The following is a 288,358-nucleotide window of genomic DNA, read 5'->3' on the forward strand; positions in this document are numbered from 1 at the left end:
GTATAGACTTATAACATGAATATAAAATAAAATGAAAGCTGGGCTCTGATTGGTTGCCATTGGCAACTAGAACATTTCTGTTCTTAAACACTTTTGATGAGTCTGCCCCCTGTATAATGTCATACATATGACTCTGGATCAATAAGACACATTATCATATGAGCCATATGGTCATCTCTCCAAATGACTGTCACTATGACATGGCGGTGACACGGGATGGAGCCACAGAGACGACCAGCGAGTGACAGGCCCCGCCCCCGAGGTCACATGACCGCCCGCTGTCGTCACTCTAGTAGGATGTATGAGAGCCGCGCACACTGAGTGCCTCCAGTGCTAGAGCCGCTGCTGCAGCTTCATCATCTCATATCTCTCCGCCCAGGAATGAGAAGCGATGTCCGGCTCATCCAACGAGGAGAAAACCTGCCGCAGGTTCCTGGAGCTTTTTCTGGGGGAGTTCAGAGGACCCTTCGGGGAGGAGGACCCCATCCCGTTCCGTCCACTGTCTGATCATATCACTCCGGAGGAGGTGGAAGGCGAGTGCCTGGACCTGTGCCTGCAGCAACTCTGCAAATAGTTAAGTGCCGGATCCATCGCTATGCGCGGGGTGTGCGGGGAGGCACCAAGGGCTGCTGTGCTGTACTACTGGGGGGCATCTTCCGTAGTGACCTTATCAGGGGGCATCATTTCATTTCTGGAGAGCTGGGCATCTACCTGGGTGACAGATGTCCTGCAGGCAATCCCTCTTACATAATGGCACTTCTGAGATCATGGCATCCCTGCCAGCCGTACCCTCACCCTGTCATTCACATCTTTCACCTTGTGGAGCCTTCTCACCTGGTACACCTGTGCCACTCTGACCGGTGACATCCTGCTTCACTGTTCTGACAGGCATCAACATTGCTCCTATATGTGTGTTTTCTCATTGATATGTCACTAAACAACTGGTTACATAATTTAGCAACATCTTTCCCTGTTACAATTTGGTTATTGTAGTTCTGCTTAATTGTTACTTGTACCACTGTGGCTGCTAAGATTATTGTCAGAAAATATGTTAAATATTGCGATATCGAGAAATGGCAGATTGATGGATTGCTTATAATGTGAAGATAACGTTCTGTATGTAATGATTTAGCATTTTATGGCGTCAATAGTAAATGGATAAATAAAAATAGATTCTTTGGATTCAGGGTAAAAAGCTTCTGTTATCACTGACCTTGGGTAAAAATATTGTTTGCGTTTTCATTATAAAATAACAGTTCATAGAAAGTTGTGAATAAATTAACTGGTTGTTACCTTTCCTCTTGTCAAAGGGGTGTGTTTGTAGGCCGTGTCACACGGGAAGCACTAGTTGGAGGGTGTAGGGACATGCCCACAAAATCTACTTGATGCAGTTCTGATCTCTGGCGCTGGATCTGAAGTATAGTACCTCCCATTTTTTGTTTGGTAAATGTTGACTCCATGGAGAAAGGGATCATTTGAATAATAGAGTTAGCAGCTATATGTGGCGTATAACCGGTCTAAAGAAAAAAACTAAAACATTAAGTTAAACATAATTTTCAGTCTACTGGATTTGGTGCCAACACTTGCCCACTCCTTTATGGCATCTGAATACTCCTAAAGGAGAACAATATCCTCTATATGTTTTACAAATACACATTGGTATTCAACTAAAGTTAAGTTTTATTCTATCATGTTGCTATCTCTCATTACCATCTTTTACATGTTTTTTTTGGCTTTTTCCACATCCTACCATTCACCCCCCAAATACTGTGAATGCTTATTACCCAGTGCTGTACAGATGATGTAGCCTCAGGTGGTGTGCAAGGGAGTGATGCCCTATGCCAAAGTTTCTACCCCTTGTATAATGAGAGGAGTGGCAAATAGGTGAACACTGATGGATATGAAGATACTGGCTGCAGCAGGGATAGTTTTTTGGAAGCACAAATAAATGTTCCTTAATATAAGTCACAGAAGATATAGTTTGGGTGTAAAGGCTGTGTGATCCATAGGGGCTTCTGCTAACATTTAGTGAATTTGCTTATTTTTGGGATAACTATACTATACTTTCAAGGCTCAATTCACTTCAGTGTTTTGCCCCTTACATCTGTAATTTTTTTAATGGCGAAAACTGCACTACAACCCATGTAATCTTCCCCATTCTGATGGAAAGGTGCCTTCCATAGATGTAACCCTATAGCGAATGGAAGGCGAGCGGAAGTTTAGTTTCCCTTTCACTATTGTATAGTGGAAGAACATAATGGAAAATGGAGCAACCTCAACCTAAAGTATAATAATTTAAAAAAAAATGTAGTTTTATATCACAAATTTTTACCTAAAGATTAAAAGTCGTACATTTTAAAACTTAATAAACAATTTAAATGACCTATCGTTTATAAAGTGTTTTTTTTTTTTTTTTTTACAAAATATCAAGGTCTACCTATAATATTACAGTGGTTATTTATTTTGTGGGCTTCCCCCTTAATATTTTGTGGGTGAGGAATGTACGTAGTTTACCATGGAATGTGTTGCGCCATTTCATTATCCATAATATAAGTATACAGTTTCCTCTTTCAATATCTGTGTTAAATTCACGGATAACAAATATAAGAAGATTGTGCACAGTCATGGTGCCTGGATGTATGAGTTATTGTCCCTGGTGTATCATGAGGGATTTTGAGGTCAGATTTCCTTTAAAGGGGTTTTAAGGCAAGTTAGACCCTCTCAGTGCTGAGACCCACGCAGATCGCGAGAACGAAGGGTCCGATCGACCCCTGGCCGCTCCTTAGACTAACGCAGCAGAAGGCCGCGCATGACCATTCTGCTCCATTAACCTCTATGGAGCTGCTGAGGATCGCCGAGCGCAGCGCTCACTGATCTCCGTCTGAAGAAGGGCCACGCCCCGACACGTCACATGATTTGCTGGATTCTGACCTCCTTAATGGAGTAACTACATGGTGTGCTCAGCATGTCTCCCTGAAGTTCACGCTGGACTATATGGACTTTCACACTTGGGGGATTATGTTTTGCCTAAAATGCTTGTAGCAATTGATATATTTTAGATAAAGAAAAATTGCTACATGGCAAATTTCATTTGTATTTTAAAGATTACTCCGTTGAGATATTTTTTGTGCGACTGTTGAGCTGAGTCTTGCAGCTCAGGTTGATTAGTCAGTTCAGGCAGCTCCTTTGTATGTGAAAGTAATGTTTTTATGTATGGCAGCCATTTTGCACCCAGCTTTCCCAAGGTCCTGAGTGTTAAAATAATTTTTTGGGCAAAATCACTTAGTTCAGGGATTAAACAAGATATGTTTCTGCATAAGTGTCGCTACAGCATTCTCCAGGTATGTTTGGATCACAATGCATAAAACAAACGGTCTTAAATTTCCTTTAAGAAAAACTGCTGAAAAATAATATAAAGAGAGATGGGTTTGTGTCTGGGGGGATTTGACACAAACTTAGTACAGGGTACAGTTAGGCCGAGGAAGGGGCAGGGGTGCTGTCATCCTACAAATCTGTAACCTGCTATGGTGAATTGTGTGTGGAACAAGAAATGGATGTCCTCCATAGGTCTCATATAGCAAGAGACCTGGCCCGTGTTTCCTGGTCCCTATTCAGGTTTTTTGTTTTATGTAGTTTTGAAGTGCATTTCTTCAATTGCATGTTACTACAGAATGGTATGTGTGTGTATATGGAATATATAATGTATATAGCCACATGGGAATACCCCTTTAAGGTTTTTAAGGCAAATTAACATATTTTGATTTTATGCATCTTGGCAGTAAAGGGTAGGTGTAGCTTACCAGCCTCTGCAAGAACTGAATGTGCCATTCTAAATTCAGGCATAATACAGAAACATATTGTTTTTTTTTCTCTCGCATCTTCTGCATATAAATGAGCACTCCCGCTTAGCTGTTCTTCCTGATAAAATAAATGTGCTGTTACAACATTATGCAAACTCATGTTGTGAAATTGTGCTGAATCCTTTCAGATCTCTCCCATCTAATCATTTATGTGTAATGGAAAGTGTTACAATTTGAGTAAAGGCAACTACAAACCGTTACAAGCAGATATATATATTATATATTAGTGCCTGGAAACAGTATGTGAGCAATCCACATGCATCCAGAAACGGCCTTTTAAAAGTTCCAAGTGTGGAAAGTCAGATTTGTGTTTAAAAGACAATGTGATGTGCAAAGTCTCATGCGCCTTGTGGTAACATAGTTACTCGCAAAAGATGACCCTTCTAGCCACCCTGAACCACATAATCCTATTTATATCGTTAAGTGAGTGGAATTTCAGGCTTCATTCTATAATGGGGTCCTGCATATCGCCATGATTTTTTCAAATCATCAACCATAGTATTTTTGCTGCAGCTTTGGAAACCATATATCATTATGCTCTAGAGCAGATAGCTCTCATATACTGTTCAAATTAACGAACACCCATTGGGCAAATTAACCCCCAAAACTAAATATATGTTCATAAACTGCCTTTCATTGTCCCTCTGTATGCCTGTAAATGTAAGCAATCTGCTACTAAAGCTGTATGCAAATGGCCTAAGAGATACAATTGCTCCACGTTGCAGACATGTTATAGCAGAACATGTCAGGTACTTGTGTAGCTGATGTCTGTGTCTCACACATGTGTATAGGAGAATGGAGCATGTCAGGCACTTTTGTAGCTGATGTCCGTGTCTCTCACATGTATATTAGGAGGATGCAGCATGTCAGCAGATAAAGCACAGACACCAGCAATGCTTTACTATACATTACACATGAGCAGGGGAGGGGTAACAGGTGTCATCACTGCCTCTGACCATGTGACCAGGCTCATTTACATAATAAAGAAAAGATGATTTGAGAATGATTAATGTATGAATTGACTAGATAAAGGCTGTGAAGGATTCCTTGTGAGCTGCTCCAACAGGAAGTGGTGACAGAAATAGTGACAGAGACCTGGTGATTGGTGTCCTTTAACCTCCTATTTGGAAAAGAATTGAAGAATCAGAAAGCGCCTCTGGGGGCAGGTTGTAAACAAAAATAGGAACTGACCTAACGCTACTTATTAAGCCCTCAGAGGCAGCTCTCTTTTTGCTTATGGCCCATCCAGAAAGGATTAAAGTAATGTAATGTACTTTGTGCACAATATGGTTATGCCAGTCTCTGCCTTCATCTGTCGTGCTGTTAATTTAGATGTGACCCCTCAGGCCACCCTTTCAGTCCTAGCAGGATTGGGAGCACTACCAGGACCTACTGCTTTGAAAAATGTTTTAGTTTGACAGTCTTGGTTTCAAATCTAAATCTGTTTGGCGTTTGTAATTTCTCTTTGTATTTGCACTGGGTTTCCACCTAGTACTCAGGTTCTAATCCTCTACCCAATTACCGTACTCATCCTATGTTACTGGAGCTTGTGCAGCCTTTAGACACCAAGGCAAGGTTTTGGAACATGGCTTAACCACTACGTTCATATGCTAATTTTACTGTACTACAATTTTTGTTTCTGACATAAAAAGGAACATGGTTTATTGAAAATATGCAATTGGCCTTTTATTATATGTAGTATGTTGTTAAAGACCAGGAAATTAAACAGTATTATAAATGAATTAGTCATATCGGTAATAGGAGCTGTATTTTGGCAGCTTCTAATTCATGTGAAAAACTGGAAAGTTGTTGCCATGCAATTAGAAATCTTCTTGTATCCTCATCTTGGATAAAGAAGAATTAATAGGAACTTGTCAGCAAAAATTAACTTTGAAGTGAGATGGAAAAATGGTTGTATAAATGTATTCATGGTCCAGCATCCAGAGATGTTACTAAACAGATCTCCTGAAGTCCAGTGCATGATATCAGTCACAGCGGAGGCATTCTGCCGTTGAGTGTTCTTGACTTCAGTACTAAACACTCTGCCTCCATGACTTTATCTAACCATTTTACATCTCACTTTAAAAATTGTTTGCTGGATGGTGCCAAGGCCTATGAAAGAAACCTGATATGGAAGGTGATAAACCAATAAGTGTAAAGCAGCTTATTCGGCCAATTTCTGATCACAAGTTCCCTTTAAGGTTTATTTCAAAGAACTTTTTTTTTTAATCGGTTTAATCCTATCCTCCACCCACTCTCTATTTTAGTTTCACATATACTGCATTGCTCTTGTTCTAAAATAGTGTATTTAATGTTATCTTGAATTGATTGAAATTTCCTAAGCGTCATGTTCTTATTCTTTAGGTGTTAAGTCTAATTCACCTAGTTACACAGAGCCATAGATTTCCCATTGACTTAGGATGCTTCTCCAAGTCATTATATTCATAATAGTGGTATGATGAGTGATATTTATGAAACTGTAAGAAGCAGCTCTGTCTGTGAGAGCATATTACCAACATTCGAGTAAAAAACGTTAGAAAAAGATATCAGTCCAACCTATACATTATTTTGCGTTGATCTACTGCTTTTACAGTATAATACCTTTGTCTATGGCGATGGTAAAACTGCCTCTCCTTTAGGCATAGAGGGTGCCCCCTTGTCCTGGTCAAAGGCCTAGGTATTAAAAGATCTGTGGGGAGATCCTTGTACTGCCCGTTCAGGTATTTGTATATTGTAATGAGGCCCACCTGAATTTTTTTTTTTTTTTTTCCCCTAAGCTGAATAACCCCAAGTTTAGTACTCTGTCATTGTATTTTAGTCCCCCCATTCCCCTTATAATCTTGGTTGCTCTCCTCTGCACCCATTCAGTGTACTACATCCTTTTTATACACTGGTACCAAAAAATGTATACAATATTCCATGAGTGGTATGACAAGTGATTTGGGCAAAAAGGGGTCCTTATCATAAGTATCTAATCCTTTCTTAATGCATCCATTCATTTTTATTTGCTGATCACTGAAATTGAGTTTGCTGTCCACCAATACCCCCAAGTCTTTTTTTCCAGAAGTTTTACCAAGAAATTTATCATTGAACACATAGTTATGTGTTATTTTAATTTCCTCATCTTAAGTGCATAACCTTTAAATTTTATGATATTAAACCTTATCTGCCATTTGTCAACCAAGGCCTCAAGTTTCCACAAATCCCTCTGTAATGTTCTACTATTTTCCTCTGTATTAATTACTTTACGGAGCTTAGTATCATCTACAAATCTTATCATCTGCATAAACTCTACGTTGTAAACTCTCTATAAGGTTATTAATAAAATATTAAAAAGAAATATCCCCAATACTGACCCCTGTGGCAACCCACTGGTAACTTTAACCCAATCTGACAATGTGCCATTTATGACGGCCCTCTGTTTTCTATCACTAAACCAATTACTTGCCCATATACACAGATTTTTCCCCTAGTCCCAGTAGTCTCATTTTATATACCAACCTTTTATGTGGAACTTTGTCAAATACCTTGGAAAAGTCCATACACCACAGCCACAGCGTCCCCCAGGTCCAATCCAGACCTTAGCTCCTTGTAGAAGCTGATCAGATTAGTCTGACAGGACCGGTTCCTCACAAACCCATGCTGATACTGTGTTATAAGGTTATGCACAGTGAGATACTCGAGGATAGCATCTTTAATAAACCACTCAAATTTTTTACCAACAACCGATGTTAGTCTTACAGGTCTGTAGTTTCCAGGATCACTTTTTATTATTTTTTTTTTTTTAAATAATTTTGTTTATTAGTGATCAGCAGGCCAGGAATCAAGAATACAAACTCTTACAATCACTATTACTCTCACTGGTAATACAAATGTATAAAAGGTACAGTACAATAGAAATGGCATTATTATCGGTATATTTGGCACATATCAAATAAAAGGCTACATTCATGCCCAACCCACTTGCCCATCTTTTTTTAACTTTTATATTGTGTAACTAAACAATGGACCAGGATCACTTTTTTTTTTTTTTTTTATATTGGCACCACACCTTAGAAAATTAGCTAGTCCTCTGAACCAATTGCCATCTTTGTCTAATCAAGTTAGAAATTTAATTAGAAAGTAGTAATTGTTGTCATCTGCCTCCATCAGAATCCTTACACCTTGGGAATGTAACTATAGTAAATAGGTAAGTGGGGCTATTTCTGTAAATCATCTCTTAACCACTATTACAAGGTTAGTTTTTAGTTGTCGGATAATCTCTTGTCCAGTGTATAGAATGTATACCTCTAAGATTCAAAGAGATGTGGGTGTTGCCTATAAATTTATTCTAGGCTCTCTATCCAGCTCTCTGGACATTTGTCTCTTCTATTTGAGCCATAAGTTTTAATTTTCATTTTCAAATATGCTAGGAATCCACAATGGAGCCTCAAGATTTGACATGCTCTAATGAAACACATCAATAGCGGAAATATGTTACCTAGATCCTTAGGATTGGTCCTATCTTGTGCTGAGCTCTTTGGATCTACCATAAAGGTTTTTTTTTTCCCCCATGTACCTTGCTTATGTTCATATCAATGTCACATCATCTTCTTTATCTAACCGTGTAGAATATTGATTTGCTTTCTGTGTTTATAGAAGAACAACCTATATAGTGAAAGAAGAACCAAACAGCACTTCTTTTGGTGCTCAAAAATGGAAAGGTCTCCCAAAGCCAACACGTCTAAGTTAATTTTCAAATTTAGAGTATTTTCTGCTGACACATTTACTGTAATGCTATTTGTTTCCACTTTTCATTATGCATGGTATATAAATAAACATTAACGCTAATGATCATTAACTTTTCAACCACTTTCTATAGTATAAGAGAATATAGAAAATTCTCTAATACTTAAAAGGAACTTATCAGGGACCTCATTTTCACTAAAGACAGGTTTGCAGAAGCCCATCATACCTGTAGTGCAAATACGCTCGTATGTATTTCTGCCTTTTCTAAGCATTTGCAGTATAATATAATTGTGTGTTATAACTTGCCTTGCACCATGACAGAATCTTCTTTTAAGTCTCTGTGGTTGGGTTTTGGTTAGGATGCATTTTTATAAAACATGTGACTTGTCTGTGCTGCAGACTGCTCAGCAGTGCTCCTATACAGCTCCTCCCTCCTGTTCTTCAGAGTTCACAGCAGTGGTGTGAGCTGACATCACTGTGGAAGGGAAAATCTGTAAAGGAGCACAAAGGTGGGGGCCAAGAACTGAGCAGTCTGCAGCACAGAAAGTCGCATGTTGTTTTTTGAAATGCATTCAAACCAGACTGCAACCCCTGGGGAATTGTATGTTGTTTTTATTTTGTAAAACCTTAATAAAAAAGGATCTGATTAAAAAAAAAAAATAAATCAGAGTGCTAGGTTATAACATGCAGTTATATTACAATGCAAATGCTTAGAAAAGACATACAGTATTTGCAATGTAGTTGTGATGGGCTTCTACAACCTGTCTTTAGTGTCCATGGTGAAAAGTTCCCTTTAATTACTTATTCTATCACTACTCTCTCTTCTGAATATATTGGCCCACTTTTATCAAAAACGGTGCAAACTGTACAGGGTGCCCCAGATTCGGGAATTGTGGTGCATGTTTTTCATGTCTCTGGTGCACCTCTAGCATAAGGCATGTGACACATTTCTGTTGGGCTCTGCATGATAAATTTAACACGGTTTGACTGTAACGGAAAATCCCTTTTATTGCAGAATTTTGTGTTGCGTCCGGTATAGTGCAGCTGCGTCACAAATGACTTCTTAAATACATGTGCAGGCACTTTGCACATAAAAGAACAGTTCATGTCATGGGGGGCCTGTTCCCGAACACAGAGAAACTCACAGTATAGTTGCGCTATTGGGAAACCACTACTTCAGCTCATGACTTGTGATGTGCATATGTGATATATGTGACATATTTGTGATGTCACACAGTTCTCATCTACAGTTTCCTGTGATTTATAAATGTATAATCATATCCAAATGTGTACTCTATGTACTCTAGGTGGGAGAAGGGAGTAACAGCAGCGAGGTCTCTATCCTGAAGCTCAGGAGGTTACTGAATATTGCTAAAGAAAATTGGAAAATACAAGTCAAACATTGAACAGAAGTAGTGTTATTTCCCATGCACACACTCTGTACTGATTTATACAGGTTGCTGTGAGGTTAGATGCACTTTAGGAAAGTTGATACCTAATTGGTTTTAATAAAGAGGTGTGCGTTCTTGTGCAGATGGCTAGATGTGAGGTGTTTGGGCATAAATTCTTCATTGTATTTCATTAATTAAATCATTGTGGTAATGAAGATATAATTTCAAGATATAATTTCATGAATACATGTCAAAGCAGCAGTCTTGTCTTGTAATTATCATATTGTAGAGGTGAAGACACTACTCAGTACTGTTAGAACCATTCATTCACACTTTTCCAGGAAGTCTGCAATTTATTCCTATTCTTCTCTTTGTATTCCTCTTTCAGTCCCATTGTCTTTAGTAATATTTCCAGATTGGCTTGTGATCTCATGGATGTCCTGAACTAGCCCTGCACATTCCTTGCGTGTACCGAGGCTGTCCCGGAGCATTCATGCATGTTCTGAGAATCCCCTGGAGTGTCCTGTGTTTCCAGCTTCACCTCCTGTCTTCTTGTGAGGGAGATGATTCTTGCTCCTTGAACTGCCTGTTTATCATATGTTATGTCTGTAGATTATTATCAAACAAAATGTGCCTTTTTATTTCTGTACAGCATGTTATGAGACTTACATCTCGCGCTCGATGGGTTAAAATTTGCCTGGCAACTGGGAAGATTATAAAATGTTTCCCTGAGTTCTGTAAGAAAATGTTTCTTTTCATTTTTTAAATTTGTCTTGCATCCCAAATGTTTTCTGGTTGTTACCCCTGATATATTTCATATAAGCTTTTATTGGTCTTTTATTAAAATATGTGTTTTTATATAAACTGAAACACTGTTCAGTCATTTAAAACTCCATACATACAAACCTCATTATATGTAGATTGGATGGTGCATTCTATGGGTCTGCTTATCCAGGCTTGTCACCCACTGTCCAAATACCTCCAGGCCACTGCCTGTAACATTAACAATATTCATAGCGGAATTGAATAGCAGTATTGAAAAAACCAATGCCGTTTTCACCAGTTTCCATAGGGCTCCATTATTCCGCCAGTTGTATGTACTGTAGCTTAAAGTAAGCTGTACATTGCTATGTGTACAGGTAAGAATTGTACCAAGTTTAAAGCTGTGAAGCTTTATGAAGAGCTTTATTTCATATTCCTCTGGATGACGACAAGATCAGGGTGAGATCCATTCTATCTTCCTTGCGTCTTTTTTTTTTTTTTTTTTTTTTTTTTCTCTTACGTTGCACAGTCAGCTTTTTCTATACCTGCCAGTATACATGCTTTACTTAGTGAAGTCTGCTCACCTGTCGTGTGGATTAGCCATATGAAGTATTACATTTTATTGGCTTAAAAAACTTGGACCTGCGCTAATTGGTTATACCATTAAAGCCAACAAACAAATTCTTAATATTAATTAGCCCTTATAGCAGTGGTTAACTATTTGTTTATGCTTTGACCACCTTTGGTGGTTATTATTCTCCATTTTACATAATTGGATTAGTGAAAAGATGACTGTTTCACAGATGCCAAAGAAATGTAATTTGTGTGATTCTCATCTCTAAGCGCTGCATAACAGACCACAATGGCCAAGAATTGCAATCGTGTCCCATAACTCCACAATTTAGACCCTCCCCTACGGCCCCGCATAACTACTTTAAAATGTTTTCCATGGTTCTCCATATGGCTGCATCTTTAATGCCATATGTATAATATTATCAATAGTGATAATATAATACTTTGAGACTCTTTGCTTTGTCAAAATTTGTCAAACCGTGGGATAAAACAACTAATATATGGAAATGAGCTGGTTTATACAGTGTTATACTCCATTTAGACAATTTGATTATTTATTATTGCAGTGTTTGATGTAGCATCAATGAGATGTTATACTGTACAGGATTAAACGGGTAAAATGCTAACTGAGGCTTGAAAAAGATTAAAAACCTGTTAAATCCTTCCCAAGCGCTTTCTGTGGTGACCTTGAAGGTGTCTGGCATTTCTTCCTCACTTGGGCATTGGTTGAACTAATGCTGCAAATCAAGTGAAATTGCACATAATTGTGGCCAAGCTTTCTGTAGCAAGGACACTAGGCCACGAGGGAACTGTGCTCAGATGTTTTGGCAGCAAAAGTCATTTTTCTGTGCTTTAAAAGAAGATCTTTCCATCCAGTATATTATGGTTATTTTTTATCTTCCTGTGGATCAATTGTGTATTTAACCAGCTTCAAACTGAAGCCTGGGGTTTTAAAACAAAGTCTATACAATGAGACACAATCTGTGCTATTAGCTCCTAGCTGCACATCAATACACAATCCTGGGTTGTCAAGAGGCCCTACTGTGGGATTTGACACCAATGTTTCAATAGTTTGGAGATCTTTAATTCCGTTTATCTTTACTTATTAAAAATCATTACCCCCTTCCCAGGATACCAGTTTTCCCATCCGATTCTACTGCTTTACGTTAACCTTTTACCTTGGAACCACAGAAAGTGATTCATATATTCTTTAACAGTCACACGTGGAGAAAAGACAGTCTGGGGAGCCACATGTGTGAGTACCATTGACAATCCTGATAGATTATTTAGAATTCATTGCGCTCATCTTACTGGGTTGTAAGGTCACTACAAATAGAATCTGAAGCTTTACACAACGGTGTTGTCAGTGTGGCTGCACATCCGAAGGGGCTCAGGCTGGAACGTCAAGGTGATGAAATGATGGATAGATTCCTCTATTGGCGTAATGACACCAGGCCCTCGTAGGATACTAAGAGGATTCTTCTTTATTGTAGTATGAAGATGCTCAAACAGTTGATAAAATGCTAGTATCAAAATGCTCAGTTGGTAAAACACTCTTTGATCCTTACCAGATTCTTCCTTTCTTCCTTCCTTTGATCCGTACCACATTCACATGATGTTTCACTGGTTTTCAAATGGAGGAACCACTCTTTTTATAAATAGTCAAATGGCTATTCAAGGTTGCTTTGCAGAGCTGTTAGAAAATGGTAGCTCAAGATTTACCGTATATACTCGTGTTTAAGCAGAGTTTTTCAGCACAAAAAATCTGCTGAAAAACTTAACCTCGGCTTATATACAAGTCAATTAAAAAAAACAAACTTGATACTCACCTTCTGGCGCCCAAATCCTTGGCGTGGCTCCCGATCCTCTTCTTTCTTCTTTCTCTTCTCTAGCCGGCAGAGTCGCATCCATGCGATCTGCCGGCTAGAGAAGAGTAGCCTCCGGGAGCCGCGCCAAGGATCGGGAGCCATGCTGTGCATCGGGGGTGAGTGAATATCGCCGGAGTTTATTATTTATTTAATTTTTTTAATGTGCTTGGCATACAGGGGGCGGGCTGGCTGGCTGTATACTACACCCTTGGCTTTTACTTGAGTTGATAGGTTTTACCAGTTTTTGGTGGTAAAACCTATCTTATACTCCAATATACCAAAAAAAGAATGGATTCATGCACATGATTGTGTTTTTCACAAATCCCTCAACTCTGAACGGGTCATATTCTTGCCCATGTTTGCAGCCTGTGCCTTCCCATAGAAATCTGTGAAAGACACTGAAGCCACATGTCATCCACATGTGGTCCTTATATGCAGTTATTTAAAACCAATGTGACCCTTCAAGCGGTGGTAATAAGTTAGTAATATCATTTGCCAGCCTCTTCTGAATCCCCAAAAACAGATGACCTACACAAGACACTGACACGCTGAAAGAGCTGCGTGTAACCCCTATCAAGATATGCTTTCTAGAAATTCTTATATATGACATATGTACTGCTTTTGCTTTCATATTTGGATTTATTTATTCAGGATATATGAATGCTATTAGTTTTCTTCCCTGCTTTCTGGTTAATAGTATGCATTTTTTTCCTGTTTGTTGTGACTTCTATGCAGAACAAAACTTAACTGAGCCTGCCCTGCTTTACATAAATGCATGTATTTCTTCACAGTGCCTTATTTCTCTAATCTATAGCAGAGGAGCTTCACTACTGAACATGTACATAATGGGCAGCACACCTTCATCTCAAAACGAGAATAGAGTGTACAAGCTGTGCAGACAGGCCTGATGGTCGGTGTCCAATGAGCACTTACATAACTGATGGCAGATTGTTGCAGCAGGGTAGTGGTGAGTGCAGAGAAGTTCCTAAGACTCCTAACACTGGTTGTATGTGTTGAGGTCCAGTTCCAGGGCAGATCACCAGCAGGAGAGAGAACCCAGGAGTGGTAAGTACTTGTCAGCTGTGCTGTTATGCTCCTGAGCCCTCTCCTGTTCCTGGTTCAGTACTACTTCGGGTCCTAATGCCTGTTCATACAACCAGCATGAGGTACAGAGCAGAGCAGCACATGGAAGAGAGAAGAAGCTGCAGTGTGGTGCAAGGAGGAGAAGAGGCTCCAGGAAAGGAAGGAATTGATATATATATATTTTTTTTTTGTCTGCACTGGGGGTCTCCAGTATTATTATCCATTATGGTCTTATTTGAGGTCTCCAGTATTGTTGGTATGCTCTGGGGCTCTCCAATATGTTAAGCCTGCTTTGTTTTAAGTACCATTATCTGTTCTGCGGTCTGCACTATTATTGTCTTCTCTGAATGCAGTATTTGGTTGCTCGGGAGGTATTTATTCCTCTACTGTGGCATTAATCATTTCTAGGAGGGGGGGGGCTTGCATTTTCTGCTGTACTGTGGTTGGTGAATTTAGGGTGCTAGTTACTGATACAGCCCCTTAAAATTAAGCAGTAAGACCGTATCAAAATATTTATAATCTGTTAAGTTTGTTGAGTAGCTGGAAGCTGGGGGAGCCAAGCCAAGGCCTATAACTTTTTTTTTTTTTTAGTTATTGTTTTTTTTTTCTCTCTGAAATACTATATTGAGTGAAATCTAGTTCCTTGTTACCAGAGAGACTCTCTATATTTCATACTGCCGCTGGTTCGGCTGGCATAAATCTGTTTACAGGTTCCCTTTAAGCTGTCACTATCTAATAAGTTATTACTGACAGTTGTCTGGTTGGGGTTTAAGCTCGGAGCTTATTTCCAGAGCTGGGTGTTCAAGAATTACAATCTTTAAAGACCTTTCACAACACTAAAACAGGACTGATGCTAGGATCATAAAATAAATGGCAAAGTAAAACATCTAAAACATGTAGCAACGCCTTTTATAACTTATGACCTTGAAATAAGAAGTATCATAGTAAATCTTTAGCAATTGTCGCTTTCTCTGTCTTTATTGCAATCTATGTATGAGAATTAACCGACCTTTAGGAAGGCAAGGCTGTGAGGAGGGAGAGAACAGTATGATGGCCATAGTTGCTGCTTCATCTGTGGCAGCTAAGTTACCTTTTTTTTGGCAGGTTCTATACAGAAACTGTTTGCCATCTGTTACTTGGTGGGTTGTTGGTCTGTTAGGGTTCTGAGGATGGAAATCCACTGCAATGACCACTGCACTTTGCTCCCTGAACATCGGCACAATCTCTGTCCTCTTAAAGGAAACCTACCATTTCAAATGGTCGGTGTAAGCTGTAAACACCGAGCACCAGCTCAGGGTGAGCTGGTGCCGGTGCTTAGTTTCGTTAGTGTTATAAACCGCGGTATCACGGTTTTAACACTTTTTAAACTTTATAGCAGAAGCTGCTGCGGCATTTCCTATGTAGGCGCGCGCACGATCGTGCGCACGCAGCGCCGAAGCAGTTTCTGCTATAAAGTTTAAAAAGTGTTAAAACCGTGATACCGCAGTTTATAACACTAACTAAACTAAGCACCGGCACCAGCTCACCCTGAGCTGGTGCTCGGTGTTCACAGCTTACAACGACCATTTGAAATGGTAGGTTTCCTTTAAACTATATGGTGTCAGTAACAAAGATAATAATGAATCAACTTTAATCACGTTTAAATCACCAGATTTTTGCACCTGTGTCACATGCTCGCCTTAAAATATTGACTGTGTTCCAAGATGGCAGTTTTCAAAATGGCTGTCATGTTTTACAAAACCTCACAGATTTGCACACTTCCCTTTAGCAACATGCCAGACACAGGATGGTGGTCCCAACTACAGTTTTAATTTTTTCTCCATACTTTTGGACCACCCTGTATACAGTACAGACCAAAAGTTTGGACATTCAAATCGTTTTCTGTATTTTCTCTTAACATTTTCAAGAGAATGTCAAGAGTGTGCAAAGCGATAAACAAAGCAAAAGGTGGTTATTTTGAAGAACCTGGAGTATAAGCCATTTTTTTTAGTTTAACACGTGTTAATTCATAGTTTTGATGCTTTCAGTGTGAATCTACAATTTTTGTAGTCATGAAAATACAGAATGCTCTTTGAATGAGAAGGTGTGTCCAAACTTTTGGTCTGTACTGTATGTTTGCATATACAGGCGGTCCCCTACTTAAGGACACCCGACTTACAGACAACCCATACTTAGAGATGGACCCCTCTGACCTCTGGTGAAGCTTTCTAAGTGCTTTACTATAGTCCCAGACTGCAATAATCAGCTGTAAGGTGTCTGTAATGAAGCTTTATTGATAATCCTTGTTCCCATTACAGCAAAAAATTTTAAAACTCCAATTGTCACTGGGGCCAAAATTTTTTTTGTCTGGATCTACCATTATAAAATATACAGTTTCGACTTACATACAAATTCAACTTAAGAACAAACCTCCGGACCCTATCTTGTACGTAACCCGGGGACTGCCTGTACATGTTTTGCTGGTATTAAAGTCTGCATAGGCTTATAGTTTTAGACAATCCTGCTTTTATCTAAAGATGTTGTGTACTGTATAGGTAGTTAATGTTGTCAAAAATCTATATATTTCATAAATCTTAATGTGGGAAAGCATTAATTGATTAAAGTTATTCATTTTTTTTCCCCTTTCCCTAGCTAACCGAATGGAAACTACTGATGTAGCCATATGCATACAGTGTGTAAAGAGGAATATAAACAACCTCAGGCACTAAGATACAATATCGCCTATAGTTGTTCTGGAGTGCTTTTATGCTACAGTACCTGTGATTAGTAGAACCTTTTTTTTTTTTTTTTTTTGTTTTTTTTTTTTTGTTACACTAATAATTCAGCCTAATCTTTATCCGTAACTTTTGTTTTTTACGATATACGTTGCTAGGCAAGGATGAGGATTGAGAAATCTATTTAGAGAACAGCCAATGATCCAAGTATACATATTTATAGCTTTTGACAGGTATTGCCTTTGTTCTTGAAACCTGCTGGTACACAGTCATTTTCTATGCTAATGATATTTATGGAATAATAACACATTTTTGGAGGTGATTATCATATTGGAATGCACAATATAGGTGCAGGCATACTTGGGCCATACTGCCTTTATTTTTAATTTTTTAATTAAACCTCTGACCATTGCTGGCCAAGCTCTTATTGACCACTTCAGCAAATATTTTATGCTCGCACATAAAAAATGTACAGAAAATTTGGGGAGCCAGGTTGGCAATCGAGTAATCAAGTCTCAATATTACCTTATGTTCCATTTTATTAAGTAAAAACACAATACAAAACAAGAAACGAGGATCATAAAACATTAATTCAATACTGAAACATATCAGCAAGGTATAACAAAATACACTATACAGAATAATAATTGACGTAGCCATAGAAAGAGTGTCATAATAAATCCAGATACTCAAAAACTATAGGATCAAAAGTTACTGAGAGGAAAATGGAAAAACTTTACTCAATATAGGAAGGTCAGAAAATAATGGGGGGACAGGTCCAAAGACCTGAATATCTTGAAAGGATAACCAAGGCTGCCTGACCATGAGAAACTTCTCTGAAGAACTGTGTATATCTGCCATAAGTTCCTCCATGCGAAAGATTTGGATCAGCTCCTGCATCCATTTTGAGACAATGGGGCAGATTTACTTACTTGGTCCTGTCGCGATCCCAGCTGTGCGTTGTCCGACAAGGATTCGGGTCTGCCGCGATTTACTAAGGTCGTGCGTCCAATTTCCTTCATGTGTTGCTTTCCTGCTGAGGTCTGCCGGAGTTCACCATCTTCTTCCCGCTGCATGTGAGTGCTTGATCTTGCGACACAATTTTGTTTTTAAATTCCGCGCTATGTCCGAATTAAGTCAGGTTGTCCAGCGGCACGCCCCCCGATTTCTGTCCCATGCAAGGTGGCGCCAATGTGCCACAATCTGATCGTGTGCGCCAAAAACCCGGGGCAATTTGGTGCAAAAAGGAAATATGCGGGAAACCCGACAGAATCGCGGTGACCCAGGGCAGATTTGAAAAAATGGGCTGTGTCAGGAAGGTGAAAAGTGGCTTCAGCGTTAAGGGGTTGAATCGACATCCTTGGCTGCCAGGAATATAGCAGTAGTGAGAAAGTGTGGATAGATATGGATTGTCATTTGATCTCCTGCTCTGGGTCCCCTGATTCTTCCTCTTTAGAAGACCCTGGAGGGAAGCTACAATCCAAATTTCTCCATCATCTTTCTATTGTATTGGTGAACTAAGGATACAGCAGGGATCAATAAGTTACTGTTTAAATTGTCATGTTGGCACTTTGCAACATACAAGTGGGTTTTGGTTGTAGTTTGGGCACTCTGTCTCCAAAAGGTTCGCCATCAGTGGTTTAAGGTATTGCACTAAAAAGGAAGTTATGGCCCTATACCAAGAAGTATGAACATTTACGTAAAATGCCCTGGTTATTAAAGCTTTTTACGGCCTGGTCAGAAAGGGGTTAAACTGCACCGGAATTCATCAACACAATGATTAATCTGGCGCAGCACTAGACTAGGGTTGTTGTGCTATACACTGTTGGACTATGCAACACATTATTGAATTCCCCCCCAACGTATGTCATGTATAATTGCCTCCGTATCAGCCTTAGCCCATGTATGTTCCTATTATGGAGCTAAACATTACTCTGAATGGAACACAATAGAAAACAAAACAAAAAAAATAGAAAATTACAATATGTCTTGGAGCAAAACAATTTTACCAACCGTGACAGGATGACAAATGGAATAGCTCTGCCTGAGAAATATCTGACGCAAGTGGTAGAAAACTTCACCCACACAATGTCCCTATACAGAATCTGTAAGGAGCCTGCAAGCTATTCTTTAATGAGTGGAGGGTTTTTCTTGTAACTTAAAATGAGTCACTTCATATGGAGAACACTGTGTATGTATATAATGGGTACACCTCGATAATCTCAAGGTAAGATTTGAGATACTACTGTATAGCTCAGAGGAGGTGTATTTCAAATGTTAGAAAAGCAATGGACAATACACCTTTGCAGTGTAGTAATCTCATTAACCCTTACCAAGGTGTGATGTACCATTATGTCACATGTTGGCTCCCAATGTATGGAGTGGACTCATGGGCCCTCTCCATACAAGGTGGGTGTTTGCTGCATATTGCAGCAAAGGCCCACTGGTAACAAATGCGGCTGGTGCTGGCACATTGTATTAAATGATGTGTAAAATCCTCATACTGTAGTATGGCAGTTTGTGGTAGGATCAATCAGGCATCCTAGGGTTAAAGTACCGTAGGGGGTCTGAAAAATATTTTTTTAAAAATGAACATAAATTAAAAATTCAAATCTCACCCTTTCCCTACAACTGATATAAATTTAAATAAATCGCTGTGTTCCAAAATGTCTGATCTATTAAAATATAATAATGGTTATTCCTGGCTTTTACCCCATAACGGCAAATAGCGCCAAAGTTGAAAATGCCCCTTTATTGAATTTTTTAACATTTTCAAAATGTTTAAAAAAAACAAAAAAAAAAGTGATCAAAAGGTCCTTAAACAAGCCCTCATACAGCTCTTTACATGGAAAAGTTTTAGATTTTTGAAGTTGAGGAGTGAAATTTGGAAACACAAAAACGAAAAAGGGCCTGGTCGTTAAGGGGTTAATAAAAGTTATTTATGGGTAATTTCAAACTTGTATTTTACCTCCTACGTGATTGCAAATTTGCCAAATTTGATTTTATTATTAACTGGACATTCGCATTTAATTGTCCCTGTGTGAAGATAATTTCCCATTAATGTAGTACTAGGTTTCCTTAGAAACCGTTGTTTTTGGATACGCTATGTGTAGTTAACACTGCTAGTGTATGGCAGTCAGAAGTCGCAGTAACCATTTCCAGAAGGGTATTTCCTCTTAACATTTTTTTGGATTATTTTAAGCTAAGGAGTATGGCATTTTCAGTAATACAAATAACTCATAAGCAACTACAGTGTTAATAGACAGATATTTATGGTAAAAGATAATTACTGGCTGTTTTCAGTGCTTATATAGACAATTGAAGGAATTTTATTACTTCTGCATTAAATAAGGGGTGTAAAACCTTTTTATACCTCCACCGAAATATACAACCTACAGTCCAGGCTATGGCTTATGCCGCCAACCACCTTGCAGATTTTTTAAAAAAATGTATTACATATTTTTGAAGGAGGGGGTTAATTCTTTAATAATCCATTTTTATTTAATTTCTTAACTTGGGCACAAGTAAGAAGGGAGCACATTATGTGTTCCCTGTCGTTCTTTTAGCACATTTAACCGTGATCTCATGGTAGCTACCCATTGGCTCATTGTTATTGGAGATCTATGTGCAGCACCCCTGCAGATGCAAAGGGCTAGGTAGGTGTTGTGAAAGTGTCCCTCTCCATGTCAGAAGCTGTACATGGGAAACTTGGTAATTGCAGCTTGAAGATACTGCCTGGCAAGGCAACGGTTAACTGTAATTAGCCAATGATCTGTCTGTTATGAAAGATGGAGTGTGATTGATTGACCAGTGGGAGTGCAAAAAACCCCTGCTGGGTGAGAGCACATGATTCAGTCAGTGAGAGACTCCATCTTGGAGTCAGACTGCAGAGGAGACAGTGTGTAGCTCACCTTCAGTACTGCCTCAGTCTGATGCCTGGATACTGCTGCTTACCACCACAGGCTTCCCCATCCATTACCCAGGGACTCATCCTACAGACACTCAGGAGTTGCCCCAGGGAGAAACCAGTACAACAGCCTCTCCCTCCATATTTCTTGCACACACCACCTGCTGGAGACCTGCCAGGCTGCAGGACAGCCCTCCGGTCCTCATACGAAGCACCATGACATCAGCATGTCCAAGGCCGCACTAGCCAGCCACTCCGGTATTCTGGGCCCCGGCTGCCTCCAGGCCCTCAAGAAAAGGCTAGGCCCCGGTGGTGGATGTTGCATATGCATACAGACATTCAGAGTAGATGCACATGGCATCATTGCTGCATGCCTCTTACCCCCTCAGTGCTCAGTATGAGCACTGTATTTGGAAGTGATGTGAGAGGGACTGATGATATTGGACCCCTGTCACAGTACAGGATCAGCTATCAATGTGACAGTTGGATCCTGCTGACGGCACTGTGTTCTGAAGTGCACAGTACTAGGGGAATAAGCAGGACTTTTCACTGCAGGAGAGGGGAGTAAAGTTATGTGTGGACTTATCCGCTTGGGAGTTTTTTAAATGAGTAAAACTGCTAATAAAATTTGTTGTCAATTTAATCTGAAACCCAAATTTTACTTAAAAGGGAACCATTTAAACTTTTGGTTAGTTTAATTTGGTTAATTCTCCCAAAATATTTGACACATTTGTAAAGTGTTCTTTTTGTCAATTAAATTTGCCAAAGTTGTTTATGGTTTGGGCAGACTACATAACTGCACTTTAACCGGTTAAGGACCAGGCCCTTTCCTGTTTTTTCTATTTCCATTCTTCACTCCCCACCTTCAAAAATCTATAACTTTTTTTACTTTTACACGTAAAGAGCTGTGTGATTTTCTGCGTAACAATTTGCACTTCATAGTGATGGTATTGAATATTCCACGCCACGGACTGGGAAGTGGGGAAAAAAAATTCCAAATGAAGTGAAAATGGTGAAAAAACGCATTTGCGCCGTTTTCTTGTGGGTTGGGTTTTATGGCTATTACTGTGCTCCCCAAATGACATCTCTACTTTATTATTTGGGTTGGTATGGTTATGGGGATACCAAATTTGTATAGGTTTTATTTACATTTACAAAAATTAAAACCTCCTGTACAATTTTATTTATTTTGCGATCTTATGGCACTAAGAACTTTGTCATACTTTGTACATACTTTTTTGCGACTTTTGATGATGTTTTCAATTATATCATTTTTAGGACTTTATGACCTTTTGATCACTTTTTAAAGATTTTTTTTATTTATTTATTTTTTTTATTATTTTTTCAAAATGGCAAAATAATTACATTTGACAAATGGCATTTTTGACTTTGGGCGCTATTTTCCCTTACAGGGTTAAATGCAGTGAGAAACAGTTATTATATTTTGATTGGGCAATTTCGGACGCTTCGATACCTATTGGGGAAGATGTATCAAGCTGTCTGAAAGTCAGAATATTTCTAGTTGCTCATGGCAACCAATCACAGCTCAGCTTTCATTTTACCAGTGCTCAATATTTCAAAGTGGAGCTGTGATTGGTTGCCGTGGGCAACTAGAAATACTGACTTTCAGACAGCTTGATAAATCTGCCCCATTGTGTTTATGATTTCTACTGTTTATTTATAGTTATATCAGTTCTAGGCAAAGGGGGGTGATTTGAAATTTTTTTTTTTTTCTTTTCATTATTTTTTGGACTCCCTACAGTACTTTAACCCTCGGTTGTCTGATCGATCCTATCATATACTGCCATACTACAATATGGCAGTATATGGGGATTTTCCTCCGTATTCATTACAATGTGCTGCTAGCACATTGTAATGAAAGGGTTAAAACGAGATAGCCTCGGGTCTTCCGAAGACCCGAGGCTGTCATGGCGACGGATCACTGCTGCCGAGGAGAGACAATCCTCGGTAATACCAGACACGGTACTCCTCCCAGAGAAGAAAATACGTTAGGGAGAATCAGGGAAAAGCGGATGATGAGCGGGTGGCTTTCTCTTTTGACTATAGTCCCTGTGAACGGGCCATACGGTCCGCCATTCAAAGGAATTGGAAAATCCTAGTAACAGACGACCAACTCATGGGGGTCACGAATAATAAACCGCTCATTACATTCAGGCGTAGCCCCTCTCTAAGGACACAACTTACCTCCAGCCTTTTTTCTTCCACCGACTCTACATGGCTATCTAAATGTACCCCAGTGGGGAATTTTAAATGCGGCACCTGCAATTTCTGCCAGCATATCTTACCAACTAAGACACTTTATCTGGGTGGAAAACCACACACAGTGAGGTCATTTATAAACTGTAGATCCACATTCGTTGTGTATGTTATCATATGTCCTTGCCAACATTTTTATATTGGGAAAACTATTAGAAATCTGTTTACTCGTTTCCGTGAACATTGCCACTCTGTTAGCACAGGAAAAGGCTGTCCCCGCCTTATAAAACATGTTAGGGAGATACATGGGAATAACCCCGAAGTGTTAAAATTCGCAGGTTTGGAAAGAGTAGAAATAGACCCTCGGGGAGGTGATCGCCCAAAAACCCTCTTAAGACAAGAGGCAAAGCTCATTCTCAAATATAATGCATTGGGTGCGATGGGGCTGAATGACAGGAACGACCTGAGTGTATTTCTGTAGAAGCGGTCTTCTGAATGGGGGGAAAAGCTATCACAATATCAAATATTTTGGTTATTTTCATGTGCGCGAGTAACCATCTGTATCCCGTCCTTGCCCCTGGTAATGTACCCCCCCTTACCTTACTACATCTGCCAACATTTGTGTCTCCCCAGCTGCAGTGCTTGCATTCAAACATGGGACAGCGCATGCACGCGCACGCCCCGTGAGGTGATCCGTGCACGGATCTATACATATTTAATAAATTGTCCAGTTTTGCTATGGTTCACGTCAAGCTAACAGGTTTCATATTCCTATGCTACGTTATGTTGTTTTTATGTCACTTTTTTATGTATTGTTATTTGTTGATTTTATGTATACACTGTTCCCCAGGCAACGCGATCCCGAGGCAGGTATATCAGCTGCTCACGGAAGTCTCGCGTTGCCCGAGGTTTGAGAAAGCGCACACTGCGCGAAACGGCCCGTCACCTTGGCGTGGCGTGCATCCTCCCTGCTATGAACCATTCCCTCTAATAAAGTGAAGATTTCCCCTGTGACCGGTGAGTGCCGCAAATTCTTCTCTCGTCTGCCAATCCTCGGTAATATGCAGCAAAGGCTTACCGGCTATGGAGAGTGCTCAGCTCATGAGCCCTCTCCATGTACCGGGACCCGATACGCGCCGTGAATACACGGCGGGCAGTCGTGAACCGGTTAAACATATGTGCAAAATATTAAATTGCTTCACTGCATTGGCGTTCACACATTTCAACAGCATCATTTGTTGCTTACACAAACTGTAAGGTTAATCGATGAATTGGCCATTGAACAAGTGCCTGCTCCTACATGGAACCACTTGTTATTTTGCCAAAATAACATTTAAGAACACCTCAAACTTTTTGTGCAACTGTCAATGGAAATTCTACACCGAGGAGAAAGTTAAAGGACCAGTCAAAATATAAGTAGACTCTTACACAGCACTGAACAAAATCTGTGCAAATAATTGGAACACTACTTGTTCTACCAGACAGCATTTGGCTTTTATCTGTTGAGCTTCTTGGGTCTTCCCTGATGAAGAAACTGCCATTTGATGAGACACTACAGCAAAGAGAGGCTATGGAAGTCTCATTTAGGCAATTCCTCAAAGGAAAATCAGGAAGCTATGCAAGTGGCTATGTTTCCCAGTTCTGAGTTATTATATTATTGCACGTTAATTTAAACTTTCTTGTGTCAATGCTAAAGTCGCCAAATTTTCTACTATACTTTAATTTGGTTGGAGTGTTAGTTTTGTGGTTTCTGTGAATAAAATGTCAGAACACTTGCCTAATACTCCATATAACCCCTCACCATGGCTGTGAAGGCCATATTAGCATATGAAGTAACATCATGTTCTGTAATTAAAAATGTCATGACTGACTGCTTGATCATCTAGAGACATTACTAAAGTTCAGGGCGGAACTCTATACACTTTTTTATCATTGTGTTACATTATGTAACCAGCCATTGTTGATTCTCACAGCACCAAATATTTCCTAGACGGAGAGGCACATCTGTTCATGACATGTAGTGCTTGCAGGTGTACCTAACAAAGAAAATGCCTGTCATCTGCAACTGTTCCTTTCAATTGCAGGATTGAGCTCTTGCTGTGGGCACAGTATTCTGTATCCTTTTGTACATGGCACAAACCTGTTCATTCCAAATACTTTTTGGTTTTTCATTAAGGGAAATCGCTTGTAAAATACACTTTGAGCTGAGTTCAATTAATGGCAGTCATTTTTTTTTTTTACTAATAAAGGCACTTATTTTCTACTTGCTGGAAACTGTGGAGATGTGGCAAAAAACAAGTTATAAAAATATTTTAAGGGAACCTGTCATCGGAAATTGGCCTAATAAACTATTACCAGCATGTTGACAAAAAGCTGAACAGCTTCTCGATCATGTTTCTTTCATGGCCCACCATGGTGGCATCTTCAGAAAATCAACTTTTAAGTCAGAAGTTAACTAGTTGTGTAAAGTAGAAAGCCAACTTCACTGTAATTTGGGATCCTCGTCCAATGACATCATTGACCAGCGCATGATGTCGAACACAGGGGAGAAGGTGTTCAGAGGTTGGGGCGGCCTTGACTTCAGTGTTTAAACTCTTTACCTCTGTGACTTTACACAATTAGTTAACACTGAAGTCAAGGTCACCCAACCTCTGAACATTTACTTCCCTGTGAATCAATATCATGCGCTAGCCTTCAGGAGATCTGGTCAGTTATGTCATTTGACGGAGGACCGTAAATTACAGTGAAGCTGGCTTTTTGAGGTAGGGAAAGCTTGGCTTCAATGTTAAACTCCCTGCCTCCTTGACTTCATTAAAGCAATTTATACCTCAATTCAAAGTTGATTTTCTGGATGATGCTACTACACCAGGCCATGAAAGAAATGTGATCTAGAAGCTAATCCGCTGCTTAACAACATTCTGGTAGTGGTTTATTCAGCCATTTTCTGCTTACAGGTTTGCTTTAAATGAGGCTCTGGTGCCCCAGGGTTTAACTGCTGTGATGCTTGAGACTCCCAATTAGCATAATTATACACACCTCTTTCCCCTTGACCTGGCTGGCTGTGCAGCGCAGATGACAAGTGTGCATGCGTGGGCTTTGACGTCACTGGCTCCCGGCAGTAGTTGATTTCCTTTAAGTTATACTTTTATTATTTGATATAATTGTAGCAATACCTCTGTATACACATATGTAAATATTTAATATGTCTAGTAAGATTGGTGGTATGCGCTTTCTGACAAATATATAAATTGCTGGAGCAGGAGTTTCAGGGTGAATACTGCTGCAACAGTTGTGCCCATATTTTCTATCTCAAAGCTCATGTTAGCGATCTGGAGGAAGATATTGCACGTCTGCAAGCAATTAACAATCTTGAGTGCAGTATGCTTTTCATGAGCAAGCAATAAGCGGGATAGAAGGGGAGAAGATAGCCAGGAGGACTGGGTAGGTTCCTGGGTTACTGTAGATAGAGGGGGTAGAAAAGCGGTCCAAGCAAAAGGTCAATTCTGCCTCTGAACACCTAAACGAAATTGTTCAAGGATGTTGTTGTCAGAAAAGGCAGCCCTATGGGATGCTTCTCTCCCTAACAGCTGATGGAGCAGCCCAGCTAGTAGTAGGGGGGATGAAAGTGCAGGTAAGCCAAACAGCTTGTGGTTGTAGGGGAATCTCTAATCAGGAACATGGATAGAATCATTTGTCGCCAACAATACCTCAACTGAATGGTTTGCGGTCTTCCTGGTGCCAGGGTTTAGAATGTGGTGGAAAGGGTGGTTAAATTACTGGGGAAGGGGGTTGGGGATGAACTAGCTGTCATGCTCCGTATTGGAATCTGTGACCGAATAGATGGTAGGTGGAGCCTGAGGAATAATTTTAAAGAATTAATATCAAAGCTTAAGGACCTTCAAGGTATTCTCTGTAACTACCTGTACTACCTGTGCCATGTGCTACACAGAAGACAGCGGGAGCTCAGCGAGTTAAATGCATGGCTCAGATCTTATTGTAGAGCAGAAGGATTTGTGTTCCTAGAGCCCTGGGCGGACTTTTTGTTGCGGTACAAGCTGTTTTCCGCACATAACTTGCACCTAGCTTTGTTTATAGAAGAACCTCTGGAGTGGGAGGTGCCAGTGTAGGTCATGTATCCTGTAATATGTATCCAGTAGCATTTTCATTCTTCATTAGTCTGTCATCAGCATTTTTCTGCTAACAGGAGCACAATTTTAAGTAACAACTAATTACATTTAAGCTTATATTTTAAGGACCCATTTGTGTATGAATTATGCTGATTCTTGGAATACCCCTTTAAGAATCTCATGTCACAGATGGTATCGTTTTATTTCAATATGTAGACTAAGACATACCGTATATACTCGAGTATAAGCCGACCTGAGTATAAGCCGAGGCCCCTAATTTTACCACCCAAAACTGGGAAAACCTATTGACTCGAGTATAAGCAAGGGTGGGAAATGCATTGGTCACAGACCCCACCAGTATATAGCCAGCCTGCCCCCAGTAGTATACAGCCAGCCCAGCCTGCCCCCAGTAGTATACAGCCCAGCCCATCTTGCCCCCAGTAGTATACAGCCCAGCCCATCTTGCCCCCAGTAGTATACAGCCCAGCCCATCTTGCCCCCAGTAGTATACAGCCTAGCCCAGCCTGCCCCCAGTAGTATACAGCCCAGCCCAGCCTGCCCCCAGTAGTATACAGCCCAGCCCAGCCTGCCCCCAGTAGTATACAGCCCAGCCCAGCCTGCCCCCAGTAGTATACAGCCACCCCAGCATAAAAAAAAAAACTTATATACTCACCCTCCAGTGGCCCCGATGCGCAGCGCTGCTCCCCCGATGTCTGCACGGCTCGTCTTCAGGCTTCTGTGCCCGTCTTCCTTCTTCTGCCCGGGCCGGCGCCTAGTATGACGCGCCGCTGCTGACGTCATGCTAGGCGCCGCCCGGGAGAAAAACAATGGCGGCGCCGAGCAGAAGAAGGAAGACTGGCACAGACGCCTGAAGACGAGCCGTGCGGACATCTGGGGAGCAGCGCTGCGCATCGGGGCCACCGGAGGGTGAGTATATAAGTTTTTTTAAATTTTTTTAAGTAATTTTTACTGACTGCTGTATTGACTTGTGTATAAGCCGAGGGGACGTTTTTCAGCACATTTTTTGTGCTGAAAAACTCTGCTTATACACGAGTATATACGGTATGTATGTAAAAGTATGAGACTGTTCTCTCATCATTTTATTTTACAGAAAGAAATGAAAATTTTATTTTGAATATTATATTGAAATTTTAATTATATTCACGTTTGAATTTACTATGTCATTGCAAAAATATTACTTTTAAAATGTTCTATTATATTTTCTTTAGCATGTTTTTCAACCCTTCTGCTATCGCCCTCCTCCATCTTCCTTTCTGTTGATGGGGAAAACAACCTATTAAAACAGGATAGTTAATTAAAGTCTTGACCGAAAATAGCAATTTTATCTGAATTTTCACACTTCAGTAAGTCTACCTTGCTATTTGTTTTCCTATAGATAAGTAGAAAATTGAAAGCAGAATAGAATATTAAATACCAAATTATGTGTTGTATAATACCTGGAACAGGCTAGTGAATAATGTCTGTAAACACATTTAATTAAATTGAATTTTAACCTCTGTTGGTCAGTTAGACATATATTTATTTTTTTTGTGTAGGATTTGTTTAAAGGCATAAATTTTTTTTTTTGTTTGTTTTTCCTACTACATTTAAACATTTGGCTCGGAAATGGGTAGACAGAAAGCATTGTACCATCAAAAACGGCAAATGTGGGCAAACCTTTTAGTTAAAATATTTTACTTTACAATATTAGTTTTAAATAATCATCTTTTTCAATACATGAAGTAATAGGATTGTTTTATCTTGCAGAAGGTAAGATGAAACATTTACTCTAGTTATAGCACTTTTTTTTAATCAAATACATTTTACTTGCATTTAAGACTTAAACCAGTAATTTTTCTGTTTTTTTTTTTGTTTTTTTTACAAAAAAAGACATAACAAGCAAACAAGGCAAAAATAACCCTCTCCCAGTAAGCACAGTGATCCTAAAACTTTAAATAGAGAGTCCATGTATTTGTAGAAGTCTTCATCTGCGGTTTGAAGAGGAAGTCAGCCATCTATAGGTGAAAATCTGCTATCCCCCAGTAAAACCCCACCATAAGCTCTCAAAACAGGAAACATCCCACAATACAGTAATACTGTAGAGTCCTAAGCAAGAGGCATCACCAAATTTAGTCATGATGTTGCCTATGATGGTCCCTAATCTAGCCCCCCTCTTAACAGTCTATCTCTAGTAATGGTTACTGGACCCTGGGGCATCCAGCCATGGTCCCCAAATACTCTCAATTTATGAGTTTCTTTTTTGTAAATCAAATTTGTCCAAATTTAATGTAAGATTTACTCGAGCAATAAACTCAGAGCTAGGGCGGTTCAGCAGCTTATGAATTTCCTATAGCACCATTCTTGAATAGTATTGCAGTTCAGCCATAGTGACATGAATAGGGTTGAGTTGCAAACATTCTATGGCATTGCATCTAGAAGAGAGTATTGGAGTTTCTAAAAGAATGGGAACATCATTTTGTAATCCCAATCAACTTTTTAATATTTGGGCGTTTAGGGAGAGATTGGTATTTTTTTCATTTTTATATCTATTTTTATTTTCTCCCCATAGTAATTATACAGATCTTGATACCTTTAATTTTTGACTCTAATAAAAGCTGGTTGTTGAATTATCATTCCTTTCCTCCCACAAAGATTGCAATGTTGATGGGCAGCTAGTAAATAACAAGTCCTTCATAAATTGTATGCAGCTTTCCCATTACTTAGAGAACCTCTCATAGCTGTCAATAAAGTAATAATAAAGGCAAAATGAATCGGGCATTGCCCATGTCCTAATCTGTCTGTCTGCTGACCAATAATACATATACGTATATTAAACTGGAACGATATGTCGACTTGTCAGACAAAAAAATGTAACAATTAACTATTTAACATAATTATAGTTTTCATGTATAGTGTGACTATGTACTTTATTTTTTTTTTGGTATCAAATCATGTTTTTTTCCCTCCATATAAGAAGGTATGTGTGACAGGGATGTACACTTTGCTATTCATTGATATTTTGACTGAGACTGAGAGCCTCTTGCTGAGTTAATCGTATTCCTGTATTGATGCAATTCATTACTGTACAATAGGTTACCAAAATAGATCAAAGATGTCAGCCTCCTGTTAAACCAATTCACTTAAATGTGAAATATTGGGACATTCAATTTCCCAGCCCTGAGCAATAGATCTTCTAGCTGTAATATCGTTCAAATAAAGGGGTGCCCTAATTTATTTTATACTGTCATTTAAGTAAATCAAGTTTTATGTTTTTGGGGAAAATTTAGGTTATTATTAGAGATGAGCTTGATGCTCGTTCGAGTATTAAGGTACTCGAAACGGCTCGTTGCTCGGACGAGTATTTCCCCTGCTCGACATCGAGCATTTAATTAAAAAAAAACAGTGAAGAACAGTGAAGAATAGAATAAAAACAGTGAACACAGTGAACACAGGATCATTTAAGTGAAAAACAGTGAAGAATAGATTACAGATGTTCGGCACATCTGCAATCTATTCTTCACTGTGTTTTTCACTGCGTTTTTCACTTAAATGATCCTGTGTTCACTGTTTTTATTCTATTCTTCACTGTTCTTCACATCTGCTAACTTGTCGGGAGATAATATACGCGTGGAACAGTGAAGAATAGATTGCAGATGTTTGCATACATCTGCTAACTTATCAGAAGACATTCTTTTTCAATTAAATAACACATTTTATTCCCGAAAATGCTCGAGTCTCCCATTGACTTCAATGAGGCTCGTTATTCGAGACGACCACTCGAGCATTTTAGTGCTCGCTCATCTCTACTCATAAGATTCCATTTATAATCCAATTAAAATAAATGTAAAACTATTGATGCAATGTACACATATTAGTTATCTCTTTCCTGTCTTTTCCATATTTTGTTGTGTTAGAAATTGATTGTTCCTTTGCCACCTTATATCAAAGTAGGTATATATGCAAGTGGAGGTTAAAATGTGCATTTTGCATTAAACCTATGTGTGCTACTCCCTGCAGAGGAAACCTGTTACTCCCTTCCAATTTCTTATCTTCTCAAAAAGCACTACACGGTAGACATGAGTGCTAAATCGGTGGTGGGGTAGATATAAGGTAAAGGCAAAAACATAAATGTGAACAGCATTCAGTTAAGTCTCTTCTTGCAATCAGTAAAAAAAAAAAGTGTCCTTAAAGAGAACCCGTCATGCAAAATAACCCCCCTAAACTAAATATATTTTCATAAACTGCCATTAGAGAGCATTGCCTCTATCCCTTCATTGTCCCTCTACATGCCTGTAAACCTAAGCAATGAGGTCCTAAAGCTGTATGCAAATGACCTGTGAAATGTCCAATGAAGCATTAGCATATTCAAGCTGTCCACTCTATTCATGAGTGGGAGGCACAGCCACACCCCCAGTGCTTAACTGACAGCCTGTATAATGATGTGAGGCTGTATAATGATGTGCTTCCTGGTGGCCACGACCCCCTGCAGCCTGCGTGTGTGTGTATGTGTGTGTATAGGAGAGATACAGCAGCTCCAGGCTGCAGCCATGTTACAGCAGAACATGTCAGATTCATGTGTAGCTGATGTCTGTGTCTCTCACATGTGTATTAGGAGGATGCAGCATGTCAGCAGATACACTAACTATGCTTTACTATACGTTACACACAGACATGAGCAGGGGGAGGAGAGGGGAGGGGTAACAGGGGTGACATCACTGCCTCTGACCATGTGACCCGCCTCATTTACATGATAAAAAATATGTGATTTTACAATGAATAATGTATGAAATAACTAGATACAGGGCCTTTGTGTACAAGAATATTATATATCAATAATAATAATGAGAAATGACACAGGGAAAATGTATGGAACTTTTGAAGAAAGGTGCAGAAAGCCATGGAATGTCATGACGCCAGCTAAAATCTATTACAGTAGTTATTTTGCTATTTATAAATAATGATAAATAATCTCAACTTGTGGCCTGCCATAAAAGAAACCTCTCATGATGGGTAAAACCATTGAGCTGTCTTAACCACTGCAGGTCTGCTGCATTTTATCCAATGAAGACGGATATTTATTTTGTATTATAATAACAGAATATAAAATCAATTCATATTATAATGACGACGCCAATGCTTACAAATATAGAAAATGTGGATGTAAATTTTACCGTCAAAATAAGGGCAATATTTATTACTCATGCAAATTAGCCTGTGTCTGTGGTTATACAAATATCCGTGTTATCGTCTTCTGATTTGTTTTCCCTTCATATTTGGCTTTGCTATATGGATATTATGTTTTACTTTTTATGTAGTTTTTTTTTTTTTTCCATTTGTAGTATTATGAGAAGACTCACATTAACCTTGGTTGTAAGAAATACTGGATATTTGGTAAAATGCCAACATTCAAGTGATATGTGTTCCTCCAAACAACAGGAACCACATGCATTAGTGACCCACTCAGCAGTTTGTCCTTGATCAGTCGTTATTACTTTCACTGAGAAGCGCTGTGTCTCCTACAGTCCTCTCCTTGCTGAGTTGCATGTCAGTAAAAGGATTACCGTATTTTCCGGACTATAAGGCGCACTTAAAAGCCTTTGATTTCCTTGGAAATCCAAAGTGCGCCTTATAGTCCGGTGCGCCCTATATGAGGGCAGCGGACCCTACTTACATAGGTCCCCGCTACCGGAGACAGCAGATCTCCAGCGGGAACTGCAGACCACGCGGCACGAACAACTTCTGCCGCGTGGTCTGCAGTTCCCGCTGGAGATCTGCTGTCTCCGGTAGCGGGGACCTATGTAAGTATACTATTCTCCACCTCCCCCTCACCTTCCCCGCGTTCCGCGTCTCTTCTCGGCGTCGGGTCTCCGCTCCGCCCCCGGACCTCCGCCACGCCCCCGACCCTGCGCCTTATAGTCCGATGCGCCTTATATATGGAATTATTACATATTTAAGGCGCATCGGACTGTTGCGCCCTATATTCCGGTGCGCCTAATGGCCCGGAAAATACGGTACCCTCAAGGTAGCTTTCTGTCCATTGGAGCATAGTTTACATCTATTTTAAAATAATGAACTTGTCAGAAATCCTATGACATGCCGCATAAAGTCACATGCAATAATAAACAATGAATCAAGTAATTTGATGGATATTCTCTTTATTCCTATTTTCTTTATCATGTGTGCTGTCTTTTTGTATTATTGGCACTGAATAAAGAGAATATCAATTAAATTGCGTTTCTTTGTTTATTATTGCATAGTTCACATCTAGACTTTGTACTGTTTTTACTCTTGTAATATTACAAATTTTCTTGTAGATCTATTAAAAAAAATGTAAAAAACTTTAAGCAAAGGAAGGTCCTCAATTTCTGCCTTCTACATGGAAATCTGGCTTGAGGTAGTGTTAAAAGTTTGTAAGGGCAAACTACAAAAATAAAACTATACTGCTTATATACTTGAACCCTCAAACTAAAGGACTGTCTGAATCAAAATTGATTTTTTTTTTTTTACATTTTTTTGTTACTGCATAAACAGGGGTTAAGACCCACAGTAATAATACATCTATAAAGACTTCTGTACAGCTTTCATCCAGCAACTTTTTATGCAGCAGAACAGTGTTAGTACCTCTTAGTGACACCTTCTATTCTAAAGACGGCTAATAAATATGCAGAGCTGTGATAGTGTTGTGTAAAGTAAATATGAAACAATATCCCATGATATCCTAAAAATACTTAGGTGGACCAAAAAAAACTCACCTGTTAGAAGTCGACGTTCATAATTCTCAACATTTTGGATTTTTTAAGGAAAAAGGGGTTGAAAATGAGATCTTACTGAAATTTTCTGTAATTTTTTTTTTTTGGTATTCACCCTTTAAGGACACTGGGTATTCTCGCTCATTTCTCGCTCTCCATCTACATAAATCCCTTACATTTTCATTTTTCTGTGTACAGAGCTGTGCAAGGCCTTATTTTGTGCGTAACAAATTTTACTTTCCGTGATGTTATTTATTATTCCCTGCCATGTAGTGGGAAGCTGGAAAAAAAAAATCTAAAATATGGAAAAAATTTTAAAAAACCCTGCAAGTGTGTCACATTCTTGTGGGCTCAGTTTTTACGACTTTCACTGTGCGCTCCAAATAACACCTCTACTTTATTCTTTGGTTCGGACAATCGTGGTGATACCAAATTTATACAGGTTTTATGGCGTTTTAATACATTTTCAAAGATTAAACGAATGTGTACAAAAATAACTTTTTCATACTTTGGGGTATGGAGCTGTGTGATGTCTCATTTTTTTGTGAAGTGAGCCAACGTTTTGAGGACCATTTTGAGGACTGTGCGACATTTTGATCACTTTTCATTACATTTTTTGTCATGTAAGAAGGTGTAAGTCGCATTTCGGACATTTGGGTGTCCTTTCCCGTCTTGGAGGTCACCGCCGGCCGTGATCGTTTTTATATTTTGATAGATCTGGCATTTTGGGACTCAGCGATACCTAATGTGTCTGTGATTTTTACTGTTTATTATGTTTTATATCGGTTCTAGGGAAAGAGGGGTGATTTGAACTTTTCATATTTTATTAATTTTTTACATTTGTTAAACTTTTTTTTTCCCCCACTATTTCTTAGACCATCTAGGGTATATTAACCCTAGATGGTCCGATCGTTCCTACCATATACTGCAATACTACTGTATCGCAGTATATGGCATTTCTGCTCACTAAACATTACAATGAGCCAAGGCTACCATGGCAACTGATCGCCGGCCCCTGATGACGTTTGGGGGTGCGATGAATCGGAGGTAAGATGACGGCGCGCATGCGCCAAGCTTCCAGTGCTACCGGTGACTTTGCCGGCGGCAAACAATGGGTTGACGCCCACGATCGGTTCAAGCACTGAGATATGCAGCAAAGCCCATCTCTGTATGAAGAGGGCTCAGCCCTGTTAACATTACAGAAACATTTTAGAATGTTTCAGACTGGATTTTACCTCTAGACCCTTGGTATCAAATGCAGCAACATAGTATGCAGTCCACAACCTCACCTGTTGCTTGTGTAAAGCTTTTCTTTGTCTAAAAGCCTCAATAACAATGTCTCAATTTCTCTATAAAGATAAACCAGTATTATGTGGCAGTAATGAAGATTACTATTACAGCTTCTTGGCTAAGAAAGTTCGAATATAGTTCTATAAAATTGCCTTTAATATTAATAGACTTTTTAAGATTATTATCAGTGCTGAAAAGAGACCCCCCCCCTTTAATATCATGAGAGGAGGAGCATTTCTTGTTGTTCCAGTGAAGCTTCCAGTCGACAAAAAGAAGCTAATGTAAAACTTTTGTAAGATGACATTTTAATTACATTATATGAAAATGTAAATTTTTGCAAACTTTTGAAAATATTTTTACTTCTATAGTTGTCTAAATAAACTTGTGTACGTATCAATGTAAATAACAGTCAAATATATTAACCTAAAGCAAGCGGGCATCGCTTAACCACATCAATAAATTAATGTAAGAATGCAATTGAAGGCATGGCGTGTATTAGCTGTGTTCCCTAAGGAGGCCTCTGCTAGTGTGCTTATAGATTGCTATCCAGAATCTATGCACTTTTTATGCATAGCAGTGTCTTGTAATTAATCATAGTCTTGTCGGTCTTGTCTTTTTAACTCTTGTACACAACACAGTGGGGCAGATTTATCAAGCGGTCTGAAAGTCAGAATATTTCTAGTTGCCCATGGCAACCAATCACACCTCCCCTTTCAAATATTCATGAGCTCTGGTAAAATGAAAGCTGAGCTGTGATTGGTTGCCATGGGCAACTAGAAATATTCTGACTTTCAGACAATGTATAGGCTAATCTACATTTAACATCTCATACTTTTCTTAATGGAATCAGCAATTCTAATTGCTTGCTTGAGAAAGTAATATATTTTGGTACTGGTATTGTGGTATAAAATGGGTATTTGAGTCTTCTATTATTGTGTCTGCAGTGTATATATGAAATTAAGTTCTTGCATTCACATGCACCATGATAAATTACATGTTCCTTTACTAAATACTGCATACTGAGATGTTGTCATCCTTTTTTACTGGTTAGGGACTCCAATGTCTAATTAAAGGTAATCAACAATTAAAATCCATTATAAGAAACCAGGGACATTTACTCATAGATTCAGGAACCGTGACACTGATGAACTTCTTAAATGTGGTATCCATGGCGTCCTTCCTTATCAAATCTTTTAAAAACTTGGTAACCCCTTTAATCAGATATACAATCTTGTGACTTACAGCTGAGGCATGTCAGCACTTTTACATGATGCTTCCCTACTATGTGTTACTGTGGGTGCTTAGCTGTTATGTAGCACAGTACTCTTACACTAGAGCTATGATGTGTGGCTACAAGGCATGTGAGGTAGTCCTCCTTAGTTCAGGTCAATGCCAACCACACTACCACTGCAGCTCTGCCTCTTTATCTCCTACAGTGAGTTGTAAGACCTTCACAATGGTTGCATTGGGGTTTTCATTATAGCAATAGCATTTTTATATATTTAAATGCCTACTTACAAGAAATACATTTTTGTCATCGCATACAAATTAAGGCCACCTTCACAAGGCTGTTCTGGGCGCCATTTGTGCAGGTCACAGTAGAATTGCGACAAAGCCAGGCAGCTCAGCTTTCTATGCAAAGGGGAGGGATGAGGCGCTCTCACTGCTCCTCCCTTCTCCACCAACCTAGTTGCTATGCCTAGGATCTGGTCTGGGCAAGGACGGATGAATGTGGCCTTAGACAAATAAGATGTAGATTTGTTATTTTGAAATGTGTACATTTGCAACTAATATTTTATTGCTCCAAAGCATCTAAAAATTTTTAAAAAAATATAATCGTTTTGTTCTATACGACTTGTCACGGCAAGGACGCTGCCGCCTCATCATGTGCCGTGGTGTGCAACTGAACAGGTTAATTTAACCTACTCAAACCTGCGCTCACCTTTCGCTCAGGACAGCTCCAGCACTCCAGATCCACTGCCACCACTTATTGCATTTATACTGGGACCAATAAGTATCCCACTCTACATCCACTCTTGCTTCTCAAGCAGTCACCTTGTCACACCACTAGACATGCACACTCGGCTCTCTAGCAGTCACACAGCTAACCACACTTATGAGTTCGCAGAGCATACAGGGACCAAAATTAAAGTAAAAAGCTTTAATTACAAAAAGTTTTTGAATGCATAAAATGTTAAAAACAAACGAATTACAAAATAAAATGACACAACGCGGCAAAACGGTTATAAAATAAAATAGTAGAAAAATAGCAGAAACTTAAAGTAAATCCTGAGTCCCTTGAAGTGGGAGAAATATGGAACACCCAGCTTGTCAAGCAGCCCCCATAAAGTGAACGCCATTTCCTGTATCTCATATTGTTCTATAAGATCTCTGTTTAGTTCAGGTTTCAGAACCTTCCATTGATTGATTAATTATCCCACAGGGTCATTCAGGATTGGACAAGTGTTAATGAGGGGGAGAGTCCAGGAATATTTAAACAGTTTTTTGTTTCTAAGTCCTGATGCAGGAGGGAGGGGGGGAACCACATGTCCTTTGGGGTCTGAACAGTCTTCAGGTCGGGGTTTATCAGGCTGTAAAAACTCCAGGATGTCATAAAGAGCTGCCTGGACATTTCAAAAGAAGCCAATTGTCATATATTTCAACAAAGTTCGTAATTTCCATAGTTAAACAAATCTTGTACATTCAAGATTAATATTTCCTTGACACGACTATACGCAACTTTTTAACAATTATTTTTAGACTAGAACCTTTTCTGCTGTTTTAAAGCAAGCGGAATGTATAGGGTAGTATATAAATGATTTGACTCTATAATGGTATGAACTATGGTTGGTAGTCATGGAAGCCACTTAATCTTCATAATACTATACCATAGTATAGTATTTATGACCCCTAACTCATTTTCCTTATGTTTGTATTACCGGTATTTGGATTTCATTATTTTTTTTTTATTGGTTAATATTGAAGCCCTGCTTTTATAAGTGTGTTTAGCTAAAATAAATAACAATTCTACATCACAGTTTGGAGTTTAAAAATACATTTTATTGTGGATTATTTCTTGGATATAATAGTAATTCTGTTTTCAGTGACCATTTCTAGAAATTGGAAGGCACAGCTCTCCAAAGTTCCCACAAAAATTAAGCTCCAGAACTAATACCTCAGTGATATAAGAGCAAGTCATATAATCCTTTAATTCATCTTTGAACCAGATATCCTGAGTGGATCCAAGCTCAGGAACACTGGTCCTTGGAGAATATGAATGCACAGTAATTTTACCTGCTTTAATACTCCGCTTTCCACAAATGTGCTAGTGTAGAAAATTAAATTAAAATCTTGAATAAGAAACCATTTGATCTTCCACTTTTAATATCACAGAAATATTTTCTACACCTTGGAGCCTGTACAATATGCTAGAGAATTTATCCCCCTTTTATGTATATGTATGAAGGAACCTCCTCAGTTCTAGCACTAGTTGTAATAGCATAGTGTATGCTATTTATACCATGGTGCCACGGCACAACATTACATGGGCAGCTAGAGCAAGTTGCTGTCTGTATGGAGGATTGTCTATTTATGTACTGCTAAATCTAAGAAATTATGCATACATGTTCATGGGGGTCATTGTGAGACTCTAGCTATCCTGTCTAATTATTGCCAATTGATCTGACAGGAGTGTCTCTAACGCCAACCCACCCTTGGCACACCATATGCTTTAGCAATTGATACCAATTATTCCATTGATACATTTTCGGTCAGGCCCTAGACGAGCTTTTGAGTACATTGGTAGATATGGGTTATAAATCTGCACACATTTCTCAACTTCTTGATGGTAAGTTCAAAGCCGAAGTACATAAGATTCCAAGTAACACGGTTTAAAGTAGTTTCCAAGGAAACCAGGAGACATATCATATTCTGTATGCTTATGAACATCAGAATACTTTGCAAATACAGTAACCTTGACAAAAATTAATTTTGCCGTTTTCAGACGTTTAACTGCTTCAGTATTTGTAAGACCTTTTAAATATATTTGTGTCTTTTGCTCTTACTTGGGTTGAAATGCACCATTTTCTCAGATTTTTCAAAACATTTTCTTCTAGTGTCTGTAGCATTTCACATAAACTGGTCCAACCACAGTCTTTTCATAGTAGAAAGGGGCCTTGGGCTAGGTCGACTGATTTCTCTGTCTGCCTAACCTAAGTACTACTTGGGCCCCCCGTGCAGGGACTAGCAGTGACAGCCGGGACCCTGCTCTAAAAGTCTGGATCAATGCGATTGAGGGGTGCCGTCTTCTGAGCCGAGCAGTGGGGGACCCAATGAAGGTCCCCAGATTTATCTTCGGCACATGCCTGCTTGATCCAGCCCATGGCTGGACTGAGTTGTGGCCTGTCAGCCTATGCATCTGCACACTTATAATTTGCAATAACCATGTATTTCAGTGCATTAGAAGTATGAACTAGTGATCACCATATCACTAGTTCACATACTAGTAATGTAAAAGTAAAATAAAAAATTAATAAAAATGAAAAATAAAATTCATAAAAATGTCCCAATAGCCCCTGACACATATAAAACAATAAATAATAATAAAGCGGAAAAAGTAAAAAAAAAAAAACACCATGTTGTATATCACTGCGTCCAATCTATAAAGATATAAAAACTGTTATTCCTGGCGGTGAACCCTGTAACGTAAAAATGTGCTCAAATGTCCAAATCGACACTTTTTTGCTGTTTCGCAACACAAAAAAAAACATAAGTGATCTAAAGGTCGCACAGTCCCCAAAATGGTAGGAATGAAAACCTTATCTTGTCCCGGGAAAAAATGACGCACAACAAAAAGTTATTGATTTTTGAAAGAAGGGAGTGATGAACAAAGTAAAATGGAAAAAGACTATCGGGGACAAGGGGTTAAAATTTCCCTGATACCACATGATAAAAAGTTTACAAATTTTCTGGAATAAGGATTTGTGGTACCTGACGGCATGTTGACAAGTGGCATTTTGGTAACATTTTAGAAACGCAATCCAAAGGCTCCACTCGTGATCGCATATTTTGGTAACATTGTGTTTCCAACACGTTAACTAAATGCAAATTAAAAGCAATCTTACCTCAACATGGATTGTGTTTCAAAAAAGCAACCAAAGTGCCATGTGTGAACGCGACCCCAGGGGCTCTACAAACACGTCATGGCACCTGAAAACTATTATGCCCTACAAAAGCTCAATGGCTCCTTCCTTTCCTGTCGTGCCTTGACATGTGTCCTGACAGTGGGTTACATCCACATGTGGGGTATTCTCTTACTCGAACAAAACTGCACAATTATATTCTTGGATGCATTTTCTACTTTTATTTAGTTAATGTGGGTAAATTTTGCGGCTAAATGAATGCAATAATGCTAAATATTAGTGAGTTCCAAATCAAACCTTCATTTTGTTTGCTGAATTTTCGTAAATTGCAAGGGTTAACAAGCTTCCTACCTGCTTGTTTTAGGGGTGAAGTTAATAGAACGGGGTGATATGTGGGGGGTTTCTAGTAATAGAACTTCCAAAACCCCTATAAAAATGGTATGTACAATAATTGATTCAAAAAATGTTTTGAAAATATGAGAGAATGATGTTCGATTTGTGATCTTTCTAGTCCCAATAAAACAAAAGGACACTTGTAAAATGATGCAAACACAAATTAGTTACTAACTATCAGTTTAAAGAACTGAGCATTTGGAAGTTTATTTAAATAAATGTTAAATATATCAACCAAAATTTTGTCATGAGTATTTCAGTTTTGGTAAGTAATATATAAATATGTTTCTGGGACTGCAAAAATGTTTACAGTGCTACATTTAATGTAACGTACATAAATGCAAGACTTTTAGACATCAGTTGGTATAATAGCTAAACTAGAAAGTTTATTCTATTAACTGTGGACAGTGATGTTTTGATAGCCACAAAGCATTTATGACCTTTAACCTCTTAACAACCTTGGCCAATGAAAGTATCTTCAGGTCGGCAGGCATTTTCGTCCTCAACTGCTGTCACCATTGACAACTGACAGGATGAGGACCCCAGAGCGGCTTTTAGCAGCAGAAATCGGAGATGGGGTCTGTCACTGTGCGTGTACATCTGCATAGGCTGACTGCTGTAATACACTGCCATACATCAGTGTGGCTGTGTATTACTTTGAACAAGCATTCAATTCCCAGAGTGGGACAGTAAACAAGTAATAACAAAGGAAAAATCACCTCATTACTTATTAATAAACCCACCTGGTGAATACCGTGTAAAAAAAAAAATAATAAAAAATAACAAGCATGTCAAAAATTAGTATTTATATGGTGTATAAAACAAAAAATAAAAGTATTAACAGTATAACAGTATCCAAATTAGTGGTGTTTTTTTTTTTTTTTTTTTTGCATTCTTGCCAAAAAGTTAATAAACTGTAAAATGGTGTTACTTTACTCCTTGACGGGTTTCGTTTTCAAATATGATTGGGGGTTTTTAGGGGTTTCTCTTGTTTTTTTTAAATTTTTTTTTTTTGTTTTTCCTGCTTTACATTTACAAACAATAAGTTGTTGACCACTCCAACCAAACACTCATGAAAGGGAAATTGGTGTTCGAGCATGATGTCCCTAGTATGTGATGGTCGTTTTGATAAATATGTATAGTCTTGGGGAAATGGGGAGACTATAAAAAAACATTGCAATAGTGTAAAGAGGGATATTTTTATTTTATTGGGAAATATTAAAGTGAATTTCTAAATTTATGTTAATATTTATCATGTTTTTTACTTTTATATGTCCCCCATGATGTCCCTAAAAGTCCCCTGGGGGACATTTTCAATGTGTGTGTTGATAGACATTGCTACAGACTCAGGACCTTCACCCTGTATATTTGGCCTATACAGTACTTTGTATATAGCAAAGATAATAGATAAAAAGAGCACTCTGGTGACAGGTTCCCTTTAAGCAACTTTGTGACGAGTTTGGCAGCATGTTTCGGGTCATTGTCCATTTAAAAGATCCAGTTGCGCCTGAGCATTAACTTCCTGATGTCTTGAGGTGTTTGAGTATTGCCACATAATGTTTTTTTTTTTTTTTTTTGTGATGCCATCTATTTTGTGAATTGCACCAGTCCCTTCTACAGTAAAACAACCCCACAACATGATGATGGTGCCCTGAGGCTTGTAAACTTCTCCCTTTTTCCTCCAAATGTAAAGATTTTCATGGCCAAACCATTTTTTTTTTTTTTTTTTTTGTTTGGTCAGACCACAGGACATGTCTGCAAAAATTAACAACTTTATTCCTGTGTTCATTTGCAAATATTAATCTGTCATTTTTCTGTTTGTTTTGGAGTGATGGCTTCTTCCTGGCTTTTCATTTATTTCAATACAGTACTTGTTTCATTGGGGATCATGACAAACTTTTTTTTTTTTTTTTTTTTTTCCATTTTGAGCCAGCATCTTCACAAGGTGTTTTTGCTTTTCTTCTTGGGTAGATATATACACATTTCAGACCAAAACACGTCTCCTTCCGGAGCAGTATGATGGTTTGACATTCCCATCAGAAGCTTCCAACAACATGACTTCATCATATGGGCTATCTCAAATTGTTTTAAGGCATAGTAATCTTTAACACTGTAAAAATATTATCAATCTTTCATAATTCTGGAATTTGGCAAATAGAAATAATTGTGGTAAACCTAATTGACCTAAACTTTATTGAAAAATACAAATCATCACCGCAACATAGGAGTGCACCTCAGGAGCCGGATAAAGCGATAAACGGGAAACGGACGTCGCTCCTCACTTTTGGGGAACACCCTGTGTCCTCCCTCCCTTGCTGTGATGATTTGTGAGTATGGATCAATAAATAACAGAAGTTGGAGCTATTTCAAGTATTAGGGTGAGTGCCATTCTTTCTCTGTTTACGTTGGATAATTTGTATATGCTGCACTATTTGAATAGAGCACAACCCGGCATATAAGAATCACCCTAGACTGCTTGCATAACTCTTAAATCTTCCTAAAGATGTAAAGGACTTGCTGCAGAGCAGTGCATCCAGAATTCTATTGAATGTGTTTTATATAGTCTATGCAAACTTCTGGTATCAGCTGAATATAGTTAAGGTGGTGTTGCTTAGCTTTGTAATGTACAGTCCCTGGGGACACACAGGCATATTAGAGGTTAATTATTGTACTTGCTTTACCTCTGATAAAACCTGTCAGAGGCCAGAAGCAGAGCTGATGGTGGGATCAAGGTCCTTCATTCACATTGTTTCATTAAAAATGTGCTTCATTCATGCATCCTTGGCTGCAAAACCAAGAACAAATATCTATATTACTATCTAGCTTGAGAAAGGCTCATGTATAAGAGATTAAACATTGCTCAAACGATGCAATGAAAGTTCACCTGAATTTTTTTTCTTCACAACCTTGGTGTTTCTTGGATTTATCAGAAGTGTCTAGGAGCAAAACTGTTCCAGTTGCTCTTGGAAACCAATCAGAGCTCAGCTTTTATTTTATAAACAGCTGTGGTAAAATTATAGCTGAGCCCTTATTGGTTACCATGAGCAACTAGAACAGTTCTGGTTTCAGATACTTCTGAGGAATGTCCCCTTTCAATTTTTTTCCCCAAATAGTTTTGCCTCTGTTCAACAGTATAAGGAATATTTAAGGTGTTGGCCACTTTACTTCATGTTTTTGTAATGTGTGTGTGGAAGGTTGGGGGGGGGGGGTTGAACTAACATTTTTCCAGAAGGGTAATAATACTCCTCTCACCATTTTTGAGGAGTATTTTTACTGTGCCTTGCCCTCAGCGTAATGTGATTCCCCTGCTGCGCCCTATATGCTAGTGACACTGGACACAGAGCAGCTGGGAGAAGACAGTGACTGCTCCGTGCTGAGGGGGCGTGTCCTGAGCTCCTCTTCTGCGGGGGAGGAGCAGATACATCTCTGCAGTGTAGTGGCTGCACATCGCTACTGCCGAGCGCTTTTACAAGAAACGCTTGTAGAGGCGTTATTGCGATCTCTGTTCCTGTCAATAAAATGGCTGCAGATGGAGGATCATGTGATCTGTGCATGAACAGTCGCCAGTTAGAGATCACATGACCCTCCATCTGCAGTCATTTTATGGACAGGAATGTCTGGCTGATGAGGTAAAAGAAAAGAGGCTTCACTTTACATATCAAGAAAGCAGTGCAGTGCTTTTAATAGATGTATATTGGTAAATTTCCTAAAATCCTGCTCCCCGTACATACACACATTGCAAAAAACATGAGGTAAAGTGGGCAACCCCTTTAAGGACAGCCCATTCATTTTTCCTAAATTAAAAAATTGCTTAAATAATTGTCTGTGCTGCTCAAACACTCCTCAGCTCACAGCCCCCACCTTTTTGCTTGTTTAATACATCCAAACTAAATCAAAACCCTGGGACTCGGCACAGGATTCTGGCAGGGAGCCAGGTAAGTTAAAATACACAATTTTAGGCTGGATTCACACTACCGTTGCCCGCCATACTGTAACACGGCGGGCGCACGGGGAGAGCTGCTCACCCCCGCCCCTCTCCACAGGTATGCATGGCGCCGTATGCCGTGAAAAGATAGGACATGTCCTATTTTTTCACAGAGTATGGAGTGGTACGGTGCTGCACCGTACCCCCTCCCCTAGGGCGCTAAGCGCCCATTGTCATCTATGGGAGATGTATATTGGCCATATATACGTTGGCCGTATATACGCCCCCCATGTGGCAGTGTGAATGAGGCCTTATATTGTAATGAAAATGCTCAGAGAAGGCACAAAGACATCTTTGCAATGCAGGTATAATGGGCTTTTGCAAGCTGTCTTTTTAGTGAAAATGAGGTTCCCTTTAATCAGTCTTCAGTCCTGAAGCATATCTTACATGCATTTTACATGACATTAATATCTTCAGTTAAACGGTTAATCACATTTTTGGTTCATCGAAATGGGAAAGAACAGATGACACGTGGGAGGTCAGGCAAAACTAGTTCAGCTGAATGAAAGAAGGCACATGACAGTGTTTCTCTTTACCTTTGGTCACAGCATCCATTAAGGATCTAACCCACCTTATTATGTTTTAAATATTCCATATGTTTTCGATGACCGCAAGATTTTCCCATATTGCCATTTGCGCAACTGCATTAGGCTGCAGAGATTGAGAGAAAGCAAAATGCAGACCTTCATGCTTTTCTCTGTTTTGACATCTATAGGATGCCAACACGGTTTAACGCTGAGGCACAGCAGGAAGCAATAGATTCTTCTACTGTCCTTGGATTCCGGACTTTAAATTCTCCCTTCAAGTCGTAGATCTAATAATGTAACTAGTATGAAAATAATTTTTAAGCATCACCATTGTCAATATTTGTAACTTATATTGAAATAAATATTAAAAGGAAAACTTGAGCACAAACTGTAGCTGTCAAATATTTTGGCTTTTGAATACACTTATGAAGTGAATTAATGTTTGATATTGCAAGTGTTTATACATTACACTGTTCTGCTGTGTTTTTCCATTGACGATGCTGTATTTAACATATAATAGCGTGCACGAAAGTTATAGCACGTACGCATATGTCGTCTCTCTGCTGTTGACAGCTGTGAGGTAAAGTCTTTAGTTACCATAGAGACCAATTTTACAGCCAAAGCACTTCTTAATCATAATGGTTGTAGGCTCTGGATGTATACAGTAAGTAAAGATAGACTTGTGTACACAAATTTTATTGCTGTGTAATCCATCTGTATTAGCAGCGATCGGACAAAATTTTCCAACCTGCTTGCTAAAATATCAACTAGTCGTTGAGAACTGCTTACAGATACTGGCCTAGAATAATGTATTTTCTATGTCATTATGGATGAATGCAAAGAAAAATCTTGGATTTTTATGTTATTTTGCTGTTATGGTGAATGAAAAATCTCCAAATACTATAGATGGTACTGCTGGAGATGGAGCCTGTAGTCTCTTGGGTGAATTGGTAACAATTGGGCGACTGTGGGAAATTCGCATGTGGAGGAGGTGATGTTTAACCCCTTATTGAACTATATATCGGTATTCTATGGCGGCCATTAAGGGTGGTTCTTCTTCTCTTTCTACAGAGCCACATCAGAAGTGTTCGCAGGACATTGGGTCCTGCTTGTCCTGGTGCTGGGTTGTCATATAAAAGCCCAACCCTTGTATTAACACCTAGGATCGTAAAGGCTCTGATAATGGTTGTTTAACCCCTCAGAAACCGCAGTTAAACATGGGACATGAAACATAGGGGCTCATTTACTAAGGGACGCAGATCGCACTTTCATCTGACTGTTTGCTGTTTTCGGGGAATCCACGGCTTGAACAGGTATTTAACGGGCGTCTACGCTGGAATTGTGTTGCACGCTATTGTTTTTTTGGCACAGCTGCGCTGGCTTTCATGCGATACAAATTAGGGGGGAATGTACTCGTAAGTAAATTTGCCCCATAGTATCTAAATCTCTGCAGAGGAAGTGCATTACCTGTCACCCATCACCACCCTGCAGCTACAATCGCAGAGTACCAATGATGTTGCACAGCAGCCCGGTGCCAGAGAAGGACCCCAGGGCTGTCTGTATTAAATGCCAGGCCAGATTCGTATCTATGCAGAGCATATGCGCAGTAGCTCCGGATATGGAGCTGACAGGGCGCCACTGTGTGCGTGCGCTCTGCATAAAGGCAGCGCTGGGGGACGAGCAGATAGGCAGGGACAGTAGAGGCTACTGGGGAGTGAAGTAGCCTTTGCTCCTGCTTAATGGAGGGGCTACTTTATTCCCTATTAGCCCCCTCCAGAAATTACCATATTAGTTTATATAAGCTGTCATTTAGTGTAGATGGTAGTCTAGAATTGGCTAAACCTAGATTAGGATTTAGAATGTAAGTCTACCTTAGTAGATATCTGACAGTAGGTTTCCTTTAAATGTCCAAGCAACCCCTTACAATCTTTTTTGTTTTCTATCATTTGTGCTAGGCCAATATGTTCCTTTGCACCACCACAAAAAGATATCTGCTATGTTCATACTGTCCTCAACTTGATTGTTTTAATATGTTAAATGTGGCCTGTATTGTCGGCAAGCGTTGCATGGTGAGACCTGCTGAGATGAGTTCTTTATTGCAGTATATAGCAAATTTACAGGCCTACAAGTCTTTATGAAACTATAGGCTCTCATTGTAACCAATCCCCACCCCCCTGATGATGTCACAGGGGCCCAATTGCCTATCCAAGATGGTGGCGCTCACTGGCAACACTGTTAGGTGCCGCCATTGGGTTTGATCGCAACAGTTAACAGATTAACTGATTTGTGTTATACATCTGACCCATAGTGGAAGGAGAGAGCTTGGCCCATTTTGGTATGTTGTGGCGCACAGACGGGTAAAAGCTTACAAGCAAACAAAATGACATAAAAACTAAATAAATATAATCTAGTGGATGTCTGATGTATAGTAAACGCAGGAAAGCCAAATATTTATCATTATATTTATTGTATGTTAATGTATTCGACTATATGGCTTTCTTTTGTGGTGTGAATTTTGGATGTTCAGCCATTAGTGGGGCACCTTAGAGTATTGGCTTAGTCCAATAAAACAGCTTGCTTTGCTAAGCCTGGGTTAGTTGCAAAAAATAACCTTCATTAATGTAAGCACGGGACTTCCCCTTTTAATGAGATTAATTAGGCAAGCATCCTGACATACATTTCACTTTAATCTTCTTCAGGGATTACCACAATCCTGGCAGCATTACTGGGTTGCCTGCTCTTTTTGTGTGCAATTTGCAAAGCTGCTAGAAGACAACATACTGTGTGTTATATTTTTATTCTATGATTAGCAATCACATAACACCTTGTATATATCTTTATATACCTTGTTAGCTTGACAAATTTTGCTGCACATCAAATAAACTTCGACTGCACTTTCCACTGAGGTCTGGAGTGGTGCCTCCCTTTCTTCATGTATCTAGAAAGGCATTGCCAGGACCAGCGAGAGCTGTTCCTATCCTTACTAGGCACTTTGACACCTTGGTTACCTTGGATTTTCTATCCATCTTTCTTTCTATCTGTTTAGATTAATAAAAATATCCAGCATCACCAGTAAACAACGTGGGTGCACATCCTAGACTTTGGCTACATTCACACAAATATATGAGGGACTTATATCCAGCCGCAAATTTGCGGCCAGGTATCAGTCCCCTATGGTGGCTCATTGTAATGAATGTGCTGCAAAAATGCCATATATTGCAATACAGAAGTATTGCAGTATATGGTAGCAGCGATCTGACCATCTAGGGTTAATGTACCATAGATGGGCTAAAAGATAGTAAAAAAAAAAGAAAAAAAAAAGTTTAAAAAATAAAAAAAATTAATAAAATATTAAAAGTTCAAATCACCCCCCTTTCCCTAGAACGGATATAAAACATAATAAACAGTAAAAATCACAAACATATTAGGTATCGCCGCGTCCCAAAATGCCCGATCTATCAAAATATAAAAACGGTTACAGGCGGCAGTGACCTCCGAGGCGGAAAATGGCGCCCAAATGTCCGAAATGCGACTTTTACACCTTTTTACATAACATAAAAAATGAAATAAAAAATGATCAAAATGTCGCACAGACCTCAAAATGGTAGCAATGAAAACGTCGCCTCATTTCGCAAAAAATGACCCCTCACACATCTCCGTGCGCCAAAGTATGAAAAAGTTATTAGCGTCAGAAGATGGCAAAAAAATTTTTTTTTTCGTTTTTGTACACATTCGTTTAATTTTTGAAAATGTATTAAAACACAATAAAACATATATAAATTTGGTATCACCGCGATCGCACCGAACCAAAGAATAAATTAGGCGTGTTATTTGAAGCGAAGAGTGAAAGTCGTAAAAACTGAGCCCACAAGAACGTGCGTTTTTTTTTCAATTTTTCCACATTTGGAATTTTTTTTCAGCTTCGCAGTACACGGCATGTTAAAATAAATAACATTAAGGGAAAGTAAAATTTGTTACGCACAAAATAAGCCCTCACACAGGTCTGTACACGGAAAAATTAAAAAGTTATGGATTTTTGAAGTTGGAGAGCGAGAAATGAGCCGAAAAACCCTCCGTCCTTAAGGGGTTAAAGATGCCAAGTATAAGAGGAAGAAGTTCTCGAAACTGGTGCATAGTAAAAAAGAGCAGTTGCCAATGGCAACAGCAAGCTATCCTTGCTTCTTTAGAATACAATTACTAAAATGTTCTGCAATGGAATAAATTAGCAGCAGGGCAGAAAAATGTCCTTCTCTGGTTCTGGGAACATCCAGATGTATTGACATGTATGAGTGTGTTTGTCTTCTATTAGTGCCCGTTTTATGAGCTTTATACAGACCGTTCCCCACTTGCATACAACACTTTGTTACAAACTGACCTATTTGCTCACTGTGAATACGGTGAAGCTATGTGGATGCTGGTAATTTACAGAACTTTATCCTCCAGATGCAATGATCAACTGTAAGAGTTGGCACAGGAGTGGAGGTTAGTCTTCAACTCAGCTCTAGGAGCACCCGGGCCGGGTGTTCAATGGTAGTGAGAAAGAAAGGAGGAAGAGAGAGGTGCGCTGACCTCGTGAAGTAGTAGTGGTAGGGATAAATATATACGGTGAAAAATTTGACTGCTCACCTGAGAGCATAGGGTAATGCACTTATATGAATACCATGCAACGGCAGCTGGTGGTCCCTTTGGGTCTGCGGAGTCCGTACCAGTGGGCGGAGTGGCAGAGTGGTGCAGTGGAATTTTCCCGTGGAAGCGATGAAGGGAGACATCAGCGCCGCATGGATCCAAAATTACTACTAAGTAGTAGTGGTGGTAAAAGCTTATGCTTTATTTATCTATATTTTTATCAATTTATTTTATAAATAAATCATAAGCTTTTACCACCACTACTACTTAGTACTAATTTTGGATCCATGCGGCGCTGACGTCTCCCTTCATCGCTTCCACGGGAAAATTCCACTGAACCTAAAATTTTTAAAATCCAATTAAAAAGTCTTTGGAGTTAAAATTACAAAATATATGAGTCCTTCTTTGCATACAAATTCAACTTAACAAACCAATAGAACCTATCATGTTCTATTGTAGAACCCTGGGACCACCTGTCTTTAAAGTGTAGTTCTTTGCCATTTCTATTTTGTCATTATCATATTAGGGGCATTTTGCTCATATCATTTAACCATTGACTTGCTGATGATTACAAATTCATTTTCCTTTCTGATTTTTAGAATAGTTTTACAATTTACTAGCTGCTAAATATGCAAAGATAAATCTCTGCTTCCATTAAAAATTCTATGCGTTCTCTAATGTTTCCAAATCACAAGGACAAATTACTTTCTCAGCAGTGATCGGAGGGGAAGTGCATGAAACGGAACAGAACGCTAATTTTTTTTTTCTTCAAAACTGGGTGGAAGTATTAAGTCATGTAATTGAAAAGCATCTTCTGATTAACAACTTTGCTTGCCTTCAGTTGAAGTGTCTTAGTTGTGCATGGCACGTTTCCTTACAACCCTTCAAGTCGCCAAGAGCTCAATTAGTAAGAAATAGGGGATTCTTGTTAAAGATTATCAATCTGGTTCTTTATAAATGATGAGACGCATGCTGCTGTTGAATTTCAAATATCAATAAATGTACAAGTCAAAATTACTTATACTAAAGGAAAGAACATGGCTATAGAGGCAGGAGAGAAATCTGCTGAAGAGATAAACTCACTATAAAATAAACAATGCAATACTGTGCGGCTGAAGTTGCAGGGTAAGCTTTAGACCCCTCATCCATCAGCTACAGCAGAGTACTAAGCACCTGTCACTAAGCAATAGGAAGGCATGTATGTCACAAAGTAGATCTCTATCAGCATGCATGGTCGGTTGCTGTGCTGAACCAGGAAAGCATCTTTCAGGATTTTGCAACGTGTACAATGATTCATTATGAAACCTCTTTTTCTGCAATTTTCGCATGGCTAATTGGACCATAGAGTCTGCTCTGAATAATTGGCTTGTTCTCAAGGTGGTTTCTGCATCAGCATTTAGGAAATGCAGTTTTTATCAATCTATCCTTAGTCTTTCATGGAAGACAAATTCTGAAATATTAAGGGACTACTCGAGCTTTAGAGATGGATCATAGTATCTGAACCTCTGCTTTTCCCCCTCACTTTGTGTTAAACCTGTAATTGTATGCATACTATTTCTTATCTTTAATTTTTGTAGTTCTATATATTAATATCTATGTGCTGTAATATTTTGCTTATTTATATAACTAATGAACAAAGACACAGGATCATTGGTTGATCTTTATCGCTCTATCTTGTTGATCCAGAGGATGGCGGATGCCGAGTAATACTCAGCATCACATCACAAATCTATTACTGCTGGTATCTTCTGGTGTTCCATTTTCTTAAGGCCATTTACAGTAGTTCACTTGTTAATTGAATTGTGCTCATCACAACACTTGAGGCCACTGTCTCTAAGGAAACCTTATTTGTCCTAGATGGAGGATGCCCCTCTTGTCATGGCTAAAATGTTGTAAAATAGTGGAGAGATCCCTGTACCGTACATTCACATTGCCCTTTGCCCTTTTTAATGTGTTTTAGCTTGAAGAACACTTCAATAGAACAGGTGTTGTATTTGGCACAAAATGGCAGAAGTATGCAAGGGAAAAAACACCAGATGAATGTAGCAAATGAGAGCTTATACTACCAATAAACAAAGGGCTAATACAAAAACCACACTCACATGTACACAAACATTTACCCACATTTCATCCACAACATGCCCAGACGTATGAAGAGAAATTAACCAGCCATCTTAAATTTTTGCAAGCAGCTCGATCTGAAATTGTAGGCATACTTCCGTCTCTCATGTAGGATTTGGGAAAGAGTAACATGGCTCTTGACTAGATTTAACCATCCCTGTCACAACGGTTTATCCGGTTCCTTCCAAAACATTACTGTAAGCTTGTGAGCGCAAGAAATAAACTTAAATGTAAATAAATGCTGCACAGGACCCCGCCCAATAAATCAAGAGGCTGGAGTCTCTTGATGTATTGCGCTGTAAAAATGCAGTGGCAGGGCTATCATAAGCTGTTGCTCGTATGATAAATAGCCCCCAAAGTGTGTATGAAGAAATGGGAAAATCTCAGAACATATCTCTATTGTGTATGGGATTGCCCAAGGGTGTCCCCTTTCTGGTCTAACTGCAACCTGACAATGGAAACTCTAGATATGAGACTGATTATCCAATCCTACAATCTGTGTGTAAAATATATTTGATGCAGAAACCACAATTGAATAATGAGTCTTTTGACTAAACATTTAGTGTCAAAGAAAGCTTCACCTCCTACCAGTCATCCTCTGGAATGCCAGGGATATCGCCACTCTGTTTGAAAGGGCACACAGCAACTGGTCTGTAGCTAGTAGATTGAAGTAAGGCATAGTCCTGAGTAAGAAGCTTGGGAAGGTCGGAAGACCATAGAATCCCTTTCAGCTGGGAATATTCCAGTGGGGGAGAAGAGGAGTTAAATTGGCCATGTATAGCATGGCACAACTGGAGGTGGGCGAACTGCACACTCCTTGGGACCGCATAACATTACCCAAGATAAAGTGGGGGCAATACATAATTGATCTAAGGACTGGACTCCTGCCCTCGTGCACATACCAGCACAGTGAAGGAAATGTGGATGAGTCCATTGCCCCTTTTACATTTTTTTTAATTTTTTTTTTTTTTTTTTTTGCGGTCTGCTTAATTTGTTGTAGTATATTCTGGTTAATAAATGCTGAGCTCCATGGATAGTGCTTGTATAGATGACAAATGTGGCAAATGGTAACCAGTTGTTGCTTCACATTAACTTGCAACAAACTCTTCCACTCTTTCCAGGTAAAGACAAGTCTCACATAATGAATATAATTAAGTTCCCCCTAGGAACCACTAAATGTGGCCCACTAAATGTGCCCCAATTTTATACATATTTTTTTTGTCTTCATATAACACACTTTTTATATTACACGTGCATGGTGCAATCCTTGACTGTGTGATGTGGATCCCATTCATGATACAGAGGGAGTTTTCTTCCTTGTCTCATAGCTAGACCCAGCTAGCACCTGCCATGTGTGGAAGTAGATTTCACTTAAATGTTGACATTTGATTTTATTTTTTACATTAAAACTACATGCATGCATATAAAAAGCATAAGCAGTTTTGTGGTAAGATTTGAATACAGACATGGTCATCCTAAGAAGCAAAGAAGGCTTCCTTGAGATTCACTATGGCTAAATATATTTGATGTCAGTTTCCGATATACGTATGTGTGCATTTCCTAAACTGTGTCTGACGTAGGCTTGTCTTTAGTAATCCTTCACATTTCTTTAGTTACCGTATTGCAGCAGCTTCACAGAAAAGAGTATTAAAAATATCTGGGAAGGAGGAGTAGTGAGGTTCAGACAGATCCAGCTGTTGCATTTAAAAATAGCTACACATGTCCGTGGTGATAAAGGGTTTCCTTGCGTTGTCATGGCAACTACAATTCTAGAGAATCTCCATATAATGTGATGTTGGGCGTTTTCCCACTGCATTTATATTTCAACAAATTGTAACGTCAGCTCCAAGGCATTAACCCTTGCCTCTCTCTTTTTTTTTTTTTTTTTTTTTCCATCCTACCAATCTGATCTCTTTATTTTATTCATTCGATACACCAGAAAAAAAACTACATTGGTATCATCATTCTCGATACATGGCAGCCTTGAAAATATTAGCAAAACTGTCATTATTGAGAGAATTGGAACCTTCCTGTTTCCATGATGATTTGTAATAAATGTGGTTTTAGCTTGAGTTGCATTCTTCTGAAGGCTTGTTATCTTTTCTTCTAGGTAACTATGATATCCTTAGGTGAAATACATGTCTTTGAAGTTGCACATCTTCAGTATTTGGATGTAAATTCCAGTTTGGCAGTATGTGGGCTGATATACATTTATATGCATGAAGTGTAATTTGTATAGGAAATGATTCCTGGCTTAGTGACGGAAAGTAGGACAGGAGATAACTCCATCGCGAACATTGCTTAGAGCTGTTTCCTAAGAAAAGAAAAGCCATTCGGTAAGAAGTCTCCCATATATAGTCAATACGGTTTCGATTTCCAATGCTTCTAAGTATTCTGTCCTCAAGTACCCACACAAGTTTAGTATTGAGGATTTCCTTTACATTGCAGAAGTGATGCCATTGACGTCAGAATAAGTGGGGGTACTTGAGGACTAGAGCTGAAGAATACACTTTTATATTTTGAATACAGTAAAGAAAGAGAAAATAATACCCTATAACAAGTGCTTAAAGGGAACATGTCACCACATTTTCACATATACAGCTAGTGACAGGTTCCTACAGAGCCTTAATAACTAACTGACACCCTTCTTTTAGCTAAAAATTCCCTTACATCCCCATAAATCAGCTTTTATATTATATTATTATATTACCTGGCATCAAAAGGGGTGTATCCTGCTCATCTGGACCCTCCCATCTAATCCTCCTCATGCCTCCTTAGTGGTCACAGTTCATTTCATGTGGCCAGATTGACATCTCAGACCTTTAGCCTCTTAACAAGGGCAAACTGCACCCCCTGCATGTATCTGACCACATGAAGTCACAGCATTCTCTATGGATGACTTCTGCTCTCATCCTTCATGGAGGCTGCTGTGATTTCATGTAATCACATACATGGTGTACAGTTTGCTATTGTTAAAGGGCTAAAGGACCTGCATGTCATGCTGGTCATATGACATGAATGTAACACAAGGCACTGTGTAAAAAAATTGACACAATATTTCCTATAAGTAAATAGAGCTTTATATGTGTGTAGTTGAATATTTGCAGACGGTACAAGGAGGCAGGACAGTGATTTGAAGAGACACAGAGCTGTCAGTCAGAATAAGGGGGCGTGGTTCACTGCCGGCCTGGGAGAGAGAAGAGTGAGAGCCAACAGACATGAGTCAGGAGAGCTAATTTGCATATCAGCCGGCATTGTTCGTAAGGGTGGTTCTGTAGGTTTGTACATAAGTTGAATTTGTATGTAAATCGGAACTGTATACTTTATCATTGTAGCCCCAGCCTAAATTTTTTTTTGTCTCTGTGACAATTGAATTTTAAAAATGTTGGATTGTCATAAGAACCAAGATTAACAATAAACCTTAATTGCAGACACATGTTAAAACTGTTATAGCTGTTTATTGTAGCCTAAGGCTAAAGTACCGTAAATTACCAGAGATCCGTTTGTAACTAGGGGTCATCTGTAAGTCGAGTGTTCTTAAGTAGGGGATTGTCTGTACTATAGGTTTCTCATTCACGTCGAATACTCCTTACCTCTTTTACTCAGTTACTTAGAAGCTCTATGTAAGGAGAATGAGAGCTACGAGTCACTTTTGCTAGGTCTCCTTTCAATTGCACATGAAAAGCATCTGTAAAGTAAAGATTAAAAGTCATGCAATGAGCAAATACAGTAATATTCCTGATTTATACATGTGACAAGTGATTTTAACAAAGCTTGTTGAAAGGTGACTTGTGCTTTAAATTTAATATACCGGTATATTGGCGGCTAGAAAATATATATTTTTTTATGATTGTTTTTATTATATCTGTTTATATTCTGGTGACTGATCAATTATTCCACAGATCCAGTTCACCATTGACTTTTGTGAATGCCAGAATATTTATTTACGGTTTAGAGCTTTGTTTCATCTTTTAAACAGTAATAAATAAAACCTGAGGTATTTAAGGGACGGCAAATCACCAAAAAATAAAATGGGGCAGATTTATCAAGCAGTCTGAAAGTCAGAATATTTCCAGTTGCCCATGGCAACCAATCACAGCTCCCCTTTAAAATATTCATGAGCACTGTTTAAATGAAAGCTGAGCTGTGATTGGTTGCCATGGGCAACTAGAAATATTCTGACTTTCAGACTGCTTGATAAATCTGCCCCATTGACTTCTCTTTTAGCGAATTTTTTAATATATAATATTTGTGCAGCCACCGACGAACAAAACGAACCAAACAGAAGGCATCTCAAAAGAAGAGAAGATAACCATCACTACCTCCACTACATTCTAAAAATGCCCATTGGCCCAAGTGTAGTGATCATCTTTAGCAACAAGGAGCCTACTTCTATTTCTATTCCTATTTTATTTTTACTAGTCTATTACTATATTTACAATGACAGAGTGAATAAGACTAAAAATTATTTGGACAACCATATGCCTCACCATATTAGTGGATGGGACTGGTTAAGGTATGCTATCTGCGAACTGTGGAAGGGGAAATCTCAAGCAAGGATTACATATACTATGTGATCTTTGAGTTTTGTTATTGGTTAAAAGGAGAGCAGAATTCAGCGTGCACATATCCATAAAGATAGACGCTGATATTGTGTGTTATCTTTGGATAATGGTCCACATAAGTTTTAGAACGGGGAAGCTGAGATGGATAATAATACTGGCTGAACAAACATTCTGTTTGGATAAATGATTGTTTCTTTGTTGTGATTAAATGCTTCAATTGGCAGAATAATAGTCAAAGCGTTGCCACAGTGATAAAGTAATGGGGGTGCTAATAAAGTCATAACCTAACAAGTGGAGCATTAGAGCTAATGTGTTTAAGACTTTTTTTTTTTTTTTTGTTCCTTTATGTACAGTGACGGTGATGACCGCTGTACAGATAACAATACCTCGTGCTAAAGGGGGCCAATGCTGTGTCTGCCCTATAATAATAATAATAATAATAATAATAATAATAATTCCTTTATATAGCGCACACAGATTACTCAGCGCTGCACATTATACCAACAAACATGCGACTAAGGAAGGGCCATCAATTCTTTACTCCTGGTGAAGTTCAAGTTGGTTGTTTTGACTTCTCTGTCTATGGAATAACCATCTCAAAATGTGTTATGAGAAAAATATTGCAGATTTAAAGTCTAAATGTCTCCACACAACTCCACTAGCTTTTACTACTACTCCTGGTATTTATACATGCACTGCTCAGCCTGGCTGCGGTTTATTTCCATGGAGAACAAAGTTAGTGGTGGGGGGGGGGGGGGGTTATCATACGCCAGCAAATGATGGCGGCTTTGGTCTCTTGATGCATCAGTTAGGCTGATGGATAAAACTATGCCAGGTCGACCGGCAAACAAATGTTTGCAGGTTTTCTAAAAACTGCGCAGGCACAGGGCCACTCTGGCGGATATTCCATGTGGCCGCGGAGGTGGCGTAGTTGCATAATTATTGAAAATTCTTGCACACTGCAAAAATCTGTGAATATTTCACTGCCTCTACACTGGAAAACTAATGTAAAAGCAGTGATAAATCTCACCACTTGGTGTTGAAGAAAAATTGTTATATTTCTTCTGTGTGTGTAAATAAAAATATGTCTAGTACAGTTTATTTGGTCTGGAAAGTGGCAAGATGTACTATGTATTTACAATGATTGTGGCCTACGGCTCATGTTTCCCTGCAGGGCAGCTACCAGGCTTTGCTTATGTTTCCTGACAAGGCAGTTCTGGAAGCACATTGTGGTTATGAAAGAGCACCTATGACCTCTTAGCCTTAACCCCATAAAAATAAAAGAGTGGCTAAGGGCATATCATCCCAACCAGCCCTTCTCTGGATATAGATGTATTACTATATTTTTAGGAAGTTGGAAATTGCCGCATTGCACATGAACATTTTGTATATGCAGTTTGAATGGTGGTGAAATATTCTGTAGCACTGTACAGAAATTGTCAGAGTAGGCTCTTTTATCAACCGCTATCACTGCCTATTAGAGATAAGAAAAGCATCCAAGATGCAATTCCCAGAAGCTTCACATAAAAAACAAAAAAATGTTTGGGTCCAAATCTATTTGGTACAAATGTATGTTGCTACATTAGTCCTGGAAATTGTTATATAACTCCCTATAGTACTTTTATATTTTCTTCTCATGAAAAACTCATCTTGTTTTTAACAATTTTCTTTAGTTTCCTTTTCCATTTTCCCTCACTGCTACTACCAGTGCAGTACTATTTTTTTTTTTTTTTCGTGAATGTAACAGCCTACTTAATACAGAGGTAATTGTGGAGGGCAGACGGCAATTTGCTGAACTTGTCAAGAAACTTGTTTCTTGAATGCATTTTATAGATTGTGTAACCTGAAATTTTCAAGCTTTTCATTTAGCTTTAACCTTTATTGTACTGAATTGTGTTACTTATGTAAAAATTTTGCTATTTGTAAGTCATATCTCTTCATCAGCTTTAGCACCAAGGTCAGAAACGAGTCCTTTTTCACATGCAAAGTCCATCTGCTGTGATATTGTCTTCATGATGTTGGTACGGGTTGTGTGATTTCTTGAGCTCACAGATGGCCCAGATTTTCAGCACCGTGGGTCTTGGGGGGCTAACTAGTGCTGATCATCCTGCCCTTCAGGTCTGAATTGCCAGATTCCCCATCTGGTCTAGCTGTTAACGTTGATTCTTAAATGATTTCTGGAATGCAAGCCTTTGTATATCATAAACTCTATGTAGGTCATCCCAATGACCAATTCCTGTACTGTCTAGGCAACGGCATGTAGTTGTAAGACGGAGATGGGAGGGGGGTGAGATTGCTCTAGAGTGAGGCAGTGGAAGTGTGCAGCCCACATGAGACCAAGATGCTGCTAGCACATGACAAGCGTTGACATTTACAGATATTTTAAGGAAGACTGGGAAATGACATTACAGAGACTGCTGCAGGCTCCTGAGGGAGCTGCAGCTGAATACAAGGAAAGCTTGCTGAAATAAAAGAAGTCGTATTGGAAAATCTGAAGCTACTGTATATAGCACTAATATATTGTTACATTAATTTATCACAAAGCTTTCTGATGGCAAAATGTATTAAATCCCACAAAATGCAAGGATAATGTTCCTTATTTCGGGATCGTGAAAGAAAAGAAAGAGCCATGTTTGTTGCTCCTTTCTGCTACAATTGTGTGTCGAGAACAATATATATATAATATAATATGACATTCTCTAGTACTGATCAACTTATTTCTAGTTGCATTCCTCAATGTTTTGTCTTGTTAGCCTTGACCCAGGCCGAGATATACTTACTACTATGGTTCCTGTAGCCCATATTCAGTCCTCTTATATTATAGATAGAAGACTATACTAATCCATTTTAAAAAGCTGTTAAATGGCAAAACGGCAACCATACAAATGTGATCTGCACTTAACAGAGTATTCTTCTCTGACTCCTGCCATCTTCACATAAAGTGTTGAATTACTTAGGACAATATAAAGAGGTATGCATAGCATCTCTAAGTGTACAAGTACAATGGATACTATTGTCATCTCATGAGATTTCAGTAGTCAAACTCTTTTATGCCTTTTCATTTTGGATCAGATAAAGTAGATTGTGGTACTGTTACATCACATTTCTGTGTTTTTACCGCAACAGTTGCTCTATATTTCCCCTCCCCCAAACAAAGCGTATTTCTGTGGAGACCTCCTAATGGTCGGCCATTGGTTTAAAAGCTTGGCATGTGAATCTCAATTCTAGTGATGTGTATTATGTTATGCAATATTAATTTGGAAGTGGCTGTGAATTTTGTTTTCGTCTCTTCACAACAGCAAATTGGGTCACTGCTTTTTCAGGGATTACTTTAAAAAAAAAATTCTGAAATGATTTACAAAATATTTTAAAGGTTTTAGTAATATATTACAGCAATGTCATTTACTTTGACTGTCGACTTAAAATGACTTTTTTCTTTTTTTTTTTTTTTTATGTTCAGACCTGTGATATTGATAGAAACTGCACCAACTGTATCTTTTTTTTAATGAAATCTGAAATTGTTACCAGTAAGTGAAGGCAGTTAAATACACACAAACCTGTGCTACAATATTACAGGGGTTGGTGTCCTGCAGAGCAGTCTCTCCTGGCTGTGCGCTTGTTTGTTTACAAGTGCATGATACAGCGATGAGATATGGGGGTTGGGTGTGCGTGGTCAGTCACCTTGGCCTGCCAGAAGCTGAACTGCGCGTAGGCGGTTAGATAAGTCCGCAAAGAAGAGGGTGTGACTCCTTATGACTCCAATAGTCACTTTCCTTATAATGCCCTATACACACAAGAATCTATCACACTCTAAAAAAGCCTAACTTCGGAGCTTCAGCCTTAACAGGCTACAACCTCATCTGAAGCTAACCCTGTGATAACCCTATTAATGACTTGTTATCTTGGTTATATCACATTAGTCTCACTGGCAGGTGTCAGTTACAAGAAAAGTACTGTCATGAAATGTTTACAGGCTTGGGTTGAGATGTTAATGGGTTCAACCTGTCCAATTATAATGCATATTTATATACAGATTAATGTATAGCGTCCAAGTACCTCCGGGCTTCAAAACTAGTGTGCAAGTTTTGGCAGAGAAATGGTTGATGAGGTTTAATGTAGATAAATGTAAAGTTATGCACTTGGGCCATGGAAACAAAAAGTATAATTATGTTCTAAACGGTCAATTACTTAGTAAAACTGAAGCTGAAAAGGACTTGGGCGTATTGGTGGATGGTAAACTTAATTTTAGTGACCAGAGCCAGGCGGCTGCTGCTAAAGCAAATAAAATAATGGGATGTATCAAGAAAGAAATAGATTCTCATGATAAAAACATAGTTCTGCCCTTATACAAATCCCTGGTCAGACCACACATGGAATATTGTGTACAGTTTTGGGCACCAGTGTATAAAAAGGATATAGTAGAGCTGGAACGGGTGCAGAGGAGAGCAACCAGGATTATTAGGGGAATGGGGGGACTAGAATACAATGACAGATTACAAAATTTGGGATTATTCAGTTTAGAAAAAAGACGATTGAGGGGAGACCTCATTACAATGTACAAATACCTGAACGGACAGTACAAGGATCTCTCCAAAGATCTTTTTATACCTAGGCCTGTGACCAGGACAAGGGGGCATCCTCTACGCCTAGAGGAGAGGCGATTCTACCATCAACATAGACAAAGGTTCTTTACTGTAAGAGCAGTGAGACTATGGAACTCTCTGCCGCAGGAGGTTGTTATGGCCGACTCTATGTACATGTTCAAGAGAGGCCTGGATGACTTTCTGGAGAGAAAAAATATCACGGGTTATGGGGATAAAACATTTATTTAATTCTTGAAGGTTGGACTTGATGGACTTGCGTCTCCTTCCAGCCTTATATACTATGATACTATGAAGTCCTGGACCTGTTTCAAGATTTTCCTGAGGGAGGAGCAGTTTTTCCAACTTTCAAGTAATGTCCAAATGAAATACCTCTTTTTAGGGCTGGTGGGTGATTTGATTTCCACCTAAGAAGGGAGTTTGTGGAGATGGGCTTTTAAAAAAAAAATTGTAGTCTCTAGATTCTCTTCAACATTTTTTTTTATCAAAATGTCTAGGAAAGGAAGACTAGAAACCTGTATCTCATGAGTAAATCTTAGGCCTATTGTATTTTTGTTGAGATCTGTGCCCAAGTCTATAAAATGGTCAAGATAGTGAATATATTGTCAATATAGCGGGCCCATAGGCTCGCCAAGTAGATACCTCTGGGGCCAGATCCTTCATCACTGAAAACACAGCAATGCTCCTACAAGCCGAGGAGGAAGTCTGCATAATCAGGTACACAGCAACTGTCCATGGCTGTACCCCTGAGCTGGTGGTAGAGCTTGCCGTCGATGGTGAAATAATTGTCTGTTCATGAAAACTCTAAAAGTTCCAGAATAAACCAATTGTGTGCACTTTGTGGGTTCCCTCTGGCAATCCAGCAGAACTCAACCACCATTAGGCCTAAATTATGGAGGATGGAGGAGTATAAGTCCTCCACATCTATACTTGCCGGGAAGGTTTTGGGGCCAAGTGCAAGATCATCTAGTCTCTTCAAAACGCTTGTAGTATCCCGGGTATAGGAGGGTAGAGAAGAAACAAATGGGGCCAAGATCATATCTATCTAATATATATATATTTATATATTTTATTATATTGTTCTGGCAAAAACATTGTTCCCCAGAGTTGATGGGCCTAGCTTTTTAGAGGGGTGGTGCCTTTATGTACAAATGCAGCCCATAAAAAGTGGTCTGCGTTGTTTTGGTAATAAGTCATATTCATCCCATATTGATGTTATTAATTCCTCATCTAAAGCTCTCACAGGAGTTTCCAGTTCTCTATAATAGTGCTCTCTGGGGTTCTTAGAGTATGGAGTAATAGAATGGAATGCATTGGAATTGGTTTGACCCACAAAACTTTTTATGGAAACTAGTCATTACATAGTAAATAACTATTAAAGGGCTACTCCCATTTCAGCAAATTAATGTTATTGTTTGTATGATAAAGAAAAGTTCTACAATTTTCCAATAAGCTTTCTGTATAAATTCCTCATGTTTTTTTCCAGATTGCTTTCATTTCATAGAAATGTTTACTTCCAGTGGACAGAAATCTGACCATGGTCACACAGGTGAACGACTCGTTATATCATAGAGGGTAATCAGTGCTGTGGGTTATAACGAGCCGTGCACCTGTCTGACCATGGTCAGATTTCTGACCACTGGAAGTACACATAGAAGCTTTCTATGGAATGAAAGCAAGCAGAGATGTAGAAAACCGTGAGAAATTGATACAGAAAGTATATTGTAAAATTGCTAGTTTTTATGATACAAACAGTAACATTAATTTGCTGTAATGGGAATATCCCTTTAAAGGGGTTGTCCGAGTTTTGAAAAAAAAAAATATATGTGGCCAGGAGCAGGCTGCCTAAAACAATAAAACTGTACTTTGAATTCTGGCCACCATGTACAAGGTGGGCAAAATTTTGTGTTAAGACTTGACCTTCTGGAAAATCATGTACACTTGGGGTGCATTCACATGTTGCAGTTAATCACAACTGCTTTTTACTGTGAAACCTGTTAAAGACGATTATTCAACACTTTTATCAAATTTATTGAACGTTAAATTTAGAAACTAAACCTAAAACCACATCTAAACTGAACTTCTTTTTAAATTAATGTTGTAATGCGGTTTTGGCTCCAATATGAAAACTCTCATATTAGAACATAAGACTTTTTCTATATTCAAGTCCTTTTAACATACAATATTGGTAAGTGTGCAGGGATAACATGGAAAAGAATCATACAACCCAGAGTTAAAGGGGTAGTGCAGGAATCAGCATAATTCATATACAAGTGGGCACTCAAAATATAAGCTGATGTGAAATTAGTTGTTATTTAAAATTTTGCTCAGAAGATGGCTGCTGGTCACATGTCCAAATCACATGTCCTGTACCTGGGCAGGGTCATGTGATCACCACTATGTTTGGCTGTGGTCGGTTGGTTGCAGTGCATCCAGTATGGCCAGTGTTGTGGTGATGGTAGTTACACATCATTACTATGGAAACAGAGCAAGAAAATCTGTTAGATCATCAGTGGGAGCAGAGCAGAAGGAGTTACTGAGAAGTAAAGGATCATGGAACTTGTAGTTTCCAGTGGCGTCCATCTTAGTGATAACTCCACTTACTTTAGAGAGGCCATAAATTTTGTAAATCATAAAATCAAATTATTTAAGCTCCGTTTTGTGACTAATGACATTGAGTATTGTTGTATTCATTTATTTATATCATCATGGTTTTTTGTGTCAGACGTTCATATTCCCGGAATACCCCTTTAAGATTTGATAAACCTGTCCTTTATCGATCTGCGTTTTTTAACCAATCCACTCTTTCTTGAAATAATCTCTACTAAAAAATATTTACAATGAAATGGTACCCATTTAATGATGCAGTTAAATTGTATAGCAAATCTACAGTTTACTCACTATTCCTCTTGTGAATGCATTCTTTTTCCAGTAATTCTTTTCTATATTATAAAATCCCATTTATATTGCTGCAGTGGTAAGCAATGTCATATTTCCTAATAATAAATGGTTTTAAGAGAGCTTTGCTTCCCTCTGCTAGTGTGTGGGCTGTAGTCTGTGTAATTAAGAGTTTTTAGAGGAAAATGCTCTGCTAAAGATTACATTTCTTATATACCACAGTATAAAGAGCTGGGGTTTTCTCCACAAACTGCAAAACCGCTACCAGTGACCTAGACAAAAGATTATTCCGATAATATAGGTAATGGCATACTACGAGGACAGCAATCTTCAACTCATGGTGGACTGAATCTGGACCAAGCCTCAGCAGACTTGCCCTTAAATATCTTTAGAAGCGCTGAAAGAGGCAATGCTTCATTTTTTTATGTCTGGTCTGGGGTCTAAATTCTATTTTAGGGTTTGGATTAAATTTAAGGGTCTGTCCTTAGAGTGCTGTGCTAATTTGTCACATCAAGAGACAAAGGGGCAAATTATTATCAGATACTTTTGGGCTGTTTGATAATGCTATATACATGTTTTTTTATTCATTTTGGGAGGACATCTAATGGATCTAGGAGTAGAAAGTAGATAAAGGTTTTAGCACACTTTTTCATTCTACATTTAATTTTCGTTGATTTATGTGGATGTAAACTAAACAGTTTTTAGGTAAAAGAAGGGTTGTCAGTTATTAGGGCTCTAAAGAGACCTATCACTGGCTGTATATGTGAACATGAGGTGACAGGTTCCCTTTAAGAATTTTGTCTTTGTGGGAATACCCCTTTACACTATAACAGGGGTAGGGAACCTACGGCTCGGGAGCCAGATATGGCTCTTTTGTTGGCTGCATCTGGCTCTCTCAGAGATCTGTGTCCAGAGATCTTTAGACTGATCACTGGACACAGGCAGCGATGTTACCTCTGCCTATGTCCTTTGTATGACCCAGGTCTACTGGCGGGCATGTGCTGTGGCTACCCATCTACTGGCGGGCATGTGCTGTGGCTACCCATCTACTGGCGGGCATGTGCTGTGGCTACCCATCTACTGGCGGGCATGTGCTGTGGCTACCCATCTACTGGAAGGCATGTGGTGGGTGTCAAGATTTGGAGTAGTGTACCCCCTGGACCACCACGAATGATGATGATGTAAGCAGACACCTAGGACCGGAATCTAAGTGGCACCTGGTCTTCGCCAGAGCCCGCCACAAAGCAGGATGGTCTTGCTGCAGCATGGTACCACCAGGTCGAGGTACAGGATCAAGACGTAGATCAAAGGGGCACCTGTGACACTGGGGACCAGCTATCTACTTGGGGCATGTGCATATTGTACGGCTCTTATGGAATAACATTTTAAAATATGTGGCGTTCATGGCTCTCTCAGCTAAAAAGGTTCCTGACCCCTGCACTATAATATATATAGAAAATACATTTTCCTACATTCTTTGTTGCTATTCTTATTCAGATTCCCTCTTGTATGTTGGTGTAGAATTTTACAAATCTACTAGTCTGTGTGAAGACATTAATCTTTATAAAAGTAAAATATTGATGTGTACAGTTTCAAATAATAAAATAAAGTGAAAAATACTGTAACATTGTCACAGTCTCTGTAAGCCCATTGGAAATGTGTAGTTCATTCAAAATCAATCCATATAACGTTTATGTGCGCACGCTACCTAAATATAGCAACACACTGCAGGCAAGATAAACGCTGCTGTGGGTCTGGGAGGCTCAAACTGCTTAGAAATTCATTTTCGGAATACGAGTGGGGAGAATAGAAATTAACCCTTCAGTGTGTTTTTATACAGCTTCTGAATGTCCAAATCAACAGTAATACTGTGGAAATAGAAGCCTCCTCACTGTTCAGTTTTACCCAGATTATTTCTAGGTATATGATATATTTTTTGGATTGCACGCTAAAACTTGTTTATTACTCTGCTTTCAGACCCAATGCTGTTGGACATTGGTGGTTTTCAAATACACATATTTGGTATAGACACAAGTTTTTGTTGCGAGCTGTTATTGGAGGACTTATTAGAAGCTAAGTTTTAAGTATCACTGATATTAATGTGAAACAGGTGATATGTCTTTGTATATTGTTTCTGCTGCATTACCTAACTATATCAACATAAAACCTTTTTAATTAAAAAAAACCTGATTATCATCATTGGAGAACAGCAATGACTACAACACAGCAAAAGATTATAACAAAATTTTCTGAAGGTCACAACTGTCACCAATCAGTAGGAAGGGCATAAGCCTTTGCTTTGAGTGACAGTACAGTAAATTACCAAAAGCCAGAGGTCCGTTCGTAACTAGGGGTCGTCTGTACGTTTGGGTGTTCTTAAGAAGGGGACTGCCTGTACAAAGAGTACAAAGTCATATGGAACAATAGGAGTGAGGGCCCTGCTCACAAGAGCTTGCAGTCTATGAGGCTGAAGGAAGTGATACAAGAGGTATAACAGCTTGCATAATGGCCCATTTCTTTATAAGACAACCGAGTACAATAATTTATTAAATAAAGATGCTGCTGCTTGAACCAGCTATAAACCACCATCTTGTATACATAGTCCAAAATCAATGTGACTGCTCTACTCTTCTTCCAGTCTTTTCCACAGTTCTGTGACTGTTGTGGATTTCTTGTCCGTAACTTTGTCACCAAAGGTTTTCTAGAGGTTTTCTATGGTGTTTATAATGTGTGTTTCAAGGAACTGCTTTACCTGTTTTGCTGTGTGACGGTGCATTGTCCTGCATGAAAAGTGCTGGCTGTTTTAGTGAAGAATGCAAGGAAGAAACCAGAAGGTTCTGATACACCGCTATATGGAGCGAATACAAGTGTGTGGGAGGACCACGTCCTACTGCAGAAAACAACTCATAGGGGACATATACAAATAAACTAAAACATTCCACACTCTTCCTCCACCATCTTTCTGACTTCTTTACACACCTTGGGTTCAGTGTTTCCCCACTTTGTCTGTGAACATAATGTGATTTCTAACTGGCGATTGTTCATGGACAGATCACATGATCTCCATTTGCCGCTATTTTATGATCAGGAATCTCTGGCTGATGAGGTAAAAGACAAGAGGCTTCACTCCACATATCAAAAAAGCAGAACTTCTAACCCCTAATGACCAGGCCCTTTTTTTTGTTTTTTGTTTTTGCATTTTCATCTTTCACTCCCCAAAAATCCGTAACATTTTTATTTTTCCATGTAAAAACTGTGTGAGGATTTGTTTTCTGCTTAACAAATTGCACTTCATACTGATAATATTTAATATTCCATGCCATGTACTGGAAAGTGGGAAAAAAATTCCAAATGCAGGGAAATTACTAAAAAAAACTGCATTTGTGCTATTTTCTTGTGGGCTTGGATTTTAAGGCTTTCACTGTGCGCCCCAAAATTACATGTCTACTATATTCTTCGGGTCGGTGGTATCACAGGGGTAGCAAATTTATGTTATGTTTTCATACATTTACAAAAATTAAAACCACCTGTGCAAAAAAAATCTTAATTTTGCCAGCTTTGTGTGGTGTCATTTGTGACTTTTGATGAGGTTTTCACTGCTACCATTTTTAGGACTACAAGGCCTTTTGGTCACTTTTTATAAAATGTTTTCAAAAAGGCAAAAAAGGGTTCTCCACATTATCCTGTTCTTTCTTTTTCAATGGCAACCAGCCTTCTTGGGTGACTTGAATGAGTTTGACATACAGTATTTTAGAGATCACAAACTTGAAAGGACCACCTTCTCTTGCCATGGCTGATAACGTCACCCCTTTGGCCTCCATTTGGACAACCTGCTGCCTCAGGGTATCAGTTACTTTGGAATAGCACTCTACTTTTTAGAAAGTCAGTGCAAACTGGAAAGTTAGGCTGCCAGTTAAATAGGGTTTGTCAGATAATTAAAGGGGGATTCCGGGAATATGAAAGTCTGATACAAAAACCCATAATTGTATAAATAAATTAATGTAACAAAACTTAATGTCATTAGTCACAAAATGGAGCTTAAATAGTTTGATTTTATGATTCTCAAAATTTTATGGCCTCTCTAAAGTTATCAACAAGATGGCTGCCACTGGAAACTACAAGTCCCAAGATCCTTTAGTTCTCAGTAACTCCTCCTCCCTCTTATGCTCTGCTCCCAGTGATGATCTAACAGGTTTTCTTGCTCTGTTACCATAGTAATGATGTGTAACTACCATCACCAAAACACTAGTCACACTGTATGCACTGCAACCAACCGACTAGAGCCAAACATAGTGGTGATCACATGACCTGCCCAGGCAGGTGCATGACTTGTGATGTGGACATGTGACCAGCTGCCATCTTCTGTCCTGTGTATGCTCTGCAACGGACCGCGCTGAGGAAATATACGGACTAATTAAAGGGCCAGTAGCATTTTAATTTTTCATTACATTTTATGTCACCACCATTTTTCTGCTAACGAGAGCAACATTTTAAATAACAACTAATTACATATAAGCTTATACTTTAAGGACCCATGTGTATATGAATTATGCTGATTCCTGGAATACCCCTTTAAGGAAATTGACACCAGGTGCCATGTTAATGCTAATAACTTGTAGGTATCTGAAAGTTTCTCTTATTTTGATCAGCTTTCTTTTACAATTACAATAAAAATACATTTTTATTTTGTGCTTTAGAATTCAGACAATTCAGAAAACCCCCACCGCTAATAACCGCGGTCAGTGCTTGCAAAAATGCCATATATTGCAATACAGAAGTATTGCAGTATATGGTAGGAGTGATCTGACCATCTAGGGTTAATTTACCCTAGATGGTCTAAGAAATAGTGGGAAAAAAAGAAAAAAAAAAGTTTAAAAAAGAAAAAAAATTAATAAAATATTTAAACTTCAAATCACCCCCCTTTCCCTAGAACTGATATAAAACATAATAAACAGTAAAAATCACAAACATATTAGGTATCGCCACGTCCCAAAATGCCCGATCTATCAAAATATAAAAACGGTTACGGCCGGCAGTGACCTCCAAGGCGGGAAATGGCGCCCAAATGTCCGAATTGCGACTTTTACACCTTTTTACATCACATAAAAAATGAAATAAAAAATGATCAAAATGTCGCACAGACTTTAAAATGATAGCAATGAAAACGTCGCCTCATTTCACAAAACATGACACCTCTCCGTGCACCAAAGTATGAAAAAGTTATTAGTGTCAGAAGATGGCAAAAAAATCTTTTTCTTTTTTGTACACATTCGTTTAATTTTTGAAAATGTATTAAAACACAATAAAACCTATATAAATTTGCTATCACCGCGATCGCACCGAAGCAAAGAATAAAGTAGAGGTGTTATTTTGAGTGCACAGTCAAAGTCGAAAAAACTGAGCCCACAAGAACGTGTTTTTTTTTCAATTTTTCCACATTTGGACTTTTTTTTCAGCTTCGCAGTACACGGCATGTTAAAATAAATAACATTACTGGAAAGTAAAATTTGTTACGCACAAAATAAGCCCTCACACTGGTCTGTACACGTAAAAATGAAAAAGTTACGGATTTTTGAAGTTGGAGAGCGAGAAATGAGCGGAAAAATCCTGCGTCCTTAAGGGGTTAATATATAGTGTAAACAAAAGGTTGGGAAGGTGGAATATCATGTGAAATACACATCGGATTAAAAAATATATATGCATACTGTATTTTGCGTACGTGAAGGATCACACAGACGCACCAAAGGTTTTTTTTAAGATTCATAATACGAAACTGAGTTATGTCCGTAACAAAAGTTAAAGGGGTTGTCCACTTTCAGCAAATATTTGATACTGATTTGTGTAATGAAAAGTTATATAATTTGCCAATATACTTTCTGTATCAATTCCTCACGGTTTTCTAGATCTGTCATTGCTGTCATTCTATAGAAAGCTTCTCTCTTTATTCCAGTGAATAAAAATCTGTCCATAGTGATGTGATGGATACTCAGGTGCTCAAGACGTTATTATCACACAACTCCTATTACTCTCTGTAATGATAATGGCTTGTGCACCTGCATGTCCTTCGCATCACCATGGTCAGATTTCTGTCCACTGGAAGTAAACATAGAAGCTTTCTATAGCAGGACAGCAAGCAGAGATCTAGAAAACCGTGAGGAATTGATACAGAAAGTATATTGGCAAATTGTATAACTTCCATTAACAAACAATATTAATTATTTGCTGAAAATGGACAACCCCTTTAACTCTTAGAATAACTTCACTTGAAAAACTTGATCCATTAAAATATTATATGTGTTGCTAATCTCCTGGAATCTGTCAGTCCAAAGCTACATCCCATTCCCTTAGCAATGAGTCACTGCTGTAGAAGACTTCTACAGCAGTGACTCAGGGGGAGAATCTGGGCAGTACTGTAGAAGATATGTCAGACAACAGTGTGCTATATGTTCACATACAATGCTGCTGCTAGTAATAAAATACACAGAGATATGAACTCCATTGGTGCTAACTAGCATTGTCTGCAGCTTGGTATGGTCACATTCACTTATGGTCAAATTCACTCACCGATTCCCGTTTAATTCTTAGATAACTTATTTGTAGATTTCTAGACATACAAAATATACAATGACTTCCATTAATAGATCCCTGGACATTATTGGTTATAGTAGGCTTTCATTACAATTCATATGTTTTCATAGTTTTTTTTTCTATGAATATTATCTGTATAAACTAATGTTTTTCAATGCTTTGTTAATGAATACCAGTAATCTCCAACCTTTTTAGTTTTGCAAACTGAATGCTATGACATTATTATATCATTCTGTTTATAGCACACATCATGTTTAGTTAGGAGGTGTATTACCAACTGGGAGTATTTGTATGTCTGTACATGGTAAATGGTCCAACCAGCTGACAAACAAGTGTTTCCTTGTTTATTGTTGTTGATGGATTAGGGGCATGTTCTCACATGTCCCTGCCAATGTTTGCTCCCATTCATTGGCTTTTTGTAAATAGGGCTGGACATTTACCTTCATTTCCTTTCACTACCCATAGTCCTTGATGCTCAGGATGAACAAAGCCTTTTGCCATTTCCCCAGCAACTGTTGCTATTATCCATTTGTTCCAATTTGCATTTCATCAGGACACAAATCAATGAATCATGCTCAGTATTACAACCCCCATGCCATTTTTTTTATTAAATTTACTACATTTATTTTAAACTCTACAGATTGAGGTGAAATGGGAGAATTGTCCATCTATGCAAATCCACCAGGACTTCTACAGCTTAATCCTTTGTGTGCAGGTTGCTTATCCAAGGAAGATTAATTTTTGCTGCTTGCTTTTGCAAAATGCACTGAAACAAAAGAGATGTTGTGTGTTAAATAACCTATGCTAATAAAGGAAACTGCAGGACATAAGTTTTACAAACTGCCACCGGAACGAAGAAGGAACTGGCACAGTGTTTCACTAGAACACTGTGCAAACAAGAACATGATATGTGGGTGTACTGAGTGAATACTGGCATAGCGAGCAAACAATGCCATAGGAACACGATGTTGCTGGCTTTTCCAGTGGTGAACATGAGCTGTGCAGCCACACAGTACAGGGATAAGGCAACCTTATATTCTAAATAGGATGTAAAATATATGTTAATATTTTCTGTTAAATATACATTTGTTTTGTAAAGGTTCTAGAAAACATTGCCTTGCTTAGTTTTGCGTTTTCCAGAAATATGATAAAAATAATGAAGGATAACCCCTTTTATGTACCTTCTGTTTGTTAATTTGTTCCATGGATCCACCATTTTTATGCCCCTCTCTCACCAAACATGGCTATTATCACAGACTACACAATGCACAGTGTGCTGTGATAGTCTCACAATTGCTGTCAAATGTACAAGCACCAATGGCATCAGTAATATGCTCTTTAAATCTTTGTTTGTTTTGCTTAGATCCTTTTCCAACGTTATCATTAGGGAAGAGCGTCCCACATTGCCAGAGCTTGTGGGCATCATAAGTGAAAGAAGGCCCCAAGATTTGATGAATCCCACAATCCCTCAGAAGAGCACCTAGTAAAAATATTAAACTTTTAGTCGCTACAAGACTGCCATTTACGTTTGTGGTGCATGAGGCCTAAGTTTGTAATACCTTATTAAATTCATCATAAAACAATAAAATAACAATACCCTTGATAAAGTGTAGAATCGAAACACACGTTGAAGTGGATATCCAGGCTTTTCAGGTCTTCTAGCTATTAGTTATTTTTATAGACTTATTAAACACATGTATTCACTTATAAAGGAACTAGGGGTCAGCTCAATTTGACTTCTGTTAGCCACTGTAAGATTGCATGCATATTAGTATATCAGGATTTTACTGAGGTAACACTGAAATATTGTTTCCTTTATCTGTGGTTTTTGCCCTGTTTTTTTTTTTTTTTTTTATTCGTGTTTTGCAATGAATTTTATTAGAGTTGTTTTGAGTATGGGGCTGGGCGTACGGCCACCCAGGGAGCCAGGGTTAAGGTGGTGACAACTGCTGCATTCCCTCTCTACTCTTTCCAATCCTAAAGCAGTCAGGTCAGTGAGGATGGGATGAGGTATTGTGGGAGTTTCCCGGGACGAAGTAGAAAAGGAAGAGAAAGTTGGAGCTCTGTGTTTGCCTGCTTCCGTATAGCTTTCCTGAAAAAATGGATTGTGCTCAAGACTGTGGGCCACATTTACTTACCTGTCCTGTCCCCGAAAGTGCATTGTCCGTCCGGAATGCACTGTGCCGCGAAGATTGTGCACCCGATATCGTGCATGTGTCGCTTCCCTGCACAGGTCTGCCGGAGTTCACCTACTTCCCGGTGCATGTAACTGCATTGTCTTGTGACACAATTTGAATCTTAAATCCCACACTCAGTCCAAATCAGTCGGATCGTCCGACGGCCCGCCCCCAATTTCTGTCACATAAAAGCCAGCGCAGCTACGATACAATCCGATTGCGTGCGACACAATCCCCAGTTAAATACCCGTCACAGCTGCGAAAATCCCAAAAATTTCTAAAATCCAACAAAAGTGCGATCCGCGGACCCTTAGTAAATAAGCCCCTGTGTATCTGTATAAATCAGCACAAAGTGCACAAATGTGTGTATGTATGTATGTATGTATGTATGTATGTGTGCGTAAACAACATAATTAGAGAACAATGTATGATCACTTGATTTTCTAAGAACTAATCTATTCTACACTGTTCAACATACAAAGGATTTTTTTCTTAAGGGGTACAGTATGCCACTAGAACAGTGTTTTACAAAATTATCAAAGCCTATCGATGAAACCTATATTTTGCAGAATAACGTGATGATCATAATTGGAGAACAATAACTATAGCACAGAGAAAGATTATAGAACTGAATTTTTAAACCCTTTTTCATTCAACATTTCATTTTAGTTAAGTTTATGACAATTTTACATTGTTCTCTAATTTTCTCTCTTGTGTAACGAGGTTCTGCAGCAGCAGATGTCTATATTTGAAGTTCCGAGTGTGGGGGGATGCGAATTTACAAGTTTATTCTGTTGGTTTCATGAACCTGAAAAGGATTAGAATATTTTATATTTGTACATTAGATTTTTTTCCTCTCAATTTTTTTTTATATAGATTTTGGGTTTATAATGGAGAGACCATCTTATATACAGGCAGTCCCCGGGTTACATACAAGATAGGGTCCAGAGGTTTGTTCTTAAGTTGAATTTGTATGTAAGTCGAAACTGTATATTTTATAATGGTAGATCAAGACAAAAAAATTTTGGCCCCAGTGACAATTGGAGTTTAAACATTTTTTGCTGTAATGGGACCAAGGATTATCAATAAAGCTTCATTACAGACACCTTACAGCTGATTATTGCAATCTGGGACTATAGTAAAGCATCCAGAGAGCTTCACCAGAGGTCAGAGGGGTCTGTCTGTAACTATGGGTTGTCTGTAAGTCGGGTGTCCTTAAGTAGGGGACCGCCTGTACTTATCTGGCTTTATATTAACTCATGTCAAGGGCAAATGCCAAATAGCTATCTCAGGTACCACATTGTCTAGGTGCTTTATTTTTTTTTCTTAATTGTCAGAACCAGAAACCTTAGGGCAGTCTAAGAAACATAATCACTTGGTGCTACCCCATACGGGGTAAAAAAACATTTTCCATAAGCAGGTGGACTCTCTTGGTACCATGTCTTTACCAGCAAAAAGTGGGTTTAAAGTATCATGAAAGCCGCAGTCCTCTACATTGCACAGATATATTTTGGCTAATCTATATGGCGATGTTTTGTTGGAAGCTAGAATTTAGCAATACAGATATAGGGGGTCATTTACTAAGGGCCCGATTCACGTTTTCCCGACATGTTACCCGAATATTTCAGATTTGCGCCGATTTCCCCCGAATTGCCTGGGATTTTGGCGCACGCGATCGGATTGTGGCGCATCGGCGCTGGCATGCACGCAACGGAAATCGGGGGGCGTGGCCGAACGGAAACCTGATGGATTCGGAAAAAACGCCGTATTTAAAAAAAAAAATAAATAAATAAAAGTGTTGAGGACTCGCACTTACCTTCACTAGGAATAGGCCGGTGTACTTCAGTGCATTCCAGTGGGCCTCGGGGAACTTCAGCGCAGCAGGGCCAACTGGTGGACGTCTGAGGAACTACCTTAGTGAATCCCGAGCGGACCCGAATCCACCGCAGAGAACGCGCCGCTGGATACGCGAATGGACCGGGTAAGTAAATCTGCCCCATTTAATCAATGAGGACAACATGCAATAACTGCCATTTCTGTTCACCTTATACAGAAGTAGAATTGACTGTTATTTTCTTATATCGGTGAGAGACAATCCTATAAGTCAGTCAACAGTGTTCTGAGAATAACCTCTGGAAGAGCTCACACATGAGCTGATTACTAAACAATGCCTTCTAGCAGTGCGCCTTATCACTAAGACCTCCTGTCAGGCAGATATTACACATGAATTTGCAAACTGGAGCAATTGCTTATCTTCTGCTCTGACTTCACCTTCTGATATTGAGGTGTTCCCATGCGACAGTGGCACATGATGGATCCAACAACAACTAAAGTGATACCTTCTGTGCAGGCTCTTTCGCACAGCAATGCTTCTCTTCATCAGGACATTGGGCAGTTCCATTAGGTGAATACCAATCTGATTTAATTCCGTTTAACAATCTATGAAAAGAGCATTAATTATAATTCTGTATTGTTGCAACCTACATTTTTGTCATAAGCTTTACACATTATTTCTGTGTTTTGTATAAATATAGTAGTAGGGGCGGGTCTGTACCTCATTTGATTTTTTTTTTTTTCCTTCATCAATCACCCCTCAAGGAATGTTTTATTTCTTGGGCCTGCAAAAATGTATCATATGAGCGCAGGTCAGAAAAAATGTATCATCAGCAGTTAAAGGACAACTACCACTAGGATCAAGAATTGTAAGCCATGCACACTAACATACAGGTGTGTGCCCCCTCTGGGAGGATCTGCTCTTCTTTTATATTTCTTCATATTTCCATTTTTTTTATCAAAAAAAGCTTTTAAGATTATGTAAATTAACCTAAGGAACTCTATAGGTGTTAATGTTAATTTTTAAAGCCTTTTTTTCTTAAAAACAAGGGCATAAAAATCTAAAAGAAGAGCGGATCCTGCCACAGAGGGCACACACCAGTATGTCAGTATGCTTGGATTTCAATCTTTTATCCAGGGGGTAGATTTACTTTAAATATTAGGTTTGTAAATCTCCAATCTAGTTTTTGTAGCCTGTGCACATTCTTAGCAATCATTAGTTTGTAATATCCATTGGCAAATCACTTGAGATGGAAGTTTATGGGAAAAGTAGTTTTTGATTTTAGTTTACTGAAAACCCACTTTCTACACTGAGTAGAGTTAACAATGTAACATAATATAGTTTTCCTTTTATAGGTTTGAAGTTTTGGCTCAGACAGGATCATACATAGGAAAGTAGACTTTTCCATTTGCCTTTAATGATATACACTATCTATTATTTTCTATCTTGAATTATCTTTAATTATTTCCAATTATGGGCACAATGTTTCTAGCTAATCTTCCTGCCATTTTGGATCGGCTCTAACATTCCGGCATAAGTGCCATTTTTTTCTCCTCGCCATGTTTATCTTTCATGAAACTGCCGTGCTGGGAATTGGTCCAGTTAGATTCTCTGTTTTAGTATAATGCTAATGTGCACTTTTCCAAAAATAGTTGGGCTTCTACAACCAATTGATAATTGTTCTGAATTTGTAACATACACAAAGGTAGGATGGAAAATATTTGAAGGGGTTGACTTTGTTAAGGACATTATTAAAGAATGTGAAAAAAGACAAGGCTACCAGCACGCAAATGACTAACAACACATAAGGAATGATGGGAGTTGAGGGAAGACTGCAGGAATGCACTTGTGGAAACAAAGTCTTTAATTTAAAAAGCTGGTATTGTGTTTACACTAACTGGCTAGTATAATAGATTTTAGAGATTAATTGAATTCACTGCCATTTTACCGCAAGGCCCTGAGTCGTTAGGGACAAGTGAATTATGTTGGTCCCCAATACTTAGAGGAAGCTATGATCCTCCTAGGTCATTGATGGCGAACCTTTTAGACATGGAGTGCCCAGACTACAACCAAAACCCACTTATTTATCCCAAAGTGTCAACATTTAAGTACAATTTATGCAGTAACTTCTTGCTCCCTTCTCTGTTATAGCTTTCAGTCGTATCAGTATCCTAAGAACACCAATACAGAAGAAAGAAGGGATGACAAATTGCAGTTCCCCTGAATAGGAAGAATTTTCAGGCCTGGAGCGAAGTTACAATGATAATCCAGATCTATCCACACCTTCCCATTCCTCCTGTAGTCACAGGCAGCACTGTCGCTTTAAGATGGCTCTGAGCGCAGAAAGTCCTGGGCTGTCTGGGAATGCATGAAGATCCCTTGTGTCCTCTTTGGTGATCGCATGAGTGCCCACAGACAGGGCTCCGAGTGCTACCTATGGCACCCGTGCCATAGGTTCGCCACCACTGCTCTAGGTGGTATATTGAAGGCATATAATTGCCTTATGAATGAACCACACAATGAATTTAACTCCATTGCTTCTCATTTACTACTTTAGGAACCCTGTCTAAACCATCAAAAATACTTTAGTGAAGCTGTGGATAATCAGAGACACCTGTATAAGACCCCAAGTATCTTAACCCCTTAAAAACCCAGCCAATTTTACAAATCTGCCATGTGTCACTTAATGAGATTATAACTTTAGAACGCTTAGAATTTACATGGTGTTTTTTCGTGACATGTTGTACTTCACCTTAGTGGTATATTTTAGTTAAAATTTTTGAAGTTTCTTTGTGAAAAAATACATTTCCACCAAATTTGATAAAATTAGTGATGTTCTGACGTTATGCTCCTCATACAGTTAGTTCAGTCTCCCAAATTGGTTGCGGAGAAGCATTAACCATATTTCTGTTTTATGTTGACCTCATTTTTTTTTTATGTAATTGTATTAGGATGTTATGAGGCTTACAAAATGAATAAGCAATTTCCCAGATTTTCACAAAAATGTAAGATTTAATTATTTTAGAGGCTTATTCATATTTATAGGGGTTTTAAAAGTTCAGTTTTTTAAAAAATTCAGTTAGAAACTCCCCGCAAACTATTTATAAAATGCACCCCTCAAACTATTCAAAACTGCCCTTGTTAATCTTGTTAACATCAAACATGAAATAAATCCAAATGGTAGTTATATATGGTATTTTAAAATTTTGACAAAAGGTTTATCCCTAAAATGTACACGTTCATGCTGGAAATAATGAGAAAACACATCACAGATTTTGTTGTGCAGTTTCTCTTGAGTATGACAATACCCCACATGTAGATGTAAACCACTTTATGGGCCCATTACAGAGAACAGAAAGGAAAAAGCGCAATCGTGCTTTTGGAGGGCAAATTTCATTGAAATAAATTTCAGATGCTATATTGCATTTGCTGAAGGTAAAACATTCCAGAACAAGAGACCCTATTTGAAAATTAAACCCTTCAAGTAGTATAATAACCCTATTTTTGTGGTGGCTGTATCACATTGATTACATTTTTATTAACTTTTTTGGCAGGAATGCAAAAAAAATCTATTCTGATAAATATTATATGTACTGTTTGGTGAAATTCACTTTTTGTTATATGTAGGTGTTTGGTCATTAATGGAGTATTTAGGAGACTTATTACTTTTACTTATTAAATTTTTTAATTGTAATTATCTACAAACCAGCACGGTGGGGCGATCGAGAAGGGGCACACACAAAAAAGCCCTTTTAAGAGAATTGGTCATATATGACTGCTGTACCTAAAGGGTTAAACAGCTGAGATCCCAGCAGCTGTCACCGCACCCATTCTGCATTTACTTTCAGGGTCATTAAGGGGTTAAGGCCAATCTGCATATGATGCATATTGCGTTCTAAAATACCACAGGATAATACAATAGCAGTGTAGTGTATGAGATTTATCTACGCCCCATACACACTCCACTAACGAAATACTATGATGTGCAATAAATTAAATTGAGATGTTAAACTGAACCAGAAACCAGATGATTTAGTCTGTTTTCTGCTCTTGTGACTAGCTGAGAAGAATTGCTGAGGGAGGGAGGAAAGAGGCAGCTGTGTGTGACATGCTGAAGAGAAATCAGCTACCCCCCACCCCCTCCCTTAGTGAACCACACACAGCAGTCTCTCTCAACTCCCTCATTCCCCTGTCCCTCAATCCAGAGGGGGGGCTCGGTTAGCAGTATCTGTGGCAGTTAGGAGATGGGGTAGTTTGACTGTATGCTGGAGCTCCAGCCGATATGACTGGATTTTTAAGAGCAGAGGGCATCAATAAAAGTCCTTTTTTTGAAGAATGGTGGCTCTAATCCCATGGATAAGGGTGGACTCACATCGGCATTTTTTCACGGAAGCCATTCTGGCTTAAGGACACATACAGGGCCTTACTGAACTATTCTTTTCAATGGGCTTTTTCCCCACTTCAGTTTTTTTTTCCACTGATCCAATGTTGTCAGTGAACACATAAAGAACAGGTTCTAAATTGACCACTGATCAGTGAAAGCAATCAAAACGTGAAAGGCATTGGTTAAAAATCACTGAAACCAGGAAGCGATAACCCATAAGCCAAAAAAGGTTCAGTGAAAAATCACTAATGTGGAAAAAAAACGCCAATGTGAGTCCACCCTAAGAGTTATTGGTAAAAGATGTATAACAACATCTAAAAGGTTCTGTGTGTGTGGTTTGTGTCTGTTTGTGGGGAGGGGGGGTCACTGGTGATTGGTTCCCTTTAATGTTTTATAATGTAACTGCAAAATGTCTTTTACCAGCTGAATACAGCAAGTAAAGTAGTTCTAGTTACATTTATCTGTAGCTGTCTGTATAGATTGTACATTATTGTTCAAGGCCACATAGCTGCTATATTTAGAGCTGCATCTGCATCGACGTAAGATTTTCATGCAAAGGCTTTAGAAAATATAGCTTGTTTTTGTCTGAAATGTATTTAGTATTGAAAGAGTGAAGAAGCATTTGGACAATCAATACAGATTACATAGGATAATTTGTGAGATTGAGTAATTATACCAATTGTCGTTTTTTTATACATTTATAATTTTATGTTCTTAACCTGTCCAGTGATTCCAGAATTATGTGGTATTAGACATTTATTAGGGGCTAGAATGATCTCTGTGCAACTAAGCTTTGACAGAAAAATGTCTGGTTTAAAGAGGTTATACCTAGTTCGCAAGTAGGAGATAACAAGCTGATCAGTGAGAGTCCAACTACTGGACCTCCAGTAAAGCGTTCTCACTAACTGGTGGAGCTGGCTTTCTTTGGCACTCACTTAGACATCACTGCATCCAAATGTACCATATATGCTCAAGTATAAGGCACATTTTTAAGCATACAAAATGTGCTGAAAAACCCTAACTCTGCTTATACTCTTCTATAAAAAAAAAAAAAAAAAAAATGTGTACTCTCCCTCTGACGGCCTCCGGCAGGTCCTCTTCTTATGTCTGCCATCGGCTCTGTGTCCCCTCAGGGTCTGTCACATGCAGCATGAGTTCAGCCGCTCGCTGACATTGTAATGTGTGCGCCACCATCGGCATACCCGATGATGTTATTAAGCAACTGACGCCATGGTGCGTGCGACGGACTGCGCAGGGACACGGAACCGATACCAGACATTGATCGAAAGAAGAGGATCCCCCGGGGGGGAGGGGGGTCGCCGTCGTAATGCGAGTACACATGTTGTTTAGTTTCTTTTTTTCTTACAGGCTATATACTGGGGGGGTGGCGCAGGGGCTGCAGGCTATATTGCCATGAGTAAGAGTGCCGGATGACACTACCTACCATGTTGTTTGGGATTACAAATCCTCAATAAAGCACAAGAATTTTTACATTTCTGGATGTTGCACACTGGATTTCATTTCTTCCTTGAATTTGTTTGAACGCATGTGGTCCGTTCGGAGTCTGTGACATGTGCTATCAGTATATATATTGGATGAGCTGCAGTCTATATATTTTGGGAGGGGGGGGCAGGGGCTCAAGGCTATATACTGGTGGGCAGGGGCTCAAGGCTATATACTGGTGGGCAGGGGCTCAAGGCTATATACTGGTGGGCAGGGGCTCAAGGCTATATACTGGTGGGCAGGGGCTCAAGGCTATATACTGGCGGGGCGGGGGCTGGGGTCTATATACTGGTGGGGGCTATATACTGGGGGGGCGGGGGCTGCGGGCTATATATTGGGGAGGCGGGGGGCTATATACTGGGGGGGCGGGGTCTGCGAGCTATATACTGGGGTGGGGGGGGGCTGCGGGCTATATATTGGGGAGGCGGGGGCTACGGGCTATATACTGGGGAAAGATGGGTTCCTGTCTATACGCTGGGGCGCAGGGGCTGCAGGCTATATGCTGGGGGGCAAGGGGCTGGCTGTATACTAGGCTTATATTAGAGTCAATAGGGTTACCCAGTTTTTGTTAAAATTAGGGGTCTCTGCTTATACTCGGGTACGCTTATACTAGAGTATATGCAGTATATTGTTTTTGTCCATGTGCCATCCTTTTTTGTGTTTTTCATGGATCTTGAGGCTGTAGATAACTCGGAGCAGGTCCTATTGCTGCCCATGTTTGTGGCTGAAGCCTTCCCATGGATGTCTATGGGGACATAAAAATCAGATAAATGTTTCATCTGTATATCCTCCACTTGCTAGGTAACACCCTTCAAGGGCTTGGGAAAAGCTAGTGAAATTATTTGTTACTTGTTTGTTTCTCTGGATGGCATATGGCTAACACACAGACCTTTTTTGCAGACCTGAGGCTCAGCAACAGATTACGCACTGATGACTTACAGCAAAAACGAACTGTGTGACATCACATCCCATCCTCCATCCTTTCCACCGATTATTTAGAAAAGGGCTCATGTTCTCCAAATTGCTAGAGGTCCAGTTCTTGTGATAGGTTGTGGTGCCTTGTTAATCTCTATTTTGTGGTACATATGATTCTGATTACTTTTTTCTCTTTAAGACTTTGTGACTTGTGAAAGGTTTATTGGAGCCAATAAAAAGTCAGTTTTGCTTGCATAATAAATAGTATTGAGAATAACGAGTTAATTTTTAGCCACCGCATATTATTTCTGGCCCCACTAATTCTCTATAGAGCAATCTACCCACAATTTCTTTCCATTGTAGCTGCAGGTTTTGCTGTGAATACAGCACACAGTGGCCAATGTGCAGATGCCATGAAAATAAAAAGGCTTACTCTAAACCATGTAGACATTTTGATAGCTCTGCTGACCCATTTTCCAGGAGAGCAAAACGTTGACAATACAAGTGCACAGAAAAATGCATGAAAAAAGTAAAAGACCAAAATTGAAATACCTGAAAGTATTTTATTTTTCAGCCTATCTATTAGAGTTTATGTAGTATACATAAATGTTTGTTTGTGAGAAAATTGTGCTTTTTAGGTTTACATAGCTCTATTTAAAAATGGAACCCAATGGACCAATGACAAAGGGACTGACCGATCATGATTGACCAAAGTAATCAATTCTGCTTGTCAACATTAAGTTTATGGCCCTGTTCAAGCGGATATCTGCTCTATTAACAAATCTATAGGCTCACACAAGAAAGGCAAAGGGTTACAAGAAGTTGCTTATCTAGTGCTAAACTGTCTGCAAAAGCCAACATAGGCTTTTACATTTGTATGTCTCATTTACTTTTTGCATGAATGCCTGACAAATGATTGCGTGGTTTTGTTGAAAAATAAATGCTTTGGCATGATTTTACAGTGCCAGCTTATGAGTTAAATCTGAAAGGTGTTTTGTGCCAAATCTTGACATAAGCAATGTGTTAACAAGCTTTGCTGTTTAATGTTTGTTTATACCAGGCCTTAAAGTTTTGCAAATGCAGAGAGTCATATTATATTGAAGCATGTTACATTTAACAGCACATGTCACCATTCTGGTGACATAGACCAGAATCCCAGCAGAGCAGTGTGAGAGACTAGTGATGTCCTGTAGCTACAGATGTGCTAAAGTCACTCAAAGCAAAGGCTTGTGCCCTTCCTACTGAATGGTGACCACTGTAACCTTTAGAAAATTTAGTAACAATCTTTCTCTGTGCTGCAGTCATTGCAAAAAAAGTGATGATCATAATCGGAGAACAGCGAAGTATAGGTTTTGTATTGATAAACTTTTTAATTTTTGTAAAACTCTATTCTAGTGACATGGTGTACCCCTTTCAAAAAAATCCATAAAATCTTGATCAATGAAGATTATATTATTTCTATTAAAAAAAAAAATCATGTGATCATACATTTGTTCCTTAATTTTGATCTCCAGTCTCAAGTTTTTTACTTGTTTGATTTCTTGTTCAGATGTATGTGATGGACATTTTGCAGCCTACTGTTTCTATTTACCTGTGTTTTTTGCCATGAATATTTCTTAGCTTATCACTGTGCAGTCTGTTGAATACTGTTTTTGTATTGATACTCCTGCTCTCATCCACATTTGGGTGTTCTCTGTATTCTGAAAACTTTGAAAAACTTTAATAAAAGTGGAAAACTATGTTTCTCTGTGAAAGAATGCGGTGGGTGGCATATCATGGCGTGTGTGTCCTTGGTTTTAGCATCTGAAGCTTATGACATTAGTTCCACATATCCCTAACAATTCTTTTCAAATTATTGGCACCAAGTAGTTCATGCACTGACAGCGTATGTCTTCATGTGCTGCACAGAAGCACTTATAGTCACATTCAGATAGGTAGAATGCAAGTGAAAATAAAATGTATTCAAGGAAAGACTGATTTCACTACATAAAAAAATATTTTCTGGGTACTGGAAATTTAAAGGACACCTGTCATCAGGTCTCTGTCACTAGTCCTGTCACTACTACCTGTTGGAGCAGCTCACAAGGATCCTATCCCAGCCTTTATCTAGTCAATTCATACATTAATCATTGCAAAATCATCTTTTCTTTATTATGTAAATGAGGCTGGTCACATGGTCAGAGGCAGTGATGTCACCCCTGTTACCCCTCCCTCTCCTCCCCCTGCTCATGTCTGTGTGTAATGTATAGTAAAGCATTGCTAGTGTGTGTGCTGCATCTGCTGACATGCTGCATCCTCCTAATACACAGAGAGACAGATCAGCTACACAAGTAGCTGACATGTTCTGCTATAACATGGCTGCGTGGAGCTGTTGTATCTTTCACATACACACACAGGCTGCAGGGGGCATGGCCTGCACGAGGAAGCACATGTAACAGCCTCACACCATTATACAGCCTCACATCATTATACGGGCTGTCAGTCAAGCACTGGGGGTGTGGCTGTACCGCCCACTCATGAATAAGCTGACAGCTTGAATATGCTAATGACTCATTGGACATTTCACAGGTCATTTGCATACAGCTTTAGGACCTCATTGCTTAAGTTTACAGGCATGTAGAGGAACAATGAAGGGATAGAGGCAATACTTTCTAATGGCAGTTTATGAAAATATATTTAGATTAGGGGGGTTATTTTTCATGATGGGTTCTCTTTAATGATTCTTTACTTGTTGAGGGATGTTTGAGGTATTGACTGATGTAGAGGCAGTAGTATCTTGGACTATTAAGAAACAAGACTGTACATGCCCAAAATTTACCTAAAGGAGCATTCAAGGATTTATTTTTCAATTTCTCATCCACCCTTAGGACAGGTTTTCATTTCAGATCATAGGATGTTTGACAGCTGCCCCCTTCTCCCCCCCCCCCCCCACTGGTAACAGAAATTTCAGTATTCAATTGTGAATTATTGTTTCTTCACAGTATAGCAAGAAGAGTGCTGTATATTGTATAGTTTCTATTCTTGTTATTGCACCCCAGTATTGATAAAGCAACTTGGATGGAACTTAGATAGGGACAGGCCCTGTGACTTAGAGTGACATTTGGAACACATAAGTGTTTTTTTTTTTTTACATTTGTGCACAGATTTTAAAGCTGGTCTGATAATCTATTACAACATTGGTTGCTTGGTTCCTCAAAGAGGGAGATGTCTATGGAGTCTTAAACCATGTCCTATAAATCTTTTTTTTTTTTTCTCTTAGGATGGTAATTGACTTAAAGTGTCCATCTTCATCTTGCCAATTTATGCAGCGTTCCTTGATTGTTAAAATTGCTGCTGTGTGTTGTATAACACCCACATGGCAGGTATAATCAGAAAGAATGCACTTGCAAACAATTTACTTCCCTAATGAGGTCTTTAGGGACAGTGAGTTGGTTTGCAAAAGGTAACAAAAATGCAAAGCTGGGGAAAATGAATGAAACCTTAAGTTATTTGTTGTTTTTTGGCATTTTTCAGAATTTACTTTCACATGGCCTTCTATTTTGCGTAACTATAGGGGTTGCTGTGGTGACATTTGGATACACCAGTCTAGCTATACCGCTGTTTGCAAAAGCTGATGACACATGTAAAAACTGAACTACAAGTCAGGAATAAAAGCGGAAGTGTGCAATAAGCCTATTGGAAATATTTAAAGATATTTAACAAAGAATATGCAAATAATTTTCCCAGGGTGTGAAATGAAAAACTGTGTGCCTCTATTTGTACAGTAAAAAGTATGCCGCTTCCTACAGACCAATTCTGATTTTCAGTGGGCTTTGTGTCATGACTTTGTGTATATGCCTTTCTTGTTTGCCTGCTATCCCATCAGCAGACTGCGCTGTTTGAGTCACTGTTTGTCAGTCCTGTGTATGGAAAAGGTTTGGCTTTACCTATTCCTTTGCCAAAATTCTCAGTGGACCATGCATGGCCATTAAAGGGTTGTCCCAACTAACAAAATAATACCCAATCCACAAGATAGGCGATACCTTCCTAACAGGCTTGCCCTCTCTCTAGATTCAATACTATTGGATTAGATTGAGATTTCAAAACACCGTGTGCTGATAGGTGGTTTTACCAAATATTGCACTCATAATAATTAGAAATTAACCCCTATCCTGTGGATTGAGGATAACTTCCTTAGTTTGTAAAAGTCCTTTAATACTCTATAAACCTGCAACATTGGTCATCGCAAAGAAAGAAATTGTGCAAAAGTGTCCCCTTGTACGCATTCAATCTTAATGAATTCAAAATTATTGTTGCCAGTTAAAGGGGTTTTCCCACCAACTAAAGTTTGGCCCCGTCCATCGGACCCCCCGCCGCTTCTTCAGACAGCAGATGGCCGTGCATGACCGTTCTGCTCCATTAATCTCTATGGAGCTGACAGACATTGCCGAGCGCAGTGCTCACCGATCTCGCCGCTTTCCTGGATAAGCTGAAGGTACAAGACATGTTTTCCCTGCTCATGTTCTAAATGTCATCAACATTAGCAAATTAGTTTTTTTTACTAGGAAGCAGGCTCTAATTAGGAATGTACATAATATACATTTTCAGTGTAATTTTGGTGAAAAGTTACACTGTCTATTTACATCTTTGGCCTATGGCACACGACTAGGAGCACCACATTGTTAGCTGGCCCAATACAAGGTAATGTGGCAATGAGTTGGCCGAAAATAAAAAAACTGCCAGCGCAAGGTCCCATTACAGGGCCATGTTCATGAAGCCCAAGGGTTAGAATTTATACATAATCCGATCCATATTCTCTGTTTAAAACCTGCAATGAAGCTGAATTCCTCTGCAAATTTTAAATCCGAAGCTTGTTGATTTGTTGCTCATCGATTTCATCTCGTATGTCCGTGATCTTTATTCAATGGCCACAAACAAGGCAGTTGTCAACCATGAGAAACTGATGTTAACATTTATTTCTCTTAACTGATCTGATTAATTATATTTGGAGTCAGTGAAAAAGGGTTCAGACTAGGACACGTTGTACTGTTGAACGGACACACAGTCCATTAAAATAACAGCCATGAGCACTGATCTATTAAATATTGCATTTAATGCTGCCGTGTGTCATACTCGTCTTCAACTAGAAATGCTTCTCAGAAACCCTAAGAGGACTATTTTTATCCCGCCAGAAAAAAATGAGTGCGATCTCTGCCATCATCTGAATGACGCAGTGACCATGTCGACCATAGCTTCTCTATTAAGAGAAGGCTGAATAGAAACTAGTTTATGTCCAAGAGTCTTCTAGGGATAAATGGAATGAAAGGGGCATCTGTACAAACGCTGCTTCATTCAGATGAGGTACAAGGGATTTTGTCCTAGAAGTCAGACACCCAGGTAAGACACAGTCTTCTAATCCTATTGTTAGGTGACAACTTGTCAACTTAAAATGAAATGCTCATCATTTTACCTCTTTTCACATTTCCATTTCAAGGCCACCAATAGCACTAAATGGGTATATATATTGTCACCACTAACTTATTCCCTACCGGTATATAGAATGCATTCCTTATTATAGTATGTTCTTTAAGAATTTTATCTGAATGCTAAGCCCAGCTGCCCTCTGTAAAGAACAGGCTACACCGACTATATGGTCGCCCTAATAAAAAACTATTGGCAATCTATAGCTAGATGGCTAGAGCCTGAGAAGTATCCCCTCAATACTATATTGTACATAATATAAACCTGTGACTTCACATATTGGAGCAGATTAATCAAGCTGTCTGAAAGAAAGAGTATTTCTAGTTTCCCATGGCAACCAATCACAGCTCAGCTTTCATCTAACACAGTGGTTCTCAACCTTTCTAATGCTGTGACCCCGCAATACAGTTCCTCATGCTGTGGTGACCCCAAACCATGCAACTCACAGTAAAAACACCATAAAATTGCGACTCCGATGGCTTTAGGCGACCCCCGGTTTTGGTCGTTCGACCCCCGCTGGGGTCCCGACCCACAGGTTGAGAACCACTGATCTAACAAGTGCTCATTTTAAAGGAGAGTTGTAATTGGTTGCCATCGGCAACTAGAAATATTCTGACTTTTAGACAGCTTGATAAATCTGCCCCATTGGGTCATTTTTTGGATATAGCTAGTAAACCAGAAGGATTTGTATGAAAAGCACAGAAACTGATTAATCTATGTTCACACTCAGACTAGTGTCTATGATAAAACCTAATTGACGTGATAATTCAATGGGTTTCTTTGTTTTGCTTTAGAATTATTTTATTGTGCCAAGCTGGCACAACCACAATGTATGTTTATTATTCTAGAAAAACCATCACAGAAGACATCTTAATGTATAGTGTGCATGTCAAGTTTTAACAGGCAATATGAATGTGTTTATTGTAGGGATGCTTTTCTGGTTCTTATATAAGTATCAAGTATGTGAAATATATTACCTTTTGTGTATTTTAATGAAGGTCTTTTTCAGTATGCTTGTGCCTCATTGTCGGGTAATGTATGCATGCCTGGAGCACACAGTTCGCAAAGCTCACTGCCGATATGGGAAATGACTTCTGCTAATGTCACAGTCCTGCTGTAGTCTGTGGATGAAATTACAAAGACCAGCTAGGATACTTTATCTTTTTGCTAAAAGCAAATGTTCAAGCAGTGCTTGAACTGCATACTATTTATGGATCCCAAAGGAAATAAAAAAGAAATAAGAAAGGAAGAAATAAATCTCGGAAGACCTTTTATTTAATAACATTGCTTCTACTAAAAATGGTACCTGGGAAGGTGACACAACAGAGGGTTACAGTGATGCTCAAACAGTCATTTTCTGATACCTGTTGTGGAAATCCCTTGACACCACCTTACACAGTACTGGATTAAAAATGTAACATAGTTAAATTTGCTAAGTTTATTTTAGTGTTTGGCTTCTAAAGCGAAGGGTAGTCTTCTGTCTTCAAAAAGCTGAGCTCTGTGGTATGTGTTTATATGACTTGAAGCATGATTTCTGAGTAAGGACGCCAACAGACAAAAATGGCGAATATGGGCAGTGGAAGACTGACCTCTTCAGTCTTTTATGACTAGTTCACATCCGTCTGGGTGTCATATTTTACAGATCCTCATAAACTAGAGTCTGAGTGATCCATGAAAAACTGTGCTGACATGGTCTACTTTTTTAATGGGTCGGTCTCATACTAAAATAGTGGTTGAGGGAACTGATCCATTAAAATGTACTGCATTCAGTCCAGCCATGTGCCAACGCATTGCATCCATTCAGAAACACAGACAACACCCTCATTGATTACAGAAAGTATTTAGACCCCTTTAAAGTGTTCACTTTTTGTTTCATTGCAGCCTATTGGAAAGATGAAATAAAATAAAATGCAAAGTGTACATTAGCAAGCAAAACAATTTTTTATTAAACAAGAAAAACTAAAATGTCACAAGTATGCAAAGCCTGATCCTCCTTAAGATGGTTCTACTCCTTCATTGGAGTTCAGCTGTGCTTAAACTGATTGGATTTGATTAGGAAAGGCACACATCTGTCTATATAAGACCTCACAGTGCATGTCAGAACACATGAAAATCGTGAGGTCTAAGGAACTGCCAAAGGAGTTCAGGCACAATTGTTGCAAGGCACTGATCTGGTCAAGGCTACAAAAGAATTTCAGCAGCATTCAAGATTGCTAAGAGCGTACCGTATATACTCATGTATAAGCCGAGGTTTTTCAGCACAAAAAATATGCTGAAAAACCTCACCTCTGCTTATACATGAGTCAATAAAAATAATAAACTATTTTTTTAAGTGTTGGCTGTCTGTATACTACTGGGTCTGGGCTGGCTGCATACTACAGGGGGCAGCCTGGGCTGGCTGCATAATACAGGGGGCAGCCTGGGCTGGCTGCATACTACAGGGGGCAGTCTGGGCTGGCTGCATACTACAGGCGGCAGCCTGGGCTGGCTGCATACTACAGGGGACCTCAACTCTTCCTCGACTTGCCATTTAGCCAAGCTAAGCAATTGTAGGGGAAAAGCTTTCATGAGATGGGTACAGAAGAACCCCAAGATCCCTTTGGCTGAGCTCCAGAGATGCATTAGTGAGATGGAAGAAAGTCCCACAAAGTCGATGATCAATACAGCTCTCTTCCAGTTGGGGATTTATGGCAGAGTATGCTGATGGAAGCTTCTCCTCAGTGCAAGACTATGAAAGCCTGCATACAGTTTGCAAATGCAAGAAGAGATTAAGATTAAACTTTTGGCTTATGAGCAGGTACAAAGAGTGAAAATAGGTCTGAATAATTTCTGTAGACAGTGTAGCAGGTTTGCTAGATATGTCCATCTGCCCTAAACTGTTCAATAAATCCTGACAGGACTACTAGTAGAGAGACAGTGAGTACTACATAGTACGGGAACAGTGCTTTATACTGCAGTGCATTCAGATTTAGTTGGCGGAAATGGAATCTGTGCTTGCGTGAATATTCTAGCCTCAAAAACATTGGGTTATTCGCTGAACAGACATTTAAGAAGAAAATTTGAAAAATGTCACAGCATTACAAATAGTATTGTATGGGTTCATGTTCTGGTTCATATATTCTATTTGGATCCACATAGAAACTATTGATAACAGATTGTGACCAAGAGCAGCTTTTATGCCCATCTGGTTCAATTCTGATACTTTGCCATTCATTCTTATAAACTCATCATGGTTATTCCAGCTTTTTTTGCATCGTACAGCAAAATTATGTCCACGTATGTTGACCAAAAGTGGCGATGAAATGTAAGATATGATTAACAGATCTAACTCTTATATTGTCTATAAGACCACTGATGTCATGGTAATTTTTAGATATAAAATATGTACAAGAACAATCAGGTTCTTAGTGACTGTCAATCTTCTTGTGACTGCATCTGATTTCTCGAAAAAAGGACGGGGAGATTCAGGAATAGAAACCATAACTTAATCTAAGAAAAGAAGTAGAGCAGTATGCTAACCTGTAATATAATTTATTATGGAGCATAACTGTGGAATCTTATTTTGCCAGTTTTCCTTTGCCCTCGAGTTCCAGGAATCATGCTAAATAAATCACTTGTAAGGATTGTTTGGCTAATGTCTCTCTTTGTCTTCTTTCTTTAGTAATTGCCCATCTTTTCTGGCGGCTGCTTTGGCAAGGGCAACAGCGGATGAAATACAGCAAAGTGACCTGTCTGCGTACTATGTACCAAAGCATGTGGATGGCACAGAAGGAATATTACGTAAGTGAATTTATAGACCTAATAATGCCCTTTAACCTACAAAATTATGCTTTTAAGTATTTCATATTTTCTGCAAATTTCTGGGTAAATTAAGACTGTCCACTTGGAGATGGTCTGTTATGATCTCATGGATTTAAATGTGTGTCTCAGATTTTGAAGGCTCGTTATAGAACTTCTGTTATTACTGTAAGAAGATCTAGGGGAATCAACCTTAGAGAGCCCCACAGCACAAATATGTGACTATATACACATTTTATTGCTTTATGGCTTTAACAGATTCAGACGGGCACAGACTTAAAAAAAAAAAAAAAAAAAAAAAATCAAAAATCTCTTGATTCCAAATCTTTGCAGGATACAAATATAGCCATATTTCTATCATTCTAGACTCGTGCATAAATTGGGGCTTACTCACAGCCCCCATTAACTTGGACAAGGTCAGGATACAGAGGCTGGTGTGCCTTATTGCGTTGCGGATGTGCAGTGTGACAGGTCCTATTCCTGCCCAGAATGGCACATGGTCTGTGGTTTGTGACCAGGATTTTGCAAGGTCATGTGCAAGAGGCCTTACAAAGATAGTTGTGGACTGTCTTTTAGCCCTCGATCGTGAAGTGCTGGAGAATTAACGGAAGCGTTTTGATACATTTTACTATAGAGTTTTAATGAATTGCTATTTCTATAATGTGTTTTTTTTTTTTAATTTTCTGATTGTAGATTTTTTTCTATGTTATTTTTTTAGATTTAATCATTGACAGAAAAAACATCAAGTCATATATTTCCCAAAATAAATTTGCAATTTGTTACAAGAGTGAAAAAATAAACAACACACTGTACCTTTTGGGCTAACCGTACATGTTGGTGTTTACCCAGCAGTTCAGCAAGCATCAGAATTCCATAGCCAATCAGCAAGCATCAGAAATGTGCTGGTTACTGATATAGATTTATTCAGGGTGGTGGAGCTCAAATATTGCATTGAAAGGTTGAAATCTGTACTGGGATTTTTTCTAAGTATATGTACAGCGGAATACTGATAATTCACTGATAATCCAATACTGATAATTCATTCCATGCATAGCATGGAGATTCTGGCTAGGAAAATCCATGTGTAATATGCACAGTTTGCAGGTGGCCTTAAAGAACACTATGGTTTAGGGTTGCAAGAGTTGAGCTGGTTGTTCACCTTAATGTTTTTTTTTCCAATCACTTTTATTAGTCTCCAGAGCACTGGGGAAACATTAATAACAGGCCTAATTTAGGCCTGAAGGCTACACCATTAAAGTATGAAGTCCATATTGCACGAATGGCAAAAAGTAACGCACAATATTGCACGACTCGCAAAGAGACTTCACGTATACAGTTTTGCTGTATGTGAAAAGAAAGAAAATGGCCAGACCAATGGTACACCAATTTAACACACAAATGAACATGGAAGACAGAATAGACGGTGGAAAAGGAAAGAACAGGGGGGAGGTAGGAAGGGCTAACAGTCACTATAAGGCGAACTAAAAGATGCTATTGCGACCATACACTTCACAGAAGGCTGATAGCACAAATCTAGCGAGCTTCATGGGAGGGAAGAGGGACTTGAGCCCCAAATTGTGTCAAATTTATTTGTGGTTCTATCTAACAAACTGCTCAAATGGTCATTAACCAAAATCCAGGTGAGTTTGTCTTTGGGGTATATAGATGGAGATCTCTACGTCTTTGCCATTGCTATACTTGCAGCCAGACAAGCATATTGAATTAATTTACATTCAACCTTTGTAATTTCCAATAAAGTATCATTCAATAACGCTATTAAGGGCTCCTTTTGTGGTGTAATCCCTGTTAAAGTATGCATTAGATCCCATACTGCAGACCAAAACTTGTCAACTTTCGCACAGGTCCACCATATGGCGAAGAACATGCCTTCTTGTCCGCAAGCCAAAAGCAACAGCCATCTGCAGCATAACCCATCCTAGTCAAGACCATGTACCTTTGCATAAGCACTTTATAATCTGCCTCCACTATGGAGACGTTAATGGATAATTTGGTCATAGAAGATGCCAAATCCCTCTATTTCGGGAGTTTCAACTCACCCCCAGGTCCTCCTCCCAACACCGCATGTAGCGTAATTTGCCAAGGGGAGTCATACAGGGTGTGACATATGTATTCCATTGGGGTTAATTTTGAGATACGAACTAAGGAACTTGATTTATTCATGGAACCTTTGAGGGCAATATTGGAGTCTCCTGCTATGAACAGTCCCTGCACTAAAGGACCCAAGCATATCCACATTCTATGAACGGATGCTACCTGATATTTCTTTGGTGCATAATAATAATTAATCAAAGTGATGAGATTATCAGAAATCATACCTGTAAGTACCGTAGTAAGAACCACCCTTCAGGGTCAGCACAAGATGTTTGTACCGAGAATTGGATATGTTTAGACAACAAAATACCCACCCCTCTGTTTGGAGGGCGCCTAGGCTAGATGACCCTGAGAGAAAGCCCCATGGAAATACTTCTGCTGGGAAGAGAGAAAGAAGTGAGTTTCTTAAATAAATACGATATCTGCTTTCATCGACTTATAATATAGAAGGCTTTTCTACATTTTCATCGGAGTGTTAAACCCCTGTATATTATGCGATTTTACCACATAGGGGTTGCTACGTTGAGATTCCGCCATAAGGGAGAAGGTGAAACAATGTTAAAGCACAGGGAGTATAAGAGACATGGATAGGGATCCAGAGACCCATTAGGAAGAAATGGAAAGGGCAATTGAAGGAAAACATTAAACCACAAGACAAGTGGACAAATACTCAAGAATAATGATGGATAGTGAAATAAACAGACATATGGAATGTAAAAAATCCTGACTACCTGTACAAATATAGATATTAGGCAAGTCCGGATACCTAACAGTCTCTAGTAACTGAAATAGGGAGGGTGCAGACCTGATAGGAATAGAAAATGTTTCAACATAAAACAGCTAGTATTACACCTGGGAACAATCAATAGGAAATTATAGAAAAGGAGTTTTACCTATAGATATACATGACAATAATAATCCACATGAGAAAATGGGTTAACCCACAACATGTTGGAGAGAAAGGATACTCTTATCATGGAGAGTCCGTGAATAAAGCTGACAGCTTTAACGTGAGAAATCCTTGCTCAAGAAGGTGCTCGTCCTGGACGTTGATCCTTAGGACTTCATCTTGCCATGACTATTTCTGCTTATGCCAAAAAAGAGATAAGGGTGGGGATAGGATCCTGGGTCTCATCTCCCATCTTGAAATGTAGAGAAATAATATTGGTGTTTTTTGTGCTGGAATAACAATTTAAATGGATATCCCCATGCAATGATCTTCCTTGCCACATCCATAACTTTGATGGAGTAGAAATAATGTCCATTGGCAGGTCCCTGGAGCCTGAAGGTCTGCCACTTGCTCTGAGTTCTGTTTAACTATCCTAATGGTGTCCTCCAATTTGGCCTCAATAGCTGCCCATTTTGTGCAGGTGCTTGTGCACTTGAGTTAGTTTAGAGCCCAATTTATTTAGTGTACCTTTTAAGGACTCTGTCCATGTAGGACATTGTAATCTCCCCCATCCTGTCTTAGGAGGTCACGGTCTGTGGCAGCGTGATGTCTTGGCTAGTGAGGGGGCAAACTGGGAGTCCCAGGAAGCCTGAGTTGTGGTCTCCACAAGCACCCGAGAGTGGAATACCTCAGAGATGTCTTGAGAGGATGCTACCAAAGACTGAGCATGAGGAGATGCCTCCATGGTGGTAAAGATAGCACTTCTGCATGCAGCGCTTGCTGAAGGAGCTCCAATATACGCTTCTGACTGCCCAAGTTGCTGGCCTTGTTCATCCATCCTCTGTGCATTGGAATGAGCAGGTATGCTTCCCTGACTATTGTCCCAGGGTCGGGTGCTACTGCCTCCCTGTAACAGCTTCCCAATAGGACGCGGTGTGGAGCAAAGCGGCTACACCCTCCACCATTGTCAGCTGCGTGCACGCGACTCCCTCACCTTACTTTGTTATTGCCTTTCAACATAGTAGTGCCAGACTCAAAAACACTAGAGAAACATTTTATAAATATTTAGATGCATCTCTGGCTCAGTCTAAGATTGCTGGGTGGTGATCGTCTCTTAATGAATTTCTTCCTAAGAAAAAGACGAAGTAATTCAAGATTTTTTGCAAATCCATTCCTCGTAACATTATGATGTGAAAGTACATATGTGCAGGGGTTATTCACTTTTGAACTTTAGAAGGATGCACTACATTTTACATTAAAGGGTTATTCCCATCTGGGAATTCATATTCAATATAATAATTCTGCAATATATATACAGTACATTTCTTCAATTGGATGTTATTTAAAAATGTACCTGGGTTAAGATAATTTCCCATAAATGTAACTGTTGAGTAGCTGGGAGTCGCTGTGTGTCTTGTAGCCATTTTGTGGTAATGAATGCTGAATCCAGGTAATCAGTCAGGCCTCAATAGCGCTTGTGTGGTGGTCGTATCCATTTACAGCTATCTCGTTTCTAATGGACAATATGGCTACATGTATGGGAAATTATCTTCACACGGGTACATTTTTTATCATATGTAATTGAATCAAATTTATATATGGCATATAAATAGAAAGTGAATGCCCATGAGATTACCCATTTAAATAATAAATAAAAAGCTAAAAATGTGGATTTAAGTAGCTGCTTAAATATAGTATTGTCACAATCATTCACTGCTTGCATCACATTACACTTATTATGTGACTTTGTAAGACATGGCATCGCTGAATCCTGTGCTGCATTGTGTTCCTAATCTATGTCTTTTCGATAAGACATTTGCAGGCTGTAGCTGGTGACACTGAAGCCAGGAAGATAAGTTATCTCGCAATTGCTCAGTGTTTCATTGGACAGTTACACAATGGCATTTGTACAGCAGTGATTCCTGGCCCTCTCTTCCCCCTTGTTGTTGTAAAATCTGCATGTAAAAGCCTACTGCTGAATAGGCCAATATAATTGGTAAATTGTGTATTCTTGTACATTTTGATTTACTCTTGTACATTTATAAAAGATGGCTAGAGTATCATTGTACTGTTACTGCAATCAATGCCACCCTAGCAACCAAGTACTGCATTCAGAGCAGACAATAATAATGGAGACCCCTAGAGCAGACAACAAAAATACTCTCCTTTTACTGGCTCCTCTTCTTTTTCCCAGCTCCATGCTGCAGCTTCTTCTTCTCTTCACCATGTGCAGCTTTGCTTTTCTTCCTGGTTGTATGTGACAGCATGAGGACCAAAAGCAGAACTGTGCCAGGATAAGGAGGGGAAGAGTCCTTAGCAGTCCTGAGTTCACTCCTGTTCATGGGACTGCTTTGCTCTGGGTCCTGACCTCGGTGTATACAACCAGCATCGGGAAATAGAGTGGAGTGGCAGAAGAGGACCCATGAGGACATTTCAGTGGCTCTCATCACTACCTGGTCTACAGCACCAAAGCATGCTGCCATCCGTTATGGACTCTATCAGCAGGGCACGGGCCACAACTCAAGGCTTGACAGGCTGTGGCTCATTGGACTTGGGTTTTGCACCCCTGTCACTACACTTTATGTACGTTCTCAGTAGCTCCTCCACTACAGATCAGAGGAAAAGGCACTGGGAAGGAACTGAACAGTTTATCATAGGAATGCTAGAGTGATCTGGATATACCGGGGTCCCATAAATGTGGACACAGACGATGTACAGCCTGTAACTACATCGTCCAAGGCAACACCTTTACTTCATCTAGTACACAAATTAGTTATAACATCAAGTCGTATATAAATTGCAATACGTCCCACATTGTATATCTAGCCTCCTGTGATTCGTGTCACATCCAATATGTAGGGTGTACTACCTGTCCTGCAAAAAACCGCATCAGACGACACATATCCGATGTAACAAACGATGCTTTTAATATATCATCTCTTAGTCGTCATTTTAGAGATATACATAAAGGTGATACTACTAATCTCAGATGGACAGGTATCGAGAAAGTCTCCAAACCCACTAGAGGAGGGGACCATCACAAAAAAATCCTTAATAGAGAGTCCTATTGGATATTTGTTTTACAGACTAGACAACCACAAGGTATGAATAGTAGACATGACCTAATTACAAGTTATTAACAATGTATCCACTTTCTCATACAAGCACATCACAACTTTGTGTTCTTTTGTAATATAATTGTTTCTTTTGTATAGACTGTAGAATTGTTATACTCATTTTAACTAGTACTGAGGTGAAGAGCTACTTTCCCTTTTAAATTAACTCAACTCAATGTGAGACATGTGCTATTAAGGGTTAATTTCAGTATGCTCCACCTCACTACTAGGGTCATGTGACCTTAATTTTGTATTTAAGAAGTGTGTTTTTAGTAATTCCGATAGATCATGACTAAGGCTTAAACAGCCGAAACGCGTCGATCAGTTTTCTTCACTGTATATATCCGAACCTGCTGTTGCACAAATAAAGAAGTTTTATACCGTCTGGGACTAGCGCTGGAACTCTTTCTTCTTTACCTATGAACTTTCCCTTGCCGGGGCGTTTCCGTGTACGCAGTCCTGAGGTGAGCATTGGAGTGAGTGGAGCTGACACAGACTTTTTTCCATACACTCTTTGAGGCATAATCGTGCTCCTCCTCCGCATCCTTACTCTTGAATATTTTGTGCAGGCACGATCTACATCGATCTCCAACAGTGTCTTACTTCGGATATCATTGAAGTAGATGGATACACCGGTCTCCAGCCAACCTAATGGTGCCACAATCATTGAACGCCGTAACAAGGCAGCAACTATCTTCAATGAGGATGACACAGTGTGTGTTCCGTCTAAGGACTCTACAGCCTATAAAGAACAATTATATAAACTCCATGAGAGAGAACTAAGAATTTGGTGGGACTCAGAAACATTAACCACCTACATTGAAAAACAGATGATTCCTCGGGGATTACGGATTAAGAAAATTCCAACTACAATCTACAGCGACGAATTCCTGGGTGAGTGGAACGCCTTGCTTAGTCAATGCTCTATTAAATTGATGGACTTGATTGTACAATATGAACATAGAACACTAAAGGACATTGACACTGAGATTGATAGTTTGAAAAAACAAATACAAGAAAATGAACCTACTCTTGATATGGAAACAGTTATCACAGATATCAAAAGTAGATTGGCTAATACAGAAAACATTATCACAGAGACAAAAAAGAAAAAATTTCAAAGAGACACTATGGACTATAGGAATAACAAAGTTTACGACTGGAAAGAACGTACAGGACCCCCTAACACCCCGAGACTACGATCGATTCTGAAAAAACGTCATAATAGGAAAAGATCCAATTCAAGAGTAGGCTTCTCTGACACAGATGACAGCTCATCCATAAGCATGACAGAAGAACAGATCTTTTCCAACATTCCCAATAATATGGGTAACATCAAAGGAATCATCTCCACCACAGCTCAGCAATCGCAACAACAGAAAGACACCAATTTCTCAAAAAACGGGGGAGGAGAGGGGGCAGGAAGCACAAACAGACCGGAAAATATCAAAATGACGACCAGACAAGAGGGGAAAAACAAAAAACGTCAGTAGTAAACATTTCCAGTTATATCCTTAATGAAGATGAAATTTCTGTTTTGAGTAAGGGGCTGGGTTTTGCTCCCACCCAGGACTTTAACTTGTTTAAAACAATTCTTGATGTAAATCGATTTGCTCGTAATTTAACTATAAAAAAACATTTTGCAGATAAGAATTTTGTTTGTGATGATAACCATTTAGATAACGTTGAAAATGATAATGAACATGACAATGTAACATCCAGATCAGAGTTCATGTGTACTAATTTTAGTGAACAAACACTTTTGCTCACGCTCACACAACTATCCACAGATTCCCAACCCATTAGCAATTGGGTTTCTGAGCCCTATCAGGCCAGGAATCCTGGATTTTATCCACTCGCGTCCAGAACTACGGAGTTGGATAGATTCCAGGAACTAGTTGAACAGGAGCTAACAGCATTAAAAAATTCTCTACACAATAGGGTCAATCATCACTACAATTTAACACCTAGGGAACGGAAAGCATTTGATAATCTTAAAAATCACAAAGATCTCCTAGTAAGACCTTCAGATAAAGGAGGTTCAGTTGTGGTGATGAATTCCACACTTTACAATGCTCTTAACCAAGCATTATTGAACGATCCGTTAACATATCGTAAACTTAGTAGCGATCCAACGTCTACTTGTAAAATTGCACTTCAACGTCTCCTCAATGAGGGCTATACAATGGGAGCGATAGACATGAAACTAAGGGATTCTCTCTGTCCAGAACATCCAATAGTCCCCATTTTCCACTCCCTCCCAAAGATACATAAGGGAATCTTCCCTCCACCATTACGTCCCATTGTAGCTGGGATAGGTTCTTTGGGAGAGAAACTAGGAGAATGGTTGGACTCATACTTACAACCCTTAACAAAAGTCACTCCAGGCTACCTTAGGGACACTCCGCATTTATTGCACATGCTTGATAACATGGAGAACCTGGAAGGATGCTGTTTTGCAACCAGTGATGTGGTGGCTCTTTATCCATCTATCCCCCACCATCTAGGGTTAAAAGTACTAGAAAACCATCTAGAAAAATACAGTGTGTATAGCTTGTCACTCAAAACTTTCATTGTTTTAGCCACAGAATTTCTCTTGAAAAATAATTTCTTTCTTTTTGATGGTAACTTTTATTTGCAAGTGAAGGGGGCCCCTATGGGGGCCAGATTTTCCCCTTCACTTGCCAATATTTTCATGATTTCCTGGGAGGAATCTTTTGTTTTCTCCCCATCCAACCCCTTTAAGGATAACATCAGGTGGATGGGGAGATTCATAGATGATCTCATCTGGATCTGGCAAGGCCCTTATAACATCTTCCAGGATATGATGCATTGGTTCAACGATAATGAGATGAACCTTAAATTCACCCACGAATTTGGGGATCCTAGCATCACTTTCCTGGATGTGAACCTTAAAATAGAAGGGAATACCATTACAGTCAAACCCTACAGAAAACCCACAGCAGGAAATTCAATTTTATTATCCAACTCATGCCATCCAAAACATGTAACCTCTAACATACCATATGGAGAATTCATTAGAACCAAACGCAACTGTTCTAGCGACACAATTTTTAAAGAAGAAGCAGTTGCAGTAACGAATAGGCTAAAAGAAAGAGGCTACAGTGATCAACTTATCTCCACAGCACATAAAAAAGTGAGTGCAAAATCCAGAACAGCATTACTAAATAATAAATGTAAAAAAACCCTCCCTGCATCATCTGAAAAAAACTATTCACCAATCACCTTCTCAACTCAGTACAGTAATCAATTTAATAGTATAAAACATATTATTAAAAAATATCTACCAATTCTTTCTTGTAATGTAGACTTCCAGGGAATCATTGAAAAAGGTGTTAGATTTGTAGCCAAGAAGAGCAACACACTCGGTACTACCCTATCACCCAGTCTTTTTATTAGTGAAAAACCTAATACCCACAGGTATACGTGGCTAGATATACCGGGGTCCCATAAATGTGGACACAGACGATGTAAAGCCTGTAACTACATCGTCCAAGGCAACACCTTTACTTCATCTAGTACACAAATTAGTTATAACATCAAGTCGTATATAAATTGCAATACGTCCCACATTGTATATCTAGCCTCCTGTGATTCGTGTCACATCCAATATGTAGGGTGTACTACCTGTCCTGCAAAAAACCGCATCAGACGACACATATCCGATGTAACAAACGATGCTTTTAATATATCATCTCTTAGTCGTCATTTTAGAGATATACATAAAGGTGATACTACTAATCTCAGATGGACAGGTATCGAGAAAGTCTCCAAACCCACTAGAGGAGGGGACCATCACAAAAAAATCCTTAATAGAGAGTCCTATTGGATATTTGTTTTACAGACTAGACAACCACAAGGTATGAATAGTAGACATGACCTAATTACAAGTTATTAACAATGTATCCACTTTCTCATACAAGCACATCACAACTTTGTGTTCTTTTGTAATATAATTGTTTCTTTTGTATAGGCTGTAGAATTGTTATACTCATTTTAACTAGTACTGAGGTGAAGAGCTACTTTCCCTTTTAAATTAACTCAACTCAATGTGAGACATGTGCTATTAAGGGTTAATTTCAGTATGCTCCACCTCACTACTAGGGTCATGTGACCTTAATTTTGTATTTAAGAAGTGTGTTTTTAGTAATTCCGATAGATCATGACTAAGGCTTAAACAGCCGAAACGCGTCGATCAGTTTTCTTCACTGTATATATCCGAACCTGCTGTTGCACAAATAAAGAAGTTTTATACCGTCTGGGACTAGCGCTGGAACTCTTTCTTCTTTACCTATGAACTTTCCCTTGCCGGGGCGTTTCCGTGTACGCAGTCCTGAGGTGAGCATTGGAGTGAGTGGAGCTGACACAGACTTTTTTCCATATGATCTGGAAAACAGGGCTGTGGAGTCAGTCGGTAACTATTTTGGTGGTGTTGGAACTTGGTCTATTAGATAATAAAGTATATGAAATAAAGTAGAGATACAAAGATATTTCACTTCATTCTATTGAACTCTAGGAACTCCTCATATACTCTGGGTAATTTTTCACAATTTACTTAATTGTGAATTTAATTGGTCACTATCAGTTGTTTATTACTGATGTTGAATGTGTTACCATGAAAGTAATAGTTGTCAGGAGAGTGATCTGTAAATGTGGCCTGTAAGAACATTTACAATAGTCATCTGAGCTTAACACATGGCTCTGGTGAGAGTAATTGCTAAGCAACAGCACAGCAGGGATCATAATCATGGAAATATCCATCTGATGATCGGTAATGATTTTTTTTAACCACTGGGTGTTCATTTCACTGAAGAATAGCTTACATCTTACAATTATGGACACAATGTCCACATTCTTTATCTATCTTCAGCAACAATCACCCATATTGCCTGCCTTGACAACAACCATTTAACATATTTGCTATAAATCTACTAAACAAATCTACTTTAAGGTGTAAGGCAATTCTAGGACTGACCTGCTAGGATAGGTCATATTATTAGTTTTATTGATTGGTTGTGATCACCTGGCACCGCTAAACTAGAGACCATGCAGAAAGTACATTGTGATAGATCCATACTGCTGACTGGAGGACATGGCCAACCATGCAGTTCTAGTGTTTGAACACTACACTAGGGATAGAGCCACCTGCTTCCTGCTCTGTCCTTAGTCTAGCTATTTTTTTGGTCATGGGTAGTCACGCCCCAGTGGATAGGCCTTTTACTAGGATAGACAGGGTAGGTTATTAGTGGTTAAAGGGCATCTACCCTTAGTTTAGTAATGGTAGATGTGTCCTAGTAAGAATTAGCTGAGGAACATCGTTCCTCAGGAGTTATTTTACTATAACTTTTTGACTCGTGATTGTGGAAATTTATAGTTATAAAAGTTATGCAAATTAGCTTGGGGTACTCGGGCTATATCACCTGAGCACCTCAGAGAGCCTAGTATTTTGATATATGCACTACCCCAGTAGCACTGGCGGCCCGTCCCATTGTTCCTTTATCACTTTCCCCTATATGTCCAGATAATGGATCAGGTCATAATATCTGATGCACCTTTTCCCATATAATCTTTTACATTCACTCAAGCATTGTGAAGTGCATACACATCTACAGCTTTTTTCCCCTGTATCTGATGAGAGGGATGTGGTCCATCTTTAAAAGGAGAAATAGCCAGTTTGCCTTATTTATTTTCTTTGATGCATTTTTCGCATGTTTGCACATGTTCATGTAATGTACAGACTGTGCCCTCTGCTTAGTGTTGTGTTCCGAAAGTTTCTTGAACATTATACCTTCCTTTTGGTCTTTGTATATTTCCGTACTAAAGAACGCAGGGTTTTTTCGCTCATTTCTCTCTCTCCACCTTCATGAACCCATAACTTTTTTACTTTTCCGTGTACAGTGCTGAGAGAGGGCTTATTTTGTGTTACTTTCCCGTGATGTTATTTATTATTCCATGCCGTGTACTGGGAAGCAGGAAAAAAATTCCAAATGTGGAAAAATTGAAAAAAAAAATGCATGTGTGTTATGGTCTTGTGGGCTCATTTTTTACGACTTTCACTCTTCGCTCCAAATAACACCTCTACTTTATTCTTTGGTTCGGTACGATCCCAGTGATACCAAATTAATACAGGTTTTATTGCGTTTTAATACATTTTCAAAAATTAAACGAATGTGTCTGAAAAAGGAGAAAAATTTTTTGCCATCTTCTGACGCTAATAACTTTTTCATACTTTGGTGCACAGAGCTGTGTGAGGAGTAATTTTTTTTTTTTGCTAAATGAGCCGACGTTTTCATTGCTACCATTTTGAGGATTGTGCGACATTTTGATTACTTTTCATTTCATTTTTTTGTCATGCAAAAAGGTGTAAAAGTCGCATTTCGGACATTTGGGCGCCATTTCCTTTCTCGGAGATCACCTCCTTCAATAATTGTTTTTATATTTTGATGGATCGGGCATTTTGGGACGCAGCTATACCTAATGTGTCTGTGATTTTTACGGTTTATTATATTTTATATCAGTTCTAGGGGAAGGTGATTAAAAAATTTAATAAAATATTAAAAGTTCAACATTTTTTTTTTCCTTCACTATTTCTTAGACCATCTAGGGTACATTAACTCTAGATGGTCAGATTGCTCCTACAATATATTGCAATACAATTGTATTGCAGTATATGGCATTTCTGCACAGTATGCAGAAGCCATTCAGCCTCGGGTCAGACGAAGACCCGAGGCTGTCATGGCAACCGATCGCCGCCCCCCCATGACGTTTGGGGGAGCGACGATCGGTGGGAACATGCTTTCAGTCCTGCCAGCGGCAAAGAAGATGTTAGCACCCGCGATTGGTGCAAGCACTGACCGTGGGTGTTAGCGATGGGTCTAATTTCTGCCCATCGCCCGTTTCTGTAGGAAGCAGGCTCAGCCCGTGAGCCCTCTTCATACACCCTTCATAGCTCTCTGGCGGATATAACTGCCACAGAATGTGAAGGGGTTAATATACCAATTGAAAATAAATCTTTATTGAACAGAAAAGGAGAAATTCCCTCAAACCCTTAACCTTTTCTAGCCCTCCAAGTCAGAAGACCCTGTAAAGGTCAAGTATTGTGGGAAAGGGGGGGGGGGACTAATGGCAACAAACTTAATCCTAGACCCTCATAAGGAAGTTCCCATAAGGGAACCACACTCTAAATGATACTATGACAAACATTTTAAATTAATACGGTAGGACAAAAAATTAGAATAGATCAGCCTTTCATCATACAGCCTCAGTATTTGTCTATAATACAAATTCTTTGTATTGCTCCTAGCCAAAAGCAAAAAAAAGGCTAGTAAAGCCAGAGGTGATAGCGTAACCCTTCTGGCTTATTAGAATAATTTTGAAAGTTGATTTTAGAAGGAGGAGGCCATGGATAACAAGTATGCGTAAGTGTCCCCGATTTATCCACGCTTGATCTTGATGGTGGATTTTGTTAAATATCTGGAAAACAGGATGTATGGGTGCAAAATTATAAAATAATACAAAATAATTAATGTAACATAGAAAGTATATCTACTGGTGAATCAACTAATTCTGACCGTATGTTGATGCACTAGGACAGTGATGGCGAACCTTTTGGAGACATAGTGCCGAAACTACAACCAATACCCATTTATACGTCGCAAAGTGCCAGCATGATAATTTAAGTAGTAGCTTATTGATCCTTGCTGTATCACAGGTATCCAATGGTACTGGTGGCCTGGGTTCACCAATACAATAGAAAGATGATGGAGAAATTTGGATTGTAGATTCCCTGCAGGGTCCTCTGAAGAGAAAGATCAGGGGATCCAGAGCAGGAGCTCCAATGTTAATCCATCTCTATCCACACCTTCCCACTCCTCCTGTAGTCCTGGCAGCCAAGGATGTTCCTTTAAAATGGTGCTGAGCATGGCAAGTGGTCTTGGACCACAGGAGGAAGCTTTGAGTCCTGTCTGTTGGTGTGAAGGCCTGGGTGCCCACAAAAAGAGTTTTGAGTGCCACCACTGAGGTTCGCCACCACTGCACTAGGAAGATAAATGTGGGAGACCATGGTTTATTGATTTTTAGGTATAAGTTCTGGGGGTTTATGGTAGTAAATTAAAGGGAACATGTACACTACTAACATTATAATATCAAGCAGAATAAAACCAGACCATGTTTCTTTCATGGCCCAGTTTTGAGACATCATCCAGAAACTCAACTTTGAAGGGTGTTTTCAATTGATTGTATAAAGCCATGGAGGGAGAGAGTTTTGTACAGATGTCCAGCTCTCCCTGCCTCTGCACATCCCCTCAGTTGTGAATGACAGCATGTACTAGACATTGGGACAGCCACTTAGCGATGTCCCTGGATGGAGGACCATTTGTTACAGTGAAGTTGACATGACATTCTTTTTTTTTTTTTTTTTTTTTTTTTTTTTTATAATTCCATTTATTGTTGACAAACAGTAGGTCAAAGTACAGGAAAGCAAGTAATTACAAAACATCTTTCGTGACTTTACATACACTGAAGGTCAAGTACTTTGAGTGTTACAACAAAACAATGTATTGTCAAAATCCATTGTCCTTTATGTCCATGTAATCTATTTGGAAGAAAATAAAGTCTACATTCCCGCCTGACTCACTTGTCTGTCTGTTTTACATATATACCAAAACTCGTTCAGCCGGTCTATGGACCTCAATAAAGTACCACAGCACTCATGCTGAACCCATAACATAACAGAGAAAAAGAAAAAAAACCTCTATATTCGAGTTAGAGAAGAGAAAGAGAAATAAGAGGGAGAGCTGGGGTGGGATAACATAGGAGGGGGATCCTGGTCGTGGGTCTCGTCCAGAGAGATATTATTGTGCTCAGAGTTTTATGGTTCTATAGCAGCCTTCTGTATTCAGGAGACTGTTTAAACTGAATCCAGGGTTGCCACGTTTTGTAGAATTTTTCATGGGTTCCGTGAACAGAGGAGGTAAGGTCCTCCATGTGCATCAGGTCATTGACCTTTGTGACCCACATTGTCATTGTCGGCAGGGCAGTTTGTTTCCACAGCAAAGGGATGCAGGATCTCGCAGCGATGACCAGGAAACGCAACAGAGATCTCTTATAGCCTTGTGTGGACAAAGTTATTGTGTCGCAATGATGGAAGAGGAGAAGGGAAGGTTCCAAATTAAATGAGTCTCCACACAATGTGGAGATAACTCTCCCCAGCTCTTGCCAAAATGGCGTGAGTACATTGCAGGACCAGAAGATGTGCAAAAAGGAACCCTGCGCCTCTCCGCATCTCCAGCACATGTCTGAGACTTGCGGGAAAATGGCATGAAGTCTGGTTGGGACCCTGTACCATCTTGCTAACAATTTGTAGCTTGCTTCCTGATAGCGTGAGCACTGTGGCAAAGTTCGAAAATTCTCTTTTTGTTCAGGGGTCAGAGATATATTTAGGTCTTCTTCCCATTGGTTGAGGTAAGTGGGGCCCGGATCATTTGGGATTGACAGCAAACAAGAGTATGTTAGGGATAAGGTGTGTCGCAAGCCATTCGTGTTACCGCATAAGCATTCGAAAGTGGTTCTCTCTTTGTTGAATTGCTGACAATGGGACAATGAGGCCAAGTAATGCCGCAGCTGACCGACTCTCCACACCCCAAGAGGACAGGGGTCTGTCATCCCTGACAGCTCCTGACTCGTCATCCAATTTGAGTCTTTGATGAAATGCTCCGCCCTAAACTTACCTGCTCCCCTCCACTTCTTGAAAATCTGGTCTTCACAACCTGGAGGAAAATCCGGGTTGCCAAGAATAGGAGTGAGTGGAGATTCCAATGGGATGAGTCTGTTTCTAACAATTTGGGATTGGCATATAGTCAAGGTGGGGCCTACTGTAGGGTGTTTCTTTAAAGGTGCCATTTTGGAGGGTTCCAACCAAGGCAGGATCTGTAATGGTATTTGAGTGAAAGATTGCTCAAGGTGGACCCATGGCTTCTCTTTCTGGTTGCAACACCAGTCCAGGACTCTGGCCATGTGTGTTGCATTATAGTAAGTCTTGATATCGGGAAGACCTATCCCTCCAGATCTTTTAGGCCTGAACAGAGTGTTTCGGCTAATTCTAGCCGGTTTCCCCGCCCATACAAAGCTGTGCTGTACGGCATTCAATGAGCGGAAAAAGGCTGCAGGTATGTGAGTGGGGATTGCTTGGAATAGGTATAGTAAACGAGGTAGGATGATCATTTTAAAAATGGCACATTTCCCAAACCACGAGAAGAGTCCTTTTGGACCATTTAGCACAGTCTCTCTGAATGTTTTGAAGAACCGGGGGGAAATTCAACGCATATAGTTTAGAGAAGTCTGCCGGGAGGTGTATTCCAAGGTATTTAATACAAACCGTCACCCATTTGAATCTAAAAGATGTTTGGAGCAGCTCTTTTAGAGGTTCAACTAGAGATATGTTTAACGCTTCCGACTTAGACCAGTTAACCTGGAAATTGGATAAAGATGAAAAGAGACGTAATTCCTGCATGAGATTGGGTAATGAAATCTGTGGGCTGCCTACAAAGAAGAGTAGATCATCAGTATATGCCGCTATTTTATGGGGGGAGCCTGGAATCGGAATGCCGGAGATATCTTGATTAGCTCGGACTCTGCGTAGAAAGGGTTCCAGGGAAAGTACGAAAAGTAACGGAGACAGAGGACAGCCATTTTCATGTCTCATGCCATTCCGAATGTTGAAACTTTCCGACAATAAACCATTCACCCGAACCGAGGCAGAGGGGGAGGAGTATAGAGACCGCACCCATGACAACATGCGGTTACGCAATCCAAAGTGTCTAAGTGTTTCAGACATGAATGGCCAGCTGAGAGAGAAGCATGAGAGGCATCTTCTCCATTCGCGCTTTGTGAATCAGGTTAATCGCCTTAGTGGTATTGTCTCTGGCCTTTCTCCCTAGTATTAACCCCGCCTGGTCTGGGTGAATGTATCTTTTCAGCAAGGGGGCCACTTTCATCGCTAAGACCTTTGAGAAGAGCTTGAGATCCTGGTTCAATAATGAAATTGGTCTATAGTTGGCACACTGAGTCGCGTCCTTCCCCGGTTTAGCTAAAAGTGTGATGGTGGCTTGTAAAGCCTCGTGCGGGAGAGGCGAGCCAGCAGCCACGGCATTGTAGGCCTTCGTCCAATGAGGTTCGAGCAAATTTGCAAATGTTTTATAATAGGGCTGGGAAAAGCCGTCCGGTCCAGGGGCTTTGCCTGTTTGTGTCACTTGTAGTGCAGCTTTAAATTCTAAACTCGTTATAGGGAATTCTAACACTTCTGCTTCCTCATCCGTCAGTGTAGGTAATCCCGAATCAGCTATATAGTCTTGGATCTTGCGTCTACATTCTGTCCTAGTATGGGGGGAAGTTGGTCGTTCTAGGTTATAAAGAGTCTGATAATAGTCTCTAAAAGTAGCTGCTATCTCTTGATTGAGGTGTAAAGTCTCACCTCGCGAAGATGTGATCTTAGGGATATATGTGTGTGCTCTCTGATCTCGCAGTGCTCTAGCTAAAGTTCTACCGCATTTATTACTATACTCGTAGAAGTGTCTCCTGCACTTTGCTAAAGTACCTTTGGCCTTGTCAATCAGTAGAGTACGCAGGGCTTCTCTGGCTGAGATTAGGGAAGTTCTAATGTCAGAGGTAGGTGTTCTCTTATGCGTGAGCTCTAATGTTTTCATCCGATCTAAAAGGTTGGAGACCGCTTGAGCTCTCTCCTTTTTACGGCGACTGCCATGCGATATGAGGATGCTTCTGACATTAAATTTGTGTCCCTCCCATGCTATGCAAGGGTCAATGTTCTCTGCCATAGTCCTCTCAAAATGGGTTGAAATCGACTGTTTGATGTCTTACAACACTAAGGGGTCTTCCAGGAGGGAAGCGTTTGCTGCTGGATTTGGTAGCGATTTGGTTGTTGAGATTAAAGCATGGTCGGAAAAGGTGATGTTGTCTATAGTTGCTCTATGGAGCAGTCCTAGATCTCTATGGCGTAAGAATAAGAAGTCTATCCTGGAGTAATTGTCATGTGTGGCTGAGTAGAATGTGTAGTCTTTGTCTGAAGGATGATTTAACCTCCAGGTATCAACCACTTGGTGTTCGTGCTATAGACTTCTCATTCTACGTAAGCTTGCTTGCGTCAGTGCTGACGCTCCTGTGGATGTGTCCAACACTGGATCCAGTGCTACATTAAAATATCCACCGACCACCACTATGCCTTAGACAAATTCATCTATCAATTCTAAGAAATTTCTCAAAGCCCGGGCCTGTCCTGTATTTGGAAGATATAATGAAGCAAAGGTTAGAGACTGCCGGCTATCTCACCCTTTACCATAATTATACGGCCCTTATCATCACTGCGAGAATCCACAAAGGTCCATGGGATTGTTTTTGCTATTAGAATAGAAGTGCCCCTAGACCTAGGATCGTCAGTATGACTGTGGTAGGAGTATGGGAACCACCTGTTCTTAAGATTAAATGGTCTCGTTGTGGTAAGATGCGTTTCCTGTACAAAAGCAACTTGAATTTGCCTACACTTGAGTAGGTTAAAAAGGATAGAACGCTTTTCAGGGCTATGTAGGCCTTTCACGTTAAGAGAGCCTATGTTAAAGGTGTCTAACTCTAGACGAGACATGTTTACAAGCAGGAAGGGCTGAGGGTGCGTAGGAATTTAGGGGTTGGGGGAAAGTAAGGAAAGTATGTAGTGGGTTTGAGACCAGGGGGAGAGTTAGAAGGAGGGGACGAGGAGGAAGAAAAGGAGTGTGAGAGTAATCACCGGTAAATGAGAAGAAGGAAAGAAGAATAACAAAAAAAAGAAAGAATGTAGAGAAGGGGAATACCCCTAAATCCAAGGTGAGTATACCAGGGAACACCAATATATGGTGTGTGTGTGGGGAACGTAGAAAAGCATGCACAGAGCTTGCCGACCAACAGGCATTAATTATAGTAATAATAAACAGTCTAGCATCTTCTTCCCCCTCATGTCAAAGGTGAAGTTGCCTATGCAAGCTACACCAATAGGCCAGAGTGGGAGGTTCAGAACTTTAAACGTTTCTGTTGAAAGAAAAGATGAGTTGATGCCCACAATCAAACAGTATAATATAAACTGCAATGGACTAAGGTATCAGGAAACGCCCTCAAGTCGTAGATCAACACAAGGTCCATCAGTCCATCTTGCAAAACATACCAACTAACGTGGCCGCCTCCAACGATGATTAACCTCCAGGTGCTCAGCACCTGCCTCAAAGGCTGGAGTATCACCGCCAGATGCCACAGTGCCCGCCCAATATCTATATACATTAAGTTATCTAAGTAACAGTGCTATACATTATAAGTAGTTATCCAAACATTTCAGTGAAAGTAACTAGAAATTAGAGGATCAAATAGGAGGAGAGAGAGGATGGAACCTGAACAGGACTATAGATATAGGCCTGGTGTTGCTGTGAATCTCCTCTCTGGAACAGTCCTTTCACATAGATAAAAAGTTTCTGATTTCCTGGTCTGCTGCCAATGACCGTTGTTTCCAGGGCGCATGACATCTCAACTAGTATGGACTTAGGCCTCCACTGGTAATGCTACTGATAGGTCTGGTCCCTGTGGGATGTTGTCATCTGCAGGAGCTGGAGCTGATGGGACAACCACGGGTGTCGTGGATGAGCGACGTCTTCTTCTTGATGTTGCAGCAGTGTTTCTTGTGTGATCAATAGTGAGCCAGTCAGGTACCGAGACTGGAGGCATATTCAGGAAGAGGAATAGGCCCGGCAGATCCTCCGGCTTCCTCAGGAAGTAGTTACCACCATTATGTCTGACAATTAGATGAAACGGGTGTCCCCATCTGTAAGTAGCTCCTAGTTTCTTTATACCCTGCAAGAGGGGATGTAATACACGTCTCATATTCAAAGTGCGAGCTGAGATATCCGGATAAATGTGTATTTCAGAACCCTCCACTTGCATGTTACCCTCTGCCCAGGCAGCTCTGGTGATTTTTTTCTTTGTCAGTGAAGTAGTGAAGTCTACACAGCACATCCCTGGGTGTGGAAGAGTCCAGAGTAGACATGCACGAAACTCTATGAATACGGTCTATCAATATCTCAGTGTCTGGTGGATGGCGTAGCAATTTGTTAAAGATGACTGACACTCTCTCGGACAGATTGTCGTTAGGAAGATTTTCAGATAGACCTTTAATGCGGACATTATTTCGTCTGCCTCTGTTTTCCTGATCATACGGGAGGAGAGTCAAATGTTGCAGGTGATGTCTAGAGTTGGTAATCTCACGTTATAGCACAGAGACCCTTTCATTTAACACATTTTCAGTGTTCACAGTTCTAGTAGTAAGTGTCTCTAAATCTTCTCTGAATCCCTCCAGTGCCTGCTGGTGAGATGCCTCTACCCTCTGTAACACAGAATCCAAGTCCTGTCATGTGGGGAGGGCTTGGATTAGCTCTCTGAGAAACTGGAGCTCAGTGTGTATTGTGCCCCCATATATATCTGTGGCAGGGTTGGGGGATGAAGGTTTGCTCCTGGGGCTTTCATTAGGGCTAGGCCAGCTGGGGCTTGCTGAAAGAGCAGGGTCCGATACCTGCTGTACCTGTAAGTCACTTTGCGGGCTGGTAACAGCGCTGCCGCGCTCATCTCTGCTGCTTCCGCCGGAGAGGTGTCTGCCAGCAGGTGCGGGCGCCATGTTGGAATCTCTCGGCACCTCCCGCGGTTGGTGCCTGAAGCGGTCCAGGCTCACTCCCGTGGCCGCCGCTATGATCGTTCCACTCCCGGAACGTCCCGCGCTCCTTCCCATCCTATTAGGCATGCCGGCTGCCGGGGAGAGGTGTCGCTGTGTGCGGTAGTGGCGCCTGTCAGTGCAGAGCTCTAACAACGAGCGTCCTCACTCCGCCATGCCTAAGCCACACCGACATGACATTCTTGCTTGTGAAAGAGTTTGAAATGAAATGAGATCTAAAAGAATGGTATAAGGTATATGGTTTATTAGTTAAGTCAAAGTTGATTTTCTGAATGATGTCTCCACACTGAGTTATGAAGAAAACATGGTCTGGAAGGTGTTCACCTGTTTAACAAATTGGTAATGGTTCATTAGGCCAGTTTCTGCTGACAGGTTCCTTTTTAAGCTTGTGTTTAGGCCTGCTTTTAAGCAAGGTTTTGGTGCCTGGTTGTCTGAAGTGGCACACACACATTTATCTCTCAATGTAGGAGACATCAGTGACGTTGGTGGTTGTTACACAGCATTTATCATGCAGTTTGTGGAAAAAATGTAGTTAATAACCAGAGTGAAAAGGGAAAGAGGATCAGAAGAAACTGTATGTGACTGAAATAGTGGGGGAGGCAAAATAATACAAGACAGAAGAGGAAGTAGGGTTAAAAATAGTACCGAGCCCCTCAAAGAAAGTAATAGCCACCCACTCACAGCTGTAAGTTACATATTATAATCCTTTGTTGTGCTCAGAAGCTGACTCAGCTCTCAATTTGTCTGTCATGTGGACTCACATTTACCTCCCCTTTCTGGATCTAGTGCCGAAGGCTACGCTGTATTCAGCACCCTTATTACCTAAATAATAAGTTCTGCTAGACAAAGTGCATTAAATAGAGCAATGTAGAGAGCAAAGAGTACACATGTCCATTAAATACACAGGTAAGATTGGAGAGCAAGGGACCTGGTAGCGCTGACCCCTGTCACAGATTCCCAACCCCCCCCGACCCATATCTCGAGTCGAGGGCTCACCCATGCCCTTCACGCAGCACTTGTGCTACTAACCTCTTCCTGCTCCTGATACCGATCCTCGGGCCCAGCGACCCCCGTCTCCTACTGAGCATGGTGCAGGCCATATCCCAGAATTCTATATAAACCTGCCTCTCCTTGCTCACCCTGAGAAAGCTGTGTTCCTATGCCCTGCGCTGTTATTGGGATTTCCTATTGTGAGCCCAGTTCTGTTCTTGACTACACTCCTCCACAACCTGGTGGTACCATGCCGCAGCAAGCCCAACCCGTTTTGCGGCAGGCTCTGGTGAAAGCCAGGTACTCCTTAGATTCTGGTCCCAGGTTTCTGCTTGCGTCATCATCAGTGGTCTAGTGGGTCCACTACGCTAGGTAGCCTGACAACCCCACTATTAATAAACCTAATTACGACACAAGACAACTTGAGGTTCTTTTGGAAAATAATAGGCCAATGTGTTTATTAATGGTTACTTAGAATTGAACAATTTTTTTTAATGGAAATTAAAAATGATTATCACTTTAATCAGCTAAAATTACTCTCCATGAATAACTGCACAAACTTGTCCAGTTATTGAGAAGACATTAAAGCCTAACTGTAAAGTTACTGACTAAAAATAGTTTTGGCACAGCTGGAGAGAACTTTTGATAACAATTCCAACGATACCTGTATCATGCAACTGACTTCTTCCTAGCCTTAGATATAGCCTGGTATATCTCTCATCCCTTCTTAAAAAATCATAGTCGGCTATTTCTAAAGTGGGTGGGACTTCACGGTTGCAACATCAGCTAAGGGCACTGAAGCCAGAGCACTGAGGGCACTGAAGGCACTGAATCAGGACGGCATATTTGTAATTGGCCGACCTGAAGCATGTGATGAGTCACATGCTTGTTATATCACTCAAAGTCCTGTAATTTTGCATTCCTCTACTACTGTCCTTTCCAACAAGCCTGCTCTCATCCTATACAGTGGCTTTGGTAAATAAAATACCCACTTTATTTTTATATTATTGTGCTGCTTATCATTTTGGATTTTTGTACAAAGAAGTGGAGAGTCAAACCACTTAGGAAAACAAGCACCTACCCTATACTTATTAAATGGTACAGATGTGAATTGGTTTTAAAATATGGATGATGATTATTATTTTTAAGTGCTTACCATTCCCAAGAAATCAAGTAGATTTAGGCTACCTGCACACAGACATGCTTGGTCGATGGATCTGTGTGACATGCAGTGGACGGAACTCTTTGCCTCAGAGAAATATGAGAGCCTGGATAGGTGAAGGTCCCCCATCTTGGGAGTAGGTCATACATTTGGGAACTCCCTCCCATTACAGCAATTTTCATTTTTCCTCCATCTGCCCCAGACCAACTTGATGGCTTTTGCTGACAATTGTAACACAAGTCAAATCAAACATTATTCCTAACCTTTGCATGCCCTAACCGACCCTCAATAAATTCTTACCTGGTTTTCACCCTCAATTAAAGTCTCTTCCCACCCTCTCCCATTAACTGTAACTGCAGGCACTCCACTGACTTTGGAATAATTCAGGCCAATTTGTCTATTTTTACATGTTTAAAATTGGACAGTATAGCAAGGCAGGAAAATAATTGATGCCTTTTGAACTTTTGTAAAGAGGATTGCCGATATTGCTGACAAGGACAACAACGAGGAAGAGTAGATCAATTGAGATTGATGAAAGTCACTGACAAAAATAAGAAATCCTAGAACATCCACAAAGAAGCCTGAATACACAATATGAAGTCAGAATATTCTGGAGATTAGCTATTCATACAATCACTAGGATCTGGAAGCAACTTGCTAGCACTTATAGAGGGCTTTACAAGCACCTAGGTTTTATTCACTGGTTGGCTACACAGATGCACTCAAGCGCCTGTTAGACATGCCTGGTATTTATACCATGGCGGACTTGAAGTGCTCTTCTCTTGCCCAGTGAGATGTACAAGTGAATTATAATTTCATCTCTTGAGCGACAAGAACTGTTCACCTACTTGCTAATGCTGACACTGAATCCATCTCTTATTTAAAGTATGCTGTACCTTAAGTAGGTTAATGTAGAATCGCATAAATCACCGATAAAGTCATTTGGTTTTAAATAAGTGGTACAATATAATTGTGAAATTGCGCTAGTGCATGAATAAATATCTACTTAATGTTCTCCTATGGTGAGATTTGCTATCAGTTGCTATACAGCTTTGCGTTCCTTTTTATAGTATTGAATAAGAGACTTTTTTGAGGGTACAAAAAAAGGTTTTTCTTTTGCTAGAAACAATACCTCTCTTACCTGTGAGTTGTGCTTACAACTTGTCTTCATTTCACTTTTCATTTCACTTTTCTCTGACTCTACATCTACTCTTCTTGGCTGTCCCTTCTTTTTTCCTTCTATATATGCAAAGCAACCAAAATAGAGTATTTTTGTAACCTACCAAACAGGCTCGAAATAATTACTTCCCCTCCCTGTTCTTATTGTTGTGGACATTGGAGCTGTTGCAGTACTCCTGTTCCGTTTATCCTTCTACCTGTCCCGACAAGTTGCATCCCCACCAGGTGGTGCAGTGTAAGTTCTGGTATAGCACGCGATTATCAGAGGGAGAGACGGGTAGTCACCGGCACTCTGAACACTATGTAGGTGGTGCTGGTCAGGCTTGGAGGTGTTACAGTGGGGAAGGGCACTTAGCCAATACATGGTTGCAGCCAGTCTTTGGATGGAGTACCTTCCCTAATGTTTCCTGTGGTGTTATGAACCCAGAAGGTAAGTGCAGTGGGGACCAGAGACAAATTACCAGATCAGTGGTGGGACGGTAAGTGGTGAATAACTTTTTATTATCCCATAATTTTACTTTACTGGAAACCCTCCTTTTTAAGGGCACACTGTGAATAATAAAGCATAACTCTTCAGGGTTGTTATGGAGACATCCAGACAATTGAATCTAACTTTCTATTCTCATAAGTAAGCTGTTCTCATACACATCTACTGTGACATTTTCATTCGTCTAGATATTTAAAAGGGTTGTCTGGGATAAATGATTTTTGCCTTTATGGCACAGGCTGCTAAACTAAAATTAAAAACACTACTTACCTCTGTCCTCTCCCCCATTCCAGAACGGCTCCTCCCATCACCAGTCTACTTTTTGTCACAGTGGAGAAAGGGCCACGTTTATATGCACTTAGTCTAAAGCCACATTTTGTCAGTTACTTTGGTCAGTATGAATGTATTATACAGCCTTTTATTAGAGCTGTAAATCCTTTTCAGATCACAGGTTACAGGACGTCAATAACAACAGCTAGCTATATAAGATAGAAAATAAGAAAGGAGGCTCATGGCACACCATAGAGAAGTTTTCTTTTTGACTAATTATCAAAAAACAAACTTCTCACCTTGCTTGCTGTACAAAAGGCACAACACTATAAATGGCGGTAAATAAGAGCTGCTGTTGGTGTACCAAGCACTTGGGTGTGGCCGATTGTGATGTAAACAAAAGCACTTCCTACTAGACAAGTTAGTAAGGGAATGCATTTTGGAAACAACTCAGTCACTTCTTCAGGTATAAACTAGTAAAACACAGGAGCTGTTAAACGAGCCTACTCCTGTATTTTACTAATTTGAACCTAAAGAACGGAAAAGACCATCCTTGAAATATGTTGTCCTTCTTCCTTGTTTCCTAATAGGTGCATTTGTTTACATCATAATTAACTACAGTCTGGGCAGTGCGCCCCCTACAGCCAAAATGATCTAGGGGTTTCTTCTTTACCTCTCTCACCAAGGCTCTTCTTCCATAATTGCCAAGGGAGAGCTGTGGATGTCCCAAACTTCTTCTGTTTAAAAATTATGGAGTACACTGTGCTCTTGGGAACCATGAGTGCTAAAGAAATTCTTTTTTAACTTTGGCCAGATCTGTGCCTTGTCACAATTCTGTCTCTGAGCTCCTTGGGCAGTTCCTTAGACCTCATGATTCTCATGTGCACTGTGAGGCCTTATATAGACAGGTGTGTGTCTTTTCTAATAAAATCCAATGAGTTTATTTAAACACTGCTAAACTCCAATGAAGGAGTATAACCAGATCCAGGAGGATCAGAAGGAAATTGACAGCATGTGAGTTTCATATTAGTGTGACAGCAAAAGGTCTGAATAACTATGACCTTGTGATTTCAGTTTATCTTGTTTATTAAAATTCTTTTGTCCAGATGGGGTGCAGAGTGTACATTAATGAGCAAAAGAACAACTTTTTTCACCTTCACAATTGGCTACAATGAAACAAAGAGTGAAACATCATGAATACTTTATGTACCCACTGTAAATGATTGGTGATTTTGTTCTACTATACCCATATAACATGTGGGATAGAGAGGCTAGCACAAAGCTTGTCTGTGACCCGGTATCAGACTTTGCTTAATAAGATTAGGAAGAAAGTAAACTAAGATGCTTTTTGGCAGAGCCTCACTTAGATGATGTAATATTGACTTTATTTCCTCATTGTTATAGTTTTTCTTAGTGATACAATGTTAAATATTATGTACAATACTGAATGTCAAAACATTTTCTAATTGATGTGTGGGCACATGACATTACATTGTCTCTATGACATTAGTTATTCCATTGTATTGTGAAAGAAACGTGTCATGGATTTTGGATGTATTTCAAAGGCAATTGTAGAAGGAATAATATATTGGTGATGTTTTATGTTTGTATCAAAGGCTACAATAAATACTGTATAGGACAAAAGAACAAGTAATTATTATCCCATTGAGGAGACCTTCCCAATTTTGATCTTTCAGCAGACCTTACTTTTTGCTATGTGAGTTGTATGTTTTGATGTTATCAACCCTTTATATGCTGAGCACTGTAAATATAAAAAATTGAAATATAAAAAAAAAATACAACCCACAGCATGTCAAATTTTCATAGCAGATTCTGGTGCAGAATCTTTGTAAATGTTGGCACATAAAAAGTAGAAGACTTGAAAAACAAACTAGCTAAATATAAACCACTTATCTTTATAAATTATCCAAATGTAAAAATCACAAAAATCTATAAACAACCCAGCCCGATAATAAAAACACTTAAAAGTACAACATTTTTTGTGCACAAACAAACAATTGTTGGTAGGGGTAAGGTGACCAACAGGCTCCCACAACACCTAAATATGAGAATGCCCTAGGTAACAATTCGCATCACAAGCATGGTAACAAATACTACAATGGATATAAAAATGATAAACAAGAGAAAATTAATAATAATAATAATTCTTTATTTATATAGCGCATACAGATTACGCAGCGCTGCACAGAGTTTGCCAAATCAGTCAAAATTAAGAAAAGTCACTCCAGTAACCCAGTCCAGCCTGTGTTATGGCGCAGTTCTGTCGGTAAAGGGTGACTTCCTCAGGGGTAGAATCAACCCCTGATTCTAGTAACCACTGATTCTACTGTGCAGCCCTGCAGAATATGTTGGCGCTATATAAATAAAGGAAATATTATTATTCTACCCCTGAGGAAGTGTTCATTCACATGTCTGTCTTCTACTTTTTATACCATAATCATTTCCGTGTGTTGGAATGGGATATGTGAATTTATATCCTACATTAGCAATGATGACCTGCACAGAGTATATTGAAATGTTGTATAATGTTATCCTATTTTTCTTGTTAATGTTTAATTTCTTCCTGGTTTATTTTGTTTTATTTTCTAGAGCTAGAGACTGTGAAACTGGCCCATGCTGTATATGGCAAGCTGCATGAGATTTGCTGTAGCTGGGTGAAAGACTTTCCTTTGTGCCCCAAACCACATCTCTATTATGAGACATCAATTCACGCCATCAAAAACATGCGGAGGAAGATGGAGGACAAGCATGTCTGCATCCCGGACTTTAACATCCTCTTTAATCTGGAGGTATTAAACATGTTTGTGAAGATATAGAAAGGATATACAATATTTTTAAAGCAAATGCTAACCCTTATAATGCCAGTGGTTTTAGAAATTGGCATCAAACTGCGTTGTTTTTTATTTTATTTTATATGTTTAGAAAAATATTTGTGGGCCAAACTTTTGCACTAGATACCAAGTCCTCTTCTGAGGATGCTTTATAATTTGTTGTCTCTTTCATGTATCACAGACCTTGACTTGGTTTGCTAACAGTAATATTAAGCAGGATCAGCAATTAGAGAATAACATAATCCAAAACACCCTGGAGATGATCAAAGTGGGTTTTTTTTTTATTGTTGTGCAATAATCTTTATACACAGATCAGCCTTAAAGGAAATCTACTATTTGTTTTCATGCATTGTGAATGAAACATACCTTGAGAATGCTGTAGGAGAAACACTGATGCAGAAACAGATCTTGTTTGATCCCTGAATTGAGTGGTTTTGCTGAAAAAAAATTTTATAAAATTATGATAATGAGGCTCATTCGCTCGTGTGGCTGGTTCAGAATTTCTCCTCTTACCCTAATTATGCGCTGCTTGATAGAATGATGCAATCACTATGTTATCCCAGATTCTGCCCAGATAGGCAGAAGTAATCAATCACTACACCATCCGACAGCTGCTGTAGATAATCTTTGAATCTTTTTTTCCATAGCAAGTAAAATGCACAAAAAAAATGAAATGATTATTATGATAAAAACACTTGATTATGGCAAAAGAGTGTTGGGGAATATGTCTGTAAGTATCTTTAAAGAGGACCTGTCACCATTAAAACTGTCACTAGGAGCTGCTTACTAGAGTAAGCAGCTCCTAGTGCTACAACAGTTCTAGCAGTGTTACACTCCAATAACGCTAGCAGACACTGCCGCGCTGTACACTAGAAACTCTCTCAAACTGGTCCAGTGTATTCATGGGGGGGGGTGGAACTGCCGCATGATGCTCGGCAGTCTCCACCGGCCTATGGAGTGGGCAGAGCGGTCCGGCGTTTCTAGTGTACCGCGCGGCAGTGTCTGCTAGCGTTATCAGAGGATAAGTGTAACACTGCTGGGACTGTTATAGCAGCTCCTAGTGCCTCTTTAAACTTTCTTTTGGCAATTTAAAAATAAATTGGATTTTTGAAGAATTTATCACATCTCATATATTTTGCAATATAGTACAGTAGGTACTGAAAGTTTGACTATAAACAAATCTTTAGACCCAGGTAAAGGAGCTAATGAGTACGATCTTATATAATATCCATAGATGGCATGTCCGTTTTAAGAGCTTGGATAACTCCTTTTATTGCCATCAAGGGATTTGTTTTTTCCATTTTAAATGCTTCTTTAATTTTGCATTAAATTCTTTAAAATGTATAATCCAAAGGGCTCAACAGAGTTCCATATCCCCTACTTTGTTTAGGCTCTAAAAGCCTTAATTTACTTTTGGGAAAAAGTTGTGTGGCTTTTTAAATATTAGAATGTATTTGCTTTCCTTTAAATGTTCCAGATATTATATTTAATCACTGAATGCACTTTTCAACCCTGACAATATACAGCATCAGACTTGCGTGTCTCAGGAAAGATATAATCAACGTATTAAGCACAGACTGTCTGGGAGGAGATGTGACAAGTGATAGGCTCTGAAATAATAATTCACTTTACTCCATTTTTAATTTACAGTATAAGGGTAAAAATGGTAAAGTGTGTGTATAAAAATATAAAAGGCAAATTGGAGAACCATTCAATTTGCACCCCAAATGATCTATCCAATTAAACATTATGCATTACAGGGGTGTCATTTTCACAGGGGGCCACATCAGCCTTGTGGTTGCCTTAAAGGAGCCAAAGTAATTTTATCACTGTATAAATGTATCTTCTTGAGCAGTTTAGTAGTTGCATTTATACAGTATTACCATTACAATCGGTCATTTGAAGGCAACCACAAAGCAGAATATATTGGTAAATAACCTAGACAACGGCATAGCCAGTATGTGCCCCTACATTAGCCAGTAGGCATACTGCCCTCACACCAGTATCCAATTAGCCCCTTGTCTTTAGAATCCTCGGCCCCTCCTTTGATTTATGTCCCGTTGTGAGGAAGCCCCCATAATGTGGTATGTGATGGAGTAACAATATAGGCCTATACTGTGGGCCAGAATAATATATGTTCTTGATGTTCTCTGAAATAGTCTCTGTTCACTTCTGCATCCAAGGCAAAATACACCAAACAAAGAAAGATATGAAAAATTATTTATTTTTGCAGTTTTTGTAATATTCAATTGCATTTCCTTACAAGCTCCTACAATTCTATCCATTTGGGCGATCACTTAAAGGAAATCTGTCATCAGAAATTGGCCTAATAAACCACTACTAGTATGTTGTCGAGCAGCTGAGCAGCTTCTAGATGATGTTTCTTTCATTGCCCATGGTGGTGGCATCATCCAGAAAATCAACTATGAAGTTAGATGTAAATTGGTGTTATGAACTCAAGGAGACGAAGTGTTTAACATGGAAGTCAAGCTTTTCCCACCATAGGATGCCGCATTCACTGTTATTGATGGTCCTGCATCCAGGGACATCTCCTGAAATCCACGCATGATGTCAATCACATGGTAGGAGGTGTTCAGAGGAAGGAAAAGCTTGACTTCACTGTTAAACTCTCTGCCTCCCTGACTTTATACATCCAACTACATAGTTGATTTTCTGGATGATGCCACCAAGCTGGGTCATGAAAGAAACATGATCTAAGAGCTGTTTAACAGTTCAGCTGTGACAACATACTGGTAGTGGTTTATTAGACCAATTTCTAATGAGAGGTTCCCTTTAAGAAATAATCTGAGGCTGTAGAGAAATATGCTGCTTCAATGTTTACAGTATTCTCCTTTACACTCCTATCTCACTACATTCAGAGACTGTGTGACTGGAAAGTAATCACTTCTAAACTGTGTACAGCTAGTTTACATACAATAATATGTTTCACCCATACATCTGAGCTACTTTATCTAAGCTGCCATTATCTAGGCCTCCACCTCACATACAATTGAGCAACTGTATCTAAGTTTCCTTGTTAGGGTAGATATGTTTAAAAGGAAAGTACAACTAGTGATTACTTATTAAATAGTAAATTTATTTACAAAGTTAACATAAAGGTACAGTTTTCACTGTCAAGATGTGGAGTTCCACGGCAGGGATGACCAATCTACAAGTAAAAGAGATGAATCGGGAATCAGAGAGTGGGCCTGGGTTGTCCTCTGTTTATACAATTGATGTAATTAGTAAAAAAGAAGAACTCACCTCAGGAGTAAAATACTGTTACGGACTCCCACTAAGGGCATATGTGTGACTCCTAAACGATGGTGTCGAAAACACCGTTGTTCAAGTATGCAGTAGAGGTCGTTTATGGGTATGGGGGTGTTACACCGTAGGGAGTACACACAGAAATGCACAGGAAAAGAATCGGGTGGTAGAGAGAAAAATGTCCAGTAGGATTAGGGTATGTAAGACTCAAAGGTCGTGTAGTAGTACCCTACAAAAATCCCTATTATGGACTATAGAACTATCGCACCCTAGAGGCCTAGCTTCGGAACTGGGGTCCTTTATAACCACAGTCCCGACTGGAACCTGACCCTGCAATAGCTGGCCCTGTTATTGGCCTAATAACAGCAGGTTGCGTCAGGTAAAGCGTCAGAGGGGAGTCAGTATAACATCAATTCTGACCCCCTATAGTCTAGAGAAAGTGTGTCATGGCTGAGATCTGAATCCAATGTCCCATGTCCCGACAAGACTTGTTTCGCCCTATGGGCTCATCAGGGGATTGCTGGGTTCATGCAAAGAATACAGCCTTGTCCCTTGTAGGGGCAAGTGCTTGATAGCCAGGCAGGGAATGGCTGGTGAGGTGTATAACCTCACGGTAGAAGCCAGGAGGACCAGTGGGTAGATATGTTATTGAAATTTGGTTATCAAAATACATATAGATTTTTGAGGGTTAAGAAGGGATAAAGCACGTACTGATGGAGTAGAAAAGAAGAAAAATTGTGTGGGGGGGCCGAAGTGTAACTTCTGCTCTGGGATCCCTGAGTTTTAGTTATGCCCCTGGCCATAGTGCAATGATGGTGAACCTTTTGGAGACAGAGTGCCCAAACTACAACCAAAATACACTTACCGTTTACTTACTCGAGTATAAGCTGACCCGAGTATAAGCCTCGGAAAACCTATTGACTCCAGTATAAACCGCAGGTGGGAAATGCATTGATCACAGACCCCCCCCCCCCCCAGTATATAGCCAGAAAGTCCCCAGTAGTATACAGCCAGCCTGCCCCCAGTAGTATACAGCCAGCCTGCCCCCAGTAGTATACAGCCAGCCTGCCCCCAGTAGTATACAGCCAGCCCTGCCCCCAGTAGTCTACAGCCAGCCCTGCCTGCCCCTTGTAGTCTACAGCCAGCCCTGCCTGCCCCCAGTAGTCTACAGCCAGCCCTGCCTGCCCCCAGTAGTCTACAGCCAGCCCTGCCTGCCCCCAGTAGTCTACAGCCAGCCCTGCCTGCCCCCAGTAGTCTACAGCCAGCCCTGCCTGCCCCCAGTAGTCTACAGCCAGCCCTGCCTGCCCCCAGTAGTCTACAGCCAGCCCTGCCTGCCCCCAGTAGCCTACAGCCAGCCCTGCCTGCCCCCAGTAGCCTACAGCCAGCCCTGCCTGCCCCCAGTAGCCTACAGCCAGCCCTGCCTGCCCCCAGTAGCCTACAGCCAGCCCTGCCTGCCCCCAGTAGCCTACAGCCAGCCCTGCCTGCCCCCAGTAGCCTACAGCCAGCCCTGCCTGCCCCCAGTAGCCTACAGCCAGCCCTGCCTGCCCCCAGTAGCCTACAGCCAGCCCTGCCTGCCCCCAGTAGCCTACAGCCAGCCCTGCCTGCCCCCAGTAGCCTACAGCCAGCCCTGCCTGCCCCCAGTAGCCTACAGCCAGCCCTGCCTGCCCCCAGTAGCCTACAGCCAGCCCTGCCTGCCCCCAGTAGCCTACAGCCAGCCCTGCCTGCCCCCAGTAGCCTACAGCCAGCCCTGCCTGCCCCCAGTAGCATCTCTTAAGTTGCTTTGGACTTGGTGGATTTAGTCCTATTTGGTAAACTCTGTGTTGGGTTCTGATTGCCCACAGAAATGGCTCCAAGTGCTACCTCTGGCACCCGTGCCATAGGTTTGCCCCCACTGCCATAGTGTATACATACTGCATCTTAATGGCCTTGCCAATAATGCACATTTAATCTTATATATTGTGCTTATGCAGGTCACCCGTGCAATCGCTCTAATCCCCATGTAAAAGTAGTATAGAGTACATACTTAAAATGCATTAGACATTACTAGTGTGTTTACCTTCTTTCATTTCTTCAGGCTAAACTCAATGTAGCATTTCTAGACACAGAGGACTAAAATATATCAGGTTTGTAAATCAAAAATATGAAGAAAATGGAGCATAAATTTGGTACCGCTGTGGTTTATAAGTTTGTTTTTCTCACACCCCACAGGACCAAGAAGAGCAAGCATACTTTGCTGTGTTTGATGGACACGGAGGAGTAGATGCTGCCATTTACGCTTCCATCCACCTGCATGTGAATCTAGTACGTCAAGAAGTGTTCCCACAGGATCCAGCTGAAGCCCTATGTAGAGCCTTCCGCATCACAGATGAAAGCTTTGTAAAGAAAGCTGCCCGTGAGGTCAGTGTGCTGAATTGTTATCATTTGGGTTTATTTGGCTAGTTTAAGTTCAGAAATGACAGTGAAGAGTGAGCAGAGAATAAATGCATGAGGAATAAATTCAATAAATCTGTGAATTTATTTTTTGTATATGGCAACTGTGGTATCCATGCCTCTCAGTGGAACTGAAAACTATTTTATGTAATAAGTTTAAGCAGTTTTCCTGACTAAACTGAAAGCTCTTATCTCAAATTAGTATGGACCAAATGGTAGCACTCTAAAAAATATATATATAATTCTTAAAGTGTTATCTTTATTAGTAAAACTATTAAAAAATAGATATAGATATAGATATATATATATATATAGATATATATAGATATATATAGATATAATAGCTGTATTAAGACTTTCTTGTAGTTATTTACCACTGCCATAAGGTCACATAGTGTGCACTGTTAATTAATAAACAGAAATAAGACCTACTACAGTGTGTGTGCGCGCACTATGAGCAATATCAGTAATGAGGCAATAAAACCCCCAAACAAAATACCACAATGCCATATGTCAATAAAAATATTGGGGGACATAATACTTAAAGGGAACCCATTTGCTAACCCACAAAAACGCCAAACTGTTCTTTGTTCAACACTTTCATGTGTCCAATTGGTATTTTTGTATCTTTAACACGTTTTGGTATTCCTCTAAATACGTTTTAGTATTACTCTTAACCACACCCTCTCATCCCTAATATAAAGTAAAGTAAAGGAGGGAGGGGAGCTGAACTATACAGTCAAGCTATCTTGACTTCTCATGGTAGTTTTGACTGCTAACTCTGCCCCCTAGCTCTGAGGTGTTCCCTTTCTTGGCAATCACACCCTGTCCAGCTGTACAGGCACACTGAGCGTTTGGCAATTCACTGCAAAGTAGATATCCCCCTCCGTTTAGGAGCAAGTGTGAGTTGCACATGCATGGTGTGCCTGTGAAGATGCCCAGGGTCTAGCTCACAGGCGCAATGCACAAGCCTGATCGCCATGGAAGAAGATGGTAACGTTGGAGCTGGGGAGGCGTGGAAGCTTGACTATATAGTTGAGCTATCCTGCCTCCTTGACTTTATGAAAGGGATGAGAGTTCAGGATTAAAACAGTTTTTTAGAGGAATACTTAAATGTTTTGAAGCTATAAAAACACCAATTAAACATGTGGAACTGATTGGGGGTTTTGGGAGGGTAACAGAGATGACAGGTTCCTTCTAATGTGTAGCAAGTGTTTAGGTAAACTTAAAACCCATTAGTTGTAATATAAGCAATAATTATATACTCATCTTCCTCATTCAATGCCGTGGTCAGTTTCCTCCTTTTGTTGATGGGAATGGTGAGGCTCTTAATACAGTTGCCACCTTTTACAGTCACATTTGGGTGAAGAGCAAAGTTCACCATGGACATGTGACCACTTTTTTTTTTTTTTACTTTAGCTCTCCGTTTGCCATCCATTTAAAGTAAAAATACGTTCCTAATCCAGCAGTACATTTCTAATGGTTTTTCAATTTCATGTCATATTTATGCAACTCTGCTCTCTCCCCCTGAGAGCAACTGTACCAATGAAACGGACACCATGGGCAATAATGAAAACTATCGTACAATCCTCCTATCTATAAAATTGGTACCACAACCACAGGTCAAGCTTTCATGTGTGGTATATATGAATTTGAATTAGATTTTTGAAGATTGCTTTTACAGGGTAGGACATGTATGTAACGATTCTCTAATTATTTGACACGTTGCAGAATAACCAGCTCTCTCTTTAAATTCTTAGTTGCCAATTGCCTTGACAACCTAAGGAGTCATTTCTGGAATCACTCTTGACCCTTATTAAATTAAAAAAAAAAAAAAAAAACATTTAAAGGCACCAGCTGCCATGTATATAGGCCCTGCAGACCTAGTCTACATGATTACATGCCTTTTCTTTGATTTTGTCATCTTGATGCATTCTATGCAATGTGAAGCACTTTTTCCTTGATAATTGTAGAGAATTTTGCCAATAATCCTATAATTGACAGCTTTACCTACAGTGTAGAGATAGTGTTAGGTATTCTTTTCTATGATGAGTTTTTGTTTTTCTAGATAACTTTACTGTCAGAGGTTTTTTTGCTGTTCCTGACATTATTTTAGAATGGATGTAATGTAGTGATTCTTCATTCTTCTCCATCTGTCATCTGTGATAATAATAAAAAAGACAAGAGCATGCTGTTCCTTTCTGTAAAAATCTGTACATTTGTTTTATTTTTCGGATTACATAAGAAATGCAAAAAAGAGCCACAAAAAACATTGGCCCACATGCATTATAGTGTGTGTTCAAGTTTGTGTCTAAGTTTGCATGCAAAAAGTGTCTTTGGAGCTTGCACATATATTTACTGTACAGGCGGTCCCCTACTTAAGGACACCCGACTTACAGACAACCCATAGTTACAGACAGACCCCTGTGACCTCTGGTGAAGCTCTCTGGATGCTTTAGTCCCAGGCTGCAATGATCACCTGTAAAGTGTCTTTAATGAAGATTTATTGATAATCTTTGGTCCAATTACAGCAAAAAATGGTGAAACTCCAATTGTCACTGAGGCAAAAAAAAATTGTCAGGATCTACAATTATAAAATATACAGTTTCGACTTGCATACAAATTCAGCTTAGGAACAAACCTATAGAACCTAATACTGCCTGTATTATTTTGTTTGCGCAACAATTTTATTGCGGTTGCATTTTGTCCAACACTTTAAAAAACTGTGCACCTACAAGGGTGTGGTAGTGGTTATTCATAGTTTAAGGCATTTATGTCTAGAATCTGACACAATTGCTTTGTATGGTGTCTATTGAAATTGCATTAAAAAAAGTGTAACTGTGTGCACATCCTGAAAACAGACCAGATTCATTAAGAGCCTGCAACACTATTAAATAATGTGGCACAAAATGAACTAAGGCAGATTGCACTAGTTTTAATATATCTGTGCCATAGTGTTAGCAAAGCTTCACGTTTTTCAGTTGTTTAGCACATTCTAATATAGGGGTATGCCAGTCTCACTGTTTAATGGACATTTACCATACAGATGGGCCGTAACAGATGCCGGTGGTACTTATACTGAGCAGATGCTATAACTGCGCAATCTGTACTTCATCTGAAGACATACCTTTATGTTCTATGAAAATAAAAGTGAGGATATGGCTTGCCATGTGGAATTCATGGAATCGTGGGATCCTATGTGATGGAGCCTTTTGAAAGAGTCCTGGCTTGACAGGTTTATCTGTGTGTGTTGTAGGTAACTGTAATTCAGTAATATTGTAGTATATAGTACAAACATTGTAATATTATAGGTCACTAGACTAAAGGGGGCTAAAAAAAAAAGTTTTATGAAGTATTTGAAGGACATTCTACTACCAGAATGAAGGATTGTAAACTAAGCACACTGAAATACTGGTGTGTGTCCCTTCTGGCAGGGTCTGCTCTTCTTGTAGCTTCTTATACTCATTTGTGTAATTTTTAAAACCTGGGCATGAGGGGCTCCAGGCTCCATTGACATATATGGAAGCTGGAGCCCTAAAGTTCATTTTCATAATTTTAGAACCTTTTTTTCTTAAAAACAAGGTCCTAAGAAGCTAAAAGAAGAGCAGAATCTGCCAGAGGGGAGCACACACCAGTATTTCAGTGTGTTTACTTTACATTTCCTCATCCTGGTGGTAGATATCCTTTATCTCCAAGATGGGATACTACAACTCCCATAAGTCCCCAACTGCTCCTCCCTCTCCTGATCTGCTCCCAGTGATCTCTGAGGTGATTATCTGATAGTGTGGGCTGCTCTTTTTACACAGTAATGGTGGCTAATAAACTTCATGTTTACTTGCTTTAGCTTTGTCTGTTACTGCCAGCATTGCACATTACCTCCAGCCCCACTTATTTGGTGTCTCCCCATACTAGCCATACTGGATTTGTCTTTTCTGTGGCCTTTATGTGATGCTTCCGCCCAAACAATTTCTGGAGTAACTAGAAAATAAAAACTTATCATCCGGTAGCTGGGGGAGGGTGCAGCCAGCACATAAGAGTCATAACCTTTGACCAGTTCTACTATGTGTTATGCAAGCCGCCCCCATGTATGTACCCAATTACAGTGGTGGCCGGTCTCTTAATAAATCTGGTGTAGGGCTTATGAGTTGGAAAGAAATAGAAATGGTAAATAGAGTGGTTTGGGCATCCCCAGCTCTCTCCTCTCCCCACTGCACCCATTTTCAAAGAAAACTGACAGACAAGGCATAATAATTGCGTGTGTGCATGTAAGATCGTAGGCGCATGTATGTGTCCATGTAGTGAAAAAGTGCAGACATGCATGGGCAGATTCTATTTGGTAGAATAGCCATGCAGGTGCAGATTGTATATAGTAGAGCCCCTAAAATGAAGTCCCATGTAAATGTGCCCCCCAGCCTACCAACATGCAGTTCTTAGTAAATGACATCACTCCCCTGCACATCCAGTCCTGTTCTGGCTTACATATCTTCACTTCTTTTCTCCATGAACTGACCTGTCTGCAGATATTTTTTAGGCTTCTCTATTTCTTATTGAAAGCTCCACCCCTTCTGTGGCCTCAAACCTACTGAGTGCAACCAGCTACAGCCAAACCTAGTAATAATCACATCATGTGATGTGAACATGTGACCAGCACAGAGTGCAGCCGCTTTTCCTCCTATGCCTTCTGCACGGGGAGTAAGTTACAAAACAAATTAAAGGGCCAGCAGCATTTTTTTTTTCATCATTTACAGTATATTTAAACAGTAAAAAGAAAAAATGAGCCTGATCCATGTTTCATGTCGAAGCCTAGTAACAACAAATGCAGTTATCTGGTGTAAGGACACTTACTGACTCCCATAACTTGGTTAACTGGCCTCCGTGATCTGGTAATATTCATTTCCAAGTGTTCACACTTTAAGTGGAGTTTGGCTTTGATGGGAGTCTGGGGACTATGGAAGGGGCAACTGAAAGACTTGTTGACCTGCTCTGGTTCCAGTGTTGCTGTAGTCTTCCAGTCTCTGACACCTCTGCCCCTTTGTGTCAACCACTTGCCTCACTTTTGACATTCAACACTTTCTGACCTCGCCAGTAGCGTCAAAAAAACAGAACTTGCTTTACGTCAGAAGCTCCTCTTTAAAGGAAATCTACCTTTAAAATTAGTCCTGATAAACCAGGGACACTTACTCATAGATCCAGGCACTGCAACTCTGGTAATCTTATTATATCCATGGCCTTATAAAATCAACTTTTCAAATGATGCTAATGAGCCAGAAGGGCTCTGGATGGCTTTACCAGTGCCTCTCTATGATCTGGCCTCCCAAGCTGCTACACTGTCTCTCCTCCTCCTGTTCCCTCAGCACTTCTCCCTCCCTCTTACTGATGTAATCTCACAAAATGGGAAGGGGATGGGTAAGTGCTGGGGGATCAGGGGTAGCCGAGACAATGTAGCAGCCTGTGAAGCCATATCATGGAGGGGCAGTGGTAAATCCCTCCAGTGCCCTTTTGGCTCATTAGCATCATTTGAAAAGTTGATTCTATAAGGAAGGCGGTTATAGATAACAAATATAAAACATAAGATCAGCCATGGTGCATAGATTTGTGAGTAAATGTTGTTGATTTATCATGCTATACTTTAATGGTAAGTTTCTTTTAATGATAATTTTCTGTCTATAATTGGAGTCATCTTTTTATGTATATTTAGGCAGCAAATATATTACAGTTAAATGGGTAGCATTAGGCACTGATTCCAGAAGGAAGCCAGAGCACTTGCAGTTGTCTTAAGGCCAGTATGGAAAATCAGGCTGCTTATGGTGCACTTGAAGGCCAATTTGGATACCCATTAAAAATTATTATGTGCCCATTAGTGTCTCAATTTTTGACCACTAATGTGCGTTTTTCCTTCTATTATAGCCCACTACCCAGCATTATTGTTGGTGTGGGAGTCGTTTTGGACCTGATAGACTCCCTTTAAGTCTCCAATAATGCTTAATAATGTGTCATTGAGCTCTGAGTCCTTGTAGAGCTTAAAGCTGTAAAGTTATTAATAGAGTATCTCCGTTTTGAGAGTTCACAAACGATTATAGGAGGAAAATAAATTCAGACGGGTCCTAATTCTTTCATTTATCATTTTCTTTAAAGAGCTCTTGGTAGCTCTTTCTATCCTCCGCTTAGCAGTTAATTATATCTCAGATGTCAAGAGTGATTAATACTGTGCAGAACTGAATTCTCCTAGAAGATTTCAAAACAGCCCTTGTAACTCATAGGCTAGAGAATTACTGCAAGTTATAAAATATTCACACTGCACTTTATATACAGTATAATATACTATAGAAAGATATATATATATATATATATATATATATATATATATATATATATATATATATATACAGTACAGACCAAAAGTTTGGAAATGCCTTCTCATTGAAAGAGTTTTCTGTATTTTCATGACTATAAAAATTGTAAATTCACACTAAACGCATCAAAACTATGAATTAACACATGTGGAATTATATACTTCAGTGTAAAACAACTGAAAATATGTCTTATATTCTAGGTTCTTCAAAGAAGCCACCTTTTGCTTTGCACACTCTTGCCATTCTCTTGATGAGCTTCAAGAGTTAGTCACCAGAAAATATTTTCACATCACAGGTGTGCCCTGTCAGGTTTAATAAGTGGGATTTCTTGCCTTATAAATGGGGTTGGCACCATCAGTTGTGTTGTGGAGAAGGCAAGTGGATACACAGCTGATAGTCCTACTGAATAGACTGTTAGAATTTGTATTATGGCTAGAAAAAAGCAGCTATGTAAAGAAAAACGAGTGGCCATCATTACTTTAAGAAATGAAGGTCAGTCAGTCCGAAAAATTGGGAAAACTTTGAAAGTGTACCCAAGTGCAGTTGCAAAAAACCATCAAGTGCTACAAAGAAACTGGCTAACATGAGGAGCACCCCAGGAAAGGAAGACTAAGAGTCACCTCTGCCGCAAAGGATAAGTTCATCCGAGTCACCAGCCTCAGAAATTGCAGGTTAACAGCAGCTCCGATTATCAATGCCCGGTCAATGCCACAAAGAGTTTAAGCAGCAGACACATTTCTACAACAACTTCATGGCAAAATAGCTGCTAGGAAACCAGTGCTAATTACAGACAACAAACACAAGAGACTTATTTGGGCTAAAGAACACAAGGAATGGAGATTAGACCAGTGGAAATCTGTGCTTAGGTCTGATTAGTCCAAATTTGAGATATTTGGTTCCAACCACAGTGTCTTTGTGAATGGACTCTACATGCCTGGTTCCCACCGTGTAACATGGAGGAGAAGGTGTGATGGTGTGGGGGTGCTTTGCTGGTGACCCTGTTGGGGATTTATTCAAAATTGAAGGTATACTGGACCTGCAGCTGCATGCTATTCCATCCGGTTTGCGTTTAGTTGGACCAACATTTATTTTTCAACAGGACAATGATCCCAAACACACCTCCAGGCTGTGTAAGGGCTATTTAACCAAGAAGGAGAGTGATTGGGTGCTATGCCAGATGATTTGGCCTCCACAGTCAACAGACCTGAACCCAATCAAAATGGTTTGGTGTGAGCTGGACCGCAGAGTGAAGGCAAAAGGACCAACAGCATCTATGTGAACTCCTTCAAGACTGCTGGAAGACCATTTCAGGTGACTACCTTTTGAAGCTCATCAAGAGAATGATAAGAGTATGCAAAGCAGTAATGAAATCAAAAGGTGGCTACTTTGAAGAACCTAGAATATAAGACATATTTTTCAGCTTTTTCTCTTAATTGTTAAGTATATAATTCACACTAAAGGCATCAAAACAAATAATTTACACTTGTGTTCTCTACAATTTTTACAGTCATGAACATACAGAAAGCTCTTTGAATGAGGTGTGTCAAAACTTTTGGTCTGTACTGTATATCAACTATTGGTTAGGGGTGGTGTTACCAATAATGTACCCCATGAAATTACGTGGGGCCCACAAGTGGTGGTTTTGGATACCAGGAGAAACAGGATGCTAGAATAGAGCAAAAACTTTCTGATCTACCATTCAGAGATGTGCATTAGGGACCTAGAAATGCCTAAATCATCCCATTTAATGCTGTTATTCCATTATCGTATGTTCATTTATTTTACCTTTTTAACATTAGACATTGACTGGTAAACAGACAGACCTCACAAGCCACACGTAGGCCATTGTATGAATCTACATGTACAGTACATTGGCATTACATCATTTCTCATGAAGAGAACTAGTATTCTCTAACCATCTCACCATATACTCCGCCTCAATAAGTACAATCAGAGAAATAAGAAATCCGCCTCAATAAGGTATTGCCTGATCTCTTCAATCTTTTTCTGCACATGAACATCTGCATTCTCGGCCATACTCTTAAGTCTTTTCTCTTGTTTTCAAAGATCCTTTATTTATTTACAGTGAGCTTCCCCTAGTGGAGGCTGCCAGGCAAAGATTTTTTTTAATCGAAAACGAAGATAGTAGGTAACATGATAATATTTATAGTGAAAACTGTGCAATTTGCTGAAATTTACTTAAACTTTTATTTTTCCATCATTACATTAACCCTTTAGGTCTAAGCCATTTTAGGGGTTTTAGGCCCAGGCCTGATTTTTAAAATTTTCCCTGTTATACATTATACATTTGTAAGGCTCTAACATATCAAGGGTATTTTGAGATTGTTTTCTCGTCACACATTGTAATTCAAAGTAATAGAAACATTTTGATGACATATTTTGTATTCAGTTATGAAAAAATTGAAATTCTGCAAATTTCAGAAAATTATTAATTTTCAAAGTAACTTAATAGCTAACATTTCCTGAGTGTTTTATATCGGAGTGGCTTTTTATGCATCCGCTCCCTTTTCTAAGCTATTAGGCAGTTCAGAATTTTGAGTGCAATTTTTCAATTTTTTTTTTTAAATAGGCAAAATACTTATTTAGAGGCACCTGTTCAGCTTTAAGTGACTATGAGAGGCCTAAATAGCAGTAAAACCCATTAAATTATGCCAGTTTAGAAACTAAACCCCTTAATGTGTGAAAGATCTACTTTAAGAAGTGTAACCCTTTAGATGTTTCACAGGTGTTAAAACTAAATGGAAGAGTAATTTACAAACTGTAACTTTTTTTAGACAATACATACATTTTTGCCAAAAATGAAACCGTCACAAATTATTAAATTTAGAAAAACTCCACAAAGTTTGATACCCAATTTCTCCTGACTGATATCCCATATATGTTGGTAAACTGCTGTATGGGCACACAGCCAGGCATAGAAGGGAAGGAGACGCCATTCAGAGCAGGTTTGCAGTGTCAGATATTAGATACACTTTTCAGGAACATCATTTACAGGGGTTTAATAGCTAATAATCAGATTTTATTAACTGTTTCTTGGTGGTGGTTAAAAAAAACAAAACATTAATTCTCTTTATGGTTTTTAGTATTTTTTTTTCCCCGTACCATAAAAATAATGTGTTATCTTTATTCTTTGGGGTATCACCATTACGGCGATACCCTATTTATATAGCTTTTTTGTGTTAACTTGTTTTGCGATATATAGAACTCATTTAGGAGAATTTAGCTTGTTTTGCCTCACCGTGTATTTATGAGCATAACATTGTATTTAATTTTTTTTACAGGCTGTTTTAGAGCTTATTTTTTGCAGGACAAGCTGTACTTTTTTATTGGTATCATGTTGGGGTAAATGTTACTTTTTGATCACTTTTTATGAGGTCATAATTTAAAAAAATTTTTACCTTTTTTTTTTTTCTCGGCGCTCACTGTACGGGTTCAGTGACCATTTTATTTTATTGCACTGTATGGGTTGTTACAGACGTGGTGATACCCAATATGTAATGTTTTTTTGGTTATATTCACTTTTTATGTTGTATTTGATTTTTATACAGAATGGGACTTTTTTTTTTCTTTTTTTTTTTTACTTTGTTTTATTTTGTCCCAGGGAGAGACATGAAAAAGTAATCATTTTGCAGGCTGAGAGCAGCACTGTTAGATTGTGTAAAATGCACAATCTGACAGGCTTCTAGTGAAGGCAGCTCTGGGGTCCTCCATTGAAGGGTACCGATCACCGTAGCAATGCAGTACAGTCACTATGACCACAGTATCTATAGGGTTAAACAGGCGGGATCGCCATAGTCTCGATCCCAGCTGTTACTGCAGGATACAGGCTATCGCATACTGCCGGGATCCCGTGATGATCACAAAGGCTCGGCTTCTGAGCCCGGGCAATCACCATGACATAATTCTATGTCAAGGTGCGGAAACTACACAATAAAGATAATTTTTAACCCTTTACTTTATAATTTTACTCAGTTTTATTGCTGTTTTAGCTCCTATCACTCCCTATGCTGGTCAGTGAAAAATTCCAGAGTGTGGACAGGGACTCTCGAAGCAGACACATTATGATCCATCGAGTTCTGTGAGCTCAAAATGTGGTTAGATTATCAGAGTACAGGTTTATATACCCTTTCATTTAACTTCTGAACATTGTACTACCGTAGTATCTGACATATTGAAAGAGAGATGAGACAGATGAAAGATAACAAGATCCATAAGATGCATATTACACACAATGAAACTGTCAGCTCTCAAAGAACTTATCTGTCTGTAGCTTTACACTCCTCACGCTGCTGCCAGCAGGATGTCACTGTCTGTGTATCAGTGTGAGCAGTGTGAGCTGCTTCTGGAATGGGAGGGGCTAGATTGCAGGGAGCAGAGAGAGAGAGAGAGAGACCGAAATCTCAGCTCCACAACCGTCAGAAAGAAAACCCAGATGGCTTCCCTGACCCCATGTCTAGGGGCAACTGAAATTGTGTACCCCAGGACTGATAGAGGCAGGTTGGACTTATGAACAAAAATACAGCATTTCACAGATATAACAGTGAATTAGAGAATGTGTGCTATTTTGTTTTATTGAGTACTTTTAAGAAACTTGTCTTTGTGGAATATCGCTTTAAAAACTTGAAATGTTTAATTCATATGATTTAGGTACATATAATATATTTAAAAATAAACCTTTGGGAATTTGTCATCATTTTTTGGGTGTGATGGGATGATTGGCTAAGTTTGGCATTTCTTTGTCGTTGTTTTTATGGTGTGGTATTTTGTAAAGGGGACTATTCTTTGTGTGAAATGTAATTTATTTTTATACTAGTAGTGACTACTTCTTTAGACCTGGGGGCATTTATTTGGCTGCCATTCAAAGGGTATAGGAGATTATTATACATTGCAAGCCTATTAGTCTCTAGGAGACTGTAGGCTGCCATGGCAACTCTGTAATTCGATCGCCAACCTTCGATGATGGGCGGCGCCCATCAGCAGCAATGTTAGGTACTGTGGTCGGGTTCAACTGTAACTGCCGTGTTCCGAACGAGCATCGACTGTGGCCCTAACAGGCATGTATCTCCATACACCCCCTACAGTACATCCTGGCGAAGGGGTTAAAAGCCCTTGGACCATGAAATGTTGTTCACTCCTGGTATAAATCCTTAGATTAAGAATAGAACAGAAATTTCTTATTTTTCTGTATATTTGTGGAGTCAGTTTGTTTTATCATGCCTCTAAAACCACCAAAATGGTCACAAACTCTGCCTCCATAGCCCTACTCTGCACTAGACTCAACTTTTGTAAAATACAGAGTATTCAGTGTGCCCTACATTTTTCCAAAAATCCAATATAGACTCTGGGTTTATGTCTTAGTAGAGATAACTAATGACTATGGGCACAGTATTCTTATTGTTTGTCATATGCGAGTTTTACTGACCTAGTAGAGAAATGAATTTAATAGGCAGCATCTATAAATGGTAGCTCATGCCTCACCTGTGTGTATACGTGTGCAGTAGAAAACAGCCTGATGATTCTTGTGAACAAGCAGTGCGGCTGGGAGGAGGAGTTGGCTATACAATTATTCTGAGCACGCGCAATATTTTCTGAGTGGAGCAGATGTGCGTGTGACATGGTGATATCTATCACAGTGACATGAAGCTCAAGGTGACATTGGACAGAAACAAAACAGCACTGAGCTGTCAGTATAGTCATGGATGATGTGCCTTGTACCTCACCAGCTGTGTCCAAAGGACTTGTTACGGGAAAGAACGTGCACAGTTGTACTATCTGACAGCCTTGCAGGATGATAATGACAACTAATTTTTACTTGTATTATTATTGGCTGCACCTCGACCACCTTACATAAACTGTCACTTTGGTTGATGACCTGGTGATGGGGCAAGTATGTGATTACCCCAGTCTACTGCCTTGTAGCTTTGAATCCATATCATGAAGTAACATTACGGACTATTGGCACTCTTCCCTCTAAATTATACATCCTACTAAGTCTTCAGTTTATAAATTTATATGGGGGAATTGATCACCATGCTGTCTAGTTTCTTGTTTGAGTCTCATCTGTCTTGAGATTTTTTTTTTTTTTGCCAACTGTCAAATTGAGACACTTGTGTAATTTTTTAGTTTACAGTTAGTTTAGTTTTACAGATGAGACAAAAAAGTCAGACCATATTATAACTCAGCATATCTGTTATGCGCCATTGAAATACTCCATATAACTGATCCACTGTGTCATGACTACCTAGCATAACATTCACAAAGAAGTAGTGTCATCATATAGTTCATATAGATGTAGGAGGGTCTTTTTATATTGGGTGATGAACTGAGCAATGAAGAGGAATTGATGTTCCTAGAAAAGTTGTTTCCCACTCTTTTGCCCCCATAACAGCATGTAAATGCAGCCAGCCTTGTTCATCCTTGTGCCATTTGCAATTGCCAGTGGTACAGAGTCCTGTTGAGCAATTTTAAGGCTAATGTGACAGAATTTGTGATTGTAAATATATCTGAGCAACTTTTCCGATCATTTAAGTGCACAGTGAGTGATTTTTTTTTGTTTTATAGTATTTTAATTTTAAGTAAATGTGTGCCTTTTACATTTTTTACTGTAGAACCTGCGTTGTGGTACAACTGGTGTAGTAATCTTTATCCGTGGCAACATGCTCCATGTGGCCTGGCTGGGAGACTCGCAGGTGATGCTAGTACGAAGAGGGCAAGCTGTGGAGTTAATGAAGCCACATAAACCAGACAGAGAGGTGAGGACTTCTAACGTATGTCATCTCTTTTGTGAACGTTTCTTCATTTAGAAATAGCTCTGTGTTCCTAAAGGAATTGTGTTGCCAATTTTTGTTTTGACTCTTAAAACTAGATAATTAAACATATGATTTTTTTGTAATTTTTTTTTATTTTCATTTTTATCTATGATTATGGGGTTGTCATCTTGCCTGAGTATTAATAACAGCATTATTGATATATTTTTTAGCAGCCTCATGTACATAGGTCCAGCAAAAGTCCCATTAACAGCTATACAAGCGCCATAGCCGGTTATACAGGGTAATTTTACTCTTTCAGAAAATTCCAGTGAGGATAAATCCACATAAGCCTCCCCTCTCTACATCAGTGTGGGACAGTACAGGATCCAGGCTATCAGTGTTAAATCTGAATGAGCTCCTTCAGATGGCACTGTGTGCAGGAGTGCGCTAGGTTTGCACCAATAACAGAATTTTCAGTGCCATACGATACCCAGAGAAGTAATAAAATACTCAATGCCGATACTTTCACAAAACAAAAAAATTATCTGAATTCAATGTTAAGGGTGTTGTCACATGGGGCAATTATTTGTGTTTAGAAACGCAATGCAAATGTCTGGAGGCAGGGTTCAAATCAATTTCATATGCGTTATACATTTTGTGTTTTATACATTTTTATTAATTCAATTTAACTGCATTATATGTTTTTTTTTTTTTAAAAATCAAAAATAATGTAGTGATATAAAGAGATCTCTGGGAAGATCCATATCTATATAACAGTGCATTGAGATTGTGTCACAGTGTAACTCTATGGAAACTGTAGTGAGATAAAATCCTCCCATTGACAACCAGTAAGTCCATAGTCTAGTGGATAGAGAACTGTTCTGGAAGCACACCTAGCGATCACCTTTATTTTTCCCACAGCTGCTTATAAATTTAATGTTGAGATCTGATTGGTTTCCATCAGAAACTAGAACAGTTTAACCCCACTGTATCTCAATGGCATGGTAGAGAGTGGAGGTTGAGCTCAAATCCCCATCTGGGCAAAACATTATTTAATTGAATAACATGAGACCTTGTCTCAGGGGAAGCCCTGGGAGGTGTAGAAAGTCCATAAATGGACAGTTCATGATATTTCCCTAATGACATCGTCTCTGCTCTGCTCCTGGCCCAACACATTTATAAGGATTCCCTGACTGGACACATCTATTCAAAGGATTCCCTGCCTGATGCCACCTCCTCCATGCAGACATCTACTAGGGGTATTTAGAATGGCACCAGTCATTCGGTACCGTAAATGACAGAATCCCAGTATTGAGAGTATCGAACAATTCCTGAGGTTTCGATACACCGTCCAACCCTAGAGTGCACAGTGCCAAACAGACAGGTCCTATATGTAGCAGCCGCAGTGCAAGAGGTCATGTGAACAGAGCATCAGCAGCCCATACTGAATTACTGAGCTCTAGTCACATAACCTTCCAGTTCGCAGCCCGATTCAAGGCTGTGAAGCCAGAGTGAGTAATTCAGTGTAGTGCCAGTCACATAACGACTGACGCTTCTACAGGAAGGACCTTGTCTGTTTGGCACTGCACTGTAATGCGCACAGTGCCTCCCGCCATATCATGATGACACTGACTTCCCAACTCTGTACTGTGATGGGGTGTGGATACAATTATGCCTGGGCATCCAGTGACTTCAGTGATGACGTAACTGGGATTCCCGAAGCAGAGGCTTCTGTGTGTACAGACTAGTGATCTAATAGGCTGTTACCATTAGATCACTGCTACATATATTCTGTATATATACATGTCCCCTGCTGTTTTTATAATGTGCTCCCTGCTAACTGGTTCCCCAGTTAATTTTTTTTGTACTTTTTTTTTTATTGAATTTTTCTAATTTTATTTACTTTTACTCAATTTACAGAAAAACTTAAGTGGTTCGCTATCCTAACCTCCCACTCCACAGTAAAAAATACTTGTGGCTTCCACCAGTGTCTGGTTTGAGGGCCTGCGGCGTCTGCCAGTGTCTGGTTTGGGGGACTGTGGCATCTGCCACTTGTAGCTCTGGGGGCCTTCAGCGTGTGGCATTTGTATTACTAAAAATGTCATAATCCTCCTGGGCTAAAAATATTCCTTAAAAATTCTATGAGGGAGTGTTTTTATTGTCCTGTGAAAAATTTTGTGCAACTTCTGGGCCTCAGTGATCGGGAACTAACTTATTGATGTTTTGTAGGCATTGCTCTATATAGAGAGGGATTGTAGATGAGTTGTGACCTCATTTATTGTTAGTAACGGCACAAATTATAGTATTTTATGTTATCTTATGTTATTACATCTTGTGTCTTGATTGCTTATGGAAATTCATCAGTTTTTTGCATTTGTTGTTATGAGCAAACACGCAGAACAGGTGCAAATCCATCCAATATAACTTATTTCCGTCTAATTTCCAAACCTGGATTTGGCTCATAACTAACGCAAATAACATGGCCTAACTAATAATCTTTTGATTAAACATCAGTTTCACCAATCAAAACCCACAAATCACTGCTATTTAGAATATATGTAATGGTCAAGCCGTGGTCACACAAGTAACATTATGTTCCCTTATTTATAGGATGAGAAACATCGCATTGAGGCCCTTGGAGGTTGTGTGGTCTGGTTTGGGGCATGGAGAGTTAATGGAAGCCTGTCTGTCTCCAGAGCTATTGGTAGGAGATTGACTTTAATTAATTCTTTCCTCTTTTCTTTGTCTCCTTATGGCCCTGATTTTAATTAAGTGTTTGATGATCTCAGACACACAGAAAGCTAAAGAAACATGAAACAGAAGATAAATTACACAGGGAAATCCACATTCATCTCACCTAGGATACAATTAAATTGCAGAAGCTCTAAACTATTACCAAAACGAATGTATCTGAAATTAATGCTAACATTCTGATTTTCCCAACTGTATAGAACTAATTAGATATACCACTGCATATGACAAAGCGGACCAATGGGTGACATCTAGAACTAGTGTTTCAGAGTGGTGCAGCAGCGCTTTTTTAATTCCTTCATTCTATATTATACATAATAATTTAAATATGCTTTACAAAACTGTGTAACAGGTGTTAAACTTGCTGCTTAAAGTAAACCTATTAAGGTAGATCCGGTGGCAGGTTCAACTAATGAATGGCATGGAAGCCCTTTTTAGGTCTAATCCTTGAGTGGCCTGTAACTTTATCTATCTTTTATCACCCAATATGCAAATATCTGAAAGAGGCTACTGGGGCGTGGAGTAGCTGGAGCTGAAGCTGCAGGGCACGGATACTCCATGCCCCAGCAGCCTCTTTGGATCCTCCTACTATGAGATCTAGGAGCTGCGTGCATTCGTCCACCCATGAGCAGTAGCTCCGGCTTTGGAGCCGAGTACATGCAGCCGCCAGCTCTGCATAGAGAGTCTATGCAAAGCACGGACGAGTGTGCGCAGCTCCCAAGAGGTGGGTACTGAAGATCTCATAGTAGGAGGATTCAAAGAGGCTAATGGGGCATGGAGTATCCGCGCAATGTAGCTTCAGATCCGGCCGCTCCACGCTCCAGTAGCTTCTTTCAGATATTTGCATATTAGGTGATAAAAGATTGATAAAGTTACAGGCCACTCAAGGATTAGCGCTAAAAAATGGCTCCCATGCCATTCATTAGTTGAAGCTGCCACCGGATCTACCTTAATAGGTAGATCTGAGATTGAAGGTTTCCTTTAAATAGCATCAAAATCAAGCAGTGTGACTGTGGTAATTTTCTTATTTTTGTTATCCATGGCCTCCTTCTTTCTAAAATAAACTTCTAAAATTATACTAATGACCCTGAAAGGCTACTGGAACGGTTCCCAGAGCCCAATCAGTGCTTAAGATCACAGGCTGTTAGACTATCTCTTCCTCCCCCTCTGCTCCTGCCCAGTACCAGGGCTGTAGAGTCGGTCAAAAGTGCATCCACATTCATCTCAACTAAAAGCCTACATCCTTAGATCAGGAATAGAACATACATTTATAGGACATTCAATAATTTCCCCAAATTCTTATGGAAAAAAAAGGATTCAGCGCATACTGCAAATTGTTGTACTTTTATTATATATTTTTGGAGTCTGTCCATATTATTCCGACTCCACCAAAATGGCCACTGTCTCGGACTCCACAGCCCTTCTCAGAACTTGTTCCTCTCTCTGCTTGATGTAATCTCGCTGCAGCACAGGAATTTTAGCACACAATGGGAGGGGGAATTGTAACAGCCTGAGAATCTGCAAAGGCCACCGGAGCCCTACTGGCTCTTGGTATAATGAGTTGATTTTTAAAACTTGATTTTAGAAGGAAGGAGGCCATGGATAACAAATATAAGAAGATTATCACAGTCATGATGCCTGAATCTATGTGCAAGGGTCCCTGGTTCATCCATGCTTGATTTTGATGGTTGATTTTCTTTACTTCATTGTTGTGGAATGGTATTTAATCTAAATTAATGGGGTTATCTGGATTCTCGTTCAACTGCTGCGCAGTCAGTCACTGCTGGTCCACATCGGTTTCTATCCGGAGATAAACCGTGCTGTTTCTACCACAGGTTTGAAGCCACTGCCCACCAGCATTTCATTATATATCTGAAAATATTTTACAGCTTCATACATTTAGAAAATGAATTATAGTGGTTGACTTCTATCTAGAGAGTTATATTGAAGAAACTTTCTCCACCTGCATGACTGACTGGTAGGTTGGTGGCTTCAAACCAGATGACAGGCTCCTAGTGTCTATAATATTCCTAAACAGTTCTGTTCTCTTTGCATAGTTATGGTGACACGATTTCTGTTTTTTAATGGACAGTACAGTGGCCTTATAAATTTTTTGTTTTAGAAAACTACCAGTGTAGGAATCTGGAAATGGACAGCTCCATACATTGTGTACAACTTATTAGCTATGCATTTTAAACTTACAATGAGATTCCGGGCCCATTGAATTTAAGAAACATTGAGGTGATGAATTGATATCAGCCTAGTATGTCATGCATTTGTTCAGTTTGTTTGTGTTTTTTTTTGTCATACAGGAGATGCTGAGCATAAGCCATATATTTGCGGTGATGCAGACTCTACCTCTATGGTTCTTGATGGTTCTGAAGATTATCTAATTTTGGCTTGTGATGGTTTCTATGATACAGTAAACCCAGATGAGGCTGTAAAAGTTGTGTCCGACCACCTGAAGGAAAATAATGGAGATAGTAGCATGGTTGCCCATAAACTGGTAGCATCTGCTCGTGATGCTGGCTCCAGTGATAACATCACAGTCATTGTTGTTTTTCTCAAGGACCTTAACCCAACAACCAATACAAGCCAAGATGATAACCAAGCTGAGAATACCTTTGATGGAGGACAGGAAGATAATGGAGATGACAAGGAGAATCAAGGAGACTGCAAAGGATCATGGCCTCTTCATCAGTGTTCAGCCCCAGCTGATCTAGGAGGTTATGACGGGAGAGATTCTTTTACAGACAGAACTAGTTTGAACCTTGGTCCTGATGTGCAGGTTATAGAAAAACAAGACTATTTAGACCCATTGCACGGGGGTGGCAAACCATATAGTGCCAAATGTTTGCCATGGTCCCAAGTGTCCAGAGCTAGCTCACCAAAGAGAGCCAAAGGAAACACAGAATCTGTAAGAAAGGAGACTTTAGAAAGTACACCTGCTTCTAGAGAGAAAGAGTGGGATGAAAGTATATCTAGAAATAAAGGCTTGGGATATGAGAATATCCTGATGCCCAGAAAGGAGAGCTTACACTGCCCTCTGGAGTTAAAGGATGAATGTCTGAAGGGAGTCATGAATGGTCCAAGACGTGCATCTCCTGTACGTTTCAGAAAGAGGAGAGGTGGAACTAAGGCCAAGCCAAACTTTCCAAAGCTCCTATCTTCCCAGAAGCCGCCTTACAAAGCATGGTCCACTTTATCAGTGCCAATGCATAGCATTGGCAAATATAGGATATCAGTTCATTGCCCTGTAACTTCTAGGAAAAGGAATCTAAGAAGTTGCATGATGAAAAGAGCATTGTTAAAAGAGAACAACTGTATAGCAATGGCCAACCGGCATAGGATCTATGAAATGTAAAAGGCATCCTGACCTCCCTTGTGTGTTATATAACAGTAGTGCTCCAGTGAATTAGGTTAGGTAGACCCAAACTTTAATGGCATTTTCCTCCTGTCCTAGTGTAATGATCTCACCTGAGTAGTGTGCGTTCAGAACTACATTCTCATAGTTGTTTGAAGCATCAGCTTGACTTTGTTGATGAAAGAAGACATAACATTTCTCTTTTCACATGCAGCAGCAGTTAGGGGATGATGGGAAATATAGGTTGTATTAAACAATGGCCAATGTCCTTTGCTGTAAGTGAACACTTAGGAGATGTATGTATCTTTATAAAGTCCACCACGTGACCTCTGTCAAATGCAGTACAGAAATGTCAACCTCACCCATGCAAGATGTCTGTGTGTGTGTGTCTCACATGGTTTTTATTCACATGATTCCTGTGGTTTTGTGGTCCTGGCCTTTAGTTACAATGGTCGCCATGCCAATGATGCAGGTTTCTGATTCTCCTAGATGTTTAAACCTTTGCCAATAACTACAGTATATTAGTTCTGGCAGTTATTAGATCAGTATTAAAGTTAATGATAGAGAGCCTTGTGGTGCCCTCGGCGACCCTCGACTGGAAATACTATTGCAACTGTATATTTACCTCTTAAGTATTCTTTATACATAAAAGCTTAGAGATTACTAGCAGTTATTTTTCTAGTTTTAGATAGGTCACTTTAATACGGCAATAAGGCACTGCTGGAGTACAGAGAGATATATCCAATTTTGAGCAATTCCTGTGGATAAGTCAACTTCTACAGCATGAAAAACACTCAGGTATTAAGGCGTTCAATTAGTATCAACCTTATAGAAATCATCCCATCTGTTAAATAGAAGTCCACAATCTACTATTCATCAGTGGGTTTAGTCATAGGAAATCTGATCCAAGCTCAGCTCCGCATGGCTCTCATTTCCAAGTACAATAAGAGGACATTTGCTCACAGAAGTGTTAGCATCCAAACTATCATATTTAATCAAACAAAGAAAGGGGGTTATTACTGTGTTAGCACATCATGTATATTTAATTATTCAGTACAGCATGCTCCTTTACATATGGGTTCAGTGACCTTCAGGCTGCCTTAATTTTATGCATCATGTTTCCTTTCAGAAAAGATGGTGTAGAATCAGTGGTGCAAAGTCATGTTTTAGATGGGGGCAGCAACAGGCAAGATTTATCAACCCAATCCTCATCTTCATGATTAGTTTATGATATTGTAACCCCCCCTCCCCCCAAACTGTGCAAATTCGAACTTATTGTGATGTATTGTGAATTAAAGCATTATAATACTAAATAGATGATGAAGTAGAATACATCTGATTGGCTATACTATTTTGTGTTAAACCATGTACCCACATTACTCCCATATTATCTGTAAATGTTAGAGCAAAATGCTAAGTCCTCCTGCACATGAATGTTGCCTTAGCCTCCTGACCACCCAGACAGTGTGTTTAGAGCCCCTGACTTGCCACAATAGTCACTGGGAATGTGAAAAATATGGATGCCATACAGACGATACACAGATGTCATACGGTCCTTATTTAAAGGTCAGTTGCTGTTTAATATAATCGTTTGCGAAGGGGTTGGGAAAAGCTAGCAACATCATTTCCCAGGCATTCTTTTTATTTTTTTTTGCGGATCTGCAAAATGGACTACATACGGCTCAGAAACGTGTTATACACTGATGACCGGCGGACTGATGAAATGGACCACAGACCTGTTGTTTGTGGCACAATAACAGCACACGTTCCTGTGCAAGTAGCCTAACATTCTTGCATCTGGTTTTCAATGCTTGAAACTTCAGAAGTTATGATGGAACAGGTTATCCAGTATATAGTAATTTATAGTAATTTTGCTATGAGGTGCAGGGTATTTCTCACAATACATGATTTTTTTGGACATTCACCTAGTGGCTTCAGTAATAGCATAATTTCCCCAGTAACTCAAATTGATATTACCGTTAAGTGGTATTTTCAGTTTTCTGATAACTCCCAGATCCACATTATCCAAAGTTGTGACAAGAAACCCCTGCAATTTCTAAATGACAGATGAAAATTATTTAGCTGAATTCTGTGCAGCACCTTAAGTTCTGCTCTTGGTTCTTTTTGAAGAATAAGAAGTGGACTCATGGAAATCATGTGATCGCATGGGATTTATTAAACAGTGGAAACAAGTAACACTTGATTGACCTTATTCTGCCAAGGGGTGTCAGATTTTGATATCGATACTTTTCCTATTACTCATATTTGACATTTTTAAAGTGCACTATATTCAGATGGTTACACCAGTATTAAAGCGGCATTGCATCATCCAGAATCCACAGCTATATGTGCCTTTTAGAGTAACAAAACAAATGCAAGACCTCGCAAGTGAAATAGATACCCAAGAAGTTTTTGAATGATTATAAATGAGCAATAATCAATGTTCATAGCAGACCTATTGTAAAATAGATTGGTGAACCAAATGTGGTAGAGATTTAAAGATATTTTAAAGGGTTAGAAAAAAACAAGACTTTTGGGGTGGCTGGGCTGCAATTTCAGACACAACCTGTGGACTGGCTTGACCTGGATTTTGGAAGAAGCCATCCCCTTTAGGTGGTCTGAACTGGTATTCAGTGCCACTTTAAGGAGCTGTTATGGCATGAAAGCTTTCACACAAGATTTACTTAGTTTTCACTGACATTTTTTAGGCTGGAATCACATAACCATAATAAGTCTCTCTTATACAGTCCATGAATCTTCTTCTTACCGTGGGTCTAGTAACTTGAATTTACAGCTTCCCAAGATGCCTTGTTTGCTGCTAGTTTAGGTCATTAGACCTGCAGCAGTTGTGGTATTCTAAAAAGACCTATTATTGCCGTGGATTCCAGCCTAAGGGTCCATGTCCCATAATTTGTCATTTATGAGCATTTTTTCCCCTTGTCAGGTGCTAATATGGATAATAATCTAGTAATATCCACATTTATAATTTGGATTTGTTTTTTTCAATTTAACAAAAAAATGGACAATCAATTATTTTAATTCTAGAACAGCAATCTTTTGGAGCATTACCAAAAGGTGGTACAACTTCAGACACTGAAGAAGGGGTGCCAAAATAAGATTGAGTTGGAGTGTGTTATAGGTCCACAGCCATATACAAATGTTACAGAACAATTGCCTATAAAATGGCACCAACAAGGAAAATGTTGGCAGAATTAATACCTGTGCGAAGCCTCTTCCCACTATAGCAGCTATGTTTTTGAGAATCGCCGGCAAACCCGAGGCATGAAAGGGATTGTATGTGATTATAAAATATGGCTGCTTTATGTCAGAAAACCACGCTAATCAGTGTTATTGGGCTGGGGGTCAATCGTAACCATGTTTTCACTGGCAACTAGCAGTGCATTGGAAATAATGTAATTTACTTTGGTCTCAAGCAAAGCAAGTCTTCTTATTTTTACTGAATGTGAGGCCAAGATCACACATGAATCAGGGGTTTCCGTAACACTCTCCACTTTAGGCAAATGTTACAGAAATGAAAAAAAAAACAGGTGGTGAGCAGTAGCGGCCATTTTACCTTCTGTTCCTCCTTAACGTGTCCTTTATTTATAGCGGTGAAAAGACCCAGGTATTTGAGCTATTTTTTCCGCTATCAATAACGTAAGGTTTAACAGAACCTGCTGACGCTTAGCCATAGAGTCATACATAAATTAAATGATCCCTTTCTTTTAAGGATACAGAAGGAATTTCCTTACAGAAGGAGAAAAGACAGTGCCATTTATTCAAATAGTTATTCACCATTAAAAAGCGCCCCTCCCCTGATGTATTTTATCTATTTATTGTGAAGGTTGATGCAGTATTTTGGGGTGTACACTTGCCTGTTGCTGGGTGCCTTCTGCTTACTAGTCATATGTCTATGGCAGTGTACAGAGCTGAAATATTGTCTAGTGACCTCTTTAAATGTAGCAGTATAATGTTCAGGGCAGCGGTTGCTGTAGAGATGAGGAGAACATAGTTTCTGTTTTCTCAATAATAGATGCATTTAGGGTTCAGCAGAAGAGTGTGATATTTGAGAAAGGCTGTGCAATGGAAATCTCTACTGATGCTCTCATAATTCCCTGAATTCTGGCATATCTGACAAAATGACACATCGAAACCTGTTCAGTGTGTCAGGCTTCCTAACATATTGTGCACATTGGCGGTAGTATTCAAACTTTCTACCTCCTTTTTGGTGTTAAAATCTCACAAGATAGACTACAGTGTGTTTCTTTGCAAAAATTGCCATATTTTACTGCGCTTTCTAAAATGAAGGTGGTGCACCCTAAGAGGTGCAAATTTATTATGATGCCTGTGTTTTACTCCAACAAAGAGTTGTCTCAACGGGTTTTATGCTAGGCTATAATGCTTAGTTATTTAATCCAATACAAAGAGTTCCTGCCACCAAGAAACCCAAGGGTTATTCTGGATACCAGGGATGTCGGTGTCAACGAGCAAGACAAAAAAAAACCCACACACATTGGCGCTGGTATTTAAATAGTGTATTAATTGGCTGCACTCATTTTGATGGTAATACTTCAGAAGTATACATTTTATCTGGTAAAACTGTGGTATTGCCATTGAATAAAAATAATAACTCTCCCCAATGTAGATGGGCATGGTTTAATTGTATGAGGTCTTCTCCATTACATGAGTGTCAACCTCAAGAGGATTTATATGACTCAGAATTATCCTATCCCCTTGACTGACCTAATCTATGTAAGGTCAAAATGAATTGTGCATTATGAATTGTGTTCTGGAAAACCAATTGATGGAAGCAATGGCAGCAGAATAACTGTTATGTTGCTAAGATATGGTATTAGATGTTAACATACTCAATATCATATTAAGTATATGACACATGGAATTACTGTATACCAAAACTGAACAAGGAGATCAACATAAAATTGGTAATTATGGGATACAATGTAAAGACCCTGAATGGAAGTTTGTGTCGCTACTTATAAGAACTAGCCTTGCCATATCTCATTAATGTTACTCCGAAACCCTTCAGTATATACAGTATATAGTAGTGATTTACTGGTCTGATATATGTACTCCTCTGGAATCTATGCTTTAGGTGAAGCAGTTCTTTGTGAAAAACAGTGTTCTCTCTTCATTCCACTGGTGATTAGAAATCTGTGCCCTATTTTGCTGCTTGCTGATGTAAGCAATAACTACCCCTATAATTAATGATATATAACATTTCTGTATATTGTAATTTATGACGGTATAACTTGGTGATAATGTAAAAACAAAATATTAGACCATTATGAAACTATATAACATTGTATTTAATGCAGAGGAGCATTCCTCAGGTTCTGTGTTCTGTACTTTTAGCGTGTTCCTAGTAGTGCTGATGTGTTCCAAAAAAACAAAAACAAAGAAAAAAAATTCTAAACATATATTTGTGTGTATAATTCAGCTAAGAACTGGATTGTCCCTATAACATCTGGTGGAATTGACCTTCTAAGAGTATTGTGTTGGTTATGATATATAACCCTGAAGTCATCAACTATACTCTGCTCATAACTCGCTTGAAAACGTCACTGTGAGTTGGAAATAAACCACTTGGTTTGCTTGTATACATCTTAACGTGGCTTCAGAGGAGTTCCTCACCTGCACTCACTGCTGGGATCAGCAGTGGGGAGAAGATGCGTTATTATACATATGTAAATATTTGATTTGCCTAGAAGTGCCATCAATATTCCTGCAGAGAATAGAATCATACACAGAAATGGCAATTTAAATTCTAGTTGTGTTTTCAATTTTAGTCACTTTTTGTTTTCTCACAATTTCCACATGGATTCTATTAACAGAACTGTGGCTACTTTGTTGGCAGGTAACTAAAATTGTTATAATACCTGGAAATGACTCTGAAACCAGGATGTATGTTTTGAGATATAACCTGCAGTAATCTTGGCGTTTATAGTATTTCATACAATACTGTTTATAGCAAGGACAAGGTATGTGTACAGATATGCTGGATGAGGAGTTTATGGAGGCCTCTTCTGCAATAGATATGAGATGGAGACACAGAAAAATTCTTGAAGGGTTGCAGATAACAACATGTTTGGTAATTTATTCATACAAGAGTTTAGGCTCTCTATTCCTTCTCTTCTAAGCATTGCTGTGAGATGAATAAAAGTATAATGGGAAGTATTGAGATTATTGTTCTGGAACATACTGAAACCTTTTGTGGAGGTGGTCTAAATAGGGCAGCTGCCTAATAAAGTGGGTATGGGATTCTTGTTTGGGTCCCAGATGGGAAACCATCATTTTGGGTTGTCCTGTTAAGGTCTCTGGTAGTTATACCCCTCCTCTTTATACATGACTGCTGCAGGGTATATAAAAGACAAATGTGTCTCTTGTATAAATAAAGTTATTTGAAACCAGCACAAGGACCAGCACAAGGCCAATAACACAAAATGTCAGACTAAATCAATTGGTAATATTAAAAATGAGTTTAATTTTCTGTTTGGATATAACATATCACTTCAACATACCATGTATTAAATCAAATGCAAAGTGTATTTCAACCATTGTTGTGTTCCCTAACTTCAAGAATGTTTCAAAATGAATCCAATTATGTTACTTTTTATGTTCTAACCATATCTAAAGAAGTAAATGCTCATTTCACTGATATTGTCCACAAAATCGTAAACACTGGACTACTAAATAGATAGTCTTTTTAAAGGAAACTAACTACCGATCTATGTTACCTAAAATGCAAAATGTTCTATCACATAAAATATTGTTGGGATTTGACCAGTACAGTAATAAAGCAAAATTGTTAAATTGATATTTTCCACTGTCTTTATTTGTGCATAAACTAAGTGGACGGATTAGGCTGCCCTACAGACTGGCACACGACTGAAGAGAAAAAGACATGGGGTCTTTGCTACATGGCTGCAGTCACGAATAAATTGTATACATAAGACGGGAATATGAATAAATGGGGAGATTTAGGTATTGTAGTAATTAATGATATTTTACAAAAGAAAAGAAGTGTAGGAGTAAAGAAGAATAACTATTAGAAAAAAATACTTCACTAATGGGCACAGAGGATAACACGGACAATTAATCCTAAGTAGTGGAAAACTGTTAATAGGGTGCAAAATTTCAACAGTTATTTAGATTTACTAGAAGACCATTTTAATAGCCAATTAGCAAAATCCACTTATTTTATATATAAAAAAAAAGTTCATTAAACTATTAACTTACTTTCTATTTCTTTGTAACACTGAAATATTGTGAACTAGAATATTGTGAAATAAAAATTGCAATAATACATCCAGCCTGGATATGCTGAAATAATTTGTAATAATAAATCCATATAAATAAATAAATTGACCAGAGTCAATCCAGAATAAGCACAAAAGGGATTGGGCAGCAGTGACCCTTTTTTCCCCCAATATCTGTCATGGCAGTAGAGAAGATAAATGTATATGGGGGTGTATCATATCAAAATTAGTTCATCCATCTTATGACCTTTTGAAGCAGTTGTGCACTTTCAGAATATAATTGATATATTGTTTAATGAAAAGTTATAAAATTTCCCAATATACTTTCTGTATTTCTCTGCTTGCTGTCATTCTAGGAAGGAAGCTTCAAGTTTACTTCCTGTGAATAAATACCTATCCCTGGTTGTGTGATGTCACACAGGCTCATTATAACATGCCGCGCTTATTACTCTCTACTAACCAATAGCAGTATCATGTTCAAGAGCTGGAGCCACCCCCCCCCCCCCCTTACTACTCCAGTTTCTGAACTTCCCACTCCAGGCACTACCCTGTCTGTCTTACCCAGATATTGACTATTATAAAACCCCCTGGCTGACTCCTCTCCTGATGCCTGGATTTGAGCTTACTGCCCTACCCCTCCTCTCTGCCCTCAGCCAACCCAGCACCAAACAGGTGTCATCTCTGCAGGTAATATTGTCTTGGAAGGGCTTTACTTCAGTAGCCAAGGAGATAAAAGATATGTCCTTGCTACTCAACTATCTCAGAAAAAAATGTGGGTTAGAAACTTGTCCCTGGGCTTATTAAAAGTGAAATCCATGAAAATGGAAAGTGATGCCTCATCTCTAGAGTCTTAAGAAAGTTTTACTCTGAATCTGTATTGGGTAGACTCTCCATCTGCTTTAAATATGAGATGCTCTCCATAAAATGAGCTCCTGGGCTTGTTTGTAGGTCATAACCATCTTGAGATATACCAAACATATATCTAAGGTAACAGACGAAAAATGTTCTTGATGGATACCAAAGAAAACAAAAGGACTTTCTGCGGCGCAACCCGAGTGATGGAAGCTGTATAGCTCAATAGTAATTGTATTTAATAATTTTACTATTTTTTGTATGTATTTAATCAACTTTAGTCAAATAGGACAATGCGTTTCATGCCTGCTACTGGGTGCTTTGTCAGATCAATGCAGGATACAAACATTTGCATTATTATATAATAAATACCCAGAAGTGATGTCACAATTCTTGAGAGAAAAAGGGTAAAAAAGAGGGTTTCAATAACTTAATTCATGAACATACACTAGAAAACAACCAAAAAATTTGATAATACATTCATAAAATACATATTCAAAAGACACTAGTGTTATAAATGCATAGATCCATAAATAAAGTCAAATGTCACAGAATAAATAAATAGAATTTCATCACTATTGTGGAACGCTGGTCCCCAAATGAATAAAGAGTTATTTCTAGATATAAATGTATTAGAAAATTGACTATTAAGTGTCATTTTGCGCTAAAGGAAAAGCTTGACAAAAGTAACACTGAGACCACTGACCCCCCACCCCCTAATAATAGCTGCAGGATAAGTAACGAATGTCCTGTCCTTACCCAGATTCTATCCACTACACAAAAATGTTCTACGATCTGGTACAAGAAGACTTCAGGTCCTTTACTAAGGAGAAAGAAAAATTCATGAGCAAAATGTGATCTAACTAAAGGGGAGACCTGAGCTTGCAGACAATAGAGATATAGGGCGGAGGGTTAGTCATCTTATCCTATTCCTTCTCCGAATACAAATCATTGCATATATTATCAGATCCTCACTACTATACCAGAATCAAAGCACATCCCATTCCAACTCTAAATAAATATATTAAAAGACTACTAGATACAGCTGTGAAACAAAAAACCATCACAAAGGAAGAAGCAACATTTTTATTCATCCCGTTCCACACTATGTCCTACTTTGATTTCCTCCCAAAAATTCAAGAGAATGAGAAAAAAAAAAAAAAAACACCCGGTCGCCTGATTATATTGGGCAACGGTTCTGTTACAAGCAATATGTCCCATTTGGTGGACTTGTATCTGCAACCTCATGTCATAAAGCTTCCCAGCTTCCTCAAAGACTCCGACCAGTTAATTAAAAGACTCGGATAGTTTAAATCTTCCCACTTCCTATTCTTTCCTGACATTGGATGTTAACTTACTATACTCCAACATACAGCATTAAAAGGAGTATAGAATACGGGAATGATTTTCTACTAAAAGACCTTGCTCTTGCAGATGATTTTAGGAAATTATTAGTAGAATTCCTTACAATAGTACTTGAGAACAACTACTTCACATATGGTACAACAATTTATCATCATTTATTTCAGAGAACTTACTGTGATAAAAGTTGGTTAAATGCAGCAGGATTATTTTCATTTAACCCCCGTAACACATGAAGTAAGTATGAGTTACCTCTGTACAGGGCAGGTGTCTGCTGTTTTATACTACAGACTCTTGTCATCTACTGCTGCAGCCAAACCGGAGGCTGCATTCACACTATGATAAATGCCCCAAAGGTGTGCATGCAGCTGCAACCTTTGACTTGTGTTTCCAAACCTTTTTTTTTGTGTATTTTTTATTTTACACCTTTTTTTACAACTTCTGTTGCTGTTTTAGTTTTTTTTTTGCGTCTGGTCTTTTGTTTCCAGATGTTTGTTGTATTAAAATGTCACAAGTTTGGACCAAGTCCGTTAAATGGCAGAAAACCCCCCGCTCACTACTGGCGTATTTCACGGGCAAACAATGTCAAACATCACTTCCAGGTCTGTTTTTAGGTTGTAACTAAAAGGTTATTAAAACTAATACCGGTAATAGGTTAGTAAAAGCCTATTTCTTCCTTTCGTAAAAATTTTTTTACGAATTTGTATTCGGGCACTAGCACTATCTGATGATTTTATGCCTTGGGGTACACACAGCGATGTACCTGCCATACCATAGCACGGCGGCACACTGCGGCGCCCGGGAGAGGAGGAGGGTGTGAGCGCTGCTCACCCCGACCCTCTCCACAACATTGTATGGCGCACAGTGCTGTATCACAGGGATAGATAGGACATGTCCTATCTTTTTCCCAGCTTCGGAACGGTACGGTGCCGCACGTGTACTGCATTGTACGGCGCTGTGCACCCATGGCCGTCCACGACCGTGTGAATGTAGCATTACTCTGCATATTTAGAAACATCTGCTAGTGCTGCTGGCTGAATCTCTTGTATGATAACATTTCTTATACGACTTTCCTTGGCTGGCTTAGACATTTTGTCAAGGTTTATGTACTAAGGCTGGACTGTTTTTAGCATTGTCCTTTTATGAAGGTGTGCAGAATGATTGATTTGTTTCTCACATCTGACTGTTTTTTTTTTTTTATTTGCCCTTGCACATTTTGCCAAAAAGGCGTTTGTGGATTTGTCACCAAATTTGTCACCAAGTGACCAAAATGACCTTTTCCGGCTCTGCTACTAGCTAACAAGTTACACAATTTTCCAACATACTTTCTGTTTTTTTACACAAACAATGGCAATTATTGGCTGAAAGTGGACAACTGCTTTAAGACATGAATGTGTTCTTGCCATACCAAATATGGAATTTGAGCATAAATCATGTTGTGATTACATCCTCACAACCTTTTTTCCTCTAACACCTTATAATGCTCTGGATTATATACTGCTTTAAGGCAGGGTTTGATAACTTCAGTTTGACCAGCAAATATGACAATGAAATGTATATTATGGTTATCATTTCAGTTGTAACAAGTGTGGGCCTGTAAATCAGACAACCTCAGTGCATGTAAGGGAAGTTGTATAGTTGGCAGAGAAAGAAGAACCCCCCTCCCCCCCCATTTCAAGAAGATAGTTCATTCTATCAATTGATGGGTATGTCTGTCAGATTTATTGCTTTAACAATTTACTTCCAAGCAACAATGTACCAAGACAAGGTGTAAGAATTAATTTTATTAACAAAAAGTGCAACAAAGTTTCACTAAAAATAAAAAAAAAAAAAAAAAAAAAAAACACATAAAAGGACAGTGGACATGACTAGACAGTTTAAATAGGTAAGAATCACATTAAGTTATACATGTACCATTATATCAGGCAACAGTAACAAAGCAAACAGCAGCAAGAGGTTTGGCAATGTCATCGCTCACTTGGTCACAAACATGTCAACAGCCTTTTAAATTAAAAAGAAAAATTAAAATTACAGTTTTTTTTTTTAAACACCAACGACTGTTCTTCTATCTCCTACTGTTATACTCCTGCTTAATATTATATTCAGCATTTAAATATATATACTTTATAACAATAAAATAAATAATTTAGTAACCAGGCTGAATGTGAATAAGTATGAGGACAATGATGTGGATTTTTACTTTTGGATGTGGGCAGTAACTTCATATAAGAGCTTAATAATCTCCGTATTCTATGCACTATCGCTAACTGGAGCGGCCTGTGAAATGGAATGAACATGAGTTTATAGATATTATACAACTCTATTAATGTGTTGTAACAGATATATATATTTAGCTATATCATGAAAGTGAATCACAATGATGTATAACAATAAAATATGCTTATTATGACTAATTGGACAAGGTGCACCTAGACAATGACTTCCTTACACAGGATCTATAGACATTCTTAACATGTTGCAGGCAGACATATATTAACACTATGAATTCTGCTGTGTGGACATACTTTAAAGCACTTTCAATGTCCTATATTTCAAGAGGAATCCACATGGAATATAAGACACAACTTTTTCTTTTTTTGCACGAAGGGTCTTCGAAAAATCCATCAAGTGAACATGCTCTTAAAAGGTATTTTTCAAGTTTGGATGAAAACTGGGGTAACCCCTACTAATCACAATAACTGAGGTCCATTGGCTCTCAATGTCCTTAGTACAAGTCAAAAGTAGAGGGCAAAGCTGATCTCCTTTGTCCTCCTGCCTGTCTGCAGTAAATCATGCGAGTTGTCAGGGATGAAGAGTTACACATGCCATACATGTCTGCTGCTGGAATTTCTCTGGAATCAAAGGTGTGTGCCTAGAACAGTATAAATATTACAGACCAACCCTAGAGCTTAACACACAGCTAAAGTTTTATGAACATATGTAAATAAGCTGGTCCAGAAGAGTGCACATAAACAATGTGTTATCATAGACACAAATCCTGAAATCTGTGCACAGACCACATTAATGTAGAACAAATTACGTTTACCATCTACTATGTAAGGAGACATGTTTACAAGCATCCAAGTAGACCATCTTTCTACCTCTTCTTTTATGGTTTAGATTTGCATACATGTGTCAGCGCGCAGTTGTATATCCAGCAAAATAAAATGTGTCACTAAACACAACGGGTCACGGCACCAGTGTGGACCTGAAGGATTGTGGATACAGATTACCAGGCTGTAAGCGGATTTATTGCAGGTAGTCTTCTAGCACCTATCTCTTAATAATGCCATTATGTCTGTAAAAGTGTTTTTCAAAATATATACATAGATAAGTATTTCATTATTGCCTTCCCACGCCTGGAGACAAAACATGTAAAAATGACATGTTCTTAATAGTAACATATAGATCACACACTTGTGGTAGCCATCCAGATGTTAGAGAACAGACATTTCTCTGTGTTGAGCCCCACAACTACTTAAGAGATGGTGAGTACTAATGTGACACAATAAGGTATATCCTTGAATAGTCAAAAAGTTAGCATCTGACTAGTTGGCGTAGATTATCAGCATTTTACAATATGTTATATTCATAGATCACCCACAATGTGCAGCTGGGACAACCATCTAGTCCTATGTGATAATAGATAGGTATGAAGTTTAGCACATGCCCAATGGCTGATGATAGATGCACTAGATTAAGCATAAGAAAACAATGTCTATTTCTGCATATTTACTGTTTATGAACCCTTTCCCAATCAAAAGCTTGCTTGAAGTGCTGAGTGGCATCCTTTCTTATATAAGGAAGTTACAGCAGGCTGGATATAGCCCTAAGTATTCTAGTGTTTGGTGGTTTCAGTATTCAGCTCTGTTGAAGATGTCCCAAATGATCACACAGATTACCTAGGCAAAGCATAAAAATACAAAGAGATGAAATGAATGAACAAAGTGAAGCTCACAGTTATCTATATTATCGAGACTAGATGGAAACAGCATGGGAAGAACATATTCCCACCCTCCTTACCATTAAAAGAGTAATATATTTCAATGCACTGAATCACTTACAAGAGTCTCCCCATTTACTCAAGACTTGTGAAATTGTTATGGATGATATGTTTAACATAAGTAAAGATCATATCCATGTAAAAGTGTACCACTGGACCTCAACAGGTGGATACTATAGCAGAAAACTCCACCAGGTCAGACCTGGCAGAGACTGCGCCTGAATTTACTAAGAGGTCAGAGGCAGCAGTGTTGGCAGGGGCAATTATAAAACTGGCAATAAAACCCAAGTCCCCGCAAATGAATCCCATATTGTGCCTCTCACAATGGTGTCATTTGCTTTTGTTATACCGGTTAGAAATCCTTAACAACAGAGAAATACAGCCTCACTTCCTATGATGCCCCGCATAAATCAGTATATGCAGGATCTATAATGTGAACTATCCTGGCAGCTGTCACCATGTACAACTTGTGCACAGCATGGAGTAAGTAGGGGAGGGAAACCTGCACTTAAACACTTCCCTGTTGTATAGTCTGGTCACCTCAGCTATACAGCATGGTAGCTGTTCCACAGCACAGAGATCCATATAACCAGCACGTAGTAAAGAGATAAAATGCCACATACAAAGGAATGACTGTTATAGGTAGCTACTTATTTGTGAAAACAATCCATATTGTCTGTGTGCACAAACTTCACTAATGTCACTGCTTCCATTGGTACTGCAGTAGTATATTGTGTTAGTTCATGGCTACTGGAAATATAGTACAAACTAAGAAAATAATAGGATTGGCAGATACAAATATATGTTACCTTCCACCATTGTCTCCAGCAGCAAAATGAAGGTCTTCTGCGCTTATATTGTTGTCATCTGGAAAGGTACAGCCTTGATCTACATGAGGGAACAACACACATTGAACAAAACATGAAAGATGGCAACTAATCCAGTGAAGAGAACGATTGGCTTACAGACCTGCGGTTTATCAACTATCCACTAATCCTTGACATACAAGACCATGGACCTTTGACTAAACAAAGAGGTATTTTTTTCCCACAAACTACCTCCTGTGAGGAGGTAAGTATAAGAGGGATAAAGAAACGGTTGGTGGTGAGGGGGGGGGGGGTAATTAAAAAGAACCTCCCGGCCGGCAGTGTGTGGCAAGTCCTAAGTAGGCCTGCTCCAATGGCCTGTGCCAGAGACAAATTGATGCCTCCTCCCTTCCGCCTCACTCATCCCTATCCCTTCCCCCACTTATATGGCATCGGTTATTCCAACATGTCACCATGTAAACGACAGGTTCTCTTTAAAGGAAACCTACCATTTCAAATGGTAGGTGTAAGCTGTAAACACCGAGCACCAGCTCAGGGTGAGCTGGTGCCGGTGCTTAGTTTCGTTAGTGTTATAAACCGCGGTATCGCGGTTTTAACACTTTTTAAACTTTATAGCAGAAACTGCTTTGGCACTGCGTGCGCACCCTGGGCTGGTGCTCGGTGTTTACAGCTTACACCGACCATTTGAAATGGTAGGTTTCCTTTAAAGGAAATCTACCATGGTAACCAAGCATGACAGACCAGCGGGTTTACTCATAGATCCAGGCACCGTGACTGTGGCAATTTTCTTATATTTGCTATTTATGACCTCCTCCTTTCCAAAATCAACTTTAAAAGTTATACTACCAGAGGGCTTCCGTGCTGTTACAATGTCACACCCTCCCCCTGCTCTTTCAGCATTTGTAAGTACTTCTTGATCACTGGACTTAAGGGGGAAGGGAGAGAGTGTAACAATCTGTAAAGCCAGATCACAGACTCATTAGCATAATTTTAGAAGGTAACCATGAATAATAAATATACGATTACCACAGTTACAGTGCCTGGATCTATGAGTAAATGCCCCTGGTATATCATGATGGATTTTCATGGTTGATTTCATTTAAAATGTGAGCATGTTATGGATTTCAACATTATAACAGCTGCACTTAAAATGATAATAAAATCAGCTTAAAAGGAAACCTACCATCTCAGATGTACCTATTAAGGTAGATCCGGTGGCAGATTCCTCTAATAAATGCCATTGGAGCCCTTTTTAGGGCTAATCCTTCAGTGCCGATACATTTGTTAATCTTTTATTGCCCAAATATACAAGTTTGTGAAAGAGGCTACTGGGGTGTGGAATAGCCGGAGCTGAAGCTACACAACGTAGCTAATACATGCCCAGTAGCCTCCTTTAATCCTGTATGCAGAGCTGCCAGCTCTAGCGCGGACAAGTGCGTGCAGAAGATAAGGTAAGAGGATCGAAAGAGGCTAGTGGGGTGTCGAGTAGTTGGGGTGTGTAGCTTCAGCTACAGCTACTCCGTGCCCCAGTAGCCTTTTTCACTAATTTGCATATGAGGGCAATAAAAAATTTACAAACATATCGGGCACTGAAGAATTAGCCCTAAAAAGGGCTCCAATGGCATTTATCAGAGGAGCCTGCCACCGGATCTGCCTTAATGTAAACCTGCCATTTCGGATCTACCTAATAAGGCTGAACAAATTCCATAGCTGCAGTACCGCATATAGTCATAAGGTGGCAAGGAAAGCTTTCATTTCATTGTAATCTGTACACACTTCAATAGGCATCCATGGAAAACTATACACATAAAATTAAACGGGACCCAAGGTAATACTACTAGAGCTCACTAGACCCGATGCAATGATGTATTCTTTATTCCAGCTATGGTGATAATACAAAATGGAACAATTTGAGATAAGAAGTGTGTGATATTACAACAAAAGGAACTTACCATCACCAGAGGGTTGTGCTGTAAAAGTGTCACTGAAGCTGCCACAGGTAATACTTTCTTCTTGCTCCTCATTTTCAGTGTCACACTCAATGTCACTGTCGCTACTCATTCCTGGCAATATGTGGAGAACATGCTTGGAGCATAAACCCGCTGATGGAGGAAGAAAGTAAAAAAGGCTTAGAATGAAGAGGCAGGCCACACATCCACAATACAGCAGCACGTCATATTCATATTTCCATCACAGAGTGGATCACGCCACAAAGGAGTCAGTAATAGTCCTAGCAGTGAACATGTTAATCTGCTAATCTTGTAAATGAGACTAAATGGTACAGTAGAGCAGATCACGCAGCAGTGACTAAGCGTGAAAAACGTCTCTTATACCATGTCACTGAAAGACCTTCTCTAAATGCCAACTCCTACACACTTTTCACAAGCTGCAGATAAGGAATGATGCTGGCACCTTAATATACGTTCTCTACTACAAGCCATCAGTCATTGAAATGGAAATGCGCACAGGGATGGAAGAATACGAAAAATAAAGCACTTTTGTGTTAGAGATCACTTACAAAAATCAAGACTTTTGTCGTGAGAACAGCTAGCAAACAATAGATGCAGTTAGCAATTATTCCCAAATACCCACTGAGTAGCTCTGTGACTCACCACATGCCAGCTACCGTATTCTCCAGCCGCCCAACGGGGCTGTAAGATTACCATTCAAAATGGAGGAGAAAACATGTGTCAAGAAACGGATAGAATTATTTCAGGATATGAACTTATATGACCCATCAGAACCATGTGAACCAGTCAAATTATAACCCGTTAGGCTGAACTAACATTAACACAAACCTAAGGGCTTTTAGAAAATCCAGGCACACTTTAAATAAAATTTCTGTGCAACGTTTCAGCAATATCTTTAGCCTTTATCAAGCACAAATGCCGCTACACAAGAAGGAAAGGAGATGGTGGATGTCGGAGTAATTGGATTCAGCGCTATGCGATGTGCATGTCTGTGCTAGTTGTATTGCGCTCTTTTACTAGCACAGGCATGCACATCGCATAGCGCTGAATCCAATTACTCTGACATCCATCTCCTTTCCTCCTTGTGTAGCGGCATTTGTGCTCGACAAAGGCAAGATATTGCTGAAACGTTGCACAGAAATTTTATTTTGCCGCATAAACAATAACATTTTCATAAAAAATAAAGTGTGGCTTGATTTCCTAATGGTCTATCAGGGATAGGAACCCTTTCAGTGAATCTACTGTTGGAGCGCTATGAAGAAAGGAAAAGATCCTCCAGCACAGCGTGTCCACGATGTAAAACTTCAATTTTATATATGTTAGAAATAAGAACAGCATACATAGTCCAGACTGACGTGTTTCGAGCAGGAGCAGATTTTGCAGTAACAGATTTTTGTTTCTACGTCACATTCGCTGAGCCATTAAGAAAGTAGGACAGTATAAACATGGAAAAAAAAATTTTTTGATGTGCTTTTTATTTATTTTATTCCATAATTATTCTATTTTATTATACTTTGTTTTGAAGGTGTGTTTTGCTTGCTTTTCAATGTTTGGAAGTGTTTAACGTATATAGCTACAGCAGCAATACACATCGATAATTTAAGTATCCATGAAGCTTGAAAACTGTCACTCGATAGTTAAAGACTAACTAAGGTTTTCTTTCACAAATCAATAGCTCTTGGGATGTAAAACAACTTTGCCGTTTATCTTAGTTACCTATATCCAGTAGTTTCTTTGTCATACCCCTCAGTAAAGGGGGCATGGTGAGCTGGTTAGGGACTGGGTTAAGTGAGCCATCGGCTTGTTCGTGAACAATGCATCACTACTGTGTATGTAGCAGAGCTGGATGTGGTCAAGACCGTGGATACAGATGTCTCCAGCACAGAATAGTGAGGTACAAGATCTCCCCTGTCCCCCATCAGTCTCTCCATTCCAGTCTGATTCTACAGAACTTTCCCCGTCTCTCTCTGCACCCGGTGCTGCTTCCCTGCCAGATCCTGCAGTCAAGCTATTAACCCTCAGTGGTCACACAGCACATGCTGTAGACTTTAGGTAACTGGTTTACTTATCATTTCTACAACTTTTTCGCATGTGATAGAAGGTGCCAGGCTAGTCACCATATGCATCCTGTATGTGCACTGTGCAGTGTTCATGGATTTACTTGTGGATTTAATGCTAAATTACTTTTAGAGAGGACACAAGGCATCATGGGACCTGTGGGCAAGCTAACTGTCAGTTGGATACCATTATTTCCTCAGCAATAATTGGATACAGTCATAATTGGACAATGTATACAGGCCTGTGACAGGAGACATTATGATGCCTGATTGTCAATTTATTGCTTAAAAATAAGGAAGCCTGTTAAAAATTTGAATCCCAACCCTGGAGATAAACACGAATTTACCTTCATCTGGATATGATGAAGCTCCATCTGATATCATAGGGTTAATTTCCCCTGCATCCTGGTCGCTGTCCAAGCTTCCAGGTTGTACAGTATCTTTTCCATTCCACCCTTTAGAATTAGACCTTTGTAAAGAAAATACAGGTTTTATGTATTAATCCATAGCATGTAAAGCTGCAGCACAATATGGAATACAGGCGGTCCCCTACTTAAGAATACTCGACTTACATACGACCCCTAGTTACAAACGGACCTCTGGATATTGGATATTTATTGTACTTTAGTCTTAGGCTACAATGATCAGCTATAACAGTTATCACAGGCGTCTGCAGTGAAGCTTTATTGTTATTCCTGGTTCTTATGACAATCCAACATTTTTAAAATCCAATTGTCACAGAGACCAAAAAAGTTCTGGCTGGGATTACAATGATAAAATATACAGTTCCGACTTACATACAAATTCAACTTAAGAACAAACCTACACACCCTATCTTGTATGTAACCCGGGGACTGCCTGTATAACTGTTTCTCGAGTTTACCAGGCACAGCTGATGGCTAGGAGTGCCAATGTGCACTACAACAATCCCCTTACCAAAATAATATAGTATAGGTTAACGGTCCTCAAACACAGAAACTGTAGATGTACAAACCGTACAATGTGTTTATCCCTTCTTCTACAGGAGCAAAGTAATATTTTGATGACAGGAAATGGCAGCAAGGAGGCGGATCCATTTTGGCCATCTTTTGTTATACATATTCTCTTGCATAGTCATTTTTGTGGCAATTAGTAGGAAATATCATTTTTTTAATACAGGTTTTCAAATAACAGAATGGAAATGAGAATTGCAATAAGATGCTGCTAAAATGAAGCTCCAAAACAGACAACCATCTTAGGCTGACCTACCCCAATGTGACAATTTTCCTGGATTTTTCCAAGCACATGGCTTGGATTTCAGCACTAAGGAGGTCAGGCTGCCTGTCTTCTGCTTTAGAGCTGGATGGCATCTCAGGACTTCCATTTCCAAGAGATCTTGGTGAACCATGTCTGCTGCTGTTCTTGTTACCACTACAGACTGAAGACAGGACAACTCTGCATTAGTATACTGGAAGGAAAGATATACTGAGAATTGGAACAAGTTCTTTAATGTGAGTTTGTAAAAATGCATAAATCCTGTCCTCTTTTTGGACTAGACTCTACAAGTAAAGGATTTATTCAAACAAAAACAAGATAATACCTTCAGAAGGAGCTTGACATTCTCCTTTAGAACGATGATTATTGTCCCCATTGTCAACTGCTCTTCGTAAGGAAAGACTTCCTGTCCTTTCACTATTTCTTGAATGTTTAGGAGAATTACATTTCTTGGTAGTAGCTAAAAAACATTAAATAAATGCATAATACGTAGAGCAACACTCATGAAAATCACAGATTTTCCTACTTGCAAACCCTACCTTAAACATAACAACATTCACATGTTGTTCTTACATGACCTACAAAACATTTAAAAGGATATCAATCACCAAGGATTGTAAACCAAACATACAGACATACTGGTGTGCACCCCCTCTGACAGGATCTGCTGTTCTATTAACTTCTTATGCCCTTGTTTTTAAGGAAAAAAATGTCTTTAAACATTATGCAAATGAGCCTAAGGGGCTCCAGGGTCCATTAAAGGGGTTTTCCAGGTTTTAAAAATTACCGAGGGCAATGCTGGGGCGGGCTATTTAAACATAATAAATATGTACTCACCTCGTCTGGCGCTGCTGATGTCCCCCGCTGCCGATGTCCCCCGCCGCGGCCGGTCTTCTCTGTGCGCCGGTTTTATTTACTTTTGCACATTTTTAAAAGCCTTTTTTGTAAAAACCAGGGCATAAGAAGCTAAAGAGGGGGCACACACCAGTATGTTGGCGTGTTTGGTTTACAATCCTTGATGTGGTTATAAAGGTAGTTATTGACATGTACATATTGGGGGAAGATGTTGCATAAAAACCCGTATAAGCATCCTAGACGCTTGTACAGACAGTTTTACTCCTTGAAAAAAGCTCCATGTGGATAAATCAGAATGAGGCTCTTCCCCTGTGATTTCAATGAGAGCAGCTGCACAGAATACAGTTCATGAATAAGCAGCAAGATATGGGCAGTATTAGCAGCAGAAAGCTGCAGTCAGGACATTGTACAACTAGTAGCATGAGAGCCATCTGCACAACGGAGGCCGTTCCTGAGCTTGGGACTTAGTAGAAGAGTTATCAAAGGGCATGCCCCTCCATCATATCAATATAGACTGCAGTGCTGGCAGGCTGAGGCTGTCCCAGAGTAAACTGTGGCTTTATTGTCCCTTGGAATCCAATAATACGCCCAGAAGCTGATAGGAAATATCTAAGAGAGGCTGGGGCTGTCCCTCAGAGAGCTGTGGCCCCATGATCCCCTGAAAGCTGAGGACAGCTGCTACGGGAATAGGGGAGCAGTTATATCATGGACATATCTGTAAGAGGCCAGTGGTGTCATTGAGTGAGCTGTGGCTCTCCAGTCCCCAAAGAAGGTGACCTTTGTAACTACCTGCATGTACAGATCATGTATATATAATACAGCAGCGCTGATTGTCCAAGCACAGATCCTTTATAAGTGCGATGTTCAGCAATTGCACTCACATGATGTGGGAAAAATATGCATCTTAAAAGGACTTTGCTGAAGGTTTAGAATTCACAGCATGTTAAAGAGTTTTGCCATCAACCGCTTAATGCCATTTACACCGAATATGCGAAAAATAGATGACAGATGCAGGTTGTACCTCCTGGACCCACACCTTGGGAACAGTGACCCATTACCCCCTTCCCCCAGGCACTCTTCAACACTATTGGAGCATTGACCATAGACGACCATTGACCATTGCACTTTATGGCAGTGCAGAGTGGCATGTACATGTGGCAGACTTTCCGTTCAGCACTGCTGCAGCAAGGGGGTTACCATGCCACGGTTCCCAAAATAGATGTGGGATCATTGCAGTCTGGGACTATAGTAAAGCATTCAGAGAGCTTTACCACAGTCGGCCCAGGGGTCTGTCTTTAACAATGGGTCGTATGCAAGTTGGGTGTCCTTAAGTAGGGGACCGCCTGTACATGTTTTCACACCAGACAGGCAGCCTTTCTGGAAAAGTAATTTACAAAGAAACAGTAACGCCATGCCACCAGCCTAAAAATTATCAGTTTACATTATGGGCAAACCTGGAAAACCTCTATTTGCACTTTAATGTACTACTGCTTGCAAATTCTGGTGACAAGGAAAAATAAAATATAAATACCAGGGAGTAACAATTGGCATTGAAGAACAAGAGCTAAAGGGGTAATACCACTAGATGTCAAAAGCAGATGGCTTCCCCCAACAAGCTGACAAAGATATCCTGTAGTAAATGGAGCTGAGGAGCTTGTGTGAGCGCTACAGGTGATGCAATTTAGGCTACATGCACACAATCTTTAGCTGTTGTTTCAATGGCACAAAGCCCCATGCATCTCCATGGTTTCATGCACACCGGTTTCCACAGCCCCGTGTGTACTCAGACAGCCACAAATTATGTAGCAGGTCCTATGCCTGCACATGTTTGCCGGTCAGGCAGTCTTTATTGTGGACATTGCATAAAGATGACATACGGGCCACACACAACAGACCACAGGCGGTCTAAGAGCACACAATAGTAGTGTGGATTTATTCAAACAATGTAGGGACCAAGAGTACCCGAGTTTTGTTGAAAACATCACTACTAAAAATGACTAGCAGGGAACTGTATAACCCTCATTGCAGGTGAGCAGGAGAAAGGTAAATATATGCCTGTTTCTTTGTCATGATTTAGCATAGGTGGTTTAGAAATGTATATTCAAAGAGGTTAGAAAAAAAACCTTTTAAAGGACTAAACATCTTATTAATAATTTTTATAGTCTTGATGTGAAATACTTTTATAAAACACTGAAGTAAAAAAGTAATTGCAGAACAGGAACACATTTAATATAATTACTTTTATTTCTGGCTACTTGGAAGCATTTGTTGCAGAGTAAAATTCTGAAATATGGCAAAATAGCCAGTTGTCCCTAGTAACAGTCTATTCCGTGAGCACTAACAGCCAACTGTTCATTAGAATAATTATAACCCTTTTGCATGAAGAAAATGTAGGAAAAAATAGATTTATTATGATGTAACTACAAGTTAAACCCTAAGATATTAAGAGAAAGAATCCTACGAATATAATATATACAGGAGCCAAAGCATCTAAGGGATTCATGTCAATGGGTATCTTTAAGAGCACCATAAGTGAATAGTGGCCTTTGTCATATAACATGTATCTTATAGAACACTGTTCCATACACAAATATACACATTTTCTGCATACATAGCTAGTCAAGTACAAAACATTGTCATACTTACAGTTTCTCACGTAACAGCTGGCAAGAGAAGATTTTCTCAGTAACTCCATTCCAAGTTCCTGTAACTTGCTACATCCTTCTCCGCTTCCTGCTGCTAAAGTGTCCAACTCCCCGTTACCATTTACTTGGCCTTCATTAGGCCCAGAATTATTGCTCCTGACTTCACAGATCTGGCTTTTCACAGCTGAAAGCTTGCTGCGCACCTCAAGGACCTGGGACTTGTACCTCTTCAGCATCTTCAAATCTGGAGACACACGCCAGGAGGACTGTTGCCTTGCGTCTCTGTCTTTGCGTGAACAGGATGCTGGAAAAAAAAGAAAAAAACATCAAGTAAAAAAAGTTTCACACAGATGCACCCATCCCTAACACACACAGACACAAAAAGCCATATCATGATCTATACATGTCCACCCAAGAAGGGGAGGTAAGTGAAATCTAATTGAAGGATTTAAAATGTGTACTGATGGTAGATGTGTCCTAATAAGTTCCTGAGCTAAATCGTTCCTCAGAACTTCTATTATTATAACTCTAAATGTTGCGATTGCGGAAATATAAAATCTTAAAGCGTATGCTAATAAAACTGGGGTGGCTTAGGCTATGTCACCCGAGCGCCTCAGGGAGCCTATATTTTAATTCATGCACTCCCCTCATAGAGCTAGCGGTCCTGCCCAATCCGTGCTCTATGCACTTGAGTGGCGTGCATAAATTAAAATACCAGGCTCCCTGAGGTGCTCGGTTGACACAGTGGCATAACTTTAATAACTCTATATTTCCGCTATCGCGGCATAGTTATAATTTTAAGAAAAGTCACGAGGAACTGATGGTAGATGTCCTTTGATCGTGTAATAGTGAAAATGACAGGACAGAGGGTCCATACCTATAACTCTGTAAGTACATTGTCTGAAGTGCCAGTGACTATTAACCCACTCCTTATTGCTAAAAGTTTTAACATACAAAAAAATAAAATAAAATCATTTTTAAAATACAATAAATGTAAAAACTACGAAACCACCCATTTTTATTTCATATTCCTTTCTCTTTTATTTCTGTAGCTATTTACAAGTCAAGTTAAAAAGTTAAAGAACCTTCTGCTGATTTAAGCGTTTAACAGCATCAAGAAAAAAAGTCAAGCAAAGTGTGGATGAAATGTTCTATGGTTTTATTGTCTGTCACAATAAATGCTAGGAGTGACCTTGTGATTGGAGCAATTCAAGCCTGATTTACTGCAAAGCAAGAACATTGTGGAGATTAGCAATCATTTACACTTGCAGCTGCCTGGCATGTAAATAAGCCCAAATCACAGTGCAAGGCTGACACTTCACAAGATGCTGGGGGCGGCATCTGAAGGAGTGGGAAGAACAAAACCCTTCATCAGCTGCACAATCATTTCCCCTATAGAAAAAAAAAAAAAAAAACAAGAATAGATCTCATTCTATAAACACATGTGATAAAATTACACACTTCTCCCCAGTAAAGTGAGGCCTTATCACACTAATGTGCTGTATGGTTGAGGGCTGAGACACAAATAGCAGTATGGTTTATGCCCCATACTTCCCATAGTCATGGGAAGCTGAATATAAGACCTCTGTAGTCAGAGGGGGTGGAGGCCGACTCTCCACTCCTAAAACAGGACTCCTCCTTAACATGAATAACTGTAGTCCACTCCATTGTAAAGTAAGGAGACATGCACAATTGTATATTATGGGCTGCACACAACATGGCCCACATGTTATCAGAATGTGAGGTCCGCCTATAGGCTGATGGCAGTAGAATAGGACCTACTCAGTTTTGCAGCACATGCAGTCATACATAAGAATGTGGAAAAAACTTTGTGTGTATGAGGCCTAAGATGGAATAAAGCTGCAATATCTGAACTGCAGCATCAGGGTAGCATGGAGCAACCTTGAGTGGTTTAGCTAGGCATACGCTAATAATCAGCTGTAGGATTTCATTAGGCCCAGACAGTGACTGCTGAGTGATAGAATAAGCGAAGAAGTCACAGGTGGGGCTAATAATGCCCTGCCTTGAAACATTAAAGAGGACCCGTCACTCATAATTTCGGCACTAGGAGCTGCTTACTATAGTAAGCTCGCAAAGTGGTCCGATGTATTCATGAGGGGGCAGTCCGAGGCGCTGCCTTTTCCCCAGACCGGCCCGCTTGGGTCATGCGGCAGTCATCAAAGAAGCCACAGGGGGGCTTATAATGCCCTGCCTTGAAACATTAAAGAGGACCCGTCACTCATAATTTCGGCACTAGGAGCTGCTTACTATAGTAAGCTCGCAAAGTGGTCCGATGTATTCATGAGGGGGCAGTCCGAGGCGCTGCCTTTTCCCCAGACCGGCCCGCTTGGGTCATGCGGCAGTCATCAAAGAAGCCACAGGGGGGCTTATAATGCCCTGCCTTGAAACATTAAAGAGGACCTGTCACCCAAAATTTTCGGCACTCTTGCTTGAACAAACGCCACATGGTTAGATAGCGTTACCGGAGGTTTCCGGTAACGTTATCCTTCTAACACTGCGGCGGGGTACAGTGCATTCATGAGGGGGCTGCCTCTCCGCTCCATAGGGCGGCGGTGACTGCCGCGCCCCAACCCTGCCCCCTCATGAATACATTGGACCGCTTAGTAAGCAGCTCCTTGTGCCGAAACTATGGGTGACAGGTTTTCTTTAAGAGGGGTCTACCTCAGTGAGAAGAAAAATTACTTTTTTAGAACTAGGCATTTTTTAGGGCTGCAGGATGCATTGAAATTTCAGTACCTTTTTGGTTTTCAAAGAAGCAAAACTGTTCAATACCAGGATTTCTTGCAGTTCGATGCGGCATGTGATCACAGCTCCACCAATCAGAGAGAAATGACATGCTGCGTGTAAGCACAGGCAAAGGACACAGCAGGGAGATTATGTGCGATGGCACTTAAGATATTTAATCTCTCCTTTAACCCCTTCCCACTGAGCGGATGATTGCAGTGAACCTTCTCAGCACCCTACTGTAACACCCACAGTCGGAGTGTTCTCTGATCACAGGATTTTAAATTACTTTGGGGTCTATCATTGCCATGTCCATAGTGAGAGTCTCTTATCCTGTCACACTGATGGGATCTTATACACTGTCAGCCTATGCATCTGCATAGGCTAAAAGTGATAATACCCTACAATACATCAGTATTGGAGGGTATAATAACAAACAAGCAATCAGATGATCGCTTATTCATTTCCAATAGTGCCCCATTACATATAATTTGGGGGGTGGAGGGGGAATAATCACACAAACTCTACACATATGATATTGCCTCATCTGTAACGACCATCTTTATTGAACCTGCACAGCGAGTGCCGTAAAAAAAAAAAAAAAAATTAAAAACCCTCTCATCCCACAAAAAATGCAATACAAAAATGATCAAAAAACATATCTAGGAGATCAAGTGCAAGTGCTCTTGGGGGAGTCATCAGTGCACATTTCTGGTCTCCGGCTCTTACATGTCCTCCAGTGAGAAAAGTTCATCAGGGTGCATAAAAAATTCTGAGCTCCAGAGGCTGGAAGAGGCTCTGGTGTCTCCCCCAAGAGCACTTGCACTTGATTTACATAAAGATTAAAGGAAACCTACCAGTTAGAATGGCAGGGGTGAGCAGTAAGTACCGAGCACAAGCTCAGGGTGAGCTGGTGCCGGTGCTTAGTTTCGTTAGTGTTAATAACCGCTGTATCACGGTTTTAACACTGTTTAAACTTTAAAGCAGAAGAGGCTTCGGCACTGCGCGCGCCTACATAGGAAATGCCGGAGACGTTGCGCGTGCACGGTCGCGCGCAGCGCCGAAGCCTCTTCTGCTCTAAAGTTTAAACAGTGTTAAAACCGCGATACAGCGGTTATTAACACTAACGAAACTAAGCACCGGCACCAGCTCACCCTGAGCTGGTGCTCGGTACTTACTGCTTACCCCTGCCATTCTAACTGGTAGGTTTCCTTTAATTCTTAATCAAACTACAAGAGAAGAACTTCTAATTAACGTGTAGCTGTATTTACCCTCCTGGGAGCTACCCAGTAGCATTTAGAGTGAATACAGCTATAAAACAGTGGTAGATTTCTTTTAAGTACCACCACCAGAAAAACAGAGCAGTCTTCAATAGTGAAACAACTGAAAAGTTTTAACTTATTGTATGTTGTGCTTTTATAAAATACCTGAAGACTGGAAGATTGTTGCAGGAGGCCTTGGTTGCAGACTCCAAAGATTTTCCACGCTATTACGGTCTTTAAGGTCCAGTAAATGGATAAGAATAAGAGGATCCAGGTCCAACAAACTACTGCTGCTAGAGGCACTTAAATTGTTGCCAGCGCGCCTTGAGGTTCTGCTGCTGCTGTAGGTATGACTGCTTGCTGAATTATAAAAGGAAAAACAGGGAAAATTTAGGTGCTGTTCAGTTACATGTTTATGAGAGTGTCCTATTAGACTATTGCAATGCATATTAAAAGAGGCATATATTAATAAGTTATTCTTATCCACAGAAGCCAACTGTGACCTGAAGGGGAGGTGTAAGTAGGTCTAGTACTACTGTATTTACCATCTATGAGATTAATGGAGATTAGTACAGACTACTGTAGAGTAGTACATGTTAAATAGAATGGCAGTGTGAATCCTCATCCACTGCTCCATTGACAACTCGGACATGGTGGATCTAGCAGCTGTACCTCCATCCAGCGATTGGCACGCAACTTGTTATTCCTAGAATATTTCGCTTCATTTGCAGTAATAAATAGCGCATGACTCAAAGGTCAAGTCCACACATGACGCTCTACTGCCACTTTCTATTACATTTAGAAAGATCACACTCCAACCAATAGCAGGTTGTTTTCATTCTACTGAAGTGTTTTTGTCAATAAATTACAGTTCTGTTAAAACATTTCTGCGCTCCTCGTCTACTAAGAGGACTATATCTTAAACCTCAAGTATCTGAATATGGAGAGATTATGCAGCTTTTAAACACGACACAAAACAAACATTCTAGAACATGTAAGCAAAAGAGGAAGCTGAGAATTGGCTACCTACCGATTTATGCTTTTGTGCAGCAAACAATATGGAGAAAAGGGGCAGACATGTCCTGAGGTCCTATTTATAGTCAGCTAACAATACAATGAGAAAAATACAAAGCCGCGGGAAAAACAGTATATAGAAGTGGCAACTCTGTGTGGATCCAATTGATCGCTACTGTACTCTCAGGTGATGAAAAGTCACACGCTGGTCGCTTTGAAAAGCTGAAATTGGAACAGTCTGTAACGTGCGTTGGCAGAGGAACTCCTCTTGTTAAGATTTTTGAGAATGTTACACGTTTGGTTTGTTTCAAGTCTTACCTGAGGCTCCGGCAGAAGCAGCTGCATCCTCCATCAATTCCCCTTCTTCCAAATCCATATTGCTGCCATATTCCACGTCATTTTCACCCGACCTGAAAGGAATAAGTTGGAAGTAACAGTGGATGTTGTCAAAAATGCAGAAGGAAGCAGATATCCACTATAACTACTGATATATTAAAGAAGTTAAATATCAATGTTGCATTATACTTACATGGTCTCTTCATCTATATCATTTTCTTCTGTGTTGCTGGTGGCGGTTGAACTGGCAGATGAACAGCTTCCCTCTAAATGGTTTACTTCATCGTCCCCAGCCAAATCACCATCCAAATCCCCATCAGAGAGATCTTGCTGCTAACACAAACAAAGTAACAAAGTAAATGGGTGCCTGCCCATACAGGATACACATAGACGGTATAAACATACTTTAGAACCACACTGAGGCTTATCTGTTTCTTAGGTAGAAGGTCCTTACATTAAAGACATCATGAAGGATTTTATCCTCATCCTCTTCAGCCTCCCTTGGAGAGGGTAAAGGAATGTTCTCTAGATTTGCTTCCATCTTTTTGGCCCTGGCTTCTGGGCATTCATCATTTTGGGGGCTGAGATGAGAGTCTGGTGGGGATATGCCTCTAGATTTCTGGTTTCTTGACAGTTCAATAGCAAGTCTCTATAACACAAAATAAATGATTCCCGTATTGTGATATCACAACAGTAAGGCCTTATAGGGGTATTTGCAGGATATGTGCAAGCATTCCCTCTCATTCCTTTAAGGAAAGCGTGTGTTGAGTTTCACCCACGACTTAGTCAAACATTTTTAAAGACAGTTGCAGGAGTGCTGCAAATGTATACGGTTGCATGCACATATCACGTATTTATATTTTGTGAATAAACATTAAATTGGTATTATTAGTGCCATGTGCTTATAAAAATATAATGGCATTTGAATATAGAAGTTGAGAATAACAACCTGTAGGGTGTGTGCGCACATTCATATGTAAAACCAAATCCATGATACCACTCCCTGAAGGGACTAAACACTATACTAAAGAAAAACAGGAAAGACAATACACATAGTACAAAAAAGGCAATTCTGGCACTCTTAGAGGATACACATTAAAACCATGATACTTTACTATATTCAAATAAAAAGAGTGCTGACAGGGACACACAGCCATAGCACAGATACGCATTTAGATAGAATCGCATTAGCCTGACTAAGACAATTCTGTTGAAATGCGTTGGTATGTCTGTGCGTCCCTGTCAGTACTCAGTTTTAATATGTAGTTTATTAAAAATGCAGTTTTATTATATTCCGTGTTGTTGGCGAGTTTCATGCTTCTCCGTGCACCTCCGTGAGTGAAGGAAAAATAATTGGGGCTGGGTGCGTTGCCATTCTTGCGGTTTTAGTGCAGACAATACACATGGCTTACTTCTTTTAAGTTGTTTATCTGTTGTACGTAACTAGTCTGTGCTGCCTCCAGCTGAGAGATGTACCAGTGCTGGTCCCGACTCTTCTGGAAAAATGTAGGAGAACGAACCTGGAATCTGGAGAGGAATGACTACATTAAATCTCCTATTTTTCTGAGACACACAGATCTGTTTTACATTGGAAGGTAAAGTTCAACTTAAAGAGAACCCGTCATGCAAAATAACCCCCTAAACTAAATATATTTTCATAAACTGCCATTAGAGAGCATTGCCTCTATCCCTTTATTGTCCCTCTACATGCCTGTAAACCTAAGCAATGAGGTCCCAAAACTGTATGCAAATGACCTGTGAAATGTCCAATGAAGCATTAGCATATTCAAGCTGTCCACTCTATTCATGAGTGGGAGGCACAGCCACACCCCCAGTGAATGACTGACAGCCTGTATAATGATGTGAGGCTGTATAATGATGTGCTTCCTGGTGCTGATGGCCACGCCCCCTGCAGCCTGTGTGTGCATGTGTGTATGTGTATAGGAGAGATACAGCAGCTCCAGGCAGCCATGTTACAGCAGAACATGTCAGATTCATGTGTAGCTGATGTCTGTGTCTCTCACCTGTATATTAGGAGGATGCAGCATGTCAGCAGATGCAGCACACACACTAGCCATGCTTTACTATACATTACACACAGACATGAGCAGGGAGAGGGGAGGGGTAACAGGGGTGACATCACTGCCTCTGACCATGTGACCAGCCTCATTTACATGATAAAGAATAGATGATTTTACAATGAATAATGTATGAAATAACTAGATAAAAGGCTGTGATGGGATCATTGTGAGCTGCTCCAACAGGTAGTAGTGACAGGACAAGTGGCAGAGACCTGATGACTGGTGTCCTTTAACTAAAAAAGGAACATATTTCAGAACAAACAAAATAACTATTATTTTTTGGGGTGAACCTTGAAGTAGCAGTTAATGTGACACAGTTATAGAGGACAGTGAAAATGTTGGATAAAATATCTTTTTACAAGAAAGCACCATATATTACAGAGTCTTAATGACCTGCTGCTCACTGAGAATCTTTAGTAGGTAAAAGGAGCTCAGTAATTTTTTTTTAGACTCTAAAGTAACAATTCTCTTTACTATTCTTCTGACATTTGCTTAACTGCAAATAATAATATAACCACTAACCCCTGGAATATAATAGAAAGTGTGTGTTGACTTCCAGCTACTACCCAGTTATAAGTCTTCAAGACAGGAGTGCAGGAGTGATGGAAGAACATTACCAGTCACAGTGCTTGTATCTATGAGTAAGTGTCCCTGGTTTATCATGATGATTTTGATGATTTGATTTCCTTTAAAGCGTTACAAAACTTCAGACAAAATTTTTAAAATTGATAGTGTTGATGATAATTGTAAACTTTTTAATATACTACATTAAAAAAAAGATGTTCCAATGTCCTTTCTCCCCTGCCTTTCTTCATTATTTAATCAGTATGTGTAAATAAGATTTCTGTTCTATATCCACTGACAGCTCATAGAAAAAGAAACCTGCTCATGCTCCCAATAAATTAAAGGGGTATTCTCAACTGGCCATTCACATTTAATTTAATTGTTTCTTTGTGCAATCACTTCACTATACCCAAAAACAGCTGTCCTCTGTAACTAATATTACTACATTTACGGGAAATTATGTTCACACAGGGACTTTTTTTTTTGAACATGCAATTGAAGAAATGTATGTATATGCCAGCTGAATTAAGACAGAGGGGTTTTCCCATCACAACATTCACATTTAGTTTGTCAGTCACCTGTTCACATGTTCAGTTTTTAAGATGCAGTTTTCGGTGTCCAAACCACGAGTGGAGTGAAAAATGATATGTTCTCACCTACTATGATCCACAGCTTTTTCCACCACAGTGGCACTTCACTTTATGGGAAGCTTTCATCAGATTTTACCCCATTATCCTACTGGTCCCCTCAAGCAGAGTAAGAGTAGAATTCCCTCTTATGTGTTCTGGCATAATTTGCAAAAACTCACTAAAATCAGCTACTAAGTTGAAAATGCGAGTTACGCATAAAGATCCAGTTCCCACCTATTTCTTTAGCTGGCTATATATCCACTTCTATAGACCACAAAACATAAGCCTGGTGCAATCTGAAAGAGGAGATTCTCATCTTTATCAAGACACCAAATGTATGTGTCTAGGTCCTCTGAAGTGCTGCAGCTTTCTTAAAATAGTGATTTATCTCAGGCAAAAACTGTTCTCTGAACATTTTCACATGACTTTGGAGGATGTACACTCACCGGCCACTTTATTAGGTACACCTGTCCAGCTGCCCGTTAACACTTAATTTCTAATCAGCCAATCACATGGCGGCAACTCAGTGCATCTAGGCATGTAGACATGGTCAAGACAATCTCCTGCAGTTCTAACCGAGCATCAGTATGGGAAAGAAAGGGGATTTGAGTGCCTTTGAACGTGGCATGGTTGTTGGTGCCAGAAGGGCTGGTCTGAGTATTTCAGAAACTGCTGATCTACTGGGATTTTCACGCACAACCATCTCTAGGGTTTACAGAGAATGGTCCGAAAAAGAAAAACCATCCAGTGAGCGGCAGTTCTGTGGGCGGAAATGCCTTTTTGATGCCAGAGGTCAGAGGAGAATGGGCAGACTGGTTCGAGCTGATAGAAAGGCAACAGTGACTCAAATTGCCACCCGTTACAACCAAGGTAGGCAGAAGAGCATCTCTGAACGCACAGTACGTCGAACTTTGAGGCAGATGGGCTACAGCAGCAGAAGATCACACCGGGCGCCACTCCTTTCAGCTAAGAACAGGAAACTGATGCTACAATTTGCACAAGCTCATCGAATTTGGACAGTAGAAGATTGGAAAAACGTTGCCTGGTCTGATGAGTCTCGATTTCTGCTGTGACATTCGTACGGTAGGGTCAGAATTTGGCGTCAACAACATGAAAGCATGGATCCATCCTGCCTTGTTTCAACGGTTCAGGCTGGTGGTGGTGTCGTCATGGTGTGGGGAATATTTTCTTGGCACTCTTTGGGCCCCTTGGTACCAATTGAGCATCGTTGCAATGCCACAGCCTACCTGAGTATTGTTGCTGACCATGTCCATCCCTTTATGACCCAACATCTGATGGCTACTTTCAGCAGGATAATAATGCGCCATGTCATAAAGCTGGAATCATCTCAGACTGGTTTCTTGAACATGACAATGAGTTCACTGTACTCAAATGGCCTCCACAGTCACCAGATCTCAATCCAATAAAGCATCTTTGGGATGTGGTGGAACGGGAGATTCGCATCATGGATGTGCAGCCGACAAATCTGTGTGATGCCATCATGTCAATATGGTCCAAAATCTCTGAGGAATGCTTCCAGCACCTTGTTGAATCTATGCCACGAAGAATTGAGGCAGTTCTGAAGGCAAAAAGGGGGTCCAACCCGTTACTAGCATGGTGTACCTAATAAAGTGGCCGGTGAGTGTTTATTTATAGGTAAATGGACAAGATTTCACATAAATCTAAAAAGGTCATTTCATACCCCAACCAAGGGTGCTAGTAGTTTAAAGTGGAAAATTTGGTCAGTGGGGGAAGTGTCCCTCTAATTGAGCTATCGAATACCCCCTTACTGCCTGTGGCCATAATGGAGTGATAGAATGGGAAAGGGCACTAATAAGTATTTTAAGTCCCTTCATTCTCCACATCAGCCAAGAGATTAAAGGGGTTGGCCACTTTACCTTATGTTATTTGTAATGTGTGTGTAAGTGTGGGGGAGCAGGCTATTAAAGGACACCTGTCATCAGGTCTCTGTCACTTGTCCTGTCACTACTACCTGTTGGAGAAGCTCACATGGATCCCATCCCAGCCATTATCTAGTTATTTCATACGTTAATCATTATAAAATAATCTATTCTTTATTATGTAAATGAGGGTAGTCACATGGTCAGAGGCAGTGATGTCACCCCTGTTATCCCTCCCTTCTCCTCCCCCTGCTCATGTCTGTGTGTAATGTATACTAAAGCATTGCTAGTGTGTGTGCTGCATCTGCTGACATGCTGCATCCTCCCAATACACAGAGACACAGACATCAGCTACACAAGTATCTGACATGTTCTGCTATAACATGGCTGCAGCCTGGAGCTGTTGTATCTCTCTTATACACACACAGGCTGCAGGGGCCGCCAGCACCAGGAAGCACATCATTATACAGCCTCACATCATTGTAGAGGCTGTCAGTCATGCACTGGGGGTGTGGCTGTGCCTCCCACTCATGAATAAGCTGGACAGCTTATTGAATATGCTAATGCTTCATTGGACATTTCACAGGTCATTTGCATACAGTTTTAGGGCCTCATTGCTTAAGTTTACAGGCATGTAGAGGGACAATGAAGGGATAGAGGCAATGCTCTCTAATGGCAGTTTATGAAAATATATTTAGTTTAGGGGGGTTATTTTGCCTGATGGTTCTCTTTAAGTAATTTACTAATATACAAATATTAAAAGTTCTGCTCTGCTTTCTTGATATGTGAAGTAAAACCTCCTGTCTTTTACCTCATCAGCCAGACATTCCTGACCATAAAATAGCTGCAGATGGAGGGTTATGTGATCTCTAACTGTCTGTGAACAATTGCCAATTAGAGATCACAAGACCTTCCATTTTCAGCCATTTTATGGACAGGAATGTCTGACTGATGAGGTAAAAGAAAAGAGGCTTCACTTTACATATGAAGAAAGTGGTGCAGAACTTTTAATAGATATATATTGGTTAATGATCTAATACCCTGCCTCCAACACTTATAAACACATTACAAATAACATGAGGTAAAGTGGCCAACCCCTTTAAGCCCTTGCTTATTATAAATAAACGGCAGGGTATAACCTAGCAATGTACAATCTTTTAATGGGTTATACCCATCACAACAATTATAAATCACAGGAAGTAGACTGCATATCTAGCAGCTGTGTATATTATTCATCTTTTAATAATATGTGTGTTCCAAGTGTAAAAGGGAAATAAATCTTATAACTAACTTTGTAACACTAGAAGAAAGGATATAAAAGTGAAATGCAAGCAAGTTACTCACATACCTTAAGATGACGGTATCATTTGCACGGTTCAGATAGCCTTCATTAGCCAGTAAGTCCAGGCGGAAGAAGCGGTTGTATCCCCAGCACTCGCCTACTTCAAAATCGGATGCAAACTCCCTAATGATGTTTTTAGCTGGATCATTAGAAGACTGATGTACCATTTCCACACGATACTCATATCTGAAGGAGAAAATGGCTTATATCACCTGTGCGTTGCCAAATGCTATGGAGGAAAAAGGTGTTATACAACTTGCAACTTCCAATTTGAAGAGTCTCCTGAATAACTCTTTTCAGCTGTCCACATGACAATAAAATAATTCTTTAAATAGTACCATCATATTCACTAGTCACTAGTGCTTTACAGATCATGAGGCAGGACCTTAAAAACTTGATGGAAAATCTCACCCATAGATTGTAGGGTAAAACTGTTCTAATCCAATCAGAGCTCAGCTTTAATTTTATAAACAGCTGTGGGAAAATTAAAACTGAGCCCTGAATGGTTGCCATGGTCAACATTCTGCTCTAAGAGACTTATGATAAATCTCCCCCCATGATTCCATCGGTAGGACTGGGAGAGATATGCTCTGCTGCTGAGAAGTGAATGGAATGGTGGTAATGTACATGATTCCATTAACATGCGTCATAAGGGAATCTCAGCTCAACTTGGTGTATAAACGCTATGATAGCCTCCATCGTGCAGTGAAATGGTTTGTGGAGTTTCCAGGCACTCATTAGGTAAGGTTTCTTATAAGCAGGGTTTACAGACATATGTTTTTAATTGAATTGTTATTCTTTTTACGTATAAGACTGTGTCAAAACTATTCTAAACGTACCCTCTTCATGTTATTACGCTTCCTGAAAGTTATGCTTGACGTTAAGTGAGCAGTCTTTCGAGGTAGCAAAAAGAGGCATTGTTTACCTTGTCCAATCAAGGAAAATGTATTTGCATAATTTCCAGAATCCCCTAGTCAAGCATCAATGGCTATAAGTCTCCACACGCCTACAAGGCGGCCTAATTTGGCAAAGTCAAAACTGTTTATTTTATAATTGTAGATCTAGACAAAAAAAAATAAAAAATTGGCCCCAGTGACAATTGGAGTTTAAACATTTTTTGCTGTAATGGGACCAAGGTTTATCAATAAAGCTTCATTACAGACACCTTACAGCTGATTATTGCAGTCTAGGACTATAGTAAAGCATTCAGAAAGCTTCACCAGAGGTCAGAGGGGTCTGTCTGTAACTATGGGTTGTCTGTAAGTCGGGTGTCCTTAAGTAGGGTACCGCCTGTAGAAAGCTCATTTACCTAATAGAAGTTAAATCTACTTGGACATCGTTAAATCATTTCAAAAATTTCCAAAAGATCAGCAACATTACAAGGCCAGAAATGCATTACACAGGACCAACTAAATTTCATTCCAGCTCTTTATAATGCAGGGACAAGCTAGGCCCTCCGAAGAAGAGACTCCGCCATGGATGATAAAATATCATTCATAAGCCTTAAAAGGGACATGGTCACCTACTTTTACCCTATTAAACTAGCACCGCCCAGGTAAAGAATCATATATACTTTCTAGAATTACCCCCTTAATATGAACTCTTGCCCATTTACCTATTTTTTTTAATTTTTTTTTAAACTTTTCCACCTGTGAAAATGAGCAGAAATTGGTCATTTTTGCTAGAGAGTCAAGCTAATGGACATGGTGGGGGAGGGGGGGCCTCTTTAGACAACCAAATCCAAGGTTCTATAGCTGCTACACGTGGTTGTGGTATTAAAGGACAACTGTCAAATGAAATAACAGCCAACCACAAAGCAGCATTACTAAATTATCTCCTCCGACCCTTTTCTATGGATATGCATTTTCTTTCTCTATGTTTTCTATAACAGTCTCCAACCTGGGATCATAGTATGCTAATAAGTACTGAAATCAAAAGGGAGGAGAGACAGAGGAGGAGGGGGAGGTGGAGGTGGCCTCCTCATGACTATGCCAGACCTTGGTCGGAAGATTCATAGTAGTCAATAAGCATAGTATGGGTCTCAGATTGGAGATCAAGTTATAACAGTTTTAGAAAACATACAGGAACCAGATGCATATGCTTAGAAAGGAGCTAAAGAAATGCTGCTTTGGAATGGTGCTTTGTTGTGGGCTGTTATTGTGTATATGTGACAGGTGTTCTTTAACCCCTTAAGGACGCAGCCATTTTGCAGGTTAAGGCTCAGCCCGATTTTTTGGATTCTGACCTGCGTCGCTTTATATGGTTATAACTTTTGAACACTGTTACTTATCAAAACGATTCTGAGATTGTTTTTTCCCCACATGTTGTACTTCATTTTAGTGGTAAATTTTGGCTGATAAGTTTTGCGTTTATTTACAAAAAAAAAGAAAATATGATAAATTTTTTGAAAAATTTGCCATTTTCGAAATTCAAAATCATTGCGTTTCCAGGCAGATAGATTTACCACCTAAATAAGTTGCTGAATAACATTTCCCATTTGTCTACTTTACATTTTCATAATTTTTGATATGTCTGGATAATTTATTTTGATGTCACGCGGCTTACAAAAAGAATATCGCTTTTCCGGATTTTCAGAATTGACTATTTTGGGGATAAATACAGTTTGGAATGAAATTTTACATATTTAGCATCAAAACCCCCTATATAACCAACCCATTTTCAAATCTGCACCCCTCAAGCTATCAGAAACCGCTTTTACGAAGATTGTTAACCCCTTGAGATCTTCATAGTAATTGAATCAAAATGGAGGTGAAATTTAGAATGGTCAAATTGTTCCCTTATACGTTCATTTAGCACTAAAATTTACACATTTCCAAAATATAAAAAGAGAAAACCCACCATACAATTTGTTCTGCAATTTCTCCTGAGTACAGAGACCCCCCACATGTGGCCGTTACTTGTTTTATGGGCGCACAGCGAGACGCAGAAGGGAAGGAGCGCCCTGCAGCTGCCAGGATTTTAGTTTCCTCATTGGCCCCTTTTGAAGGCTATAAAATTTTCGCTTTTGCGTTATTGGGGCCATGTGATGCCATTTTTTTTGCGGGATGAGATGCTTTTTCCATTGTTACCATTTTGGGGTTGGTATCACCTATTGTTGAAAATTTAGGAACTTTTTTTGAGGGCAGGAGTAGAAAAGCATCAATTCTGTACTGGATTTTTTACTCTTTTTTTTTTTGGCGTTCACCGTATAGACTAATAATCCTGTTATCTTTATTCTATGGGTTGATACGATTACGGGGATACCAGACTTGAATATATTTTCTTACGTTTTACTAAATTTGTCAAACAAAACCCTAATGTGGGGAAAAATCTATCATTTATGTATTGCCGTCTTCCAAGTGGCATAACATTGTTACTTTTTTGGCTACGGAGCTGGTTGATGGCTTGTTTTTTGCGGGACATGTTGTACTTTGCACCAGTATCATGTCGGAGTACACATGGTTTTTTGATCGCATTTTATAGCATTTTTTGTGGGATTGAATAGCTAAAAATCATAATTTTTGGAAGGTTTATAGCAGTTTTTTTTACGGCGTTTATCGTGGGGGTTCAATAATGATTTACTTTTATTCTACGGGTTGTTACGGACGCGGTGATACTATATATGTGGGGTTTGTGTTATGATTTAGACTTTTTTTTGAGTTATATGTCTCTTTATATGTTTTGGGGGTTTTGGGCATTTTTAGTGATTTATTACTTTATTTTTTTATTGAATAACATTTTTTTTTTTACTTTTTCACTTTTATACCATGGGACATGAAGAAGCAATCTTCTGATTGCTTCTTCATGATAATATTCTGCAATACTCATGTATTGCAGAGTATTATCAGTGTCAGCCTATGCACTTGCATAGGGTGGCACTGTGCCAGTAAGATGACGTCACAGACGCCATCTTACTGGCAATTCTTGCAGGTAACTCTGGGGTCCAGATCGGACCCCAGAGTTACTATAGCAACGATCGGCGCCCCCCGAAAACGGTTCGGGGGGGCCGATCGTGGGGGAAAGACCCCCCAGAGGCATGTTAGATGCCGCGGTCGCGCTGACCGCGGCATTTAACGGGTTAAGCACCCGCGATCGGAGTCAACTCCGATCGCGGGTGTTACACTGGGGTGCCGGCTATTAGTTACAGCCGGCACCCCGTGTTTCCCGATGCCGGTTCGGCTCAGATCTTGAGCCAAACCGGCATCAGCTCAGCGTCCGATATATCGGACGCTGAGCGCTAACTCACTGAGCTCAGCGTCCGATATATCGGACGCTGAGCGTTAAGAGGTTAAAGAAAACCATTTTCACTTTCAAACCAAATCAGGCTTGTGGTTCTGCAATCTAGAGGACAAAGATATGTGCAGGTAAATTCATAGAGAGCTGCAGATAAAGATGCTGTTCCCGCCTATTTCTTTAACCACGTTTGTCTCCACTTCTATAGCTTGTAGAACCACAGGCCTGAAGAGATCTGAAAGAAAGAGATTCAAATACCTCACAGTACATTTCTTTACAACATGGCGTCAGCAGATCCAACAATAACCATAGAGGGTCGGATTGGGGGCCCTAGAGTTCACCAGGGAAATGAATTCTGGGGGTCCCCCTACTACTACATGGAAATATTACCTGGATATTTTTAGACTTTGTTCACACAATGCATTTTTATCGCGCTTTGAAACACAGCAAATCCGGTAAACTGGTAAAAGGCATCATTTATTACTACTCAACAGATGCAAAAATATAAACACATAAGCAAAGAGTTTCTTGTGCTTAAAATGCAACTCAAAAACACAAATCAAATGGTAGGACCCTAAAAGCAACCTGTTCCTCCACCAACTCCCCTCACACTATGCCCCCCCCCCCATCACCTCCACCTCACACTGTGGTGCCCTCATGTTGCCCTCATATAGTGGCCCCTCCTCATTTCCCAGCTCCCCCACATGTCAACCCCTCAGCTACCCATCTTATTGTGAACCCCCTCCATGATGTGAGCCTCCATCACCTCTCTAAGTTGTGCCCTCTCATACCGAGACCCCTGGATGTTTTCAACCTAATATGGTGGACTTCCATCGTCGTCCCCTCATATTGTGGACCCCCTTCTCCAATTCTTTTGCTAGATAAAATGTAATTAAAAAAATAACAAGCACCAGTATCCGTTCCCCAGCAGCTCTAAACTTCTCCCTCTGCTGCTGCTATGTGCAGTGATGCCAGCAGACAGAACGATCTCATCACATTGCGTCTGCACACCTTTGCATAATCACTGTTGCTCTGCTTAACCCCTTAAGGACGCAGCCTGTTTGCAGGTTAAGGCTCGCAACTTTTTTTTGAAATTTGACCAGTGTCTCTTCCTGTGGTAATAACTTTTGAACGCTGTTACTTATCAAAGCGATTCTGAGATTGTTTTTTCCCCACATGTTGTACTTCATTTTAGTGGTAAATTTTGGCTGATAAGTTTTGCGTTTATTTACAAAAAAAAGAAAAAAATGATGGATTTTTAGAAAAATTTGCCATTTTCGAAATTCTAAATCACCGCGTTTTCAGGCAGATAGATTTACCACCTAAATAACTTGCAGAATAACATTTCCCATTTGTCTACTTTACATTTTCATAATTTTTGAAATGTTTGGATAATTTATTTTGACGTCACGCGGCCTACAAATCGAATAGCGATTTTCCGTATTTTCGGAATTGACTATTTTGGGGATAAATACTGTTTGAAATCAAATTTTACATATTTAGCAACAAAACCCCCTATATAACCAACCCATTTTCAAATCTGCACCCCTCAAACTATCAGAAACAGCTTTTACAAAGATTGTTAACCCCTTGAGATCTTCATAGTAATTGAATCAAAATGGCGGTGAAATTTAGAAATTTCAAATTTATCAAATTTTGTCGGTTATACGTTCATTTAGCCCTAAAATTTACACATTTCCAAAAGATAAAAAGAGAAAACTCACCATAAAATTTGTTCTACAATTTCTCCTGAATGCAGCGACCCCCCACACGTGGCCGTTACTTGTGTTATGGGGGCACAGCGAGGCGCAGAAGGGAAGGAGCACCCTGCAGCTGCCAGGATTTTAGTTTTCTGGTTGCCCCCTTTTGAAGGCTATAAAATTTTCGCTATTCTGTTATTTGGGCCATGTGACGGCATTTTTTTTGCGGGACGAGATGCTTTTTCCAGTGTTACCATTTTGGGGATGGTATCACCTATTGTTGAAAATTTTGGAACTTTTTTTGAGGTCATGAGTAGAAAAGCATCAATTCTGTACTGGATTTTTTACTTTTTTTTTTTTCCGTGTTCACCGTATATCCTAATAATCCTGTTATCTTTATTCTATGGGTCGATACGATTACGGGGATACCAGACATTAATATTTTTTCTTATGTTTTACTAAATTTGCCAAATAAAACCCTAATGTGGGGAAAAATCTATCATTTTTGCATCGCCGTCTTCCAAGTGGCATAACATTGTTACGTTTTTGGCTACAGAGCTGGTTGATGGCTTGTTTTTTGCGGGACATGTTGTTCTTTGCAACAATATCATTCTGGAGTACATATGTTTTGTTGATCACTTTTTATTGCATTTTTAGTGGGATATAATAGGTAAAAATCATAATTTTTGGCGGGTTTTTGACGTTTTTTTTTTACAGCGTTCATCATATGGGTTCAATAGTTATTTAGTTTTATTCTATGGATTGTTACGGACGCGGTGATACTATATATGTGGGGTTTGTGTTATGATTTAGACTTTTTTGAGCGTTATATGTCTCTTTATATGTTTTCTGGCTTATGGGCATTTTTAGTGATTTATAAAGTAATTTTTTATTGAAAAACCTTTTTTTTACATTTTTTTACTTGATCCACCATGGGATATGAACAAGCAATCATCTGATTGCTTGTTCTTGATAATACTCTGCAATACTAATGTATTGCAGGGTATTATCAGTGCCAGCCTATGCAGATGCATAGGCTGACACTTTGCCTTTAAGATGACGTCACAGACGCCATCTTAAAGGTAAACCCTCCAAGGCTTCTCTGGGGTCCCGATCGGACCCCAGAGGAGCCAAAACAGCGATCGGCCCCCCCGAAAACGGTGCGGGGGGGGCGATCGTGGGGTAAAGACCCCCAAAAGGCATGTTAAATGCCGCGGTCGCGTTGACCGCGGCATTTAACGGGTTAAACACCCGCGATCGGAGCCCACTCCGACCGCGGGTGTTAGCCGGGGATGTCAGCGGTAGATTACCGCTGAAATCCCGCGGCTAGCGATGCCGGTTCGGCTGCTATACAGCGCTGAACCGGCATCGTCTCTGCGCCGTAGCTGTACTGCGCTGAGCGCTAATCGCGGGACTCAGCGCAGTACAGCTACGGCGCAGAGCGCTAAGGTGTTAAGCTGTATTTGGCAGAGAGCTGAAGGCTTTCCGCACCATAATGTCATTCAACACTATCTGGATCAGGAGGGAATGCATCATGACATAGAATTATAGTCCTGAAACAACTTGCGGTGGGGGAATGGCCAACAGATGTCGGGGCTCACTGGTGGGCCAGTCCAACCCGGCATAAATATAAGGCAAGCATTCAAACTGTCCTAATCAAATATTCATATTACACTAGTACTGTACAATGAAATAATGAATTTAAAACAGATACACCAATTATACTGTAAACAGTATGTCTCATACATGGAGTTGAAGCATTTAATGCCACATCAAGGAGGTTTCACATTGTGGTTTGGGGACCTTCATTCTGTTGATCTATGAAACGGTGCCGACCCCTTTTAAAAGTAGTTACCGATAGTAGTATGAATATAGAATAGCGCGGTTTTATTAGCAAAACATAGTGCAATACATACTTTGAGGTTTCTGGAAGGCCAGCAGAGAGCTCAAGGAAGACAGATAGGTAGTAGCCCCTGACAACTCCATTTCCATCCTTTAAATGACAGTAAAAAGCATTTTAAAATCTTGGAACAAAAATATTATAAAAAGTGCATAAAAAGCAAAGAGCAATTGTTACTGTCTCAAAGGAGTTCTAAGAGGCTGACAATAAAAGCCTACCCTTTAACCATTTAAGGACCCAGATATTTATTCCCTTAAAAGGGGTGTTCCCACAGAGACAAGATTTTAAATATACTCAGCATAACAAAATAACAGCATTTCAGAGATTAAATTCCAACCTGTTTTCAATCAGTCCTGGTGTACACAATTTCAGTTGCAGAGATCTGACCCTGTATCTTCTAACTTTAGGGTCGGGCAGGACAGACTTTTCTCATTAACAGATTTTCCCGTCTCGCACAGCACTGTCTCTGCATTACCCATCGCACCTGCATTCCAAGATGAGCTCACACACTTCCTGCCAGCAAACCGCAGCATGAGGAGTGCAAATCTACAAGCAACAGGCAGGATAAGATCTTTATATCAGGCAAAAGAGGTACAGCAGAGCTTACTGTGTGTGATATAGGCGAGTTAGCAGTGCTGACAGAGTTTGTTACAGCTCAGATGTAGCAGAGCTGTCATTGTGGGTTATACATCTCATGGATCTCATCATTTCACATCTGTCTCATTGCTCCATTTCTCTGTGTCAGATACTAGTGAATGTTTAGAGGCTAAATAAAAGTATAGATAAACATGTACCCTGATAATCTTACCACATTGTCAGCATACAGGGATCATAATGTGTCTGCTTAGAGAGTTTCCGCCCACACTCTGGAGTAAAATTGTGACGTAAGGTGGTAAAAATTATTTTTATTGTGTAAACATCACTTGGGGGTTAAAATTTGAGAACTCTCTTTCATGGGCAAACCCCTTAAAGGACCTAGCCCAAATTTTCATGGGATAAGGCCTAACTTGCTGATTGGAGAGGGTCTCAGTGCTGAAACCCTGGCAGATTGCGAAAACAAGGGGTCGGACCGATCGCTTGCCGCTCCTCAGACTAATGGAGCCGACGGCCGAGCACAACCGTTCTGCTCCATTAATCTATCGTGCTGAAGGAGATTGCCGAGGGCCTAACTTGTATTTGTGGGAAAACCCCTTTAAATTTACCAAGGTTTTCAGCTTTTTCATGACATGTTGCACTTCGCTGTGGTATATTTTGGTTGAAATGTTTTGCACTTATTTATGAAAAAATGTAAAATTTGGTGAAAATGTAGTAAAATTAGCAATTTTCTGATTTCTAAATGTTATGCTCATCATACAGTTAGAAGCCAATTTGGGAGTTTGAACTAACATTACCAAAAGTCTGCTTTATGCTAACATAAATGGTTTTTATGTTAATTTTATTAGGATGTTAGAAGGCGTACAAATCACTTTTCAAGATTTTCACAAAATGTATTTTTATTTATTTTTTTTATTTATTTATTTTTTTTTACAGGCTTATTCATATTTACAGGGGTTTTAAAAGTTCTATTTATTAGAAACTCCCCACAAAGTATCACATTTTAAAAGTGTAACCCCAAACTATTTAAAAAAAAGCCCTTGTTAAGCTTGTTAACCGTTTAAAAGGGTTTGCCCATGAAAGAAAAATTCTCAAATTTCAATCCACTAGTAATGTTTACACAATAAAGATAATTTTTAACCCCCTTACAATTTTACGGTTTTATTGCTGTTTTAGCTATCATCACTCAGTGGTGGTTAGTATAAAATACCACTAAGCAGATACATCATCATACATACATGCTGACAATGTGGTTCGATTATAACCCTTCCACGTTTATATACACTTTCATTTAGCTTCTTAACATTCACTAGTGTCTCACACATAGAAAGAGAGATGAGACGATCAATGAGATGCATATAACACACAATTACATTCTCAGCTCTGCTGTTTCTCACCAATAACACATATTGTCAGAAGTGCTGTGCCTCCCTCCCCCTCTCCTGCATAAAGTCTGTATCTGTGTGTAGCTTTACTCTCCTCATGCTGCTTGCCGGCAGGAAGTCTCTGTGTGAGCTCGTCTTGGAATGCAAGGGGTGGAAGCTAGTGCAGAGAGGAGCCCAGTGCAGCGTCAGACAGGAGAATAATAGGTCTTCCCAATCTTAAAGTCAGAAGATTTACAGTTGGATCCTGATCAGGGCAACATAAATTGTATACACCAGGACTGATGAAACAGGTTGGAATTATACCTGTAAAATGGCGTATTTTTGTTAATAACAGTGAATTAGAGAATGTGTTATTTTGTTATCCTGAGTATACTTAAGAATCTTGTCTTTGTGGGAATACCTCTTTAAGCATCAAACATGAAATAAAACAAAATGGAGGTTGTATACGGAAGTTTCAAATTTTGACAATAAAATGTTTATTTTGCCCTAAAAATTACATTTATTTGAATGCAGGATAAAATGAGAAGACAAAACTCACATTTTCTCATGAGTATGGCAATAGCCCACATGTGGATATAAAACCACTTTATGGGGCCATAATAGAGCGTAGAAAGGAAGGTGCACCATCAAAATTTTGGAGGGCAAATTTTACATAGAATATATAACATAGAACAAGAGAAACCCCTAAAGAGTGACCCCATTTGAAAACAACACACCTTTAGGAGTATAGTAACAGTATCTTGGTGTGGATATACCCCAATTAATACATTTTATCGAACTTTTTGGGCGGGCATGCAAAAAAAAATATATCCTGATATAGATTTTTTTTATTAAACACACTGTATAGCATAGATATCATGTTATTTATATTCTACGAGTAGGTACCATTACAGAAGTATCTCAGGATTTTGCTTCTGAAGGTAGCTCTGGGGTCCTCGCCGGGCCCCGGGGTTGCCATAGAGCCAATTGGCTCCCCCCAAAATGGTGCATGGGGGGGGGCTGACTGTGGCACGCACATGGCTATAAGCCCTTTAAACAGTGCAGTCATGTTTGACCGTGGCGCCTAGAGGTTTAAACAGCTGTGATTGTGGCTATCGCGATCCCCGCAGTTACACTACAGTCCCAACTGACACATACAGCCAGGCTCCCACACTGCTGTTATCGCTTACAGTTGTCACGGAGATACAGGCAGCTAAGCACATAGTTGGAAATACCAACAGAACAAGGGAAGACAGGGACTACCTATTCCAAGGATCAAAAAGGGTCTGTGCATCCCATAGAACCATGAAAAAAACCCAATAAACCTTTGGCTGCGTAGGGACTAGCAAAATTAATTTTCAAGCTTATTAGAAAAAAAATGAATGTCCAGTTTTGTAGCTCAAAGAACCATAAACCAGATAGGATCAAAAAAGATGAGATTCTAAGAGGGGCACTACAAGATATATGGGGGGGGGGGGGGGGGAAGGGATAAGTAAAGAAATATGACAAATGCCATGAATAACAAATATGCAACATAATTTAATGTTTAAGTAACTTACCGGGTAAACCTTTAGTCTCCAGCAGAGTCCTGACACTTGTAAAGGAGGACTGTATACGGGGTCAGCTCGCTGGCGTAAAGTGCTGGAGATAGAAAAGGATTTCCAAAAGTTACAACAAATCATTTGATTTTGTTAACAAAAGCTTCAGGGAAACGCTCTGTAATTATTTTGAAAGGACATTTCATTTTTCTGCCTTCTATTGATATTCCGCAGACATTACCTCTCAATTACCTAATGTACATACTTTACATTCTCAAGCAGGGAAGTTCAGATGGCAGATCTGTGTAAATGCTTTCAGACTGAATTAACTTTAGTTGCTATGGGAAACCAATTACTGATGTGAAAATCCTGGGTATGTCACATCACCGCTGCCCTTACAACCCTCAGTCATCACAACGTACAATGCTGTAATATAATAGAATCTGTCATCAGTTTTGGAAAAATGTATTTAAGACCAATCAATCAGCGGATGGGGAGAGGTAAACTATTGCACATAATTTGCTTGACTTAGGTTGGTGTCACACAGCATTTGGAAAAACAACTCTGCAGCTTATTTTATTTTTTTTAGTTAGTTAAAGCCAAATCAAAATGACGACAAGAAGAATAACAATGCTTTAAATTTGACACTATATATCTAACTTAATCTGGTTTTTAGTCACCCCACATACCCCCATCTATATTTATTCATATTACATATTTAGTGGCAGCTGAGTAGGTGTGATAGGGCAGCACGGTGGCCGAGTGGGGAGCACTTCTGCCCAGTTCCTTGCAGCACTGGGGTCCTGGGTCTGCAGGTCAACATCTGCAAAGAGTTTGTATGTTCTCTCCGTGTTTGTGTGGGTTTCCTCCGGTTTCCTCCCACACTCCAAAACATACAGTTAGGTTGTTTAGATTGTGAGCCCCATGGGGACAGGGACCAATTTAGCGTAATCTGTGTGCGCTATATAAATAAAGAATTATTATAACTTCATGATTAGAGGAGCCATGATGAGGTTTGAAAGGTACTGCCCCCTTCATTATAAGCTGTGGTACAGCTGCCTGTTTTCTTTTGTCAGCCACCAGACATCCAAGCCTACTGATGACTCCTTACTACAGAACCCCAACCTTTTCAAAAAGATAACAACTTACAAGCCTGCGCTATACTATGACTGCAAAGTGCCTTGAAGGGTGTAAGGAGAAGACTCAATGTGGGTGTCTGCTGTATAATACAGCAACACCCCATTAACAATGATGCTTTATGCTTGTACAGATCGTGGCTGTTAAATTGTGGTAGAAATAGTGGTGCATTCAGTGAGAATGACCTATACACAATATACTGCCATCTGAGCTCTCTCCATACTCAGCAGGTTTCTGCTGTATAACACTGCTGACAATTGCCAGTAACTGCCGTGGTTGGTGCTGGCACTGCACATAACAGGTCTGCTCATGGGCACCACCATCTTCAAATGCCAGTTGGCGCCCATTGCCACAATAACAGATGGAAGCCTGTTAAAGGCAATTAAATATAGACAGTTGCATTGCAGTATATTGTATGAATGATCTGACCCTCTAGGGTTAAAATACCCTGGGTGACCTGAAATGGTGAAAAAAAGAAAGAAAAAAAAAAAAGTAAAAGAACTTTTTTTTTTTTGCTTTGATTACTGCTTTGCGCACTTTTGGCATTCTCTTGATGAGCTTCAAGAGGTAGTCCCCAGAAAAGGTTATCACGTCACAGGTGTGCCCTGTTAGGTTAGTAAGTGGGAATTCTTGCCTTTACTGAATAGACTGTTAGCTTATTTTTTCTAGCCATAATACAAATTGTAAGTAAAGAAAAATGAGTGTTCATCATTACTTTAACAGATGAAGGTCAGTCTAAAAAATTGGGAAAACTCTGAAAGTGTCCCCAGAAACCAAAGTGCTACAAAGAAACTGGCTCACATGAGGACCACCCCAAGAAAGGAAGACCAAGAGTCACCTCTGCTGCCGAGTCACCAGCCTCAGAAATCACAGGTTAACAGCAGCTCAGATTAGAGACCAGGTCACTGCCCCACAGAGGTCTAAGAGCAGCCACATCTCTACAACAACTGTTAAGAGGAGACTGTGTGCACCAGCCTTCACTGCATCACTGCTAGGAAAGCAGTGCTAAGGACAGGAAACAAGAAGAAGAGAATTGTTTGTGCTAAAGAATACAAGGAATAGACATTAGACCAGTGGAAATCTGTGCTGTGCTTTGAGTCCAAATGTGAGATCTTTGGTTCCAACCACCTTGTCTTTGCGTAACGCAGAAAAGGTGAATGAATGGACTCCATGCCTGGTTCCCACTGTGAAGCATAGAGGAAGAGGTGTGATGGTATGGAGGTATGGACAATCATTTATTTTTCAACAGAACAATGGCCACAAACACACCTCCAGGTTGTGTAAGGACCATTTGACCAAGAAGGAGAATGATGGGGTGCTACGCCAAATGATCTGGCCTCCATAGTCACCAGACCTGAACCCAATCGGGATGGTTTGTGGGGAGCTGGACCGCAGAGTGCAGGCAAAGGGTGGAACAAGTGCTAAGCTTCCCTGGGAACTCCTTTAAGACTGTTGGAAGAACATTTCAGGTGACTACCTCTTGAAGCTCATCAAGAGAATACACTCCAATCTAAAATGGTGCCACTAGAAAGTACAATTTGTCCCACAGATAATAAGCCCTCCTATGTCTTTGAAAAATAAAAAGATATGGCTTGTGGAACAGGGAAGTAAAAAAAACAAAACTCAAAACCATGTTAGGTGTTCCTGCATCCGAATATGCCTGATCTATTTAAATGTGAAAGTAATTATCCCTTATAGTGAATGCCTAGACACGCCAAACAAAAAAAAAACACACCTCTAATAACAAACCATCGCTTGTCCCACAAAAAGTTATTCCTTACACTGAGGAACAAAAATAAATGAAATGTTTATGGGTGTAAAAATATGAAGACACTTAATATGTTTAATATCTTTTTTTTTTTTTTTTTAATAAAATGAATTAAATAAATTAAAATGTTTACAAACAATAACTATATAAATTGGGTATATCTGTGAAAGTACTGAGCCAAAGAAAGGGGATGAATCACTTAAAAAAAAAAAAACCCACACACAAAGAGATAGGAAAACGGGCCATTTCATTTTTTTTCCTACTCCCCTTACATTGCATGATAAACGTTGCAAATGGGAAGGAATATTTGTCCTGTAAAAAAACATTCCCTTTAAAACTGAAAAAGCTGCGTTTTCCCATTTTAGTTGTCCTTGAACAGACGATTAATGTATTGATGGCCCCACTTAAATCTTGTTTTTTCAAGCTGAAAATCAAATAAATCAATCCCAATACCCAATATATATTAGTACAGGAATATTGCATGACAAATGATCGTGGGAATATCCTATATCCAAGGGACTAATACGTATTGGAAATCATGAAATATGAGCCACAAATGACAAACCAGTATGAAAAATGGATATGTTAGGAGAGAAAATTGCAATCTGCACATATAGATTGCTGTGGACAGCCCTGCATCAGTAATAATAAAGGTTCATTTTTCTATGACAGACGATCATTCCCATCCAATTCTTAAAATGAGATTCTCCACTTCAGCATGCCATGTGTTCAGAATGTAATAATGGTGACAGACCTACTTTAAAAATAAAGCAATAGAGTCACAAATGGCTTCACACTGCAGCAAGGCTGGGGAGGTTTCTTTCTAGGATGCCAACCTAATCTTTCACTGGCATATGAATTTACTACATTCAATTATATGGAAGAAAAAAAATGTGCTACAATTCTGCTGAAAGGGGGATGTCCCATAAATGAGATCTCTCTCTGGGTACAGCAACTTCTTTAGTGTGCAAGAAGGCTGCAGAGTTGGTAAATCAAACTTTTGACTCCAACTCAGACTCCTTTATATTCCTTACTTTCACCGAGACTCCACAGTCCACAGACTCCCCCAAAATGATCATTAACTCCAACTCCACTGTCTAGTTTTCCTGCTCACTCTAGCAAATGCTGAGGCATTACTATCCAGTGCCTTATTCCTCTGATTGGTAGCATAAATTCTATAATTATATGATTAGTGAAGTTGAAGTCGGTCCATTTAATCCAACTCCAAAGCCATGGTGTTAGGGCATGAAACTAGGTAAGATAAAAGGGCAGTTTTAACAAAATGGTCATGAAGAACAACTATTTTAGTTGACCTATGTAACCAATCATAGCAACCAAGTGACTAGAGCAATTTTAAAAATGAAATATGAACTTTCATTGCAATGGCCAACAAATAGTTGGTCAACACTTTATAGCGGCGGCTAATGTAGTCATCCCTAGACTTTGTAAGTTAACAACCTGCCCAACCAAATTGATGTGGGTAGAAGAGCTGGAACGTATCCACTGCACGAAAGAGCTCAGATTCTCAGGTGATCCTATTGACTCTCTACTCTACTTGGTCACAGAGTCCAGTTTAGTAATTCTCCTCCCATCTTATCCTTGGTTCAGGGGGATAATCCACCTTGACCCTCTTAACTGTATCTAGAACAACTGCTGCCTGCTTTTACAAGAGGTAAAGATCCCTCTACCCTTGTGTCTCCCCACCTCTTCCCTCCCTATTTGTGTATGTTATTCTCTTTAACGGATTGTTTGACTTGTATGTTATCATGGGTGGTCCAGATATCCACATAGGATATTTCTTTGTTATACTACATTATGAGGCTGCATCCCAAACATTCTGCCCACTCCATGGGCTTCTTGAACTGCCTATTTCTCTATTACAGAGTTAACTTGATCAAACTCATTAAGCCAAAAAAAAAAAGTTGGTCGACAAACTGATAATTCAGATAGATAGCAAGTCATTCTTCTGGTACAAAACCTATAACTTCTCTACTAGTTCAGACTGCTGACCCTGGGTTAATCATAGAGATGCTGCTGTAAAGTTTGTTATATTCTGCACATCTCTCATAAAGAGCATTGAAATTCTCCCCCCCACTCCCCACCCCCAGATGGTAAATTTGCAGACCACCTTAAACATCTATTTGAAATACAAAACAGGTTTTTGTAAAAAAAAAAAAAAAAAATAAATAAATAAATACCTGAAGTTTTCCAGGACGAATGTAGTTGAATCATAGGATGGAACTAGTTCACTGCAATAAATAAGCAAACAGATAGTGTATTAATACATTATGTGTTTATCTTGCCGGTCTAAATAGAAAACATTACTAAAGGGCAATACAAATTCTTAGATACACAGATCATGGACAGAGACATGGGTATAACCAGAGCCACCCAACCCAATACCTATTTTATAATAAGCCTCGTATGTTTAATGTGTCATTTTTTATATTGTTGTTTTCTTTAGTGAGAAAGTGGCATCAGGGCACCACTAGCACCATGGCCCAGGTGTAACAGTTACATTTTCACCCAATTACGGCTATGCACCAATCTCAGAACAATAATGCACGCTCTGGGAGATGGGGATGCGCACATATTGCCGCTAGAGACTATGGTCACGGGAGCACCTGTGACAAATGTTTTACAGCAAGGACCTGGAGGCAGATGGCACCTTCATTCGAGTTGTAATTCTTTCCTCACAAGAAAGATTCATCCTTGGAAAGAATGACTGTCTCTTAATAACAGATGCCTTTCATAAGGTGAGAGTGCCATGGGACTTCTTTTGCGCTCAAAATGGTATGCAAGTTGCAGATACAGTGATAGAAAATGTAGTGAAATTGATGTACAGCCTCCCCGGGCTACCTTAATTCCACAACTCCATTCATAATGCTTTTCTGCAGTGTCAAGTTTTCTCCAGTCCCCGTTATCCTACTGTATATTAGGACTTCTTTGTCCCAGTCACATCTAGAGTTATATATTAATGTAATGTACATGTCTCATCCCAAGGCTTTTTGGATTTCCTTCTCCGATGACCAAGGGATACCAACTGCCTATAATAGCTCATTTTATAGCTAGTTTTGTTATGCTTGTAGGCAGTAACCCTGTAGTAACCCTGGGCGAAGTCATAAAAGTAGACGGTTGTTGCTAGTGAATGGGACATATAGTGGCACCTTGTGAAGCAACTGCATAATCTGATGTGTTATCGGATGCATATTGTTCATGATAGCCATTGAACTGCATCTTTTATTCTTATTTTTTTTTTAAATTAATAAAAATTGGTTAAAAATTTTTTTAATTGGATTTACTATTAAATTACTTGAGAAAATGAAAAAAAAACAAACAAACAAACAAACAAACAAACAAACAAACAAGGCAAGTGGGGAAGTGAGGGCCTAAATTTGACTCCAGAGCAGTTATAGAAAGAGGTTGGACTCTGTCCTCTTCACTGTTGCTGAGGAAGGTTGCTGAACAAGTAACTTCAGAACGGAAAATATCATAACTCTGGAAAGATAAGGGTGGGAAGAACAATATGGGCATCGTTCTCTGTTTTTTCAAAGGGAAAGCAGATATGACAAGTTGGTATAAATAATTAAGAAAAGCAGAGTTACACATTAAGTTTTTCTAAAAACAACATTTAGCAATTATTTACAGTGTAGGTCATAAATGCTAGATTGCTAGGGATTCAGGCAATTCCTCCTGAATTCTTTCCCTTTTTGTAAATAGCATTATCAATAAGCAATAAGGACACACAAACGTGATTCTCATCTATACGAGTCATGGAATGCAGCCTTAAAGGGGTATTCTCGTCTGGGCATTCATTCAGTTCCATTAATGTGCCATGTATATACATTTCTTCAATTAGATGTTATTAAAATAAAAATTACCGGTGTAAAGATAATTTCTCATAAATGTAATCATATGGTCCCTTAGAAACAAGACTGTATCCTCGGATACGAGCACCTCTGCTGCAGTGATTGCACAAAGACACAAAATGGTTTTTGTATATAAAATATGTATATGAAATGTCCCACAGCCGTCCTGTAGTAATGATTGCTGAAGCCAGGAAGTCAGGCAGGACTCTATAACGCATGTCTGTCCAACCCTGCCAGAGTGTGAGGTGGTCGTATCCGAGGAAGCCATCTCATTTCTAAGGGACGACATGGCTACATTTATGAGAAATTATCTTCACACAGGAACATTTTTTTTAATAACATCCAATTGAAGAAATGTTAATTTATGGAAAATGCATGAAATTAAATGTAAATGCCAGATGGGAAAACCCCTTTAAGCTTACAATGAATCCCTTAAACATGTACATTTCGTTTGGTACCTTGTGAAATCTGGTGGCACTGGGGTGGTGACGAAGGAAGCCATGGGTTTTCTATGAACTTGCTGAAACATCATTAAAATCTCTGGACTCTTTGAGATGAGTTCACTCTTACTGCAAGATCGAAGCTGCAAAATAAAGCAGTAATAGAAAACCCTAAAAATACTGCATAACTGAGCTTTCCAAGATAAATCAGTCCCCTGTCGCAGCATTTTAGCAGGGGCTGGGATAGGAAACAGGTGGGCATGCCAGGCTACCAAAAATTGTCAGTTAACACAGGCACGGCACCTTGCTCTAACAGGGACATTGCTCAACGGACTGTGGCGCGGGAAACCGGAAGCACCAGAGGTGGCAAGTATATTTTTTTTTTTTTTCACAGCAAACCAGAAATTCTTTTATTAATGTCCTTTATCCTCAAATCAAAATCTTTGCATCAGTTTTTTTAATGTATTGTTGAGATTTTTCAACATGCACTACATTATAAAATACAAAGCAGATGCGTAAATCAACGTTACCATAGTAATGTTAGGTGAAACGGTAAGAAGCAGATAAGCCTCCAATAATATCAAATATAGCAACAGGACATGGTCTTCCTGGTAATATACAAGGCCAGCATACAAGGACAGATTACACAAGGAAGGAGGGGGTTGTAACAAATGTGTGGATCAGTCGCTATGGTGGGCTTATAGATTGTGGGCGATAAACTAGTCTTGGGGGAAACAGAGCTTCTGAAAAGCATCCAGATTATCATAGGTAAGTGCCTGCGAGGTGCTCCATAGTTCTGAGATATTTGCATCATATGTATTAACAGTTGTGCTGAAATGAGGATTAAAAAAAAAAAAACTGATGGCAAAAGGAAATGTGTGAACGTACCCTAACCCCCAAACTAAGCACCTAGCGAGCTAGTAAAACCCCCACACAGAGGAGGGGACTGGGATCGGGTCCCAAGACAGAGGGAAGCAAAATGGATCTTTAGGCTAAAAACAGTGACACCACGGGGCCTAAATGAACAACTTAGTTTTGCATGTTTTCTCTGACCCTATAGTGTCCACAATAATACGTGTTCTCACCACCACCCCCCCCCCCTTTTTTTTTTTTTTTATGGGATATCCCAAACCGTGTCCTTTTTGTCTACCCTTGATGGGTCCAGTCACCAGCCTAAAATCCCTTTTACATGGGTATCCGCATATTTTAGCCAGAGTGTTAAGCACCTATTACGGCTTTTATACGGCCCCTATGATTCTACATTTTAAATGTAGAATTGCCAGGCGCAGGGGAGCGGCTTCATTATACGTTATCCCGCCCCTAGTCCCACCCCTGTCCCTCACCTAAGAACTTATTGTAATGTGAGGGAGCATATGCACCAGCAGGCCTTATTTGCATAATACAACCACACCTGCTGCAGATGGGCTCCAATAACATCCATCCTGATAAGCCAGCAGGTCACGGCACACTCAATGCGCATGCCCGAGATTGTTCCCTATCCCGGACGAAGCATCGCGATACTACGCGCAGACCGGGCATGCGCAGTGCATGAGCCCGCACGCCGGCATCAGTAACATCGCACTGACTTCACTGGAGTCCTAGGAAGGGGAGGGCACTTCCGGTAGGCGCCACTTTGCACTCCTTTAAATAGTTCAGACACTTTTACATTCGTGAGGGACCCACTGGTTCACCCACGGTAACGGGCGCTCCTCGCTTGGGACAGATTACCCTGTCATACACGAGATATCTTATTCTTTAAATATAGCACCTTTATCATCTATCAAGGTAAGAGAAATGACATTTTTATATGCTAGTTTTTTTCCTAATATCTCTACAGAGGGTCATTTTTTTCCTTTTTCCTTTCTTGTTCTGCGTTATTGTCAGGTGGCTACGAGATTTATTTAATTTCCCCTGATGAGCCTGATGTAAGGCGAAACATGGCATGTAGGGACATGCTCCACCTGACACTTTTATGAGAAAAGTTACTTTCCCTGGACCAGTAGGTTTTTAACAGGGCCAGCGTTTTCTAGGGAAAGGTTCCAGTCGGGGTGGCAGCTTTATAGGGCTGCGGCTCCGAGGTTAGGCTACACAGGGTATACTAGTCCACTGTCTGATTAGGGAGTAACAGGGATAGTACTGTATCCCCATCTACCCTCCTTTTCTTCTGACAGTTACACTGTGCCCTGTGTTCCTCCACCCACCTGTACGATTCCTCCTCTTCATCATTCATGGACTGCTCATAGAGTTGCCAACTACTACAGTCATTTGAACATCCAGATTGAGGCGTACAGACTGGGAGATGGTGCTTCCTTTTTCAGCTCTACTGCAACCTTCCTATTGGTGAGTCCTGACTCCTCAGGGACCAGATTTTTTTCATGTCACATATTTATTTTGTATCAAAATGGTTATCTGGTATCTATGAATTCCCTATAGTCGCATAGGACCCATAGGTTTAGGTTCCATTTTTAGGCAGATATATGTCTAGGAGTGTTTTCTCACCATTTTTTGCATTCACGCATGAGTTTTACAGATGCATTTTAACCATATACATTAAAAGTTATATTTTATTCACCACTTATATTTTCCTCCTATATATACACAAGGTGAAATTATACAATAACATAAAAACCTAATTTATAATTCCATATTTATAGGATCTGTGCAGATAAAATAAGTTTTTTAGCGGAAACATTCCTTTCTATATGGAAGCAGGCTACAGAAACAAAATGAACCCTTTGAAATCTAATCCTGCAGCCAGGCTCCGTTCCATCTACCCCTTACTTAGTGCTCAACTGTATCATAATAAAAGCGACCTTCCAGGTTAGAGAGGTTAATCAGTCTTTAGGATATATTATTTATATCAGATCGCCGGAGGTTGGAAAAACAGTATTCCTATCGATCAGCTATTTGGAGTAGTAGCAAGAGTGGAAGTTTAAAAAAAGAGAAGAGAAGAGGGATCCAGGCACACACATTGTAAGTTTATCAAAATGTGAATACATTTTTATTTCAGCAGTGTGCAAATTTGTGACGTTTTGGCTTTAACATCAGACTTTGTCAAACTTGTACAAAATCGTATGAGTACATTTAACATATCAGGTAGCATCTCCTCATCACGTTAGTACAGAATTTGACACTTGTAACAGATTAGGAAAGAAGTGGAGTACCCCTTTCTCGCTTTGTGCAAAAAATGCGATTGGATCAGAAAATTTCTGGCACCAACTACCAGAGTTTATTTTACACGTGTCCATCTCTTCCGGATGGGGGAGCTCATACTCAGACACCTGCTATAGTTACAGGGCTGGTGTTGGGACTTTCCTCCACTATGTATGTACATGCTCTAAAATGCAGCCCTTTAGGTCCACTGTACTTTAGCTTTTGGGGGCTCAGTTTCCCTTCCCTAGGATTTTTATTGTGAAATCATGAAGCTGGAAGGATGTGGAGGTTCCCCCATCATCTGTCTGACTACAGTTGCTGAATAAAAATGTCCCTCTGTTTTAGATCTTATACTTGCAACGCAAGTGACCTTAAAAGTTTGGGATTGAGTGCTTTGTAGTGTGAGAATGGAAATATATTGGTAATCGATTTATTATTCAGTTCCATATCTGTAATTTTGTGACTTTATGCTGGCCATTGTAACTTGCCATGCTGTGTCTGTGTGTGACTTTGGTTGCATGTTGTACTTTATTCTCTTTAAAAATGTTATATAAAACAAAAAAACACATTGTAACGGATTTATACTGACAGAGCATATGGACAAATTTATTCTTATTGTAGTACAACCAGTTGTTTGAAATCCTCCATATAAACACAGAAGGCATCAACTATCTGTCCACGGATGTATTTTATTCAACAAGGCTTCATGTATAGTATCTGAGACACTATTAGTGAAAGTATATAAACTAACTGCAAGTTAGCAAAACCAGCGGATCAACACATCAGAATAGCCTAATCATTCAGAAGTCCCAGGATTAATGTGTACTACTCGGGGGAGAAAGAGATAAAGTTGGGTTTATGTGTAGTCAGCGCTGAAATCACTGCACGTCTGTGCTCTTGAATTGCACAACTCCAACTGGGAAAGCCAAGCGGTAAGAAGGAGAAACCATACCCTTTAGGAGTGGTTGTGTGGCAATGAAGAACAAAATCAAGAACTCCATTGCACAACCCTGGCGACATGCACCATCAACGGCTCTACAAAACCATCTGCCTTAAGGCCTATTTTCAGGTCAAACCCCAAAAGAAATTAAAGAAACAAATCTGAGCAGTTCTAAGGTGGACCTTAGGGACCTAGGTCTCTATACTAAAATACTTTTAAGCTGCTGGGGGTATAGACTTTTATCCAATTAGTGAATAGAGTTTTGGATATTTCGTTCTGAATACACTAGGGGCTTTCTTAAATCTACAAGTAATCAAAGTATTTCTGACAGGCAGGCCCTGAGATCTCTATTCAACAATAAATACTTGGTTGTACAACCAGTTGATAAAGGTGGGGCACTGGCACTTATGGATAATACAGACTATATAGCTGAAATTAATCGCCAACTCAATGATTAAGAAGTTTATCTCAAAGTACCTAAGGAAAAAGCTTTTCAAATAAACGATAAGATACATAAAAGAATGACACTTCATCTCAACAGAGATAAAAAGACAGTACAATTGTCAATTTTCTCTCCAGCCCACATCCAGTTATCCCTGTCTTTCATATCCTTCCCAAAATACATAAGACACTAAAGAAACCCCCTGGCAGACCTATTGTAGCCACCAGCAATTAAATTTTATCACCTCTCTCTGTTTTATAAGAGAAAGCTTTGACACCACTCAAAAAGCATACACCTTTATTTCTTCAGGACACTTCATATTTCTTAAAGGGGCTCTCTGAGTTTTGAAAAAAAAAAAAAAAAAAAAACTATAGGTGGCCGGGAGCGGGCTGCTTAAAACAATAAAGATGTACTTACCTTCCGGTGCCCTCCGGTATCCAGCACTGCTGTTGCTGCGGTCCGGGCGCCATGAAAACAAACATGGCCGCCGGAGCAGCGCTGCATTCAGCTTCCGGCCGGACCCGACAACCTTCCGGCCCGCATTCACAATGCTGTGAATAGGGACGGATAGGCGTACCCGTCCACGGCCGGCCGGAAGCTGAATCCAGCACTGCTCCGGCGGCCATGTTTTTTACATGGCGCCCGGACCGGAGTGACAGCGGCGCTGGATACCGGAGGGCACCGGAAGGTAAGTACATCTTTATTGTTTTAAGCAGCCCGCTCCCGGCCACCTATAGTTTTTTTTTTCGGAACTCTCGGACAACCCCTTTAAAGTGCACTAATTCATTGGATACATTGAGAGAGGACAATATTCAATCCAACACAAAGTTATCCAAGAGGATTGGATTTGTTCATACACTGTCACTCCAGAATTCAACCATTGTAACAGATTCATACTAAAATGTCATAGGTTGATACTACCCATTATGTGAAATGTACTTTTACGATTTTGTATTTATTTTGTATGTACATTATTTCAGATTATACATTATTTTCATATACGCTCAATTGGGGGAGATTTATCATAAGTGTCTGACAGCAGAACTGTTCTCGTTGCACATTGCAACGAATCAGAGCTCAGCTTTCATCTTCACACAGCGTTTTATAAAATTAATGCTAAAATACGATTGGTTTCCATGGGTAACTAGAACAGTTTTACCTCAGACACTTCTGATAAATCTCCCCCAATGAGGCTGGTCGTTAGTCACTCCTTGACTTTTACATTGTTTTTTCCCAGAACTAGATGTAATAAATCTAATTTCCTTTTTCCAAGATCAGTTTTTTATTCTACTAAAAGGAACGGCCATGGGATTTAATATGGTCCCACAATATGCCAAGTTTTATGTCAGATACAACTACTCCAATACATTATTTCAACACTATGCTATAATTTGGAAACGTTTTATAGATTATTTTTTGTGTGTGTGGGGAGGACCATTATAATCACTCTTGACATTTTATGAGGCACTCCATACTCCGAAATGAAATTTACAATCCACCACGACAAGAGATCCATTCGTTTTTGGACACACTATCTATACAGAACCCCTTAGAAATAGCCTCCAACATTTCACCAGCAATCATCCATCAGCTACCAAAAATGCTATCCCTAGGTCACAGTTTGCTAAACTCAACTAACTGGTTAGTAACCCAGAGGTTAGAAAACAGAGAATTAATGAAATGGCCCAACGCTTTATAGACCGGAGTGACATGGTCATACAGGAGAGCCTTCAACCACACACAATACCATGCTGCACAGGGGATACGAGAAGGATTCCCTTTATACAAAAAGATCATCCAACCATGAGTAGGGTTTTGACTATTATTTGTGCCCACTGGCACATTCTTACAAAGACCCTGGTGTTGATTAATTTCGTAGCCCAGTCCCTTATATGCTTGGCTTGCATATACTTATCATACATTTTCTATACAGAACAGTACACACAGAAACAATTCTATATTTACATAGCTGAATCTAGCACACATCTTTTACATAAATAATCCAGGCCATTGATGACAATAAGTGAACTTCGTTATGCACACTTCCAATCCATGGACTCTAAATGCAGAACAGAGATAGTCAAACATCATTGGCATACACACCCACTTGTTCTTTCTTGCCCCGATCTCACTGGAGGAGCGTGGTCTTCATGCCGTCCAACCTGCAGGTACTGGTCTCCGAGTACAGTGCAGCACACAGCAAGCCTGGGACCTCTGCATGGTCAGGCTATTCTGATGTGTTGATCCACTGGTTATGCTCACTTGCAGTCAGTTTACATGATACTTTCTCCAATAGTGCCTCAGATACTATATATTAAGCATCATTGAATGATATAATCCATATAACACAGAAGGCATCAGCTATCTGTCCACGGATGTATTTTAAACAACTGGTTGTAGGACAATAAGACTGGATTTGTTCATACACTGTCAGTCCAGAATTCAACCATTGTAACAGATTCATACTAAAATGTGATAGGTTGATACTACCCATTAGGTGAAATGTACTTTTACGACTTTGTATTTATTTTGTATGTACATTATTTCAGGTTTGATTATTATTTGTTGCAGTGTTTGAAAAAAAGCCGATGTTAAGGCAAAAACGTCACAATTTTGTACACTGCAATAAAAATGTATTGACATTTTGACTTACTATATGTATACCTGGATCTCTCTTTAACTATTGTTAAAGATATTACACTGGACTCAGACACATCTTACGTATTGTCGGACATTTTAAAGATTCAGCATTATTTCACATAACTTTGTGTAATGCTAACTAAGTTTGGGTGTTTCCCTCTCTGAACAAAGACTTAGTGCTCACTAGCAGCACCTAGTGGAAGGTATCCAGGTGGACATCTGGACATTTGGTTTATGTGAAGTTTCAGTATTTGCATGTAGCCAATAGTATTAGACTCCTTTGTGTGCTTACATCCAATAGTGTTACATTTCCTGGGTGAGAACACCCAATTATAATTGCTGCTTTCCTAATTACACGCCTTATGTAAAGTGCCTTATGGTTTTCTATAAATGTCCATCCCTCAATAAATTTATCAGTCTTGTTGCTAACTTCCTGCAAGGACAGGTCTAGTCTTTCCTTCAAGTTAGTCAAATTCCAGCGCTGGACACAGACTCATTTAATTTGAAAGTCACCTTACAATGATTAGGGGTTTGAGCCCCAGATATAAATCTATAAGACTATATATGGAGTAGGAACCCTTCCAGAAGTACCCAGCAATCAAGGTGTGTGATCTAAGGATAAGCTACTTATAGGATTCCAGGCAAAGGTTACGCAAAGGAGTTGGCCACACTTTTTTTTTTTTTACATTTTTTAAATGTGTGTGGGGGAGGGGGGGGGGGGGTATAAGGCAAGTTACCAATATACATCTATTAAATTTTCTGCAAAATTTTCTGAAAACAAAGTGAAGCCTCTAGATTTAAAATGTCTTTCATCAGCTGCAATTCCTGTCAATAAAACACCCAGAGATGGAAAGTCATGTGATCTCCAACTGTCCTTGACCAGTCTCTGCATGTTAGACCTTTCAGTACTTTATAATAGTATTCTGTCCCCCTTACGGTCATGCCCTGTCACTGTGACAAGAGAAGTTTCAAAATCCACTTCTTTCAGAACTTAGCCTGTTGCTGCCCTAGAACACAACAGGGGATTGACTGACTATTGTCATAAGGTACTGGAAAGTGGAGCATGCACAGACTGGTCATGGACAGTTAGGATCACATGACCCTCCATCTACAGCCATTTGATGAAGTTACCTAAAATACTGTCCCCCATTACAAAGCACACAAAGTGGCCAACCAATTACAGCTTGGCTCTCATTTCGCTAAATGGAAGCAGAGGTGTACCAGTTACCTGATGCTCCACTTCTTGCAAAAGTGATTCCAGAAGTTCAGTTTCTTGCGTTAGTGAGGTCTTCTGACCTAAAATAACATAAATAAAATAAAAACATAGTAACAGTGCACGGTGCCTGTATCACAACTGCACAATGAAAATGTCTGTTAGTTTTGTAAATATCAAAATCCAGGAGAGGACAAGTGTTTATCATGGTTATATAACTAGCTAGTTAAAGGTCACAAAAGAGCCATAAAAGAATGGAGTACAATAAAAGTAAATGCAAAACTCTGCTCTAATATGCCATGTGTCTTTTGTCAGTTTTATGGCTGAAATATTTCTGAAGTAAACCTCCAATAGGAGGATGGCTGCAAGATATTACATACTGTGTAAATGGAATCTAAAGCACCCATTGGCTAAAGGGACTAGGTGCAGTGTGCTGCCGTCCTGTTGTGTCTGTGTGGCCCCACAAAGGAGCTGAGTCCCCTGAGCAAAACGTGTCTGTAGAGAAACATCATATCTCTCCAATTCAGGCGAGACATCACTGCTGCCCATGCCGTTAGTTTTAGCAAGGGAAAGCCATTACAGTGCACAGAACAGTGGGAAAATTGATCTGAAACTGCTATATCACAACTATAAAAACATAGAAGCAACATTTTTTTCCCAGTGGACACCTCAGTAGAAATACTGTCGATGTAACCTGATAAAAACTGAAACTCTGATCCAAGCCCGCAGGTTGATAGCTTTTATTTGAAGTTCACTCACTACTCACACAGTTCTCTCTCCCTGTCTAGATATACTTAGTACATATTGGTGGAGAACATGGTTAGTGATCAATATTGACCCAAAGTACTACATTATCTATAGATTAATGCTCCACAATGTAAAGGGACATTTATCAAAAACCTCCCAATGGCATCTCAAACAATAAATATTTAGCACAATGTCTATCCCTTTTGGCTTCCACCATACTGTCCATTTTTATCACGTTTTAGGAATGAATAATCTAATATACAACAATTCCATAGTTTGTCCGCTTGGCATACCCATAAGAGTGATGAGCTTGTTTTTGAGCTGTGTGTCAAGTCTGGCAATCATCATTTCTACTGCGTTGCGGATTTCTCGAACCCGTTCGTCTTTAGCACTTCGTACAGCCTCAACGTTCCGTTCCTACAACAAAATCACATTCATCTTAAATAAATTGCAGAACAAACAAATGCAACAAGAGCTTTGGAGCCATTTTAATTTATTTAAGGAATGAATAGTGCAGGCAATAAAAGTAAACTTTGTAATATACTTCAAGGGGTTTTCTCTTCTAGACTATTCGTGACATATTTACAAAGCTCTTACATTCGTCTTGGATAATGGCCACTCTCCATTCAACTGATTGGGAACAGTGAACATATAGTCTCAGGGCACACTCTGTTCAGCCCAGCTGCAGGAAAGTGGTCAGTGGACCACCGTTCTTAAAACAGGTAGGGCCTGCATCTATCATCTATTTATAAAACTTCCTGCGTGTATTTGGGGAGGTGGGGGGGTTGGAACACCAGACAAAACTATTTTTCTTAACAAAAAAGTGTAAGTAAATATTTTACAGTTATCATCTGCACTATTGATTTATGAAGTTGACCTTAAAAGTTTACTTATTATGAATACATTAAGTTTAACTAAACTCAATTCAATAATAAATAAAATTCATAATAAACAAATACATAAGAAAAACTATAGAAAAAAATGCATGCTTGCACATTTAGTCTTGGTCAGTAAATTATATGCAAATTACCAGTTTCAACCAAGACAGAATGGGGCATTTACTATCCAATGAACAGATGAGGATGACTTGATCTACACATGCCATCATGCTTATGATGGACTGCGGAAACCTTAACATCTGTATAACCTCCTCTACATGTTAGACATTTAAAATAAAATATAATAAAATGAGTGAGTGACCTCCTTGTACATGACATAATACTAAACCACAACATATGAATGGAATTTTAAAGTTTTACTTTTCACAGTACAGGAAAATACTGGAAGATTTTCTTACATGTGGCCTTACACAAACTGTTGCTTACACTGCTATTTACATTTGTGCATCGCTTGGACAAACTATCCAGCATTTGGTGAGAAGTATTTTTATTTTTCAAGTCCATGAAAGAAGTATTTACAGCAAAACAATGATGACATGACAATTCTAAACTCTGCAATATATAAGTAAACTGCTGGAATACACCGATTTCTTACCACTTCCTGAACAAGACTTATTAATTCCATTAGTCGCCGCCGAAGTTTGGCCACTTCTTCATTTACTTTTGTCACATGCTGCTCATAAATTTCTGCCAATGGCTTGAAAGTATGTCCACCATGCTGGAATATGAACCATGTCATGAGCATTAGTACACACAGTCTTTTAATCACTAAACATAAGTTTATTAGTTTTGAATTTCCTTCTTAATGAATGACTATGCCGAACGGTCACTGCAAGTCACTGCAAGTCAGATCTGGAGAACACTCCTATATAACCTCAGTAACATATAACATGTGCAGAAACTTCACTTCCAACATTCATAGAACAGGTCATAGTAGTGAGGACACAATTGTGCTGTACCCTCTTAGTACATGGGGCCTAATCATGCATCCATGAATTCTACAGCAGCTATATAGGAATTTTACATCACTCCAGTGGGAACTTGTGTCAGTATAGGGCAGTGATGGCGAACCTTTTAGAGACAGACTGCCCAAACTACCAAAATACACTTATTTACCGTGAAGTGCCAACATGGCATTTTAAGCAGTAACTTATTGCTACCTGTTGTTCCACATCTTTCAATAGTATCGGCCCCCTGAGGCCATCAATACAGTTGAAAGAAGGAGGGCAATTCAGACTCTCGTTGTAGCTTCTCTCCAGGGTCTCTCTGTAGAGGAAGAATGGTGGGTCCAGAATGAGGACCTTGAAAGGTATTGCAGTTTTGTCCACACCATCCCCAATGAAGTGTCACTTTAAAATAGCGCTGAAAGCAGCATCTCTTAAGTTGCCTGGGACTGCAGGAAGATTTGGTGGATTTGGTCCTGTCCTGGGGTGATGGCCTGAGTGCCACTTCTGGCACCAGTGCCATAGGTTCACCATCACTGGTATAGGGTATTTAAGAAGGGTCTATTGTGTCGCAGCTGCACTATTCTTCATTTCTGCACTGAAGGGAGTGCTATGCTGCGCAGTCGGAGCGTCCACCAGATTTAACATGCAATATCCGACAGAAGTGTATCACACATCCCATGTTAAAGGTGCAACAAAAAAAAAATAAAGGGGTGCTATCTGTCGGAGCAGTGCAGAGGGTGCCAGACTGCACTATACATAGGCCAACTGCACGTAGTATACATGTATACATATTTCTATGTGTGAATCATATAGAATTGTTCTAAAACCACTGTGAGAGTGGCGTGTAGGGAATAAATGTAAGAGATGCTAAATCACTCAACAGTGTCATTTTAACCCCACAGCTGTTTCATAGAATATGTAAACATTTTCAAAAGTCCTCAAGATATCAGAACAGCGGATATACCCAAAAAAATAACTTCATTTTGGAAATGCCCTTCAAAGAATTTAATTTAAGTCAGCTCTCTGCATTTTGTAATAGTTATAACGGTGGCTTTGATAGACTACAGTTCTATTCAATTCTTTCTTAAACAGGTCAACTAACCTAAATTCCCAATTAAAATTATCCCATATGACGACAACCATAACTGGAAAGAGCACTTTTTCACCATTTTGCCACCAAATTTGTAAAAAAAAAAAGTTATCAAAAGGCTGTTTGGTGCACCAAATGGCATCAATGAAATGGTTAGACCCTTACAAACCTCCATACAGCAAGTACAGATGTCAGAATATGGTGATATAAATACATTTTTTTGGAATGTATTTAAAGGGCATAAAAACTTAACAAATCTGTATAATTTTGGCATGTTTGATAGTTTTCATCAGTTTGTACAGTGCAAAGTGTAAATTTTTCTTATAAATGAAGCACTGGATCACATACCATTACATACTTTCTGATGTGGAATTTGACCAAATCTGCATGTATTCCGACTATCATGCTTGGATACCACTCTGAAAAGATTGCGACTTTTCTTTTTACCCACAAGTAAAGCTGACAATCTCCCATAGATTTTGCCACAGATATTTCAAAGGAACATTCTAAAAAAAACTGGACCTAACACAGCTTTACCAATGTTGCTATAAGTGAATGGATAAAAAGAACTGCAGTCATATTGCAAAGTCTAATAGAAAGCCTTACCAGAAAAGTGGGGGCTGGGTATCAATCATATATTACCATAATACTTATTGCTGTGGGATGAGGTTTTCAGACAAGCACATATATAGCCATATAAAGCCACTTCCTACCAGTCACATCACATGCATGCTTGGACTTACCATCCCTCCCCAGAGAGCACATTGGTGACAGATGCAAATTTTACAAGTCCAACAAAATACACTGAGTTTTTCATGATGGTTTTCACATCTGAAAAAAAACAGGTCAATATAAAATATTGATATTAAAATATGCAGGAAGATGAACCTTTACCGTCCCACCTTCCCATATTATTTCAGTGCCATTTTTCTTTCTATATGTAAAAGCAATAACTGAGCAAAGACATGTGCACTAAACCTGCATTGTATTCTGGATGCAGTTAATGTTTACTAAAGGGATTAGCCAGAGAAATTGAAAACGGTTGATACCCTGAGGTTAACCTATTTCGTTTCCTGCCTATCTCCCTGTGGGTGATGCAGGGAGATGTGGCTTCTGAAGACTGCAAACCAGTAGAAAAATGTACACAAGAGTTAATAAATTGTATATTTTTTAAAATATGGAAACGAAAAAATTTAATCAAAAATGCTCTAAAGCCAAATCTACTGGTACACCCATTTCCTTCTTTCTACAACTTTTTATGAAAAACCATCTTATAGGGTGGTGCTGCGCAGCAAAGAAAGTACACAATTAGTGCATCGGGAGCCATAAGCCGACATCTAGATCTCTGCATGCTGTCACTCAACAGGAAGCTTTTCTGTTTATTTGCTGTGGATACAAACCAGCCCATGGTCATGTGATGTCACACAGGTAAACGACTCGTTATAACTCTGAGCTCTGATTACTAGGCAGTTCTAATGAGCCGTGCACCTGTGTGACATCATATGACCATGGACCAGTTTGGATCCATACAAAGTAAAAATGAATCTTCCTGTTGAATGACAGCAAGCAGAGATATAGAAAACTGCAAAGTCATGTTCATACACAGCATATGCTGCAAGGGAGGGTCTAGCTCGATCACCGTTCCCAATCACAAGAGTTTCAAAGGAAACACATCTGCCACTGGGCAAGCGTATTTCTCTCAGCATTTGAGTTGCATTTAAAAATACAATACAAAGGCTGTTTGTGAACGCAACCTGTAGAATTGTTACAGAAAGTATATTAGTAGATTCAATATCTTTTCTTTACACAAACCATATAAATTATTTGCTGAAAATGGACAACCCGTTTAAAGGAAATCAACTCCGTAGATAACACAAAAAAACTCACCCATGCTCCCAACCTCACCCATAAAAATACTCCTTACAGTATGCTCCTCTTCACCTTCACCCTGACGCTGTCCACCACTAAGCTTGACATGCCAGGAGAATAGGTAGGTCCATAAGGAAAACACATTCACCTACAGAAATAAAGTATTCAAAGGAAATCAACCACACAGAAAACATAACAAAATCTTTTAGTAATCACCCAGCTCCTCTTCACCTAATAAAAGAAAGTTTTAATTAGCAGCACACAGAGCGCGGGGACAAGATGTCCGGCGTTATGGGCTGCCAATTATGCACACCTCCATGCTGAGAGATGGAGGCTACGTCAAACGAGAAGGAAGAGGCAAGGGCATGCATAATAAGTCTGGAGCACCGGACATCTTTCTTTTTTAGGCGATTCCGGCATGTCAAGCTTAGCAACGGATAGTGGCAGGATCAAGGTGAAGAGGAGAAGGAAGTGAGTATTAATAGGTTGTTTTTATGTTATTTATGTGGTTGATTTCCTTTAAATACTTTATTCCTGTAGGTGAATGTGTTGACCTGTATGGACCTGCCTATTCTCTTTAGAAATTGTAAAATATTGATAGTTGTATATTGGGTTGCAAAATGACTTATCTTCACATTGGTAAGCTCTCCTAATACATTCCTGTCAAAAAGCTCAAATGGAAAATAAATAAAAAAAACAAAGCAAAAGCATAACCCATTCACTTACTTGTCCTTCTCATTTTCTTCATGCTTGTTAAGGCTGCATAACTGTAGTGTGTCAAGCCTTTGAGTAACTTCTTCTGCCCATCTACAGTTAACCAACTCCCTGAGTTGTAAGGGAGCTCTGAAAAAGAAAGAAAAGAGGAGAAAGGTTGATAATCTTGGTCTTAATCACAAACATTTCTCAGTATTTTTCTCTGGCCTAGAAATGAATCTAGTGACCGATAACCTGAAGATCAACATGCAATAAATCCATCAGTTTATAGCGGAGGATAACAGTTCTGAAACCACTTACACATAAAACAGGCATAGTGTATGGCAATTTATAAATTTTCCATTTCCCAGTTATCTGTAATTTGAAAATAAGCTACTTAGCACCCCAAGATGGGGTCATCATAGGTGGTGCACCCTTTTTCACCTTTCCACAATGCCTATACCACAAAATATTGTTAAAAAAAAAAAGGAAAGGAAGGAAACGGGTGCCCAAGTGGGAGAGGCCACATTCCTGGGCACTTTGTACCAAAGCTGACTTCCATTAAAACTAAACAGGAAGGTTTAGAAGGTGCCTACACAATGCTTGTTTGGTGTGATGCCTGGTGTGATTCTGGAGATGGTAGACTCCATTAACCTTTGAAAAAGTCTGCGTTGTTTAGTTTTTCACTTCCAATTAACCAAAAAGCCTTAACCTTTTTATTTTTCTATTTTCAGAGATTTTGGAGGGCTTGTTTTTAGCTACACGTATTGTACTTTTAACATATTATATAAAGAAAGATGTGCTAAAAGTCCTTGAAAAGATAAATCATTATTGGTAATACAGGATTAAAAACTACTAAAATCCACATAGAAAAATGTGCACAAAAAGCACCCTTGATGAAACCCGTCACGCGGGGACCTCACCTACCCCAGTTATCTGGCAATGTAACTGATCCAAAACTGTTTTTATTGTGCTGCTGGCTGGTTCATGTAATATGTTGCAGATCTTTTTTATGTGAAGTCCAGGAGTGTGATTACATTGGGTAGTTTTTTCTTTGTTTACATATAGTTCTTCTACAAGTTTTCCATTTAAAGGGAACTGTCACCGCTGTTTGAAAAAAATTAAGTTGCAGGCAGGTTTCCATAGAGTTCTTATAGCATAAGGGCAAGCTTTCTTCAGCTAATAAAATCGCTGCGCAGAAAAGGAAAAAAGAAACATTTATTCTCTGCCTGGTTTCCTAGCGAGTCGAGGTGGGCGGATACATACGTGAAATTCTGGTGGCTTGCTCACACCTCTTTTCCCCAAGTCATCCGGCTTTCAGCTGAATCATAACACAAATGCCTACTGCGCATGCGCCGCTTTACTGCTTAGCTTAACTTCCTGCTTCCGCGCATGGCAGCTGTAAACATACGTGTTATAATTCAGCCGACAGCCGGATGACGTAGGGCAAGGAGGTGTGAGCAAGCCGCCAGAATTCCGTGTATGTATCCACCCACCTCGACTCACTAGACTCTATGCCTGGTTACCAGGGAGAGAATAAATGTAATTTTTTTTTCTGCACAGAAAATTTTATTAGCTGAAGAAAGGTTGCCTTTATGCTATATCAGTGCCCAGTAGAGGATCGGTTCCCTACCGCAGCCAGAATATCATATACATTATGGTGATTATATAGATTGGTAAGGTGTTACCAGAGCCCCTCCAGGCTCCTTCGTCATGCCCCACTCAGCACTTCTACCACTCCTTTTGCGTCTACGGGTTGCTGCCCTTTCCTGATTACATCACCCAGCTCATGTGCACAATGCTCTACAATCCACTGCTGTCTGCTACCGCTTTGCATAGCCTTTGAGTGATCAATCAACTTTTATTGGAGGAGCAACACATTAAAGGTGCAAGTCCCAAATAACACCATACCAATTCGATAAAAAATAAACAGGTCTGAAGAAAAACTATACTTCAACTTCATCAGAATACATCAAGATCATCAGCAGAGAGTTAGGTAAGTCTCTCCAAATATTTATAACCGGAAGAGTAAAAGACAAAAAGGGGGAGATTTATCATGTCTCTTAGAGCAGAACTGTTCTAGTTGCACATGGCAACCAATCAGAGCACAGCTTTCATTTTCCCACAGCTGTTTATAAAATTAAAGCTGATCTCTGATTGGTTTCTATTGGCAACTAGAACAGTTTTACCTCAGAAACTTATGATAAATCTCCCCCAAAGAGCTATATACCGACGCAGAAGCCTCAATGGGTGAAAAATGGATGGGGCTCCAAATCGCTTTTTTATAATAGTATAATAAATAATATTATACTTTCTGCTCAAGTGATCTCCACTATAGATTTAGCTTCTGTGGATACAGAGAAGGCAGGAGCAGAGCATCTTTGGATTCCTACTGGATTTTTTTTAACTCTTCCCATTAGAAAAAGATTTGATGCAACTGAACTCTCTGTAAACAAATTCTAAATGATCAAATGTGTTCTGGTAGAGTGGATGATTAGATTATCTCCGGACATTTTACATGGAAAGCAGCTGTGCCATTTTCTTATAAACTATGATAAACAGGCTTGAAAATCTTTTTAAAATAATATGCTTCCTGTAGAGAAGATTGGATTATGGATTTCAAACATGCAATATGTCCGTTCCAAAGAACTGCCTCAGATTTTTACATACAAAGAGTTAAAAGGAAGTCTACCAGCAGTTTAGACCTGGTAAAACTGAAGATAATGCTAGGTATTGGCCTTGGAGATCTGTGTTACCATTGTGTGCATTATTAGAAGCTGGACTGTGAATGGTAAAAACTTTAAAGGGGTATTCCCATCTGGGCATTTACATTTATTTCAATTCATTTGCCACATGTAAACATTTCTTCAATTGGATGTTATTAAAAGAAATGTTCCTGTGTGAAGATAATTTCCCATAAATTTAGCCATGTCATCCCTTAGAAATGAGATGGCTTCCTCGGATTCTACCACCTCACATTTTGGTAGCAGTGGCGCAACATGCACTATCGAGTCCTGCCTGACCACCTGGATTCAGCAATCGTTACTACAGGATGGCTGTAGTATATACAGGAACTTCTGGACATTTCATGTACCAAAACTTTGTTTCCTTGTGCAATCACTCCAGCAGAGGTGGCTGTAACCAAGGAGTCAGTCTGGTTTCTAAGGGACCATATGATTACATTTATGAGAAATTATCTTCACACAGGTAAATTATTTTTAATAACATCTAATTGAAGAAATGTTTATATATAGCAGATTAATGAAACAGAATGTGAATGCCCAGATGAGAATACCCCTTTAAAACCAGGTTTGCAGCTCCTACAATGGCTTTGGGCAAGTTCTGTAGAACCTTATGCATTCTGCACCGATCTGCCCCACAGCCCTGCACCTCTGTTCTGTTGTAATCTTCAACCACAAGCCTGCTACAGCTTAACTCAAAGCAGAGGGGTTGGCTCATTGCAAAGAGTAGAAAGCTCTTCAGGGTGAAGCTTATCCAATCGGAATTAAAAAGCTCACTGTTCACAGTTCAGCTACTATAAACCAAATGGCATAATTTAACATATTCCTAGGGCACATGGTCATTACTGCTGACATATTCCCACTACATACTGTCACACTCTTATAAAACACAGTTTATTAGAAGTATACCTGCAATGGGGACACTGAGCCCTTTGTTCAGTAAGCCATCTCTATAAAATACAAAAACAAAAAACAGTTATAAGCAACTTGAGGCAAGTACAGAGTGTTACCAGGTGGGGTATGAAACAATGTACAGTAAGTGATAACAGTCCAAAAGTGCAAGAACACAACCTCTTGACAAGGAGAGTAGTTAAAATCAGTTGTCTATTTAATTTTTAATTTTCTAGAAGAAAACCTAAAAGAATGGCTCAATACAGAGCTATAGGAAATCTACCATCAAAATCAAACATGATAAACCAGGGACACACTCATAGATTCAGGCACTCTGACTGTGGTAATCTTCTTATATTTGTTATACCTGGCCTCCTAAAATCAACTTTTAAAATTATGCCAATAAGCAAGAAGGGCTCTGGGGTTGTTACCAGAGCCCCACGGTACTATAGCTTCACAGGCTGTTACACTGTCCCATCATCCCCCTGATCCCCTCTGCACGATGTAATATCACTGCAGCAGAGGAAGTTTCAGCACACGGTAGGGAGGGGAAAATGGGAATTATTCTCACCGTTAATTCGGTTTCCATTAGTCCACCATGACGGCCCCACTTGGAGGATGACCCCTTGACCTCTGTAGGGACAGGAAGCAGAGAAGTTAAATACCCCACCCCCGGCATCCATACTCCAGTGACTACCAAATAACTACACCGGCAGCGGATGCAACTCTTTTATTGTATGTTAAATCACACACAATTTTTCCATAAGTACAGTATAATATACATGGGTGGGAATATATATGGGCCGTCATGGTGGACTAATGGAAACCGAATTAACGGTGAGAATAATTCCCATTGCGTCCCCCATGACGGCCCCACTTGGAGACATAACAGATTAATTTTTTTCAGGGAGGGACAACAGCTTGAAGTACTTTTCTGCCAAAAGCTAGTTCTTTTGTACTCTGTAGGTCTAACCTATAGTGTTTTACAAACGTCATTTGACTAGACCATGTTGCTGCCCTACAAATTTCATTAATGGAAGCTCCCCTTTTTTCGGCCCATGAGGTTGCCATGGCCCGTGTGGAATGAGCTCTAATAGTTTCAGGTATAGACATATTTTGAGCTACATAAGCATTTTTAATGACAGTTTTGATCCATCTCGCTATAGAGGATTTTGAAGCTCTCGTGCCTTTGTTTCTCCCGCTAAATTGTAGAAGGATATTTGAGTCCCTTCGCCATTGCCTTGTTGTTTCTAGGTAGAAGAGAAGAATCCTTCTGACATCCAGAGAGTGCCATTCTTCTTCCTTCGGAGTTTTCGGATTTCGACAGAATGTAGGTAAGATAATCTCCTGGCTTAGATGGAAGCTAGAGGATACCTTGGGAATAAAATTTTTATCAAGCATTAATGTTATTCTATCTTCAGATACTTTCAGGTATGGTTCTTTGATAGATAATGCCTGGATTTCTCCTAGACGCCTGGCTGATGTTATGGCAATGAGAAAGGTTAATTTGAGCGTCAACTCTTTAATATTTTTTGAGTCTAATGGCTCAAATGGAGGACCGGTAAGATAATTTAAGACAACAGATAAGTCCCAACTTGGGACAGCTATTCTTACGGTAGGTTTTAGTCGGGAAGTAGCTCTTATAAATCTCCTTACCCATTGGTGATCCGCTAGAGGACTATCGAAGAAGGCACTCAACGCAGATATCTGGACCTTCAAAGAGCTAGTCTTCAGGCCCTTGTCAAACCCTGCTTGGAGGAAATCCAATACCTGGGAAATATTGGGAGAGTTCTGGTTAGGAATCTCAGGTCCACAGAATGTTACAAACTTATTCCATATGCGGAAGTAAATAGCCTGAGTGACAGGTTTCCGACTCGCCTTTAAGGTGGAGATGACCTTGTGGGACAAGCCCTTGGTTTTTAGCAATTCCCTTTCAGGATCCATGCTGATAATTGGAGAGCCTGGGGATTTGGATGCAGAAGTGGTCCCTGGAATAGTAGGTCCGCACGAGGAGGGAGGTGAATAGGCTCTTCCAGAGATAGCCTCCTGAGTGATGGAAACCATACCTTCTTTGGCCAGTAGGGCACTACGATGATTACTTTTGCCTTCTCTCTTTGGATCTTCTGAATCACTCTGGAGATTACTGGTATTGGTGGGAAGGCATACATCAGTGCCGCATTCCAGGGATGTCTGAACGCATCTAGTTGGCTCATAGGTGTTGAATTGTCTAGCGAGAAGAAAAACTTTGTCTTCGCATTTGTGCGGGTTGCGAATAGATCTATTTTTGGAACACCCCATTTTAGGGTTAGATGTTTGAAGATCTCGTTGTTCAGGCACCATTCGTTCTGGTTGATGGTCTTCCTGCTTAGGTAGTCTGCTACCGTGTTTTCTTCTCCTTTCAGATGGACTGCAGATAGGGATAATATGTTCTGTTCTGACCAACTGAAGATCTTTTCTGATAGAAGAAGAAGATCCAAATTCTTTGTGCCCCCCTGGTGGTGTAGATATGCCACTGTGGTGACATTGTCTGAGTATATTCTTAAATGATGGGATTTCATTAAATCTCCGCTGACTTTCATGGCTTCCCACACTGCTCTCAACTCCCGGTAATTGGAAGAACGGTTTTGTATGGATAGAGGCCATTTCCCTTGAAGAAGGGATCCTTCGAAATTTGCCCCCCATCCAGACCGGCTTGCATCTGTCTGGAGTGACCACAAGGGCCATGGGTGCCAGGCTATCCCTTTTTGCAGGTTCTCTTGATGTGTCCACCAGGTTAAGGCTTCTTTGACCTCTGCAGGGATCTCTATCTTCCAATCTAGATGAGTCGGATCTTTGTCCCATACTGATAGGAGCCAACTTTGTAATCTGCGGGTATGAAACTGACTCCACTGTACTGCTTGGATACATGCCGTCAGTTGGCCTAATAACTTCATCACATCTCTTATGGAACAATTGACTCTGTTCTGAAATAATTCTACTTCTTGACAAAGTTTTGATACTTTTCCCTGAGGAAGGAAGGACATCTGGAGTGATGAATTTAGAGAAATCCCCAGGAACGTAATAACCCTGCTGGGATTCAGATTAGATTTTTCCCAATTTATTATCCAACCCAACTGTTTGAGGGTGGTAATTGTGAAATCTCTGTGATGTATTAGCTCTTGTTCGGATCTTGCCACGATTAGTAGATCGTCCAGATATGGGATTATGATTATCCTTTTTGTTCTTAAGAAGGCAACTATTTCGATGATAATCTTCGAGAATGTCCTGGGAGCTGAGGATATTCCGAAGGGAAGTGCCTTGTACTGGAAATGACTTATGATGCCTTCTGGGTTGAGGACCGCAACCTTGAGAAATTTTTGGGATGCTAGATGTATTGGCACGTGATAATAGGCATCCTGCAAGTCGATTGTGCACATGAAGGCCTCTGGGGGAATCTGGGTGATCGCCGAGTTTACAGACTCCATCTTGAATTTCCTGTATAGAATGTACTGATTCAGGTCTTTCAGGTTGCATATCATCCTGAATGTCCCGTTGGGTTTTTTTATTAGGAATAATGGGGAATAGTGACCTTCCCATATTTCTGATTCTGGAACCGGAATGATGACATCCAGATTCAATAACTTCCGAATTTCCGACCATAACTGAAGAGCAAGCTCTGGAGACGGTTGTCTGGTGAGGAAGAATCTTTGGGGAGGAAGAGATGTAATCTCCAGCCTGTATCCATCTTCCAACATCGATAAAATCCATGGATTCTGTGTAATTTTTATCCAATGTTGGTGAAATTTCAGGAGTCTTCCCCCCACTCTGGCGTCATTTCCTAAATGATGGGGTGGTGTTGCTGGAACTAAGGAGGAACCCCCTTCCTCTACCCCCCTTTGGGTAGCTCCATTTCCCTTGCTTTCCTTTCCCTCTATAGGGAAATCTCTTTTCTTTTTGGTCCCGAAAGGGCTGCTTCTTCTGGGTTGTTTTTGCCTCCGGAAAGCCCTTCTTCCTATCGGCTGCCTTTTCAAGAATGGTATCCAACTCCTGTCCAAATAGGTATTCCCCTTGGAATGGAAGGCCACACAGTTTAGATTTTGACCTGAAGTCTCCTGTCCACTGTCTTAGCCACAGTGTTCTCCTTGCTGAATTGGAAAGTGCTCCTTCTTTGGCGCTAAACCTTACACCTTCCGCTGAGGCGTCCGCAACAAAGGCTGCTGCTGATTTAAGTACAGGAATTGTTTCTAAGAGAATTTCTCTCGGTGTTCCATCCTTGATGTGATTTTCTAGCTCAGATAGCCAGTAAAAAAGGGTACGAGAGACTGACGTAGTGGCGATGTTCGATTTAAGATTCCACATAGACGATTCCCATGTCTTTTTCAGCAGGCTGTCTGCTTTGCGGTCCATGGGATCTTTGAGCTGAATAGAGTCTTCAAAGGGAAGATCGGTCTTTTTCGCAATTTTTGTGACCTGGACATCTACCTTAGGAAAGGAATTCCAGATCTTTGATTCTTCTTCCCCAAAGGATAGACGACTCTTAAACTCTCTTGATATAGAAATTCTATTTTCTGGTTCTCTCCATTCCTCAAGGATTAGATCCTTCAGGGTTTTATTGATCGGAAAGACGCGTCTCTTTTTAGCCTTAAGGATCCCAAAAAGCTCATCTTGAATAGACGTTGGTTCTTCAACCTCTTCAATCTTTAGGGTGTCCCTCATGGCTTTCAGTAGAGGATCTAAATCCTCGGACATAAACAGGTATTTAGATTCCATTTTTACTGCTGATGTAGATGGAATTGAATCTAAATCTAAGGAGTCCTTGACCGAACCCTCTAGTGATTCTATATCGGACTCTGATTGGTATTCAACTCTCTGTCTTTTTTGTACAGGTTCCTGAGGTATTAGGTTAGCTAGAGATGAAGCTAACGAACACTGAACCTCCCCTTTTATAAAGGTCCTCATTTCGTCCATAAAGGATGACTTTTCCTCTTTCAAGAGGCTATCAATACAGTCCTTGCAAACTGCTTTTTTATAATCGATAGACAATTTGTAAAAGCACATGTTGCATCGACGGGAGGTAATTTTTCTTTTCCCCGCATCTTTGGGAGGTGGATCCTTAGATTCTCTATGCTTCTCCTTCTCTTTCGGTTCCTACCAACAGAGAAGGAGAACAGTGTCACTATCTAAGAATAGTAATACTAAATCTTAGGCATAAATAAATTTGTGTATGTTAGGATATGACCCACAGTAACACTTAGATACCCCGAAACCACTCACAGGAGCTATAGGCGGGGGATCTATAGACACAGCATCCATAGTACAGGATTCCACGTTGCCAATGGTAAAAAACGGCACCTATGTGTACACATATATATATTAGCATATTTCAAATAAACGTCATATATATATAATGGACTGCTGTTCATACTTGCCTTGGACACACAAGATCGTGAGGTAAGGCAAAATTTTGGCCCAATAGAGTGGTGCCTGAAAAATATACAGCCCATATATAATACTGAGTCATTGCATATTAAATGTCTCAGGCCGAGTTTACAATGAAAATACCTTAATAGACCGCAGTGGAGGATATGGTGCGCCGGGATACAGGAGCATTAGACCTCAGATCATTGTGCGTCCCCGCCAGCTTTAAATCTTACCGCTCCACGCGCCTGTTTCCGGACCGTGCGACAGATTACCTCACTTCCGGTGCGCCACCGGAAGTTGTCACTGGCGGCCGTGTCAGGCACGCCGCCGCCATTTTGTTGAAGTCCGGGTGTCGTTAACCTCACGGGGTCGCGGACAGAGCCGGAACTACCGGCCCCAACATGCCGACAAGGGAAGGGTCGTATGCACCGATCGCTGTCCTGGACCGGAGGGGTAAGAGGAGGATCCCCGCGCCACACATGCTCCCCTCTCACTGTCCCTCTTGGATGGAAGGATCAGAGGAGAGATCTTCTCTACAACCTGCCCTGTGTAGGGACAGGAAGACACTGGAGTATGGATGCCGGGGGTGGGGTATTTAACTTCTCTGCTTCCTGTCCCTACAGAGGTCAAGGGGTCATCCTCCAAGTGGGGCCGTCATGGGGGACGCAATGGAAAGTGGTCCTTGCACACTGTAACAGCCTATGAATCTGCAGCACAAAAGGGCTCTGGTAACATCCCTAGGAGTCATTCAAACAGAATTTTAAAATTTGTTTTAGAAGGAAGGAGGCCATGGATAACAAATATAAGATTATCAGTCACTTTGCCTGGCTTAAAAGAAATTTTTTCTTTTATGGGGAATGTAGGCATTTACTAAACAGACAGTCAAAAAGAAGCCACTTCTCTTACCTGAAGATATATGTACAAAACCCATTCATATACCTTTAAAAGCCAGCACGAGTAACATTAAATAATGCATTCGTAAGATCTGTTTACATCTGACTGTCAAACACCATCTGCTAAGTATTATGAAGGATGTAATTGGATATTGTCACATGGAACAGCCACCATTGTCACAAATATTGTACCTTTTTCGAATGCAAACGGATACCCGATTCAAAAATATTCACCAATTTTTAGGGAGTTTAATAAAAACAAAGAGGCCGACTGTACACCAAAACATGTATTTTCTATTCACATAATTGTCTTGTATAAGAAAAGGTTTGTTTCAACAGCTTTGTCCAGCAACCAGTAAGACTGCAGAAAGTTGTTTTATTGTTTAGTTTTTCAAGACGTGGATGCAATAAACCTGACTGGTTGCCACAGACAACTATACAGACAGTTTTTTAGAATTCACAGTTACTCTAGATCAGTGATGGCGAACCTTTTGGAGACAAAGTGCCCAAGCTACAACCAAAACCCATTTATATATTGCAAAGTGCCATCATGATAATTTAAATAGTAACTTATTGATCCTTGCTGTATCACAGGTTTTAATAGTATTGGCATCCTGAGTTCACCAATACAATAGAAAGATGATGGAGAAATTTGGATTGTAGCTTCCCTCAAGGGTCCCCAGAAAAGGAAGAATCAGGGGACCCAGAGCAGGAGCTCCAATGACTATCCATCTCTATCCAGACTTTCTTGCTCCTCCTGTAGTCCTGACAGCCAAATAGCGCTGAGCATGGCACATCCTGGGCTGTATTGGATCACAGGAGAAAGCCTCGAGTCCTATCTGGCAAACTCTGTGTTGGGGTGAAAGTCTGGGTGCCCACAGAAAAGGCTCCAAGTGCCACCTCTGGCACCCGTGCCATAGGTTCGCCACCACTGCTCTAGATCTACAGAAAAAAAAAAGTATAAAAACTATGTAGTCATAGATTATTTGTTAGTTATTGTTTTAGATTGTTAAAGTCACAGTAGCCAAAGTGCAGGGCAAAGTGAGACCAAGTACCTTGCTCAATCAGGAAATATACCACCAGGATCAAGGATTGTAAACAAAGCACAATAACATTCTGGTGTGTGCCCCCTCTGGTAAGGCCTATTCTTTTTTTAGCTTCTTGGCTCTGGTTTTTACAAAAAAAAAAAAATAATAATAATAATAAATAAGGTGGCTTTTTCATTCAAATGAGCCTCATGGGCTATGGGCTCAATCGCTGTTAATGGAGCCTTTTTTGTCATACTAACCAGGGCATAAGTAGCTTAAAGGAAATCCACCGCAGGGAATCTACTTTTGGAAAGATTCAGATAGATATCCTGCAGAAATAACGTTTAGAGAAAACTACCATGAGGAGTCTACTATCAGAAGTAGAATTTATGGTAGATTCCTCCTGCCTGTCTATAGCCTAATCTGTAATTTAATAATCCTGGAACCTAACCCAATTTGTTAAAAACTTTATGTTAGTAATTTGTAAATTAACTGTAGAGGCTACTGTGGTGTGTACTAGCCTGGGCAGGCAATGGGATCTAAGGTACTCCACGTAAACTCTGCACTTGATTTACATATTAATAAAATAAAGGTTTTTTTAACAAGTTGGGTTCTAGGTTTATTCTCATTACAGATTCCTTCCGATAGTAGATTCCTCATGGTAGGTTTCCCTCAATCCTCAAAGGGGCATTCCGGGAATATGAACGTTTGATACAAAAACCCATAATGCTATAAATAAAAGAATGTAACAAAACTCAATGTCATTCGTCAGAAAATGGACCCGTCACCCTGGAAAACCCACCCACCAAATGTGCCCCCCATAATCCTCCCCCCAGCCCCTTTCTCCCAAACCTTTTTTTTTTTAAATTTATGTCCAGTAAATTTATTTAAACCGATCCGACCTCTTATTAAATAAGAGGTCGGATCGTGTATCTGGCGCGCTGGCAGTCGGTGTTATTCATTAGGGGACGCGCCGACACACCCCCAGCATGCCGTGTCGGCTTATTTACAGCGGCGCGGAGAGCCAGCAGCAATGTGATCGATGCTGCCGGCTTCTCCTACAATGTGACCGCTGGGGGTGTGTCGGCATGCCCCCTAATGAATAACGCCGACTGCCAGCGCGCCAGATATATGATCGGACCTCTTATTTGGCAAGAGGTCGGATTGGTTTAAATGAATTTACTGGACATAAATTTAAAAAAAAATGGCTAGGGAGAAAGGGGCTAGGGGGAGGATTATGGGGGGCACATTTGGTGGGTGTGTTTTCCAGGGTGACAGGTCCTCTTTAAATAGTTTGATTTTATGATTCACAAAATTTATGGCCTCTCTAAAGTATGCAGAGTTATCATAAAGATGGCCGCCAATAGAATCTACAAGTCCCATGATCCTTTAGTTCTCAATAACTCCTCCTACCTCTTATGCTGTGCTCCTAGTGATTATCTAACAGATTTCCTTGCTCTGTTACCATGGTAATGATGTGTGACTTCCATCACCACAACAAAGGCCATACTGGATGCCCCTGGAGGTGTCCGAGGCTACTCCACAGCCCCAGAAGCCTTTGAAACAAAGTTGCATATTTAAGGAGTAAACTTTATTTCTGCAGCAGTTGCATCCAAGAATTTGTGAAAAATGGGATGTAGCCGCTGCAGGGATGGGGGATCTAAAATAGAGAAATCTTTCCAAGAGTAGATTCCCCATGATAGACTTCCTTGAAAGGACTGTAGATCCTGCCAGATGAGACACACACCAGTACGTCAGTAGACCTGGTTTGTAATCCTTGATGCTGGTGGTAGATGCCCTAAAAGAGAGTCACATAATACATGAGGTCATAGCAGCCAATCAGTATTAAAAGATTTTACAACCAACCAATCAGGAGAAATATATTACAGCTCCATCCAAGAATATGGATTATAAAAGCCCATGTGCACCATGAATGGAGGCAGCCCTCCTGTGGTAAGACTAAGCAATATAAAGACCTGAAGAGGGCTAAAAATAAAAAGAACTGTTAGAAGCAACACTGGCAAGACAGATAAACATTGCCTCCAGTTAGAGAAGGCAAAGAGGTCAGAGAGATTTCTGCTCCTTACCAACTGGTTGTAATACCTGGAAACTTCACCTACATTGAAAGGACCAGTTGTGGTCTTTTGACCATAGTTTGGTCATATCTGATGAGGGACACTGAGGAGATGTGTACCAATGTACCCAAAACAATTACAGTAGCATAAGTTCACCAACTTCTTTCTACACAAAGCCCCAAGCTTACATGTCTATGCACCTCCTTATACATAAAACTCTCAAGACCAGAGCCACCCATTTATTCAGAACTAAATGAAAAGTCTAATTCACACACCTGAAACCTATAGTAACAGACTTTTGGCAATTAAAGAGGAGCATGACAAAAGTCTGCAGTTTGACTATTATCTAGATAAATATTTTAGAACACACTTACCCTTATACAGCTGAAGCAGCAGAGCTTAGAGCAGTGTGGGCAGAGGCGGGCATCTCTCAGCTTTTCCATGCAGATGAAACATCTGAAAACCTCTGCTATACCCTAAGATAAACAATGAAAAGTACAACAAAACCGTCAGGTGAAGTAATAAAATGTATACATTTCAGATCAAAATAGAGGTCTGACACCAAAGTTACATTTGTTTTTCCACAAATGGTATACGTAGAATATATTGTGTTAAAAGGAATCTTCCAGCTGTTTTCACCTTAAACTGCAAAAGTGTAAGGTGTCCTGTAGATCTGTGTGTTAGTAGCAGCAGGACTGTAGAAAAAAGGTTAATATTCAGGAATTGTCACTTCTTTTCTCCAAGTGTATTGGGGGCTGGGGGGCAGTCAAGGATCTTTCCCAATATGAGATAAGAGCGTCCCCCCTCCCCCCCCCCCAAAATTCACCAAAGATTGCATTTTTCTGATTCTGGATGTCAAATCAATTGTAGATTACCACAGTCACCTACAGTATATCCCATACCATATAACTCAGTGATGCTACTGATACCCTGAACAATTGGTAATGGCCTATGGTGTGCTTTCTAATCGAATGGTTAATACAGGGGCTTACAGGAGGCCGCTTTGAGAGTCATTCACCTTCCAACAGCTGGTGATAGATCTGCTCTTGCAAGGATCAATGCTACTACACCAATGTATGCAACTTATTCCAGTAACTCAAAATGGACTATATTGGACTCTAACTGCCACTTACTGGTTCCAATGTGAAGGAACTCAAACTAATGGATCTGGAACACATGTGAATTTTAACATTTCTCCTTACATTTGCCGTTGTTTAAGTATGCAACACTATTAAACACTGCTACACGTTAAGATATAGTGGCTCATCTTTGCCCTGAATTAGAGAGGCAAAATACCGTAGATTAGTTTAGACCATAGGAAGCAATGATATGATGTAATAAACCGTTATATGCTACATAACATGTTTACCAGATGGAAATTCACCCAAGGGATCTATGGTACTGCAAAAAAAGGGGGTCAATAGAATGATGGTCAGAACAGGATTTGTAGCTGTAATATACTATGTATAATAGGGAAATATTTGGACCTGAAATGAAGATGCCTCTTCATTTAATGATGAATAATGGTACTTAGACTAGAAGAACATGGTGAGCCCCACCAGCCACTTGTTCATTACAAGCAGGAAAACAAAAATTGTGAGCTGGAAGGAAAAGCACAGTGATGGTAATAAGCAAATATCCCTGCAACTGCTCACAAACACATTTAGACATGAGGTATAGTGTATAGCAGTGATGGCTAACCTATGGCACTGGTGCCAGAGGTGGCACTCGGAGCCCTTTCTGTGGGCACTCAGGCCATCACCAGAGATGACTCCAGGTATCTTCCTGCAGTCCCAGACAGCCCAGGACTTGCTGTGCACAGAGCTATTTTATAGTGACAGCTCTACCTGGGACTATTTTCTGCTTTATTGGTGTCCTCAGGTGCCGGTATCAATGAAAACTGTGACAGAGAAGGGAGTATAAATCACAAATTACATTTCTGTGTTGGCACTTTGTGATAAATAAGCGGGTCTTTGTTGTCTATGTTGTAGTTTGGGCACTCGGTCTCTAAAAGGTTCGCCATCACTGGTGTATAGTGTGCACTTGAGGAGTAACAGTAAGGGCTCGTCCACACGACTGTCGGGGGGATGTATGTACGGCTGCAGTCTATGTCCCCCATAGACGGCAATGGCACAAAAGCTCACCATTCTGAGCTGTAGCCGCAAAAAGACAGAGCCTGCTCTATCTTCGGCCATATCGACAGCCGTCCGGCTACTATTTTCCATGTAGAGGGTCGGGGGCGAGCAGTACTCACCCCCTTCTCCTCTCCCCAGCGCCGAAGTGTGCCCGCCGGGCATATGTTAGTGTGCATGAAGCCTATTTTCTACTTTTTCTGCAGTTTTCCCCACTTATGCTGCCTGGAAATGCATTTAGGGATCTCCACTGTAAATTCCATTTAAAAAAAAAAAAAAAAAAAATCACAGACAAGACCTTTTTCTCCAGTAACATAATGGAAATCCCAATGTTTTGTTTTTCTATTAGTTAAAGAGGTCTTTTGAGTACTGTCGGTGTCCAATTTTTTTACCCAATGGTGGTTTGTGTGCAGAAAGAGCTCCTATTTCTATCACCCTATATAAAACTCAAAATTATTATAAGCAATTCAGACATTATAAAAAGTGCTGCCCAGCACTGATAAATAAAACAATTGGGGTAAGATATGGACTTTGTTCCAGAATCTAACACTCAGCTCTTGTTCACTCCTTTCCTATGCCCTTACCTCAGACATGGCAAAACAGGTCTGAGAGTGAATGCCAGTTTTCACAACAAGCAGAAATAAAAGAACTTTACAAAGTTTCTTGTATTTGCTTTTACTATTGATTTATGCAAAGTTTGATGAAGAGTTACTTATTATTCTTATCAAGGTCCAGTATACTACCTATGTTTTACAAGAACCACCAACATTGTGCTCTAAAGAGAATATGTCTGGAAGCGTAGCAGCAAGTAACAATACCATATTGTACTAAGTGTACCAGGTTTCCCCTGAAAACAAGACAGTGTATTATATTAATTTTTGTGCATAAAGAGGTGCTGAGTCTTATTTTTTTTAATAAATTCACATTTATTGTTTAATGTGTATTAATATACTGCAAGTATAGTGTAAAGTCTCGTGACCATTTTTATGTACAACAATCTATGGCACATATAACGATCCTGGGAACATTACTTATATAAAGACCATCTTGTCAACAACTTCTCCAACATTCTTATAACTCTGAATTTCTAGTGGCTTCTCTTCGGCCCCAATCTCTTATGTTCAGCAATAGAACTTTCCTTCAATGACCCCTTCATGGGACAGACAGGGATTACAGCCCATGAATTCTTCACCTATGTCACAACCTCTTGCAGTATCCACAAGATCTACCAACAGTAATGTATGGTGTGGGGGGAGATGTAGCAATGTTTGCAGCTAGATTTTATTATCAGCGGAGTTCTTATTGCACTGGGTCTTATTTTCGGGGAAACTCTGTAAATATGCAACCAAGCCACACATCTTAATATAAAAAAATAAACTACTTAAAGAGGTGTGTGTGTGTGTGTGTAAGTGTGTGTGTGTGTGTGTAAGTGTGTGTGTGTAAGTGTGTGTGTGTAAGTGTGTGTGTGTAAGTGTGTGTGTGTAGGGTATTAGGTAATTTACCAACACACATCTATTACTAATTCTGCTCCACTTTGTTGATATGTAAAGTGAAGTGACATATCTGTCCATAAAATGTCCGCAGATGAAGGCTCATTCTGCAGCCTTTTCATGGACAGGAATGTCTGGCTGATGAGGTAAAATACAGGGGCTTCACTTTACGTATCAAAAAAGGAGAGCAGAACTATTAATAGATGTTTATTCTTAAATTACCCAATATCCTGCCCCCTCCATGAAGTAAAGTAGCCAAGCCTTTTAAATATCATGCCATAAATGTAGGTCACAGAATTGACATTCAAGTACTGTACTTGTACATCAGTAACTATCGTGCATTTATGGCATAACATAAAAAGTTAAAGAAGGCTTTAGTCACAAGTCCAAATAAATCAATACAGACGGTCCCCTTCTTAAGAACACCCGATTTACATACAACCCCTAGTTACAAAAAGACCTCTGGATGTTAATTAAATTTACTTCTGCCTTGGGCTACAATAAACAGCTTTAACATTTATCAAATGTGTTTGCAATTACGCCTTATCGTTCATCCTGATTCTTATGACAATCCATTATTTTTAAAATCCAATTGTCACAGTGACCAAAATATATTTGGCTGGGGCTACAATAGTAAAATATACAGTTCCGAGTTGCATACAAATTCAACTTAAAGAGGACCGGTCACCCAATTTATCGGCACTAGGAGCTGCTTAGTCTAGTGCTTGATCAAACGCCGCAGTGTTAGAGTAATAGCATTACCGGAAACCTCCGGTAACGGTATCAAATACTGCGGCGGGGTACAATGTAATTGTCGGACAGCTCGCAAAGCAATCCCTCCAACTGTAGTGGTCGTATCCAAGGACAAGAATCTCGTTTCTATGGGATCATAAGACTACATTTACTGAACATTACCTTCACAGAGATGCATTTTGGACATAATATCGAATTAAAGAAATGCATGAACAAGGCAGATGAATTAAATGAAATGTGAATGCCAAAGTGAGAATACAGCTTCAACTAACTTTTAATTTCCCTGCACAACCAAACAGCTTTTTTCTTTGCAGCAGCTTACAATTTCCTGAAAAAATAATTATAACAAAGGTGGATTGTACTTGACAAAACATCTGTTCAGTGAAGGTATAGGAACTAAAGGTGAATGTATTGGTAATGTATAAAAAGATTGTGAAAATAAATGGGCAGATATTTTGGGGCAGTTGTTAATAAAGCGTTTTAGTTCTGATAGTAGCCAGAGGATACAGGAAAATTCTTCTAATTAAAGTTGGGGCTCTACACAGTTGTATTGACACACCAGCATGTGTGAACAAGTCAGCGCTATTATTTATCTGTCACCAAGTCCAACATGAGCATATAGTTGGTTATATAATAGACATCACAGGATTAGAGAATGAAGCTCTGGTTGCTGGACTTGTGTTTACAACACAACATATAGCTACTAGCCAACCTATCAGGCCATTTCAGCAATCATTGCTATTCATCTGGTAATGCAAAATCAAATCATATATATTTAGAAAAATACTATAATAAAAGGGGCTTGACTGGAAAAAAAAAAATCGAAATTAGTTATTGGGTTACCGGTAGCTGTGTATTAGAGGAGATTTCATAGTGCTATATTGTATTACAAATGTGCTATGGAACCTTGGACTAGAACCCCATTTTATATGCACCACTGGAACAACCCAAGATAAATTGTTCAGATGAACTCTAATTATTTTAAAATATGCTTTATTTCTGTTCATAAATGCAATAAGGATAAATAAATTAATAAATGTAAGTAAATGAATACATGTATTTAGAAATTTCTTCTAGACCCACTGAAAAATACTGGTCACAAGAGGCCAGGCTATTCCAGTCTGGTTAAGACGCAGAACAGGAGATGCTTTGGAAACAAAGACAAGTACATTTCATATTTCCCTGCAATGGTCCCTTACTGGTTGTCACCTAACATTTTGTGTCTACAGCTAATATGCTGACCTACACGTCTCTCATGGCCAATACAAAGAAACCCTGTGTGGTTGGATTCTACAGTCAGTCTCACATCTGTCCTCTTATTGAATGCAAAGTAAACTATTCCTATGGATCCTTTCTGCAGAATTCATGGTTGTCCTGCTTTACTAATGTCAAAACCTCAGGGGTGCTTTTTGTGGTGCCACCTGGTTGCATACAATATCCACATATGGCCAAGCCATTCCTCTAATAGCATGTGCAGGCGCAGCATAGAAGTGTGGTCCTGCAATCGGCACATCGTCGTGGTTGTACTGCAGTGGGGACAACTGCTGGGACTCCCACCAATAATGATAGCTGGGGATACCATTATCACTAACTAATAGAGCGGCAAATTCTGTGGAAGTGTGAGAATTCGCATTGCACAGTGTTCGGCTCTACGCCTATAGACAGTAAATGGGACTGCCGGAGATAGTCTAGGGATGCACTAGGCCATGTCCAACACTCCCAATGTTCAGAATGGAGCGGCAGAATGCTGCTCAAATAACTAGTGAGAATGGGACCCATTCTTGTGATCCATGGGGGTACTAGCAGTCCACTCGTAGATCCGTACAAATTTCCAGTCAGCTATCCTTACATGTCCTGGCACTGGTACAGTCTATGGTACTAGTCTATGGAAGGGATTTATGATGAATGGGTTATTCATGGGCCAGTCATGATATTTCCCCATCATACTAAGAGGCTGAAAACAGTCATATAATTGTACTTTATCTTGCACAGGTTAAAAAGCGATTGACCTGGCCCGGGGTATCCCCACCCCACTTGGTGTGGAGGTGGCATGGGGAGAAAAGTCTATATATACACCTGTCTGTGCCACTGCATCCACTGGGGGGGTATGGCGCGGTGCCGCTGCATCCACTACGGGGGGGCATGGGGCCGTGCCACTGCATCTACTAGGGGGGGGGGCATGGGGCAGTGCCACTGCATCCACTAGGGGGGGGCATGGGGCGGTGCCACTGCATCCACTAGGGGGGGGGGGGCATGGCGCGGTGCCACTGCATCCACTAGGGGGGGGGGGTATGGCGCGGTGCCACTGCATCCACTAGGGGGGGGGCATGGCGCGGTGCCACTGCATCCACTAGGGGGGGGGCATGGCGCGGTGCCACTGCATCCACTAGGGGGGGGGCATGGCGCGGTGCCACTGCATCCACTAGGGGGGGGCATGGCGCGGTGCCACTGCATCCACTAGGGGGGGGGCATGGCGCGGTGCCACTGCATCCACTAGGGGGGGGGCATGGCGCGGTGCCACTGCATCCACTAGGGGGGGGGCATGGCGCGGTGCCACTGCATCCACTAGGGGGGGGGGCATGGCGCGGTGCCACTGCATCCACTAGGGGGGGGCATGGAGCGGTGCCACTGCATCCACTAGGGGGGGGGGCATGGAGCGGTGCCACTGCATCCACTAGGGGGGGGGGCATGGAGCGGTGCCACTGCATCTACTAGGGGGGGGGCATGGAGCGGTGCCACTGCATCTACTAGGGGGGGGCATGGAGCGGTGCCACTGCATCTACTAGGGGGGGGCATGGAGCGGTGCCACTGCATCTACTAGGGGGGGGCATGGCGCGGTGCCACTGCATCCACTAGGGGGGGGGCATGGCGCGGTGCCACTGCATCCACTAGGGGGGGGCATGGCGCGGTGCCACTGCATCCACTAGGGGGGGGGGCATGGCGCGGTGCCACTGCATCCACTAGGGGGGGGGCATGGCGCGGTGCCACTGCATCCACTAGGGGGGGGGCATGGCGCGGTGCCACTGCATCCACTAGGGGGGGGGCATGGCGCGGTGCCACTGCATCCACTAGGGGGGGGCATGGCGCGGTGCCACTGCATCCACTAGGGGGGGGCATGGCGCGGTGCCACTGCATCCACTAGGGGGGGGCATGGCGCGGTGCCACTGCATCCACTAGGGGGGGGCATGGCGCGGTGCCACTGCATCCACTAGGGGGGGGCATGGCGCGGTGCCACTGCATCCACTAGGGGGGGGCATGGCGCGGTGCCACTGCATCCACTAGGGGGGGGCATGGCGCGGTGCCACTGCATCCACTAGGGGGGGGCATGGCGCGGTGCCGCTGCATCCACTAGGGGGAGGGATGGCGCGGTGCCGCTGCATCCACTAGGGGGGGGGTATGGCGCGGTGCCGCTGCATCTACTAGGGGGGGGCATGGGGCGGTGCCGCTGCATCTACTAGGGGGGGGCATGGGGCGGTGCCACTGCATCTACTAGGGGGGGGCATGGGGCGGTGCCACTGCATCTACTAGGGGGGGGCATGGGGCGGTGCCACTGCATCTACTAGGGGGGGGGGCATGGGGCGGTGCCACTGCATCTACTAGGGGGGGGGGCATGGGGCGGTGCCACTGCATCTACTAGGGGGGGGCATGGGGCGGTGCCACTGCATCTACTAGGGGGGGGGCATGGGGCAGTGCAACTGCATCTACTAGGGGGGGGCATGGGGTAGTGCAACTCCATCTACTAGGGGGGGGGCATGGGGTAGTGCAACTGCATCTACTGGGGGGGGGCATGGGGTAGTGCAACTGCATCTACTAGGGGGGGCATGGGGCGGTGCCGCTCCATCTACTGGGGGGGGGGGGCATGGGGCGGTGCCACTGCATCTACTATAGGAGGGCATGGCGCGGTGCCACTGCATCTACTAGGGGGGGCATGGAGCGGTGCCACTGCATCTACTAGGGGGGGCATGGAGCGGTGCCACTGCATCTACTAGGGGGGGCATGGAGCGGTGCCACTGCATCTACTAGGGGGGGGCATGGGGCGGTGCCACTGCATCTACTAGGGGGGGGCATGGGGCGGTGCCACTGCATCTACTAGGGGGTATGGGGCAGTGTCGCTGGATCTACTAGGGAGGGGGGCATGGTGTGGTGCCGCTGTATCCACATATACAAATTTGAAAGACACCTGTCAAAACCCCTACTCCTCCCCCACGGCTCACCTCCACACTCTGCTCATCCATCTCCTCCAGTTTGGGGTCCTTGATCTTGCAGTACTGTAGAGATTTCTTCCTAGACCTGAAGTAGGTCAGGTACTTGATGGTGCTGCAGAGACAGGTGAGGAAATTATCAGTAAAACGCCCCCTATCAGCTGCAGACATGCAGCAGCCGGGGAAGGGGGAGTCCGGGTGTTGTGGATGCGCTGGAGAATACAGTACACGTTCCTTGGTGCAGTGAAAATGGGAGAAGGAAAACAACAGCGCTACCGCTCAGCACATAAAGATGTCGGCCGCCATGTTGAACCGCGGCTCGTTACTGAGATACGAGCGACGCCAAGGCCGAGCGAGCACTGGGAGGGGCGGGGTTCGTGACGTCAGGGCGCCGGCGCCAGAACTGTCCGATTTGTGTGTGCTGGCGGACATGTAGGAGATGAGTGCAGGCAGCGGTCACATGTGATTTCTATACCTCCCCGTGCTATACATTATAACTTTGTGGTGCTGTATGCAATATAATACTCGGGGACTGAATGCTGCTATTTCTGTGGCCGCGTCCAATAGGTTTGAATTCAGGGAAGACCTGGGGTCATCTAAGCCCCGTGACGCTCTTGAGGTGAATGGAGCAATATTCTTTTTATTCCATTATAAATAGAATGTAATGCTCTTTAGAAGAAGCAGAGCTTTTTTTCTTACTTTAGGCTGCGTTCCCACGTTCAGTTTTAGGCACCTTCCATATTTGCGTTTTTCACGCTCAGACCTTGCGTTGCACTTTGACCCATTATAATGAATGGGTTTTGTCAGACTTGCATTTTTTTCACGCACACTTGTCTTTTTATAATGGGCGTTTAAAGCCACGCGTGTGAAAAACGCACCATACAAGTCTATGGAGATGCACCAAAAACGCTAAAAAAACTACAACACCCCTACCGATGTATAGGCAGAGGAGTTGTTGCTAATAAGCCCCTTTGTCTGTGTGTCCCCAGTAGGTGAGCCAGTACAACTCTCTTCAGGGTCATATAGTCAGATAGAGGTAATTGGCAGCAGTAGATACTGCCTGGGCAGGCAAGGGTTAAATCTTTAAGTATTTAATATTGTTATCTAATGATTTTCCAATCTGTAAGCTGGAGTGTAATTGGAGAGTGTGACCACAGTGTAACCAAACCCCTGGGCAGGAAGTGACAAGGTCTCTTAGGATCCAGCTCCTGATTGAGGAGAAGCTCTTGGGATCTAGCTCTCCAGGAGAGCACACCTAGCAGATGATCCACCCAAGCATATAGAAAGAGAAAGTGTGTGTGTCGCACACCTCTAGTGCTACCAGACAGAATTCCTAGGATTAAAGGGGTATTCTCGTCTGGGTATTCACAATCAGTTTGATAAATCTTCCTCATATAAACATTTCTTCAATTAGATGTTATTAAAAAAAATGTTCCTGTGTGAAGATAATTTCTCATAAATATAGTCATGTTGTACCTTAGAAACGAGATGGCTTCCTCAGATACGGCCTCTGCTGGATGGATTTCACAAATAAACAAAAAGTTTTTGTATATGAAATGTCCGGGAGTTACTGTATGTCCCACAGCCGTCCTGTAGTAATGATTGCTGAATTTCAGGAGGTCAGGCAGGGCTCAATAGCGCATGTCTGGCCACCTCTGCCAGAGTGTGACGTGGTCGTAACCGAGGAAGCCATCTCGTTTCTAAGGGACAACATGGCTACATTTATGAGAAATTATCTTCACACAGGAACAATTTTTTTAATAACATCCAATTGAAGAAATGTTTATATATGGAAGATTAGTGAAACTGAATGTGACTGCCCAGACGGGAATACGTGGGAATCTGCAGTCAGGTTTTCCCAGGAAAGAACATTCTAACATCTCAATCCCTTACTGATGTTTACACAATAAAGATAATTTTTAACCTCTTACTTTACAATTTACTCAGTTTTCGTGCTGTTTTAGCTCCTATCACTCTCTAGGCTGGTCAGTGTAAGATTTCAGGATGTTGGCGGGGCCTCTCTAAGAAGACACATTGGGGCTCATTTACTAAGGGTCGCACTGCACACTTTTGTCGGATTGTGGCGCACTCAACCCTTTTTTTTGGCACAACTGCACTTGCTTCCATGCAACACAAATTAGGGGGCACGCCGTCGGACAGTGCAACCAATTCAGACTGAGCGCGGGATCTAACTCTCAAATTGTGTCGCAAGCCCTAGCACTTAGATGCACCACTAAATAGATGGTGAACTCTGTCGGACCTCAGCGGGGAAGCGACACATGTAGGATAATCATATTGAATCTCTGCACGCTGCATTACAGCTCCTGTGACCCTGTAAGTAAGTGTGCCCCATTATGACCCATCTGATTATGTGGGGTGATAGTGTGGTTAGATTATCAGGGTACAATGTGTATACAGGGCCGGATTATAGGCGGGGCGCTAGCCTCGGGGCCCCCACCATCTTGCCCCCCCAGGGGGCCTCCACTAGCTGACTATATGTCTGCCGACACAGACAGTAAGTAACGGGTACCGTAGACTTAGTTGCATCGGCGCTGCACATGGGCGCCGATGCTTCCTGTCAGCTCAGGAAGTTAACTGTCACATGAGTGACTGCTGTGCTGCGATCGCAGCGCTTCCAGTCATGTGCAAAACAGTGGCAGTGATGTGCCGCCGGCCAGCACCTGTGGCTGCCCGCTCCAGTACTAGAACAGTCTGCTGGGAGCGACTGGCTGCAGAGCACAGAGTACTGGCTGCAGAGCATCGCTCCCTCCTAGCAGGGGAGGAGTAGCTATTCCTTCCACCGCGCCTGGCCTGTATGTCAGCTACACAGGTCGCGCTAGTGACGTCACTGCGCGACCTATGTAGCGTGGAGGAGTGTCGGCACTTACTATGTGCTGCGCTCCGATGCGCGGGCCCGGCTGCAGGCTGAATGGCAGAAATCAGGACCCCATGGAGATTTACAGCGTGGAGAAGGCCAGAGGTGACAGCAGCTTTCAAAGAAGCAGGGTAATGTACTAAATAACCTCTGCTGCCCTATTGTTTATGTTATCTTTCTCTGTGAGACTTGAAGTGAATGTGGGGGAAGGGGCACTGCTGGGGCAGGTGAGGGACTCACTATTTACAATTAAAACTACATTAGATTATTATTAGGAGGGCTGGACACTAATTATTCAAATACTAATTATAGTGAGCACTTTATTGTTATTGTGGGATACTACTAGGTTGTCACTAGATCTATTGTTATTAACTCCTTAACGCTGAGGCCCTGCATTATTTTTTTTTTATTCCATTTTTCACTCCCCAACTTAAAAATCAATAACTTTTTTAGTTTTCCATGTACGGAGCTGTGTGATGGCTTAATTTCTGCGTAACAAATTGCACTTCATAGTGACAGTATTTAATATTCCATGCCGTGTACTGGGGAGCGGTAAGAAATTCCAAATGCAGTGAAATTGGTGAAAAAAGCACATTTGTCTCAGTACGATTTGGGGATACCAAATTTATTGTGGTTTAATGCATTTTAAAAAATTACAACCTTCTGTATAAAAAGAAAATTCTCTGTTTCACCATATTTTGGCACAAATATATTTTGGACATTAATAATGGAGATGTGTGAAATATTGTGGGATGAGCTGATGTTTTCTTTGGTACCATTTCTGATCACTTGTTATTACATTTTTTATTTTGCAAAATGGCAAAAAAGTGGCTTTCGAACAGTTGGGTGCTATTTTGCGTTACTGGATTGAATGCCGAGAATAACCATTATCATATTTTGATAGATCAGACATTTTGAGATTCGGGGATGCCAAATATGTTTATGATTTTTACTGTTTTTTAATTTTTATATCAGTTCTAGAGGATTTGTGATTTTCAATTTTTAGTTGTATTTTTTTTTATAACATTTGTTTTACTATTTTTCACACCCCTGGGTTGTCTGATTGATCCTACAATACACTGCAATACTACAGTAAGGCAGCACATGAGCTGAATGTATTATAGTAAATTAAAAGGGGCAATGTAAGTATCATTATTAATTTATTACACACATCCTAGGGCACAGTGTGGTCAGTTGTGGTGTGAGGGGTATATACTATATAATTTAGGAGCACGGTGTTATTCAGGTGACACTATAGTGTAAGTGACTGTAGTGTCTTTAGGATCACAGAGGTGATGCAAGGAGCCGACCACAGCTGAGCATGAATTCTTCATCGACAAGTGTTGGCCTGGAGAATCTTTATGAATTTCTATACCTGATGCAGCAGATCATCACCTGTGAGTTGCTAAATGTCACTTCTTCACACAAGGTAGCAGCATAAGTCCTGTGGAAGGAAAGATGTTAGGCCTGCGGCAGCATTCCTGCATGTAATATGGTGACACGGGGTGCAGCAGCCATGTGGATAAATTACACAGGTCTAATGCACCCCATAGGTCCATATTTTACATTGGTCTGCTGCAGCCTGACCTCCTATGTTTTCTTGAAAAGGACTGTTGCCACTCCCTCTATGTGAAGCGCTCAGGTGTAACATTGTTGTATTCTAGTACACAGGGCAGAACTTTATAATGTACGGGGCTACAGGTTTCAGCAGTCCTTTGTGTAATGCCATATCTTACATACCACTCATGCAGTGGGGGTGCAGATATTTGTGTTATGCATATTGTATTCCTATAGTAGTTATATTATTGTACATATGGGCAGTATTATAGTAGTTATATTCCTGTACATAGTGGTAGTATTATAGTAGTTATATTCTTGTACATAGGGGGAAGTATTATAGTAGTTATATTCCTGTACATAGGGGGAAGTATTATAGTAGTTATATTCCTGTACATAGGGGGCAGTATTATAGTAGTTATATTCCTGTACATAGGGGACGGTATTATAGTAGTTATATTCCTGTACATAGGAGGCAGTATTATAGTAGTTATATTCTTGTACATAGGGGGCAGTATTATAGTAGTTATATTCTTGTACATAGGGGGCAGTATTATAGTAGTTATATTCCTGTACATAGGGGGCAGTATTATAGTAGTTATATTCTTGTACATAGGGGCAGCATTATAGTAGTTATATTCCTGTACATAGGGGGCAGTATTGTAGTAGTTATATTCTTGTACATAGGGGGGCAGTATTATAGAAGTTATATTCCTGTACATAGGGGGTAGTATTATAGTAGTTATATTCCTGTTGGACCCCTTTCACATGAACGTTATGGGGATGTGTATCCGGCCGTACAGACCAAATATCCATCCTCATAGACGCCTATGGCGTCCGGCAATGATATGGTGAACACAACGTATGTCACTGTACGGTACTGTCCACATGAAAAAAGAGCTTGCTCTCTTATTTTCCTGCAAGTACGGGGCGTAAACACATTCTAAGAAGTCTTAAACTGTGTCTGCGAGTTGCATTTTTGGATGTGTTTGTAAACGAATCCCAGAAATGCACATCTATGTCTAATAAAAATTAAAATGATTGTCTAAGTCGGGGGCCTCCACCAGATTTTGCGGCCAGGGGCCCCCACCAACCTTAATCCGGCCCTGCGTGTATATCATTGTATGTACATTGTCATCTAACTTTTGACATTATACTAACACACTGACACAGAAGGAGAGATGAGACAGATCAGAGGTGATGAGATTCATGATATGCCTATTACACGGAAGCATGACAGACTTTTACACTGTCAGCTCTCTTACATCTCTGTTCTCACAGATATGTGCCTGTATCCCCCTTCCCCCAAATCACGTACCTGCCTAGAGTTTGTAGTTTGCAGCTTCTCTTTCCCTATGATGTGGTGATTGCAGGAAGTGAATCAGTGAGTGTCTGTGAGCTCCCTGCTAGACTGCAGGGGGGCGTGGCTACAGGCACAGAGCAGAAAGACAGAACTTCAGCAGCACAATCTCACACAGGAATCCAAGATGGCGGCCACCCCACCCAAAGTCAGACATTTTAGGGTCGTGTCTAGGGGCAACTGAAATTATGTACACCAGAACTGATAGAGACAGGAATCTGTGAAATGCTGTATTTTTGTTAATAACAGTGAATTAGAGAATGTGTTATTTTGTTATCCTGAGTACATGTAAGAAACTTGTCTTCAAACTGCATCTAAATAATTTTTGATGCAGTTGCAGGTTCAATTTTGTAAATTTAGCAAGTGAAAAACATGAACTGAAATGGAGAATCTCCTCTCACTACTCTTCTCTTAAAGGAGCCCTCACCAAGAAATCACCGCACATTAACTGGGAGGAGGTATATATATATACACTCACCAGCCACTTTATTAGGTACACCATGCTAGTAACGGGTTGGACCCCCTTTTGCCTTCAGAACTGCCTCAATTCTTCGTGGCATAGATTCAACAAGGTGCTGGAAGCATTCCTCAGAGATTTTGGTCCATGTTGACATGATGGCATCGCACAGTTGCCGCAGATTTGTCGGCTGCGCATCCATGATGCGAATCTCCCTTTCCACCACATCCCAAAGATGCTCTATTGGATTGAGATCTGTGACTGTGACTGTGGAGGCCATTTGAGTACAGTGAACTCATTGTCATGTTCAAGAAACCAGTCTGAGATGATTCCAGCTTTATGACATGGCGCATTATTATCCTGCTGAAAGTAGCCATCAGATGTTGGGTACATTGTGGTCATAAAGGGATATACATGGTCAGCAACAATACTCAGGTAGGCTGTGGCGTTGCAACGATGCTCAATTGGTACCAAGGGGCCCAAAGAGTGCCAAGAAAATATTCCCCACACCATGACACCACCAGCCTGAACCGCTGATACAAGGCAGGATGGATCCATGCTTTCATGTTGTTGACGCCAAATTCTGACCCTACCATCCGAATGTCGCAGCAGAAATCGAGATTCATCAGACCAGGCAACGTTTTTCCAATCTTCTACTGTCCAATTTCGATGAGCTTGTGCAAATTGTAGCCTCAGTTTCCTGTTCTTAGCTGAAAGAAGTGGCACCCAGTGTGGTCTTCTGCTGCTGTAGCCCATCTGCCTCAAAGTTCGACGTGCTGTGCGTTCAGCGATTTGAGTCACTGTTGCCTTTCTATCAGCTCGAACCAGCCTGCCCATTCTCCTCTGACCTCTGGCATCAACAAGGCATTTCCGCCCACAAAACTGCCATTCACTGGATGTTTTTTCTTTTTCGGACCATTCTCTGTAAACCCTAGAGATGGTTGTGTGTGAAAATCCCAGTAGATCTGCAGTTTCTGAAATACTCAGACCAGCCCTTCTGGCACCAACAACCATGCCACGTTCAAAGGCACTCAAATAACCTTTCTTCCCCATACTGATGTTCGGTTTGAACTGCAGGAGATTGTCTTGACCATGTCTACATGCCTAAATGCACTGAGTTGCCGCCATGTGATTGGCTGATTAGAAATTAAGTGTTAACGAGCAGTTGGACAGGTGTACCTAATAAAGTGGCCGGTGAGTATATATATATATATATATATATATATATATATATTACTGGGGGGCTGTTTATATTTTTTACTTGCAACATTTACGTTATTAAAACCAGTTTGTGCCTTGGGGCCTCCACCACCCTTATTCCATGCATAGGACAAAGAATGTATTATAAAGACCAGAGATATAGAAAAAATTGGAGCAGCACTTGTATAGGTCAATCACAGGTGCAAGTCTTAAATAGCGGCTGATCCAGACGCATCAAAAGTTTCAGCAGAAAAATACAGTAGCGAAGCAGCACTCCTTAAAAAAGTATTTCTTTATTCCACCATGATTAAAAAAAACAAGTGGTCTATTGTTGGGGTCCAAAAGGATGGCGCACACAGAGGTGAGTATACTAAAAATTTTTATTCAAGGTCTTTAAAACACAAAAATGTTGTCTCACATACCCATGTTGAGGCGATCTTGAGGCGGTGGAAGGCTGTTTGGAAGTGCTCGGCGTCTTGCTGGCTTGTATATCCAAACGAAAAAAAGGGGGAGGTAGACGCAGCACATCGGATAAAAAAATTAGCTTTTATTCTTCTCACATTAAAAGAATTGTGCGATGTATGTGTAGGCGAGCCACCTACGCGTTTCGGCTTGTACCTAAGCCTTACTCATGGTGAAAGTTAAAAACAAAAGGTTACAAATCATTTAAATCACCTACACACACCTGATGACTTCTTGACGTCATGTCCGATTCAGTTCGGAAAAGACGTGATATGCATCATTGAGGCTTCTAAGCGCATTTGACAGAGCATTTAACATAGTTAATCTATATGTATATAGACAGTAGATATATATACTCATTGTTAAATATGACGTGATTTGGAAAGATATAATCGAAATTCACTATTACTGTGTATATAATGCATAATTTAAATGTAAGAAAGGTAGTAGTGAGGAAAACTTATGAGCTCTTGACATTAATGTATCTTAAAGGAAAACGTAACTGGAGAGGTACAAATTGCATGAAGAGGGATGAATGATATTGTTAGTATATGAATGAAAGATCATTTTTCGAATTCATACCTCCGGGAAACCTTGTACCTAAGGCTAATATCCAATAGGCTTCACGTCTTCGAAGCATTTTTCTCCAATCGCCACCACGAGCTGGGCGATAGACTCGTTCTATCCCAAAGAAACGCAATGTGGATATGTTTCTATTGTGGCATTCTACAAAGTGCCTTGCTGCTCCAGATGCATTAACATCTCCATTTTTTATATTGAAGATGTGTTGGCTTATTCTCGATTTGAGTTTTTGTACATAAGTACTGGTGCATTCCGTGCAATATATTTGATTTACTACATGGTGGGAGTCGCAATTTCTAAATGTATTGATTTTTTGTGTTCTATGTATATTGACCTTGAAATCTAATGTTCTGTTTAGAGCTAGCGAGCACACATTACAACGAGACCCACCACATTTGTAGAAACCTTTTACTGAAAGCCATGTTTTGTTATCTGATTCGGTGTTTATCATGCTTGGGGATAGAATATTGGCCAACGATTGACCCCTTTTGGCAACACATCTATGACCTTGTTTCAGGATTTCATTCAGTGTGGTATCTTGGTTCAACATTGGAATGTATTTTTGTATCATTTTTTTAATGCAATTGAATTGTGGGCTGTATGCTGTGCTGAACGTGGGAATATTGTGTGTTTCTCCTGTAATTGTAGATTTTACTTTCACTGGATTGTCAGAAAGGAGTTCTTTTCTTTTGCCTTTATTCACTTTATCCCGGGATGTGGAAAGTATTTTCTTGGGATACCCTCTTCTAATTAATATGTTTTCTATATTAGTGGCATTATTTTGAAAAATTTGGTTGTCTGAGCATATTCTTTTTGCACCAAGGAGTTCACCATAAGGGATAGCATGTATGGTGTGGGTGGGATGACAACTAGTGGCACATAATATGGAATTGCCTGCAAGTGGTTTTGTGTACATAGATGTATTGACTACTCTTGATGTCGCTGATGCTGTGAGTGCAATGTCAAGAAAGTTTATACTGAGGGAAGGATTCTCATTGGTGAATTTTAGATTGACATTATTATGATTTATGTAGTTGGTAAAATCGGAGCATGTATCTGAATCTCCTTGCCATACTATGATGATGTCGTCCACATAGCGGCCATAGTAGATTATATTGTACAAAAAAGGATTGTTAACTGAAAAAATATATTGTTCCTCCCACCAGGCAACAAATAATATTGCTAAAGAGGGTGAGAATTTCGACCCCATTGGGGCTCCACAAAGTTGCAAAAAAAAAAATTGTGTTTTAACAAAAACACATGACATGTGACGTCGGACATGACGTCAACAAGTCATCAGGTGTGTGTAGGTGATTTAAATGATTAGTAACCATTTGTTTTTAACTTTCACCATGAGTAAGGCTTAGGTACAAGCCGAAACACGTAGGTGGCTCGTCTACACATATATCGCACAATTCTTTGAGAAGAATAAAAGCTAATTTTTTATCCAATGTGCCACGTCTACCTCCCCCTTTTTTTCTTTAAAACACAGTGTATTCAGTGTTTTAAAGACCTTGAATAAAAATTTTTAGTATACTCACCTCTGTGTGCGTTATCCATTTGGACCCCAACAATAGACCACTTTCACCACATCCTATAGAGTTTGGCAACTCCATTTAAGAGATTATCCTCTGGAGGCAGCACCACACAAAAATTATCACCACAAAGCCTACAATAGAAAGCCTTTCTTGCCACTTTCTATACCCTAAAAAATAACAATGTTTCGCCCTCCCTATGAAGGCATTATCAAGTAATAAGTGATAATGCTTTCATAGAGTCACTTTTTTTTATCATGGTGGAATAAAGAAATACTGCTTCGCTACTGTATTTTTCTGGTAATATGAAGACAACATACAGAGATAAGGGCCACAACTGAGGCCGCTTTCATATGTTGGGGTGATGATCCATAATGAGACACGGACACTTTGCCTTTAAAAACTTAATTTAGGATTCGCATGTAGAAGTTTCATTAAAAGTAAGGGCAGTAAGCTTAACCCCTTTCCGACATTAAACGTAGTAGTAGGTCACGTGCGACCTACTACTACGTCCTGCTTGTGGCACCGGCTTACACACACCACGGCATGTAAGGGGCTTTTGAGGAGAATTGGACCCCTGCGCTGCATATTGGGGGGGGCTGATCCTCCAATAGCAGCCCCGTAGATCCTCCAATAGCAGCCCCGTATGTCCCCCGTAGCAGGCCCTGCCTCCTGCCAGTACCCGGCATAGCATGGTCAGTGTGTTACATAACACAGTGTAATACATCTGTATAGCACTGTTTAAGTCAATAAGTACTTGAACAAGTGATCAGAGTGTCGCTTGTTCAAGCCAACCTGTAAAAAAAAAAAAAAAGTTAATAAGACTAATCAGTTTTTTTTAATAAAAATAATTAATGAAAGTAAAATTCCCCTTAACATCAACATTCCTTATACACATTTAATAAAGTACAAAATCACAAAACAAAACATTTTTGGTATTGCCGTGTCTGTAACAATCTGTACAATAAATCAGAAACATTATTAGACCCGTTCTTTGATGGCCGTAAAAACAAAATCCGAAAACCAGCTGCGTCAACCAAAAAATATTAAAGTTATGTCTCTGAAAAGATTGTGATATAAAAATAAATGAGATTTTCTCTATATTTGTTTTTCTTCAGTAAAAATAAATACAAAAAGAAAGGAAACCAGAATTCACGATTTTCTTTTCCTCCATATTTTGAAGAGTTAACAAAATCTCATCAATAAGCTAATGATCCTCTAAAATGAAGTATTTGTAAAGTGCATCTAATCTCGCAGAAAATAGGCCCTTATATGTCCAAATTGCCAAAAATAATCAAAATTGTATGGCTATTAAAAGGTTACAATGCAATGCTCTGAATGGCACAGCTTCCCTTCAATGCCCTGGCGTGAAGGGGCAACCGTCAAGGCAAATTTTTCCAAATTTTCACCAAATATCTGTATTTCATAAATAAATGCAAAACATACCAACAAAAACTTTCAACTAACATAAAGTACAGTGTCAAGAGAAAACTAATTTAAAATCACTTGGATATGTTAAAGCGTTCCAAAGTTATTACCACTAATAGTGACACTTGTCAGATTTGAAAAAATGGGCCATGACAATAATGTGAAGTGGCTTAGGCGACAAGGGGTTAATGGAAATCAAATACTATGAAAAAATACTTTGGAGCTGAGCTCGCTTACAGCTAGGCGTTTTTATGCTGATAAATGCAGTTATGTTCGTTGTCCAGGAAACTGTGGAATAGAAGAGGAAAAGGAGTTTATTATTTATTAGTATTTAAATGACGTTGGGGGGTGTAACTCATTTGTTGTTTGGCACTCCCGCCTCATGTAATTATTCACACTTCTTCAGTGCATAATTATCCCCTCCGCTTCACCCAGCCTAAAACAGGTGATTTCAGCCATATTGTAGCATAGTCTTGCGTAGCCGCACTGACAATGCATTGAGAATCACTACCACATATGCGCAAGATTTTACAGAAAGTCGGCTTTATGTGCTCTTATGATCCTTATTGTCAGAGCGGCTGTGCAAGACCATGCAGAGAGCTGGCTGACTTCACTGGTTCTCAACCAGGGGAGGAGAGATGGGATAATTATGCACTGAAGAGGTGTGCACATTATGTGAATTTCGAGCGCCGGGCAACAAAGAAGTTACACCCTAAAGCGCCAAAGTCTCATTTGAATATTCTCATTTTCTCTTCTATTCCACAGTTTCCTGGACAAAGATCATAACTGCATTTTTCAACACCTAGCTGTAAGTGAGCTCGGTTCAAAACTGCTTTTCACAGTGGTTGATTTCCTAGGATAGAGCATGTCAGAGCACATGAGAATCATGAGGTCTAAGGAACTGCCCAAAGAGCTCAGAGACATTATTGTGGCAAGGCATAGATCTGGCCATGGTTACAAAAGAATTTCGCAGCACTCAAGGTTCCTAAGAGCACAGTGGCTTCCATAATTCTTAAATGGAAGAAGTTTTGGATGACCACAACTTTTCCTCGACCTTGCCGTCCAGCCAAACTAAACTAAAGGTAAGGTAAAGAAGAACCCTGTGATCACTGTGGCTCAGCTCCACAGATGCAGTAGGGAGATGGGAGAACGTTCCACAAAGTCAACTATCACTGCAGCCTTCCACCAGTCGGGGCTTTATGGCAAAGTGTGCTGATGGAAACCTCTCCTCAGTGCAAGACAGAGGTCGCACTGACATTTTTCCAAAAGGGTAATAATACTCCTCACCATTTTTGAGGAGTATTTTCAGCCGAGGAGCATGAAATTTTTAGTAATACAAATATATAACTCCTACTTCTATATAATGTTAATAGACGTCTAAAAGGCCCCAGACGCCCCCACAGAGTGGGGGCGGCCGTCGACAGCCACAGAGCGGGCAGTGGCTAATGCCAGCCCCAGACCATCCGGAGAACGGTCCAGGGCTGACGCCGGCCCCTGGTCACCTGCAGAGCAGTCGGGGGCTGGCGCCGGCCCCAGCCCACCTAGAGAGCAGTCCGGAGCTGATGCCGACCCCAGACTCCCCACAGAGCAGGCCTGGGCTAACGTTGGCCGAAGACCCGCCAATAAGCTTTTTTATATTTCACAAAGGCCAGAGTTCATAGAAAATAAGCTTTATAAACTATGAAAATGAGCCTGGGGGCTCTACCGAGTGCCTCATGGCTCCACCAATAAGTCATTCATGCACGCCCCCAAGCCGATTGGCACGCGCACGCTATGCCAAAAGAGACGGTGACGTCCAGTTCCCTCATGTGACACATAGCTACAGGTTGGGACTGGGGGACCTAGGGCCCACCAGTGACATAGATTCTGGGGGCCCTCCTACCAGTACATGGAAATATTACCTGAATGTTCTTAAGCAGCATTTACAGAATGAATTTTCATTGTGTCTGAAAGGCACAACAAATGCATCCAGCAAAATGCATCCCAAAACACATCAGTATTAATGATAGTGAAAAAACATAGATGTATTTTGAGGAGTCTTTTTTTCCCCATGTGTTTGCAACGTGTTTTAAAACAGGAATAGAGAAAAGAGATGTCTCTGTTCAGACCAATGTCACCACGCTAATCACCAGACTTCCTCTATCATCCTTATAGGAGAATATTGCTGGAAGGAATATATAGGCACATGGTGTAGTATGTTCAAAAATATTTAAAATTTATTGCACTCATCATACTCACAAAAATACTTTAAAAATGCGCATATCTCAAACAATTGCGGGACGCTAGCTCACAGACTTGCCCGACCCAGGGTTTCGCCATCTAGGCTTCTTCCGGGACGTTAAATAAATAAATGAAATACGTTTTTTTGCTGTTATGACTATGTATGGAAAAAGTAGAACTTTTTAAATTTCAAAAATCGAGACTTTTTCCAAATTTTCACCAAATGTCTGTTTTTTTTCATAAATAAACACATACCCCCAAAATTTTCAACTAACATGAATTACAAAGTGTCATGATAAAACAATTTCAAAATCACTTGGATATGTTAAAGCGTTACGAAGTTATAACCACTTGTAGTGACACAGGGCAGATTTGAAAAAAATGGGCTGTGTCAGGAAGGTGAAAAGTGGCTTCGGGGTTAAACCTTCAGGTCTAAATGAGGTGACGGAAACAATACTCACCTAAATATTCACCACAGCGTGATCCGTTATTTTTCCCCCTTACTCCGCAACATAATATATATAATATAAACTACCCAGTGCAGTTATCTTCTGTGGAAACCAAATTTTAAATAAGAAGGACTAATGGAAACAGGTATTTTTCTATTCTGAATGTACTTAAGAAAGTAGCTTTCTTGGGAATACCCCTTTTAATTGATCGGTAGGTGTAAAGAGGAAAAAATAGCACACCATCAGCACCAGGCTCACATGAATATATTTGACTACTTAATAATAATACTTGCAACCGATCCCAATCCCTTTCTTCTCTTGACCATATGAAGGAACATTAAAAGTATAAATGTAAAGTTATAATGATTATATGTGAATCCCCCTTAAAAAACAGAATGATGTCTACTTTATGCTGCTCACCCTGTTCTGTCCAAAGTTATGGCATTTTCTGTTTTGAAAGTATTTGTCAAAAATCTTTCTCACTAGAGGTGAAGTGGGCGGTGACTAATGTCTATCAGTTTATGTCCTCAGGCTGAGGCCAGCTAGTTCCCCCACAGATCCCATGATGCCTTGTGTTCCCTCTCAAAGTAATTTAGCATTAAATTAATTTAGTTTCCCACAAGTATCATGTAATAAGTGGAAGAAATCATAAGTAAACCATTAACATGAAATCTATAGCCTGTACCGTGTGAGCACTAAGGGTCAATAGCTTATCTGCATAGAGCTGATACTGCCAATGACAAGGTGGGGATAGGGATGAAGCATGAGGTGCAAAGAGAGACGGAGAAAGTTCTGTGGAATCACAGACCAGGATGGAGGGACTAATAGGGAACAGGGGATATCTTGTACCTCACTATGCTGAGCACTGTTCTGAACACATCCTGCTCTGCTACTGCACACAGAGAAAGCTCTGTCACATGACTTCCTCCTCTGGGAGCAAGGAGCAGCAGTCCCTCCCATGAAACCGACTGATAAACTATAAACAGAGTACGGACTCCAGGGCTTTTCAGGAAATGGAGAGGACGCAGCCACTGCAGAACTGAGGTAATCTGAGGGGTATAGCAAGGAATCTGCTAGATTTAGGTAACAAAAAAATAGGCAAATTTGTTTTACATCCCAGGAGCTATTGATTAGTGGAAAAAATAACCTAACAATAACATACATTCCATTTAAAAATGACTGTGCACAAAACACTTTGTACTTTTAGCTTTTTGCATGGCATTTGCTTTAGTATGTTCTTTTAATGCAAATAAAGTTTATTCTTTTAAATCCCTTGTAATAAACAGCAGCTCACTTTTTGGTAATAGTAAATCAAGATAAAAGCGTAAAGCAAGTTAAATTTTATATTTAATTGCCTTAAGGGCACTCTAGACAATACAGTAGACACACTAGTTATATACAGTAAACAGAGTACAAATACACATGTAGCACTACAAGTCTCAGCAGTTCAGTGAGTTAGTTACCTTGTGTTACCTAATGGGAATGGATAGTCCACACTTTAAGATCCTCCCTAGGCTTGATGATGGTAAGATTTCCCCCGGTGAAAGATGATGTGGCCTTAGAGGTGTCTGATTATATCAGGTGCAGACACACCTCTGTCTGCCCAACAGGTGGGGTTAAGGGTCCCTCCTACCAGGTATTACATCCAGAACCCTGGAGAAATCATAGTTTCTCAAGGTGAAGTTGTAGGGTCAAGTTTCTGGTATGATTAGATCCGGGTGAATCCCTGGATCACATTGATACCAAACTTGACCCATGTGCTATGGTCCTACCCAGAGATATTTATATTTTTGGACCCAAGGGTGCTAGAGCCTCATGAATTGATCCACTGTGATTTCCTGACGATAAGAAATCCAAAAGTAGTTTCCCTTGGTCTGAGGTGGACCACAACTCCATAACTGTCCTCAGTGAATGTATCGGTCTTATAAGTTTTATGGCTCTTTGTCTGTTTGAAAATTGGAGGGAAAATCAGCTAAAGTCTTCAGAGACTATGCGGTTACAGAAATCCTTAGAAGCTCGTCCACCTGCTGTGTTAGGTAACACTAGCTAGCTTCATTAGGCTAATTACGCTGAGGCTTGGGGAAGTGAAGGTATAAGGCCTCCCTCTCCCTGGTCATACCACAATAAGCAATGATTATCTGCTTATCAGGTCAGTTCTTTTCCCTCTTCCCACCTTTAAACTTGGACTCATTATTGGACTCATGTTTGGCAATAGTTAAAAATAATTTCACTTACCGGTAATTCGATTTCCACAAAACCATGATAAAATGGTTAATCTGGGGACAAAAAAAAAATGGATAAAAGCTTTTGCTCATTTTCTCCTTGTTAAATTTTTTTTTGCGCTCTACTCTTTCCACAATCTGTAACTCTTTGATTTTCTTATTTACAAAGCTATATGAGGCAATTTGTATTTTCTAATGGAAGACTGGGCCATGTACTGGGAAGCTGGAAAAAATGCCAACTGTAGAGCAATTGGTATAAAAAAAAAAAAACATAGTTGCACCATATTCTGAGGGACTTTATGGCTTTGAATTTGCAGTGGATACAACACCTCTGCTTTATTCTTTGGTTAAGTACGATTGCAGAGATACCAAATTGATATAGTTCAGTTATGTCTCAATATCGTTAAAAAAAATTCTGAAAACCTTGCATTAAATAAAAATGCCTTGCATTGCCAACTTTTTAACTTGTAACTTTTTATAGTAGGGATTCAGACACTTAGGTGCTATTCTGTTACAGGGTTAATCACCAAGAATATATATTTTTTTAAATAGATCAGACATTTTAGGACAGAGAGATACTTAATGGGGCACATTTACTAAGGGCTTTGCGCCACACTTTTGTCAGACGGTGCTTGTTCTTCATGGCTAAAACGGCTTGTATAGGTATTTAAGAACTGTCTGCGCTGCGATTGTGTCGCAGTCACAGTGAACTCTAGGGGGTTATTTAAAGGGCACCTACCACCACGAATCTACCTATAAAGGTAGATCGGGTGGTAGGTGGATGTATGGGACGTGAGGATAGCCCTTTTTAGAGCTAATCCTCACGTCCCCGCTAGCGTAGCATAAACTTTATTGCCCTAATATGTAAATTTAATTAAGCGGCTACCGGGGCGTGGAGTAGCCGGACACGAGGCTACACGGCGCGGCTACTCCACGCCCCAGTAGCTGCTTTCCCCCGCCTACCCTGTGATCTTCGGCGCGCAGCTCCTGGCAGCTGCGCGCCCTCGTCAGAGAAGCCGGAGTTCTGCGCATGCGCAGTAACTCCGGCCAAGATGCGCGATCTCGGGAACGAGGCCGGAGTTACTGCGCATGCGCAGAACTCCGGCTTCTCGGACGAGGGCGCGCAGCTGCCAGGAGCTGCGCGCCGAAGATCACAGGGTAGGCGGGGGAAAGCAGCTACTGGGGCGTGGAGTAGCCGCGCCGTGTAGCCTCGTGTCCGGCTACTCCACACCCCGGTAGCCGCTTAATTAAATTTACATATTAGGGCAATAAAGTTTATGCTACGCTAGCGGGGACGTGAGGATTAGCTCTAAAAAGGGCTATCCTCACGTCCCATACATCCACCTACCACCCGATCTACCTTTATAGGTAGATTCGTGGTGGTAGGTTCCCTTTAAATTATTTTATTTCAGCCCCCCTAGGGTACTTTAACATTTTGAGCATTAAAAGATGTAGGCACCCAGGAGCAGACCTGTCAGATGCCACGGTCTGGTTTGACCGCAGAACCTAACAGGTTAATGCCTGTGATCTGTGCCACCACAGACCATGGCAGTTACCGGCAGGTGTCAACTGTGTGATGCAGTCAGCCCCCGCCCCTTATTGTGAGGGCTTAGTTCGTAAGCCCTCTCCATATACCACATCATGACTGGCTGGTATAGATATTTATTTACATTGGCTGGTCAATAAAAGGGTAAAAGGGAATCTGTCGGGGATTTGGAGCATTAAACCATCTACAGGTCCTTGTGGACTGCTGGTTTAGTGTCCCAAATCACCCTTTAGCTTTTCTCTCTGTGCTTGCTAAATAAAAACTTGTATACTCACCGCGGTCCAGAACGCTCAGCACAACGAAGACGACGATCTATACCTTGCCTTCCCAGCGTAGCTTGGATACAGTGCTTGAATACACACTTCTGAGCCCCATTTCTTTGTCTTAAGCCATTTCCAATGAAATGGGATTAATTTTGCTTTTTCATGTATCATTTTTATGTTTTATTGTTTTCAATGCATTCCACTATGGAGAATCTCCCCTTTAATACGATATGAGGATTGTGTATGCCTCCCAGGACCAGAGATATCCACTAAAGTTGTAGCAAAAATTTAGATTTTTATATACAGCTTTCTATTTCCGAGGGTGTGTATTTTTGTAGGTCTAAGAGTGTATATGTCTGTTCCTGTGAAGTATCCTTCCTTATGGCATATTAAAGGGAGAGTATCCTGTTTAATAGGACATGATCTGAGTTTCTAGGTGCCAGGGATCAGGAGATATAGGTGTTTGAAATGAGCCCTCTCCAGACTGTCTGCTGAAGCTGCAGGAAAGACTAAGCTTCAAATGCATTCTTAGGGAAAGGGTGATGAAATGATGCTGTACATATTTATAACATATTTTGGTAAAAGTTTATTCAGCTTTACTACTTACTAAAAAAATAAAATAATCAAAAAAATGACAAAAAAAACCCTTATTTTCTAACATCTAATACAGCTGATTTTATAAAGAAAAAAATATGTAATTAATAAAACTTTCAAGTTAGGTCTCACATGTCATGAAAAAGTAAAAAAAAATAAACTATGTAAAGATTTTCCAAAGGTATCGTTATTTAAAGAGTCACATAGCAGAACTTCAAAAATGTACTACCAAAGACCCTCAGTCACAAAGGGGTTCAGCAGTGTAGAATAATTGAAAAGTACCAGGAAACAACAAAATATACACAACTTATATTGAAGCCTTTAATATAAAAATATTTACATTTTTAAATTACAAAACAAAACAAGTAAACGAGTAACAATTAAGGGAACATATGTCGAATAAATTGAATAAAACAAAAAATTGTAATGTCAATGCCTGGTATATAATGTTTTTTTTTATGTTTATTCTATAAGCTTGTTGTAAAATTCACAGGTAAATGTGAAAAACATACAAGCTGAACCTATAGCAATGAACCACAAAATAAACCAATACAATGAAAATATTCATAGAAAATGTTTGGGTTATTATATATTTGAATCATCACACCAATAAGCAATTTTCTCAACCTAAAATATGCACATATATAGGATAGGCAGGTGTTCTCCAGAGTTAGAAATATTATTGTCCATTTTAACAAAAAGTATGGAAGTTATTAATTCTGTGCAAATCTATTCCGCATTACATCATTGTGGACTGTGAAAATATTTTTTTTCCATTTCTTGATGTTTAATAAAACTAGAAATTAAAATAAGAAAAAAAATAGTTATTAATCAAAGGACTTGTACATCAAATACAAAGAGAAGTTTTATTAAATCAATAAGGCCAATCAGAGCACAGCTTTCATATTGTATTATCCCCTTGATAGATCAAAGCTGTGATGTGATTTGTTGCTCTGGGCTACATATGCTCACATCTGTCACATGTGACTGGAGAGTGATTTAAGGTTGAGTCAGACAAAACAGATGACATTAGGCAGAAATGGTACAGTCCATGATGAGATCAGACGATACGCTGCTTTGATGGGAAATTAATGCCTCTCACAACCTGCACTAGTATCACGTACATTGCTAGGTAAGAAGGGCGGGATTAAAAAAAAAAAAATTAATAAAAAATATTAGCTGTAGTGCTTCTTTTTCAGGTTCCAAATATTGATGGCATGTTCTCTCAATAACACATCAACATAAAAAGAATGGCCATCCAACTCTGATACAAAATTTGGAAAGCCGTATTAACAAATACCAAAAGGAAGTCTGAGATCTTTAAAGTGTGATTAAAGGAAATCTACCACCAGGATGAAGAATTGTAAACCAAGCACACTGACATACTGGTGTGTGCCCCCTCTGTCAGGTTATGCTTTTCTTTTAGCTTCTTAGGATCTTGTTTTTACAATAAAAAGGTTTCACAAATTATGCAAATGAGCCTGAGGGCTCCCAACCCTATAGATGTCAATGGAGCCTGGAGGCTCATCTGCATAATTGTTAAAACCTCTTTCTTAAAAACAAAGGCATAAAAAGCTACAAGAAGAGCAGATCCTACTAGAGGGGATACACACCAGTATGTCAGTGTGCTTGGTTTACAATCCTTCATCCTGGTGGTAGATTTCTTTTAAACATACACAGGAGTGGAAGTAGAGTAGTGCAAGAAAAGAGGACCTTGAGTGATGTCACAAGCATGTGATGAGTCACATGCACCAGGTGGGCCAATTACAAACATGCTGTCCTGATTCATATGAATGCCCTTAGCTGATATCACAACCAGGAAGGTCCCACCCAGTTCAGGAATAGCTGACTATGATTTACGAAAAGGAATGATAGATATACCTGCCTGTATATCAGGCTAGGAAGAAGCCAGCAGCATGATACAAGTATAGTAGGAATTGTTGTCAAAGGCTATCTCCAGCTGTGCTAACACTAATTTTTGTTAGGGCTTTAACCTCTTTACAGTCGCTGGATGTTCTAATAAAGTGAATTATGCTGTAAACATGGAAAGATTTAAAGGATCCTGTCCTTATCTGTCCAGTGTACATATTTGGAAAGGTTTTCAGATACACGGATCACAAAATATCACAAAGTTAACTTGCACTGTTCATTTCTGGATTAAAAAATTACTTTAAAGGTTTAGTTACACTTTAAGTATGCCATACCATGCAACATGTACTTTAACCATTGGCTGAGACCTTGTACATTAGCCTTGTGAAACATGTACAGTAAAGATAACCTGCTACAATTTTTGTGATTTCAAAGTTCTCTCTTGAGCTATAGTTCATTAAATGAAAGAAACTGGGAGAGGGAGACAGAGCTTCAAAACCATCTTTACTCAATAACAAAAACATTACCTGTTCATTTCAGATTCATGCCCTTTAATGCTTGAGTCTCAAACTGTTGTAGAGCACGTAGCTCCTCCTCAGAAAACGGGGGTACCTGCACGTATTCAACATTAAAACTTAAAAATGAGTTACATTGCTGGACATTGATCTAAATTCATTAAAATAGTGGCTACTGTTAAAATATATTATTGCTGCATGCCATAGCTATATGTCTGGTTATATATTTATTGTATATTGTACTGCAGCCACACCGGACTAAAAATAAAGAATCTCAGTAGTACCTCAAAATCTGTTTGTTGCTGTAAATGCTGCACCATTTTCAGTGTGTTTGCTATTGTTGCCTGAATAGTTTCCACCGACTTTTGCTGGTCTGCAGCAATCTTGTCCAACTGAGAAGACAAACCCTTAAAGCGAGACTTCACGCTGGCCAACTGCTCTAGCAATTTGGTAGGGTTTTCCTAAAATGAAGTCATTTAATTAGTATTGAGAATCCCTGAAGCTTTAAGAAGCCTTCCAGCTCAAACAAAAAGCTGTTTTAATGTTAAAATAACCAGGATACTTTTACCTGCTTTCCTCATTCCAGCATGGTCAGCCTGGTGCCTGAAACTTCCACTTATTTTATTTTTTTTGACCAACGTGATGGTGATAAAAGTTCAGACACTGCAGCGGGAGTCTTTCTTCAAAAGCCCCAACCTTCAGTTCTATAGTACTTAAAAACCAGAATGCTTTTCAGAAAACAATCTAGGTCGTATCAGGGTTGTGATTCTTTGAGCTACAGAACCAGAGAAACAGTCAGTTAGGTCCCTCAGACACGAGCGAGTGTGATGTGTCCAACTCGAATGACACTCAAAACATGCACTGGCTGCAACGTCCGGCTCAATCACTGAGCAACCAGAACTGAACTCCGCATGTCAGTTCAGCTCCGATTGTCAGTGTTCAGGCTGGACGCTCCAGTAAGAACAAGCTGCAAGTGCCACGTGAGTTGGACACATCACACTCGTTTGGGTGTGAGGGGCCTTAAGAAACAGGTGCGAACTGGATCTTTATCTGAAGCTCGGATTTCCAACTCCCTATCTCCCTCACAGAACCAGAAGTCTTATTTTTAACATTACACCAGAGCAAGTTTCTAGGTACTATAGAACCGAAGATAGGGGCCACTGAAGTGACATTTCCCTTAATGCCTCTTAGCCATACTCAAAATATCACTCTTATATGCTAATTTCCACATGAGAAGATTTCTTTATTAGGTAATTGGGCAATATTTAGCAGAATGCAGGGAATTCTAGAAAGGATTTCATACCCTACCTGAAAGGGATGATAGTTCAATGGTACAAAACTGAAGTAACATTAAACGTAGAAAATTTAACAACCCCCCCCCCCCAAAAAAAAAACAAAACAAAAAAAACAGATCCCTGGATCTTTACCACTTTCATTCTATTTGTTTATAATTAAAATAAATATTTGGAAAACTCTTCTTTACGAGTCAAAGAAACTCAGATGTGTTCACAAATCCTGTCTGGCTGCAAGACAACTGGCTACAGCTGGAGCTTCTGTCCTATCTGGAGAACATAAAGAAAGTTACATCCTTGTTGGATATATCATTGGGAAATTAATCCTGTGTTCTACTTAGGATTTCTACTGATTTATTTCTGGAACATGCAAAACATTCAAGTAAGATGGTCTCATATTGCCATACAGGTCTGTTCTAAAAGAATAATAAAAAAAAAAAACCAGGGCCCACGTTCCTATCGTTTCTTAAGACGATATAGAATAATAACAGACATATTTTCTTTGTATATGTCCTCCATGATCTGTGAAGTGCTATGAAATTTGCTTGCGATACATAAAGATTTATATTTATTAACCACCCATCATTGGTAGCCGTGTGCTTAAACCTAGCTCAAGCCATTTCAAAATTAGAAGGAAAAAAAATATTCTTAGCAATTTCTATTCAGTGTCCAGCACTAACTTAAGAAATGCAAATACCTGTGATGACTCTTCAGGAAGGCTCTTCCTTATTTCAAACTCCAATTTTTGTTCAATGTAATCCAGGTCAGACTCAGCTTTTTGAAACTGAAATTCAGATTTTAAAATAAATAAATAAATTTTTGTTATCACAGGGAGAAAAAAAAAAAATTGGTCATGAACAAGAACATCACTCTCCAACCTAAAATTCAGATTCTTGAAATGTGTGATCGATGATGTCCTCTGCTCCCAAATGCTTTGACAATACTATTGCACTGCTAGCTGTATAGTACAGTAGTGCAATAAAGTCAGAGCAATTAGAAGCAGAAAAATCTTCAGCTGGACAATAAATGACTATCCACAGGTCAGCTCTCATGCATATCCAGAACGTGGCTTGGGTCGCTGGCCAATGCCCTTTTAACATTGCACTGCTTTTTGTGCCAGGCCACTAGTAGTACAACATAAAAAGGGCCCTGGACAGGATTTATATTAAAAAAAAAAAACACACATAGGGAAAGGTATTAAATGATAAAAATGATTTCCAGAGAATAGAACATTTGTCAAGATGAGATAATTTATACCTAAAGCTGGTCATGTGTATTAGATTGATGACCAATAAACCAACCAGAAGTCCATTTCTATGGTTCCTAGGGGAGGATAAGCACCCAACAGAGGTGGTGTCCAACACAGGGTTCTACCCCTTCCCAATTCAGAAAGCATACATTCATGCATGTGGTAGGGTCCAGGGGTGGTCAGCCATCTGCATTCAAAGATGCTGCTGAGGTGTGGCCAGTTACTCCACTAGCAAACCACATAAACATTCCTTGATTGCCGTACTGACACAAGGAAGCAGTTTCAGGAAAAGTCCTAGAATCATCACTACGGAAGATATTATGCTACTGATAAAACTTAAAGGGGTTTTCCCATCTGGGCATTTACATTTAATTGAATTCATTTGCCACATTTAAACATTTTTTCAATGGGATGTTATTAAAAAAAATGTTCCTGTGTGAACATAATTTCTCATAAATGTAGCCATGTTGTCCCTTAGAAACAAGATAGCTTCCTCTCATGTCCATAGGAAATGAGTATCCAACAGGGTTTATTTGCAGTATGGACGGATGGCTGATTCACGATCAGGTGACACAAGCTGCATGCACCGTACCTCACTGTGCATAATAGTTGTCAATGGGGACTTAGAATTAGCAGCCGATTTTGCAGCTAACCCACAACCCCCAAAAATGGTTATGTACACGAGGTCTGAAGCTGCGTTCACATGTTGCGATTCTGTAGCATGAACATGATGTTTACATAGTGTGAACACAATTGCACAGTTTACAATGCAATGTGGTGATAGCAGCATACGTTTTACTTTGAGGTCCTTTTACCCTATAGGATTCAATGCATGTATCATATCTGCTGAGAAACTAATACATGTTTACTGGTATCAGCAGGATTACATTCATGTCTCCGCTAACACTGTTCCAGAGGGTTCCAAATGCTCCAGGATGGTAACCAAATGGCTTTTGGCACATTTTTCCATTGAATTTTGAAGACAGTATAAATAAACTGTGTGAGTTATAATCCAAGCCAAATAATGCAGAATTATGAGTCATCAGTTGTCGGAACATAAACGTCAAGGTGGAAAGGCAAGGTGCTGTACTAGGAACGTGGGGTTACCAGCTTTGTGGTGTGTAACATTGTGTGGCCAATGGCTACAAATTGGTGGATCTTCGGCTGCCTGCTCACCACTGTGCATGGGACATATATACCATGGACATAAAATCTGTAGTGTCTAGGTAGTGACCGAAACTACAGCCAAAACCCACTTATCTATCACAAAGTGCCAACATGGCAATTTACGGAGTGACATATTTCTCCCTGCTCGGTCACAACTTGAAATCGTATAGGTGTCCTGAGGACACCAATACAGTAGTAATTGAAGAAATTCACTTTATCATTGTATCTTCCTTCCAGGGTCCCCTGAGAATTGTGCATCCCTCCTCCAGTAGCACCAGGCAGCGAAACATGTGTGCCTGAAAGGAGAATGGAGCACGGCATGTTCTGGGCTTCCTTGTTGTGCAGTAGGAGGCCTTGAATTCTGTCTGTTGAACTCTGCTAAGGCTTGATAGCCTTTATGCCCAAGAAAGGGCTCCATATGTCACCTCTGGCACCTGTGCCATAGGTTCGCCACCACTTGTTTAGGGCAACATACAGAAAAAAAATAAAATTGAAAATGTCATATGTTGCAAATTCTTTATAATTCACAGCACATCTACGTGCGACTTTTACCACAAGTTTGTTGTACATTTTTATTCTTTCAGTACATTTTCTCTTGTTTAGAATCCAGTCCTTGTTCGCTAACTGAAATACCAACCTATTAGGTGAATGAACCCTAGTAGCACTAGAAGCACCCCTGACAGCCCAATTAAAGGCTCTGAACTCAGGTTCTAATAACATCTGTACACAGGACGTTCTGCCTGGTGGCCCCATACTGACAGGAGACCACCAACATATTGTGCGAGCGCTGCTGAAGGAAGGCCGCTTGTGTCAGTGAAGCTACATTATCTGTTGTCGGGACAACCAAATAAATTAGGTATATTGAGGGGGAGATGGAATGCAACGTGTGGAGGTGACTGCTAGTGACAAGGTGCCATGTTGTCTTCATTCAATTTATACTATCCATAATATTTCTCACTTTATGGGAGACACATTTATTGTCCAGTCCCACCTGGGGCAGTTGATGGCTCCAGCATGTAGCATCACGTGACCTCCAGGACAATAGGGGGCAGTATAAGACAGGTCCCAAAGAGAAAGGGGGCGCGGCGAGACTACCAGGGGGCGGGGCCTGCTTAGCTAATGATGGAAGAAGGGAATTGTCAGGGCTTGGAGCCAGTAATACACAGTGACAGTGGTGAGGAGGGTGACAAGTGAAGGGCAGAGGGAGGAGCAGTAATGGAGGAGCACACCGGCCATGCAGGCTCAGGATGAAGAGGCGTCTCCTGCTCCCGCCATTTCTCTCCCCCACACTGGCCGGCCAGGCCGCTCACAGCTCCATCCGTAATAGGAAGCGCACATCGGCGCTCCCCCTCCCCGCCTCCTCCTTCTCTGGCGCTCCGATCAGCAGCCTTGTAGCCCGAGGCCGCCACAGCCAGGTGATACGTTCTTGCTGCCAGCCATGTCCTCCTTCCCCCGCCGGCTCTATCGATAGGAGACATGGAGCCGTCGTCCCCTGCACATCGCGCTCTTGGTGCAGGCCCAGCACGCACACACCCCCGCCGTCTTACCAGAGCCTCCAGCTTATTGACTGCTGTCTCCATGTTGAATAGTTTACATTCCTCAGGCGGACCCGGGAATACGAGCGGGGGAGGGTACAAAGGAGGAGCCCTGCTTGTGCAACACTCACTGGGTGCAAATAGCTTGCGCTGCTCATTGGGCAGCTGTCACTTCATGCAGAGTCACCATTGGTCAGCGGCAGGCGAGGATAATCGTCTCATTGGTCAGCGCTTAATGTAAACCGCTTCATGAAATTCATACTGCGATTGGTTGGGAATCAAGTGCTGAAGTGCTATTGGCTCCAGTGCTCTCCTCTTGGTTTCTTATTGGTTATTTGGCAGTTATGCGAGGTTAACCCATTCATGAATGATATAGGAGGGGTCATACAGTTTCAGAGAAGTGATTAGCTGTGGAATGGACGCCTCCCAGATTCCATAGAAAGGCTGCAGGTAGAGCACAGTGACATCCTATTGGTCACGGTGTTAGGGAGCTAACGGTTGGGGGCGGGTACGGGTGTCGCCGATTGTAGTGATTGGTTGCAGAGCGTCGCGTTGTGTTTTTGAATGTAGAAGTGGATGTGGACAGATTGTTGGGGCTGCAGCTACAGGTCTGCGGGAGCGGCTGTATCTCCTCTGAAGCACGGTGAGCATCTCCCTCCTCACTAGCGGCTGCCAGCTGTGTCACCAGGCTGGCTCTAATAGTTTATTCTCATTACAGAGTTATTATGTAGTCACGCAGTATGTTCATGTAGAGCCTTGTACACAGCAGAAGACATATTCCGATGACAGTTCTTATCTGTTCTGGCGCAGATCCTTATACGGATTGTATCTGATATACTGTTGTATATTAGGGTATGTTCACACAGCAGACACTCACATAAGGCTAGGTGCTCATCTGCTCAAAGCCTTCAGATGCACAGAGTCCCTTCTATTGTATCAGATCCATCCTTTGTCTCTAGGTTCCATTATTTGTGAACACATAAAACTCCTAGAGACTTAGTTGTTATCCTTGCCATAAAGAGAATTTTAGATAAAGTTTTTAGTTTTTCTGTAACAGAAACACAAAGGACATGATTACAAGTGTAGACATGACTACAGCCAAAAGCTTTTTCGCTCTTCCATCCTTTACAGTCGTGCTGCTGTCACTGCACAATCCTACTGATATCTGTAACCAGGGGCAGACAGGGAAATTGAAGTGGCCCTATAAAATTAATCTAAAAGTGGCCCTATATTGTGAGTGGAGTTTAAACATGTAGTAAGGGGTCATTTGATGTGGGTGGAGTTAGCAAACTGTTGGTCAAAGCCAGATTGTTGGTAGATGTTCATAAAGGAAATCTACCATTTGTTTTTATGCATTGTCAACCAAACATACCTTGAGAATGCTGTAGCTACACTGATGCAGAAACATATCTTGTTGAATCCCTGAACCGAGTGGTTTTGCTCAAAAAACAATTATAAAATTCAGGACCTTGGGAAAGCTGGGTGGCTACATAAACACATTACACACAGTGCTGTGTAATGACGTATTCTCAGCTTATGCTGGGCAGGACAGGGCTGGAGCAGTGCATAATTAGGGTGAGGCGAAGTCCTGAGGCACCCACAAGAGCCAAAATCCTCATTAGGGTTTTATAGTTTGTTTTTTTTTTTTCAGCAAAACCACCCGGTTCAGGGTTTAAAGGACATCTACCACCTGGATGAAGGATTGTAAACCAAGCACACTGACATGCTGGTGTGTGCCCCCCTGGCAGGATCCGCTGTTCTTTTAGCATCTTCTGCCCTGGGTTTTTAAAAAAGAAAAAGAAAAAAAAAACCTTTAAGATTATGCAAAGGAACCCAAGGGGCTCTGGGCTCCATAGGTGGTAATGGCTTATTTGCATAACTGACTCATTTGCATAATTTAAAGCCTTTTTTACTAAAAACAGGGGCATAGGAAGCTTATAGAAGAGCAGATTCTGCCAGAGGGGGCACACTGTGTGCTTGGTTTACAATTCTTCATCCTGGTGGTAATGTCCTTTCAGTGTAGGTACAGCATTCTCAAGATATTTGTTTGGTTCACAATGCATAAAGACAAATGGAAGATTTCCTTTAATGCAAAACAATAACTTCTTTTTGGTAGTAATCAAAGAATAGCACTGGTAGATGGGGGGGGGGGGGACAGAACATGAACTAAACAACCAAATATATATAATCAAGTATAAGCCAAGTTTTTCAGCACCATTTTTGTGCTTAAAAAGCCCCACTCTGCTTATACAGGCAGTCCCCGGGTTACGTACAAGATAGGGTCTGTAGGTTTGTTCTTAAGTGGAATTAGTATGTAAGTCGGAACCTTATACTTTATCATTGTAACAGACACATTTTTTTGGTCTCTGTGGCAATTTCATTTTAAAAATGTTGGGTTGTCATCAGAACCAGGATTAACAATAAAGCTTCATTACAGACACCTGTGATAACTGTTACAGCTGATTATTGTAGTCTAGGGCTAAAGTACAGAAAATTACCAAATACCAGAGGTCCGTTTGTAACTAGGGGTCGTCTGTAAGTCGGGTGTTCTTAAGTAGGGAACCGAGTGTACTCACCCACTGTGTCCTCTTCTCCCCCAGTTTGTTTTCTGCGCTCGGCTCCAGCTTTCCGTCAGTGTGGGCAGAGGCGTGTCCATGTTCTCTGCCCGCATGCCCACACACGACATCATCAGGTGGCGACACGCCGCATGGACGTGTCTCTGCTGGAAAGCCGGAGCCGAGCTGAGAAGGCGAGCCGGGAAAGAAGCGGATGCCAGGGCTGAGCGCTGGAGGTGAGTACTAAGTTTATTATTTTATCAGGGGCACTGCTGGACATTTTATTGATGAGGGTAGGCTGCTACTGTACATTTTATTAAAGAGTAGTTGGTGCATTTTTGATTGGGATTGGCAAGGGGGTTCCTTCCTGCGCACTTGCTATACCCTTAATCATTTAGGACTAGTAATAGCTCAATTTATCGACATCAAAATAATGTTTCAAGGTACTATAGAACCTGAAGCTATGCACACATAATTACCATATATATATCTGCGGCTTATACTGGAGTCAAAAAAAAAAAAGGAACTCACCTTCCAAGCCCCTGCCCCCCCCCCCCCCCCACTCCCGGCAGCTCCTCCATCGCGGCTCCATTGGATCCATGTCCCCGCGGTCCATCGCAGGCACCATGATGTCAGCTGCTCGCTGACGTTCTACTATGGAGCCAATGCCGGAGCCGCGATGGATAGAAGAGGACCTGCCAGGGAGGCTTTGTAAGGTGAGTACACTTTTTTTTTTTATTCCCTACAGGCATTATATTGGGGGCAGTGGCTGCAGGCTATATACAAAAGGGGGCAGGTGGGCCCAGTGGAACTTACTCGGACACACTGACTGTAGTAATCTTCTTATATTTGTTATCCATGGACTCCTTCCTTCTAAAATCAACTTTTAAAAATAAGGTAATGCTCGTGAAAATCTACTGGGGTGGTTCCTAGATCCCTTCTGTGCTGAAGATCCACAGGCTGTTAAAGTGTGCAAGAAGCACTTCTCCCTCCCACTGTGTGCTGTGCTGCAGGGAGATTACATTGGGCAGAGGGAGTGCCCAAGATAGGGGAGAGAGTCTTACAGCCTGAGAATCTGCAGCACAGAGGGGCTCTGGTAACAGCCCCAATAGCCTTTTAGAATCATTAGTATAATTTTATATGTTCATTTTATAAGGAAACAGGCCATGGATAACAAATATAAGTAGCTCACTATGGTTACAGTGTCTAGATCTACGAGTAAGTGCTCCTGGTTTCCTTTAAATCAGGTGATCTCTTTCCTGACTACAGTTGTTCACTTTTCTCATTTTGCACATTTAACACAAACTTTTATTAAACATTCAGCACTGTGTGTACACATATACACAAGCACTGACAGGGGGCACCTTTGGGGATGTGAGTGAGGCTGCTTTTACCCTGTAGTGCAGATTCTCGAGACATAGGGGGTCATTTACTAAGGGCCCGATTCGTGTTTTCCCGACGTGTTACCCGAATATTTCCGATTTGCACCGATTGTACCTGAATTGCCCCAGGATTTTGGCGCACGCGATCGGATTGTGGCGCATCGGCGCTGGCATGCACGCGACGGAAAACCCGACAGATTCGGAAAAACCGCCGCATTTAATAACCGAAAATGTGTCGCTTGGGAAGCGCATACCTTCACTTGGTCCAGCGAGGTGTATTCCGGCGCGTTCCGATGCTTTTCAGCGCAGCAGCTCCACCTGGTGGACGGCGGAGGAACTACCTTCATAAATCCCGTCCGGACCCGAATCCTGTTCAGAGAACGCGCCGCTGGATCGCGAATGGGACGGGTAAGTAAATCTGCCCCATAGTGTTCGAACAGCCAACAAGTGGCTCCAAGATCTGTCAGCTCACTGGGAATTTTTCCTGGTGGTATTAATGGTCAGTCCGCCCTGTCTGTAACTTGTTTATTTACAAGTCAATAAAATATATACTTAATACAGTTCTGGCACGCCCAACAAATGGGACATCCACTGCACTACGTGTAGTCCGTGGGGTCAGACCACCATGTGGCACATTTACATGGGCAGCGCACTTTCGTGTGCAAGAGCCTTATATGGTGGATTTGGATCTTTATCAAAGTCTATGATCTGCCAGTGCCCTAAAGTAGCGCATCATGGTCTGTGAAAAAGCGCAGACGTCTGAATAGACCCATATTAGTTAATGAATGTACATGCTTTTCTGTCGAGAATTGATGTGTGAATACACCAAAAAAGGAAGGTATTCCCATGCATTTGTTTTATTCACAAGGTGTCTTGTTGGGAATGGGGGCAATGACAAATAATTAGAAGAGAGATGTAGCATTCTGGACGCCCATTTAGGGCTTATTCAGATGGGGTGTATCTGTTGTGAGTCCTCATAAAATGCAGACGTGATATCCGTGTACAGTCTATATTGTATCCGCATCCCTTTTTCTCACCTCCATATGTCATACATTTTTTCGTGGCTGTGAAAAAAAAAAGTGATAAATTTCTTATATATTTTCTGCCCTGCCCAGTTGCCTAGCATTGTTTGAGAAAAAACGGACCTCGTTCACATGTCATCTGATCTGCAAATCTGTGGGTCAGTATGCTATCTGCAAAAAAAATGGATAGTATACTGATGTCAAAAACACCTGAATGAGTCCTAATTGTTCTCAAATATTCTATAACTTTACAGATTATGGCAAAGTTCCTGCAAGCGCGAAAAAGACCAGGTAAAGAGAAGAAGCGTAAACCGTGGATTATGAAGAAGACAAGAAATCCAAGTTGTAATGTTGCAGAGTAAGCATGTTGCCTTCTCTTTGTGTGATATGTCTGCCTGTCTGTCCATCCATTCTTACTTCTTACCCTTGTGTTACATGTTTGCTGTATACAGTAACATTTATTGTACATACTTATGTTTACAGGGTAACTTCTCAGGAAGAGGCAAAATTACCATGGGATTTCAGTCTTGTCTATTCTTTGTGGCTTAAATTACCCAGTATAAGAAATATACTGCGCTCCATAATAGAATCTTTCTTATGTTTATGTTTGTGGAACTATAACTATGTGAAAAAGGTAGGTCACTTTCCTTCTGGCAGCAATTCGTTCTGACTCCACCACAATCCTACCTGTTTGATAACACCTCTTTTATAAAATTGGATATATTAATGGGTACATCAAGTTCTAAACTTCTTTAATGAAGCATAGGTTAGAATAACTAAGATAAATTTTTGCTGACCTCAGCATTGGTGTGTATGTGTATGACCAACTATAGCTTTACATCCAAAACAAATGAGGTTAGCTTTTTACTGTTCAATTCTGTATCTCTTTGATTTTTAGGTCAGTTAAAATAAGGAAGAAATTATCAAATGGTTTTTCCAGTTTCTAGATATCAATGAACAACCTTTTACGATAGGTCTTCAATAAAAGAACAGTAACATTCGGACACCGGAGACCCCCCCCCCATACCCAATTAATTCTGTAATAAACACTATGAATAGATCTAGATGAACAGCTGAGTACTCTCAGTAGCTGTGAAATGGCTAAATGAGTTCTTGTAGATCATCTTCTGTTCACTTGAATTGGCCAGCCACTACATGAAGAAACAATGTGTTGTTCCAGTTTTAATCCTTTTTGTTGATTCTATTAAGTGATCAGTGGGGGTCCCGAGTTTAATTTAATACCAGTAATATGAAAGGTCATCAGTTTTTAAAAGCAGGGAAACCCCTTCAAAAGATGTAGGTGATTTGTAGTTTAGTATAAAATATAGATTGTAAAAGTGTTGCTACTGCAACTTCCATTGACTTGAATGGGATCAAAGCTGCAGTATACCATTGTAGGATACCTATTATTTGTCCATACATGTTTGGAACTCTTTTAGAATTGATAAAGTTTGGTGTAGTTTTTGAATAGTAGTATTGTATATTGTTTTGTGAAAGTGGGTTTAGGGAGGGAACAGGTTTCTTTTTCTATGAAGTGGAGTACAAAAAAATAAATCTATTTACCAATTTTTACTATTTTGTAATCATTTCCTTGCAGCCACTCGTTAGTGTAAAAAATATGATCGCTCCACCTTTCAGCTATCATCTGGAACAACGCAGATTGAAACGGCGCTTACATAAACTTGAAGTTGAGTTTCTTAAACTGCACCTATCACTTCAGGTGAGCACTTATGGCATCAGTTTTTACATGGAAGATATTTTCAAAAAAGTATCAAAGGCTTATAGTATGTTTTTGCATTTACTTTGTTTCAGACCAAAGACACCAAGTCAAGTTTATCAGGAAGTATTTGCTGCTGTAGTTGTCAGCAAGCCAAGACTTTGCCTTCAATAGTACAATCCAATGCTGAAGCAGCAGGAGCGGGTCTCTTGCCTTCTCTACCACCACCACCACCACCACCCCCTCCTCCACCTCCCCCTCCACCACCTGTTCCACCACCAAGTTTTCCACTTCAAAAACATCTGCCACTTTTGAAAAAAGTAGCAAGCACTCAAGCACCAAAGGTTGGATACATTTTTCAATAAAGTAGAAAATATATAATTTGTATGACTCAGGTTGAGAATGTGATTTGAATATATATTTTAAAGTAAAATCTTATTACAGGCCCCCCCAGGAAAGCAAGAGGGACCTATTCAGATAACCCTTAAAGATCTTCTCAATGTCAAATTAAAAAAGACCACAGAGAACATTGACAAGCAAAAAGTAAGTGTGTCTGCATGTGTAAATGCAGACCATTGATGAGAAATGGAAGGTAAAATATTTATAGATCTACATTTTGCAGTTAAGTGGTGTGTAATCTGTCATACAAACAGTTTTCGGGTGGTTGTTCTTCAGATAGTTCACCAGAAACATGCATATACAAATATGCTTATGGTTGCCTTTTCCTTAACTGTTTTATCCAAAATATACCTTTATTTTTGTTTTATAATGATAAGTGATCTCTGCTATCATTTTAGAAGGAAGTAAGTAGAAATCGGGGCATTCCAGTGATCACTGTGTCAGAACTGCGTGGTGTTAAACTGAAGATAACTTCCAAAATGCCTCCAAAACGTCTCTCAAATATTTTTAGGTAAGTTTCTCAATTGGGATAGATTTAAAGATAAATTGTTAGCAGGCATTGTTATAGATGTTTTATTTTATCTATATAGGGAAAGGCCTAACAGCCCCCTGGATGTCAGGCAGCATCTTAGAAAGGTCAATATGGAAAGGTACATTTGTGTTGTTAATAAATTCAGATTATTTAATTGGTTTTAACAAATAAATGTTGTTATGTGTATTGAAAAATTAGGATTTTTTTTTAAACTGGCTTTGACAGTTTCTTGCAGATGTCTAAAAGTCTGATCTGGTCTTGTGATTGACACAGGTCCTTGACTTGATAGAAAAGTCCTTAAAGGACTTCAATGTTAAGTTAAAATTTCTTGCTGTTGTTTTATATATGTTGATAATGGGGCAGAATAATCCAGGCTTGTACATCTGAAAACGGGCATACAAGCACTGAAATAGGCCAAATTCCTGGTGCATGGCCAGAAATCTTAGCTGTTTTCCCCTAATGCTCTTGCATGCCAAGTGGGCATGAAGAGGGTGCACCTGGGGGCTCTGGCTGTGCAAGTAAGATACTACCGTGGAAGTGCGGGATTTGCAGAGAGCCAAGGGACGTCACCAGCTCACCAACCAGACAGTAGGGGCTCTGGTGATGCCCATCACTAATTTACATATTTTATAAAAAATCTTTTTTTCTTCAAATTACAAGATGGATATAGAAAACACAGCATAGGACTCCACTTTATTGGTAGCTTGTGTGGGGGACGCACATTGGTGATTATAATGGTAGATTGCCTTTTAAATAATTAAAAAAACTTCAATTAAACTTTTATTACTTATTGAATTTACCTTTATTTGTTCTACTTATTGTTAATGTCCACTATGACAGAAATAACATGCAACAATTGTTTCCTGCGATATCTAAATGTTCCCAAAATTTACAGAGACAAATTTCTTCCCATTGTTGCATGTAGATTTTTTTTTTTTTTTTAAGATATCTAGCATTTGAGGGCTGTCAAGACACAGGCAATTTGCACCTTCACCTCTTCTACAGCTTGTTAAGAAAATAGTATACGCCAAATGAAAACACTCTATTATTTACTTTATTTATATGCTGTATTTACCAGTTTACTGGTAACTGGAAATTCTGAGACTATGAAAACCACTTGATTTTGGTGGGCCTCATTGTCCTCTGTTTTCACCTTTCTGCAAATGTCACAACTTGATATTTTTCTTCAGGAGTCCAGGAGGAACCCCACTATATGACAGAGAAAACAAAGAAAATGGAACTGGACTAACCCCTTTAATGACAAAGGCTTTAAGGCGGAAATTCCAGGCAAGTTTATGCATCCTATTCCATTTATCAGCTTCTGAGCTTATCTGTGGGGATGTTGGCTAGACCACCACTAATATGTTAAGGCTGGAAAATCAATATCATAAATTATTTCTGTGCCGTATGAATCTGTATATATGTGATGTTTTTCATCTGTGTGTGTCACTGTATCTGTACCGTATCCGTATAAAATATGATGGGCTGGATGACTTTTGCCTGGCTGACAGAATGTACTTCCCACTAATTCAGGTCTTCCTGGATACTGCACCTACACACTGAAATGCAGCACATATGCAACATGTATTTTAAACATTTGGAATCTAAATAGGGGAGAATGAAATGCAGGAGAAACTCCTCTTTCACACTGCCGTATGCTCTCCTAGACGTAGCGCTGCTTACCCCTCCCCTCTCCATAGTGAGACATGGCTCCCGGTCATAAACCAAGATAGAGCATGTACAGTACGGTACCGCGGCCATACCGGCCACACATACGTCCCCACAACGGCAGTGTTTTTACATCTCGCTCAGAGGCCTGGCTAGCATCCAACATGGACAGACACATCTAGATGTGCTCTGCTACAACCTGTGGACAATCCTGTACATTATCCTGTGCCGTGGGGGAACCAAATTATTTAATCTGATGCTGGGAAATCGTGGGACCGACCTGCCTATGGTTCGTTAGAGCAACGTCAACACTGCCAGCCGGAGCTCCTGTACAGCGGCTGTATACACCCACGCTATGCAGGCAGGCATGTGGTGCTGGTCCGGCAGTCTGTCTGTGCAACTCCAGTGGCTGGACACATTGAGGATTGCCATGAGAGAGAAGCTGCCAGCCCTGCCTGGACATGTTATGCCTGTTGTGGGGAGCAGACCCGACCTGGGAAAGGGTGGTTGCATTAAAGGCCGGTGACTCGGCACGTGGGCCTGAGAGAGTTGACCTGGCACAACACAACTGTGTTTGGTTTACCAGGTATTGTGAAAAGTATTATTTATAGATTTAAAACTCCTTTTTGCTTACTGTGAAAGGGTATGTTGGCATATTGGTTTTGGAGCATGCAGTAATACAAGGGCTGACTTGTATCTGGAATTCTTGTTTGAAATCCATTCTAAAATAATTATCCCATCCTGAGCTTGAAATGAGTATTACTTTGGGACTAGAGATTATGGGAAACTGTGATACATACAAATGAAAGAATCTTTACCTGTAAAGGAAATCTAGCATCTGATTCTTATCTTATAAAGCAGCATCGCTGACTAAATCCGCTTTGCACCCTGATGCAGGATCAGGTCTTGTAATAGATTTTTATGGTCTCCTTCTTCTAAAAATGATGCATTAAAAATATGCTAATATTCTAGTGCTCCAGGGACAACACCGCCAATAACATACCCCCGGGAGCACTTACATCTCATTAGCATATTTTTAAAGCTTCAATTTTAGGAAAAGGAGACCATAAACTATTACTAGGCCTGATCCTGCATCAGGGTGCAAAGTGGATTCAGTCAGTAATGCTGCTTTATAAGGTATGAATCGGACACTATTTTCCTCTTTAAATTCATAAAACAATGATTCTTAATGTTTCTTTTACAGCTGGCTCACCCGAAAAGTCCGTCACCACTGCGGAGATCCCCAAAAAACCAGGGTCTCGATCATCAACGGTAGTCATGAACAGACGGAATTGGAGTCTTTAAGAATACGCCACTCTGCACACATCTAAATGTCAAAGTGCACTAACTTTGTACTCCCAACTCTTTATAACGATTTTACAACACATTCTTAAAGTGGAAGTTTGATTAGTAAGAAACCACACAATTGAACAAATTTTTTTAATTTAGAGTATAAAATTTTAATAATTGAGATAACCACTAATTTGCATTACATGTATAAATGGAAAATAGAGCTGGTTCTCTATTATACACTGTTGTATGTCACATCTTTGGTCTAATGAGGCACATTATTATTCTAATCCATTTCTGTCATTTAAAAGCTATTGATGGTCTGTGCTTGAGATCAGTCTTTAACAAGTTGCACTAGGGATATTGTGGACACCACTTATGTTTTCCAGGAATGTGAAATCCGGTCCCATCTAGTGAAGCACAGCTGTGCAATGTTGTGCTTGGTTAATTTATTAAAAAGCCCAGTACACTCTTGGAAAATCATTTGTTTTTATGATATTGTATTTGGTACCAAAGAGTTTGTTTGCAACAAAATGCACATAACAAATTTTCATAATTGGGTATTTGTCTGTGTTTCAGACCCTGCTCTAACAAGTTGGTACCATTTCTCATGGGGGATATTGTTCTTACTTTACACATTTTTATGTTTCTATGTTCATTTTATTTGTGCCCCGTTTTCATGTTTTCTCTGTTTTGACAAAATGAATGTATTGCAGCTCTTTGGTAGTTAATCTCAAATGATTCCTCTGAAGACGTACCACCAACTTTTAAAAGTGAGTTATTTGTATATTCTGAAGATCACCTACAGACCTGCCACTGTACAACCTGGTTCATTAAAGGGGCTGGCTGCTTTACCTCATGGTTTTTGTAGTGTGTGTGTAAGTGTGGGGGGACAGGATACTAGGTAATTAAAGGGGTTGTCCGAGAGTCCCGTAAAAAAAACTATAGGTGGCCGGGAGCGGGCTGCTTAAAACAATAAAGATGTACTTACCTTCTGGTGCCCTCCGGTATCCAGCGCTGCTGTCGCTCCGGTCCGAGCGTCATGTAAACAAACATGGCCGCCGGAGCAGCGCTGGACTCAGCTTCTGGCCGGCCGTGGCCGGGTACGCCTATCCGTCCCTATACACAGCATTGTGTATGGGGGGCCGGAAGGTTGTCGGGTCTGGCCGGAAGCTGAATGCAGCACTGCTCCGGCGGCCATGTTTGTTTACATGGCGCCCGGACCGAAGCGACAGCAGCGCTGGATACTGGAGGGCACCGGAAGGTAAGTACATCTTTATTGTTTTAAGCAGCCCGCTCCCGGCCACCTATAGTTTTTTTTTCAAAACTCGGACAAGCCCTTTAATTTTATGTACAGGGATGTCTGGCTGATGAGGTTTAAAAAAAAAAAATGGTGGTTACCCTACCCTAGCCCTTCTTAGCAAGCACTTCCTGCTATATTCTCAGTGCTGAGGGAGCGGAGGAGCATTTTTGCATTTCATAATTTTAAAAGTTGATTTTAGAAGGAAGGAGGACATGGATATCAAATATAAGAGGATCACCTCAGTCACAGTGCCTGGATGTACGAGTGCGTGTCCTTGGTTCAGCATGCTTCATTTTGAATGTTTCCTTTACAGCCTCTTTTCCTTTTGGTATTGGCAATTACAGAAGCTTGACACGCATGTGTTATGAAAGAGGTGTAAACGGTTCAGGAGTATTTCCAGAACTGTACTTAAGACGTGTACCACTGTGTAGCCAAACAGTGGCTTACAACACACATTCGGTACAATGGGAAAAAAGAACATGCTTCCCCTGCCGATATCAAAAATTAAAAAAAATTGTTTACATGATAGCAGTGTCTTAAGCAATCCAGGCCGCAATGTTACCTTTATGGTATGGCTGTATAGCACTGTAATCCTCTTTCACTGCTGCTATTGTGCGGTTCTTTCTAGCTTTAAACTGTAATGTAACTATGATCAACTTGTTGTATCCGTTCAGAACTTTCCATTGAATTGGTTGGTGCAGTTATTCTTTTTATGACAGGTTGTGACCACAATCCAAATGGCTTATGTCAGTATAGAAATGGTGATGTAATACTAGTTATATTAGCATCATTTACTAATTACATTACATTTCTCTCTCCCTTGGGCTAATTTACTTTTAAAGGGAACCTGTCACACCATTTTCACAAATACAGCTAGTGACAGGTACCTATAAAGTAATTGATATCCTTCTTTTTACTAAAATTATTTTCCTTACCTCCCCATAAATCACCTTTATCTTCAAGGAAACCTACCATTTGATTTGATGCATTATGAACAAATATACCTTGAGAATGCTTTAGCTACACTGATGCAGGATCATATCTTGGTTAATCCCTGTTCTGAGTGGTTTTGCTGATGAACCATTTATATCATTATCCGCACTTGTCCTCGCACACAAGATTTTTACACTGCAGGAGAGGATGATGTAATCCCTGGAATTTTAACAATCAACAATAAATTGTTAACAATTTAACAATCAACAATCAATTTTAACATTCAGGACCTTGGAAAGCTGGGTCAGGCTGGATCACTCATACACAGCAGCTGGGGGATAGTGCAGCAATTGATTATTCTGCCTTCAGGCACAACCCAGGGATTACATCATCCTCTCCTGCAGTGTAAAAATCTCGTGTGCGAGGACAAGTGCTGAACCAGCCATAGAAGCGATGGAGCTTCATTATCATAATGATATATCTGGTTTATCAGCAAAACCACTCAGAACAGGGATTAAACAAGATCTGATCCTGTATCAGTGTAGCTACAGCATTCTCAAGGTATGTTTGCTTCATAAAGCATCAAATCAAATGGTAGGTTTCCTTTAAATTACCTGGTATCAGAGGGAGCATGTCATGCTCAGCTAGTCCCTCCCATCTACACCTTCCCATATCTTATGTCTCTTCTCAGCACCCCATGTGATCAGGGTGATGTCATTTAAGGTGCTTTACCCAGTTACATTTGCAACATCTATCCCATGTATGTATCTGATCATGGCATGATACATGGCAGTATCATGGTATGATCACAACATGCCTCCATTGACATTCACCCCTCCCCATGCCTCCAGGGAGGCATGCTGTGATTTCATGTGATCAGATACATACCTGAGGTAGACTGTGCTAATGTAACAGGACCTTAGATGACATCACCTTGGTCACATGACATATGGTAGCCAGTGATAACAGAGCTCTTACTCAAAGTTCAACATAACAGCATGTTTTATACCAGTGAGACCTGTCAATCAGGAACAAAGGGGCAGGGCAATGCAAGTAACCCATCAATATGCAGCGCTTCATCTCACGTAGTGTCATTTGACATTTCACATCATGGGATTTGCAATTAAGTTTACAAACTTATTTTTCAACATTTCAGCCATGGAGAGGAACCATTCAGGGATAAGGACAATGCTTTTTAATTTTAGTTTTTAATTATTTATTTTGGGTGGGTTCATTTGTATGGCATGTTCTTGTCTTGCTTGGTGACCACTCAATTTACCTGAAGCAGTGGCTTCACTGGTTGTTGCCTTCATGTTGGTTAAGCAGCTATAACGAGAGTAGATGTCTTGACAGATAAGGCATATTACCTGGTAATTGAAAGAGAAGGAAGAACAAAAAAAATGTGCTTTAATATTTTAAAGGACACCTAACATCAGATTGACTGATGGTAGATGTCCAGCATTAGATGCCTGTTTCTGTATGCACTCATTGGAACAGTTTATAGTGAATATTAGCTCAGAAAATAACTTTTTAAAAATATGGAAATGAGCTGGAGGCTCTAAGGCTGACGTCACCTGAGCGCCTATTGGCTTCCCTGGGTTTTAATTTATTCCGCTCCCCTTGCTGTAACCGAACCTCTTGCTCTCGGACAAGGAGCTAGGAGAGAGTGAACACCGTGCTCTCTCTCTGACGTCACCAGATGGCTCCTAGGTCCTCGGCCAGGAGCAGGCTTACAGCAAAGGGGGCAGAATAATGATCCGGGAAAGCAGATGTCCTTTTAAAAATGTGTGTACTTATGTAAGCCAGCTGAGTACAAGCATTACTTAGTTTATTTTGCTTTCTGCTGCCTTTAATCCATCCTACATGTTTACAAAAAAGCTCAGAACCATATTTGGGTATTTATCCTATTCTGAAGCATGTATAGAACTTTATTTTCTTTTTACATTTTTACAAAGACATGTGTTTGCTAGAGATTAATTTATGTCTATTCTTTTCAGCTGACTGCTATGATTATACATTCAGATACTGTATATTAAGTCAACTTAATTTGTTAAAAATAAGGCATATTTTATATATTGAAATAAAGCATTTTAAAACAAGTTCATGTTTGTTTATTGCAATCAATAAATTACAATAAATCTGATTGTTCTGAATCTTCACTCTGCAAATCTATAAGTGTCCATATTGATTACAAACAAACTCTGTGTAGTCTATTCTTGCCCTGGTGTTGGTGAGGTCAGTAACTCATTATCAGTCACGTTATAATTTAAAAAAAAAAAAAAGAAAAATAAATCTTTAAACTATAATACATAAATAATGTTGATTTATTCTTCAGAGGAAGAGACTTACATTTAAAAAAAAAAAAGCATAATTGTGATATGACAAGTTCCTTGTTCACACAACCTCATGTTCTCTAATAACTGATAAAAGTCACAGAGTTGAGCTCAGAAGAAATTGGACCAAGACAATGTATGGTATAATATCTAAATCTCTGCAAGGCTAGGCAGATGTGTAAACTTTATTCACGTCACAAAGGATTTTACAGAAACCTTCAGTGGGCTGGACTTCGGCTCGGCTAGGTAAAGATAAGAAGTTATGTCTGTAGTTCATTGGTTAGTAAATTATAATATGATAATCGCAGGAACAAAAGACCTCTCTTTCCCTGGAATAGCTAGTATCGTAAATCCGTCAAGGTCATGTTCTTTCACTGCACAGCAGATTGTTATCAATCTTCATCTGTAGTCTGGCCTCATCTTAGTTTTCAGCATTTAGAAAGCATATGAAAAATTAAAACATTTTCATTAACCCATTCACGCTCCGTGGCGGATATATTCGCCACGGAGCTGTGAAGGGTGCATGAAGAAGGCTCACGGGCTGAGCCCTCTTAATACAGAAATGGGCTCTGCTGCATTTCGCAGCAAAGACCCATCACTAACACCCGCAGTCGGTGCTTGCATGGCGCATCTTATCTACGATCGTCGCTCCCCTGAACGTCATCGGGGGGTGGCGATTGGTTGCCATGGTAGCTTCGGGTCTTTGTTTGACCTGAGGATCAATGGCTTCTGCATATTCATTACAATGAGCCTGCGGCTCGTTGTAATGTATAGGGAGCAGAAAAGCCGTATACTGCGATACAGTTGTTTTGCAGTATATGGTAGGAACGATCAGACCATCTAGGGTTAATATACCCTAGATCAGTGATGGCGAACCTTTTAGAGATCGAGTGCCCAAACTGCAACAAATACCCGCTTATTTATCGCAAAGTGCCAACACAGAAATGTAATTTGTGATTTATACTCCCTTCTCTGTCACAGTTTTCATTGATACCAGCACCTGAGGACACCAATAAAGCAGAAAATAGTCCCTGGTAGAGCTGTCACTTTAAAATAGCTCTGTGCACAGCAAGTCCTGGGCTGTGTGGGACTGCAGGAAGATACCTGGAGTCATCACTGGTGATGGCCTGAGTGCCCACAGAAAGGGCTCTGAGTGCCACCTCTGGCACCAGTGCCATAGGTTAGCCATCACTGCCCTAGATGGTCTAAGAAATAGTGAAAAAAAACTGGAAAAAAAATAAAAAATGTAAAAAATTAATCAACTATTAAAGGTTCAAATCACCCCCCTTTCCCTAGAACTGAAATAAAATATAATAAACAGTAAAAATCACAGACACATTAGGTATCACCGCGTCCCAAAATGCCCGATCTATCAAAATATAAAAACGGTTATTAACGGCGGTGACCTCAGAGACAGGAAATGGCGCCCAAATGTCCGAAATGCGACTTTTACACTTTCAATTATCAAAATGTCACACAATCCTCAAAATGTTAGCAATGAAAACATTGGCTCATTTTGCAAAAAAAATTACATATCACACAACTCCGTACCCTAAAGTATGAAAAAGTTATTAGCATCAGAAGATGGCAAAATATTTTTTTTCCTTTTTTTTTGTACACATTTGTTTAATTTTTGAAAATTTATAAAAACACCATAAAACCTATATAAATTTCGTATCACCGCGATCGTACCGAATCAAAGAATAAAGTAGAGGTGTTATTTGGAGTGAAGAGTGAAAATCGTAAAAACAGCCCACAAGAACACGGCTTCTCATTACACGGCATGGAATAATAAATAACATCACGGGAAAGTAAAATTTGTTACGCACAAAATAAGCTCTCACACAGCTCTGTACATGGAAAATTTAAAAAGGTATGGATTTTTGAAGATGAAGAGCGAGAAATGAGCGAAAATACCCTGCGTCCTTAAGGGGTTAAATATATAAAAATACTTCACAGATACATCTAAACCCCTTCCCACACCTTGCCTTCACTGTACATCATAAGGTGCAGCTAGTCGCTGCACCATGATGTACAGTAACGTCATTCCAATCGCCCAGGTGATCACCACGGGATTCTGGATGTATGTGTGAGCCGGGTTCCTTTAGTATCAGCTGGGATTGCAATAGTTGCGATCCTGGTTGTTAAAATCTATAGTGCATTACCAGGTACTCACCCAGACGATAGCCAGCCTGGCATAGGGGATGTTGATAGTTGAAAGCCCTGGGGTCTGATGAGGAACCTCAAGGCTGTCTTCAGCAGACGCATGTTATATTGTGCTGAAAAGTACTTTAGATGTGCCTATAAATAAAATTGTTGCTGAACCCACATGGTGAATGCTGTATAAAACAGGCAAAAGATATATTTTCATATCCAACCTCATTCAAACAGAATAATAAGTGATCACAAAGTAACATTTACCCCAACATGATACCAATAAAAAGAACAGCTGGTCCTGCAAAAATACAGCCATAAAACATCACTGTAATCAAAAAAAACGTTATACCTCTTAGAACATGTGTTTGTGATATATTCCTCTACGGCGGTGATAGGGATTTTTTATGCAGGGCCCCAACAGCCCTCTTGACTTTTGTAAGGCGAGTCCTAATTAATTGAGTAAAAGAAAGACACAGTCCAGTCTTTAGATTCACTCAAATCAAACAGTTTATTTCAAACAGCCATAGCTGTATTTTAGCACATAGTAATCAGCATTTGGGGTGTTGTATGAAAGGAGATAAGGCACTTAGGCCCCTTCCACACTTGCGTTGCAGATCACGTCAGAGTTTGATCAGGGTGCGATCAGCGTTTGGTCAGTGAAAAACGTGCATTTTGCATCAGAGTGCAATCAGTTTTCAGTCAGAGTTTGTTCAGTGTCTAAGTTTTTCATGCGCGTTTTTGATGCAATTGCAATGCAATTTCAATGCGTTTTTCATGCGCAGAAAATGCGCGTGAAATGGACTCAGGACTGAGCTCTATCTTTTCTATGGCAATTGATGCGTGAAAAACGCATTGCACTTGCATTGCACTTGCAAGTGTCTCAGAGTCCAATGCGTTTTTGATGCGTCTCCATAGACTTGTATGGTGCGTTTTTCACACGCATGACTTGCAAAAGTAGAGCATGTCGAGATTTAAACGCGCGTTAAAAAAAACGCGCGTGTGTGCGTGAAAAAAAAATGCAAGTCTGAAAAGACCCATTGATTACAATAGGTCAGAGTGCAATGCAAGTTCTGCGCAGAAAACGCGCGTGAAAAACGCAAGTGTGAAAGGGGCCTTAGATTGGCCATTATGTGTTTTTACCAGCATATTCTGGGAAAAATGAATAGGCCTTGTTTACAGCCATGCTTATCTACACAATGGCTCCTAGAAGCTTCTTCATAACCAAAATAAATAACAAGAATACAGAGGCCCGAAGGACGGTAAGATATGCCAAGGATATTGTGAAAAGGCAAACAACAGTTTAAATAAGAAAAATAGCTGAATTAAACCCCCCCCCCCCCCTATATGGCCACTGTAGAGGAATATATCACCAACAGCGGCCATCTTGACCAAGAGAACTAAACAAAAGAGGGCTGTTGGGGCCCTGCATAAAAATCCCTTTCAATTGGCGTCCCTGGGTGGGCAACATACCCCCCCCCCCCCCCCCAGGCCAGACCTGCAATGGCGTCTCTTTAGTTCTCTTGGTCAAGGTGGCCGCCATAGAGGAATATATCACCAACACATGGCAACGCAAAAAAAAGCCTTTTTCAGTGAAACGCATGCAACCGATGGCATTTGTTTCACTGGAAACGCATATGCAATTGTCCCGAGTCCTGCCCCTGGTTTCCGGTCATTCAAAGACTGTCTACAGTATAGACAACCCATTTCATCTTCCCGCTCAATCTTCTAATGCAGGGGCCCCTATTTCATCAAGGCATACATCAACTAAAACTTACAGCTTGGATCCTGAGAGGACATTCTTTGCAGCCAAAGGACAGGCTTTTCCAGCATAGTAATCCGTACCATCAAGGCAAGCAGAAAGCCTGTAACTAATGCCATCTATCTAAAGATGTGGAAATAATTCTCCATTTGGTGCAGGGACCACCCTCCTTCTCAGAGCACTCTAAATTTAGCACAGATTCTAGATATCTTGCAGTCAGGGTTTTCTCTAGGTCTCAAACCTAGTACCCTTAAGGTCCAAATTTCCTTGACTTTCCCCTAGCAGACCATCAATGGGTAAAAAGGTTCATTAAGGGCTGCTCCCATATCAGACCATATATTAAAAACTTACACTACAAACTGCTTTCTCGCTAGCGATTACCACCGCATGTGGACTGGGAGAAGTTTGGGCCCTCTCCTATAAAGACCCTTTTTTAAGAATCCTAGATGATAGAGGATAATTTAAGGGCTATCCTATTTCTTCCCAAAGTAGATTTTTACCGCAGACAAGAAATTGTCCTTCCCTTCTTCTTTTCAAACCTTAGATGTTAGAAGGTGTGTACTCCTCTACCTGGAAGCCACCCAAGGGTGGAGGAAAGACCCAAACTTCTTAATTAAATTTGCAAGGAAAAACAAAGGTTGCAAAGCCTCTGGGTGCGTTCACACATTGCAGTTAAAACTGCATCGCAATCAGCTTTGAGGTGGTTTTAGGTGCAGTTTTGTCAATTGAACAGGTGAAAGACATGAACTGAACGGGTGAATTTGATTTTGAAGGGGAAACCTGCTCCACAAATGTCATTCTCCTGTTCAGTTCATGTCTTTCACCTGTTCAATTGACAAAACTGCACCTAAAACCACCTCAAAGCTGATTGCGATGCAGTTTTCCACTAGTGACCATGACAGCCCCCCATTATTTCCCGCCATTCCTTCCTTCTTGGTAATGGGTCCAAATTCATCCTTGCATATGGTACTTATTTAGACACTGGTGTTGGGTGCTAGGGAGGAGCATTTAACCTCTTGTAACTTCCTGTCCCTACAGGATATAATGAGCATCTTCCAGGTGGGGGCCATCATGGTCACTAGTGGTAACTGAATTACTGGTAAGACTAATTCCATATTTTCTGCGTACAGAGTTGGCCTTGATACAGCAACAGATATTACAAATTTTGGATCAGAAATCCCAGTGTACCAGGGATCGCCTGCGGAAGGAGTACTTTGAGTACAGCAATAAGTGTGGTAAATGGCTAGCGAGAGACTTGCACCTTAAACTGCCTGCAACACATGTTCTTTCCCTGAATTCTCCTCGTCGTCAACACCCCATCTGAGATTTCTCTCTTTCTACGTGAAGCTCTATGATCAGAGTGTAGAATGGAATTGTGAGGACCCAGCCATACAAGCTTATCTGCAGGAGTATGCTCCCCGTAAATCCAAGGGGACGAAGCGGGAGAATTTACAGAAGAGGAATTGATGCGGGTGGTCAAAGGGTTGAAGATAGGCAAGAGCCCTGGACCAGATGGATTCACGGCTAGGTTTTTCAAGACGTTTGGGGAGAAATTGAGGGTGCCCATGTCCACTTTGTGCACTAACTTCAGCCCCATCTCCCTCATCAGTATTAATATTAAAATCTACTCAAAGATGTTGGCCAAGCGCCTAAAACCCCTTGACCCAAATCTGATTCAGAGAAAGCAAGTTGGTTTCGTCCGGGGAAGAGAGGCCAAGGAAAACACCATCAAGACTTTCTCACTGAGGCGTAGTGCCAGGGCGAAACGGATACCCATGTGCCTCCTGTTAGTCAACGCTGAAAAGGCGTTCAATAGGGTGGGATGGGGCTTCCTAGAAGTTATGCTGTGTAGTATGGGATTAAGTCCTGTTATGCTGTCTCGGATCTTGGCATTGTACCACAATCCTAGGGCCCAGATCAGGGTTAATGAAATGTTATTGGAATTCTTTCCTGTTCGGAATAGAACTAGGTAAGGATGCCCCCTGTCCCCTCACAGTTGTATATTTTAGTCATGGAGTCGCTTGGTAATGTCTTTAGAGCCAAAATCTAAATTACCGGGTTTGACGTTGGGGGTTCTGTGCACAAGATGTCGGTCTTTGCAGATGACTTATTGCTGTATGTCACGAATCCTGTATCCAGTCTCCCAGCGATACTAAAAGAGCTAGACAGGTACACGGCAGTCTCAAACTTTAAGGCCAATGTATCTAATTCAGAGCTGCTTCACGTGAAACTCACGGATCAGGTGGTGGCCCCACTGTCATGTTCCATGCCGTTGAAGTGGTGCATGTGGGGGGGCATGAAGTACTTGGGGGTTCTCATCCCATCTGACCATTTTGAGGCGTTTACCCTTAATTACACTCTGCTGCTGCTGGTAGAAACAGTTTTTTTTCCTCTGTCCCACCGGTTGGGAAAATGTCCCGCATATTACGTCGGTGTCCCACAATAACTGGTGTTGAGTACAGCATCCTCCTGTTATCTCCAACTCCACCCAGAGTGCACCTGAACTGCAGTGCTCACACAATAATCATGATGCTTGCTGCTGCAGTTTTGCCTCAGTAGATTTGGGGGCGTGACTACGGTGTGGTTAGGGGTGTCGCTTACCATTTTGTCCCACTTCCTCAGCTGGAAAAGTTGGTCCTGAATTACTATTGTGTAGGTGTGTACTGATTTCGCAGGTGAAACTCATTCAATTATATATAAAACATTTTAGATAAAATTTGAGAGTTCATGGGCCGCCCAAACCGCCTATATTATAATCCATTACTGGTACTAAACCAATCTGTCTAAATTGCGCTCCTTTCCCCTTTCAGAGAAGAAAAACAAAAGTGTAACACAGCTAAACTGTACTATCTTTTTGCTGGCATTAAAACGTAAAAGTTGAGTGCTCCAGAGGGGGCCCGGCCCCTGGCCCCACATGTCCCTCTTGAGATTATAACAGGCGGCACCATACGCGCTGCTCGCCGTGTGGATGCGGTGACAGCCGCGGTCGCCAGGGAGCGCTGTCCATGTCTCACAGTGGCTGAGCTTGTGCGGATAGATAGAGCTGTGCTCTTGTTTCCAGCCGGACGATTGGTGTTGGTGGCACCAAGACTGTGCATCTTTTGTTTCGGTACCCCTTCAGTCATAGTATCTTGAAGGGGCCATGAAGACGTCGGCGGGCGGCCCCTCCCTGCTGCGGGAGCTGCTGAGCTCAGAGCCGGGTTGGAAGGAGGATGAGGTGTGCGTGGTGGGGGTGTTCGGGAAGACCGCTCTCCTACAAGGGGGCTGGGATAAAGGCTGCCTGGTGAACTCCCTGTGTGACCGGCATGTCTTCCCCCTCTTCCAGCAGCTGCCAGAGCAGGCCCGGGAGCGGAGTGTGTTCCAGACATACTACGAGCAGGAGTCTCGGGTGCTGTACGTGGTGCTCACTGGCATCAGTGACACTGGGCAGCTGGCGAAGGCATGCGAGGAGCTGGGGCGTGGGGTGTCCCATGCAGAGGCTCACGAGTGGTGGAAGGATGAGGAGAAGCTGCACTGTATGCATATGCTCTACCTGTTCTCTGTCAGCCACCTGTTGCTGCTCCTGCACCCTGCCTGCTGCTTCGACATCGCCTACGAGAAGCTCTTCCGAGCACTGGACAGTGTCCGCCAGAAGCTGCTGCCCTCACTCAAGCCAGCTCTTAAGGAGTGCCCTGTGGGTCTGGAGTGGAAACTGAATGCCCGGCCGTGCCCACCACGCCTTCTGTTTGTCTTCCAGCTGAATGGGGCCCTACGTGGGGTGGAGCCCAGTCGTGGAGCGGGTCAGACAGCCACAGAGAAGCCTAAAAAGCATTCACCCAAGAGAAGGCTTCAGCACGCATTGGAGGACCAGATCTACCGTATTTTTCGCAAGAGTCGTGTCCTAACCAACCAGAGCATTAACTGCTTGTTCACTGTGCCCGCCAACCAAGCCTTTGTGTACATTGTTGCCGAGCAGGACGACGACCCAGTGGGCATGTTACTGGATAGCCTGCGGCAAAACTGCAGTGTAAGAGACACAGAGCCCAGTACTGGTAGTATTTCTGGGCCACGGCGATACCAGATGATGAGGCATAGCCGCCAGCAGCTGTCCTTCACTGCAGAGAGCAGCCTGGGGCTTTCTGGGCAGCTAGTGGACTGCACGCTGCGGGAATTTCTCTTTCAACATGTGGAGCTGGTCCTTACAAAGAAGGGCTTTGATGATAGTGTGGGCAGAAACCCACAGCCCTCTCACTTTGAGTTACCAACCTATCAGAAATGGGCCAATGTGGCCCTGAAGTTGTATGAGGTGATCATAGAGAACAAAGATGATGACCCTCCAGCCTTCCCAGGGGGATATCCCCCAAAGCTGCTTGCTAACATGAAAGTTCTGGAAGGTTATTTGGATGCAGATACAAAATTTTCTGAAAACAGATGTCAGAAAGCTCTCCCAATGGCACATAGCGCTTATCAGTCCAACCTGCCCCACAACTACACCACTACGGTCCATAAGAACCAGCTGGCACAAGCGCTTAGGGTGTACAGCCAGCATGCCCGGGGACCAGCATTCCAAAAGTATGCTATGCATCTTAATGAAGATTGCTACAAATTTTGGAGTAGTGGGCACCAACTTTGTGAGGAAAGGAGTCTGACGGATCAGCACTGTGTGCACAAATTTCACTTGCTCCCGAAAACAGGTAATTCCCTACATAGAAGTGTCTTGTAAAGGTTCTTTATTTGAAAATTTCATGCAGAACTACAGCACAGTGTGAGATTTTCTTTGAAAGAAGTGCCTCCCTCTTTGATGTGTCTCCTTTCATATTTGCTGAATGGGGGGGGGGGGGGGGGTTATGTCTCTACCCTACCAGCTGTTTGATGATATCAATGAGTTCCTTGAAAGGAAAGTCAAGGAGAACTTGAACTTTTTTAGTATAGAGTGTAACCCGAGAGAATGTCTGCCAAGATTTCTTTTTTAATATAATGTTGCACTTTTGCATGGCGAAGATTAGAAGCCAAAGGGTAAACTTGAAGCATACAGTAAATTGATGTGGGCTGCTTGAAACCTCTTATCTTAGACCAGTTAGTGTTACTAAAACATTAAAGCATGCGGTTGAGATTGGCTAAAACGTCATACAGCCAGCACAAGGGTTACATACTCGCATGGGAGAAATCTGTTTTTCATTTTCAAGAAAATAATTTTTCAAGTAGTCTCCTATGCTCTCCAGAATGAGTATACCCAGGATTACTGGCTGGAGCTGTTGAAACAAGTGTTGAAGGGTTGTTGGAAGGTTGTGTGGATTTCAAGATTTTCTTGTGTAGAATATCCAGGAATAAATAAATCTATAAATACACTGGAAAAAAATTATTAGGGATTGTACACCAGTTTTCTGGCTTCCAAGCCCTGAAATAATCTCAATTCCTAGTGCAGATGGCGGGTTGGACTGAGGCACTAGCATTCAGATCTGAACTGGTTCAGGTTATATTGTGCCATTATACAGCCGTCCACCAGAGATATCCGGAGCTGGCACAGTATGGTGCGCCAGGGTGTGATAAATTCCCTCCACTTTCTTTATTAGTATCATCACTAGAGATGAGCGGACCCGATGTTCAGGTTTGGCCCTGACATTGCAAGATTGGTGGCATTTGTCTTTGTTGTGCTTTAAGAAAAATAAAATGAAATTAACATTTATTCTTTTCTTATGATTTTAGGTGAAAAAATTGAGCCAGATAGAAATCCTCCTATTCTATATCATAACAGCCGTGCCAGGTCTACCGGAAACTGTAACTGTGGAAGAAAGCAGGCACCTCGTGAGGATCCTTTTGACATCAAGAGTGCAAATTATGATTTCTACCAGGTACAGTATTACAACATTTTTGTATGCCCAGTCTGTCAGCTGTGCGGCATATTGTGGATGTTGGGCTGTTGAGATTAGGCATTGTGTAATAAACTAATGCTTGAAAAGACTTACAGACCTACCTAGGGTATTGTCACATGTAGCAGATTGTTTCTACACACTTGATTTCTACAAACTCTATTCTGATGAATATGACTAACTAGAATCTCTGCTAAATGTGAATTTGCCTGCAAAGAAAGGCGCATGGAGCACACCATGAAGACTGGTTTTCCATTTTATGTTCTTTTTTTTCCCCTACTTCCTATCCTTGAATTAGAACTTTAATTTTACCCCTTGAGACCTCCAATACATATCTAGAATGGTTTACACTTGTACATACTCCTTTTCGAAACATATGTACCAGTGCCCTTCACTGGCAAACTAGGTATTTTTAATGGCCCGAAAAATCCCTGAGCTCCTGCAGTCATTTGAGACTGTGGCATCTATGTGATTCCCTAATAAATTCCCCCAAATTTGACATCGGTGTAAGAGTATGGGGCTACATGGACCAATTTGGCAAGCTTTGTGCCGCACTGCGTAATCTGTAGGCGCTATATAAATAAATAATTATTATTATTATTACATCTAAATTTTTCATTTTTTACTGCCCACTTTCCAAAATCCATTCTTTTATGTTTTTGATTGCATACTTTGAGGGCTTGTTTTTTTTTTTTGCAAGATAAATTGCATAAATTCTAGTGGTACCATTTAATATTTCATGTTTTGTAGAGCTGGAAAATTGTACAATTGATCAAAAACTGTTTTGCCATTTTCTTACGGACTTATTGTTTTTTTGTTATACCATTTAAAAAAAAAACGTAAAAATTAAAACTTGATATTTTTACACCCATAACTTTTTCTACTACTGTGTAGGGTGGGAGGCATTCAATTTAAAAATTAAGTACCATTCATTTTTTAGGGTTAAATTTAGTTTGACCCTAGTGGCTAATAAGAAAAATAAGGTCCTGCAATTGTGGACTTAAAGGTTTGGACCCCTTGTTCTAAACTTTAACATGGTAAGTATAAGATCTTAAATGGTGTCACCTATATTATACATATTCTGTTAAAGTTTCTTCTGTCATACTTTCAGGGTAAGGATAATATGTGAGGCCTTATTAGGATCTTATACTTACTATGTTAAAGTTTAGTATAATCAGCAAATCCAAATAAATTCCCTTCTCTTTATCTTGAATGTTGCACATTTTTATATTATAATTTTATCCTGTGTGAAAACTTTCCAAAAGTTCTAGATGCATGTTTCGGCAATGGTTTTTCATGATTTTTCAAATTCAGCATGAAGATTTTGATTTGCATTGTTTTCTCCTCTTTGTGTAACTTTTCACAGATGCTTGAAGAGAAATGCTGTGGGAAATTGGAACACATTAATTTTCCAGTTTTTGAACCAAGCACACCAGACCCTGCTCCTGCCAAAAATGAGACGCCCTCCACTTATCAAGAAGAAGAAGACGACGTAGAAGGGGAGAAATTGAAAGAGAAGGAACCTCAAACACAGGGTGAAAGTACTAGTTTAAGTCTTGCCCTTAGTCTGGGCCAGTCCACTGATAGCCTTGGAACATACCCAGCTGACCCCCAAGCAGGAGGAGATAATGTTGATGCCCCAGGTCATGTTACAGAAGAAAAAAGTGAAAAGAGACCCAGTTTAGTGGATCGTCAAGCATCCACTGTTGAATACCTTCCTGGTATGATGCATTCAAACTGTCCAAAGGGCCTTCTTCCTAAATTTTCAAGCTGGTCACTTGTAAAACTTGGCCCTGCTAAATCTTACAACTTTCACACAGGGTTAGATCAGCTTGGATTTATCCCAGGGACCAATTACTTGATGCCTTGGGACATTGTTATCCGTACAAAACCAGAAGATGAAGGAGACCTAGACACCAATTCTTGGCCAGCTCCGAATAAGGCTATACCTGGGAAAAGAAGTGGGGCAATAGCAGGAAGAGGACGTAGAAGAGATGATATTGCAAGAGCATTTGTTGGTTTTGAGTATGAGGATTCACGAGGGCGCAGGTTCATGTGCTCTGGGCCAGATAAAATAATGAAGGTTTTAGGAAATGGACCCAAGGAATCTGCAGTTAAAGCCCTCAACACTGACATGCCTTTGTACATGTTGTCACCATCTCAAGGACGAGGACTTAAACCTCATTATGCCCAGCTTATGAGGTTATTTGTTGTGGTTCCTGATGCTCCTTTACAAATTATTATGACCCCTCAGGTAGGTGTAAAAAAAGCACTTGTTATTGGAATTAGTAAGAAATAGCAACTAAGTTATGTTTGGATTTTTTTTAAAGATGGAGTTGGCATGCAGCTTTTTAATAAAATCGAATATCCTAAAATCTAAGGCCAGCTTTAAGTATAGTCATAGATGCATTAGTGGCTGAAAATTCTGGTGCCACTAATACATCTATGACCTGTTCTTTTTTCTAAATGTTTGCCACCAATCAGCTGAAGGCAGGAAGTGGAATAGCTGTAGAAGGCACTTTGAAAAAGTACACGTACCCTCAGGACATGAGTGTATATGAACTAGCAAAATGTTAGTGGATTGATGGTGTACATATTTATATCCAAATATTTTAGTAAAGTTTGCAATTTCACAGCTTATTAAATATTTTTAAAGAAAATAAAGCATGATAAACCAGGGACACACACACACGCACATACTCACTCCGCTAAAGGAATCTTCACCAACGCATTTACAATTACTCTCTGTGACTCGGGGAATGTAGACTAGGTTTTTAGCCCATTTCTTAACCCTGCACTTTCCAAAATACACTTATTAACCACCATAGGCAGGATCCATTGCCTGCTGTGGCAGTTAGAAGCTGAGCCGTGATTGGTTGCTATTCTGCCGAAGGTCATTAATATGAGCTCTGAGCTTTGATTGGTTACTATAGGCAATGAGTATAAGACGCTTATGTGTGAGGTAATATGGATAGGGGTTACAGAGATAGGGGGAGATTTATCAAAAATGTCGGTAAAACTGTTCCAGTTGCCCATGGAAACCAATCAGAGCTCAGCTGTAATTTTATAAACAGCTGTGCAAAAATGAAACTTGACCTCAGATTCATTGCCATGGGCAACTAGAGCAGTTCTGCTCTCAGACACTTCTGATAAATCTCTCTATAGACATTGACAGTCAGAGACGGTCTAAAACAGACAAATGTTCAGAGAGAGATGCAAAAAAAAATGTTATTAACCCATTGTATTTTGTTATAGCTAAGAGCAGTTATTTACTATCCTGGGTAACACCGGGAGTGACAGCTAGTCTTTTTATATATGTTAGCCATGGCCTCCTTCCATCTAAAAACAACCTTTATTATTCATTATTCTGAGGATCCTCTCTGTGAGGATGGTGACTCTTGATTAACCGGTGTGTGTTCTTTTTTTTTTCCTAGGTGCAGCCAGGAGCACAACCTTGTCCTATTTTTTATCCTGAAAAGCAGGAAATTATTCTGCCAGCTGATGGATTATGGGTTTTAAGATTTCCTTACTCGTATGTAATGGAACGAGGACCATGTTACCCTCCAAAAGAAAATCAGCAACTTATAAGCTATAAAGTAATGAGAGGAATTTTAAAGGCAGTCACTCTGTAGCCACATACAAGTACCCCAGAGCTTTTGTAGATTACCCCTACTGATTTATTAACTGTATAAGCAGTTATTCAAGTGGCTTCTTCTTAATTCTTTATGTCCAAATCTTCACAGGATAACGGGAAGGAAGAAATCCTCACTTATAT

At 40.3% G+C, this 288,358-nt stretch overlaps 6 protein-coding genes across 17 annotated transcripts in view; 3 read left to right on the plus strand and 3 right to left on the minus strand.

Moving 5' to 3' along the window:
- Positions 1 to 287: 287 nt before the first annotated feature.
- PPM1E (protein phosphatase, Mg2+/Mn2+ dependent 1E) lies at positions 288 to 150,385 on the plus strand. The gene is made up of 7 exons (XM_072136283.1): positions 288 to 573; positions 90,649 to 90,767; positions 118,374 to 118,573; positions 124,091 to 124,279; positions 137,295 to 137,438; positions 140,046 to 140,139; positions 142,499 to 150,385. Exons 1-7 carry the CDS (start codon positions 392 to 394, stop codon positions 143,548 to 143,550), a joined length of 1,980 nt encoding a protein of 659 aa, XP_071992384.1. The 5' UTR covers positions 288 to 391; the 3' UTR covers positions 143,551 to 150,385.
- A 4,355-nt stretch (positions 150,386 to 154,740) lies between these two features.
- Positions 154,741 to 233,702, minus strand: TRIM37 (tripartite motif containing 37). 2 transcript variants are annotated; one of them, XM_072136286.1, is made up of 25 exons: positions 233,320 to 233,702; positions 225,105 to 225,206; positions 215,353 to 215,393; positions 211,736 to 211,852; positions 209,884 to 209,971; positions 207,699 to 207,821; positions 206,498 to 206,621; positions 205,473 to 205,540; positions 197,088 to 197,212; positions 194,959 to 195,009; positions 189,877 to 189,958; positions 186,376 to 186,452; positions 178,533 to 178,712; positions 173,422 to 173,536; positions 172,464 to 172,658; positions 172,203 to 172,339; positions 171,992 to 172,083; positions 170,825 to 171,019; positions 166,654 to 166,956; positions 163,478 to 163,612; positions 163,147 to 163,315; positions 162,246 to 162,367; positions 159,824 to 159,973; positions 157,854 to 157,932; positions 154,741 to 156,943 (listed from the first exon to the last, which is right to left on the minus strand). In XM_072136286.1, exons 1-25 carry the CDS (start codon positions 233,476 to 233,478, stop codon positions 156,940 to 156,942), a joined length of 3,033 nt encoding a protein of 1,010 aa, XP_071992387.1. In that variant the 5' UTR covers positions 233,479 to 233,702; the 3' UTR covers positions 154,741 to 156,939. The 2 variants fall into 2 exon arrangements, with proteins under 2 accessions (XP_071992387.1, XP_071992386.1); XM_072136285.1 differs by having other exon boundaries at positions 172,203 to 172,342.
- Positions 216,196 to 218,370, minus strand: LOC140118411 (uncharacterized). The gene is made up of 2 exons (XM_072136284.1): positions 216,991 to 218,370; positions 216,196 to 216,708 (listed from the first exon to the last, which is right to left on the minus strand). Exons 1-2 carry the CDS (start codon positions 218,239 to 218,241, stop codon positions 216,238 to 216,240), a joined length of 1,722 nt encoding a protein of 573 aa, XP_071992385.1. The 5' UTR covers positions 218,242 to 218,370; the 3' UTR covers positions 216,196 to 216,237.
- Positions 233,703 to 252,364: 18,662 nt separating the features above from the next.
- SKA2 (spindle and kinetochore associated complex subunit 2) lies at positions 252,365 to 259,934 on the minus strand. Of its 3 annotated transcripts, none has more exons than XM_072136299.1 (5): positions 259,816 to 259,934; positions 256,431 to 256,517; positions 254,726 to 254,902; positions 254,454 to 254,538; positions 252,365 to 252,853 (listed from the first exon to the last, which is right to left on the minus strand). In XM_072136299.1, exons 1-4 carry the CDS (start codon positions 259,840 to 259,842, stop codon positions 254,458 to 254,460), a joined length of 372 nt encoding a protein of 123 aa, XP_071992400.1. In that variant the 5' UTR covers positions 259,843 to 259,934; the 3' UTR covers positions 252,365 to 252,853; positions 254,454 to 254,457. The 3 variants fall into 3 exon arrangements, with proteins under 3 accessions (XP_071992400.1, XP_071992399.1, XP_071992401.1); XM_072136298.1 differs by having other exon boundaries at positions 259,697 to 259,829; XM_072136300.1 differs by lacking the exons at positions 252,365 to 252,853; positions 254,454 to 254,538 and adding an exon at positions 254,615 to 254,659 and having other exon boundaries at positions 254,690 to 254,902; positions 259,697 to 259,829.
- PRR11 (proline rich 11) lies at positions 259,222 to 271,176 on the plus strand. Of its 9 annotated transcripts, none has more exons than XM_072136293.1 (11): positions 259,240 to 259,323; positions 264,737 to 264,801; positions 264,898 to 265,001; positions 265,127 to 265,277; positions 266,241 to 266,363; positions 266,456 to 266,704; positions 266,805 to 266,903; positions 267,158 to 267,270; positions 267,350 to 267,409; positions 268,482 to 268,578; positions 270,164 to 271,176. In XM_072136293.1, the coding sequence occupies exons 3-11, from the start codon at positions 264,901 to 264,903 to the stop codon at positions 270,233 to 270,235; spliced, it is 1,065 nt and encodes a 354-aa protein (XP_071992394.1). In that variant the 5' UTR covers positions 259,240 to 259,323; positions 264,737 to 264,801; positions 264,898 to 264,900; the 3' UTR covers positions 270,236 to 271,176. The 9 variants fall into 9 exon arrangements, with proteins under 9 accessions (XP_071992393.1, XP_071992394.1, XP_071992388.1 ...); XM_072136296.1 differs by lacking the exon at positions 259,240 to 259,323 and adding an exon at positions 259,510 to 259,564; XM_072136294.1 differs by lacking the exon at positions 259,240 to 259,323 and adding an exon at positions 259,939 to 260,134.
- A 10,534-nt stretch (positions 271,177 to 281,710) lies between these two features.
- Positions 281,711 to 288,358, plus strand: part of SMG8 (SMG8 nonsense mediated mRNA decay factor) — a 7,224-nt gene continuing 576 nt past the window's right edge. Inside the window, exons 1-4 of the mRNA XM_072136302.1 lie at positions 281,711 to 283,407; positions 284,420 to 284,565; positions 285,950 to 286,837; positions 288,018 to 288,358. The exon at positions 288,018 to 288,358 is cut by the window's right edge and continues 576 nt beyond it. Of these exons, the coding sequence (XP_071992403.1) occupies positions 281,877 to 283,407; positions 284,420 to 284,565; positions 285,950 to 286,837; positions 288,018 to 288,215 (2,763 nt within the window). The 5' untranslated portion in view covers positions 281,711 to 281,876 and the 3' untranslated portion in view covers positions 288,216 to 288,358. The remainder of the gene's footprint in view (positions 283,408 to 284,419; positions 284,566 to 285,949; positions 286,838 to 288,017) is intronic.

The sequence above is a fragment of the Engystomops pustulosus genome, chromosome 2 (genome assembly GCF_040894005.1).
Source record: "Engystomops pustulosus chromosome 2, aEngPut4.maternal, whole genome shotgun sequence".
NCBI classification, from domain to species: Eukaryota; Metazoa; Chordata; class Amphibia; order Anura; family Leptodactylidae; genus Engystomops; species Engystomops pustulosus.

Bases quoted from the DNA above. Each gene is read 5' to 3' on its own strand.
- TRIM37 (XM_072136285.1), bottom strand. From the start codon at position 233,478: ATGTCTGCAGCTGATAGGGGGCGTTTTACTGATAATTTCCTCACCTGT. The intron at 195,010-197,087 runs GTACCAAACGAA...TATTTATTGCAG, and splicing joins GTGCCACCAGATTTCACAAG to TGAACTAGTTCCATCCTATG. The intron at 166,957-170,824 runs GTATTTTATAAA...TTTTTTTTCCAG, and splicing joins AACAATCTTCCAGTCTTCAG to CATCCTGTTCACGCAAAGAC.
- PRR11 (XM_072136287.1), top strand. From the start codon at position 259,397: ATGAAGAGGCGTCTCCTGCTCCCGCCATTTCTCTCCCCCACACTGGCC. The intron at 259,565-264,897 runs GTGATACGTTCT...ATAACTTTACAG, and splicing joins CCCGAGGCCGCCACAGCCAG to ATTATGGCAAAGTTCCTGCA. The intron at 265,002-265,126 runs GTAAGCATGTTG...TTATGTTTACAG, and splicing joins CCAAGTTGTAATGTTGCAGA to GGTAACTTCTCAGGAAGAGG.
- SKA2 (XM_072136298.1), bottom strand. From the start codon at position 259,729: ATGGAGACAGCAGTCAATAAGCTGGAGGCTCTG. The intron at 256,518-259,696 runs GTAAGACGGCGG...TCTGAATTTCAG, and splicing joins TCAATAAGCTGGAGGCTCTG to TTTCAAAAAGCTGAGTCTGA. The intron at 254,903-256,430 runs GTATTTGCATTT...ACTTCATTTTAG, and splicing joins TTCCTGAAGAGTCATCACAG to GAAAACCCTACCAAATTGCT.
- LOC140118411 (XM_072136284.1), bottom strand. From the start codon at position 218,241: ATGTATCCAAGCAGTACAGTGGAGTCAGTTTCATACCCGCAGATTACA. The intron at 216,709-216,990 runs GTAAGGAGATTT...TTTATTCCCAAG, and splicing joins CTCTAGCGGATCACCAATGG to GTATCCTCTAGCTTCCATCT.
- PPM1E (XM_072136283.1), top strand. From the start codon at position 392: ATGTCCGGCTCATCCAACGAGGAGAAAACCTGCCGCAGGTTCCTGGAG. The intron at 90,768-118,373 runs GTAAGTGAATTT...TTTATTTTCTAG, and splicing joins TGGCACAGAAGGAATATTAC to AGCTAGAGACTGTGAAACTG. The intron at 124,280-137,294 runs GTCAGTGTGCTG...TTTTTACTGTAG, and splicing joins TAAAGAAAGCTGCCCGTGAG to AACCTGCGTTGTGGTACAAC.